Here is a 250680-nt window from a genome sequence, read left to right as displayed (position 1 = left end):
TCGCCCTCCCACCCACCCCTCACGCTCCGCCTGTCCTTTCCTCCCTCCCTTCCTCCCTCCCTCCCTCCCTCCCTTCCACTGCCCTACGCCCTATCCAGCCTTACCGTGCGCCTCTGCGTGCCGCCGCCCGCTGAAGGTTCGCCGCTCGTGTGCTCGCATGACCCGCCGCGTGCCTTCGGCTTACTCTTCTCCTCCAACCCCTCTGGCTGGCCGCGCACCCCGGCGCACATAAGCGCTGAGTGTAGAGCTCGTCGTCGTCTTGCTCGCCACAGCCGGGTGCTTGTGGCGGCCCTTTCGCGCCCTGGACATCAGCTCGACCGTGTGTCGCACCCCGTGCTGCCCACACGACTGGCGCTCCGCCTTCGCCACCTCGTAACCGCCCGCCTTCGCCTTCACAATGTCACCCACGTCCACGCCCTCCATTCGCATTTCGGAGCACCAGCGATACGCCAGCCCGCCCTCGTATCCCGGCTCTCAGCCCGACACCGCCGCGCCAATGCCAATCCCGAAGGCCCAGGAAGGCGCACCGCCTCCATTGCCACCGCCCACACATATTCCCGAGATCACCGGCGGCAAGGATCCTGGCTGGCAATGGGGCAACGATCCTAGCTCCTCGAATTTTGGGCGCACCGCGGCAGTGAAGCCTGGATCGAGTCTTCTGGGTGCGGGAACGAGGAACCCGCTTTATGCGAAAGAGCTTGAGCACACAGGAAACGGCAGCATGGACGATGGACGGCGAGGCAGTTCCTTGTCAACTGTTGTTGGAATCGCGCGGGATCATGAGATGCCGGACGCGCAGCAACAAAGCGACGATGAAGGTTCGCGAACAGGATCCAGTTACAGGTACGTGCGCCTCGTTGCGAATGCTGCTTTGAATTGGAGTTGGAGATGTCTGGTCATCGATCAAAGTGGCCCGGCCGAATTTTTGGGATATGCGAAGGAAACAATCATTCACGACCCCAGACATCACTTTATCCTTCATCGTAACAACCGCTAACCTCTTTTGCGAGCAGACTTCAAAGCGAGCGTCGATTGGAACAAACCACGCTCGAAGGCTCTTCGCAAGCTTATGACAAGCAACTGTTGAGTCGAATTGGTGGCCCCAGCACACCCGACTCCAAGAGACAATCAGTTTCGTATGGCTCAGGGATGCAAGAAACAGCGCAACTTGCAAATGCCGAAAGCGAACGACGAAATAGCCAATTGCGGCCTTTGACCGTCCCAACTCACGAGCGACGTCCAAGTTCGTTATTGGAGTCGCCGGCGAATGCTCGTTACCCGCCAAGCATGTCTTCTTCAGGCGCGATATCACCAGGTTTCGCTGGGTTCTGGGAGCACGGGCCTGCAGACTCAAGCCGACTACATACGCGCAATGGGAGCCTTTCATCGTCTCATCGCGGCAGCTACGACAACACAATGTACGCGAACGAGGACTTCCCCATGGAGGAATCTCGCATGGGCAACCTACATATTCACGACCGCAGCCCTTCCGGCTTCTCAGACGAATCTTCAAACGGCGCTAAGGCCGGGACCAAGCGACGAGCATCTTCGCCGCCAAGGGAGCTATACTACGACGAACGTTCGTCTGTCAGCAGCGCATCCGGTCAGACTGATGCCTACAACCGTCGTTCACTTCACCAACTTCCGGAGCGTGGCTCCCCTGTCGCACGATTCCAGCCAAGCCACTCCTCACTGTCTTCGGCATCTTCTTACGCACCTCGACACGGCTCATTCGGTTCGTCTCTCGGCATCCCGAGCGTCCCCAGCAGCGCCACCAGCTATGCTTCTGGTCGCATTTCACCCGGCATGATGTCTCCCGCTATCGACCCAGAGCTACGAGCTAGGACTCCTTCTGGCAGCGACCAATCGCTCAAGCCTAGTCCGATCCTTCCTAACCCCCACCACGGTCGAACCCTATCCAGCAGTACCCAAGGTGGGGCTCATAGCTCGGGACCAGATAGCGCTCCGCACTCCCGCCAAAGTAGCTTGTCGCAGCTGAGGGGCATGTACATCTGCGAGTGTTGCCCGAAGAAGCCCAAAAAGTTCGACAGCGAGGAAGAGCTGAGGTGAGCTTCAGGCGTGCCACATATCTTCGAAGGTACAATCACTGACTATTCGCAGGAGTCACGAGTCCGAGAAGCAATATAGCTGCGCCTACTGTCCGAATCGCTTCAAGAACAAGAATGAAGCCGAGCGACACCAAAATTCCCTTCACCTGCGTCGTCATTCCTGGTCATGCGCCGCCCTCGCCGGCCCAGAAGCCGCCTTCCATCAATCTGTAACCGGCAGCGGTGCAGACGTCTGCGGCTACTGCGGCGAGGAGTTCCAGAACCCGCCGCGCTGGGACCAACGCGCGGAGCACCTCAACCACGTCCACAAGTTCGGCGAGTGCAACAAAGCCAAGAAGTTCTTCCGCGCCGACCACTTCCGCCAGCACCTCAAGCACAGTCACGCCGGCACCAGCGGCAAGTGGACGAACATGCTGGAGAACGCGTGCATGAAGGACGAGCCGCTGCCTGAGAAGCGGGCCGTCGTAACCGGCGGTGGCGCTCCCCAAGCTCCTCCGGCTCTAATGGTCACAACGACCGGCCTCACGGGCTCGCCCATACAGTGCTCAAGCCTGCTCGAGCGCGACCCGCGAAGTACCTAGCACGATGTGTGCACGTCCTCCACATCGGCACCGTCGGCTAAGCTGTAAACTAGAGCAATGCAAGTCCATCGCAGTGCTGATGCTTCGCTCTCGCACCGCGCTCGTCGGCTTCACATCTATTCTTTCGCAAGTTGCCGTGCTCGGCCGGTACCTGCTCGCTTCTACATCTGCTTCGGCGAGACAATTTTCCCGCATCGCATCTTCCGTTCGCTACGATTATCATGACAGACACAACACAACATACATGGGCTTTTTCACTTCCTCTCCGCTCGAGAAAAGAACGTGCCCGTCGGCACCGACAACTCGTCGGGAGGGCATCGCCTTTTTTTTTTTTTTTTTTGCTACAATTCTATTCTTCAAACGCGCGCATGCATGCACGAATGGTTCGGGATCTCGGCAGGCGTTGAGAGTCGAATTCAAACAAAAATTCCCGGAGAAAGGGGGGGGAAGAGATGATATTATACCCGGATTTGGGAAGCGAGGGTTCGGAATCTGGGAACTTTTTTAGGTACCCTCTTTCTACGGAATGAGGGTTGGTACGTATGTGGCGGGTGGGAATCTGGGTTGAGGGTGAGGGAATATTATTGCCTAAGTGGCAGGGGAAGATGGTGAAGGCTCGCATATCCGTGGTTTCGACGAAAGAAAAATGCATTTACATGAAAAAGTTGCTGTACCTCGCTACATCCTCCTGAGCCACGATCGCTTTCTTCTCTTCGATCCGGTACGACTATGTGTTTTTGCTGTGAAAATCTCGCACGCCTTCAACAACGGCTCACACAATCTCCCTCCTTCTTCCATGCATGTACCCGTACGATCGCCCTTCGCGCCTCCGGAGGGGTAGCGTAGGCTACCCCCCCACACCTCCATACACCTCCCATCCCATCCCAAAATCCTCCCCCACGCCACGCAGCTTCACGCCAGCAGGACGCAGAAGAGGGGGGCTCGCATGATCTCTGCACCGTAGCTTCTGGCTCTGTCACCCCGCCTACTGTACCTTCCTTATCTCAGCTTCAGCTAGCCACCTCGCCCCGACCGAAGGATCTCGCTTGCCTGCTTCCGTGCATGCGCTGCTTGCTGCGTTGCTATTCTCGCCGCGGAGGGGAGGGCTGTCCATCCTATCCCACCCCATCCCACAAGGCTTCCCGGCTGGCCAGATCGAGGACCGGTTCTTGCAGGCAGGCAGGACCGCTAGATCTCGGTCTCGTTCGCGCTGCAGCTCGCTGGAAGAGGGACGGGGAGTCGCACGCCTACAAAATCCTTCTGGCAACAGGAACACGAGCCTACGTGTCCTGGTAGTGTATTATTGTAGATAGCACGGGGAAGCTCCCGGGCTCATTTGATATCGCTCACTCAGACACCCAACCCTCCCATATCCCTCATCACCCGGCTAATACACCCCAACCTCCAAGTGGCAAACCCAGGGCCGCAAAAGCAGCTCCGCTCTCAGCCCTGCGCCTCTCAGCCCTCTCTTGTTTCCACCACTCAGCTCTGGCAAAGCCCAAGCGGGACCGGGAAGGATTCGAGCTGCTGGCTGAGCTGCGGACGGGGTCTCACTTGCGTTGCTGGGCGAGGGGCTGAGGGCGGGTTCGTGAAGATGGGGGTCGGGTGTTAGTGCTGACGGGGGCGTGTTTCAGGTTGTTTGGGGGGAGGCGAGGGAGGGAGGGCTGAGGTGGATGATGGGAGGGAGGGGAGCTGGAAGGGGGACTGGGGGCTGGTTAGGGGCTGGTTAGGGGTTCGCGGCGTGCTGTTCTGGGATGAATGGTAGGTTGGTGTGAGGATTTGCGGTTGCGGTCTTGGAGTGAGTGGGAGATTGGGTCGTTGGCTGATTTTGAGGATTGGGACGCTGAAAGGTCGGTGAGATGTCAAGTTTCATTGATGTCGGATGCGGTGACGCTTCGCCTTTGACATACGCGTTATACGACTGGGTAGACCGAGACTCACGGGTGTGCCCATGGAGTTTTGTGGTTGATAGACACGGTCGTTGATATATTATAGATGAAGACGGTGTAGTGAACGACGATTGGGGATGTATTCCGCAAATGTGGAATTGCTTTCAGGTATCATTTGAACGGTCATCGATTGAAAGACAGGTTGTATGCTCTTGTACTGCATTCTTCAGCACCGTCAATCTTGGAGCCTCGAGCCCGCATTGTTCCATCAAAGAAGCTGTGGATGCTTACTCCTTCCTCTGTCTGTGAAACCCCATCACCGATGTTTCTAGAGCCACAGTCTCATTCACATGGATAGAGAGTATGATCCTCGATACCGAGAAACTTTTCCAAGCCCTTCTTGACCCAGCCAAGGGTCAACTTGACACCATACTTGGAGTATCTGCCCACGCCTTCAAGGGCCAGACCGTTCCGATAAGATTCATCCTTTTCCTCCCGACTGTGATCGACTGAGCAGCATGGGCCGTTGCGGGCGTCGTCTTGGGTCTTTTCCAGCCACATCAATTGTTCGCAATAGCAGTCGTAAAATTTGGAGAACCCGACAAGTTCGGAGAACCTGACCTTTGTCAGGCGCAACCTCAAGAGACATCTGAAGACATCAGACCAAGCGGATTGAGAACCCACTAAAGTCACGCCATGCAATGTGAGGGTTCTGAGAGTCCTCTCGTGCGCCATGAGAGCTGTTATGAGGTCTACGCCACCCAAATAACATTCCACGATCTTCAAAGTTTTGATCTGAGAAGTGCTCGACTCCAAGCAAGCGAGGCTTTGCACGGAAAAGTGTTCCACTTGCCAGCTCTTGAGCTGGTCAAATATCACCTCTGCGTCTTCGTAGTGAAGGACGTGTTGGTAGTGGTAGTTCAGGTAATCGTCATCTATGTCATCTGGATGGATCGGCTTATACCCTCCAAAAGACAAGTACTCGAGACTTGGCATCGCCTTGAACAAGTCGAGGACGTCTTCCGCACTCGAGATATTATTGTCGAAAGGGGCAATGTGACGTGTGTCCGGGATGTAGACCTTCAGTTTCTTTGCCAGGATTTTGGCAGAGGGAATGTTCGGAGATGAAAGCAGCGAAGTCAGAGCGTGGATCTTCGATTTTGTACCGACGATTGTCATGTCTGAGAGGTGAGTGCGAGCGAAATCGAATGATGACTTCTCTTGGAAGCTTTTGCAAGTTGCTCGCACGGAGCGAATATCCTCAGGTACGAGATGGGCGCAAATAAGCCCTATGAGTTCGGGCGAGAGAATTTCCATGGTTGGCGAAAGCTTCGTTTGGATGGTCGATGTTGTTCTTGGTGTTGTTTGATCGAGAAGCCATCGTCGAGGCGGAAAGAGCGGGCGTCTTATAAAAAAAAGTCTGCCTTGTGCGTGTAGTGAATCACAGCGGCTCGTCGAGGTTCACCGGATCATTGCGAATTCGAGCGGAGGCAGACATCGCTAGTGAATCATTCAGTGAGTGCCGATCGGAATGGAATGCGGTCGCGGATCGTTGACAATGGTGAGTGATTGTCCACGAGTGAAAGTCCAAATGAAGTGAAGTCACAGGCGTAGTGGATGCCCAAGTGAAGTATGCAACTAGCTAACTGCCCCGGAAAACGTCGTCTGGGCTAATCATAGAATCTCGTCAGACATCGAGACAAAGTGTAGGTACCACACGCGATAGCGCTTAAATCACCGGAGAGAAATGATACAACATCCTGTTTTGGCAAAGCCACAGGTATGATACCGGCGCGCGCACATCATGTTCGCTATCACGAAATGTGAATGATTAACCCGCGTGGTACCCACTTCGGAACTCTTTGGTCCGAGAGAGCACATTCAATTCTTCATGGCTACTCAGGGGTTTGAGCTGGGCCACGTCTTACGATCGATAGCTTCTTTGTCTCAGACATAGCCTCCCTGCATGTCCTCCTCCTTTGCGTCAGTGTGCGCAGGACAGAGGAATTATCCACCCGTGCTTGAGACTAGGGTTTCTTCTCCGGTGTCAAGAATACCCAAACTGGACTTGCGTGAAGCATCAGTTTCCACTATACGGGCCCGCGGTTTTTCCTGCCATAATATACAAGTGCTGGCCTCCAGCTATCTTGTCTGCCTAAGCTGGATGCTCGCTTAGGATCATTCGAGAGTCCAACATAGGATCGCCTTTGGAGTACCTTGTCTGTACTGGCAGATTCCGGTGGATAGAAAACCGCATGGGAGACCGCAACTCATGGCCAGATAACTTTCTAGTATACCGTCTGGGAACCTTCTTCACGGACTATGTGAGGCCATACGATGAATGCCCATCGGACGTCGAGATGAGACGAGCACCCCGGTTCAAGGATTTCCAGTGGGGACACTCGGAAAGGCGCCAGGAGCGTTCAGTCTCTCCCGATTCCTCCTGGCGACCTCGGCGTCTCGCTTCTTCTGCAAACGCATTTGATAAAAGTTCTTCTGGAGTTCGAAGATCCGGGGACCTTGTACGGCAGCTTTGGCAGGTTCCTTTTTCTTTTCAAGCTCCTTCAGCTTCTCTTCTTGCTCTTTCTCATCCTTCTCGTCTTCCTTCTTCTGTTCCTCTTTCTTCTTGTCTTTCTCAGCGTCCTTATTCTTATCCTTGTTCTTCTCTGCCTTCTTTCGCTTCTTCTCCTCGTATTCCTTCTTAACGGCTTCAATTTCCTTCTCAAGCTCCTCGTCTTTCTTCTTCTTCGCCAGATCCTCCTCGTCTTTTGGTATGGCAAACTTCCGATCTGTCAAGTGACCCGGGCAGATATGAAACCAGTCGTCACTCTCTGGTGTGATCAGTACTGTCGACGAAGGCTTGTAGCAGATCCAACAAGCCTTGCCACTACTTTCAGCAACCAGTCTGCGGTGGTACAGATTTTGCGACACCTTCTGCGATGCCATGATGACAAAGATCAAGTCCTTTCCTTTCGATTTTTGATTGCCAGGTGTCAGGTCGTCCACGACGTAGAGGCCGACGCTAAAGTATCTCCAGGATGTGGAGAGCTACCCGATGATCTACCAAATGCAGGGACGGGCCAATTCTTATCGATAAGAAAAACAGACGCTAACCGCCTGCATCGGAGTCAGAGTCCCTCCCTATGTCATTTTGTTGATAAGCCATTGGATTTTTGTTTCTTACAATTTTTATTCAATACATTTCCAGACACTGGGTCATAATCATCGCAACCATCTGAAACAAAACTGACGCAACCATGGCCAGCGAACAGAACGCTCCCGCAGCCGGAAAGCTCTGGGGAGGCCGCTTCACCGGCGGCCAGGACCCGATCATGACCCAGTACAACGAGTCCATCTACTTCGACCGCGTCTTCTACTCGCAAGACATCCGCGGCAGCATTGCCTACGCGCGCGCCAACAAGAACAACAAGCTCCTGACCGAGCACGAGTTCTCCGAAATCGAGCGGGGCTTCAAGCAGATCCTCCAGGAATGGCAGGACAACACCTTCAAGATCCAGCCGGGCGTGGACGAGGACATCCACACCGCGAACGAGAGGCGGCTGGGCGAGATCATCGGCAAGGACATCGCGGGCAAGCTGCACACGGGCCGCAGCAGGAACGACCAGGTCGCGACGGATATGCGCCTGTGGCTGCGCGACCAGCTGGACACCCTCGAGGGCTACCTCGTCGACTTCCTGAAGGTCATCGCCGCCCGTGCTGAGAAGGACATTGAGCACGTCATGCCTGGCTACACCCACCTGCAGCGCGCGCAGCCCATCCGATGGAGCCATTGGATGCTCATGTACGGCTCGTTCTTCGCATCTGATCTGCAGAGGCTGCGTGAGCTCAAGGCCCGCGTGAACAAGTCGCCACTGGGCTGCGGTGCGCTCGCGGGCAACCCGTTCAACATCGACCGTGAGGCGATCGCAAAGGAGCTCGGTTTCGACGGTCTCATCATGAACTCCATGGCCGGGGTGTCGGACCGTGACTTCGTCGTCGAGACCCTTCAGTGGGGTTCAACCCTTATGATGCACTTCTCCCGCTGGGCGGAGGACCTGATCATCTATTCGTCCGGCGAGTTCGCCTTCGTCAAGCTCGCGGACGCATACTCGACCGGCTCCTCGCTGATGCCTCAGAAGAAGAACCCCGACTCCCTCGAGCTGATCCGCGGCAAAGCCGGCCGCGCCTTCGGCCACATGACCGGCCTCATGATGAGCGTCAAGGGCATTCCCTCGACCTACAACAAAGACCTGCAGGAGTCCGTGGAGCCGCTGCTGGACCACGTTAAAACCGTCGGCGACAGCACGCAGATTGCGACGGGCGTGCTGAGCACGCTGGCGATCCAGCCGGACGCCATGCTGCGCTCGCTGACGCCGGACATGCTCGCGACGGACCTGGCGGACTACCTCGTGCGCAAGGGCGTGCCCTTCCGCGAGACCCACCACATCTCCGGGCAGTGCGTCGCGCTCGCGGAGAAGGAGAACACGCCCATGGACAAGCTGTCGTTCGAGCAGCTGCAGGGCATTGATGCGCGGTTCGAGAAGGACGTGCTGGGCGTCTTCGACTACCAGAAGTCTGTCGAGATGCGCTCTGCGAAGGGAGGTACGAGCAAGAGCGCCGTCATGGAGCAGATCGAGGCGGTCAAGAAGGCTCTTGCTGGCCAGTAAGTGAGTAAATGCCAGTGGTGAAACGGGCAGCACTATAAGATATCCATAATTTCTCGAAAGCATGTAAAAACATCGAATCGCGTTCCCAGCGCCTTGAAGCGCATGTTGCTCCAAACCGATTGCACTCAAGTCCACCGAGAATGTCCCCTCCCCTCGTGAAAGCCCTCAATCACCCCTTCGCGGGCTCTCAGATTGAGAACACAAATGCTGAAGCAACCTCCATCACTCACACCTCACGACTCAGTCCTGCCAAGGCATAGCAGAGAGAGCTGAATAAGCTTCCCACAAAAGATCTACAAAACGCACCTGTAAGCCCTCCCAATCCGAGAAGCTCGCATCCCATCAGCCCAGTAGCTCCCGGGAATAATCGTCGCCATACCGACAACATCAACTCAAGCTTCGCAAATCGCCCGAAGCCCCAACCATTGGGACCAAGCGATCGTTGACTCCCATCATCCGGATCGCGCACTACGGCCATCGTTGAGACGTCTCGGCTCCTCGCCGAGATCCATCGCATCAGATCTGTCTGTTGAACAATTACGTCCAGCAATGACACTATCCAGACTCCGGAGTTGCGAGCGGACGTCGTCGCTCGGCGCGTCGACCCTGAAGCCCGCGTCCAGCCGAGCAGAGCAGGCCTCTCTTTCGAAAGGTCCAAGCGAGAGGCTTCAAGCCAGCCAGATCAGATCAGATCACGGGCCAACACGAGGAAACCATTGGGACCGGCCAGCCCGACACCGCAACCGCAGACTGCGGTCGCGCGTTCGAGCTCTTTCCACAACATCACATCACTCACACGAGAAGAAAAAAAAATTTGTCCTCGCGTATTCGCACAATCGCCTAACGCGATCCTTCGCTCCAGGTCGTGGAAGTTCCAGCCCACAGCCAAGTATGTAGGAGGGTCCCGGGGCGTGCAGTGCAGGGGCGGGCGGAGGCTCCGCCAGCGCCCGCGCATAGACATTCCTACTTCGGGCAGAGGGCGTATGGTAGGCAGGAGACTACTCTACTCTAGATCCCCTACCCTAGTCTTAAAAAATCACAGGCCCGCGAACTCAGACACACAGTACAGAACAGTACAGCAGTAGACTCTGCCAACTCTATCCCGAGAGGAAATAGGCGCCCGCCGACGACGCCGGCAACAGCAGACCCCGACGAGTCGTGCAGGAGCCGGGCACAGGCTTCGCGGGACGCAGGAAACTTTCCCCCATCCGTCTGTCTGCCTTTCGTCCTGCGTTTCTGCTTGTCCCAAGTGCCGGCTTGTCAGGGCCGTCGCGGGGATCTAGATCTCAGGCCGCCGTCGGGGCGCCGTGGGGAGGGCTGGGTTGGCCGGGAGGTCGGGAGGTGGACTGCGTGTGTGGGTTGGGAAATAATCGTGTATATGGGCTGGACGGAAAGACGTCGGTTGGTTTGGCAGAGGTAACAGATCGAGGTGGGAGCGCAAGATCGAGGGGACGGATCTCGCCTGAGCGGCTACGTGGGTGAGGGGTGGAGGACGCCGAAGAGGCCGAGTTGTGGTTGCGCATACTCGAAGCGACTACTGCGACGGTTGCCGTGGTATAATACATAGCCGCGTTGCAGTTCGCGCGCGCGAGCGGAAGAGTCAGGCGCGAGGGACGTTACTTGGGTGGATTGCGCGAGCGCGGATCTCACTCTACGCGCGACGATGCGCGACAATATTGCCCTTAGGGTTGCCTTCTTTTGCGTTTGCGTGTGTAGAGCGTGCCGTGCAGATCACCGCATCGAGATCTGAGGTCGGAATCTGTGACTTCGCGACGTGACTACTCGATATCTACTGTAGGCGCTGGGTCCATGGGCACGAGAGCGCCTACCTATCTGCTACCTCTTTAAGGTTTGTCGACGCGGCACGGGAATGATGAATATATGAGGGCATCGAGGGCATGTAACGTCAGTTTATTAGAAGGGTTCCGCGTAACGAGCGCGGCTATTCCGTTTCTCTTGAAGGCTTGATCGAAGTTGATCGAAGTTGGTACGCAGAGTAGGGCTTGATCAATTCGAAGACCAAGATGAATGAGGTCGATATAAGCGAGCCGTGTAGCGGGCTCGTGAAGTTCCTGCCCCGAGTCGACGGACGTCGGTCTCGACTGCCTCAACGTGCGAGCATTGGCCCATGTCTCCTGCAGTGCCGCTCAGGCGCGATCGGAGAACACAAGCGAGCGCGTGAGCGGATGGTCAAGAACCGCTGTGCAGGGGCGACAAAGGATCACTGCGTCGCTCTCCACAATCCGGTGGTGGTCAGTGATGTGGTCGCGAGGGAGAAGAGCAGCTATAGACAAGCGCGCACACAGCGGCGCTGCGGCAGACGCTCTTGAGCAGAACAGACCCCACGTGCCGGTGCTAGGGCCGGACGCAAGGCGTGATTCAGGTGTGCGCTTGCTCCGATGATGACATCTAGTCTGGGGTTTTAGGAGATAGCAAAGCCCCGAAAATGATGCCGGAGAGACGGCGGCGGGACAGTGTAGTTGCGGGCTCCACTAGCCTAAGATACGACGAGGCGACGCGTCCACAATCCGAAACTTTCGGATTTCTGAGGAGTCAGACGGGGCTTCTTTCGAGCAGCGGTGGGGACTAATAGGTCCGAATGAAACGAAGCGATGTTGTGAGATGAGCGTAAGACATGGGCCGGAAGCCGAAGCGACACACCTGCCTGATGAAGTATGGTATCGTTTGTGTGTGGAAAGTCGTTACTAAGACGAGGCTCTGCTGCGGAGCTGGGTGCGGGCTCCCAAGTTGCAGAGCAAAGCTTGGTGGGCCGGCCGTGCTTGGGAGCGCGGCGACGGCGGGTGCGAAGGATTCGGAGGGTGTTTTGTCCTGGCGATCCAAAAGTTCAGCATGGGCGCATGGGTCTTCGTGATCGACGGTCCGAACAGGAAGGATTCTGGAAAACTTCTCTGCATTAGCGGCCAGACGGACCCGACGGCTCTAGTAGGAGTGGGGCGGCCTCTGCTGACGGACGAGTCATCATGATCACACCCAGCAAGCAAGCCTCGTCCGGCGGAGTCTTCTTCTCGCGTGCGGTGACGGGCGCGTGCTGACGGCGTGGTGCTGACAGTCGTGCTCCTTGGTTGAGATGAGCCTCAACGTTCCGGCTGCGAGCTCTTGCTGACTGAAAGGTCTCGCCAGCGGTGAAACGGTGGTCTCAATAATGGCATTGATGGCAAATACACGTGCGACACACAGCAGCGCATCACGAGGCCAGCAGCCCAGGGCGTCCCTGCAACGCGCAGAATGTTCGGCAGGGTGTGGAGCCAATACTTTTCCACTGCCGCCGCCTTCCCACTAGGGCCCGCCAGGGCGTCATTGCCCGCCGCGTCCGCGTAGGTAGGGCGCCGGGGTCGCAGCAGGAGGACAGATCGCCGATCGGACTGCTGGCGCGAGCCGCGCTCGGCATGCCGGCGGCGGCGAGACAAAGCGCGTCGGCAGGCAGGGCGCGGCTGCTGCGGCAGCGTCGGACAGAGGACGAGGCGACACACAAAGGGCGTGGCGGCGGCGAAGTGGCAGAGGAAATGAGCGGGCAGAGAGGCGCGTGGGTAGGGCAATGCGAGGCGAGAGGCCAGGCCAGGATGGGCGGGCAGGCTGGTGAGTGGCCTGCTGCGTTCTGCTGCGTCCTTCTGGAAGCAGAGCGCCCTGAGGTCAGCCAACAGCTGCGCGCCGGCGGGCGGGGCGCGGGCGGGCATGGCGTGTTCTTAGCGCGCTCCATGGACCCACCGCCGGTTTGAGACGGGCACGGCGCTGTGCCGGCGCGGCCGGCGGCGGGCGCGCGCGGCGTGCGATTGGCCGCGCGCCTTCTCGAACGGCGGGAGAAGATGGCGTTAGTCAATCAGCGACGACACCTCACCGCGCCCACCGCGCCCACCACGTCCGTCCCCCAGCGTCGCCCGGCGCCAGACACTCGCCCACTCGCCCACTGCCCGGCCGGTCTGCGTCTCTGCGTCTCTGGCCTGCCTCCCTGCCCGCCCCGCCGCACGCCGACTCCGCAGACCAGGCGCCGTTGGCGAGCGTCGCCGTGCGCGCTGCCTACGCCCTAGTTAAACACACCGTCGCTCGTTGCGTGCGCGCGCCTTCGCCCTGCTCCTGCCCGCCGCCCGCCCGCCCTGACCTTATTGCCGCCAGCGCCAGCGCCCCAGCGCCCGTCCTCACCTCGCCTGCTCCCCTACACCCTCCCACCGCCGCTGCGCCTGCGCCTGCAAGCCGCCTGCCCAAACCACCGGCTCGGCCTGCTCCTCGCGCCTGCGCCCTCTCCTCTTCCATTCCCACCCACCTCACCTCGTCTCGTCTCGCCCCCAAAAACACACCCCGTTCACACACGCACCCTCTCGCTGCGTGCGGATCCCACCGACCAGGCTCGCGCTGCTGCTGTCTCCCTAGCCGCCGCCTGTCTGTCTCAGCCCTGCCCGCCGACAAAGTCCCGCCCAGCGCATTCCTCGCCTTCGCACCCTGCAGCCGCCAGCACGCGTCAACACGGCGCAATCGGCCCTCCAGATCTCGCCCGCCCCTTCTGCTGCCTCTGCCTTCGGCCGTTCTCACCACCACCGACGCTTCGGCCATAATCTTAATTCGCCCTCCCACCCGGCTCCCGACCTGCCCACCTGCTCGCCTGCTCAGCACGCACCGGCAAATCCTGCCCTACTCTCCACCTGCATCCTCGTCGTCGTACACAGCGCTTCCTTGCCGCACCCACCACCCTTCTTCTTCTGCCGCAGCCCGCGCACCATACTCGTCGTTTCGCGTTGAGTCACCGTGCCTGAGCTCGCCGTGCGACTGCATTCCTCCGGTTGAGAGCGCACCGTCACCTGCCAGCCGCCCGACACCCACCAAACGCCCACCTCGACCCTGCATGGCTTGAGCCGCACAAGCAAACATCACGCCCGCCCTCGCCCGCAAGCAAGGTCGCACCCCACTCCACGTCATACAAGATAATATCGCCCTCCGCCTTCGCGACACTCGCGCAACAACTTCCGGTTTGAAGGCGGACGTACAAGTGAGACGGCAGTCGTGCCCGTCTCCCTCACCTCAAACTGGCTTCAGTACAGCTGCCCGCGCGAGCCGGAGTTAACCTCCAACGTCGCAAGGCCGCTTCCAGCAACGCCTGCAAACACACCTTCTGGAACGTTATGGTCACGCGGAAGCCCTCGTCGCAATCCACCACATCATCGACAAGCTCTTCCCGCTGCTCATCCATTTACCCTTGCTCCGCCTTGACTGACGGCTGGTCGGCCGACGAGGCGGACGAAATGTCGGCGGACGAGTCGAACTCGCCGTCACCGCCCTTGAGCGTAGCCATACCGAAAGCCGCTGGCGCACATGGGCCCCATTGCCCTCGGAGACCGAACCTGAGGGAGATCCTCGCCAACACCTCCCCTCCACCCTGGACGCTTGCGGCTTTTATGGCATACTTGTCGAGCAATCATTGTTTAGAAACACTCGAGTTCACCATGGATGCTGGTCGTTACAAGAAACACTATGCGAAGATGCTCTCGAAGGCCCAGGGCGAGGAAGGCCCGCCTGCCAAGGACAGAGAATACGTTCAGCTGTTGTGGACTCGCCTGATCGATGCGTATATCCAGCCAAACGGATCGAGGGAGGTCAATCTGCCTTCAGAAGTCAGGGATCCTATACTCAACATCAAGGTCGAAGACCTACCGCCCACACCTGAAAAGCTGGATCCAGCCGTTTCAAAAATCTACGAGCTCATGGAGGAGTCCGTTCTGGTTCCCTTCATCAACAGCTGTTACCCTCAGAGCGCAGCACCGACCGTCTCTTCAATGCCTGTGAATGTCTCCACAGATAGCCTCTCTGGTGGCAGCCATTCTCGCGGAGGCAGTGCTCCTCAGACATTCAAACGCCATGGTCGGAACGCTCGTAGTTCGCCTCCACCTCAAACAGCGGTCGAGCCTTACGCTCACACTTACGCTGCGCCCTCGACACTCAACCGAAAATCAGCACCATCAAGCCTCACTACAACACTGCACAAAGCCCGCTTCAGCATGCGTCTTTCGCCTACAACATCCGCTCCCGCACAATCTAATCCTCCAAATATCATTGCGCCCTTTGCATCCGCCACTTCTGGTACTTCCGACACGACTGTGAGCGCTTCTGGATCTGGTACTGCTCCGGGGATGACCGACGACAGCACCGGTACTCCCAGCCCTGTCAACGACAGCCCCATGACGCCGCCCACCAGTCCACCTGTTGGTGACATTGGTTCCCCAGCAAACAGTCCACGCACCAGCCGCGATAGCAACAACGTTTGGAAGAAGCTGGGCAGGTTGAGTGGGATGAAAGTTGGAAAGAAGAAGAGTTCGGCGGCCTTGAAAGAGGAACAACAATGACCTCATCTCAGGCCTTGATCACAAGGTTTGACGACCAAATCATTGTCTCTTTTATATTGGCATGCCACTCATTGCGCATCTTCGCTGTTATTATTCGCCGCCTTTAGCGATTGTTTGGCGCATATCAGGCGCATACGAGCCAAGTCTGGGAGAGGCTTGCCTTGGTGTTTATTGGGATGTGTCGGCCAGGGAAGGCTTAAATAAGGCACCGGTCAGGATGGGAGTTGTTGCTACTAACTTTTGTTGTGTTTTCCCTACTCTTAACGATGTGGACGTGAATGAGTCCTGCAAGGACCGGGATGCATGGGAACGAAACGATACTTTTGATACTCTTACAAACATTTCTATCCGCCATCATGGTGGAATTTATGACACGATATCTCCAGTTCCCAGTTTGCACATTTCACAGTGACCCTCGCCTGCGCCTCACATAGGAGTCCTGATTCTCGACCCAGGCCAGTTCGACTTCCATGCTACGCACTGCTCAATCGCCAGCGAAGATCTGCAGCCCTCGCCTCGCATCCGCATTCCCCAACTACAGCTGAACCCACCCCAATCCCCACCGCAACGCATCTACATCTACCCTAGGAACTACCTACACAATCCACCCAATCCCACCACCGCGCCCGCGCCACCGTCCCAAGACCGACAGCAAGCGAGACGCCCATCACGCGAAAATACAACCGAAGTCGTGGGTCCCTCAAAAAAGGGTCCGAATACGCTTTCGAAGGCACCCAACTCCACGGCCACCGGCAGCACCAGCAGCGTGTTTTGGCTTGCCACTAGGGGTTTAAGGTTGTTCAGACAGCAGGATGTCTCTCCCTCCTCGTCGGACCCTGTGGCGCGCGCGACCCAGCGTGTGAAGACGAGGCCCGCGCTTTTTACTTTGAGGGGCTGGCTGGTGATGGCGCGCGCGCGCGTTTGGTGATTGGGGCGGACGGAGCAGGTTCGTATCTTTGGTAGATTGGGGTGTGATAGCGCAGATCGTGTAGTGTAGTATCACTCCCGCAGACCGTTGATCAGACCGTGCTTTGCGCGCGCCTTGTCATTTCTGTGACAGGCGCGCACTGGAAGTAGCTATTGCACAGTCATTGCACAGGCACAAGCACGGCGCCCGGGCGGCCTCCGCGCACGCACGCACGCTTGCGTTGGTGGCTTTTGCAAGGCTCTTCACAAGAAAGCGGCCTCGCTCGCCGCCTGCCTTAGTACCGCGCTGCCGCACGCCTTGGACGAAAGGCTCCGCAGCTAGCGCTGCCGATCGCAGCTCGCGAATCGTCTGCCGCCAATGGACTGCGTGCGAGCGGCGCGCAGATCGCGCTTTGGAGAGCCGCGGGTGGACGCATCATCAGGCACCGCCGCACCGGCGCTGTCACCACCTCACCACCTCCCGCTCCGGCGCGGAAGCGACTCCACGCATGGCATGGCACACGCGACCGCTACGCTACCCTGGCACCGGCAGACCGGGCAGACGTGACTGCTCTGTCGCGGCCTCGCAGATCCCTCTCTGCGTCCAGGCATCCTGAAGCACTCCGCCCGCCGCCGTCTCCTGCTCTGCGCAATCGAGCGATGCTTGCCCCATCGACGTCTACTGCTGCTTGCTCTCGCGGCACTGGCTGAAACCCAAGTGCCGCCGCTTGCCCGCCTGAGGGCTAACCCAACTCCACCGCACGCTTTATCCGCCTGCCTTGCGTCGCCGAGCGACCTCACCTCGTCCGCCATGCCCTTTGGGCGCCTGAGTCCCGTCAGCGAAACGGACAGCGAGAGCCTGCACTCCAGCCGCAACCCGTCCGTCGACCTGCGGCCCAAACCCCTCAACTTCTCCCGCCCCAAGCCCCAGGACATCCCGTCGTCGCGCAACCTCAACCGCGATGGCACCTACGCGGCCTCCACCTCGTCCTCATCCAGCAACGCCGGCGGCAGCATCCGCGGCGTAGGCGCCGCCCACGACCTGCCCGACGAGCCTCGCTTCTCCCTCGACTCCGACCGCGACAGCCTCGCGCCCTCCACCCACTCCGCCGGCTCAGAATTAGTCTGGGACCCCGAGACCGGCGAGCTGCGCTCCAAACGCACCCTCCCCCGCCGCGGCAGCGACTACGACGCGCAGCGCTACACAGCCAGCGGCCCACCAGCAGCGTCGTCGTCGACGACGACCCCGCGCCGCCCTCCCAGCAGCCGCGCCGACCACCCGCTCATCGCCGAGCTGCCCGGCGACGCGCCCCCCGCCCACGCCGTCGCGCAGCAGCGCCTCGAAGCGCAGACGCAGCGCCCAGCCCTCTCGCCCAAACCCTCCAGCACAACGCTCCCGGACCCGCAGCCGCGCATCGAAAAGCGCATCTCGCTCGACCAGCAGTCCGAGCGCCTCAGCATTTCCTCGTCCCTCGAAGCCGCGCGCACCAACACCAATGGCGGGGGCGGGGCGACGGCGGGCTGGGAAGATATGCGGAGTCATCACACGGCTTCTGAGCTGGGAGGAGGAGGAGGGGGAGGGGGAGGCGACGCGAGGACGTCGCAGGACGGCGGCTGCGGCGCGGACGTCAGCGCGCTGGGCGAGAAGAAGCTGGCGAAGCTGCGGAAGAAGGGCATCAACCCGCAGCTGTACTTGGAGATGAAGGCGGCGAGGGGCGGGAAGGGGAGGTTGGTGGGGCCGCTGGTGGGGAATACTTATTTGGGTTGATGATTGATGATTCTGGAAGGGTTCTGGGAGGGCAAGAGAGGTTGGAAGCAATGCGAGTGCAGGTTGCAATCGATGGTTGACACGGACTGCGCTGGGCCTGCTTTTGGGGGGGAATTGGGTGGAGATTTTTCTTTGGTCATCACGGTAGACACGAAGTGCACGATACATTTGTAATGAGCAATCTATAGAGACGCAAACTTTTTTTTTTTGGCACAGGATGTGGGCGAGGGAGCAGAGACGAGACGAGATCACTTTCAATAGACGACTATGCTTTTGAGATGAGCCGGCGTTTATACTTTGAAGATTGGCCTGGCGATGGCAGGCAATGATGTCTTGAGCACGCATCGTTGAGATTGTCAGAAAATGTTTGTATAATATATATTGCACAAAAGAGGACTTATCAACAAGTAGGCCGGCTGGCCCAATGGCAAGGCGCTTGACTACGAATCAAGAGATTGCAGGTTCGATCCCTGCGTCGGTCAATTTCTTTTGCCAACCTGGAGTATATTATCTTTTGCAGCCACTTCTGCTTTCATTCTTTGTTTTTGTTCTTTTTTTACCTCCAGTCGTCTGTAATCCTCGCTCGACAGGTATGTCGTTGTCTCATTGAGAGGTTTTGAACGGCGGAGTATCACGAACTTGGGTATCACTGCGAACGACGTAATATGCGTGTCTTTTCGAATAAGCAGATTGAGGCGTAGGAATATACGTATCGCTAGCATCAGGTATGTGGATAAACCCCTTCCGTGGTTGTACCTACTTCACTATCAGACGGGAACTCGAGCCCGTCTCCAGCGCCCCCGTTTGCAGATCCCAACCCGCCTCCACCAATTGATCCTGATACTTCGACACGAGCTCAGACGCAGATGCCATCGATCGCTCCAGCAAGCTCAACTCATCGCCCTCAGCTTCTTCACCATGCACCTGCCCGTGCGACCCCTCCGCCAGCGCCAGCGCATGCCACCACGCCGTTAGATGATCCAGCGGCGTAGCACCCTGCTTGAACGCAACATGCACGCTGACCTTCTGACTCACGCTCAGCGGGTCATACCACATCAGATATTTGCTGTTATCGAACGGCCTGAGCAACTTCGCCAGCGCCGCGCTCGGCACGCTCGTAGCTTTCGTCGCCGCGTGTGCAGGCCCTAGAGTTCGTAGAAACGAAGCCAGCGACGCGCCCAGCTCGCAGAATCCCAGCGCTCCGCCCGCCGAGCTACGCAGCACGCCTGGCTGCTCGAAGATGTGCTCTTCCCGCGAGACTTCCGTAGGTGTGGGAACGTGGCCGCGCCGCAGGTGGTGGTAGACGAGGTTCGCGCGCTGGCGGTTGAGCGTCCGCATGCTGACGGCGCGGACGGCGCGGCGGTTGGTCTCGAGATGTACCGAGAGAAGCACGATGAGAGTCGTCCAGGTCGCGAGCGGCGACGTGACGTACTGCACGACGAGGCTGCCGACGAGCATGCCCAGGAGCGAGATGACGGTCTCCTGGCTGGAGTCCTTCGCGTTCAGCTCGCCCAGGTTGCCCCAGCGGGCGAAGTGCGCGCTGAGACTGGCTTTCGCGGAACCCGCGGCGACGCCGCAGAGGGCGCGCAGGACGCTGCTGAAGCTGAGGACGAGGACGCGGAGGGGTTTGGGGAAGGCGGGGGACAGGCAGTCGAGGACGAAGGCGAGGTCGTTGAGGATGTCGGCCAGCAGGCGGTACATTTTGCACTCGGGCTCGAGGGAGGTGCCGAAGCGGTGGGCGAAGAGGATTGTTGCGATGCGGCCGGCGGATTCTTGGATGATGGAGAGGATGAGGGCGGCGGTTGGTGAGGCGGAGGAGTCGCCTACCCCGACGCTGGAGAGGACGGCGCGGGAGGAGAGGAGGCCAGCGATGCTGCTGGAGAATGCTTGGAGGGAGTCCTTGGATGTTTGTCAGTCGAGTGACGGTCTATGCGGGTCGTGTTCTCATACATAAACCTGATATCTTGCCAGATGTCAGTCAAGACAATCGATAGGAGCATTACTTTCTCGTGTGGACATCTACTCACTCCAAATAGTCATCTGTCACACTGTGGGGGTATCCTGCGGGCAGAAACACGTCTAGTAGTCTTTGCCAGACTGGTTTCGTCTGCGTTGGAAGAATGACATCGACTCGACCGACACCTTCCTTGGAGCCGGCGGTCTGCACGTATGTCGCCGTGACATTTCCTGCTTCGTCACATTCGACAATCTCGCACTCTTTTGCAACCATCGCAACTGCTCAATGCAGGTTGGAAGTTGTGGCACAGTATCGCCCTTCAGGCTGTTCAATGAGGTGCCCCGCGGGTCGACCTCACCTCTTGGCGCGATCCTGCCGCCTTCTCGCGTAACACAAGCGTGTATGCACAACCATTGCTAGATCTTGCATACAAGAGCTTTAAAACGCGGTAAATCTGCTCGACACTTAACGATGTCATCCTCAACCATATCTTACACGTCTGCCCAGCTCACGGTATGCGCCAGCGACGCCAGTTCTACGCGATAGCCCGCGTTGGCGAGCGCTATCGAACGATAGCTGCAATTCACAGCCAGTGGTTGATGGAGCTTTCAGCGGTGCGGCAATACCTTGTCACATTGAAGATCCTGAGGGCGCCTCGCAACTTTCCTGCAATCCGACGAGAGTTGAAACTTGCCGCATCCAAGCCGGCGGACTTCTGGAATCCATGCAGTAGAGGCGATCGATCTGAATGGGTGAGTGCGATATCCCTTCCTTGCTTGCTATCCAATGTTACCAGTATTTTGTTTTGTGATTGATCCAGATTTGATTGCCTGGAAAATAAGACAGCACATCTCCCCCAATCCTCGATCCAGATAGCTAGTTTTTGACAGCTCTGATGAATATCTAACAGGGCATCGATTTCCCTTTCATGACCACAGCCCTACTTCTCGGAAGTGACGTCCGACCTCCATCCCACGCGCTCTCGCCCGCCCACCCGCTACCCATTGACACACCACCCGACCAAATCCAGAACGGCGACGGCATCTCCATCTTCGACATAACAGAGATCGGCCGCCCGCGCTACGCCATGATGCGATGCGTCGCAAAACGGCCTTGCGACCGTCATGACGGATTGTGTCACAGCCGGAGCATCATGAACGCGAGCGACTACATCCGGAGGTACCGGGCCGAAGATGAAATTTACGACGACGCCAATGACCATTCCGATGGCCCTGGCTGCTCCAATCATGGACCTGCTCTTGGCAACCCCGTGGCCGAGCACTTCCCGGACGAGGTGCGTGAGTTGGATGCGTTCCCGCTCGTCCGCTGCTGCGATTTGGATAGCGTCTGACCGCAAGGTGGTGGATTCGGGGCCGTGAGCTTGCCTTTTGACGGCGAGGGTACAGCCAGTAAGCGAGTTTCTGAAGAGTTTCACGGCTCTAATCGCCACATCCCTCGTTCGAAAATTGAATCGCTGGGCAAATTGATTGGGAACGGGGTCAAATCGGGCGGTCTCTCCTGGCTCGAAGAGGTTGAAGGTGAACCAGGCTTCCCAGAGGCGTTGCATGCATACGTTCTTGCCTCTCCTGAGGATTTGAGAGATGAGCATTTGTGCACGTTACTAGAGCGAGCACACAGAGGCTGTACTACAGTCGACCTCAGCCCTTTCTGCAACCTCTCGCTAGATAAAGTTGTCACAATCGTGAATGAGTTGTCGGATGACCCAAACCAGAAGCTACGCTTGACCTTGCCAGATCTGGAAGATGTCACGGGTGGGGGTCTTCAACGGTTGATCGCCAGCGATAGCATTGCTGAGCTATCCGTTGGGAAACACGACACTATCGATCTCAATGACATCGTCAGCACCATCGATGGCACCGGTATTACAAGCCTCACCACGCCCGAGCTATACTCTCGCAGATTTGTGAGCAGCAACGACTCCAACCAAACAAGAGTCCTATCAGCCCAAGGCATCCGGCCCAAACTATAGAACCCTCCGCTCCCGGCGCTCCCACACCCCAAACAGTTCCCTCTCACGCAGCTCGTATACTTCAATCTTCCGGAATCAGCGGAAACAAGCGCCACGATCACGCCACGTATTGAGAACGACGGACTACGGTGGTCCGAAGTGCTGGGAAATAATGACATCAACGACCGCCCCTCTGCCAACAATTAATGTCTCCATTTGAGCGATAGTTTCCTCACAGCCGATGAAGGCGTTGCGGCCTTCCCCATGTTCTTATCCATTCTCGCGGAGCCTTACGCGATGAGTCCCGATTGGGAGAGAGGATGGGCCATTATGCAAATGGCAGAGCGCGTGTCATTGAAGGTAAGCACATCACTCCGCCTCCAATCGCTCCAACTGTTGCTCCTGCGCATCAGCATCCACGGACACATCTTGGGTCTCACGCTAGTATCCGTTCTGCTAGAACACAAAAATAGTGGTGTTCGGAACAAGCACTGCTAAAACCCTTCGCTGGCCGCTCACATCGCTGCGCGGCTTTGCAACCACTCCAACCTATACTCTGCTAACTTATCCCAGGACGACCTCGCCGTCCACCCCCTCCCCGGCGAACTCTGCGCCTTCGCCGCCCGAACCAGCCAAATGTCGCCTGGCCCTTTCATGCCAACCGCACCCCTAACGCAAGGCAAATGGACCATCGTCGTCTGCCACGGAATCATCGAGCGCAGGGACCCCATGCTCACGAAGCTCCGCTACAGTTCGCCAGCCTCGATGCGGAGGGCAACACTCTGGTTCTCGACGCCGCGTGCTTCCTTCGGAAATGCATGCGGGAGAGCGAAGAGCATGAGGTCGAAGCGTGCTTGAAGAGGTGGGAGAGTGAGGTAGACGCACTGAGGCAGTGGGCGTACACGGAGCGGAGCGCTTATGCTGCTGAAGCTGTTAGGTCCGCTTCTGAGAGACACGGTGAGATGCAGCTTGGACTATGCGGCGTTGCGGAAGTGGATGAGGCTTTCAGGGCGCTGCGCGAGAATGGAAGGATTGTTGCAGTGGCGCCTCAGGCTGCTTGATGCGTCGCTATTGAAGCGATCAATGGGAAGGTGACTAACTCTACAGCGTCCACCCTACTGGGATCTTGATAGATACAGTTAAATCGACTGGTCAATAGGGTAGTGTCGGGTATACTACTCGCGAATCCGTACGCGCGGATGATCACGCAAGGGGTTCCGGATAAGTTGTATTCACACTTCACGCCGCGTTTCTGCGGACCGTTGCTTCGAAGTCACAATCCAGAATTCCTAAGGATCGGCGCATTGCTCCTCCAATGCGATTTCGTCAAAGCTGCACATTTTCACATCACTCAGCCGCTGGTAGCCTCGGGGCAGAAAGGACCGAGATCCAGGGGCTGCCCTGGTGGAGGGCGAGGTGATGGGGCGATCTCACCAAAGTAGAGAGCCTTTGAGTCTACTAGCGAGAGCAAATCGTGGCCTGTGAATGGCCGAAAGCTAGAGCTTCTGGCGAAAGCTGTCAATCGCCGACCAGTAGGATCACCGCCCATGCGGCGATCAGTCAAAGGATTCGCAACGAGCGAAACGCCATCTCCCCCACCTCGTACACAAGCGAGGCGTCCAAGCGCACCGCGCAAGCATTGACGGTTGCGGTGTGAAGATCTCCTGCGACCAGAGCCCACCGCGCCCCTCGCCGCTGGACATGACACGGCGTCCGATGGAGACGATTGCGAACATCGGAGCAGGCCATGGGGCTGGACGAAACGGCGGGAACGGCGCAGAACGGTGGAGGGTCAGGAGACTTGCGCGGCTGCGGGCGCCCCACGGGGTAGTAAGCCTGCTGATTTGCTGCAGAGGCAGAGGCGCACACGCAGGGTCACGTGCATAGCTCGGCTGGCGCCGCAGAGTGAGGGATGGGGCGGCTCACGCGTCTGTCTGGCCCGGATCTGGCTGTGCTGCAAGCCACCGCCGCCGGGCGAAATGCGGCCTCTTTGCCGTTGGTCGAGGGTCTTGGGTCGAGGCCGCGACGCTGCGCCAGGGCTCGGCGGGACTATGTACTCTCTGCGGCGGACGCTGGTGTCGCCGAGCAGTGCGCTCGAGTTGCCAGCTGCTGCCGTTCGAGGCAGATTAATATTGCACCGCGGCTCACACGCGTGCTCTGGCAATACCTAGGTAATAAGCACGGCGGCAGACACGCGGTGCGGCCGCGCGCACTGGACACAGCGCAGCCCCCACGCGACCGGCCAGCGTCTGCAGCAGAAAAAGGCTCAGCCGAATTGCGGAGAGCGCGACGTCAGCGGCCCAGGAGCAGCAGGAACAAGCGGCCGATGCGTGGGCTAAGTTTGTCTAAGTCTGTCGATACTCCAGCGCTCGCCTGTCTGGCGACGCGCGCCCCGGTACTTTCCACCCGTCCGCAAATCAGCGGCCTCGCCGCGCTTTGCCTTTGCCTGCCCCAGCTCCTCGACCGCCGCCCGCGACTCGGGGTCTGCAGAGCCCGCGATGTGAAGGCCTTCCCGCCTCGTGGTGGACCCACCCGGCCGGCCGCCTTTGCCTCCGCCTTCTCTGCTTGATATCGTCTGTTCTCGCCGCTGTCCGCCCGCCTGCACACCACACCATCCGCGGCCCTGCGCCGACATCCTGGATTCGAACCACCGCCGACAACACATCGAATACCGCAGAGCCGGCCTGGCTTGATCGGAGGGGACTCTGCCGACAGCGACGCTGGTGAGGCATGGCGTGGTCGCGAAGGCCGCCTAGGACAATTGGAGGGTGAACTGCGCACAACTATCGGGGGCCGCCGGCCGCCCGCATACTGTTACACTGGGCATGGCGGGCATGAACTTGGACCACAATGATTTCCAGGGCCGAGCAGCGCCTGTGCTGGCGGTCAGCATTGCGCTGGCCGTCCTATCCACCGTCTTTGTCCTTCTGCGCATGCTGTCCCGTGGCGCAATCGTCAAGAAGATCGCGCTGGATGACTACTTCATGGTGCTCGCGTGGATCATCGCATTCGGCATGACGATGGCAGTGATCTGGGGCACACGCTACGGACTCGGACGACACGAAGAAAACATACCTCCGGAATGGGCGTCGACGCTCAAAAAATCCAACTACGCCTTCAGCGTGCTTTACAACCCTGCCCTCATGATGTCAAAGACATCAATCCTGATATTCTACCTCACACTTTCCAAGAGCAACCACACGTTTCGGTGGGCGACAATTGCGACACTTTTTGTGGTCAACGCTGGCGGCTTCGCGTTGACTATGCTCAATATCTGGCAATGCACGCCCGTCAACGCCGTCTTTCAAACGCCAATTCCCGATTCAGCCAGTTGCACCGATATCGTCACCATCTATTTATCATCAGCACCTCTCAACATCATCACCGATCTGGCCATTCTATTTTTACCTATGCCTATTCTCACGAGCATGCGCCTGCCGAAGAAACAGAAAATCATTCTTATAATCACCTTCAGCTTTGGTATCTTTGTCGCCGCCGTCGATGTGGTACGCATTGCGTACTTGCAGTCTGCGGCAGAAACACGCATCGCCAACATACACAATAATCTGAACGAGGACAACAACCTTACCTCGGAGAACACGGACTTTGCTTGGTACGCTTCCTTGAGTTTCATGTGGTCCGTGATCGAAGTCAACATCGGTATCATGTGCGCATGCGTACCTGCTCTCAAGCCGTTGGCTTCGAGGTTTTTGCCACGCATGCTTCGCGACGCAGGAGATGTCACCGAAAAAGACTCGTCCATCTCGGCTCCAAGGTACACTTACAACTCCGAGATGGCCAACGCACACCGCGTTCCGTCCATTGTCGAGACGCCGCCTTCAGCAAATGAGAGCCATGCAGAACCACACGAAGACGAAGGGCCGATGGGTATGATGGACTTTTTGACGACGCCTGATATGAACGGCGCGAACGGCGCAAGACTGGACCGCACGACAACAATGCTCACCAACACAACGCGGAACACGAGGCCAGATTCGCCCACCTTTTTCGATTTTGTGAACCTCAACCAGAAGAAGAGTATGGTACAAATGACGAGTCGCGACTCAGTCTTCCCATTCGCCATGGTATCGCTTCTCTTCTTTATCTGGGGTTTCGAGTACGGCTTGCTTGATGTGCTCAACCAACAATTCCAGAGCGTCGCTCGGATGTCGCCTGGACAGACATCGAGCATTCACAGCGCATACTTCGCTGGTTACCTCATCGGACCTTGGCTTGTGGGACGTTGGGTTCTCGAGCACTGGGGTTTCAAGGCATGCTATTCCGTCGGTCTGAGCATATACGCTTGCGGAACTCTCATCTTCTGGCCATCGGCCGTACTAACATCTTACCCGGCTTATCTGATCACGAACATTTTCGTCGGTTTCGGCCTGTCGATCTTGGAGGTTTCGGCGAACCCTTTCATCGCACTCTGCGGTCCGCCGCAGTACGCCGAAATGCGGCTGTTGCTCAGTCAGGCTATCCAGGCCGTTGGCACTGTCATTGCGCCTTTGATCGCCAAGAAGGCGTTCTTCGAGACGTACTTTGATGCTCCCTCCCTGGTGGACACGCAGTACGCGTATCTTGGTATTGCGCTCTTCACGGTCCTGCTGGCTGTAGTCTACCACTACGTGCCACTCCCCGAAGCCACCAACGCCGAGCTGGAGGATGCAGCGGAGCGCATGGACGGCGCAAACAAGGCCCAAATCCGCTCAATCCCCGTCATCTGGATCATTCTGGGCCTCGGAGCATTCAGCCAATTCTGCTATGTCGGCGCGCAAGAAGTCAACGGCACGACCTTCGACGAGTACCTCGCGGCCGTCGTCGGCACAGACTGGAGCGCATCCAACTACCTGGCCGTCGCGCACACCTGCTTCGCCGTCTCGCGCTTCCTCGCCGCGGGGCTGACCCTCCTCGTCCGCCCCCGCTACCTCATCCTGATCTTCTTCCTCGGCGCCATCCTCTTCCAGGCCCTCTCCATGCACCTCACGGGCCGCGCCGGCCTCGCCATGCTCCTCATGGTCTTCTGCATGGAGGGCCCGCTGTTCCCGCTCATCTTCGCGCTGGCCATCCGCGGCATGGGCAAGCACACGCGCTTCGCCAGCGTCGTCGTCACGTCCGCCATCTCCGGCGGCGCCGTCTTCTCGCCCATCAGCAGCCACATCGTCAACGAGGGGCGGGGGCCGCAGTTCGCCGTCATCGTCGCCGTCGTCGTCTTCGCGGCGGGCACGGTCATGCCGATCGTCTTCAGCTCCGTCGGCAAGATTCGCCGCGTCGTCGATCCGATGTCGTGGTCTGAGGCGGCCAGCGACGGCCGGCCCAGCTCGACGAGCAGCGTGGCCAGCCGCGCGCTGAGCATCGTCATGATGGGCAAGCGGCCTAGCAAGGAGAATGGCGCGGTGGAGTTTAGGGAGCGAAGCAGCAATGGAGGAGGGCAGACGTGAAGGGATCGTTCATGGCACGCACAAGGGCGTTTTTTGGGAGGTTCTCTGGTTTTTGAATTCTCTTTTTCTTTTGGGACGGGTCTTTTGATTTCACATGATACCAATGGGTTGCTCTTACGAATTTTTGGAAGGCGGAGAGAGGGAGAGAGAGGCTTGTTACATTTCGCAGCTTTCCGCGAACAGCACGGCGCCGGGCTTGGGGGAAGGGAAAAAGAGAATTTTGGGACGGCATGCCTGCATGATACGATTTTGTCTGGTCTGGAGGATGATTGTCCACATTGTACATATGTATGTCAGCGGAACGAACGAATGTATATTTCGCATGAACTGAATCCACCGATCCCGAGCCACGGACTGTGCGGTCCTCTTCAGTGAGCTTGTTCACGCGGCCCCGCGTCGGCTTGAGCAGGATCCTCGCCACGGACCCGCCGTTGGCCAGACGTGCAGTTCCCCCTTGGTGCGATCATGCAATATTAATGCGGCCTGCTTACGTGAAGCGCATAGAGTTTCGAACATTGGATCGCGGAGAACGACTTGCTAAGAGCCGTAACACAGCGGTGGAGAGTCTGCCGCAAAGCCCCGCACTGCTGGTGGGTGAGACGGACGAAAGCGCTTCCAAATGGCCCTTAACTCCGAGCCTGAGCTTCCCGCTGCTAGGTAGGTAGCTGTAACGTCATGCGTGAACATTGATGGGCGGGCTGTCGTGAACGCGGCAATGTGATGTGGCGGATATAAGGGGAGGTTCGAACGCCTTTCCGCTTCTTCACATTGTTGCTCTTGGACTCCAACAGCATCTCATTTACTTCGAAAACAATCTGCCAAAACTCATAATGGACAAAGTACAGCAGGTCATCGGCAAGGTCACCGGCCAGAGCAAGCTGCCCACGGCCAAGCTCGGCAAGAATGGACCGCAGGTCAACAGGTTGGGCTATGGTACTATGGGACTGGTGAGTTGAGGGTTTTGTGAGTTCTTGGAAAAATGGCTGGTCGCTGACATTGGGATGCAGAGTGCTTTCTATGGCACTGCGAAGCCGGATGCCGAGCGTTTCAAGGTGCTCGACAAAGTCTACGAGGAGGGCGACCTTTTCTGGGACACTGCCGACATGTACCAGGACAGTGAGGATCTTCTCGGTGAGTTGTCTCAACATCTGATAGCAATGCGAGGAGAGGCCTGCTAACACCCCACCCCAAGGCAAATGGTTCAAGCAAAACCCCGGCAAGCGCGAGCACATCTTCCTCGCGACCAAGTTCGCGAACGCGATGCGCGAGGACGGCAGCCGCTACGTCGACAGCAGCCCCGAGTACTGCCGCAGCGCGTGCGAGCGCTCGCTGCGCCGCCTGGGCGTCGACGTCATCGACCTCTACTACTGCCACCGCGTCGACCAGGTCACCCCGATCGAGAAGACAATGGGTGAGATGAAGAAGCTCAAGCAGGAGGGCAAGATCAAGTACATCGGCCTGTCGGAGATCAGCTCCGAGACGCTGCGCCGTGCGTGCAAGGTCGAGCATGTGGATGCTGTTCAGATTGAGTATGTTTTATGTCCGGTCGTGAAACTTGAAGGATGAGACGCTGACGCGCTTCGCTCCACACAGGTACTCCCCCTTCAGCCTCGACATCGAGTCCGAGCAGATCGGCCTCCTCAAGACCGCGCGCGAGCTCGGCGTCGCCATCGTCGCCTACTCGCCCATCGGCCGCGGCATGCTGGGCGGGCAGATCAGGAGCCCGGACGACTTCGAGGAGGGCGACTTCCGCAAGTTCGCGCCGCGCTTCTCCGCCGAGAACTTCCCCAAGAACCTCAAGCTCGTCGACCAGATCACGGCGCTGGCGCAGAAGAAGAACTGCACGCCTAGCCAGCTGACGCTGGCCTGGATCCTGGCGCAGGGCGACGACTTCTTCCCCATCCCGGGCACGACGTCGATCCCGAGAGTCGAGGAGAACGTGGGCTCGCTGAAGATCAAGCTGAGCAAGGAGGAGGAGGCGGAGATCAGGAAGGCGTGCGAGGAGGCGGAGGATGCTGGGCACAGGTATCCGGAGGCGTTCGCTGGGTCGCTGTACGCTGACACTCCGCCGCTTTAGATGGGGTGTGAGATGTGACTGGCGAGGTCAGACAGAGGCCATTGCGGCCATGAGAAAATAATGGATAACGAAGAACAGTGATAATAAGGTCAGTAGCGCGTGATAGCTCGCAAAATGCGTACCGAATGCCTTCGAAGCAATGGCTATAGCCCATACTCCTATACGACGTGACTTTTCCCATCACACCTCATCACGCACGCCGTGGTGAACTTCGAGCAGAAAGACGAGATGAATGGCCATGGTACGCTCTCGTCCCGAGACAGCCGACCACCCAGCACGAGCCCCAACGCTGCACCACAGTCCCTTACCGTGGAACCACGAGCATTGCTCGCGGTCTCACAAAGACGCACCACGTGAATGTTTCCTCCGAGGCACCAAACAACAAACGTGCCGCACATAAGCTCAGAGCCAGGGCTCGCCTGGCTAGCGCGGGCTCGGCAGCAAGCGGACCCTGCAATCTCGCCTTCCAACGGCCGCCCAGATCTCCCAAACTTAGCAGTAGCCCATACCACCTCACTTGCCCCGATACGCCTAAGAAGCCGTTTGTCGCCAATAGACCCTCCGCGGTGGCGAACTCGCCACCTTCAAGGTACCCAGGTGGCCGGCTAGACGCACGCCCTGACAAGCACCAGGGCCGCGCAATGTACACGGGCTGCAGCTATGCTGAGGGGGAGCCGGCCGTGTAGGTACTTGTTACATGCACATGCACGGCTGGCGTGAGACTCGTCGCGACTCGCGAGAGCCGCAGGGCCGTTCACGGGGTGTTTCTGCGGTTCCCAGCGCCCGCCGGCATATCGCCTGCCCTCTCTCTCAGCTTAGCGGCGTGCCGCGAGTCCAATCACGCGCGCCGCCGGCCGCCTCATTCCTGCAGAGTGGTCTGTGGGCGCTGCTTTCCCCGGAGTCCGTCTGTTTATCTGGCGCTGGCTCTGGCTCTATTGGGGACTGGATGGGAAAGCAAGGGTATGCGCGCGGTCTTTCCTCCTTTTGCTGCTGTTTGCCGGGTAGGTATACATTATTTGTTTGGGCCTCTCCTCCTCCGTTGCCGTGTCGTCCTGTCAGCTCCTCTTCTCGTTCTGTAGCACAGTCTTCTCGCATCAACACTTGCAGAAAGCATTGGAAAACATACACAACGCTACATCAGACATCAAAGACTACATCAACAAACATGCAGTACACCACCGCCCTCGTCCTGGCCGTCGCCGGCCTCGCCGCCGCCCAGTCCACCACTTCCACCGCCAGCGCCGCGACCTCCTCTGCCACAACTAGCTCCTCCGGCTGCGGTGAGGCCATTGATGCGTAAGACCCACCCCAAACGCCATCCTCACACTCAAAACCACAAACCTAACAAAACCCCACCAGCATCATCTCCAACTGCTACGCCTCGACCTCCGCCCGCGTCCAGAGCTGCGACGACCAAGACTGGAACTGCAAGTGCGACAACTCCCAGGCCGTCCTGACCTGCTACGACAACTGCCCGTCCGGTAAGCCAACGCCATCACAAACCCCCCAAAAACCCACCAACTAACCTCCCCCCAGACCCCAACCGCTTCGCCGCCGACCAGCAAAACGTCGCCTGGTGCAACGCCGCCAAAGCCTACAGCTCCAGCAGCAGCAGCGCCAGCTCCTCCCGCTCCACGGGCTCCAGCACCGCCACGCAGTCGTCCGCCGACAGCACTTCGACGGGCTCCGAGGCCGAGGCGACCGAGTCCTCCGGGTCCACGTCCACTTCCGGCGGCCGCGCGGCGTCTTCGACGGCTTCGGACGCCGCCGCGTCCGCGACGGGCGATAGCGCGGCTGGTAGCGTGGTCGTGCCCGCTGCGGGTGTTTTGGCTGCCATGATGGGTGTTGTTGCTGCGCTTTAAAGGGCGTGATGGGTGTGATTGGGGAGTAAGAGAGTCGTTCGATTCTAGGTTCTTTTTTCTCTCGTAATTATTAGTGTTGTTGTTTCAAATTTGGCTAAACGCCTCGTAAGCAGGGAGGAAGACGCGAGGAGGCAGAGGAAGAGAGGCTGATGAGTCGGAGCACGGAGGGATGTGTACGGCCTCTCGTCCCTGCCTGCCTTCGACGAAAGAACGGCGAGGGAGTTCCTGGTTTCGAAAGCGAAAGCGCAGATGTCAATGTCTTTAGTATAGCTACTTGTAGCCCAATCAGAAAGGTATCGCCAAAACTCGGATTTGTCTCGTTAGGTCAATCATTCCGGTCGGCGGTCATAATAATATGTGATCCAGCCCACGTGAGCGGATCCTGCCCGGGTCTCAGACGTGGGGATTGGTGAGAAGATTGATGGGCAATGCCTTTGCCTGCTTGTCTTCTCTGTCGAGCAGCGTTCTAATGAACCCAATGGTCATGGCACGCCAACCACGCCACATACATCCGGGGCCGCCATGAGCATCATCTTGGCGCAACTCACATAGAAACAGCAGATATCACTTGAAACCCCAGAAAAGAACAAAGGCAGCTTAGGAAAAAGTGAGATACAGCTCCCCATCCGAATGTGCCATCCTATATTTTCCTCCGCGCTCCATCTCCTCTCGAAGTCATTTCGTTGCCCGAAGCGCACAGCAGTCCCTCTTGCATGATGATGATGATACAAGCGGGACGCGCGCAGCAAAACCCCCCACATTCATCCATCCATCCGTCCTTCCATATGTATCAACAATACAACCCCAAAGAACCCCCTTATTCGATATATACCCCCACATCCCCATCTACTCCTGCCCAAAACCGACCGTCTCCTCGACCGCCCACGTGAGCTTTTGCTGCAGGGCGTCGTAGCTCTTGTAAGGCGGCAGGTCGAGGCGGTTGAAGCACGTGTGGGACTTGGGCAGCTGGCTCTCCTCGCCGGACTTCTCGATCGTGAAGCGGCGGGGCCCGTCGGACCCCTGCAGGTCCTTGAAGCCGTTGACGGGGATGCGCGAGGTGCCGGTCGCGAACTGCAGGAGGCGGGACTTCTGCTCTGCGTCCCAGCTGCGGATGACCTGGTGGGGTTGGGTGTTAGCGGGACGTGGGGAGGGGGTAAATGAGGAGAGGGATAGGATGCGTACCTTCCAGAAGTTTTGCACGACGAGGTCGCTTTCGGTGTAGCCGCGGTAGTCGGTGTGCTTCTTCCAGTCGTCAACGTCGATGTCGGCGATACCGCCGATGAGGAGCTCGAGCTCGCGCTCGTCGAAAACGTTGACGAGGTCGGCGGGGATGAGCTCGTGGAAGCCCTGGACGAAAGCGTTGAATTGCTCCTCGACGCGCTTCTGGATGCGCCACTCGGTGATCAGCCTGGGAAAATGTTAGTAATCTTGTTTGATCGATGAGAAAGATACTGGGCGAACATACTCAACGTATTCCTTCTTGTTCTCGTTCGTCACCTCAATGTCCCTGCCGCCTTCTTTGAGGTCAACAATGACCTTCTCACCGAAGCGCTCATCGTCGACCGAGAAAGTGGAGTAGATGACATCAGTGATGTCGTTCTCCATGGTCCAGGTGAGCGTGCGGTGGAACTCGGCGTCGACACCCTCCATGTCGACAAGGGCCACTTTCTTCTTGAGGATCATCTTGTAGAAAGCGCCAATGAAGAATGCGTCCAGGAAGCGTCGGTGGAAGATGGCCAGGCCGACGACACGGCCAATGAACTTGAAATATCCAAGATGCTCAGGGTTGATGCCAGAGTGCGGGTTTATTTGGAGAGTGTAGTTGTCGTGTGCCGAGTACTCGAACAAGCAATAGAAGGGGTTGAACATTTCGTGAGAAAGCAGGAAAAAGAATTCACTGCGGAAGCATTGTCAGTAATGTTTTTTTTTTTGGAAGATTGCAAGGTTGATCGACTAACCGAGAAAGACCACCGTAATCCAGACCGTCTTCACCATCGAACTTGATCATTAGCCTCTTCTTGAGGTCGTTCGGGCTTTGACGCATGATTTCTGCATATGAGTCCTCAAAAATATGCGATCGTCGGACCTTGACGTGGCATTGGCCAGACAGAATCCGCAGTGCTGGTTGCGATCGGAAGTAAATGAGCTTACGTCTGAAGTCACGCTTGTACTGCGGAACGTTCTGGTCCAAAGATGACGGCAGACGAGGGTCATCCCATGTCGTCGTCTTGGTGTTGTGGTCCACGAAGTAGACACGTGCTGTGTTGGTAAGACGCATTTCCCAGCCGCTGGGCAGAGGTCCGAGTTGCGACACCGGTTGCTGTTGAATAGTGGTGTTGTTTCCGCCGGCGTTCTGTCCGTACATCCTGATGTACTGCTGCCGCCTGGGGTCGACCCACGTGGTGGTGCGAGTGTTGTGATCAACAAAGTACGCGCGCCCCTCAGGCGTATGCCTTTGCTCCCAGCCTGCTGGAAGTTCGCCAGTACCTGCAGTTGTCGCACCTGTAGCCACCATCTGGGCTGCAGTAGCCTGGTTCACTGGGTTCGGAGTCTGAGAAGGAGAGTTGCGATCGGAAGTTGGTGAGTTGGCACCCGTCCTGTCTTCCGGCAACACACGTGCTTGATGTCTTTGTCTTTCCACATTCTGTTGCTGCTGCAACTGGTTCCGCTGCTCGCCAGCGTCATAGTTGGCAGTGGGTCTAATCCAGGTAGTCTGCCGCGAGTTGTGGTCCACGTAGTAAGTTCTTCCTAGGTTGTCTTCCCTTCGCTCCCAACCGCCTGGCAGTCGTCCTTGCGCGTCTTCAAACGCACTGTATCCGGTCCCGTCAGCGCGCCTGTTAGCCGCGGTACCGTTGGTGGCAGCCGGAGGGCCGGCGGCATTGGTTGGTTGCCTAGAGGCGTTGCTCGCAGGTCGGTCGGCGTTCAATGATGCTTGCGACTGAGCGCCTGCAGGCGTAGAAGATCCTGTGTGAGCGCCATTCGTTGACGTTCCGGGCGTAGTAAGTGCTGGTCTAGATGAACTGTTTCCAGAATTGTTGATGGGTGCCCGCAGGTTAGTGGAGAGGTTAAGAATGAGCTTTCCATTGACGACGAGGTTGTCGTTTGACTTTCGCAAGTCTCGCGTGAGCATCTCTGGTAGCGAGGTCAGTACGTGTTCTCGCACGGGGCCTGCGCCGAGACATACCGTCTCCGCCAACGTCCAGATCTAGGACACTGCCAATGCGCACGTTGACCACACCGAGGAAGCCCTGGTCCTTTTTCTTGAACTTCTTCTGGTCAAAGATCTGCACCGCGAGTATGCTTTCGTCCGTCGCACGCCTGTCGCTCCCCATTAGCGTCTTGCCTCCGCGCATGTGTAAGCTTTACCGCCGGCACCTACATGTCAAAGCTCTCGTTCCAGTACGGGTTCAGTGTCTTCTTGATGACGCCCGTGGTCCTCGTCTGCTCGCCGCCAATCGTGGCGACGGCGAAGGGATCAGGGAAGCCTGTACGCATATTCCGTGAGCATGTGACCCTCGTGGGAACGGGGGTTGCGGTGCTTGCCACTTACGGAATACATCCCTCTTGTACAGACCATCGGCGGCGATGACTGGGAAGGGTGGGTTAGTCGTGTCCTGCCCGTGCGAAGCAATGTGCGTGCTCTTGCGTACTCGTCACCCGCAGGTTTGGCTGTGCCGGCAGCTCCATGGCTGCGAAGGTATGCGGTCCCGCGCCCTCGGTAGTCGGTGGATGAGGTCAAACGTCGGCCGGCGATGACGGTGTGAGTTGCCAGTAGTCGCGCGAGACTCCAGGCGGTCCGCGTGGTGTAGGGGGTGTAGTGGAAGCGGCGAAGAGATGTGATCGGTCGAGGCGCTCGCGGAGCGGGCGCGGGTGGCAGTGGTGGGATGGCTCGATGCGGTTACGACAATGTGGCTGTGTCAGCACAGCAGGGCGCAACAACGGCGGACGGATCCCGCGCCAGGCTGGTGAGAGGGGGTCGGCGGCGGTCGGGCAGGGCGGCGGGGCGTTGTCGTTCTGGCAGACGACGGCGGGGCCGGCGGTGGTCTGGCTCTGGGTCCGTCAGGTGGCGGAGAGAACTGGCGGGTCGCAGTTGCGGTCGCGCTTGGCGGGCGGAGACGTGGGAGGAGTCTCGAGCAGCAGCACGCCGCACGCAGCGGAGTCGCAGGCCGCCCGCAGCAGCCTCAGGGCGGACTCAGCGCAGCGTCACCAGGGCCCTGTGATGCTCGCACGACTGCTGCCCCACCACCGATCGAGCGCGCCCAAAGCCGCCCGTTCGCCTTGCCGAGCTCGCCAAACGACGCGGCTGCGCAACGGAGAAGGCGGTGCGGTGCGAGTGCTAATAATGGCACGCATTTGAGATCTCACATGTCACCATTGTGCCGCTTGAGCCTGCCGTTGGTGTCGCTAAACATCAGCATTCGTCCCGTTTCGCGCGTCACGTGCGCATCCGTTTCGTTTCCGTCTGTGCCTGCATTTCGCCGAATCATGGAAAATACGGGTGACAGACATTCCTTTTGCAAGAGTATAGCGCATGCATGGAAAACACGGATGACAGACATTACTACTACACGAGTATCGTACATTCACGTCTACACAATGTATCGAGTGGCGAGAGGTAATCCGTCTATCGCGTGTTTAACCACACCCCAGCATAGATGCATCCAACGACACGACCGGGCTCAGCGACGCCTGCTTCATCAGCACCGTCTGCACCGGCCATTCAACCCAGCTCTTCCACTCATCCCCCAGAGAGCCGACAACATCCCTCAGCACCCTCCTGCCCCAACCGCGCGCCCACCACCTTGAGTCGAGCATGTCCAGCAGCACCGTGTGGTACGCAAGGATGACCAGCGCCTGCGGATGTCGCCTCTTCAGCAGCAGCGAGAACCGTGTGGGGTCCTGCTTGGGGAAGCACATGATCATCGACATGCCGCAGCCACCCTGCGAGCTCAGCACCTGCGAGTACAGCTGCTTGAGCTCCGCCAGGATCAGTACGCACGTGCGCCGCTCCTCGGGCACCATGCTATGCATGCCGATCATGAAGTCGAGGTGATTGAGCCCGAACTCCATGCCCTCGGGCAGCGTGTCGCTGGCGACGCAGTCGCCGCTGCCGGAGTGTCCGATGGTGGGCTCGAAGGCGAAGGCCATCGAGAGCGCCGTGCCGTCGTCTGAGAGGCCTTTGTTTTCTATGAATGCTCGGGTGAGGATGGGCGCGAAGGGCCCTTGCATTATCCACAGGAGCGTCTCTTGGAGCACGACTTCAATGCCCCTGACGAGCGAGAACAGTTCCACCATTGCTTCTATGGGCGGGACTGAAGGCGGGATGGCAAAGGCGAACAGTGCCACTAGCCATGAGAAGCTGAACCGCGCGTCTGCGTTCTCCGCCGTCGCGGGCCCGCTGTCTTGCCTGTAGAGCACCAGCGCTTGGTCCAGATGGTTGGTTGCGCTGGCTCGTAATAACAGTGCTCGTTCGGGCTGTAGTGAGGCCAAATGTAATGCGGAGAACCCAAGCAAGCCATGCATCACGTACTGCGAGCGGAAAGCTATTCGAGGCATCTCGTGCTGCCACATTGATCCGATCAGGTCAAAGTGCTCGGTCATTATGTCGTTGCTGAATGCTGTAAAGTGGTGCATCAGCTCCAGGTCGAGCATCCAGGCTTGGTTTGTCAGTGCCGCGTTGCGGTCAATCGACCCTGTGAGGACGCGTATCGAATTGAACTCGTTTGAATCTACCGGGCTAGCTCCCACGCTCGTCGATGTCGCAGACGCAGTAGCGGTCGTGCTCGACGCCGTGGCATCATATGACGACGTCCTCGTCGACAAACTCGACACCGACGTCGCCGGACTTCGTTGTTTGGGCTTCGCATCATCTCTTGGGACGTTTGGGCCCCCGGCGAGCGAGCACGCGACGCTGTGTCGTATGCAGTTCGAGCACGGTGCTTCTTCATTGCACTGCGAAAGCGAGCAGCGGTCAGCATTGTCCGTCGCTTCCGATGGTTATTTAACCGCGGAGAACCACGCACCTTGACATGTCTTCTCTTACACTGTGCACAACCCTTCCTCGACTTCTTGTGGCCGACTCGCGGCGCTCTGCTCACATTACCACTGTCCATTGTCAACCCAAGCGGCGCGATAGCTAACATCGTAAAGTCATGCACGAGCGCAGCAACATATAAGGGCAACCGACAAGGAAACCCCAATGACAAAAAGAGAACGTGGCCAGGTCAGCAACGACCACGACGAGACACTAAACATAAATAATGAAAGGGCAAAACAAACAGTCGGCGGCCGGAGCGTAAGTAATAAAAGGTGAGCAATTATAAATGGGGGCCTACTGACTTCTGACGACCGCCCTGCACCGTGGAGGAGCCCAGCTCTAACTCCGACGACCGCGTTCTGGCGCGTCGAGCCCCGTGAGTGAATCGTTCCAGCGCATGCAGCTTGGACGCCGGAGGCTGAGTCGCAGCATCAATCATGCCGTGCCGGAGCGCACCACCGTCATCGCCCTCGCCGACGATAGGGAGGGGCTTGAAGACTGCTGCCTGGTGGGCGGTAGGGCCAGTGAGAGGTACGGTATCGCCGGCCGCTCGGTCCAGTTTCAGCCGGCCGAGTGCCATGGCCGGGCACGGGATTCTCGATTCGAGCTGAGGGAATCCCACGGGGGTTCTAGCGACCTGGGGTAGGGATGAGTCGAACGTGCAGTAGCAAGGGAGCGGAATGGATAGGGACGACGGCCAACGGAACGACGAAAAGGTCGGTGAGAAGTGTCATGTGGTAGATTGTTACTTGCGCTCGTGGAGTTTATCATTCCTACAGCTCCCGTTGCGCCCGCCGTTGCGCGTGGCTCTGCAGGATCCAACACGATATAGGGTTAGACACCGCCGCCGCGGTAAGAGTGGAAGCGTAGGGCAGAATGGCAGTTGGACTAGGCCGGTTCGAGCTCTGTTCGCGACGGCTGCGAAGTCTCGCATTCGCATTGCGCTGCTTGGCAGGTACTTCGAGCAGCAGTGCCTGTTGCTATACTGCTTAGAAGGACAGCTGTCAGTCGCTTATAGTGTCTGAACTGGGCGTATGGCGCAAGGCAAGTGTGCATGACACCACGACTTCCCAGATATCGCTGGTCGAGACGTACGATCTCGCAGTCGACGGAATTGCACTGCCTTCACTTGAGGCGTCTTGATTCGCCAGCTCGGATCTCGCGTACAGTGGCAGACGTCGGTCGGGTTTGAGCAAGTTCCGCCCCCGACCCCGGACGAAACGGCCCCCGAGTCCAGGCACGTGTGTTTAGTCAGGATGCTGATATCAAAGGCAGCAGGCTAGAGTTACCCTCCTTCAGCCATTGTCAGCAAACTGCCGGCGCCGAATAGGATCACACGCCTAGTGGAACTTATTTGTGTGCGCGAAAGCTTGGAGACCGAACACAGCCTCAGCGCAACGTATGCCCTCTATAGGGCAGAGGTTTGTCATCAACCTGCCTAGGCGAACAAGATTCCCCAGGAAAAGTCTCCGAGCTGAGGAAGATGACTCCACGGTACGTTACACGTCTACGTACAACTTACGGCCGAAAGTCCCCGATAAGAGGCTCACCACTCACGACCACGTGCACATGATGCGGAGGCAGTCGGCATGATGACAGCGGTTAAAGTACCTAGTCTTTTGGGCAGGGCTTTGACTTTCAGTACCGTTGTTTCAACCTCGCTACCGTTGAAGTTTACATCTTGCTCACAGTCTCCAGATCACAAAGTGAAATCATGTCAGACGTGCATGCGCCAAGGAGGCTCCGCCACATCTACATGCTCCTTCGTGTGGTGGCCGGCTGACTTTCGCCGTACCAAGAAGCTTCTATCGGTACGTGCTTTGACAGGGGATGCTTCGAGAAGTCGTATGATCCTTCTCTTGCAGCACCGATCGTCATGCTGTGCTGTCCTCAGACGATTGTTATTCCACATCGCCAGGCTCGAACCTCGGCATGTCCGAGTGTTGCCTTGACTGTTGCGCCTCCTCTTCCATCAGTGTCACATTGACAAAGCCACAATCTTCTTGCTGCCTGATGTTGCGGGTACAACACCAATTGATCAGATGAGTGGCTCTGGGCGACATTGAACTCGACATGTGGCCCTTCTTTGAATCTCAAATCTCAACCGAGAAGTGCCTGGACGATGCGGTTTCTCACTCTTGACTCTTCACGGGATGGCTCTTGCTCCACCTTTGCATAATGGTAATTCTTGTGGCTTCTTTCTGTTTCACCCAAATCCCGTTTTTCTTTCTTCATCTCGACAGGGCTATAGCACACGCATCACCGATAGAAAAATCAAACGCCTGACCCTTTAGCCTCTCCTGATTCCAGAGGTCGTAGTCTTCCCTTTCGTTTTCATCTCGCTCGCGCCATGGGCGAGTCCGCTGACAGCTTGTCGCATGGACCTGACGCATGCAACAGGGCAAGATCCAGTTGATCGGTAGTTCCTCAGTATGGGTTGTATCCGCGACCACGGCCGCGGTAGCCCCCGCGGTAGCCTCCCCTAGGAGCGTAGCCGCCGGGCGGCCCGTAGCCACCACGCATAGGAGGGGCACCGTAGCCGCCATAGGGGCCACCACGGCCGCGAGGTCCGCCGCCGCGACCACGACCACGGTTCATGCCCGGGAGGTTCGTGCGCTTGGGGACAACCTATCAATCATTGATTAGCGCACACCATTTGTGCACCCGACTCTCTCGTTCAAAATCTCACCTTCAGATTCCTGTTCCTGAACACGCTCTCGTTGAGCACCAGCGCCTGCGTGACCAAGCTCGGCTCCGCAAACTCGACGTACGCATAGCCCTTGGGCTGGCCCGTGAACTTGTCGAGCAAGATCGTGACCCGGTTGATGCTGCCGCAGTTCTGGAAGTGCGCCTGGATCTCCTCCGGGCTGGCGCCGTAGTCGACGTTGCCAACGAAGATGCTGCGATTGTCGATGTCCTCCTTGCTCTCGCGCAGGTTCTCCGACTGCGAGTCCAGCTGCGACTGCATCTCGCGCAGGCGCGCCGCCTCCGCCTCCATCTCCTGCACGCGCTTCTTCATCGCCGCGATCTCCTCCTCGTCGTCACCCTCGCCGTCGCCCGCGCCGTCCGCCTCGGGCTCCTGCGCCGGGGCGGCCTCGTGGCCATCTTCGGCGGGCTGGGCGTCGAGGGGCTCGGGATCGCGCTTCTCGGTGTCGGCCATGGTGGACGAAAGGGTCTTGATGGGTTCTGTAGAGATTCACATTAGCAATGCTTGTTCAGATGGATCACTGCGATGCTTTGCGACAGTTGGTACCTACTGCTTCAGGCAAGGTGAGGACTGCTGGTGGCAAAGGTGTCGAAGGGAACGTCCAGTTGCGGACTCAAGGTTTGCGGGAATTGGCGAAGTGATGTGGTGGTGGGCGATGAATCGGTTACTTAAGGTATGTGAACAGGACAAATAATCCCACCAGACGCGCGCAACAAGGGAGCTTTCACAAGCTTCCGGCCTCACAAGGGTCGACGCGGCTCCACAATGCGCTAGGCCACATGCAGCCGATCCCGCAAATCACGTGGGGCGAACGACTTGACGACCAACACCGACAAGCTGCGTGAGTTTATAAAGGTGAAAGCAGGTGTCTGTCTATTGAGCGGCATTTTCATTGATTATCTAGTGCTTGACATGACATGAGTCTCGTTAGTCAGTCATTTAGTAATATGTATCGTGATACTGTGTCGAGCTCAGCCCCATGCATCACCCCAATCATCATCTTCTTCTGCTTCCTCCTGTTGCTGCTTCTTCACTGTCTCCGTCTTCTTGGCCATCGCAGCTTTGTTTGTTCCAACACCTGCAGATGCCACCTTTGTGCTTACAGGCGGTTTGCTTGCTGCAGGCTTAGCGGCCGGCGATTTCTTCGTGAGACCCTTTGGCAAAGCTTTGTTGTTCTTCTGCTTAGCTGCAGCTTGTGCGTTCAGCCAGCCTTCGAAATCTGGCTCACCACCGTCATCGTAATGCGTGGTGGGTTTTGCTGCTTGTGATGAAGGCGCAGCGCCCGGTGTGGGCTCGGCACCCCAGGCGTCGGCCACCCCCTCGTTGTCATCCATGTCGCCCCATCCGTCACCGAAGTCCTCATCTTCGACATCTGGGGTAGGAGTTGACGTGGAATTACGGAGATTGGACGGCGCGCGAGGCACCGCTGGCGCTGATGGGACAGTATGGCTTTGTGGCCGCGTGGAAGTACCATTCGCGGGTGGCGTTGACGAAGGGCGTTCCATTGGCGTGGGCTGGGTGCCGTCGCTGTTTGGCACAATATCTCCGCTCGCAGTGCCGAGCTTGTTTGTGAAAGATGAGATGGCCCAACCCATCCATTGGTTGCCCGGTTGAGGTGAGCTCATCCTCGTCGGTCCAGCAGATTGGGACTGCGGCGGTGGTAAAATGGTGTCAGGGAGAGTAGTTGCATATTTCCGTATCCGTTCGAGGTAGATGTTCATTGTCTTGTTGGCTTGATCTCGAATCATCTTCTCCTTGTCCACCAAGCACGGGCAGATAGCTGGCAGCATCTTCATGGCACAATCATCCTCTGGATAAATGTCTGCTGTAGCGGCGAGAGCCATGAGCGCAGCGTTTCTGCCGTGAACGAACGGATCCCTCAGTGCGCGTGAGAAAGCGGCAGTCAGGACTTTGACTCTGGAGCTGGCGCTGAGGTTGCGGGCGATCTTCCCCAGACAGATGGTGGTGTTTGTTCTGATGCCCGGTTGTTCGTCGTTCGCGGTTTTGGCTAAATGTCGCAGAAGTTCGCCGTTGACAACTCGGTCTGAGAGCTTTGGCACGACCACCAGTACTGCTTTGACCGTCTGCTCGCGCACCAGCGGCGCCAGATCACCGAAGCCAGTGACCATTTGTGGGAATATCTTGTCGCTAACGATCTTTTGGCTGAGATGATCGATCATCAATGGCAAGTTATCTAGTAAGCAGACTCGCAATGCTCGATCAGGACTGGTGAAGAGACGAATGATGACTGGCGTGATCTGACTGTCATACTCGTCGTCGGACATCTTTGTGGCAATGCGCATGACCAATGCGAAAGGCTTAGGGCCTCCGCCACCAAACTCGACAGATTTGAGGAGCTCTGGTACGACCTTCACTCTGAAGAAATCTTCAGGGAAGTCATCAGATTCCGCGACCGCCTCGAGTTCGCTGCATGATCGTCAGCTAAGCGCTAGTCCCCGGTAATATGCCTTGACTTACTTCAGGAATGATTCACGCTCCGATTCAGATTTCAGTCCGAGATTGTCGATGCCGTCAGTCAATTGAATCAAAGGCGTATCGAAGAAGCCTCCACTTCTGCTGCCCTGATCCAAGAAGTGGCCAATACTCAATCGCATTTTTGGCACCGCGTGCGTCAGCCTCTTATAGCTGGTCTGCATGGTGAGTGGGATGTTCTTTGTGCTGCCGATCTGGTCACTTCCAGAGAAACCACCGTTGAAGACTTCCGTGACCAGGATGCCGTAACCGTAAGAGTCCACAGCATGGATTGGATTGCTTCGCACGGCATCCCAGCCACTCTTTGCAATCTCGGGTGGAGTGTAGCGGCCAATATCAGGCACGAGGCTGCCCTGTGTGAAAATGATCGCGTCATCTTCCTTCATGGAAGATAGGATCTCCAGCCCTGCAAGCTTCCATTCTCCGCTCTCGGATGTGAATACCGAAGCTGCGCGTACATTCCCATGCACAGAAGCCGCTTCATCGTTGACGAACTTGAGTGTTTTCTGCTGAAATCAGCATAGGCTTCCTTGCCTGGCTTTCCTTTTCCCTGTGTCCACATACAGCAATGTTGTGCAATCCCCACTTCAAGCTCTCTTCTGACAGCGATTTACGCTTCGTCGACCATCCAAGTGGTGTCACACGCTCCGTTGCAATATAGATGAGTTGGTCTGTCTAGCTTGTCGTCCAATCAGCGGCATGCTCTTGAACCTGTATCTTTCGTCGAGGAGAACCAACCTCCACCGTATCCAAGACCCTCACAACACCAGGGTGACGCAGCGTTTTGAGTTTCCTAAGGGCATTGCGAGCGAGAGGCAGGCGGGAGCGGTTTGCGTTGACGTCGAAGGAGAAGATGCTACATTTCGAATTGTCTTCCTGATGGTGTGTAAGCGGCGCCGACAAGTTGTATTTGCATGAGTTCAAGTGTGCGTACCCTCCTGGTGCCGTTGTGTAAAGTCCAGATTGACTGATCGATGTCGACTCGGTCGCCAAAGGAGTATGGAAACGCTGGCCCTTTGGCGATAGAAGCGACCGCCGACTTGAGAAAGTCCATGGTGAGCGACCCAGACACCGCGATATCAAAGGGATAGCAACAACACAGTAGGTGTCTGGTTAGATCTTATCAAGTCGAATAAATGCCACCAATTCGAATCTCGCTTCGGGACATCTATCCCACCACACGCTCGACGCTCGCTGCCTGACGTCTGACGCACGGGCGCGGACGCGGGCGAACGCCAGCTGAAACCCTTGATGCCTCATCCCTGCGTGCCTGCCCCGCGACTTCACTCGCGCTCGCGCTTTCCATCTTCGCGACCGCGTACATAGGCAGCCGTTCGCCGCTTCATTTCCTACTCACAACACAAACACGAATTCCACCTCTGCTGGTAGATTCTCATCACACCGGTTCATCACTTTCGCATCATCAACAGCGGTCCGTCACAAATTGTGCACTGTCGTTGCTTTGCATAGGCTACCGCAACCTTGAGCACTGAGCAGCCATCGTGGCGTATGTCGATCGAACTCCTCAACACATGGGCAGATCTGGGACACTATCTGCCCTGACTTAGTGATGAACAACGAGCGACACGTCGATAAATTCTTTGAAGCCTGCCGATGAGTGCGTACAGATCGCACACACGCTCATTCAACATGGGGCAGGAACAGTCTGGGCCTGCACAGCAAAGCCTCAACAACTCTGCTGTAAGGCCACGAACGCTATCGGGTAACGTAAGTTCATGCTCCCCTCTTTTCGTCGCTAAGGCAGCGATCGTTCACAAGGATGATATATTATGGTAAAAGGTCTGACCCCCTTGAGGCGTGTTTCGGTTTGCTCCGGCAAACACTTAACCTGTCGAGGGGGGCTGAGGCAAAACTTTCATGTCTGAGTCGCTTTCATTCTCGTTACGGCATTGTAGTCGTCAAACACTGTGTGCTTCGCGAGCGCTAATGTCACCTCCAGGCAATGCAAGACCGTGGTTCTGATTACAATGACGCAAATGATACCTCGATCGGAAATTCGCGCCGCGATCGAGGCAGATCGCCTACCGTGTCACGAGAGTCCTCATTCTCATTGCCTCGGAAGCGATCGGCGCAGTCGCCAGATTCTGGCATACGTCGACGCAGTCCGCCAGGCGTGTTCCATAACAACACCAGTTCTCCGGTCGCTTCTTCTGGGAGCGTTCGTCACAGATTTGTGCGTGATAACAATGAGAGGATTCCAAGGACAGGTGATTGCTATCGCCCTAATGAAAACTCACCACTTTCACCCGTGAGCAGTTTTACACCGCAACCCAACCTCTTGAGATATCCGCCTCGTACCGTGGACTGGTCTTTAGAGAACGCTTACAGGCGACCTCGAGATTCGGAAGATGCTCACGTATTCCGCGAGGGCGGGACAAGCCCTCACAGTTCCAACTCTCGTGGTCGAACTAACAGTGTCGGGAGAGTGATCGACTTCGAAGGTCTCAAAGATGTACCGGTTGGTCCTAAGAGTATCAACCTCAACCAGGACGAGTTGCGAGATACCGAAGAAGCCATGCAATCTCCTCATATCTTCATATCAGCCAGGGATCTCCCTGTGCTTGTCAAGATAGAGACTCATCTCAAGGGCCTGCTCAAATCTCTCGGACCGAGGAGAATACGGAGAGACCACAGTGGATGGTACTTGATATACGAGAGAACTCCAACGGGACGTCAAACACTGGAGCGATGCCACAGGGAATACCACATGCGCTGTCTGTTTAATGAATACCAGCTCAACATGAAAAAATTCCCCCGGGGTGTGAGCGGACAAGCCGGAGGCATCAGCAAACCTGGCTTCACCTCTTCGAATCAAGACCAACAAGGGATCTCTCCTTCACAAGCGCCGCCAACATCGTGCCTGAAGCGCTCCAAGGACCAAGAGACTTCATATCCTAACTTCCTCAGGGAAAATCAGGCAGCCAGAAACGGATCGCCAAGGCTAGAAGAGCATGATTCATCGATACGGGTTGCGGGTTCGCAGCCTCAGCACCGTCACACGCCTGTGCTGCAAATGGATAGGCGTGGCACACATGATCTACCTTCCAGCCAGCTGTCATTGCGTTCTGAACATGATGACACAGCGTCACTGGCCAGCGCTGTCACTCGATCCGATAGTGTCCGACAGAGTACACGAGATGCTTGTCATGTTTGCAAGCAAAAGCCTGTACCAGGATATCCAGACCTCGTGCAATGCTCGACTTGTAAGAGAAAGTATCACGGTCGATGCCACAAGGAGCCACCCATTCCTGCCATTCTAAGCGACGATCATGCCTGGAGCTGCCGTCGTTGCGTAAGGAAGCGCATGAATATTAACACTGCAGTTCCTTCTTCCGATCCAGCACCCTTCCGATCAGAGAGTCACACCTCACCGCCGCAGATCCGCGCTGAGGGCCTTCGTGGATCGTCTAATGATGTAGTTTCAGCGGCGGGTGATGCTCCAACCACAGACACGCCGAAGGCTCCCGCTAGCGATGAGATATACGACTCGAAGATGCAATCGATTGAGCCAAGCCATGAATCGTTCACAGAATTACCCTCGATAGCAGGTAAAGAAGCGGAATCGCTTTCCGATACTGACCTTTTAGTTGCGCAGAGTTTTGCAGCGGCTGAGGAAATGATCAACGCCAAAGATAATGCATCAAACTCGGGCAAGTTGAAATTCACAAGGACAAAATTGCTACCGTCAATGTCCAAAAGTTTCGATGAGACTCGGCAGCCACAGCCTGAGAATATCAAGGAGAAACTCGTAGCCCACGAGCAATCGCGCGAGCATACTCGGCAGCCACAGCCTGAGAATATCAAGGAGAAAGCCATTGCCAACGAGCAATCGCGCGAGCATACTCGGCAGCCACAGCCTGAGAATATAAAGGAGAAAGTCATTGCCAACGAGCAATCGCGCGAGCATACTCGGCAGCCACAGCCTGAGAATACCAATGAGAAAGACGTTGCCAACGGGCAATCGCGCGAGCATACTTCACAGACTGTGAACAACGGACAGAGCAGCGCAAGGTCTTCTGCTGCGGACCTAAGAGCTTATGCTCAGCGGAGACATCAGTCCGAGATTGCGAAGAGCATCGAACCCAATTCATTGGGTGTGCAGAATCAAATAGATGATGCGACGCCCACTGGTGAACCAACGTCCAACGTGATGAGCTCGTCGACGAAGATGTCCAGTAGATCGTCGTCAGCGAAAAGAGAGCTTCCAGCACAAATTGCGCCACATGCAGGAAGTCGGCTCGAAGTCCCAGAGTCACCGGAAGAGTCCCGCAAAGGGGGAGAAGAGAAATTCAACGCGAGCAAAGGACTTCAAGCACCTAGCGCGCAGCGTGATTCCCGAGAGAGACTTTCATCGGACACTCTGAAGGGTGCGTCTCGCTCAAGCCTGACTGCACGATCAGGTCCTGCAAAAGGCCCTCGAGGCCCCAGGACCGTGGAGTGTCAAGAGTGTGGTAAAAAGATAGCGCAAGTCCCGTCCGGTAAGAACAAGTTGTGCACTTTTTGTAAGAAGAAGGCAGGAGCGCCGAAAAAGGCAGCCACGACAGAGAAAGCACCGTTACCGAGTGAGTCTATTGGGGGCGCCGACATGCAACCTGCGGCTGAGAGGCGTGCGCAAACACCAGAGGACGATCGCATGGATATTGACGAAGATCAAACAGCTAGTGACCTGCTAGCTGCTGGTATCGAGGCGTGCGACATACTCGACATGCAAAAGGGTGGTAACAATGCGGAAGGCACACCAGAGCCGGCAGCTTTATCTTCAGATGATGAACCTCTTTCCAAGCGAAGGCGGCGCATTGAACAGCTGAGCAATGCTGAACACGGTTATTTACCGCAGCAGACCCCTTCACGCGTGAGCATGCAGCAAGCTCAGCCTGCTGTTCAGGGTGCGACCAAACCATCTACAGCACCAACATGTGGAAACTATGACGGCTCGTTCATTCGTTCTACTGCTCCGAAGAGACCCGGATTGGTGACTCTGTCTGTCCAAGGTCTGCGCAAGTTCTCAGGACAAGACCTTCCCCTCGACAACAATCAGGATAAGCCCAAACGAATGGTTACATCCCTCTTCGATGAGTGGCCAGAGTACCGCGATGAGGAAAGCTTCGACCCCGAAGAGAAGCTAGCGGAGATCCGCAAACGCCCAACTAGGAAACAGATGTTCGGCAAGCCAGCGTCGCATTCGCGCTTGGGGAGACAAGAGGGTCGCACAAGTATCCCGATGAACCCGACGATGGCGTCGCCGGAGAAGAGGTCGAGGACACTGTTCGATGCCAGCAACCCGTATCCCTGGGAGGACCCGGACATCGACCCCACGCGCAAAGAGTGCAAAACACTGGAGGAGTTCTGGGATTATCCGGCGAACATGCTTCCGATAATATCGGACGGTCAGCTGGCTTATCGCGACGGAACGAGGAACGAGGATGGCAGGCTGCCGAGAGCCAGAGAGATTTTCAAGCCTTGAATTGGCGTTTGAGCGTGGTGTTGATGGTTTCGATATGCATCGGCATTTCTCGGCGCGATGGCATGCATGCATGGTGTGTAATGGAGTGTAAGCATGAGGTCAATTCTGTTTCGAGCATTGCATTCACTGCAGTCTCTATGAGCCTCAATGAAAAGATCCAGTTTCCTTGATTTCACCTTCCGGTAGTGACGACTTAGCCTTCACTTGAGTGACTTCTAATTGAGTGACTTCCGTTGTAAGACAATTAGACCTCAAATCACTTGCGCTCAGCTCGAACATAAAGGAACCGCTAAGTACGGCCCTGCCGGTCTCCGGCGCGCGAACAGCGCGATCGCACCAGGACCCAGTACGACATGTGAATCACTAAATGGCAGGGCGGCGAAGATGCTCTCGATGTCGGGCCTGACTAGACCCAGGGAGTGTGTCATCGACGATTCATAGCTCGCCAGAAGGTAGTAGCTGTCGATTTGGGCGAAAGGTCGTGCACACTGCGGCAACGAAAGCGCTTGTCTCGTACGTCGTCGATGAGTCGATGAATGGCATCGGCCGGGTATAATGGCATGCGTTTGCGAAGCACGATCGAGATGCACCCCAGCGACAGCGTCACTCCCATGACCTAGAAACTGCGTCGAGCGCAGCTTGGAAGAACTCGGCGGCTGTCGCAAACAGCTTCGTTCGACCTTCGGCGCCTCGGGAGACTTCAGAGACGAGCGCGAGACCTTTGCGGCGATGGCAGCAGCGTCCCGAGTCTTTCGACTGACGACATCGGTTCCAGACATGGAGAACCAAGGGTCGTCGGGCAACGGGTGTCTTCAACGGCGATCTGTAGTTACATCTAGCTGAGGACTATGGCAGCAGCGCGTTCGCTTCGTCGGAGAACTGAGAGTGGAGGCTAGAGATTGCCGTCGAAGTGAATGTCTTCCTTGGGCAGCACGCGGACTTGATGCACAAGCGGGTCACCTTGGCAGACCCGGCATAGGATCAGGACGCGGCTTCTGGCGGCAGGCGTCGCATGCAAAGCGAGGCTTGCATTATAAGAGGCGAAACCGTCAAGCCAGACGGCATCTCAAGGTAATTCTTCGGTCCAGTTGGGCGAGGTGTTGCATTGTGAGAGCCCGCGTAGCGAAGTCGCCATGTACTCCCTGTCGATTCTGCGTTTCGCCAGTGGGGTCCCAGAGAGTGCGTTGGGAGGCGTTGGTAGCAGTACATATGATTAAATAGGTGCGGAGGTGCGCAGTGGAAAGCTGCATTTGGGGATCTGGGAAGCGGGCATCTCAAGGGCATTGCATGAACGATGATGATCCACGAACGACGGAAGCAACACATGAGAATGACTGAAGTTGCGAGAAAAACAACTTGATACTCGAGAAACGCCCAAGCAAACACTCAAAAGCAACGCGCAGAGGTTCCCGTTCTCCCTCCTCATGACTAAAACAACAAAGCAGTAGAAAGCAGTCTAGTAATAAAGGGTATCTTCAAGCGGAAACGCCTTTGCTTGCCGCCCATGTGATCGTCATTCGTGATTCATTCTCTCGTTCTTGCAGTGCCTTCAATGACCCGAAAGCAGATATTAGCACCGCCGCTCAGCAACGTATTGATTTATCAATCGATCGATCGATCGATCAACCACCCCGCCTAGCTCAACGAGCATAGATCGAAGGCAAGGAATTCTCGTAACCAGTGATGAGGCGCGTCCCAGTCGACGCTAATCTCTCGCGCTCAATCCGAGCACCACGCGCCTCGAGCCGCCTGACGCTCTCGCTGAGGTCCCTCGGCTTCCCGCAACCACCCTCGTCAAGCGGCGACTTGGGGAACCTGCTGTCCGGGTGCCACTGACGACGACAGATCGTGTCGTCGAAGAACTGGCGCAGCTTCCAGACGACAACGCACAGCGAGTCCTCGGTCAGGCGGCGGTCGGGGCCACCGCCGGGCATGTGCTTGAGCAGGCGCGCCTCGATCTCGAAGAAGTGGTCGAGGTGCGCGTAGGACTGGTGGTCCATGTTCCTGCCGTCCGCGAGCTTCAGGATGGGCTGGTTGGTGCGCGAGGAGGAGCGCGCGTCGTGGTCGATGGGCAGGTACTGGACCTGCACCTTCCAGGCGCCGCCGCCGCGGCTGTACTTCTCCTCCACCGTCTGGTGGTACTGGCCCTCCTCGCCCTGGCAGCTGAAGGACGTGACCTGCAGGCAGCGCGCGATCTTCTCGCCGTCGTGGCGCACGTACGTGTCCCAGACGATCGTCGGGTGCCCGCCGGCGTGCTCGTTGACATGCGGCTGTCTCCTCAGCTCGCGGGACTCCCGAAAGATGCAGCCTCTCAGTAGCGGCTGCGGCAGCTGGAGAATGAGGCCGGGAGCGACGTCGTCGGCGTTGACGAAGTCCCCGGAGTCGCGCCTGGGAGCATCGTGCTGGTTGCGCTGGTTGCGCCACGAGTTGTTGGTGTGGCCATTGAGACGACCAGAGCCAGAGTTGTTGCGGTTGCGAGGACCGCTGGGGGCGTTTCTCCTCGGGAAACCGTTGCCAGATGACTCCGAAGAGTCAGAACGTTGCCCACGCCAGTTGGGCGAGCTGTCCTCCTCGTCTTTGGGGGGCGACGTGCTCCGGGAGGAGGAAGACTGCCGGTCTCTCCAGTTGATGTTCCTCACGTCTCGCTCCCGCCTGGGTGGGGAGAGGGACTGGTCGTCCCTGCGCCTCTGTATGGGGCGGTAAGAGTTCATGTTGACGTGATTGGCTTGCTAAGAGGCTTTGCGGTGTGTTTGAGTGGTTGGGCTGGTGTCAGCGTGCTTGTAGCCAAAGGGGACGGATTGGTAATGGGAATGGTATCCTTGGAAACAACCGTAATGCAGGCATGATGGGCGTTTATGATATACTCAGGGAACAGACAACGGTATTACTGCTAAGTTTCGCATGAGGACATTGTGAGGACAAATGAGGACGCGTGAGGACATGGAAACCAGACTTCCGGTCTTATCAATTCGCAACGATAGGATGGCGTTTCTTGATAGCAGCTCTAGAGTTGGTATGAGGACAGTGTGAGGACACTGTGAGGACAAACGATGGTCTCCTCATCCTGAGTGACAGGGTCGGTGTGCGCATATTAGCGGCTGCCTGAGGTTTTCGTATGAGGACATGGGAGCGGACTCAGAACGTCGTTTCGGATCTGATAGCGGGTGTAAGCACATAGCAGATGGTAGCATATCGAGATGTCTAGGGGAGATGAGTACAACTTCAACGCAGGGTTGTGTGTCCCTGAGGCAGATCTTGAAAGGTGTATCCATTGGGGATGACGATAGCCCGACATGGCCAGCGGGAGGTGAAAAGCCAGGGCTTGTGAGGAGCGATACTCGCATATGTCCAAGTGCATAGATAGCAGCTCCAGATATGCGGGAAAAGAAAGCTCCAGTCCCATTCAGTGATCGACAATGCTTCTCCAGTATTGACATCGATCGAGCAGTCTTAGACAGCGACGCGTTTTTGGCAGACAGTCCTCCATGTCGCTCGTCTCCTCGTTTCCTCGTCTTTGGAGGCAGCAGCATCGTCCCTCTCCCTTTCCTTCTCCCTCTCCGCTTCGCCCGCTTCTTCCACGTTGTGTCGACGAGCGTGAGTTCAGGGAGGACCACCTTTGGCTTCCCGTCCTCAGCCGTCTCTTTGAGATACTCGTTCCACAGAGTTTCCTCTGGGTCGACTCTCTCGAGGCGCCCTTCGGGTTCGTCTTCAGCAGCCGATCCTGTTCCTCAGGCGTTGATTGCTTTGCGTCAGGTTCCCAGAGGTGCTCGGCCGACGAGGACGCGGGTGTATGAATTACGATGAGGATAGCAGCGTATGACGTCGAGAGCATGAAACGTGTCGGATGGAAATTTGTTGATAGGAGGCTCCGATCTCAGCTTTCATGATGAATTATTGTATGAGTGCGTTTGACGATAGGAGCTTCGAAGCCAAAGGCCGGCAGCAACGCTGCAATAAAGTTCGGCATCCTTCCTGAAGGGATCACTTCAAGGTTCCTGCTGCGCGGACCGGTCCTGCTCAGATAAAACGCCCACTCAACATCTCAATAGCTTCAGCCATTTCCCAAAAAAAAAAAAAAAGTCAATGTCGAGCCTTCCAATGCCCTCTGTCGTCCTCCAACAGCCGCGCCGGAAGTAGCGAGCGGCGCTCCTGATCGAACGTATGCTGATGATACCTCAAGTGTCGCCTTCGGCCTTGCCATCTGCGGCGCGAGAGCTGTACATCATCCATCAACAATAAGCGAAACAACATGTTCTCAGATACGTACGTATATCCGCAAACCTTGTCGAGGCAGTCCGCCACAGCACCGCAACCATCGCCGCCAACCCTCCCGTCCCCCCAATCTCCACCGCGCGACCGAGCCTCAGGTCTCGCCCGACCAAAGACACTCCCAACCACACCCTACCTTCCAGCCAGCACGAAACCTATCGCATCAACGACAGCAACTCAACGCAGTCCGATCGCTCAAGGTATCGATACATCACAGAAGTACCTCGCGCAAGAGCAGTGCAGTCCAAGCCATCACGGTCCGCCCCGCCCTACCGAACGTCAGGGGTGCAGCCCTCGCAGCCCGCGCTGGCTCAGGGGCCCGCCCGGGAACTCAGGAAAATCTCCGAGAAGTCGTACCACGGTTCAGCGCGCCTGAGTCCCGACTCCACGGTTCCACTTTGCGGCACTTCAGTTCGTGGCTTTGAGAGTGGGAGGTAGCGAGAGAGTGAATCTGTGAAGATGAGATTGTGGAGAGAGCGTGAGGCAAGGCAGGAATAAAGTGCAAGATTGATAGATAAGGTATTATCGACACCGCCGTCACTAATGAAAAGGCCGACACGACCGACCGACCGACCAGGCCGGGATCCCTTCGAGATAGTTGAACAAAGTGTCCAAAGAAGTACGTCGTTGCGATTGTCTTTTCCCCTCTTTCTCACCCTAGATCTTTTTATGTATTTCCAAGAACCAAACAAGAGAGCATTCGAGAGACCAAGGAAACAAGTAATAAAAAGTTCAAAGGTGATATCAAGCAAAAAAAACAAGCGCGGTTTGACGTAAAGGAAAGGACGGTGAAAGGAAAAGATGAATGTAAAAGGTGTGTATCTTTTCGCCCCCTCCCCTCCTCTCTAACCTCTCAACCCAGGACATCCGCTAGGGACGAGGGTGAGATGGCCGGATGGATGGATGGAAAGAGCGAAAGAAGAAACGGGTATAGACAGACACAAGATATGAATGCGCGACACCCGTTTGTCCGAGCGAAGGAAAGCAAGTGCTTGGCTATGCACACAAGAGCAGCGACGCTTCTTCGCATGTCATCAAGTCGTGAAGAGGTGTGTTGGCTGGGTGCTGGGGGTTTCTCAGACTCTCAGACCGCGCGGCTGGCGCGGCTGCACTTAAGCGCGGCCGTACGCGGCGGGGGCCTCGTAGGCGGCCGGAGCGCTGTAGGCGGGAGCGCTCGACTGCTCGGCGGCGGCCATGCTGCTGGCGCTGCTGGCCTCCGGGGCGTACTCGAAGCTGGTGGGGATCGCGTAGCTGTCGGAGATGGGAGCGGTGTTCATGGCGATGCTCTTGGTGCTGTGGGCACCAGTGCCGAGGGGAGTCACGGGCTTGGAGCTGGAGTAGCCGGTGGGCTTGGCCTTGGTGACGAAGCCAGTGCCGCTGGGGAGGTGGACGACGGGGCTGGAGGGGCCAGTCGGGTAGTAGACGGAGTTGGACTCGGCGACGGGCTTAACGTTCTTGCCGGTGCTGGAGGCAGACGGGGTGGCGGTCACGGTCTCAGTCTCGGTGGCAGTGACGGTGACAGTCTTGGCCTCGCAGACGTCAGAAGCACCGCTGGAGTAGTCAGCGGGGCTGATGCCAGTGCCGTAGGCAGCCGGGGCGGAAGAGGCGGGGCTGCCAGTTCCGCTGGGGACAGCGGCGCCAGTAGACTTGACGGGGTAGACGGTGATCACGTTGGTGATGGTGGAGGTGGTGGAGCGAGTCTTGGTGATGTCGCTGTCATCGGAAGAACCAGAGCCAGAGCCACCGGTGGCGGTCGCCTTGCGGGTCTCGGTGAGAGTGGCGGTCATGTACTTGGTGATGGTGGAGTGGATGGTGGTGGTCACGACAGTGGTGGAAGAGCCAGTGCCGAGAGTGTAGGTGAGGGTCTGGTCGGTGGTGTAGGTGGTGGCGGAGCCGGTCGGGGCGGGCGAGGACTCAGCGGGGACCATGCCGGTGCCAGTCGGGCCAACAGGACCAGCCTGAGAGCTGGGCATGGGGTACGGCGGGAGGGAAGAGTCCTTGGAGCTGGGGGCCTCGTACGCGGGAGCAGAGTAGGCCGGGGCAGAGCTGGTCGGCATGACGTCGTCGGCAGTCGAGGCGTTGGAGGTGGCGGCGCTCGAGGCAGGAGCGCTGGAGTACTCAGCAGGCTTCATGTAGCCACCGGTGGAGAGCGGCACGTTCACGGAGCTGGAGGTGGAGAGGTTGTCAACCAGAGAGCTGGAAGAGGCACCAGTGCTGAGGGGAACGGAAGCCGGAGCCTCGTAGCCGGAGGGAGCCTCGTAGGCCGGGGCGGAGTAGCCAGTGCTGAGCGGGGCGACGACGGAGGAGCTGGGGCTGGTCGAGCTGGACTGGACGTCGGAGGCGACGCTGGACTCGGAGCCGTAGCTGGGCGGCGCGGAGTAGGCCGGGGCGGAGCTGCTCGGCTGGACATTGTCGGCGGTGGAGGAGGTGGTCGGGACGGCGCTGCTGACACCGGTGCCGAGCGGGACGGAGTGAGGCTGGCCGTAGGCGGGCGGCATGTTGTAGGCAGCCGGGGGGCCGTAGGAGTCCTGCCTGCGCTGGAGGGGGGTGGAACGAGCCATGGCGACAGAGGCCAGGCCGGCGACGGCGGCGATCTTGCTGATGACCTGCATTTTGATCGTTCAGGAACGGAAGAAGTTGGATGTGAGTGGTTTTGGGGGAAAGGCAAAAGACCGCGACGAGCACAACACACAGAAAAGAGTGACTGGGTTGGAAAGAATGACAAGTCTGCAAGAGACAGCAAGGAGCGAGAGTGTTCGTCGCGAAAACGGAGGCCTTGTGTGAAGCAGGACGAAACGGAGCGGCGACTGGGGATGGCCTGAACAAAAGGGCATGCAACGGGGCGGGCGCCCCTGCTGGCGCGGGCGTGCAGAGGCCAGCACGGCCATGCGCGCGCTGGGGCGTAATTTAGGAGGATCGGCGGGTGGTGGTAGTCTAATTTGCGAGACACGCCTGCTAGCCGGGGCTAGCGCGGCGTTCGTGTGACGATTGGCCTGTTCCTGCCTCAGTCTTGCCCCTTTCGTGCCCGCGCGCCGGATGGCGGGCAGTAGGTTGCGCCCGGCGCAGGTACACAGACCTGCAGCCGCAGCCAAAGCAGCCCTGGAGAGCGCGAGAGTTTGCCGCCTGCTTCACCATCGCCGCCGGCGCAGCAGCAGGTGGTATTATTGGTTTGGCGAGCAGATGCCGGCAGAGGCACCTCTCCGCGTTGCCGTGGCGAGCTTTGTTGCTGCTACTCTCCGCCGCTGCGTGCCCTCACGCTCTCACCCTACTCTCCAGATCCCCTGCGAGCCCTGATCAGCCGCCGGCGTCACGGCCTCATCCATGCCTCACCCATGCCAGGCCCCGGCCTCGACTGGGGGGCCAGCGCGCCTGGCGCCGCGCTCCTCATATTATATTGTGTTGTACTGCGTTGGTGCAGCGCGCTTGCTCGTCAATCTCGCCTAATCAACCCAGCCCTGTCCGCAGCCAATCCTGCCGCGCAGACACTCAGCACGCTTCTCGCACCCCAGCCAAGCGCCGCGCAGGCCTGAGGTCCGCTGCGCTCTGGGCTCGGAAGGGCGAGCGCTGCGGTGCGACGCTCGCGAGAACGACGCTCCGGCTTCGCCGCCGTGGCGAGACACTCGAAGCGCCCGGCGTGCTTCTAACGAGTGAAGGTTTTGAGCGGACACATCTCGCGATCTCTCGTGTCGCCACCCACGATGGCTGCCCGCCCAGCGTCTCAGCCTGAGCCCTCCGCCCGAACGCGTGATTCGTGCGGGTGGGCAGCGTGGGCGGGCCAGTGCGCGCGTCTTCAGGGCGCCGCCCCTCGTCGTCGAGCGAGCAGGATGATGCCGATGGCCCGCGGGCGGCGAGCGATTAAGTGAGATTGAGGCTTGTCCGCCGTTTCGCCCACACTCCGCTGCTGCGCACCGACCGTTGCCTCTGCGTCCAATCTCCAGCGTCCGCCCGCGTTGCCCGGCGGCGGCGAATGGCGATGGCAACGGCGAAATTGGCCCTCATGTCCCGGCATTTGCTGCTAATCGTCGTAAACTCGTAGCCGCCCGCGAAGGAAGATTGCTAGCCGCACGGACTGGGGGAGAGTGAAGGAAGAAGCCATGAAGAGCAGCAACAGCGCGGTTGTGGTTGTGGTGGTGGCGGTCGTCGGTGCTCTCCCTCCCCCCCTCCCTTCAAGGCTCCCTCCCTTGTTGTCGGAAGGCGCGTTCGGCACTCCTGCGTTCCACGTGCAAGACACGCGCGTCAGACAGCATCTCACAGTCCAACCACCTCAGCGCGCTGCGCCCTCTCCACATGGCTTTCCCTCTCACACACATGTCTCGTCGAACGACATCATCGCACCATATTCTGTGAACACACATCGAAACACCCTTCAAGGCGCGCAAGTCCAGGCCCTCCCCGCTCTCCGGTCGGAGTGAGCACGCGTAGCATTGGCCGCCGTTCCGGCGAGAGCTTCTTTTGAGGACGATCGTCGACTTTCGGATAACGGCACCCAGCCTGCACTGCATTCCTGTCGTCCGCGTGGCTGCCCTCCGCCCCGAGCACCTGGACATCTGTGAGCACACGTCCAGTAGCAGGGTGGAACGCCACGCAACGGTGCCCTGCGCGCGGCGTCATAAACAGCAGACGCCCACTTACGTCGTTGCGCCTCTAACCGTCGAAGCTGTTGAAGACTGGTTGCCGGGTGGCTGCTGCTGCTGCTATAGGTTGGTTTACATTGCGGTCGTTGGCAACGACTACTGTATAATCACAGACACGCGCGGGGAAAGCAGTGCTCACTCGCGCGCATCGACTGATGAAACAGCCTCGGGCGCGAGAATCGCAGATCGAATGCGAGATGGAAAAGATTGCCGATGGGTGCGAACGGATCGATCGTTCTGTCTGTCTACAGTATCTGTCGGTCGCCTCCCGGTCCTGGCTGAGCATTGGATATGTACAAGCAGCGGCATCCTTGCCTGCGGCGTGAACGTCGACGGAAGAACGACAACCCCCGTCTGAAGCAGCTAACCCTTCAGCCCACAGCAGCACCACTGTTTCGTCCATCCCGTCCATCCGTAACGACCCCAAAATAGCGTCACCTCACCCAATCCACAAGAACAATTTGCCACACCACCCCCCATCCATCCAGCTCACCAGTCTATCTCGAAACCCTAACCACCCCAACCCTCATCATCAACCCTCACCCCTAAGGCCTAACAGCCCTCAACCACCCCAACCCCAAATCCCACAAAAACGTCGTCCGCGCCTCCTCCACCGGCACCCTCTCACTCTCCTCGTTCCCGCACCTCTCCTGCCAGTCCCCGAACGCCGCGCTCTTCGCGTCCACCAGCGCCCTGTACTCCGCCAGCGGACAGCTGCGCCCGGGCCCGCTCTGGCACGCCGCCACGGGGTAGACGGCGTCGTTGAACTTGACGCGCACGTGCTGCTGCTGCTCCTCGCCGTCGGCGCTGGAGTTGGAGTACGCGCCGGGGCTGCTCGAGGTGCACGTGAGGCGCTCGAACGAGATGGTCCCGCGCATGGGGTTCACGTTGGTGGCGCGGTAGGTGCGGTTGGCCAGCACGCGCGTGATGGGCAGCCGCGGGTGGCCGTCGAAGACGCCCGTCGCGGCCGCGAGCTGGCTGATCTGCCCGTCGTTGGCGAACGTCGCGATCAGCGGGTTGGGCGTGAAGCTGCTGTTGTTGTCCGGCCCGCCGGACGCGTAGGTTGCGTTCGGGCCGTCGGCGAAGCGCTGCAGGATGGCGGTCAGGAAGGGCAGCATGAGGTTGCTTTCGAGCGAGGTCCCGGGCCCCGTGCCGTAGTAGTAGCGCAGGTCTTGCGCGTACTCGTACTGGGCGATTTCGGACTCGGTCCAGACGGAGCACCAGGGCGAGCGCGAGCCGGTGATCTGCGTCTCGAAGCCGCAGAGGTAGGGGAAGGAGGTGATGTCGGACTCGGTGAAGTTGAGGCCGGAGAGGAGGGAGTTGATGCGGGCGGCGATGGGCGGGAGGTAGATGGAGGCCCAGGTGGTGGTGTTGCCGGCGGGGTCGTCGGCGTAGTTGGCGCAGAGGTCGGAGGGCGCGAGGGAGTTGGCGATGGAGCGCGGGTCGGTTTGGTTGACGACGTAGACTTGGCCGACGGAGGTCGCGTTGGGGCCCAGGTAGCCGCGGGCGAAGAGGCGGCCGGAGTCGACGACGCGAGGGCCGAACTCTTGGTACTTGTTGGCCCACATGACGAAGGGCTCGTTTTCGCTGTACAGGCTGGGGTACTTCCAGCGGTAGTCGACGCCCATGTCGTAGAGCTCTTTGTAGCCGCCGAGGGAGATCTGGGCGATCTGGGCTGCGGGGTTGGTGAGGACGGGTTTCCATGTTTGGAGGAAGGCCAGCTCGGAGGCGTTGGTGGTGAAGGGCTGAGCGTGGATCTGCGCGAGAGGTCAGTATTGTGCTCCTTGTGATTCAATGCTGTGGTTGTGATGTCACCTTCTCGCTCAGTGCGACCCAGCCATTGTACGCTCCAGTGTCAGGGTATCTGGATCCGTGCCTGGAGGCGAAAGCCACTTGATCTACCGAGCAGCCTTCAGGCGCATCAGGCGAGATACCGAAGACATTGGGTCCTTCGAACCAGGGGCTGCTGCCACCAAGGTGGTGAAGAGGCTCGAACTGTGCCTCTGTCGAAATGGCGAATGCCGCAATGGTTGCAGCCGCGACGGTCTTCATTATGTCAATTGGCCGATGTAACAGTACAAGTCCAGTCGATCGGAGACGATGTAGAACGAATCCATTGACACCAATGGACGCTGTCCGGGCTTTTTTATGTTTTTCGGGATGCACCTACATCAAGCGTACATCAAGCATACCGTATCGAGTGGTGTGTTTTCCTAGCTCGCTTAGAGCGATAGGCTCTTGGAAGAAGAGCACGTTGCGCGTTCATTGGCGAGCAGCGTGCAATTGTGCCTACTTCATATCGAAATTCGCTTGTCGACCTCTCAGCGTTCCACTTCTTTTTCTAAGCGAGATAAATCTGAGATAGAGGCTCTTGAGTGAGAGCATGTGGTTATGAGGGTAGAAGCCATTGGCAAGTGTTGGAAGTGCCAGGAGATCGTGGTTGATGAATGGCCTGGCGAAGCGACGCTTGAGGCTGAGGCTCTCCTTCGTTCGGCCGAAAGATTGAAGTCTGTGAGATTCTATCATGAAGTGAATATCACTAGTCATCTCAATTCCCCCGATAGAAATGATTCTCAACGCACTCACTTTTCTTCTAGTTGAACCCAGATTCACGTCTGAAGAGCCTCAAGTCGTGACCATATCGGAACGGGTCGTAGTCTTCCGAAGCTACAATCTTCCGGGTGAGAGGTGGGTGGCTCGGTGCTCTCGGTATTTGGGGGATGGAGTCAATTGCCGGGTGACATTACCCCAACCCTAACCCTATTATCTCTTGATGAAGCGCCTTCGGGCCAGTCCAAAACGTGCATCTGCGTTGTTGCTGATGATCGATGCATCGCGACATGAAAGTAATGTCGAAACGATATCCAGCAGCTATTTCTCCGTCTTGGAAGGCCGATAACGTTACACGAAACATTAAAAAGCGATCACGCGTGGTTTCGGCGTTTCACTATCGATGAAGTGACCTCGGGACGTGATGTTGCAATGCGCCTTCATTACTACGAAACCTCAGTCACGATGACATGCGACAGTGACGATACCAGGAACACGGGAATTATAGCACAGCCCAACATTTATCCATATGATCATGTCAGCTGGACAGCCCTCCAGCAACGCTCTGGAAGCACCCAAGAAGGCTGGAAGATCGATGGAAGCCATGCGGCAGCGTTCGGCGGCATTTGCAGCCCTCCACGCCCGCCCCGCGAAAGCGGGGAGCGCCACGCGATTGGCGGAACAACCACGCAGCAGGTCGCCGCCAGACGCCTGTCGCTGGCCGGATAAATCGTGCGCACCTCCGTCGCCAGCCTAGCCCGAATGGCCGCACGATCTGCCCTTGGCGGGTCGCCGACCGCGCAGACTCGTCCATTGCCCGGCACCAGGCCGACCGCGGGCTGATCACGCCCAGGCGACCGCGATGCCACGTTAAAGCGCCTCTTGCTCGGGATTGCAGGAATATACCCGTCCCGCGAACTGAGAACCCGCCGCCCGCCGCAGGCAGAACCACCTCACGCTACCGTAACCTTCACCCGCATACACACACGCACACGGAGGCTTTGTGCGCCGCCGCCGCCGCCTGGATCCCTCCATCCTCGATTGATCTCCCGTCCGTCCACCAGCGGCAAGCGAATGCTCCTGGAGGCGAGGCGACTCTTCTCTCTCTCCGGACTAGGCGCCGTTCCTGCAGGCCCTTCGCGCGCGCGAGAGTGAGGCTGGCCAAGGACGAGGGGAGGAGAGGCTCTTCGTTGCGAGGCTTGGTCTGTTCCCCTTTGGCCTCGCCATGAGCAGGTGGGAGTCCGCGGCGCAGCACGTTCGTCCTTCGTACCGTACCCAGCGAGGCCACGGCGCGCACGACATCTCGATTCGGTGATCACTTTGGAACAGGCTGCGTTCAGTCGAAGAGGGGATTCGGTTGATCTTGCAGCGGCGAGAGGAAGGAGAGACTTATGGCGACTGTGCTGCAGGCTTGTGAGCCTGTGCCTGCCATGACGAAGTCCAATGGGGTTATGAAGATCGAGGAGATCATACACTCGGAGCCGCCGCGGTTGCTGGTTCTGTTTGATGAGGGGCAGGAGGATATTCTTCAGATCGTTGCGGATGTGGTCGGCCAGCCATACGTGGCGGTCGATGCAGCGGACGACATTGCAGGACGGCAGGTCGATGTGGTTGTTGGAATCAGCAACCAGAAGATCTCGGAGCCGGAAGCGTTGCGGCAGATTCAACGGACGATCCTTACGACGCACTGTCTCGATACTGGCGACTTAAGAGACGAGGACTTGACTTCGGTTTGCGACTACGAATACCTTTACACACTGAAGCCATTTCTCCGGAGAGACCTCGCAAGGTTCTTGGGATTCGTGCTTGGTCAGATCAAGCCGCACGAAGATCTCAAGAAGAAGAGGAGGACGACACTTCTGTCAACAACATTCCCAGACGTGCGCACGGCACTGCCAAACCTCGACATACTGTCGGTCGGTGCCGACTCAGTCGAGATCCGTGTGGACTTGCTCAAAGAGCCGGAAGCAAACGGAGCAAGCGACGCCGCAGCAACTGGCGTCCCCGGCTTGAAGTATGTTGGGGAGCAGATCATGTGGTTGAGGCAGCGGACGGAGCTGCCCATCATATTCACTACAAGATGCACGAATGAGAACGGGCGGTTCCCGATGGACGACCCCATGCTTTTCTATCGGTATCTCCGCAAAGCGATACAGTGGGGTTGCGAGTACATCGACGTCGAGCTCTGGCTACCCCACGAGATTCGTCAAAGGCTATCGCGAGAGAAGGGCAACAGCAAGATCATCTCGGCGTTTCATGACTTCTCAGGGAAGTTCAAGTGGACGTCACCCGAAGCGCAGGCACTTTACAAAGAGGGTGCCGTCTACGGTGATGTGGTCAAGATGATCGCACTCATCACGTCCAACGAGGAGAACTACGAACTCGAATATTTCCGGTCAATCACACAGTCGACATATACTCACCCCCTCTTCTCTGGTCTTAACATGGGCCCGACGGGCCAACTCTCAAGAACGCTCAACAAAGTGTTCACACCAATAACACACCCACTGCTTCCGATGATAGCGGCTCCAGGACAGTTGAGTGCCGCCGAGATCAACTCCATGCTGCACTCGATGGGTCAGATGCCTGGCTTGGACATCTATGCCATCGGGAATGTTCGCTCGGACGGCCAGGCAATGTTCTTCGAGAAATGCCTGAACGAGTTGAGCCTGCCCCACCAGCTTCTTTGCGTTGAGCAAGCGCCTCGCAGTCCGATAGAGCCCATGCTGTCGAAAGCGAACTTTGGCGGTGCTTTCCTCAACCCACCTCTGCCGGCTACAACGGCCTCCTACATCCCATCGCTTTCTGATGCCGCCGTCGCAATAGGCCAGATCGACACCGTGGTGGCGAGCTCGAAATCCAACACCGGTGGCGGCTCCCTTGTGGGCGACAACGCAACGTGGAAGGGTATCCGTGCCACACTCACCGCCGACTACATCCCCTCCGCGTACACCGAGCGGCCGGCGCTGATTTTGGCTAGCGCCGAGTCGCAGGCAGCAGCCGCCATCTTCGCGCTGCAGAGCCTCAACATCGGTCCGATCTACACCATCGGCTTCAAGGCAAAGTCCAATTACGCAGCAGACGTGCACCACTTCCGCGGCATCGAGGACATGAAGCGCGTCGAGGAGCCGTTCGTCATCATTTCCGCGCTGCCGGCGGAGAAGAGCTTCGTCGTCGCGCCGCTGCTGAAGCACTACAGCAGTAGCAGGAGTGCACGGCGGACTAGCCCGCACCAGCGGCCGGGCAAGGTCTTCGTCGACCTGAGCAGCGGCGTGAAGAAGGGCGACCCGATCGCCGTGGCGGCGTCGTTCGGGTGGGCGGCATACGGCGTCGCCGACGTCAACGCCTGGACGGCCGTCGAGACGCTGCGGCTGCTCGTCGGGCAGAACGTCCCGTTCGATTTCGTCCGTCTTGCGTCGGGGAGGAGCCTGTACGCTTGAATGGGTAGGCGGCGGGAGCGTGAATTGGATTGGATTGCATTGCGAGCTGTCAACCGGCGCGTGTTGCGCTCGACACGTTCGACGTGGTATATGACCTTCCCAGGTGTGCTGCGGCGGCTGGGGCGGAGTTTAGGGTACAGTACATAACTCGATTCTTAGGACTTAGGGTACAGATCTCGGTTACACGCTGGGATGCACGCAGAGATGCAAAGGACCGTCTGACGTTCCTATTCTTACTCTGCCTATTATCGCTCGTGACACTTGCCTTCCACTGCGCCCGGAAAAGTGCACAACAACGGGACCACACGGGGCTCCAGCATCAGGCGCGCAGATTGACTTCATCTAAACATCAGTAGCAGCCACAGCGCCCAAGAAGTACACAGTGATAGTGTCATCTACGCCTCCCCGAGGAGCTCTCCCCTCGGCCCAGCATTACCCCGGCCCCATCGATCAAGCAACCCGCACGGGCCCCGGCGCCCTCCCTCCCTCCTCCAGCCCGCACCTCGCTTGTCCGCACCCCGCCTCGTCTCACACCACGCCATGCCGCAAACGACAAAGGCTCCTCTCCCGCAGGCCTGCACGCCGCCGTGCAGAGCGGCCACCGAGCCGCCGCTCGAGCCAAATCACGGCCCCGGTGATGCTGCGGAAAGCGTCCGGTGCCAGCAGGCGGTGGAGCGCAGTCGCATCTCGGCTGGGCCTGAATGCGGGCAGCCCGCCGACCAAGAGAGCCAGCCCTAACGGCTACCAGCACTGGACTGCACAGCAGACGCTGGCCTCCCTCCCTCTCGTTCGCCGTCTGCCGCTGCGAATGGTCTGGCCGGAGCGTGCGGCCTGCGCGCTCGAACGGGTCAGGAACAGGGCGCGGAAAATATAATCGGGGGCGCGGTGGGCGTCCCCGTCTGCAGGCAGGGCTGTCAAGCGAGCGAGCGAGGGCCCAGCGGTATAGAGCCTGCCAGCCAGGCAGGCAAGCAACTTGGTCGCGAAATGACCTACGGGCCCTGCATCAATTTCCCCGCTTCGAACTGAACCCACCCAGGCCTGCCGAGCCAAATGAACCAGTCGCCGTGTGGGTGTGTAGGCTGGTCCTGCGCACACGGGGGCGGCTTCGGCTCCACACGACCTCCCCCAGCTGCCCTGACCCGGGGCAGAAAGACAGCCTGCTGCGTGCGCGCATGGGTCGTGAGTCGTCGGCCGGCTACCGCGGTGCGGCTGCTGCAGCTCCCTCTGTTGTTCCTCTCTGCTCGCTCTGCTCGTCACCCTTAGGCGCTTAACGTTCCGCCGGCCAGAGTCTGAACGTGACGGGGCGCGTGGTTTCTTGTGCTTGTCTTGGAGGGCCGCTGCTGGGCCCGACTCACTACTACTGACTCTAACAACCTAACCCTGTTCCCATTCTCCTCTCGTCTCGACCGTGCATCTCTCCCTCCCACCTCGCCACACACACGCGCTGGAAGATGCCGTAAGGCGAACCCGCGACCATGGCCTCCGTCGTGGCCCCGGGCTCCCATGGTAACGCCGACAGCAGCATGATGCCGCGGCCTCAGATCGGAATCGAGCGCCTGCAGGTCAGGCGGCCGAGCAACGAGCCCAAGGAGGCGATGAATTGCAAGAGCTGCCGCAAGCGCAAGGTGCGTCTTTCTTCTGTACTTTTATTTTGTTGATCGGTACTGCTGGAGCCTGGTAGTCTTGCTTTAGCTAACGCTCTGGGCGAAGATCAAGTGCAATCGACTCAAGCCGACGTGCGAGGCGTGCCAGGCGTTCAACTGCGCGTGTATTTACGGTACGTCGCTGTCCGTAGTCAGAGGAGTGAAGCTGCCTGGGATGGAGCTAATGATTTTTCTGAAGATGCTACTCCGAAGAAACGAGGACCCAAGACAGACGTGCTCGAAGCCTTGCTCAAGCGGGTAAACGGGCTGGAGAAGCGGCTAAAAGACGAGAACAAGCCAGGCGCGGCAGACGACCTGGCAGTCGACGACACCACCAGCAGCGCCAATGCGGGTCCTACGGAGCCTGTCGCCGGCGCAGAGAAGAACGCTGAGCCCGCCGCTGCCGCAACTTCTTCCAAACCGGAGCAGCGCGGCCAGGCAGAGACGCGCATCGACCCGCAGCTGCAGCCGGTGCTGGCGCGCCGCGAGAGCTTCGCCACGAAAGTGGAAAGCCATGGCGCGAACGCTTCTTTCACTGAAGCGCTGATTGATACATACTTTGCCCGCTTGCACGGGAAACCCTATTACATTCTTGACGAACCGGCGACGCGGCAACGATGGCGGGACAACCAACTCCCGCGATATGTCGTGAACGCCGTACACGCGGCAACGATCAAGTATTCTAGTCACCTCTGCGGAGGCCACAATGGCGCCGTCTACTCTAGTCAGGAATACTTGGCGCAGGCTCGAGCCGAGATCGACGTGGACGAACCGAGTATCGACCACCTCCAGGCGCTACTACTCTTGACAATGGCGAGTTTCCAGAACGGCAGAGGAAAGAGATCGTACATGCTGCTGTCGCACGCGATCAGCATGGCTACAGCGCTGAGCCTGCATCGCGAACTGCCCTCGCATATGCGAATAGCGCCTTCAGAAAGAGAAGGCCGCCGCAGACTCTTCTGGACGTGCTACCTGATGGATCGATTCACGGCCAGCGGGTCGAAAAGACCCTCGTCGATATCGGACGAGTCTATCCGGCTACGACTACCTTCATGGCTGCCTCCTGGATCTCACATGTCAGTGGATGGGAACTTCTTCCCCAATGGCACCAGCCTCCCGAACGCGGCGGGTGGTTTCAACGCTGGCCAGGGCAGTGGCGCGATGCTCGTAGAGATCGTTCGCATACTTGGCATCACAAATCGCTACCTGGCTGCCGGAGGCGTCAAAGGCGACTCTCACTTCCCCTGGCACGCGCAATCGACACTGTCGAAAATCCGCTCGGAACTCGACTACTGGGCCGCCAGCACGCAGGATATGTTCGGCTCGGTCGAGATGCTGTTCGGCCAGGCGGATAGCTCGACTCTGGTGCTGAGCAAGCTCATCTATCACCTTATACATTGCCTGATATACAGGCCTTTCTTGCCCGTGGATCTGGCTGAACTCTCTGGAAGCGGACAGCATCAGTCTTGGCAGATCGAAGCGACGAACTTCTGCTTCCTGCACGCGAATGCTATCGCTGAGCTGGTTGAAATTGGGAAGAATCTGTCGATCGTCGACTGGCCTTCTTTCGTTGGATACTGCATTTGCACGGCCGGAACTATTCATGTGCACGGTGCGCATTACATGTCACTGCGCGAGGGAGATTTGTTTGGCAACAGCACGGAGTTCCTTTCGCGAGAGATGCAGCAGCTGGGAGACCTCCGATTCGTCTGGGCCGGCATCCAACACCAGCGGGATACTCTCCAGGTGGTTTACGGAAGCCACTCACAGCTGGTCAAGTCGTTGGCCAACAATCCCATGCGGTACTCGCCCGTCTTTCAAATGGAAGACTTTTTCGCGCGCTACCCAGGGGTCTACATCGACGGAGCCCACGTCACCTTCGCCGATGTGATGGTGGATACATTGCAGAGCGGCTTCCAGAAGTTTAATGGCCTGCAGAGCCCGAACGACGCACGAGGCAATCTGTTCCCTCCTGCAGGCCCAACGCAATTCACCACTCCCATGGCACCAACACAGTACATGACGCAGAACACGATGCCCCCCACGACCCGCAAATCGAAGAAACGACGCTTGACGACCTCAGTGATGCCCTACCCCACCCCCAGCGCCGAGACCTCCTCGGGGAGCATCTTGGAACGCACGCAATCATACGACACCGCTCTTCCGACTCAGATGCAAGAACCCGCTCCACAGCAACAGCAACAGCAACCACAAACCACCCACCCAGACTTCCTCCCTCCCGCAACCGATCCATCACAGCCAGTCAACGACCAATCTCAAACGTTGACACAGAGCGTCTTCTCCCCGACTTTCAATTTCAGCCCTCTTCCCGCGGGAATAAGAATGCCGAACGATTTCAACCCCTACGACACGCTGTACGGCGGCCAGGGATTTGACCACCAGACTCCCAGCGGCTTGAGCGCGAGCGCCGAGTCGGCGCATACCGATCCGGATAAGGATCCTTTCCTCAGCTTGCTCGAGCAGCTGGCAGAAAATGATGGTGCTGGTGGAGCGGGGATGGCGGATTTGGATTTGTTTCTGAACGGTCAGGGGCTTTCTGGCGAGGGAGGGTCGTCGGGGTTGATGGGTGATGGATGATGCGGAAACGCAAAAGGGATAAAGGCGCACACGGCGAAAAGTAAAAGGATAGATTCCTCAAAAGATCTAACGACGAACGATGAGCATTATGGATATCCCGTGTGTATGATAGAAGCAGACAATACCCTGCCTCGCTAGAAGATGCTGCTAGTACACATTACCATCAAAAAGTCCAACACCCAAGACCATTCCTCATTACTCGTCCCTTCCCCCTCACAAAATCCCCGGAATCACCGCCTTCCTCCCCGCAACCTTCTCCTCCCCAAACTTCTCCACATACCACCTTTTCCCAGCCAACGCCCGCGGCAACATCGTGCTCACCTCATTCACCAAAAAGCTCCGCGCTGGCACACACCCCCAGCCCCCAACCACCCAGAAACCCGCCCACTCCACCCACTCACAAAGATAATGCGCATACAGCACGTAGCTGAACAGCCCGTTCTTCGGCAGCATATACAGCTTCTCGACCCCCTCCACCGGCTTCCCCTCCCTCTCCGCCCTCTCCCTCTGCCTGCGCAACGCGCTCCGCCTGATCTCCCGCAAGTCGTCGTCGTGGAACATATTCGCCAGCAGGCCCCAGCCCCAGATCACGAGCCCGACCTCGATCTGGTACAGCTTGCCCGCCCAGTCGGCCTCGCTCGCGGGCCCGTACCCGCCCACCCAGCCGCCGATGCTGAGCCCGTTGAGCACGTTCCAGGCCGCCGCGGAGAGGAAGACGAAGGGGTGGATGGGCGACATGGTTGGCTGGGCCCAGGGGAAGATCAGCGCGCGGTAGAGGTAGTGCAGCGTGTAGGCGCCGGCCATGGTCCAGTTGGCCCAGGGGAGGGGCCCGGTGTTGGTTTGGGCGGGGATGGCGAGCATGCAGTAGAGGACTGTGAGGAAGCCGGTGGATTCCATGAGGGCCCAGGCGGGTTTGCCCGGCAGGTTGAGGCGCGAGTCGATGCTGGTTTTGCCTTGCGGGTAGAAGTCGGTGAGCCATTGGGCGGCTGTGAGCTGTGTTTCCGGGTTAGTTTTTGTTCCGTTCACTTTTCCGATGCGCGGGAGGTTTATGTGATGGCGGCCTTACCAATGGGAAGAATTGCCAGAAGTACACGATGAGCTCCCAGTTCTCGCGCGTGGGCGGGTACCAGCCCTGGACCACTGGCGAGATCTGGGAGGCGTTCAAGCCTAGGAAAGATAGTGCGGATGACATGCTAAGAAGTTTACTTGGACAAAGTGTTGTCCAAAGCTACATCTGTCGTCTCTCTGTCGACTTTCTGTCGTTCCAGCATCGCGTCGCGTTGAAGTCGAAGTCGAACGATGGTATACTGATGACGTCAGGATGCGATGCGGTTGCTGCCGGAACCTTTGTGCCCACCAGTCATCCGGAAGTTTGTGGCATGGCGCTCTCCAGCGGAGATTCCAATCCCGAAATCTAATGGGAGATGGTAGCATTTCAAGCGCGAACTAGATTACAGAGATGCTTGACAAATGTATAGCAGTTGTTGCTAATGTACATGAATATGTCGCCGTACAACTTCCCGCCTCGAATTTCCGAAGATGACGTTCCGGTGAAGAACCTACTATGTAGCTGGCAGGCCACAAATCTTCAGACAAGTGGTGGTCGGTGGAGCACGCTTGTGGATGGAGGAACATCAAAGTTCCGTCTCAAGGCGTGCCGTGTGAAAACTACACATCGTTCACGGCTACTACATCCACTGTCTAGAGGAATGAGAACACACGGCTCCTTGACGACTGTCAGCCACAGAGACGTGCCAACTTAAAGAAAGACGCAATCTACACGTGCCCCGCCTGCCCATCATACCATAAGTGAAGGTTAACGACGGCGACATCTCTGCGCCACAATATCAATGATCCGGAATCTCGAGACGTATTGCCGCCATCTGCTGTTTCAAGGCCCAAAATATCGCCTGGCTGTCGCATGACAGCTCGCGTTTCAGGAACTATTCGCGGACAGCCTGCTTTGGTGCTTGATGACGTCTGCGTCGCTTCCTGTATAAGCGAGGGCAATGTAAATCTTCCAAGTTTCCTGCACCCTTCGCTACACACACGTGCCTAGGCCGACGTCAGCTGTCATGCGTGTACCAAAAGATGCCCATTGCGAGGAGAAGATATAAGAGGTAGGGTAACATGCTGTAGTCATTCTCCTTGTTCCCTCACACCTACCCACAATCAACCATCAAGTCATTGATCATCACTCAACCCCGACTTCAAATCAACTGTACCTATACCACCTATACCCAAACCCCCAAAATGGCCCGCCACCGCACCGCCCCCACCACAACCACCGCCCGCAAGCCCGGCCTCCTCTCCCGCCTCGGCGGCCGCAAGAAAACCCAGCCCGCCCGCGTCACCGAATCGACCTCCACAAACCCTATCACCGGCACCACGACGACCACACGCAAAACCACCACGCACCCCAACGGCATCGGCTCGCACGGTCATGGCGGCCGTGGCCCGCTGGCGTCGACAAAGGGCACCAGCACTGGCGCCCACGGCCCTGCGACGACCGGCCGCTCGAAAGGCATGGCGACGCAGCGCCGCAAGCCGTCCATGGGTGATAAGATGAGTGGCGCCGTTATGAAGCTGAGGGGGAGCTTGACTGGGAAATCGGGTGTCAAGGTCAGTTGAAGAGATTGTCTTTGACTCCGCGAGATCATGCTGACTGTGTTGGTGATAGGCTGCCGGCACTCGCCGCATGCATGGTACTGACGGCAAGGGGACGCACAGGGTCTACTAAGCTCTGATTGTTTAAGGCTTTTTGTACGATGATACGATTGACGCTGACGATTTTGAGAGACGATTGTTTAACCAGTAGTCGGTGATACCCGTTTGATAGCATAATGTATTGAGTCACATATCTACATGCAGATTTTATCCAAGCGAGCTTGAACTTCAATGCAGCTGCTGCAGGTCCGGGTTTTATGGTCAACTTTAAAGACCATGGTGTATGCTTTACAAGAAAGCGCTTAACCAGATGCGAGCTTCTTGAGAGAGTCAAGGCTGCCGTTGAAGACGTCAGAATCGCCGCCGTAGGGGTTAGAGTCGGCGTTTTGCCAGCTGTGAGAAGGAAAGAGATTAGCGAGACTTCCACAAAGCAACAAGATTTATCCAATACTCACATAGTGTAGTAAGGCCAGCCACCCTGCGGCGTGCAAGGAGAGCTGCTCCAGCAAGCCATCATAAGCGGGTTGGTGCTAGTGAAGGCGTTGCTGTTGCCGGTGCACTGCTTCCACCACGAAGGGCTGGAGTACAGCACGGGGTACCTGCTGGTGAGGGCGTGGTAGCGGTCGGAGAACTCCTTGATCCAGCTGACGGAGATGCAGTCACCCTCGAGGTCGAGCATGCCCGGCAGCGTCTTGCCGTCGTTGGACCAGCCGCCGCCATTCTGCACGAAGTAGTTGGCCTGCGAGGTCGCGCTGGTGTCGCCGTGGGCGAAGTGGTAGCCGCCGCGGATGAAGCCCGCGTTGGTCGCGGAGGTGTAGTGGCTGGAGAACTTGGGATCCTTGTAGGTGGTGCCCTCGGTCGCCTTGATGTACACGAAGCGCAGGCCGCCGCTGTTGTAGGCGGCGTTGAAGTCGACGCTGGACTGGTAGTGAGAGATGTCGAAACCCTTGACAGTGGCGCGCTTGCTGAGCTCGGCAGGAGCTGCGGCGGCAAGGCCGACGAGAGCGAGGATGGAGGCGAAGTGCATTTTGAAAATGTTCTGTCGTTTTCTTTTTGTTTTCTCGAAAGGATGGTAGGGATATTGTTGTGAGAGGAGGACGAAACGGGAGTACTTATATGCACCAGATGCTACGCATGACATCAGACGATTGATCGACCGTGATCCTGATGGGTTCTGCTGCAACTCTGTAGGTTTCACGTTAATGCCGTCGATCTCCTACAAGGCAGTGATAGACTCGCTCCAATGGTGAGCACGCTATAGCAGCACATGTTCCTGAAGGACAAACCGTAAATGCTAACTAAGCCGCTTTGTTAGCAACCATCTCCAATAAGGCCGAAGTCGATCCTGATATCAAAGCCAACGGATCCACAATACGAAGCCTCACGAAGAGTAGTACGTTCGAAGGATCATGCAGGAGAGAGTCACGACGACCATTGAGGTTCATACACAGTGGCGCACGGCCCGAATCCACCCTCAGCCTCGCCCGAAGCGCCCTGTCGATCAACCGCGATCCTCTCCACGCGCCCCACCGTATCAAGCATCGTGGCCCAGCAGCGCAAGCATCGTGGCCAATGCTCTGAAGCTTCATTCGCCCAAGCTCGACGAAGAACCGCTAAGGCCGTCACGACCGTCTCCCAACGCTCGCTTCACAAGCGAGAGATCAGCGTGGCCTGCAGTAGTCCATGAACATGGTTGGATCACGGAGAGCGACTATCGCTGCTAACACCTGCGCACCATGACGATTGCGGGGGATGCGCTGCCCTACAAGGAAGGTCAAGACTTCACTCCTGGACGCCGGACTGTTCGCTTCCTAGACGAGTCAGCTGGGGCACTACTCCGCCACGGGTCTAGTCAGGCCCGATATCGAGAGCATACGTCCGTGACGTCCATCGCGACGCCACAGTTCCGTAGCGACGTCTCCGACAGACGATGAGTTCTACCAAACTGCGGTCGACGCTGTCGCCCGGTCATCAGAATGGCGGTTCCAAGTTCGATACAATCCCATCAGTAGCCGCGATGCGTTCTGCATTTCGCCTGAGTCCGCAGACCCAATCTTCTGTTGAGCGACAAACCACACGTGACACACTTGAGACTCTGTGAAGAGGACGATCGAAAGTGAAAGAACAGTATTGCACTCATTTATACAGCTAACACTCAAAGATAACACGCCCTAATCAAAAGAGCATCCAGACTCATTGTTTACCTATTGCCATGAACCCAAAAACCACGGTGATATCACAAAACCAGGCAGATAAACCCGCGAACGCCCGTAGAACAACGATGCAACGCAGTCAATCCAAAAACCCCTCCTTCATCCCATCAATCCATTAACATCATCATCAGAAGTCACCATCTAGCCAGAGCACATCAGGCACGACTCCGGGTTCTCAATGCTGCAAGCGAGGGCCGCCTCGGCGTAGATGTCGCCGTCGGGGCCGTCGTCCTTCTTGGCGCCGTCCTTGACGGCAGGCTCGGGCAGCTTCTCCTGCTTGGGAACGGGGTTGAGGCCTTCCGTGGGAGGCATGGGCGGGCTCTCGGCCTCCTCCTGGTCGGCGGGGAATTCAGGGTTGTGGACGGCGGAGGAGGTGCGGCCGAACTTGCGCTCGCGCTTTTGAGGGCCTGCGGGCTTGGGAGCCGCAGCAGGAGCGGGCGTGCCGTTGCTGGCGCCGTTGGGGGCGCCGTTGGGCTTGTTGCCGTTCGGGATACCGTTCTGGCCGTTGGGCATGGTGGTGTCGTGCATGGGGCGGGGGACGGGAGTCGACTGAGGGGAGGAAGAGACAGCGTTGTAAGCAGCGCCGCGCTTCTTAGACGAGGGCTTGCTGACGTTGGTGTCAACGACCTTCAGAGCCTCCTGGTCGACAGTGAACTGGATGGGAGCAGAAGCGGCTTGTGTGCGGAGGTAGTACATGCCGGTCTTGAGACCGAGCTTCCAGCCGGCAAAGTGCATGGAGGTGATTTTGCCCATGGTGGGCTCCTGCATGTGGATATTCAGGGACTGAGACTGGTCGATAAAAGCACCACGGTCGGCGGCCATCTGGACGATTTGGCGCTGGCTAATCTCCCAGACGGTCTTGTACAGAGCCTTGATGTCATCGGGAATGTTGGGAATGCGCTGGATGGAACCACCGTCGGCGATGATGCGGTTCTTCATGTTGTCGCTCCAGAGACCACGGTCGACAAGGTCCTTGAGAAGCCACGGGTTGACGACCTGGAATTCACCAGCGAGCACACGACGGGAGTAGATGTTGCTGGTGTAGGGCTCGAAGCACTCGTTGAAGCCCATGATCTGAGAAGTGCTGGCAGTGGGCATGGGAGCAACAAGGAGAGAGTTGCGGAGACCGTGCTCAGCAATCCTGGCCTTGAGAGCGTCCCAGTCCCAAAGGTCAGACGGGGTAACGTTCCACATGTCGTACTGGAGCTCGCCCTTGGAGGCAGGAGAACCCTCGTAAGTCTCGTAAGTGCCAAGCTTCTCAGCAAGGTCGCAAGAAGCAGTGAGAGCGGCGTGGTAGATGGTCTCGAAGATCTGGATGTTGAGCTGGCGAGCCTCGGGAGACTCGAAAGGCATGCGCAGAGCAAGGAAAGCGTCGGCCAGACCGCTGACACCAAGACCGATGGGACGGTGACGGAAGTTGCTCTTGCGTGCCTCAGGGACAGGGTAGTGGTTGACCTCAATGCACTTGTTCAGGTTCTTGGTGACCACCTGGACAACCTCGTGGAGCTTCTTGAAGTCGAAGCGCTCCTCGGCAATGTCAACGTAGGTAGGGAGAGCGAGCGAGGCAAGGTTGCACACAGCGACCTCATCGGGGGCAGTGTACTCGATGATCTCAGTGCAGAGGTTAGAGCTGCGGATGGTACCAAGGTTCTTCTGGTTGCTCTTGCGGTTGGCAGAGTCCTTATACAGCATGAAGGGGTTGCCGGTCTCGACCTGGGCTTCCAGGATGGCGTACCAGACCTTCTGCGCGCGGACGGTCTCACGACCACGGCCTTCGCGCTCGTACTTCTCGTACAGAGCCTCGAACTCCTCGCCGTGAACGTCAGCAAGACCAGGGCACTCATGCGGGCACATGAGTGTCCAGTTGCCGTTCTGTTCGACACGCTTCATGAAGAGATCGGGAATCCAGAGGGCGTAGAAGAGATCGCGGGCACGAATCTCCTCCTTACCGTGGTTCTTGCGAAGGTCAAGGAAAGCGATGATGTCCGCGTGCCACGGCTCAAGGTAGATAGCAAAGGCGCCAGGACGCTTGTTACCACCCTGGTCGACATAGCGGGCAGTGTTGTTGTAGACGCGGAGCATGGGAACGAGACCGTTCGAGGTACCGTTGGTGCCGCCAATGTATGAACCGGTCGCGCGAATGCGGTGAGTGTTCAGACCAATACCACCGGCATTCTTGGAGATCATGGCGCAGGTCTTGAGAGTGTCGTAGATACCCTCAATGCTGTCATCCTTCATGTCAATGAGGAAGCAAGACGCCAGCTGTGCTTGGGGAGTACCCGCGCTGAAGAGCGTGGGGGAGGCGTGTGTGAAGTATTTGTTGGACATGTAGTTGTAGGTCTCGATTGCGGCCTCAATGTCGTTGCCGTGAATTCCGACAGCCACACGCATTATCATGTGCTGGGGTCTCTCTGCAACCTTGCCGTCAATGCGGAGGAGGTATGAGCGCTCGAGCGTCTTGAAGCCAAAGTATTGGTAGTTGAAGTCGCGGTCGTAGACAATGGCAGAGTTGAGCTCGTCTGCGTTCTTCATGACCGTCTGATATGTCTCTTCGGAGATCATAGATGCGCGCTTGCTTGTCTTGGGGTTGACGTAGTCGTAAAGGTCCTGGATGACCGCGGAGAATTGCTTCTTCGTCTGCTTGTGAAGGTTGGAAACAGCGATACGAGCGGCGAGGATAGCGTAGTCAGGGTGGGTGACGGTCATGTACGCAGCAGTCTCTGCGGCCTATAGTGTTGTATCAGCAATCGTTGTTTGCTCTAGGTATTCACGCAAGAAGAGCTCTCTTACCAGGTCGTCAAGCTGGATGGTAGTAACACCCTGGTAGACACCCGAAATGACCTTCATGGTAATGGCGGCGGCGTCAACATGGTCCGGGTCAAGGCCGTAACAGAGCCTTGATACACGGGCAGTGATCTTGTCGAAAGCAACGCGCTCCTTGCGCCCATCTGTCGCGTGTCAGTACATGCGTGTCGAGACGTGTTTCTTCCATGGCTAAGCCTGCCACTCGGGTGGCGAATGAGTATGCCCTTGTCCTTCTTGTTTCCATACTCTTATTGTACCTATTGTTGTAGGAGAGGTGCACGTACCGCGCTTGTAGACGAACATCTTCGCCTGTGACTGGCGACTTTCGCCTGGTGATGCTCGTGGGACGGTAGAGGGGTTGGCCTTGATTGAACGGCGGGGCTCGTGTGAAGAGTGAAGAGCAGGCCTGCTGAGGTCAAGGACCGTCTTCAAGGGTATCAACAAGGAAAAGGAAAGGGCGTTGGTATGGAGATGATGCGTCGAGCACTGGGCGGCGGGAGTCTCTGTGATTTAAAAGGCGGGCAACTCGCACGGTCTCTCGCACTGTTTGGCGGACGCGCGCGCGACGCGATTGCCAATTAAGGGCGACTCTAGCGCGTGTGGGCAGGCAGACTCAGGCAGCAACGAGCGTCGGCTTAGAAAGCGACCGGCTTGGCGAAATTTCATCGTCTGATCTTGAGACTTCACTTTCGAGGCTTCATCCTCCTGCACACCATTCTCAAGCGACATCGGTTATGAAGATCTGGCGAATGTGTAGTCAAATCAGACAATTATTACACGCGTATGATCAATGCTTACACACACGGACCTAGTGCAGCCTGTCCCGTGAAACCGTAGGCCTACTGCGGACGCCTCTCATTCGTCACGACGACGTCCGCATCTGGAACCATCTTATTATCTAGCAATGGCTCTTTCGAAGACTCGGCGACCTCGACTTACACACAGTCACGAGTTCAAAATTGTAGCCTAAATCGAGCCCAATCGGTTGTCCTCATAGGAGACCGTTCTCACTTCGCATCAATGCTGTGTCCGAGCCCGGTAACGGTGAGCCAGGAAGATGCAGCATGCATCAAGTTGATGAGAGACATATACATCCGTGCTGTGATGACTTTGCATTTGCGACGACGTCTTGATATCGCTACGTTCGTATCTGTCTGCGAATTGTGAAATGCGATCATTTAATAAAGCAATTTCTAGAGTCTCGCTGAGATGCACCATAGATTCTGGTCTGTCCAGGACACGATATGGCCAGGGCGTAATCTTCATGTCGTGTTCCAATGAAGTTGACGGTAAGATGCGCAGGATGATTGATTGGCATCGCCATAATCGTTTTCGATCTCATGCCCATCTACTTTATAGTGCACCCAAGTCATCTAACAATCGCCAAAAGACTCGCCGAGCAAACTGCAAACCGAGCCAACACGCTTGAAAAATGGGTATCACACCGCATAGCATGCATTCCCTTAAGCACCAAACTGCCTCTCGACCTCACTGTGCCGCCTCTGCAGCTCTCTCTTCACATCCTCCTTCCTCTTCTTCGCCACGGCCTCAGCATCCCTCTGCATCTGCTCCCTTCTCCTCGTAGCCTCCTCGCCCACCCCCTTGACACCCTTCTTACGCTGGCGCTCCTCGTACTGAGCCTTGTTGTCAAGGATGCGCTGGACAATGTGGGCGGCGTTAACATCCTGGAAGCTGTGCGGGGGCGTCTCCAAGAAAATGTTCAATGCCTTAGCATCGGCGTAGGCGTCGAACGGCGCCTGCATGAAAGCCGTCGGGCCGTGGTAGACGATGTCGGGGTGGGGTCTGCCGGCCGCAGACACGGTGGGGAGACCGCTGAGGAAAGCCTTTGTGGGCGCGAAAGGCGCGCTGAAGACGACGCTGTGGACGTACGTGCACTGGACGACGCACAGGCCGCGCTCGAAGATGTTCATGATCGGGTAGTTGATGCCCTTGTAGTGGTTGATGACCTCGTCGTCGTGCACGCCGGCGATGATGTACGCGGGGCCGTAGTCGGAGCCCGTCTCGGCGATGCGCTGGCTGGCGGCCGCGGGCAGGAACCAGTCGCGCTCGTGGCCGAGTTTGTCTTCGAGCTCGGCAACGGTCTGCAGGAAGGCGATGTGGCCGGACGAGAAGAGGTCGAAGCCGCCGTCGACATAGACGATGCGTTGGCCGGGGCGAGGGCCGTGGCCGTCGACCATGGAGGAGAAGGTTCCCTTGCCGCCGTCGTGGTGATGGTGGCTGCTGCTGCCGGCTACGTCGCTTGCGTTGCTCCTGATGCTGCTTCGTCTTCTCTCCATCGGGCGGTGCTTTGGGTGGAAGCTCCAGATCTGTACGAATGGGTCTAGGCCGTTGGGCGCAGCGGCATACTCTCTGAACCGCGTCTCTACTTCCTTGCCATGCGCTATTCTCTCCTCCTCGCTGCCTCGGCCTTCTTTACCAGCAAGGACGTCAGACAAGCTCTTGATGAAGTGATCTTTGGTGCACAGCAGCATACGGCCTACCAGGTCCGTAGTGCTGATGCCTGGTGTTCTCTTCACGATCTTCATGCGCCCCGCCTTCTTGACGAACCGGTAGCAGTCATTCCCGTCGGCGTCACTCGTGATATCGTCGCCGTGCACGACGTACTTACACCCGTAGTGGCTGATCCAAGGCAAGCTAGTCACGTAAGGCGCGTGTGGGACACAGAGGGTGCTGAATCTGCAGGCGTTGACGGCAGCGGTGCGTTCGGCTAAGTTCATCACAGTCGGACCTTTATTCTCTGCGATCTCCTCGTCTGAGTGCAGGCCAACGAGTAGGGAAGTGCCGAGGCGGCGGGCCTGCAGCATGACACCCGCATGGCCGTGGTGGAAGAAGTCGAAGCAGCCGTCGATCCAGAGACGGTCCTCTTCTATCGCGACGTCCGTTTGAGGGTCTACAGGCCAGTCTCCGGGCTCGGGGATTGTGCAGCCAACCTCCGGGTCGATTTTGGGTGCCATATTTGATGAGGGGTGGTCTGGGAGGGAAGCGTAGGTGCTGTGTAGCTGTGGTTGATTACCTATTCGCAGAGTAGCTGGTCACTATTGGAACGCTTGAGCAACGTAAAGAGTGTTTCCCAGAAGTGAATGTGAGTGAGCAAATCCGTGGTTGGAAGAGTGAGCGTAAAAGCACGACTGCGGTATTTGTTTGCGGCGATGAGGCACTTCCAGGTTCCTGCCCCCTCGTGGGACACAGAACAAGCGGGGCAGGGTCAAGATCAACAACGAGCGACGTCACGCTTGCTGGGCGAATTTCAGGAAACACGCCAACGAATCGAGTCAAACACCGTTCGCGAGCACTGCCAGCCTGAACAACCACACACTCGGCATAGGCGTACAGCGGTCGCAGCTCACCCAACATGCCTTCGCTCATTCTGGTCGTCTTCATCTTCCAGCTGCTCATCCACTTGGTTAGCACGTTCGGAGGCCAGACGATCAACGACCTGGTACAGAACCCAACATCTAGCAAACACCGTCCACATGGGAGCTGACCTTCGCCAAAGCTATGGCTACTGTATACCAAGCTACCGACACCGCAGGCAAAGCAGGCAGCTGCGGGCGTGCAACTGCGAAAGGAGGTCGTGAAGCTCAACCGAGAGATGACCAACACCTCGGCGCAAGACGACTTCTCAAAGTGGGCCAAGCTGCGCCGCCAACACGACAAGAAGAAAGCCGAGTATGAGAAGAACGGTACGACGCAATTCTACCCATATGTTTGTACCCGGCAAGCCTACTGACTCCCCACCAGCCCAATCCCTCCAGTCCTTCCGCTCGAACTTCGACCGCATCGCCTCCACCCTCCGCTGGCTCGGCACCTCTGGCGTCCGTTTTCTCATGCAGTTTTGGTTCTCCAAGCAAGCGCTTTTTTGGATCCCGCAGGGCTGGGCGCCCTACTACGTCGAGTGGCTTCTGTCTTTCCCGCGCGCGCCGCTGGGTAGCGTGAGCGTCAATATGTGGTGGATCGCGTGCGCGAGTGTAATAAAGATGGCGAGCGAGGGCTTAGTTGCGCTCTGGACGCTGAAGACTGGCGAGGTGAAGGTTGGCGAAAAGAAGGGGGAGAAGGTCAAGATGGATTTTGGTGCTGGCATGGGGCAGGCCGGCGAGAAGAAAGAGCTGTAGGAAGGCTGTATCTGTGTACAGGCGACTTGTTATACATGCCGGCAAATATACGTGCATTCAAGGTGTCTATGCGGCGCGGAGCATTTGATGTTCTTCACATCCACAACCCGTTCTTGTTCAGACGGCTGTTGTCGCACCGCGACTGGTGCCGATTATAGGCATGCTGGAAAGGTTTACAACCTGCGGCTTTCGGGATGACATGCGACTCGTTGAACCTCGAGGATGAGAGGTCGGATGTAAAGTTACACCACTTGTCATCTGTACCGCAAGCTTGCAACGATCACGCCCAGAGTATCGCTTACCGCAGTTTTTCCCCCGGCTAACAAAAATGATACAAACGTATTTATTAGAATGCTGTTCAATTACCTAGCAGCTCGGGGGAAGATGTCTTCAGATGTGGCGCGCAAAGCCCTGACAAGTAGCTTTGTAACAGCTGACACAGCATCTCACCTGGTCCAGCCTCAACCAAAGCAAGGCATCTCTCGAAATTTGTACGCGAGAAAGATATTGTTAATTGAACTGACCGAAGAGAAATAGTCGGATCTGAAGTCACGTTACCAGTGAATTCAATACAAGCAATGCCAACTCCAACGTTCGACGTTGCCGACGACCCAGCGGCTTTCGCCAGAGACCGTCGGGCCACAGCAGTATCAGAACTCCCTTTCGCAGGACGTATAGGCGGGAATCAAGAATTCACCGTATCCGACGATAGCGAGAAGACCCGGGAGATTCTAGAGAAGCAACCAGACGCCGTACGCCGCCCTTGAAACTAATTTCGGATACCCTCATCTAATTCCCCTCCAACAAAGGCACCACTGTCCTCCCTCCGCGCCTCCCTCAACCCCGCCGGCTTCCTCATCCTCGCTAACTACCGCGCCGCCGTGATCGAAGGCTTCGCGACCTGCCTGCTAGTCTTCGCCAGCGGCGCCGCGTCGTCCGGCCTCGCTACGAGTAATGCCTCGACCCTCGCCATCAGCGCCTACGCCGCGCTCACGAACGCCGTCAGCCTGTCGCTGTTCGTCTTCGCCGCAGCGCCGGCGTCGGGCGGGCATCTGAACCCAAGCATCACGATGGCGACGTTCTTCGCGGGGCTGAGCACGTTGCCGCGGAGTGTTGTCTATATCGCTGCGCAGTGCACTGGGGCGATCGTGGGTGGGTATTGGCTCAAGCTGGGTTTGGGCGAGGGGTTTTTCCCGACGGTAAGTTCAGATGCGCTGTGCTTCGAATGCAATTCTGGGCAGACTGACTTCCGCTCAGGGAGCCATACCAGGCTGCACGGTCGACGCGGCGCAAGTGTCCCCCGGCCAGCTTTTCGTCCTGGAATACATGTTTGCTCTAGCACTTACGTTCCTCGCTTTCGGGGTCGGCCTGGATCCTCGGCAAGGAAGGGTCTTTGGGCCCGCTCTCAGTCCCGTGCTTGTTGGTGCGACCCTTGGGTTCGCGACTCTGGCATCGTCGGCAGCGAAGCTGGGGTATACGGGTGTCTGTAGGTCCAGTTGGGTGCTTCCCAGGGCGTGGTGTCCACTGACCATCTACTAGCTTTCAACCCGGCTCGCTGTCTGGGCTTGATGGTCGCGAAAGGCGAGATGCAGTATCATTACATACACTGGTTGGGCCCGCTGACTGCTTCGATGGTCAACGGATTGCTGTATCACTTTGCGCCTCCTTACATGCGCAACAAGTCACTGGCAGAGGCCGCGAGGGCGTCGGCTCGTTTGGCCTAAATGCATGGCGAAGGTGGGCGTGCTCGTGGCTCTCGTTATTTGTGGCTGATATCGCTGCATGTAGGGCTTGCTGCGCCCGAATCGCGGTCGAAGGAATGATAGACAGCTGTTTTTGTACAAAAAAGTAGGGCAAGCTGCTCGCCATCTAGGCGAGCGATAAGCGAGCAGTGTGATACAGTACGTGCGTGCGCTATTCTTGAATAATGACATGCATACTTACCGCCTATCGTTGCAAAGATAAATTCCTCAATTGAAGAGAAGCCGTATTGATGTGGTTTTTTGCTACAAGTGGGCTCAATCTGCAATCATCCAGTGGGAAGAGTAGAGTTGACTTGCCCGCATCTGTACATCACGACATCTTACACTTTGATCTCGCTGCTAGCAGCCCTACGAGGGAAATTACGGCTCTGCTGGATCTTGATTCTGCTTGGTGATCTTGATCGGCGCCGTAGGGTTGCTGTGCTCAACGAGTCGACATCGGCGATGGATTCGTCGCCCAAATTTCGAATGTTTCTTTGGGTGGGGCTCCGAACGTGAGACTCGTGGACAGGTACATAGGTAGTAGCGTTGCCACGTCGTGCTGTTGTTGCGCCTCACGGTCTGACCAGGTCCACGGCTGCAACTCTAAGCGCGTGAGGACTGCAGGTACCGTGACCGCCGTGCCTTAGGCCGTGATGATTGTGGATGCGGTGGCTTGAGAATTGCTGGCCCTGTGCCTGTAGTATTGGTACCCTGAGCCGCGCTATAGCACGAAAGGGAAAACCGCATGCACGATTGTGGGGATACGGCGAGCGAAGCTTCCACTAGCGGTCCTTCACTAATAACCGCTGTTATTGTTACCCGTGGACAGTCGCCTTTTGCAGCGGTGGTGGGAGGTTTTGCGGGCGAAGGGTGCAGTGTGGGCACTTGGCAACGGCCGTTCGGCGCGAGCTCTCGAGTGGTGACGGCTGTGCCCAACGGGCGGGTGTCTTCATCTGCTGGCGACGTCGGGCGTGGTCGCACGGCATTTGAGACTGTTTCGCAGGCGGCGGCGGCAGCTGGCCGGGAGCTGCGGTGCTCTATGCGAGGCCGACTGCCGCACCCGGCACGTGAGCGACGCGGCGGGCGCTGGGAGCAGCTCAACGATGCCAGCACAGCCATCGACACATCGACACGGGCGCGGAGCATTGCCTGCTATCAGTGCTGGATGCCACAGGCCGCTGCCCTGAGCGCGCACACACCAGGCTCCGGCGAGGTCGTGGTCTGGCCGGGGCTTAGCGGCGGAAAGCGAGCCCGGGCGTTCACCTCTAGCGTGCCCTCTCCTGCCAGCCGCAGCAGGACGCAGGACACGCCCAGCGTGACTGCTGCTGTGCTGCTGTGCTGCTGTGCTGCTCCCGCTGCTCTCCCCGACCCCGTCTGCACCGCACTGCACAGCACACCGCGCTGCACTTCACTTCACCCTCCCTCCGCTCCACCTCCGCCCGCCCACCTCGCCCGCCGTCACCGCTCCCCCCAGCGTCCCCGTCCACGCCAGCACATCATCTTCCGTCCGCCAGCACCACAGAAGCGGCGGCAGGCCACGTCCTGCGCCCTTCTCCCCTACCCTTCCCGGCCATCCGACACCGCCCGTGTTGTTTCGCTGCCTGCCAGCGACCGGCCGCCGTCCTCCCTTCCCTAACACCTTGACACGACCTGCCTCGCACCACAGCTCGCAATGGCTTCCAGCAGCAGCAATGTTGTCGGCGTGCACTACCGCGTCGGCAAGAAGATCGGCGAGGGCAGCTTCGGCGTTATCTTCGAAGGGACCAACTTGCTCAACAACACTCAGGTTGCCATCAAGTTCGAGCCGAGGAAGAGTGACGCTCCGCAATTGAGGGACGAATACAGGACGTACAAGATTCTGGTTGGATGCCGTGAGTGACGCCCCTTTTCCTTTCTGTTTTGGTCAGCTTGTTATTCAAGCAGGGCTCCGGGGAGGAAGTAAACATGTTTACTGACGTTGTTTTCCCTCACAGCTGGTATTCCCAATGTCTATTACTTCGGCCAAGAAGGCCTGCACAACATCTTGGTCATTGACCTGCTGGGCCCTTCGCTCGAGGATCTCTTCGACCACTGCAACCGCCGCTTCACCATCAAGACTGTCGTCATGGTCGCGAAACAGATGCTCTCCCGCGTCCAGACCATTCACGAGAAGAACCTGATCTACCGTGACATCAAGCCCGACAACTTCCTCATCGGCCGCCCCAACAGCAAGATTGCGAACGTCATCCACGTCGTCGACTTCGGCATGGCCAAGCAATACCGCGACCCCAAGACCAAGCAACACATCCCTTACAGAGAGAGGAAGTCGCTCTCGGGTACCGCCAGATACATGAGTATCAACACCCATCTTGGCCGAGAGCAATCTCGCCGTGACGACCTGGAGGCGCTTGGTCACGTCTTTATGTACTTCCTGCGCGGCGGCCTCCCCTGGCAGGGCCTGAAGGCTGCCACCAACAAGCAAAAATACGAGAAGATTGGCGAGAAGAAGCAGACGACACCCATCAAGGACCTCTGTGATAGTTTCCCGGAGGAGTTCAACAAGTACCTGTCGTACGTCCGCAACCTCGGCTTCGAGGACACGCCTGACTACGACTACCTCCGCGACCTCTTCACCCAGGCATTGAAGAACACCGGCGAAGTCGAGGATGGCGAGTACGATTGGATGAAGCTGAACAACGGCAAGGGTTGGGACATGCCCCGATCTTCCGCGGCCATGAGAGATGGCGAGCGGGCACACGCATCTGCTGCTGACATCCGTCGACAAGATATGAACCGTGCCTCCAAGACCCCCATCGCTCCAGAGCGTCTCAATGCCGACCTTCCCAAGCCTGGTGCCGCGCGCGCTCCGCCTCAGTCAGCAGCCCAGCGCCAGCAACAGCAACAGCGCGCTGCTCGTCATCACAACTCGCAAGATCTTGCTGGGAAAAGGGCCTCGCAACTGGAACCGCCGGAGGCCGGCAGCACCACGGCGCAGTTCGCGACTAGCACGCCCAACCTCGCGAGCGGACAACGCATGAGCAACCAGAACCTGCCGAGACAAGCAAGCGGCACGCAGGCACAGTCCCGAGTACAATCGCAGCAACAGCAGGGCCAACAGCCCGAAGAGCAGCGGGAAGGTGGCGGCTTTGGTAGCAAGATCCTCAAGGCGCTTTGCTGCGGTTAGTGCCAGCGGCTATACTGGCGGTTACGCAAAATCACATCTTAGCTCCGGCTCTCGAATGTTGCGAGACAGCAAAACCAACTTGCTTAGTTCTCGGCAATTTCGGGAGACCTGCATTAATTCTTACATTTCGGGGGGTACAGGAGGGCTTGGAGGGATACAGACGTGCATTCTTTTCGCGGCCCGGGCTTGAGCGTCCGACGTTCAATGGAAGGGACCCGGGACGACACTCGGTTCTCGTGGCGCACGCCCCGCGTATAATTTACCTTCGAATCTCGACAAGTCCACCGTTCTCGGTCCAGCGACACCAGCGTCGTAGCTCCTACGAGGCTCAGCTTTTTTGCCCGTGCAGCTTCATTCGGCCACCTCCGACTCCCACCCAACCTTCTCCTCTGATGCCGGCATCTTCAGACAATCTCGGATTCAAACCTCACACGAAGAACCACGCTCAAATCCCCAGGTCATCAGAACTCTTCCTTTTGTACGGGCGCCATCAGAGAGGCGCGGGCTGGGAGAGATGTCGGCTGGCTGGCTGGCAGCTCGGCCAGGACGCTAGAGCACGCGTGGACTCTCGACCTCCGCTCATGCGGCCGACTGGCGCGACCGACAGTCCACCCTCATCTCAATTGTTTCCTTTTTTCTGTGTTTCTTTTGGTTGCACCTCTTGTCATTTTGTCATTTTTTTCAGCGAAGGCGTTCATACATCCCACATCAACACACTCACACACCAAAAACTCCTGGTCGGGTTGCTTCATCCGGCGAATGTTCTACGCGTCTCATTGGGGAACGATGAGGGGGATTCCACCCCTCCCATCTTCTCTATCATACGTGACGGGAAGGAAAAGGCGTCCGCCGCGAAAGAAAAACTGCTACTACCATCCACACACACAAAAACAGACGGGCACGGGAAACGGGGAAACGGTCTGGGCGCGTTGCTTTGTTTTCTTTTCGAGGGTGGGAAAACACATCCGGTAATATCTTTTCCTTTTCTTCGGTCTTCAACATGGTGCGAGAGAGACCGCCGAGCGGGCCGTCGTCTGGTGGATGGCAAAGAGAGCAGAGAGCACAGGAGGGAGAGGAGGGGAGAGAGATGGGTGGTGTTGTAGTGTAGTGTAGAGTTCTAAAGACTTATGGATATGCTTTTTCGTTGCTCTTCGGTTTGGTTTCGCTTTCGTTTCCCGTGTCGTCTGGTTTTTGGATTGCTTAGGGTAGATCATTGAATGCATCGTCATCTGTAACAAGGATTGCATCCGTCGGCTACTGGGCTTCAGAGGTCACACAACCGATTGTGCACATCGACATCACGTACAGTGGCCAGCAAGCACCGCGTCGGCTGTATGTATGTACACCTTCGATTCTCTGTGGTTTTTCGTCCAGAGCACTGCGAATCGCAGCGCGGGTATCTATCCGTTTCATCCCATCCTGCCATCATCCCCAACCCAAAGAAAATCCCCTTCCCAAGCGCCTTCAATGCTGCCCATAGAAAGTGCACCAAGCCAATGAGAAAAGTGTACCAAGCGTCGTCTCTCAGCTCGCCCCCTCCGGCTTGACAACCGCCTCCCGACACAACACCGCCACGGACTTGAACAGCCTCCTCCACCCGACCGGGTCGCCCTTGGCTTTCACGAACCGCACGCTCAGGATCCTCGGGTCCCCGGACCGCTCCACCACAACGCTTCCGTGCAGCGGCTGCCCGCGCGCGTCGGCGGCTTTGAAGCGCACGCTCAGGGCGCCGTCGGCGTTGCCGAGCGGGTCGGCGAGGACGGCGGCCGGCAGCGGGGGGACGGGGATGTTGAGGCGGTGGAGCGAAGTCAGGAGGAGGTTTGTGAGCGGCGTGGGCGGGAGGAAGGAGTAGAAGCGCGTGAGGGTGTGGGAGGGCATGATGTCGGCGAATTGGCGCGCGGCTTGCGTGAGGGTTAGGGGCACGCTGGGCGTGGGCGTGAATTGGGACATGGCGGGGTCGTCGGCGAGGGAGGCGAGGAAGGTGGCTGATGGGGGCTGTTCGGCGTTCGTGGGTTGGGAGAGGGAGGTGCCGCCGCCGCCGCCGGGGCGTGGAGGGGCTTCCCATTCGAAGGCGGAGTCGGCGATGGGGGTTTCGGGTTGGGTCGCGGCGAGGGCGGACCATTCTTTGCTGTTGGCGGGAGGTTGTGTTGGCTGCGAGAAGTCGAGGGCGGTCTCTGGCGCGGGCTGCGAGGTCGGCACGCCCTTGTCGAAGTCGATGCGCAGGCGCTCGAGCATCTGTGTCGCGAGGCCGACGGGGTCTGCGGCGCGGCCGCGCGCGTCCATCTGCGGGTTGGATCGCGTGTACCACGGGTGTTTCTTGACGGCGTCCAGCGTCATGCGCTCGCCGGGCAGCACCCTCAGCATCCCTCGCACGAGGCTGAGGCAGTCTTGCGGGACCTTCTCCCACAGCTCGTCCTCCGAGCGCCCCTTCGTGCGCAGGTACTCCGCAAACTCCCAGCTGTCCTCCTCCACGGGGCAGTCCCACGGCGTGTTGCCCGCAAGCAGGACGAACAGCACGATCGCGCAGCTCCACACGTCCGACGCATCGGGGGAGTAGCCCTCCTTGTCCTCCCCATTCTTTCTCTTATTATTCGCGTGTCCGACCTGCAGAATCTCCGGCGCGATGTACGGCGGGCTCCCGCAGACCATCCCGCACGATTTCCTCTCCCCCGTCCGCGGCGAGACAAACTGCGTCGCGAGCCCGAAATCCGCCAGCTTCAGATCCCCGCGGTCGCTCAGCAGCATGTTCTCCGGCTTGATGTCCCTGTGCGCGATGCCCTTGCCATGGCACCAGCCGATGGCCTCGACGAGCTGCGAGAAGTACAGGTGCGCGACGTCGACGCCGACGCCCTCGTCGGCCTCGATCTTGTCGAACAGGTCGCCGCCCTCGGCGAGCTCGAGCGCGAGCCAGATCCAGGCGTCGTCGGCGCCGGAGGACAGGTACTGGATGATGTTGGCGTGGCGGCCGAGGCGCTCGTGCAGGGAGAACTCGATCTCGATTTGCTTGGGCTTCAGGCGGCCTATGCGGTAGGCGTGCTCTTTGTTGATGAATTTGATTGCGATGACGGGCTTGGGCGCGCTGAGGGGGGTTGCTTTGCGGATGCTGGGCGGCGGTGGGTTAGTGGGGTTGTTGGTGGAGGTGTGGTGTGGGCGCGGCACTCACGAGGCGTAGGCGCCGGAGCCGATGGTTTTGGAGACGATGCGAAAGGGGAGGTTCGCTGGGAGAGGCGCGACTTGCGACTGGATAGGCTGGTCAGTGGTGTGGTCTTGCGACAAGGATGTTGGAGGGGTGGATGGGACTCACGCCTGGCGGCGCACCACCCATGATGCCAGAATGCTGCAGCCGGCAGATCAGATGCTCAACAATACGCTGAATCGCTATTCAGGGCGAAGAAACTCAAAAGCGGCAATACTAGAAACTTTTGTGCAATGCAGTGTAGGCGTTCGAAGCTGAGAGCTGTCGTCCGATGATCGCGCCAAGTCAATAAAGCGCGTGAGAGCGCGTGCTCGCTTTAGGCAACATGTTTACATCCAGGTACCAGCCCACTTCTGGCGATCTCTGCCGCAGTGTTTGGTGGGCATTGGCCGCTTGTATGCTGGAATAGGTAAAATCATCACCATCACCATCGCCATGGATAGCAAATGTGGTTTGACGCCTTGTCGCTAGCGACCAAGAACATTCTCCGTCGGCATGTGCACCAGCGGGGTCGTTCGTCTTGCAATCGCCGACGCCTGGATCAAACCGAGCTCTACTCTGCGCAAAGACGCAGCACACCTACTAAATCACATATTCTCACTAAAACCGTGAAGCCAGTAGGATGATGTTTCAATTGTTTATTGTTTTCGGCGGATTATAGCTAGGTACTGTACATTCCGCTCTCGTGACAGCCAAGGTAGGTATTTCGGGATTGTAACAAAAAAAGTAAAAGGAAAGAAGGGAGTCGTTTCTCCCACCGGATTTCACGTCTACTGCCTCTTGACCGCTCGCACTGCTTTGCACTCGGCTGAATCCAGCTTCAATCAAAGATCCGACGATGCGAGCAGTAGCCAGGTTGTTCGTGCCACGTCTGCAGCTCGCAAGGCGCGAGCGAGAATGTCGGGTCACGTCAGGCTGCACTAGCAGTAAAAGAAACAAGCAGGCGAGCCTTGCCGCCTCGTCGGCCCGCTCGTGTCTAGAATCTTTTGCCGGCCAGCGCTAGATACGCAAAACACAATCAGCCGGGAAGAAAAGACCAGAGGCGAGCCGTCCGTCGTGCAGAGAGAGAGGGACCGAGCGCTCGCGCATGCACCTTCCGCTTCGGCGGTGTCAAGAATCCTTTGACGACAGGGACAGGTGCGTCGGGGAAAAGCTCCGCGTGAAAGGAGCCCTAGGGAGGGAGATCGTTTAGATTCGCGCCAGATCAGAGCCAAAAATGAACGCCAGGCGCTAGGAGGAGTTCCGCTCGTGAGGAAAAATAGCAGGTCGATAGGCGCCCGCCGGTCGCGCGATTGAATCAAGTAAACAGGAGGAAAGGAAACGAAGAATTAGGCCGGCCAGGCTCGGGTCAGCTGGGCGTCGGTGGCAGTCGGCGTGCTTGTTGGCGGCACTGGCTGAAACGGTAGCGCCGGCAGGTAGATTGCGAGCTTCTGGTCAACAGCCAAGGATAGAGCCGCACGGCAGGCGAAGTCTGGAGTTGCCGCGGAGACCTGTGCGCTCTCGGCGAAATTCGGGCGAGTCGCGCTAGCAGCGATCACCTCCACTGGTGACGCTTGCTGACTGGCGATCATGAACTCACGGTGCCGAGTAGCCGTGGGAAGAATAACGCTTGGGTATCTCAGGATGGAAAAGATCGTAGGAATTGGGTCGAAAGGCAGTAGGTTTAGTCGAGGTTGCTGGCGGCGAATTGGTTGATCATGCCCTCGAGATTGCGCTCCTTGAGGATCTGCGCGTACTTGGGCTCGCGCGAGAATTTGGGCACCGAGTCCGACGCCATGAGCTTGAAGACGCTGCTCTGGGCCTGGTCGAAGAGAGTGGCGACCTCGTCAAGACTCTTGACCATCTGCTCGTCCTCGCCGACTGCGCGGGTCATGCGTCCAGCAAGCGCGTTGCGGAGGTTGTGGTCGATGTTAAGTTCGCAAGGAGAGCCGGGTGCAAGGAAGGCGTTGTACAAGCCTGTGACGAATTAGCAATGTGAACAATAATAACATTAATGAGGCGACAACACATACTGTAAGCTGACGCCAAAGTCTCCCGGATGATATCCAGACGAGGCGAAGGTCCTGTCTTCTTCGCGTGCTCATAATCTGCCAAGAAAGCCTGGACATCCACATAAAATGACAGGTTCTCCTCGCAGTGAGTCTCACGAAGGTACTCGCGGAACAGCAGTCTGAGGGCCGGGTCGCGAATGATGACCGTCATACGGTTGGTATTCGAGTCGCGGCTGACGCCATTGGGGATGCGCTGCTGGGTGGTAGCCTCGTTGTTCACGGTGCCGTTAGCACTGGTGATCCAGCCTGCAGCACGCATACCCTTCTGCGTAACAGCGTACTGCACGTTCTTCGAAGGGTTGAACTTAGGTGTCTGACCAGGGGTCACAGGGCTCCTGTCGTCGACAACTGGCTCAATGAGACCGTGGAAGAGGAACAAGCTGGCGATTTCATAAACCTCGCGCTTGTCCACAACTGTACAGCAGTTCATAACCCAATCGTAACCAGCCTTGCCGGTGAAGCAATAGGGAGCATCCTTGTCGCCACGGCGAGAACGCTGCATCTTGACACCGACCATTCCAGTAGCGTACTCGTTGAGCGAGTCGGAGTCGGAAGATGAAGAGTGAGATTTGAGGTTGGGACCTGTGTCGCCAGCAAATCGTCTGAAGATCACGCTGACGGTGGCGTCGTCGGAGTTGACCTTATCTGTCTCGTTCTCACGCTCAAGGATCACCAGCTGCATCATGTTGCGAGGAGAGTCCAGGAGCTCATTGACGTGTCTCTGGTGAATACCATTGCGTTGGCAAAAGCGGCCGAGGACGTGCATGCCCTTGGGCGTAAGCTGCCACACTGCACTCTTGGACATAAAGTCTGTTTTTCCCTCCACTGACTCGACGAAGCGGGCGTCGAAGAACCTTTGGCAAACGGAACGAGCCATCTCCTTCGCCATTGAGAAGGTGGTCGTCGTTGTCGTCGTTACTATTCTCGTAGGATCTTTGGGGTCAGGCATGCGATTTGACTGGGAGAATTTGAGCGAGCCGAGGTTGGTGAGTGCCTCATCCGTGGTGAAGGTGTGGTCGAAACGGGTGAAGCGGACTCGGTGCGAATTAAGCGGCAGGCTGACCATGAGGGTGGAAAAGAGGTCCTTGAAGTCCTGTAGAGAGGTTAGACGGTGTACAGGGTGGGACGGTAAGCAATGAAGCTCGCTTTGGCGGTTCCAAATGAATAACAGACGCATTGCAGGGAATGTGCAAACAAAACGCAGCAGCAAAGACGACGGCAAAAGCGACGACGGGGACGGCATGTACATGTCCATTCCCACGCAGTGTTGCAGCCATGTTACTCAGGTGCAACGCAGCCATCCACTGCCTCGGAACGAAAGGGTACACATACGCCAAAACCAGTGCGACTTACCCTGGTGAACGGACGGTCGTCCTCCGTCATGCGGAGCAACCGCGAGGATGTTTGGTGCATCATGCGTGGACGGCTCTCGAGGAGCCTGTGGTATTGTTCGGTCGGGTCACAGACGGAGTCTTCACTCTTTGCTCTCCACTCTGTGGACGCTTTGGGCTGTGGGTCGCGAGCGGCGGGCGATTGGCGAAGCTCGTCGAAAGATTTTGTGTCGTGAAATTTCTCGTCCGAGAGGGTGGTCTCAGATGAGTGGTAGGAGGCTGTGGAAGGCTCCGAGCGCTTGTGAGAGCTGGCAACCGAAGGCGCCGGCTTGACTGAAAATGTTCCGGCGGGTAGGAGAGGCGGCTCGGAGGGGGATTCGGGTTGCTCGAGAGGCTGCTGGCTTCCGCGGGAGCGTATCCGGCCAAAGGATGCGAGGCGGGAGTGCGCACGCGACTTGACGGTGGCCGCAATGGTCTTCGGTTTGGAATCCACCTTGTCTGCGGAGGGGTGGGCGGCGCGAGGGCGGAGCTCGCGGTCGACGGCGGCGGGCGGCAGAGCGGGCAGTGTAGACGCTGCGACTGGGGGGATGGCGGCTACGTCAGGGCGGCGCGGGAGGGCATATGGCGGTCGCGTGGCAGCACGTGCGGGCGTGAGGGCGGCGGAGGACGAGATGGAGGAGGCGGAGGATTCGGGTGGGAGGGAGGACGGGCGTAGGGCGGCGGAGGGAGGAATGCGGGCGCGGTGGTCTGCACCAAGGGCGGCGGGCGATGATGAAGAGGACGGCATGGACATAGTATAGAGCGCGGTGGGTCCAGGACAGACATGGGTAGGCTAGGCCAGGGTCGTGCGCCCACGCCCTCGCCCTGTGCGGTCAGAGTGCTGCTGATCGATCCGCGCTGCTGCCAGCGCCAGCACGCACGCGCGCCCGCGACGGCGAGCCACAGCGACGGCGCCAAAGGTCGCGGCCGCCGCCCGGCGATGGACTCAGCGGTGCGGCCTGCGCGCCCTCCCGCGCCAGCCCGCCAGGGCACGCCTGCCATGACACATGGCACGCCCGTCCGCTGCCCTGGATGTGCGAGTGGTGCGCCTGCGAGCGCCGCAGCAGCAACTCATCCCGGTCGGCCGCCGGGCATGGATGGCGGCCGGTCGATGCTGTTGCTGCTGGGCCTGCCACGCCTGCGCGCCAGCGTGTGCGTCGTCTCACACCTCTCAGGCTCTCACCGCGGCCTCGCCTCGCCGCACAGACAGGGAGACAGGTCCTTGGTCTCACTCTCCCGCAGGCACCGCCGTTGGGCGCCCGGCTCACGTGTCAGGCCTCGGGCAGAGTGCTACCATACACACCGCATGCGACTGCTGTGCCAGCGCTCGGCGACTGCACCCAGGTGTCCGCCACCACTTCTGCCGCCGACCCTGCCCACGCGGCATCCGCGGCACCGAGCGATGGCCGTCTCACCAACCTAAAACATGGGCACGCAGCGCGGGCGGTATGCACTCCCATCTCACGCACGCCGCGCGGAACTGCGCCGGCTCGAGGCAGACGTACGATGCGCTGTAGCCATGCGTGCAGTGCGTACCCGCAACAACGCCATACTTGCATGCCGCCTTCGACAGATCCCCATGTCCTCCTGGCCGCCTCGCACATCGCACACCTCCCGGGTCCACGCCGTCTCGCGTCGTGGTCACAGGGTGACACGGGGTTTCAGGTAGATGCAGAACGTTCGAAAAAGCTTCTGTCCATGGGTATCCCATGCTCGCCCGTCATCAGGATGAGGTGATCTGCCAGTGGGGCGGCCATCGTGCTCATTCTCACTTCACGTGTCCAGGAGCAAAGGCCGTCGTGTCCAATGCGGCAAGTCGACGGGGTGACGGCCTGGCGATGGTTTGCTCGCACTGCCGATCGCGCGCTCGCCTCTCGCTCGCTGCGTGCGTTTCCCACATGGGCTCCAGGCAGCTCTCCCAGCGACTAGGTAGATCAGCGCTCGGACAGCGCCGGCAATAAGAGCATCGCCACGCCCACCTCCTCTCCTGGCCGTCAGAGTCATGGGCGCCGCACCCGCTCGCAGCCATGCCGCGACTTTTGGCCCGCAGTGCGCCCGGGCGTAGGAATCATCTGCCGGGCTGATCCTTGCCGGCGACACGTGCAAGGCGCATGCCGACCTGGCGGCAGCGCGGTGGGGACGGGCAGCTCGCCGTGCGCCATCCAGCGTGGCCGCCTACTTCTCGCCCTACGCACGACTTTTCTGCAACAATTCTTCGCCGCGTTGGGGGCACGTCTCTGCGCACGCGTGGCGTCGGCTATTGCTTCTGCTCGTCCGTGGTCAAACCATAGTCTGCGCCCGTCGACGCTAGAAGGCCGTGAAAATTTCCATGCCAGGGGAGCCGTTCGAGTGGCTTGCCGCCGAGGTGATCGACTCGCGCCCGCTTGTACCATTCCCTTTCCGCCACGCGGTCTAGGGCAGCGGCGGCAGCCTTGCGCTCAGAAGTCGGTGTCGATAGCATACCTTAGGTATCACCACTACCGTCACCTTGACGGCCGCTCAGCCGCTCGTCCGTAAACACCTCTTACCTTATCATGTCCAAATCCATGTGTCGCCATTGCTCGCCGCCTCCCCGAGGACGCGACAGCTCTGCACGCCGCCCGTCTGCCGCCTGCTTGATATGACACCATGACGCCGCACATGTACATCCTGCCTTCCCCTCACCGCGATCGGCGGCGTCGTGTAAGCGCGCACACCCGTTCCTTCGACACGTTTGCGGCGTCGCACGGCAGCCTGCCTCGTGTTTGATATTGACATGCATCAACCCCCGCCCGGTGCCACACAGGCGCATTGCACGATGCAGCTGGGCGTTCGAGCGTGCTATTCCGTCCCTCGCAGGCCGCAGCCCCACGCCAAACGTGCAGGCCTGCGTGCATGCACGCTGCTACTCAGCTGCGCGCTCTCAAATCATCTCATTGACTCGCCACGCCTTGGCGCGAACATGTCCGGACGTGCGGTACCTCGCCAACGTGGCACATTATCGACCGTTGGCGAAGCGTAAATCACTCTAATCGTCAATCGCATGCTCTCGTGTAACCCCAGGCCACATGGCCATTCGAGCCAAGATGCGTGCTCTTCCCCCTCCCCCATGGCTCCCATCCCGATCCTCCGTCCTCCGAAACGCTATTACCAAAAATACGAACCTTTTCCGGTCGATCACGGCCGATGAAACTCGCGGCTACCTTTTAATTCAAGCGCCGCCATCCCTGCACATCGCCGCCTCGCCATTCGCCGACCGTCGGCAGACCGCCGAGTAGTCAGCGACGCTGATTTGAGATGCCGTCGCCTGTCTTGACCACATCTATCGCCCTCGAGTCTAGGAAGAGAGCTGTTCGCCCACACCACACGTGCGCGGGCAAGCAGGGGCCGCGGGCGTATCCCACGCCTCTGACTAGCGAGAAAAAGCGACACCTCTCTCTCATGCCCTCGTTGCCCTCTCGCGCGCTAGCCGGCTGGACGTCTTCAGACCGCCTGGTGCGCGCGCCACCGATGCGCGGGCGACGTGCTCGCCGCCCACCGCTTCGTTTGCCTCGGATCGCGGAATCGCACCTGGCAGCTCAAGAAGGCTTCCACGTGGGCGGTCACGCCCCCAGCACTTAATGCAAGCCACGCCAGCCCGCCTACGGCTCTCGCTCTCCTTGGCCGTGCCCCTCCCAGCGCCGACGCCGAAGCCATGTGGGTCGCCCAACACGTGGCATTAGGCTCATCCTCACGCCTGCGCGTCTGGCGTGGGCGGCAGCTTGGGCATGGCGCTGGACTGTTCCCTCTGCTCGCAGGGCCAAGGTGGCAAGGGAATGCCTGGCGACAGGCTGCGAGCGTGCCATGGCCGGGCAAGGCTGACGGAGGAGACGTGAAACGAAGCGCTGCGCCCGGCGCTCGTGGCGGCCATGTGCGTGGGATTCCGGCTGCGAGAAGCGGGCTGGGCTGGATGGATCCAGAGTGTCTCCACGCCTGCAGACCAGCGCTGCTCGCGAATTTGATGAGACGCACCGGCGCAGGCGCGTTGGAGGTCTAAGGCCTTCTTCGCAAGGGCACAACGACAAGCAGTGGACTGCTGTAGCCTCCAACGGACCCATGTGCAACAAGGTACCTTAGCCAGCGCTCCAATCCCGGAGATACCTCGCCGCCCGATGTCCAACTGCTTGACCATGACAGCGCTCATACCGTAGTGTACCAGGGGCTCGCCCGACCACGCTCGCTTCGTTTTACTCGTAAAAATTCCCTTTGCCGCACATTAGTCGGCAGGGCGAATTCGGTATCATGATCGTACGTGAGGCAGCTGCCTTGCAACTTGCTGCGCAGACCCGTTCGCGCTCAAACGCCGACAGAATCCCTCAGGCAGGCAGGCGGCGCGAGCGAGGTGTCCTCCGGTGCGGAAGTTCGGGATCGTGCATGTCGCCGTTGCAGCAAGACCACATGGCATGCGCATGCGAGATTTGTGTGCCACTGCTACGGGAGCCGGCGTTCGCTCGTTGCGGCGTTGGGTGCCATCGCTACGCCGCCGCCGTCGTCTTGCCTGCCTGCCCATCATTGTTACCGTCGCTCGCTTGCTCAACTTACCCGACCGCCGGGTCGGCCATCGTATTCCCCTGCTACGCTCGATCATGGTTGTATCCCTTCATATCATCCCCTCTACATTCGGAGCAATCCACAAACGACCCCCACGCCCGCCTACGAACGTCGTCTCTATGCAAGGCAACCACCGTGCGTGCGCGCGCATCCCCGATCCCCCGATCCTCACGATCGAAACAACCAGCTCTCCTCGCCTCGCAGCGACGCGAAAACCTCTCTCCCCAGCTGAGGCAGATCACCTCCCCCTCACAGCATCCTCCCCGCCAGCACAAAACCCCCCACCAAAGTTCCCTAATAGGCAACTCTCCAGCCCAGCCTCTGTGTAATCTCGCCCGGAGCCCGCTCCGCCCGCCCAGCGACCGATGGTTGGCCTGAAGAAGCCCGCCGTCCGCTCTCCGCCGCGCAGACTGCTTGGGGCGTCGATATGTCCGAAACGCACTGCACGTACAGGACAGCACAGCACAGTAGCAGAAACAACCACGCCCACGCCTGCGGTTCTGATGTCAGGCGCTCCGGCTGCCGGCGGGGAAGACTCCCATTCGCTGCTTGCTGCTGGGGTTGTTCGGGACAGAGTTTCGCGAGACAGGCGCACTATAGGGCTGTCAGGGACTGATGTGTGAAGACGCCTGGCGCCGCGCTTTCGTGATTTGGCTGGCGATGCGGCCCGCTTCGCTGCTGGCTGGCGACCGCGAGGATGAGGCTCGGCTCGAGCGAGCGGCGGGCGTGGGAGGAGTGCTTGCCTTGTCGCCGTCGGTGTGGTTGTTTTGCGGAAGTTGCCGCGCGGACTTGCTGACTGTTCAGGCTTCGGGGTTGGCAGGTACATAGTATTGTAGGCTTGTCGTGAGGGGGCTTCTGGGCGCTTACGGGCGTATGGTGATGTGGTTGTTGACGGGGCTGCCTGTCTGTGCTTGGGAGGGAGTTGGCGGTCTGGATCGTCGAGATGACGGTGATGGGTTCGCTGCTTGGGAGTGATCGAGTGAGTGTTGGGGGTTGTGTGGCGGGTCTGCCAAGTTCATGCGATCGATAGGTGTTCTCGTGGATGGAAAGCCGGAGCTAGGAGGACCGACTGGGGAGTTGATGCGGGTGTGAGTGTTCGCTGTAGTTCAGTGGGCTGACATCTTGTGTGAATGGCGTACGGAGTCTCTGTCATGACGACGCATCGTCTGCTCCGAGTTGGGTTGCGTGCTGTGGTCATCGTTGGATGGCATGCTCTGGGAGCTTTTTCTTTGGCAGACGGTTCCACGTTGTGTTGTTGCGGGCTGTCGAAGTGAGTGCCCGCTGGTTATTTCCAGATTATTGCTCGCCATACTCGCCGTCTGGAAGTGCTGTTAGGGTCAAAAGCAACTTTGAATCGACGCAAATCAATCGTTGACAAGTCATCGAATCACCCTACGATGCGTTCGCTGGGAACACACCCCCTTCGAAAGACTTGTGGAAGTGTACAATCATGCCAATATCAGAAGCGAGTCCGTTCTTCACTCCTAGGTGTCTGCAAACTCTCAGAGACCGGTACTTGGTATGGGAGTCCTTCTCAAATGAATCAATCGATCGATATATTGGTCCAACTCGTTCACAATGACGGGAATTGCCCGAGTGCCAGAGAGCGGATTCTCGATGCTCATATATCTGATTGAGGTCTGCGAAAAGGTTGAAGCCAACGGCGTCGATAGCGACAGCAACAGCAACAGCAGCAGCAGCAGCAGCAGCAGCATTCACGTGACATGTGACAGCGACCCAGACCACCATCGTGCCTTCTCTTTTCGGGTTCCTGCCAATCTGCGTTTGCATGTGACTGCTCTCAACGCCACCATCACTTTTCCTCTCTCAGCGCCCTCCAAACTGCTACCATCCACTCCACCACCGATCCTCCACCCACCACCACGGAGAACAATCACATGGAAGGCAAGTACAGCATGCGTGAGGACCAGATCGTCGAGGCAGCGCGGAGGGAGGAAGCAGCACAGGCAGTGAAAAAACCCACCACGATCCTCGACTTCCCCAGAGAGGTCCGCCTCCGAATCTACGGCCACGTCTTCGACTCCCTCAACAGCAATCCCGCCATCTCCCGCCTCGCCACCTTCCCCGTCCCGCACTTTATGCGCGCCAACCGCACTCTCCGCGCCGAAGCCTGGGAGCCCTGGTTCGCTCATCTCGACTCCGCCATCGCCGCCGACGAGAGGCTCCTGCGCTGGATCATGTGGGAGCGCCAGAGGATGGACCACCTGAGCCGCACGCACCCGGTCACTGAGATCGATACGGACCGCCGTAGGCTTTGCATCGGGCGCAACCGCTGTGTGGCCACGCTTGCTATCGACCGCATTGGGAAGAGCAAGACTCTGCGCGCGATGCGCGAGTTCATGGAGAGCGGCATTGAGCTCGCCGTTGGCACACCGGAGCGGTTCTGGAGAGAGGGAGTTCCGCCGCCGAGACCGGTCACTGTGACTGAGGTGAGTGCCATTTGTGTTCTTTTGGGCAGGTTTTCGAATTGACTCTCTTGCAGGAGAAGCGTGAGTTCGTAGAGTATGGCATTGAGCTCGCCATTGGTACTCAGGAGCAGTTCTGGAGAGAGGAATCATCGCCGCCGAGCCCGGCCGCTGTGAGTGCGAGTGGGTTCCTTCGAGAGGAGGTTCGAGCTGACATTATCGCAGGTGATTGAGGATGACGACGAGATCTACTATATCGGCGGTGCCATGGGGATGGGATGGGCCTGAGATTGATTCCGAAAGAACAGGCGGGAGTCGAGCATGCTAAGGTTCAGCTCAGCGAAGAATGGAAAATAATTGGTTGGACAGCGATGAGCAAGTTCAGGAAAGTCGTAATGGTTGGTTTCTTTTTGCTTACCTGCCTCGAACATTCAGGAGACACTATAGCTCCCTAATCAAATCAATGCACTGAGATTTCCCCAAAAAGCCTCTCCTCTCACACACTGTCGATGTCTCAATTGCAACATCTCTTCGAGCATCTGAGTCTGATCTCACAACTGGACGATTTGAGACCTCAAGCCGAGGCAACACAAAGCTGGGAGCAGATTGCTGCCTCAGAATCATCATAACAATAGTGCTCACAGCCACATGCCTGACAACTGAACCGAATAGAGCGGAATGCTTTTCTTGAGTGGGCTCAGCTTCATAGGTGGAAACGGAACTGCAGGTGAATGTCATAATGATCAAATTCTTGATTTCACTGTAGCTTACCTAAGCCACATGATCTTACAATCTCCCGCAAATGGTCGAGTCTCCTCGAGAGTAGAGATAGACTCGGTCCAATGCTGCCGCATAACATCGTACCCAACGCCTAGCGCCACGCTTGAAATGATTTTGCCAAACCCTGCCTCCTGGGCTGGCTCGCCAAACTGTTACCCATGATTTCCCTCGCAAGCCCGCCTATGCAAGTGATTTCTGCAGCCACCACTTTACCTCTTGTTCTTGTCCCTCGGCTTGCACTCATCGCCCTGGACCGGGTGCAGCATGATCTTGTTAGGGTAGTCTGAGCGGTTGTGCTGGTGGCCCTTGCTCCAGTCATAGCTGACTGCGTAGGCAAAGATGGTGCCGGTCCTGTTGAAGTCGGTCGCGGTGATGCTGCCGCCGACGTCAGGGTAGCCCTTCAGTCTGTGCTTGGCGTCCTTGTCCCAGAAGTGGAATGTGCCGTCGGCGCCTGCGGTGGAGAAAGTGCCGTGGACAGGGTGGAAGGAGATGGCATTGACGGAGAAGACGTTCGAGATGTTGCGGTCGGCGGCTGAGTTGGCGCGGTGGCACTTGAAGCTGAAGTTGTTGGTCTGCTTGTCGTCCGGGATGTACTGGATGGCACAGCGGCCCTCGATGCTGCCGATCGCGAAGCCGGTGGCGTCGTTGAAGGTGCGAACAGTGCGGGTCTGCCACTTCAGGGGCGATTGAATGGACTTGAAGAAAGTGCCGGGGTTCTTGAGGTCAACAACGTTGATCCAGCGCTCAGCAGTGCCGACAACGAGAAGATCGGTGTTGTTGGTAGTTGCGTTGTGTCTGACATCCATGGTGTAAACACGGTCCTGGCAGGTGATGGAGGCGACAGGTGACTGCTGACGGAGATCCCAGTACTTCACGGTCTTGTCCCAGCTACCAGTGACCAGCATGTGCTGGCCGTTGACGAAGATGCTCTCGACGCACTTGATCGGCTCGTCGTGCGCCGCGACTTGCTGCGCGGTGGTAGCACCAGCGCCGAGATCGAGCATGCGGGCAGCCTTGTCAGCGCCACCGCCGAAAACCTTCTGACCGTCTTTTGACCAACAACACGAGAGGACCGGGCCCTCGTGCTCAAACATAGCCTTGCCCTGACTCTGTCCATTTCCGTCGATCTCGTAAATGCGGACCTTCTTATCCCAGCTGGCAACGGCGAGGTGGTCGCTTTGTGGCGAGAAGCTGATGTCGGAGATGCTGTCCTCAGGCGGGTTGGCCAAAGGCACGTCCTTGCTGAGGTCGCCCTGGGTAGGGTTTGCGTTCGAAGCGGCAGCTGCGCCGCCGAAGAGAGCCATTTCGGTGTTGCGATCAGATCCTGAAGCTGCGCGTGGGACGGTTGAGGGTTTGCGCAAAGGCTGAGAGGAATTAGAATTCTTGCTCCTGTTGAAGTACGACATGGTTGCGGTTGGTGATGCGCGGTTGGGTGTGGGTGGATGCTTACTCGAAGTTGGATGCGACTTTCGTATCGCGATACTTAGCTTGCGCGCTGGTTCAAGTCTCGTGAATGACGTGCAGCGCGACGCATTCACTCACGTGCCAAATGCGACGTTGCTCAGGTACCTTGAAGTGAAGTGAACCTGTGCCTGCCAGAACGCGGACCAGCTCCGAAAACGCGCTTGCCTGCTTCTCTGCGGTCGCGTCCAAGCTCTCGGGCTGGCGCCAAGCACCGCCCTTGCCCGCGGCCACTCCCGGCCGAGTCTGCGCTTCAAAAAGCTTTGCTTTCCAACTTCATCTCTCCCTTCTGCAACTCCTCGCTCGACAAATCGCAATCAAAGCTTACAAACAGACGGCTTCGTGCCTGTCCTCACAAGCAGCTTTGGGAGAAAGTCCCCGGACAGCCTTACATTGTAAGGACATCGCCGAAAGGCGCCGCCACAGAAGCAGTTCGCGGCTCACTCTTCGCGCGGCCTCCATCCCTTCCTTATCCCTTCTCGCTGTCTGCACTCTTTCCTGGAAGCTGTCTGGCTCGGATCGCCAGCTTTGGGACCGGTTCGTCAGGGCCGCCTCGAAAGGGGAGACGAGGATATGAGTCTGCGCCCTCGGCTGGTGGGTCTTGCTGTCAGGCAGTGGAAGGGGGGGAGGAGTCGAGTTGGTGATTCAGGGAGCAAGTTGGGTCCAAGGTATGTGCGAGGGCCATTCGTCGTGGTCAATAGACATGCGGTTGCTTGCCTCTCGTCCTCGGGCGAGAGGTAAGTTACTCGATGGGGCTTATTCTCGAGGCGAGGAGTTCCAACCACCTTTGGGTCTGTCGGGCAGGATCACTGCGCCTATGCTGTGTCGAAGCAGCCAGATTCTTTTAACATGCAACGCGCTACAGCAGCCGAGAAGTTTTGGTGATGACACCAGCAAATAGAGTCAAGCACTGAACACGGGTTTGCGGTGTGCCATTCACTTGGTGCATTTGCGGCTTTTCATTGATGCTACAATTGCCTACGACGGTATCTGATAAACTTCTCGAGCCAATGCTTGCTAGTCGCAGCGCATAGTCAATACTCGTTCTATCTCTCGCAAAATTATTCAAAACATCATTTATCACTACTGGTACTTTTCTACTTCTCGTTGGTGCCAACTCAAACCGTGAAGACTCTAAGGACTGCTCATGTCACCGCCCCTTGGAAACTGCTCGATCTATGTTCGTGCTGCGGCTCACGCTTCTGAAAAGCACTTGCTTTCAACAATGAAAGCCAATGCTCTACTCGCTCAAGAATATGCGCATGATCGCTTGACTCGCTACCGTATAGCCTCCCCATCAAGCATGTTTGTCCTTCTCGGCTTCTCCCTTAAGTGTTCGCTCTAAATTCATTTTTACTGAACCGGCTAACTCTACTGCCGCCGTTGAAGGATTAAGTTAGCTTGTCGTTAACCGATCGACCAGCCAATATCTCCAAAGGTCGTCTATCTTTACCAGTGTTTTGTTAGGTGGCATGGAAGTACCTCATGAAATCACCGACGAGAGCCGTGGTGGATTAGCTGCGGCACACAGGTCGACCCCAGAAGCTTCGATCTCTAGTCACAAACTGACAACTGAGAAGTGTGCCGCCGAGATGACTGAGAAAGTATCTCTATGAGGTACCACGGCTTCAAGCTCCTACCTGAGCTATTCACTCCAAAACGGCGACATGTGCTGGTGAGGGCCATCACACCAGGTGGGGAAGTCTGGAAGTGTTTCATCATCCTGATCTCCGCCAGCGAAGAGATTTGTGGATATTGTTTGAGTATCTCCGCTCCTTTGTGCTGGTACCTGAGATGCTGAACGTCTACAGCGACGTCTCGCCAACGAGAAGACTCCTGAAACCAATCCGCCAACTCGTCATTGAACGATATGCTGGTACATTGGATGCCAAAACGTGATGAACATGGTCTGCCATTGAAGAACATCTCACGATACCGTTGTCTCTCGTGAGATGGGATGCTTTTTGCTAATATACAAAATGCCTTGCAGAGACGCGCCACCTGCCACTAGGGAGGTAATTGCCGGTAGTTCGGAGTACGAGGCGGCGGTGGAGGTGGCGCAGAACTCCCGTACATCGCAGCAACATCCCAACTCCAAAGCGACGCGTCCTTCGCCTCCCGATCCGCAATTTCATTCCCCTTGGTCCCAGCATGGGCTTTCACCCACTCCACCAAAACCACTGGCCCTCCGGAGCTCTCGAGATCCTGGATCCGCGCCACGACCGAACTCGCGAGGAAGCCGAGCAGAGTCGGCGTGGTGCGGCCAGCTCTCGTATTCGCAATGAGATTTCTGCTGTTGAGAGAGTCGGTGATGATCTCGACGTGCCTCAGCTGATCGCCGCGTTCTAGTCGAAAGTCAGTGGAAGCTCAACGGCAGCTCGGATCGAGTTGGAAACGTACGCGACCGGACTTCCTTCGCGTGCTCGATGGCACCCCAGATCGCCCACATCTCCGTGAAGTCCACGTTGTTGTTGTGGCTTCCGACGTAGAGCTCTCCGAGAGCGGTGATGCGCGAATGCCAGATTCCGTGGGTATCGGCGTAGACAAACACCGATCCTCCAGAGCGCTGCGGTCTTACTGAGCCGTCCGTCCAGTACTGGATCCAGCTGAGAGCGCTGGTACTGGTGTAGCCCTGTAGCAATGGGGCGGAGATGGCGACCCGACCGAGCGTCCTGTCCTTCCACTGGAACCATTCCGGCACCGGCTCCTCCGACCAACGGCACCAAGTATCCAGTCCCTGCTCTTCCTCATCCCGATCCTTCTTCTCGCCCTCGACTTCCCTCTCCGTGTCAACATCACCGCCGGTACCAGCTCGTGAGCCGATGTCCCTCGCAATCATATCTTCCTCCTTCTCTTCCTCATCTCTGCTCTCATCTCCCATCTCCACATCGTCTCCGGGATCAGCTCGTGAGCCGATATAAATACTGGCGTCGCCGCCATCGTCGTTGCCATCGTCGCCTTCGTCGTCGGGATCGTTCGCGCGGCCGTCGATCGTCGCTGCCGTGGTAATCTTGTCATCGTGGAGCCCGGTGGCTCCGCCGATCTGCTGCGGCTCGTCGTCGTCGACCTGCGAGCGAGTTAACCTTGCGTCTGTCATTGCGGCAGGCACGCGAAGGGAGAAAAGGGAGAGGGGGGGAGGAGTTTGTTATCCAAAAGCGAAGCAATGGAATGCTTGTTTTCAGATATTGATCGCGGTATCAGAGTGCTTGTGAGCAGATTGATATGTGGTCAAGGGGGATGCTGTGCATGAGGAGGGGAAGAGAGCGGTCGAGGGAGCCCGCCATCGAGTTGATATTGATCAATCGCCTGGCGCCCTGGGAGACGGTTGTCAAGAAGCGTTGTTGGGAAGGAGCGCGGTGCTGCATGCTGGCGTGGAAGGAACGACTGCTGAGCGTCGACGAGGGCGATGGAGTGAGGTGTGATGCTTCGCTTGAGGCAGAGCGTGTGGTTTGCTGTGTATTGAGTTGATTTAACGATCGATTGTAATGGGTTTAAGGAGCTCCTTTCACGAAGCGTAGGAGCACGCGGGCCTCGTTTCCTGGCTAGGTTCAGGGCATTGGCTAGGTCAGCATCGCGTGAGGGTTGCGTATTGATCACAGCTTTTTTAGGAGTGGATGCAACACTATTGATGATCGACAGGACCATACCATCGGAAACATACTCAGGAATGATGTACTGGATTTGGAGCGAACAATCAAGCTTGGGATACCAGATCACTATCGACGACCGGCAGCCGACGTCCGGATTCGACCACTCTCTCGATCAGCTTCTGTCTCTTCTTCTCTCGCAACCTCTGTACAAATGACTGCACTATCGCATTGGCAGGCTCATACTCGTTCTGCCATCTCAAAGACCGAATAATGAACCTTCTCGTCGTCGGCTGATGCAACTCCTTCGAATACAGCTGGAAAAGATGATGCCCCAACCCTTCCACCGCAACCCTCGAAAACAACTGGCTCACCCGCTCCTCCTGAACAGCAACATAACACCTATGCAGCGGCCTCGTCTCCGCCGTCCCACCATACTGACAATTGAGCGGGATCAGATAGACATCCGTCCCCTCCACCCTCACGCAAGAAACCCTCAAATCTAACCCCTTATTCGTTATCACATACGGATCTCGGTACGCCTCCAGCAGCCGCACAGAGCCCGAGTGCGCGAAGAACTCGACGCCCGGCGCGAGGATGCCCGAGCGGTAGCCGACGGGCGGCGCGGCGTAGCGCCACGCGAAAACCGACTCGTCATCCGTCTGCCGCACGATCTCCTGCTGCAGGCGCAGGAACGCTTTGCTCCCTTCGCCGTACAGCAGCGGCATGTTGATGCCCAGCAGCCCGAGCAGGCAGTACGCGATGTCCTCGCGGCGGGTCGTGGAGCGGCGGGAGGCCCAGCTGAGTTTCTGCGCGACGCAGGCGTTGCTGAGGGAGAATTGGGAGGCGAGGCAGGAGGTGGGGATGGAGGTTATGCGGGAGACTTCGGAGAGGATGAGGGCGTCTTGCTTTTTGCCGATGATGTGCCAGGTGGTGTCGCAGAAGACTACGACGCGAGGCGCGAGGAGTTCTTGGAGAGTCCAGCCGCGCGAGAACCATTCGCTCGCTCTCCGGCCGTTCGCATTGAGCGGCTTGGATTCGTCGTAGTCAGGTGCACAGGGCGACACATCCGCTAGATACGCGTAGCACTCGCGAGCATTGGCGTACCAATCCCACATGGAGTTGATGGTCTCTGAGAGCTCGGCGCTGCTCCTCTTGTCGATGCAGCAGGTGTCGATCCAGACGTATCCGCGGCCGCGAGACCGGGCCAGGTTGCAGCAGTCAAGGACTTTACGTTGACCAGGACCGTCTGGGATTTTCCCACTCGCGTATTGCTCGAAAGTAACTTCGTCGGAGCCCCAGCGGTGAGAGAGGATGGCGTATTCTGGCGGTTGGAAGAACTCCTCGAAGGCGAGGGTTGTGGTGTTAATTAGACGCATGTTTGACTATCGAGCCGGTGAATTAAGCTTTCTGCTAAGGCTTAGCATTTCGCCTTGTTTTGTTCTTTATCAGTATAGTTTGCGAAAAAGAAATTTGGAAGAGGTATGTGATGTTCAGCTGAACATGCGGCTAAACGAGGCGCCGCCGAACGCCACATGCCACCAGCTTGATGGACCAAGCGAGACAAGGGAAGCTCATCCCGTGACACCTTTCGATGAATGTACGACATCTTCGGGATCCTTTGTAAATCTACTGTCCTACCACTACATTTGCAACGCTAAACTGAGGGTTAGTATACCCTTCTGACCTACATGGCAATCAAGCCACCTCTCGCCCCCATCAATCCCCCTCCAACTCCGCCCTTCCTTCAACAACAGGCCTTGAATCCGCCTCCGCCACCCCTACAGCACCCGCCACGTCCGACGACGCAACAGACCACCTCCGCTTGTCGTCATAGAACTCCGTCGCCGAGTCGAAGACGCGGACCTCCAGGTTCTCATTCGATAGTCTGCGGCGTTGGCGGCGGCGGCAGAGAACGGCAAGGGCGGTAAGGCCGATGAGACCCAGGGCACCTGCCACGGCGCCGGCACTGATGCCGATGATGGTGCTGGGTGTGAGTTTCGGGGTGGGGTCGGTGGTGAGATTGGGGCTGGAGTTGGCTTCGGCTGCGTTGGAGGAGGTGGAATTAGGGCGCTCCGAAGTGGTACCAGAAGGGCTGAGAGATGTGCCTGTCGAAGTTGACGAGCTGGAGGGCGAGATTGTCGTTGTGAGCGAAGCTGATGTTGAGGTAGCGGTTGCAATGGCGGCAGTCGAATGAGGTACGAGAGAATCGCTGGAAGCCCAGGCGACGAAGATTCCGTGGACGCCCAGCATGACATCCTGAACGATTGTGCCTCCCGTTGGCAGAGCTAACGACGTTGGAGAGTCAACGTGCGTGAAGCAGCCAAGCTCACCGCCGCCATGAGCAGTCATGGACCTAGACAGAGTTAGCTCGTCCTGACTTAAAGAGCCCGTTGCCTTACGATGGACAGCATAACGCCGCTGTGACGTTGTTGGTGCCGTAAGATGTCGTCGAAGACGCGATAGCGTAGTTCAACGGGCATTGACCTGGTGAGAAAGGCAAGTTCTTCGACCAGATCGCGCGAAAGCCAGACGGATAGCACTCCGTCGATTTGACTTTGACATCTTTGACGTATACGTTTGCGCCATACAAAGTGAAGCTGTTATCCAAGCACGATGCTGGGGGCGTGAAGACCGTCGTTAGCGCAATCTCAGACATTTTTGGACTAGGGTGCCAGGGCAAGGAGGGAAAGTGCTGAGCGGTGCAGGAGAAGTATCGCAGACGGGAGGTATTTGACGGGAAAAGTCATTTGTCTTTGCGATCGCGCTGCGCCTCGCGGACACGAGTTTGCTGCGGTGCAAGGGTCGACTACGTCCATTTGTCGGGAAGCTGCTTGTCAGTGCCTTCAAAGCTCGACTCTGTGTGACCTCAAGGATAGCGTTACATCAGAGCTTGCCGACGCCAGACATCAAAGCAAATGGTTCGTCTAGCGTCCAGCGAGCATATACAGCCGAAATTCTCTACTCAGAACAGGATCATCGTGAAAAAGTGGTGGGATGAGGCTCCTCTCGGTTGCAAAGGTGGATGTGAGTCTTCGAAGAGTTGTGTTCCTCATTTCGGATTTTCGTAATCATTCAAAGGTGCCCAGTCACATGAGTGCTGACCATGCAAGTCGGAAAAGCCGCTTTTTCCAGCCTTTTAGTATCTCCCATGCCTCATCTTGTCCCATTTCGTCCCATGTTCGTATCATGACTTCTTCATATTCCCACCTCACATATCGACACTCTGCTTAGCCATCTGCAGCGCACCATCAAACGAAGCATTGCCACCAATAAACCCACTGGCGTGGACGAAAATCGCACCCGGAATGCCAGAAACCTTGCTCAGCTCCTCGTCCCTCACACCCCTCCAAGCCTCAGGCAAGCCCTTCCTGTTCTCAAAGCTGCCGGGCTCAAGGGAGACCGCGCGGATGCGCCACTTGCTGTCCGGCTCGCCGCTCTCCGCGAACAGCGCATACAGCACGGCACCCTTGGCGCCGTTCTCCTCCTCCAGGTTGTACAGGTGCTCCATCCAGGGCACGCCCTCGGGCTTCCAGGGGATGACGATGATGCGGCCCTGGGCGTCGTACTGCGCGCGGTCGGCAAAGGCTTGCTTGACGACTTCGCGCGCGGGCAGCCAGGAGCCGGCCTTGTCGAGCAGCTCCGCGACGAACTGCTCGCCGACGAAGTGGCTGGCTTTCTGGAAGCGGGTGTCTTCTTCCTCCTGGGTCTTTTGCTTCGGGGCTGCGGGCGCGTCGGCGCTGACGCTGGCTTTGGCGGCGTTGCGGGGCTCGGTGGCGGCGTAGTTGAAGCGGTTGACGACGCCGGCCATGCTGAAGCCCTTGTCGGAGAAACGCTTCTCGATACCGGCGCTGCGAAGGGCGGCGGGGTCGTAGATGGGGATGCCGTTGTCGTTGGCGTCGAAGGCCTCGATGAAGTCGGCGTAGAGCTTGTTGTAGAGGAGGTCGTTGTTGGCGTCCGAGGTCGCGAGGCCGGTGACGGAAGCAATGATGTCCTTGCCGTAGTGCATCCAGACGAGGCCGGCGCTGCTCAGCTTGGTCGCGCTGCCGGGGAAGACGGCGTTGAACTCGCGCTGGTGGTGGTCGTATCTCTTCGCATCGTGGTCGTGGACGCCGCCGACGTCGCAGACGATGTCGCAGGTCTTGAGGACTTCGGCATCGCGGGTGCGGATGAGCGAGCTGTTGGCGTACTGGGGGAGAAGACGGAGGAGGTACACGGCCAGAGCCTCGTCGGCGTGGAAGTGGCCGTTGTGAGTGCCGATGACGGGAGCTTTGGTGCCGTCTGCCATCTTGATGCGCTTAGCCTCGGGCTCGGACATGTGAGGGCGGACGAAGGGTCGGTGAAGGGAGGGAGATTGGATTGCCGGGGGAGGTATGAAGGCGAGCCTAGGGTGTTTGGGCAACAGGGAAATTCTCGAGCGAGCTATGGCGGTCGCGAATGCTGGCCTCATGTATCCACTCTAGCAGCGTCGTCCAATGCCGCCGCCTCTGGCTTCACCCGACTATGAGCTTTTCCTCAGGCCGCGGTCATCATCAACGTTTGGAGCAGGTCAAGCGACAGGGTCCGCGCGAGTCACGGCGGGCTGTCAGGCTTGCGGGAGCAAGCGAAAGTCTAGTCGCGCAGGCATGTGAAAGGCGAGAAGGCTGGGCCCGGCGAAGTGAATTGCAGGCACGCGCGTGTGCGGCCGCAGCGGTAGCGACAGCCGCCTCACGCGGCCACGTCTGATGATATGTGCGGCACACTATGGGTGGAGTGCAGGTAGAGAGCAGTGAATAACACCTCTGGGGAATGGCATAGTGACACGCGCGAACAGCGCAGAAGCAGTCCGTGGCGGCATCAGCGCAGCGCAGCGAGGGTGAATGGTGTTGAGGCCATCCAGGCGCTGTGGATCGCGGGCCAGAAATCCTGCTTGCAGGCCTGCAGCCGGCTTGCGCGGTGAGGTGTGTGTACACGCGACACCCGCAAGATTCTATTGCAGCGCTCTGTCCGCTGCCCGGTATTTAGGTCGCACAGTCGAGCAGCCGCCTGCCAGCTGCAGTTTTGCCCGCCGTCCTCGCCCGTACCCCCTACGTGCGCCGCATCGCCCTGCGCCGACCGCACCGCAGACTGCTCGCGCCCCGCCTGTTATAGTCGCGCCGCGCCCTATTTCTGCATCACAACCACCGCCAGCCAGCCCGCCCCACTCCGCTGCGGGAGAACGACGAGAGAAGGAGCGGTCAGCGGAAGCACGCGAAGAGCCACCACGCGACGTCGCTGCTCTTCAGCCCTTCAAGAGCCGCTGGTGCTCCCGACACCACCACGGCGCCCGCGCGCCTTTTCCTCCACCACCTGAGACCGCTCCCACTGCCCGCCTGTGCAAAGCGCACCCCGCCTGCTGAAGCATGATCCTCCGATTCCTCGGCGCCGCGCTCTTCCTCTTCGCCATCGTCTTCACCATCCCTCTCGCCTTCGATGTCGGCGGCCGAGCGTGCGGCCTGGCCTTCAGCCTGTCCCTGGCTTCCTACTACTTCTTCCTGAGCTGCCTCCGCGTCGCGACACCCGCCGAGTCAAGATGGCGGAAAGCAGGCGTGCGATTCCTGGCTAGCTTGCAGGTGATCGTCATACCCACCTTGCTCATCTGGTCTTTGAACAAGTTCAGCGTTGAGGGCGAGGAGGAGCCGAGCTGGGTGTCGAGGGCATTCTACAACGCTACCAAGCCGCTGCAGCAGAATGCAAGCATGAAAGATTGGGTATTCGGTCGGGAAGGCTTGCTGGAGATGACTACTCTTGGGTCGTGGGATAAGCTGCTCAGGTACTCGACACCGGTCTTTCAGCTAGTCGAAGGCTTCTGCAGCTTGCTCGTAATCCAGGCCGCTGGACAAGTTACTCGCTACCTCGTCAACGGTGAAGGCGGAGACGGCTGGATGATCGGCCTGCTCGTCCTGTCTGCGAGCATTCTCAGCAGCTCGTTCTACTTTATCTGGCGCATTACCACTTTCCCTGGCATCGACAGCCAGGACGCGATCCTTATCGGCATTGCCATCACCTGCGCCTTCTTTCTCTGCGCCTGGGGTATTGGCTCCGGACGCGGCAACGTCGTGGAATCCTCTCTTTTGTTCGCATACATCACGCTTTGCATTTACCAGATTTTCACCGACTACCAACCCTCCTCGGACGCGGCACCTGTGCCACTGCCTCCTTCAACGGACGATTTCCCGCCCCTCCCGCCCGTCCTTATGGCATCATACACCACGATCCTCCAGGCGCTCTCTACCCTACCCACAGCACTGCACTCAGCGTTCGGCTTCGTCGTGGCAGCCGTCAAAACCATCACGCCCTCCGTCATCATCTCGCTCGCCTACCGCCTCGCAGTCCTCTACAGCGCCGCGCGCATCATCCCCGCAGTCCGCGAATCCGGCGCCCGCGCGCTATCCGAATCGCCCTCGCTCGAAGACAGCGACGGTGTCGGCGGTGCCATGGCATTCCTCTCCTACTTCAGCCCCAGCATCCTGATCGCCGTCTACACGAGCTTGCTCATGCAGCACTTCGCCTCCGCCTCGGCGGATCACCCGGGCGAATGGTGGACAACGCAGGGCGGCGAGGGTGGCGGCAATGCGTGGCGGTGGGCAAATCTGGCTGGTACGATGGCGCTGTACGCTGTGGAGCTTTATCTTGGGAAGGAGAATGACGATGGGCTGCACTGGAAGATGGATTGAGATCACTGTGGGGACAAGGACTGTACGAGTGAGAGAACTGAAAAGGACATCGCCAGTGCCAGTTGGCGAACACCATTATTGAGATAAAGGGTACAGTTTCGGGCGAGTACCGCGCTTTGGGGGCGCACAGTGAAGGCTCGCCCGTGATTGCAGCGCAATTTGGCGGTTGAGTGGCCAGCCATCTTTTGCAGGAATAAGGACTTCTACAGATCCGGAGTCCTCGCTCGGAAAACCGCGACAAGGAAGGACAATTCGCCAAGGGAGAGCAACTCTACCTTAGATGATGGTGGACGTAATGGGACGAGGGTTTGGAGATTTGCGGGATTGGAGCAGAAGGTTTTGTCGAAGCCAACATCAGAAGGGGACTGAGTCGTAGCCCAGGAGGCTACGGGAAGAGTGTCAGAGACAGATGTGGGAGTTTTTGTTCAGTTCATCGAGATACCTATTCGCAACGATCAAGTTTTCAGAATGCCCATGTTCTCGCAACCGACTGGAGTCAGCATGGAGCGATACACGCTTGCCCACAACTAGGTGTCATAACTTTCACATTGACGTTCGTTAGAAGAAGCTCTATCCTAGCAGATTTTCACGTGCTCGCGCATCACTCAATGCTGCCGATCGTTTTCTGACGTCATGAAACGCGCATAGTGGTCCGTCCCAATGGCGGCGCATTCGTATGGTGAACTCATGATGGCACGGAAAAATCCTCAGTGGCAAGTAGAAGCTCTGGTCGACACCCTACAAATTCACCTTCATCAGTAAAACTCCAAATCAACAGAACAAACACTTATACGAAACCGAGACCAGCCAGGAACGACCGAATCTCAGCATGGCGGCAACCCACCACTTCGACGCGAACAAGCTGTTCAACTTCGAGGGCTTCACCTGCGTCGTGACCGGCGGCGGCACTGGCATCGGCCTCATGGCCTCGCAGGCCCTCGCGGCCAACGGCGCCAAAGTCTACATCACCGGCCGCCGCACTGAGGCGCTCGAGAAGGCCGCGAAGTCCCACGACCCCGACAAGGGCGGCAAGATCATCCCCATCGGCCCTTGCGACGTGCGCAAGAAGGAAGACCTCGAGCGCACCGTCAAGGAGCTCGAGAGCAAAGAGAAGTACATCAACCTGCTCATCTGCAACGCAGGCGTGCCCGGCCCCAAAGCCGAGCCCGAGCACGACGACGCCGGCGACCTGAAGGCTAAGCTGTGGGAGAACGAGAGCGTCGAGGACTGGAACGAGACGTTCAGCGCCGACGTGACCAGCGTCTACTTCACGACCGTCGCCTTCCTGCCGCTGCTGCAGGCCGCCGTGCAGCCCAAGGGCCCGCTGCCGCGCTTCGCCGCCAGCGTCATCACCATCTCGTCCATGAGCGGCCTCATGCGCCACGCCCAGGGCCACTTCAGCTACAACGCCGCCAAGGGCGCGACGGTCCACCTCACGAAGCTGATGAGCGCCGAGTTCCAGCGCGCCTGGATCCGCGTCAACAGTATCGCGCCCGGCTACTTCCCGTCGGAGATGACGGCGAAGAGCTCGGACGATAACCAGAAGAGCGCGCTGCCGGCGGAGAAGGTGCAGGAGAAGGGCCATGTGCCTGCCATGCGTGGCGGGCGCGACGAGGAGATGGGCATGACGGTGCTGTATTTGGCGAAGAACGAGTATGTCAATGGCCAGATCATCGCCGTCGACGGCGGTGTGCTCAACAGTGTCGCGGGCGCGTAGAGGGCGGCTGGACAGGATCCATGCTAGGTGTTCTGCTGATGTCAACGCAGCTGAGGTTGGAGTTGAGAGCGCTTTATTTTCAAGGCGTCCAGGAATTGCATGTCTATTTTTGCCTGGACTATACAGAGGCTTGTGGAGCCGGGCAGGGTTAGTTTACGCGAGATTGTTTGAAGCGTGTTTCCCGCGAGCACCTGGAGTATTATGATCAGCACGGTGGTGCAGCACACGATGATTAGATTCTAATGATAAGCGACAAATTTCACCGTCATATTGTTGCAAGAATGGATGAACTTGACGTATGGCCAACGCGTAACAACCAGACCGCACCAGCAACAATCATCCTGGCGCGGTGGAGTCGTGCCAGACATGAAGCCGTGGTCGCCCCAATGAGAGCCGGCCATTGCTGAGGCACACGGCAAGTTCCACGAGCTCTGGCAGCTTAGCACTCCCTAGCCCGATCCTTCGGCATCACCTCTGCTCTGAACTGGCTGGCCGGGCTCCACAGGGCTTTTGGGAGACTCCCCTTCGCGCAATCCTCAGGGATCCTTCAGGCCTCCCAACTTTATCGCCTTTGCCGTCTTTCCAGACCTTCGAGTCCCGTGACGATGCGCAGGCTGTGACACCACCGCGATGGCGCACCTCTTCTGCCTCCACCACAGGCCCTAATCCAGACACCATTCCGTCTCCCAAAACGCCGCGGGGAATCTCTCGACGGCTGCGAGGCGGCGTCCTCGCTCAAGCGCCCGATCTGCGGACATGAGCGCATGCAGCATCGCATTAACGCCCGCCAATCCCTCCCGCCGAGGAAGGTCTAAAGTCAAGACCGGCTGTCGCACGTGCAAGTAAGTTGACTTGTTCGCAGCCGTCTTCCACCACCCATTGTGTCTTTGTCGCTTACAATTGGCAGGGCGAGGAAAGTCAAGTGTGACGAGCGCTTCCCGGCGTGCCACCGCTGCGTCTCGACAGGGCGCGTCTGCGACGGCTATGGCATCTGGGGCGGTGGCGGCAACAGCTATGGCGAGCGCTATGCGAAGGCGCAGTCAAACTCGCCGCCGGACTCTTCCACCTTGACGGTCCCAATCGTGCCCCGGGTCTCTTCACGCCCTGGGTTGTCGAATGCTAGTGAGAGGGCGTACTTTGACTGGTTTCACGGCCAATCCGCTGGCAAATGGCCCGGCATCTTCGGCTCGGGCTTCTGGGACACGTTGGTCTTGCAAGCAAGCGTCTCGGAACCGGCCATCCTTCACGCGGTGCTTGCCTTGAGCTGCGCCCACAGGAGCTCGTCCATTGCGGGATCAACGAGGCGGTCTCTCACTTCTGCCAGCCCGGATAAGCATGAGCAGTTCTGTCTGCGCCAGTACAGTTCGGCCATCTCCGGCCTGAAACCTCATTTCATGAGCAACAGCAAGGCGTCCATTCGCGTGGCACTCATTGCGTGCATTGTCTTCACCTGTCTGGAATTTGTCCGAGGCCATTATCAAACCGGCAAGAACCACTTCTACAATGGTCTGCGGCTCCTCGGTCAGCTCAGAGTTCTCTCCGGCAACGCACACCTCACAGAATGCCCGAGCATGAGCAAATCCGAACAATCAGTCGACAACTGGCTCGCGGAGCAATTCGCAAGACTCCACCTACAAGCCCGCCTTTTCGGGCAGAAACCCATTTCCTCCCCCACCGCCACCCCCGAGCGCTTCCCCGTGCAACCCGTCTCCTTCAACTCCCCCAGCCACGCGCGCAAATGCCTCGACCAACTCATCAGCAAAACCAGCGCCCTCGCCGAGCGCCACCGCGCCTCGCGCCCCCACACCCTGCCCAGCGCCGACACCCTCCAACAGCAAGCGCGCATCCAACACGCCCTCGCCGCCTGGCTCTCCGCCTACGAAGCCTCTGCCACGCCCGCCGTCAAGCGCGACATCGTCTCCGCCATGGGCTACAAGATCCTGCACAGCTATTACCTGGTCGCGCACGTCACGGCGTCGACCTGCCTGCGGCTCGACGGCGAGATGGCCTTCGACTGCTTCACGGACGATTTCAGGACCATCATGCGCAACTCGTTCCAGCTCGGCGAGATCGTCTTCAACGACGGCCCCGGCACCAAGTGGGAGCACAACCCCGCCGTGCCTCCCATCGTCGCCGACATGGGCTGGATCACGCCGCTGTACTTCGTCGCGCTGAAGTGCCGCGTGCGCGAGGTCAGGATGGAGGCGGTGCGGTTCCTGGAGCATGGGGATTGCAAAGAGGGGATTTGGGACGCGGCGCTGGCGGCGTCGGTTGCGAGGGAGGTTATGGCGGTTGAGGAGGAGGGGCTGGGTAGGGCGGACTCGGTTGGTTGTGGGAAGGCGGAGATGGACGAGGAGGAGGCGAAGATGCCGCCTGAAAGAAATAGGATTCACGATGTTGAGATTGTTTTGCCTGAGGGGCCGGAGGGGGAGTTGGGGATTGTCTGTAAGAGGAGGGTTGGCGAGGGGCAGGTTGAGACTATCGAGAGGTATCGCGATGCGATCTCGCGGAAGTGGAGTGGGAGGAAGGTTTGATTGGAGCTGGATCTTCTACGTCTCATTTCCGGCAAGCCAGGACGAGTGCTGTGGCTGCTGTCTGCGAGGGGCCAGGGTCCGTCCTGATGCGTCTGACGACAAGCTCTGGCCCGGACCTGCTTGTGCGGCGGAAAACGATTCTCTGACGGAAGACCGCGTTGGTCAAGAGACGAAAGTACACACTGCTACAGGAATTCTGACTCGCAGAGACAGCACCAGAAACGCCAGGGACAGCAGGCCTGGCAAAACCGATGGGAAATATTCTCGGTCAACAGCGTTACGCATTGACCGAGGGGAAAAAACCAATGCCGCCATGAGGATAATCGCATTACGAATTGCGATGTACCCAGCGAGCTTGACCGACGTAGTTCGGCCCATGATGAACAGCTATTATTATCAAGAACACGAGCGATGGCCAGTTCTCACAATACGCCGAGGAAGAAGAGGCGAAAAACCGCATGTGCACCGCAACAGGCATCCTGATTACTGGCTCACCACACCCAAACGCTGGCTCAACAGACAACCAGTACATAGATGTAACATCAGGCCTCACGAGAACTAAATTTCACAAAGGCCATGTCATGTAATTCACTGTATGCATAGAATGCCAAAATAATTGTCTAATACGCATCATACCTGTGGTTGATGCGTGCAAATGTACGCTCACATATCCGGACCTCCGCGGACCACGGCGCACAATTGGTCCGCTCTCCGCTCGCATCCGGGTCCCACGGTCGGCTACCTTGGTCTGGGTACCACAGGTACCTCATACCTCATACGCCCACGTCGGAGGACTTAACGCCGCAACGCCCGTAGCCATCTCTCCTGACGGCCGATGGCGCTTCAGGTGGGCTGTGCAAGCCGTCTTACCAAAGTCGCAAGAGGAAGCGACTGCGAGACGCCCTCTCTTCCCCTGTCACGCCATTGCGAACGGCGAACTTAAGCCCCGATGTCGCGGTAAGCTGCACAAGACGTACGTCTGCTGGGCTAAGATTTGTGTGTGAGTGTCGACCGCGCCACGATGCCGCGCAGTCTTTTCCCCGCGACCTTCATTCCGCGGATTTGGCTGCGGTGGCGTTAAATTCGACCGAGAGTGGCATGTTACGGACGATTGGGAGATGGGACGGGTTTTGTTTATATATATGCCTTGTGGCATGAAATAGCATGATGGCTTGTCTCCAACGGATGTCTCAATCGCAATTCATTGCCGGACTCATGGATGTCATCACGCCTCGACCGGTTCATCGCCCCAGCAAGCGTCTTGCATTGGACAGAATTCTGAAGAGTCTTCAAGAGGAAGAGGATTGTTTTTCTGGTTCTGAATGTTCATCGTTCGCCGCAACACCAGTGGAGGAAAAGGAAGAGCCAGAATTCGATTCTGGGCCTTTGCCGTCACGAGGTAGACAAGCCAACGGTGCAGATGGACAGAATGACAGTAAAGAACGAAATCACATCGAATCTCGAGGGCAGCTGGAACCGAAAAGCGTAGTCGAGAGAATGCTCGCAGACATGAGCAAAGCCGATGTCGTTGACGAGCTGATTGCGGATGACGCTGAACTCGAATGCTTCAGTCAGATAATCTATCAACAGGAAAAAGTGAGTTCGGGTATCACCTGCAGCACAACACTGCATTGAAAGCTGACAGCGTGTGTAGCTTGCCGTAGAGCCCAATGCCAATGTCGACGGTTACCGCACTCCGATACACAGTCTGCTTGCAAGCTTGCACAGCGTTTGCTCTCCTAATGGTCTCCAAATCGATAACGTCTTTTCTTTGGGCAACAACGTCGCAGTATTTGGCCGTTTCTCATACAAAGATCGAACCTTGAATCTTATGTTCAATGGTCGATTCAGTGTTCATGCGAGACTAAACGATGCTCGAAACAAAATCGTGCATCTTCGTTGGATGGACCAAGCAGCGTGATTCGAGGCATGGCTTTTCATTTCTTCATGCAAACCGGGCAATTAGGAAGCTGCAGCGTTTCAAATAGCATCTCATGATACCATCAATCAGTCGTATTCGTCATAATAAGCTCCAGTCTCCCTCTGAGTAGAACACCACTCTTCGCTGGCAAGTCCCTTGTCCTTCTTCCTTGCAAGCAGCTTGGCATCCTTGTGCCAATCGCAGGCCCACTGACACGGCGCTTTCGATTCATCTCCGAAGTAACTTGCAATCAGCTTATGACGGCAATTCTTGACGGCCTCGCAGTAGCCGATCAAAGCTTGCAGGCTCTTAATCCGGTTCACCATGGCCTGCTCACCTCTCGCTGCCGCGCTACCTTTCGCATTTGCGTTCTTCTCCCTTTCCCGTGACATGGTCATTGCAGCCCGATCGCGGTCTTCACGGCTGTAATAGAGTATGCATATCGACGCCTTGCCGTCTCTGCCAGCTCGACCGGCTTCTTGATAGAATCCCTCGAAAGACTTGGGCATCTGCCAGTGCACGACGAAGCGGACGTTGTCTTTGTCGATGCCCATGCCAAACGCTGTAGTCGCGACAATGACATCGTAGCCCACCTTGTTCGCCACCCAGCCGTGCAAGTGGTCGTCTTTCTGTTCGGTCGTCAGGCCGGCGTGGTAAGGCTTTGCGCCGATACCGTCGTTGCGAAGGCGAGCCGCGAGCGCTTCTGTGTCCTTGCGGTACAGGGTGTAGATGATCCCGGGGACATTCGTGGCTCGCTCGTTCCGTTGCGAGAGTTCTTGTGAGCGTGCGGCGTTGTTGGCTCTGCGAGCATAGGTCCCCTTGAGCCAGGCGAGGAAATCGTCGTAATGGTCCTCCTCGTCGCATTTGAAGCGGATCTCGTAGTGGAGGTTCGGGCGGCTCGTTGTCATCATGAAAGACTTCAGCTTCGTTCGGTCCAGGCCGAGAATGCTGATGACATCGTCGCGGACGCGGTCCGTCGCTGTCGCGGTACAGCAAATCATCGGCACGTCCGGAAATTCTCGCTTGAAAAAGTTGAGCTCCTTGAAACTAGGCCTGAAGTCATGGCCCCATTCTGAGATGCAGTGGGCTTCATCGACCGCAATTCTCGCGAGCTCCCTTTGCTCGTGGACGATACGGAGGTGTTTTCGGAAGTTGTCCAATTGGCAGTACTCTGGTGTTACATAGAGCAGACGCGTATGAGGGTGGCCGCTTTTCAAATCTTCCAGGATCGCAGTCTTGACGGAGTGTGGTGTCGTGCTATTGATGGTCGCCACATTGATGCCTGCAGCGCGTAGCGACGCGATTTGGTTGTTCATAAGCGCCAGTAAAGGCGATATAACAATGGTGATGCCATAGTCAACCACGGCAGGCAGCTGGAAGCATAAACTTTTGCCAAAGCTGGTTGCAGCCTGGAGGAAGACGTCGTGGCCGTCCAGTCCCGCGTTGATCACTTCACGTTGAACGGGCCTGTAGAGGTCAGCAAGATAGTTGTGAAAACATTTTCTGTCGCATACTGTACCTGAAACTATCTTTGCCAAAGATTTTGCGAAGGGTGAAGTCGATGTCGACCTTTTGGCCCAGTTTCTTGCCCATTCCGCCAGGCATGACACACAGAAACGATCAACGAATATGTTGTCGAGTCGAATGCCTGATGACTACCGCTCGCAGGTGGCAATATCCTGATCATACACCAATGACATGAACAGCATGTTCGCTATCTGCCAGCCAAAAAGACATTACCGCAGGCAGTATAATTTGCAACGTCAATCGTAGGAGGTGCAAGGGAAGTGCGACTGAAGTCAAGAAAGTCAGGCGTGCACGTGCCAACACTGGCAGGCCAGCGCAGTCCTATTTACGGTAAACAATGCCTGTACTTAAGAACTGGCTGTTTCGAGGAATACTAATGCATCTTAAGATCTTGTATTTGAACATGCTTCAGGTATAATAATATGGTACAGTTTAGGGGTGCACAGCCGCACCGCCCCGAGCCGTCTGGCCAGCGCGGCTCGCAGGCACATCATCCTCGACTAGCTGCAATTCTTCCTGCTGCGGATCTGAAATGCTAGTCTGCGATTCATCGGACTCATTGCCAGTGTAGGCGCTGTTGGCCTGTGCCTGCAGCAGCATGGCCTGGTTCTTGGCCCACTCGAGCCAGTTCGCGTACTGCTCGTCTTCGAGGTCCATACCGATCTCCAGCGGACCCTTGCCGAAGAATGCTCCATACGCCATCGCCTCCTCCTTCGCAACACGGTTCTCAATCTCGCGGGCGTGCCGTGTCCGGTAGAGCTCCTTTCTCGCCTTGTCGTATGCCGCCGCTTCTGTCAATCCAACGTTCCTCATCAACCACTTTTGCCTCTGCACCACCGCTTCACCGTTGATCGGTCTGTTCGCCTGAGCCTTTTGCTTCTCCTGCCATTCTTGCACGCCCCTCAAACCAACGTCCTTCTCCTCGGGTTGGCAAAGCGCGTGGCCCCAGTCCCAGCGCTGGTAGTCTTTTCCGTCATCCTCCAGAATCACTCGAGGCCTCGCCAGTTCCCAAGGGTGGTCATTGAAATACTCCCATCGTAATCTGTCCTCTTCGTAGGAGACTTTGACAGGGCTAAATAGTCGTGATGCCTTCTTGCCGGCTTTCTGAGGGCGCTGCATGACTGGGCGGACCAGGCGGGCTGAAGGAGGAACGCTGCCGACTGTCTCATACCAGGGAGGAGGTTGTCGCAGTCTTCCGGCTTTCATGAGTTGCGATGCATACTTGTGCACGCGCTGTGCAGAGAGATCCAGGCGGCCCATCTTGAAGTTAGGGCCTGAGGGTGATTTTCGAGGACGGTGTTGTGCGCGCCTGATGCGCTTGTCGTGAGCGACCGGAGAGCGGCTCTCGTTGTAGCTTCCTCCGGAAATCCGAAAATAACTTGCTTCTGCCCCCAATCCAATGCTGCGTCCGTCTCGCCGTGTCGCTCGTCCTGGGCCAGCAGCCAAATCTCGGGGGTTTGCCCGCGGGCTGGTCGGAGAAGCGCTTCTTGGCGCGAGTGATGGCCGACTTTCATCTGAGGCGTCGAGGGTGCACGGCGAGAACGTGTCAGATCGACTTGCACGCGACCTACTGTTTTTTTGCGAGGCTATACAGGCATGAGCATCGCCTGCAGATGAGCTGATTGGACACAATGTTTGGCGCTTCATGTCCATACTCGGCACTCTTACGAGACGGCATTCCTCTGTCCCCTCGACGTCGATAAATGCCTGTTCTCGCGTTGCGCAAGATCTGCCTTTGATTTTTGAACGAGCACTGGGCGGCGACACACCGACAAGGTCCGACCGGAATCGACAGCATGGCAACGCTTTCCGGCGTCCGCAGCCCGCCCAATCGGAACTCGAACATGTTTTCATACAGTCGCTCGTCGCGGCAGGCCATTGCAGACATCACCGAGCAGACCTGTCTAGGAGATGGCAACAGGGCGCGAGGGGATGGGGAAAGAAGGATAATAAGTCGCTGAATACCGTCGGCAGCAGGCGTGGAATATCAACAAATGCTAAGAGGCAGGAACATGCTGTGGCCAAAGCACTGGAGGAGGAAGAGCCTTTGCCTATGCCGGAGATTTCGAAAGAGGAATACAAGGACATTGTGAATACGTACGGTACGCCTTCAGACATGTGGGACCAACCGGCATTTGGTCTGCAGGGCCGCAGCAGCAAGAGGAAAAGCAAGGGACAGCCTCTCGCGCCGCGCTTGGTGGTGACGCCGCGAGAAGAAGACCAGCCTCCGTACGCTCCGCGCGTCGTCCTCGAGCCTGAAGACGATCATCACGAAATGCAATTGGATAGGCTGCACGACTTATTGCGGCGGCCGCGCGGTAAAGCCTCGCATGCTACCTTATGGAAGGCCTATCGAGCGTTGAGAGCCCCTCGTTTACGATATATGAGTGATTGGAAGATTCGAACCTTGTTGAGTCATTTAACCTGGACAGAACGTGTCTACGACGAGACTGCGCGGAAACGATATTTCTCGATACTGGAAGACTGCCTGGGCGAGCAAATCCAACTCACTGAGAAAGAATGGACTTCTGCCATACAATTTGCTGGTCGCGCGGTGAAGGAAAGTACTGATCACGAAGTCAAAGATGCCATCGAACTATGGTTGAAGATGGAGGAAGCAGGCGTCAAGGCTGACAACGTGACATTTAACACTCTGTTCTATGTTGCAGTCAAAGCGGGTCGGTTTGCACTGGCGGATACGGTCTACAGCGAGTTGAAAGCTCGTGGAATGGAGCTGGACAGATACTTTCGTATTAGCTGGATTTACTACGCAGGTTTGCGCGGAGAGGGCGATGGCGTTCGCAAGGCCTTCAACGACATGGTCAACGCTGGCGAAATCATTGACTCAGCTGTCATGAACTGTGTAATCGTCTCTCTGATTCGATCTGGAGAAGCGGGTGCTGCAGATCATGTCTTTCGCAAGATGAAAGCTCTACACGCAGAGAAGTTCGGGACCAGAGGACCAGACGATTGGAGAGGGCAGCGCCAATTGGCTAAAATGCTCAATAAGGCTGGCAAGCAACTGCGAGCAGAGCGTGAAGCGCACGAAAGATCATTCTTCGGCACGCATTTCTCCGGGGACGATCGACGAGAGCAACTTCAAGAAGCAAGTCCTATCAATCCCAACGCCAGAACCTACAGGATCCTTTTGCGCTACTGCTGCAGAGTTTCAGGAGAGCTAGATCGTGTCAAGGAATTGCTCGCCGAGAACAAGGAGCGCGGGTTCCACGTCCAGGGCAGTATTTACCTCGACATTTTCACCGCCTTCATCATCCACGGAGGCTTCGCCCACTCAGAATGGAAACCTAGCGTTCTCGAACATTTCTGGAAAGATTTTCTTGAGGCGTCCACGGCGCCAAACGCTGGCTATTGGCTCTCAACTGGTAGTCAGAGCGTTCAAACTCTTCATTTCAACGTAGGAATGCCGGACGAGGATGTGGATGTCGATCAGTCCGTTGGACCCGGAGGAATGTTGTCACTGGCAGATGAAGGCGAAGATCCAGGCCGCTTGGCAGTATCGGAGGAAGACAAAACGCCGTACTTCACATTGAGTCTCGCAAAGGTGGTAATTCGAGCTTTCGCCAAGTGCATGGGCACTCCACGGATGCTGGAGGTAGCAGAAGAGATCAAAGCCCGGTGGAAGGACTGCAACAGCGACGACCTGCTGCAGTTGGAGAGGTTCGTCGAAAGCAAACGGGTTGACCGTTAGCAACTCATGCATTTGCCAGCGTCTGCATTGATATCCCTTGCAAATAAGCACAACAGCCTGTATTTTATGTAGATATAATGAACCAATATCCGCAAACCCACCCCGGCATTCCCTTTCTTCACACCCCGTTTCGGCAAAGCGCAACTTCCACCGCCGACTGTCGGCCGCGCACCGCGCTCCACCTCCCACGAAAGCGGTCGAGTCTAGACACCGCGCTGACTACTAGCACAACATGGATTTGTAGCGAGCCTCATGCACACGACAGTCCGTCAGCTTTACTGCTTGACGACCGTCTCCAGACACCAATTCCTCAAAGCCTCCTGGGAGCACCGCCGCCGCTTCTTCGCGACAATGTCCGGTGAGCAAAAGACCCTATCCCCTCCAAAAAGCCCACAGACCCCTCAAAAACAACACCCCACCTCCTAACAACAATCCTCTCACGACACAGACACCCGCCCAATCGTGATCTCCGGTCCCTCGGGCGCCGGCAAGTCGACCCTCCTCAAGCGCCTGCTCGCCGCGCACCCGAACCGCTACGGCTTCAGCGTCTCGCACACGACGCGCAACCCACGCGCCGGCGAGGAGAATCACAGGGACTACCACTTTGTGACGCGGGAGGATTTCACGAAGCTCGTCGACGCCAACGGCTTCATCGAGCACGCGCAGTTCGGCAGCAACCTTTACGGGACGAGCGTGCAGGCCGTGAAAGATGTGAGGGAGAAGGGGCAGACGTGCATTTTGGATATTGAGATGGAGGTAAGTTTCGCTTTGATCGTGTAGGGGGGTTGCAGAGGCTGATGTTGGGGATCGTTGCAGGGAGTCAAGCAGGTCAAGAAGACGGATCTGAACGCGCGCTTCCTCTTCTTGCAGCCGCCGTCCGTGGAGGTCCTGGAGCAGAGGCTGAGAGGCCGTGCTTCGGACAGTGAGGAGGCAATCCTGGCGCGTCTGAAGCAGGCGGAGAACGAGATTGCGTTTTCTAAGACGCCGGGCGTGCATGACAAGATCGTGATTAACGACGATCTCGAGAAGGCCTGGGCGGAGTTCGAGGCTTTCTGCGCGCCGGAGACTGCGAAATAAGGAAGCATTGAAGAGCATGGGTTGGGAAAACCTGAGACCGGGAGCGGCAGAAAAAAATTCAGGAAGAGGCTTGGTGTTTGCCAATGACCGCAATAATAAAGATGTTTCGGACGGAGTTAGGGGAGCGACGGCGAGTGCAAGGAACCGAATAGACCTGCATTGAGCTGGACACGCAAGTCACATCAGACAGCATATATATCTGAGTGCTGGATTGAACGACAGCTACATTTCAAGACGCCCCATGGAAGCCCACTAACGTCGGACCTCGTTGCTTGCAGGAGACAAATAACGAGGCAGCATCATAGAAATGAGATTTTGAGAATCGACCTCTAGCAGGAAAGACTTCATCATGGAATGCCAATCTCATCAATCAATTCAGCTTTCCGTTTCAGCTATCCGCTCCAGCAGACGACTTGTAACCATCCAAACGAGTCTGACGTGTCCTTCGTTGATTAATGCAAAGACACCGAGATCGAGGCTCTGGTACTGGTCTTGAACCTCCTTGTACGACCCATGAGTACCTTGGAGGGCGAGATATATGTCGCCTGAGAAGAGCAAGCAAGCGAACAACATCCGCCACAGGCCCTTTTTCTTCAGCGCTTTACCTGTCGTTTCCCATCGGACTTCAATGTCTTCCCGCTCCGGAATGACTATATGCCAGAAGCCCAAGTCAGATGGCAAGAGAGCTCCACTCAATTATGCAGCAGCGACTAATAGACAACCGCCTACTTCTTCGAGCCGTACCATGGCATTGATAGATAACAGCAGTGATGTCTCTACCATCAGCAACAGCCGAAGTCAATCTTTACCCAGGTCTTATTGCATGAAGGTCTCCACCTCTGCACCTGCGTCCCTCGCCTTGAGATAAGCATCCTAATCTGTACTCTAACAGGAGCTTCAACTACGAAAGCAGCTCGCGTGAGACATATCCCACATGCCTCCCCACAAGCCCCACCAATACAGGCCTTATCATACCCAACTCCCGACTCTCGCCATGCATGCGTTCCACAACTACATTGAGTATAGCCAAGAGTCGTTAGCGGATGCCGGTTATCGTCCGACATATGAGTCTCCACAATCACAGATCTCGATTTACCCTGAAGGAATCCTCTTCGCTCCGGACCGGGCACAGACCGGAGGACAGAAGCGTGAAGCTTTCACGCTGTGGCCACCTTTCTCGTGCCGAAGGCACTTTCACGATCACATCACAGCAGGCAATGGACAATCTGTCCAACGTTCCAAACTCGCTCAGTTCCACAACCAGCCAGCACACCCCAGAAGCGACGATCCCACAGCCAGCGACTCAAGCACCGTCAATCCCCGCGAACAGCAAAGCACTCCCCCTCCCCTCGCTATCAACAAACACCTCTCTCTTATCAAACCCAAAACGCCCCACCCTTCAAACCCCACACCACTCCCTGCCGAAGGGTTTCAGAATCCTTAAGAGGTACGCTCCTGCGCGCCTGAGCACCGCACGATAACAAAAACACGCACCCCCAAGTCGTCAGAGTGCCGACCTGCGCTCAAGCGAAACATAGCTGACCCCGATATCGAACTCTAATCCCCCACCCGGCGCGAGTCGCAATGTTGGAGTTATCTTCAGCAATACGTGGTCCCCTCCCCCTCAGTGATCGGGCCAATCTCCGAGTCGTGAAACGCAAGAAATGTCGCCATCACTGGGGGGTGGGGAGCCAACAACCCAACCCCCGCTCCCTCTCTCTTCCAAGACCCAGCGCAAAGGCACGCTTGGGGAGCGAGAGACTACCTTACTGTATGTCGCATGACGTTGTGTGCGACGCTCCGAGACGATGCGCAATGCAGCGGGAGGAGAGGTCGCCAGCCAGCGTAAGGTACCTTGGTTTGTAAGGTATGCGCTCTCGCCGCCGCTCCCCAAGCGCCCCTGCACAAATCTGCAGCCACGCAGAGCAGACGAGCCCTCTCTGTCTTTCTCCAAGACCGAGCCTTTCGTCACGGCACAGGAAGGACCGCGCCGTAGCTGTAAGTGTGCAGGTGGGAATCCTGCGAGTAGCGAGCGAGCGAGCGCCAGCCAGCCACACGCCGCGCAGGTGCGCAGCAGAGGGAGGGTGTCGCAATCTAACTAATCTGCAGATTAAACGCCTCTTGTGTGGGGTAGTGCAGGGGATTTTGCAGTAGTGGTACTGTATGGAGGCGCTATATGTACGGGAGTGTGCTCGTGCCGACGATAAGGCGCGCGGGAGATATGGCAAAGGGCGCGGGTGCGGCGTGCCGAGAGTCGCTGCAGTAGCATATCACCTAACCATACATGCCGCAGTAGTAGACGCGATGTAGATAGCACACCCCAGGGTCAGAGATAGACAGACAGACAGGCAGACAGGCAGATAGTCCTCGCCCCGCAGACCGTGACGAAGCGCCCGCCGCCCATCGCGATCTGCACAGCACAGCACAACCACGCGCACGCTCATCCCTCGTGTCTCCCGTCCCTCTCTCTCATCAAGCAGGGACGAAGGACCCCTCCTCCGTTCTCTGCTCGGTCCCCTTCCCTTCCCTTCCCTTCTTCTCCAGCCCACGCACGCACGCACGCAGGGTGACGCGCCAGCCCCCCCATGGCGTACTCTGCATCCTCCCATCCAGACGCAGGCGCATGCAGTCCCAGCGCCCGCCAAGCGCGCACCTCCGCGCGCTAAAGCGCGATGATGCGTGGGAGGTTGTGTTCGGTCCGCGAGCACGAAGGAGGAGGAGGCTGGAGGCTAGCGAGCGGCTGGCGCTTCACGCGTGACGAGGGGTGTGGGATGCGGCGCTGCGCTTGGTAGTGGAGTGGAGTGGCGTTTGTGGGGTTGGATAGGGCTACGTTGGGGGGGAAGAGGACTATAGTCGGCAAGCGGAGGCCGAGGAGGAGGGGATGTGGGACGGATTGGCTTAGCGCGGGGTGGAGACTGGAGGCCGCTGTACAGTAGTCTGATGGCTGTGGACTACAATAGTGGGTTTGTTGGCGGCTCGGGGACGGGCTGGAGGCTGGAGTCGATGACACAAAGGACGGGGTGGAGTACAGGCGGGTGACACGGAGTGGGGAACGTATTCTGATGGTAATGATTCTAGTGGAAGCACCGTGATGTTTGGCTTACTTGGATGGAGAGTGGCACGAGACAAGTATGATGAAGATGATGACGATGGAGAGGAAGTTGTGTGCGCATCAAGGTGCTCGGTATTGTGATTCGAGTGGTGCAGCGCTAGCTAGACTAACTCTATAGCCTCTTGCCCCTATACGGAGCAAGACAGGCAGCTGACGTGCGGTGCTGTTCGCTCGGTGGCGAAAGCAGGACTTTTTGGCGAAATTGCGCAAGAAAGCCTCCCTTTGCTTTTTCCCTTCTCCCCTCCTCCCATTCCTCCTCCCGTGGTACATGAACATGATGCATAAATCAGGGTATCCTCCGTCCGTATGCAGTAGCGCGCGAACCCGTAAAGGTTGAAAACATCCACATGAAGCGCAGCAAAGACTGCGAGAAAATTTCAACGCCGTCCGTTGCCAGTGCTCCTTCAGAGAGAGAAAACAAAACGCCGTTCCGTGTGCTTGCTGAGGCGGAAAATGCCTCAGCCTAGCTGGTTGGGGTCGGCCCCGAGAAAGAAGTCGATCGTGAAACCAAAGAGACTTTTAGTACATGATGTGCGTGGCGCTAATGCAGCGATCATAAGATCGTGGTGACAAAATCCATAGCGTAGATGAGGGGAGGTTGTACAGCTCCCATGCTGTCGGACTGGGGCTGTTAATGGTTTGTTGTATATTTGATTTGGTTTGAAATTGTTGGGTGAGAATTGAAATGTGGCGTGGGTGGTCGTTCAGTCAAGTGGCGTCAAGACATGTCGACGAGATGGTCATTCATCGAAGGCTGGAGCGACGCTTGGCAGCGCGAGTCTGATCGAAGGAGCTAAAGTAGTCCTGAAGAGCAGCACGAGCCTGTTTGCTGAGACCGGCACTGGGGACGGATGAGCTCGAGGTGGACGACAGCGAGGTTCGCGACGATGAGGGAGTCAGTGCTCGTGCGGCAGAAGACGACGACGATGATGTCGAAAGTCTCTTGTCGTCCCTCTCGGTGAAGTTGTAGGCAGGAGTGAGGACGTATCCAGGGTGGGCCGAATCCCAGCCGTGCTCAGAGCGGGGAGTAGTGGGAGTGGAGGCAGAAGTGGGAGCCTTCTCGAGGTCTGCCAGACGGCAGGATTGTGAGCAGTAGGAGCCTTCGCACTGCTTGTCGCAGGCAAGGCAGAAGTCCTGGAAGCAGTCCATGGTTGTTGTTGTGGTGGTGGTGGTGGTGGTGGTGATGTGTTGGTCTGATGGGGACTTGGTAATTGGAGTAGGGGACCAGCTTGTTGATGCTGATCAGGGTCTTGGTGTTTGGGGGATTAAATGGAATGGATTCCAAAAAACGGCGTGACGATGTCAATTTGTATGCTGGAAAGTTCGAGGTCGAAGATGACTGTGTGGACGATGGCGGATATGGTCAGGCACCGTGATGATTCATAGGGCGCACGGATTGGATTGCGTGCTAAGCGGTATCGGATGGCGCCAGAGGGGTGTCGGACAAGGAGCTGTCACACGCGTGGCGGATGGTGTGCGGACGAGGGCCCAAGGTGCAATTGCTGTCGAGAGTGGAACTGGTGAAGGTGAACATGAGAGGAGGCGATGGAGTGTTGCGGACGGGCGATTGCGTATATGTATGTGGCCGGCTGCTGGAGGGTGGGCGGGCGTGCAGGCGTCTGCTGCTGCGACAAGAGGAGGGGCGTGCATGCGTGCCTGGACCAATGAGGGCGCGGCCTGGGCGCGTGTGAGCGGGCGCTGGCGGGCGATCATGCGCCATCACGAAACCTGCAGTGGGCGGCAGACCCGGGCGCGCGCTACGGGCGTGGGATGGCTCAGCATGGGGCTGATGGGACCGATGGGGCCCTCGCAAGTCGCCGCCCGCCAGCCCTCAGGGCCCTGCGCGCCCCAGCGCTTCCCGGAGCCCTCCACTGCGCGGCCTGCGCCAGCACCACGTTTTGCTGCCCGGCCCTGCTGTCGGCGGGACCCCAGCGCCCGACCCACCCGCGCCCATCTCGCGACGAAACATGCCATGCCATGCCATTGCTGCTGCTGCCTCGACCCGCCTGTCTCTGCCACACCCGCGTCCGCCCGCTCGTTGGCGCGGTATGATTCTCTCCTGCGCAGACTCTGCGGCTCCCTTCGCTGGGGCCCGCCTGCAGCGCTGAGCCTGAGCGGAACTTCTGTCTCGCCGGCCTGGCCGAGCCCACGCCTGCTGACTGCAACAATACGCGACGGCGCCGCCCGTGACATTTTCACCTAGCCGCCCGACGCCTGGCTGCGGCCTGCCTGCCTGCCTGCCTGCCTGCCGTCGGACTTCCACGTCCCCAAGTGCTGCTGTGCGAAGCGGCCGCATCCACTCTTCGCCCGGGGCCTCCTCCAACTCGTCCGGCGCACCGAGTCGAGTGCGACCTCCTAGTGCCTCTCAAGGCTCGTTCGGCGAGTGCACGGCGTTGCGGCGTGTGGAGGACGGCGCGCACGGGGCAAATAGCACAGTGCTAGATCGTCATTATTGCTGACTAGCCCGACCACGGTGGTGTGTGCACTACTTTCTGCTCGCAAAACTACGCCATACTCCGTGCGCCTGTGCGCCCTCAGCTGGCCCGGACAGCTGACTCTCTGTCTCGATGGTCTAGGACGCGCGGGTTGCGCTCGTCGCCCGATCGAGTGAGCACACCTCGCCATGGACCAAGGACCCCTCGCCCGCCGTCGTCCAGCAGACAAAGCACGCACTCGCGCACGGTCGCCACGTCCTGCGAGGATGCCTTCATTCCCCTCTTTGTCCGTCGCACGGACAGGCGTACGTAGGTACATACAGTACCATACTGTGTACACGATGTACGTGCCTGCCAATGCGCTGCTACATGCTACTACTGCACGTTTCGCCACGCCCACCGGCCAAATCAGCGTCCGGGACGGCGAGGCACGCAGGCTTCATGCCCGCGCTCGTCAGCATCGCTCGCAACCTGAGACGTGCCCTGCGCCAGGAGCGTCCGATACAAAAAAAAAATTGTGAGAGTTGACGGTCCAGCTCCGCTCAATCCAACACGCAATCCCCACACTCGCCAATCGCGAACCCCGGATGGGCCATCCAGGCCTACAAGCCTGGCAAACCTTGTCCATGCGAACAGGGACCCCCAACAGCATTGCGTAATCCGTGCGCCCATCCAACGGTACGTACCTCGAAATACACCACAGCCTCGCCCAGCCAGCCCAGCCCAGACGAACCCCAACTGCCCATTCGCCGCGTTTCTGGGGTTGGCTTGGAGAAGGCAGAGCCTTGGGGCGGGCAAGGGTCCGACGGCTCACCCGTCGCTGAGCGAGCGCACTGTCTTTCTCCCTGAGCCTCTCTTCTCTGTCTGTCCTCTCGTCAAAGAGGCCATCGCGCATGCTCACCCCACGTCGCTAAGCCCAGCCTGCGCCGTGGTTCGCTTCTCGCTTCCCACGCCGGCACGCGGTACTGTCTACTGGACGGTGAACGTGCCTGGCGCCGACTCCCCACGTTGGCTCGCACACGCGATCCTGCTCTTCCGCCCTTATCGCTCGTCTTCCATGCAGGTGATGCGCGGCGCTCTGCGCGTGCGAAACGACGCTACTACTGCGCTGCGCACGCACGCTCGCAGGGCCTGCTTCTGCAAACTGCACGAACGCTCGCTCGCGCGCGTTCCTCCGCTCGGCGCGGCGCAGATCAATGCGTGCCGGACTGCTAGTCCTATCGTGAAGGCGGCGATTGAAGATTGCTTGCTTACTTGCTTGCTTGCTTGCCTTCAGCAGCCTGCCCCTCTTCGTGCTACAGTCCCTCAGCACTCGCATTCCCGACCCCAAACGAACGTGCGCTGCGATTTGACTTCCCTTTCCGCCCTCCGCTCTCCGCCATGTTTCATCTCCCCATGCCCCCAACCTGAACTTCCAAGACGACCACTCTCGCAACGGGGAAAGGCGCGCTCCCCCGCCGCCCCGCCCAATTCTAGGCTCTCAGTCCAGCTCAGCAGAGCCGAGTCCGCAACAAGCAGCCAATACCCGCTCCCCACCCTGCCCTGGCACTGTACGTACAGTACTCTACAGGCGCCGCACAAGTACTGTACTCCTGCTCCTGCTCCTGCTCCCCGCCTCTCGCCTCGTCACAGCGCAGAACGTGCTGTACGTATAGTAGTACTGTACATCACCCCGCATCTCCACTGCCCTCCCCCGGGGGCCGTGCAACGTGGATCGTGGAACGAGCCGACAGACGTGGGCCCCTGAGGCCCGAACCCGTTGAGAGGAAGAGGGATGCCCAAGGCCGAACCCGCTGGCCGACCGGCCTGGTGCGTCGGGGGACCGCCCGTCCGTCGCGTCGCTCCGCGGTCTCGGTCGGTGTGCTCTGCGTTGCCTTTCAAGCCACAGCTCGCTACCGCTCTGGGCTTGTGGCGATCAAAGTCTGTAGGTTCGGCAGGAAGCGCGATTCGCGGACGTGCGAGGAGGGTTTGGCTGTGCTGGGGAGGGCGGGGGCTCAACTGTAGTGTGGTTTGTATGTTGAGGTTCGCGGTAAGTCATCCCTCGAAGGCATTTTTGCATGCCTGCCCCCGCCTGTCTGGTCGTCCGTAGCACCGTCCATTGTGCATGATATGGCACCCGGTCAGGCAGTCTGCTTCGCGCGCCTGAGGCCGCGACGCCTGCCTGACATGCACGCAAGGCGCCACTCGCCCGCCCGTGCCCGCTGCTCGCTCCCGTCGGTCATCAGTGAGAGACACCATTATCACTACCTCCGCACAGTGGCCTGAGGTCCTCCTCAGCCAATTCGAAAAAATCGCCACACGGATATCGTCCCATCTCCTCATCGTCGCGTTGCGGCTTCGGCTTTGGCTGCCACGAGGCCGCCTCTCGCACGTCCCTCGCGGCAGCAGAGACAGGTGCCGCCCTTCTAGACTCCTTAGTCGGCGCTCCGTTATGCTTGTGCTTGTCTGACTGTGCCTGCGCGTCTGCCTGTCAGGCACGCCGCGTGTCGTCCTGGTGCCGAAGGTAAGGTAAGGTCCGGACGGCGGACGGGCGGGCTTCCTGCCGGCTGCTGGGCTGCTGGTGCCTGCCTTGTGAGCGGAGCAAGGGCTATCCTGGCGCTTGCCTGCGTCGCCCTGTGAGCAGAGTTGATAAGGTTAGGTTATGTAAGGTGAGGTGAGGTGTACGGGGGCTTTGTTGCTGTTGCGTTGCAGTTGCAGTGGGCTTTCCATGGGCGAGGGCGGGGGAGAGTGCCGGCTGGTAGATTCATGGCGGATCGGTCGATGTGAGATAAGATGTACGACCTGCTTGCTTTCTCCTCGGCGGGGCGGCGGGGATGCAAGAGCGTGTCATTGTGCGTTCGATTTTCATGTTGGGATGTCGAGACCACGGGTCGGGTTTGTTCGAGGGCCTTCGTTCGTCGCACTGGTTCACGTATGGCAGTGAGCTTGGGGTCTGGACGCCCTTCTGGTCCCTGTGTCGGGTCGGTATTCGTCCGGAAATCGATTGCTACGGTTCGATCAGCGGACCGGCTGCACAATTGTTGGGATGCGACAGCAAAGTATCGCGTATTTCTCGATTTGCCTTTGGCGGGACATGGCTCGAATTTCGTACAAACGAGGTCTTGAGGGTGAGGATTACTCTTTGGTCGATTCAGGCTGAATACGATCGGAAGGTCGCCGCGCCTCTAAATTTGGCTGTTTAGCTACTCTGTGAGTGGATGGCGAGGCTTTGACGGTGTAGGGTCTGTCTTTTGAGTTGCTTGTAGGAGTGCATTGTTCGCTCCATGGCGAGGCTCGTGACAGCCTGTTCAGGAAGTATGAGGCTTGTGTTGCGAGGATTATTCAGCTTGATTGCTAGAACATTTTGTGATTGATCTACATGTGGACGAACTGAAGTGAGGTGAGCTTGTGGTTGCTTGAGTTGCCATTGAAGGCGCATTGGATCGGGAGTGTGAAGGACCCGATGTACTGGTTATCATCATGGCTACAGAATGGGTTGTAATAGAGTGAACTCGACCGTCGAAGACTACAAAACGGCTTTCCTTGCGCTTCTGGTCTGGAAAAGTAGAGGAAATGATGCCTGGTTTATTCAGCGTTCTAGAGGCCCAAATTTCACTTACATCTCCAGAGGTGAAGGTTACTCTTTACTTGACAAAATTGACGGAGTCATATATCAGCTGGTCAAATTCTGCACATGATGCACGAGAAGCCGTCTTGTCTTTCCAGAAGTGAAGTGAGGACCGTTGTTAGATCGACGCTAGTCTTGGCGCGCCGCCCTGTCTCCGCCAAAACGAACACGAGTCAAGTCTCCCCAAACGCGGCACCTTGAACGTCAGGAGAAAAGCAGGCGGGACACCCAGCACAGCTGTCGCGACATCTTTCACAGCGCACACAAAGACGCAATGTGGCCCTCATTAGTAGCCGGTCTGGCACTGCTCGCCAGCCAGGCACAAGCCCTCTACTTCTACATTGACGGGCCTTCCCAGAAGTGCTTCTTCGAGGAGCTTCCTAAGGACACGCTGGTCGTTGGTATGCATGAATTCCTGTCTCCAATCGCATTAGACGGACAATTCCCTGATAAGAGCTCCCAGGTCACTTCAAGGCAACACAATGGAACGACCAGGCGAAAAGCTACGTTCCCAACCCTGAAATGGTAGCTCCCCCCTCCATCTCCCGCAGCACTACCGCATCACCGACCACATCTAACCCCCGACCAGGGCGTTTTCATAACCGTCGACGAAACCTTCGACAACGACCACCGCGTCGTCTCCCAGCGCTCCTCCGCCTCCGGTAAATTCATCTTCACCGCCGCCGACGCCGGCGACCACCGCCTCTGCTTCACCCCCACCAACGTCCCCGCGACCTCCGGCTTCCTCTTCTCCGGCTCGCAGGTCGGCGGCATCAAGTTCGAGCTCGACATGGCCATCGGCGACACGTCCAAGATCGAGAGCTCGGACAAGGACAAGATCGAGGATGTGGTCAAGAAGGTGCGCGACCTGAACGCGCGCCTGCACGACGTCAAGCGCGAGCAGGTCTTCCAGCGCGAGCGCGAGGCCGAGTTCAGGGATATCAGCGAGAGCGTCAATTCGCGCGTCGTCAGGTGGACGCTGCTGCAGTTGGCTGTGTTGGGTATTACGTGCGCGTGGCAGCTGAGCTATCTGAGGGCGTTCTTTATCAAACAGAAGCTCACTTAGAGGGATGGAAAAGCATTGAGTTTTTGTGGGACGGCCAACACGATGGCATTGTGCAAGGGCATCACGATGGCTATATGGTATAAATGAGCACCAGACCTGTCTTTGTTCCGTCCAATTCATGGTTCATTTCTGATCGTTTCGCTAACTGTCCATTCGAAATCGGACAACCTCGTCCGAGCGGTGGAAAATGCAGCTTACATCTACCCAGCAACAACCACCCCGCCATTCGCATGAATCACCTGCCCGCTAATCTGACTGCTATCCGTGCTGGCCAGGAACACAAACACCGTCGCGATCTCACTCGGCTGCGCACCGCGGCCAATCGGCCCGCTGAAGCTCTTTTGCGAGTCCTCCGTCATGGTGGCGACGACCAGCGGCGTCCAGACGGGGCCCGGCGCGACGGCGTTGACGCGGATGCCCTTGGACACCCACTGGTTGCTGAGGCCATAGGTGAAGGAGACGATGGCGCCCTTGGTGGACGTGTAGTCGAGCAGGTCCGGGCGGCCGATGTACGCGTTCACGCTTGCGTCGTTGATGATCGTATCTCCTTTGGTCATGTGCGGGAGGGTGTATTTGGAGAGGTAGAAGAAGGCTGCGGGTGGGTTTGTCAGTCTGAATTTGTTCTTTGCATCCCACACGGGGACAAGGCGGCGCCACTTACGGTGAATGTTCGTGTCGAACGTCTTCAGCCACTGGTCCTCAGGAATATCCAGAATCGTCTCGCGCATGTACTGGAACGCATGGTTGTTGACCAAGATGTTAATCTTGCCCATGTTCTTCAGCGCCTGATCCACCGTCTCCTTGCACTTCTCCTTCGTCCTCAGGTCCGCCTCCCAGACATGAATCTTGCCCCCGCGCTCTTCGACCATCTTCCGCGTTGCTTCGGCGTCCTTTTCCTCGCCCGGCAGGTACGTGATCATCACCTCTGCGCCCTCCATGGCGTACAGTACAGCCGTCGCGCGCCCGATGCCCGAGTCGCCGCCCGTGATGAGCGCTTTGCGGCCGGTCAGCTTGCCCGCGGGCTTGTAGGTTTGCATGCCGCCGTCGAAGGTAGGGACTTGGTCGACGACGGGGAGAGGGTCCATTTTGTGCTCTAGGCCGGGCGGTTGTTGGTTTTGCGGCGCGGGAGGCTGCCAGCCTGAGAGGGAGGTGTTAGCTGGTTCATTCCTTTCGGTGATTGAGGGGTTTTGTTTACCGATGTCGAACGGCGACTTGGGCTCGGGCATTTTGATTTCGGGTTATAATGATTAGGTCGATGTGTTATTTCGTTATTAGATGGATATCAATAAGGTGTCTGAGTTGTAATTTCGAATGAGGAAGCAGAGACAGTTGTGGGATTCTAAAGATCGAAGAGCTGAGACTGTACGTTTGTCGCTCTTCATGATACATATATGCATCGTCACGACCATCATCCATCGTGATGTCAGAGTGACCCCGCTGGACGAGAGACCCTCGCAATCCCCTCCGCGGCGCCCCACCAAAATATCGGCAGGGAATATAGACCGTCTAATTGGGTGAAAAACGGTTGTATGAGAGTTGGTATGCTGTTGTGGCATGCATGAGTGAATTTCTCGACTCCAGCCGCCTGGCAAGCGCGGTGAAAGTGAAGCCGCCACCGCGCTCGGACTTGAGCGTAGAGACTGCTGATACAGATTTGTGCACGGCTGCAAACGTAATGTCGCTCACATCTATTCAGTATTCGCTTGAACGCTTCCGATTGTCCTGAACTGTAAGCCTCATGCAGTCCCAAAAGTCAAGCAATGTCGCGCAGAGCTTGGCACAGCAGTACGCAACCAGCGTGCCCGCACCTCCCACGCAGAGTCTTGTATCGTTCGACCATTCATCCATTTCCATTAATCGTCTCGTATCCTTACGCCGCCGAGCTCTCATTCTTCTCCACCAACTCTCCGACACCCAGCTGCCTGCCAACCTTGACCTTCCTCAACTTCTCCCCATCGCCCTCTTTACCCGCGCTGCCAACCGCATCGCCCTCATCCTTACCTACTGTCTCCTCGTCGTCCGACATATCCGCCTCATCTTTCAAGTAATCCAAGTCCATGCGCATGCTGTACGCATCCTCGCCATCAGCGTAGTACTTCGCCTCCGTGCCAATGACCTTGAAACCAAGTGTGTTCTTGTACAGGCGCAGGGCCGCGACGTTGCTCTCGCGCACGTGCAGCGAGACGTATTTGCCGCCGTAGGTCTCGTACATTGCTTTTTCTGTCGATGCGAATCGCCGTTAGCTAGCTGTTGTGGTGCTTCGTGCGCAGGTGGTGGAACGGGACGTACGGCTCTGGCGCATCAGCTTCTCCGCCAGCCCCAGGCGACGGTGTGTGCGCATCACGCTGAGCGAGGTGATGTGTCCGTGCGGGATGCCGTCTTGCGGGTCTTCCTCCATCTTCGCGAGCACGTAGCCGACGATCTTCGGGGCGTCGTAGGGTGTCTTTTTGGGGCGGGAGACCTGTGTTCGCGCGATGGTTAGTGATTTGTCGTTTGGAGGGGGCTGTTTCCGGAGGGTCGAACGCACATCGACGGCGACGTAGCTCAATTGTGGCCAGCTGAGCTGGTGGTACATGTAGTACTTGCAGAAGTAGTTTTCGGGCAGGTTGGTGATGTTGGTCGTCTGGACGTGCGGGATGTCCGACGGGTGCAGCAATCGAATATCCATATTGGGCTGTGTGTGAGGTTGTGAAATACTCGAGTCCGTCAAAAAGAAGCGCAATTGTTCAGAAAGGCGAGGTGGTGCAGTGAAAGTCGTAGGTCGAGAGTGACGTCTACTTTGGAAATGTCGAGTGAATGCCCGCGCTGGCGAAAGCGCAGCCAGCGGGGAGCCAAAGCTGATGCCTGAGGCACTCATCTAATCACATGTCAGAGCACCTAACCTCACTTCACTGACAATGGCGGTGCAGCGCGCGCTAAGCGGAGTCTGTGCGCCGGGTGATCAATGCTTTTGTGAAAGGCGAAGAGGCAGCAGGTTTTGACACCACCGCAACCACTCCCAGATCGATCACTAACTCACGATTACAAGCAAACACCTACCTCTTTGTATCCTGAGACACTATCGACACCATACACCGCATTGCAGCACCAAGATCATTATCACAAGCACCGCCAACATGCCACCGCTGTTGTCCAGAAAGCGCGGCTCACCTCACGAAGATGAGGAGCCAGAGACCCGCCCTGATACCAAGCGTCACGCGAGCGACGAGGAAGTCATGCAGGGCGAATCGCCGCAACGGTACCGCGAGCTACTTCTAGAGCACCACAAGAAGATAGCAAACCTCCAAGAAGACGTCGAGAAGCTGAAGAGGCAGCCAGTAAGTCGAGTCCTTGGGACATAGCCATCGACTCGTCTGTAGCCTTCACTAACTCCTCACAGCGCCTCAACCAGGAAGCGCAAGAGACGTACGCGAAGACGCGCTCGGCGTTGACCAAGAAGCGCGAAGAAGCTACCATGCTCAGCAAAGACAGGGACGCTTTGAAGGTCGGCCAGAATCAATCGGCGCTCAAGATACGCGAGTTGAGCGCCAAACTCGCCGCGTCAGAGCAGAACGCGACTGAGCTCGAGGCGCAGCTCAAACAGGAGGAGCGTACCAGCGATGCCGCCCTCCGCGCCAAAGGCGAGGCTGATGCTGCCAGCAAAGCGAAGATCCGCGATCTTGAGGCGCAGCTCAAGAAGGCGCAGGCCACGCTCGGCGACCTCGAGCCTAAACATGCTGCGCTCAAGAACGAGCATAAAAAGTTCATCGATGAGGCCAGAGAGGTCAACAGCAAGCTGGCGGCCGATCTGAAGGCAGCTGAAGCTGCCACAGTCACTGCCAAGGACAAGGCGTCCGCACTCGAGCAGAGAGTCCAGGAGCTGGAAGGCTGCAAAAAGCAGTCTGAGCAGACAGCTCAGGAGACGACGGCTCGCATCGATTTCCTCCAGCGCGAGCTGGAGGACTGCTTGAATACTTACAAACAAGTCGTGAACGAAAAGAACAATATGCAAGAGCAAGGGAATAACCTGCATGCCGCTCACGAAGAGCTCAAAGTCGAGTGCGAAGAGCTCAAGGCGAGATTGAACAACCAGACTGGCACCTCGAGCTCAGAAGATCCCAATTCCATGGATATTGATCGCAAGAGCGCTTCCAGAAACCCAGACATAACCGATTACACCAGATCGGAGTCCAGCGGAGCCGACTTCCTGGGCATTGACTACCCGGCGAGTCTGGAACTCATCAGCGGATGCGTGCTCGGCAACGACAAGTTGCAAGTGATCGACAACGCCATGAGGATGTCCGAAGCGAGCTTGTTGCCGCGCGACATCGAAAGGGAAATGCTTGCTGTCGGGATCAACCACTCTATCCTGGTGGTTACACCCAGATTCCTCGACGAGAAGCCCGTCACAGTCATCTGCGAGAGCACCCCGGAGAACTTCAGATTTCTTACCACCGAGCTTCTTCTTCCATACCGCGATCCGCGATCCCAGACGGAACCCACTGGCGAACACAACAAGGAGTACGGCATCATGTGTGGTCTGGCGAAACATCCAGACCTTCTGATCGAAGCCGCCAGTAGAGCGCGCATCTTCAGCATGCACCCGAGCGATCGCACCATGCACCAATTCCGCAACAACATCCACGCCGTGTGCGGCAAGCCGAACGATTGGTCCCAGCGCGTGCCGTTCCCGGAATACCACAAGAGGAAGTTCCCTGGCCTCTGGGAAGAAGCTGTCCAGAGACTCGCCGTCTTCAAGGACTTCAAGATCTCCGCGTACGCTTTCGCCACTAACAACGACCCCGAGGACACCTTCGCTCGCTGGCTGCCGAGGGTCTTGAAGGGCGTTCCGGAAGGTGAAGCCATGCATCGAGTCGCTCCAGCCGCTGCTCCAAGCAACCACGACGATGGTCTTGACGACCAAGTACCGGATGCACAGGACAGCGGCCCGAACGCTGTAGACTTCGTGGATCGGCATCAGAGGAACGACCAGGTCCGGCACCAGCCCCAGTATCAGAACGAGCGCAACAGCGCGCCTCAACCGCAGCGTCATCAATTCGACGACGCTCCACGCGCTCCGAGAGCACTGACCGACGCTCCAAGAGCTCCAGTGGCAGCCTCGTCTGCCACCCCCAGAACACAACTGGACACTTCCAGAGCCCCAGTTTCAGCCACCACAGACAGGCGCAATAATGTACCTCAACCCCAGCGTCATCCATTCGACGTTCCTCGTGCTACTAGAGCTGCAATCGATGCTACAAGAGCTCCAGTCCCAACTGCCGCGGACGAGCGCCACGACTCGCCTGAACCCGAACGTCACCCATTCGACGTCCCACGCGCCGCAAGAGCCCAACTCAACGCTCCTAGAAACCCAGCGGCACCGCCATCCGGCGCCCTCACAACTCGAGTCGGCGATCACAGAGTCCCGGTCCCAGCCGCAGCAGACACATCGGACCTCGAGTCCTACGTCGACAGCGAGCGCGAGGACTCGGACTCCGACGCACAGCACGCCCCCGCCCGCACCACCAGCGCAAGGGAGCAGAAGGCTCCCAGCAACTATCCAACCACAGACCCCTACGCCGCCGAGCGCGCCGCCAACGCCGCTCGCCGCGCCAACAACGAACCCCAGCGCGACCGCAGCTCGCGCTTCGACCGCCCTCCACCCGCTGTTCACGACCGCCGCTACCCCGGCCCGCAGCGCGACGACAGGCCTCGCCAGGAAGACCGCAGGCATACCCGCTTCGATGAGGAGCGGAGGGATCCGCCGACCGGGCCTCGTCAGCAGTATCGCGACCAGTACCGGCCCCAGCAGCACGGCAACGGCAACGGCTACGGCTACGGCGGCCGTGGGGGTTGGAATCGCGGAGGCCGCGGCCGCGGCGGCGGGTACTCCAACGATAACAATGGATATCAGGGCGAGTCTCGGGCGGCGGGAAAGATGCCCGAGTCTAGGCGCGACAGGAGCCCGCCGGAGAATCAGGGAGGCAGGAGCAGGCGGATGCAGTTGCCGAGCGAGAGGTCTGTGGAGTAAGCTTCGAAGGGCGGTCGAAGGTTGACTCTGTCGGGGGCGGAAGAAGGTGGATGAGAAGAGGGTTCCTCAAATCTTGCCGGTGTCGAATACGACGGTACGGCGATGGCGATGGAACACACTGCACTCCACCACTGAGCAAAGTAGGCGTCTGTTTGAAAGGCGCCACACGACTGTTCGCTCACTGGCTTGGATATCAGCAACTCACAGCAGCCGCGCGGCGCAAGCTTCATTTTCACATAAAGGCGCGCAGGCAGCTATTCGGATCAGCTCTGCGATCTCAGCACTCTGATTGCTGGCGGATGAAGGCGGGATTTTCTTTCTTTTGGATGATTCATGGGTTGTTCTATGGGTTTTCTTGTTCTTGTTCTTTTTTATGGGTTTACTTTGTCTGGAGACTGAGTCGGCTCATGTTTGCTGTTTCATCACTCTCGGATGAGTGAGAGCTTTTCCTTTTGTTGCATGGTTTTTGGATCGGTCTATGGTTTTCCCTGTTCATGTTGTCGGGTTTCTTGTGTTTGAAGGCTTCTCTGAGTGCAGACATGGATACACGGTACAACCGAAGGATGGCATTGAAGGCCTTCGCAGCAGCATTACGAGAGAAATGAATACAAACAGTGTACATCGTATGTTATGCATGCCATGTCAAGACGAAACGGAGGTCGGCGGATAGAGTTCGAGATGTGGTGCAACGGTTCCTGCCAAGCCAAGATCCTCCGCCTTTCGGATCCCTGAATGACAGGGGTTGGCGATGTTTCAAGTCCGTTGCCCTCTGCCTCCAGCGCCCTGCGGACCTCCCTCCTGGGCCCTGCCATCCTTGCATACTCGGCCACACCCTGCAGCCCGGTCGCTCCTGCGCCTGCGCCTGCGCCTGCACCTGCGAGGGGCCACACTCAAACCGGAGCCACTCACGCCACCGTCTCCTTCTAGAAGTCTGCCGCGCGTGGAGTGGAGCGCGGCGGCCCCGGGCGGCGGATTCCAATGCCAAACACCAGCGTCTTCGGCCGCTTCAGGAGGCAGACCCAAGACAACGCCGGCCTTCACGTCAACGTCACCTCGCCGCCGCCCTCGAGCGCTGGTGCCGGCCTGCCTGCGACCACCAGCCTGCCGTCCTTCGTGCCTGAGGAGGGCGAAGACGTCTCTCCAACCGCCTCTGCCACCCCCGCCGGCTACGGAATATTCCCCGAGCCCGGCAGCAAGAGCAAACACTCGCACAAGAAGGACAGCAGCATCCTCTCGCTGGGCGCCTCCAGCGTGCAAGGCCTGCGACGATCTGTCTCACTCCGCTCCCACCGCTCGCATTCCAGCGCATCGCCCTACGGCCACAGGTCGCGCCAGTCGTCCCAACTCTCCGCCCTGCCCTCGCCGCCCGATGAGGGCGCGCATCACACACCGCACCGCGCGCGCAAGAAGCTATCCATCTCCGCCTTCCCTCACAAGCAGGCGAAGTCCGCCGAGAACCTGACCCTCCTGAGCCCGACGTTCAGCGACGCCCCGCCCATCCCGTCCCTCTCCCGCCACGACCTCACCTCGAAGAACTCTTTCCCAATGCTGTCTAGAGCGCCGACGAGCCTCAGCAGGCACCCTTCCGACCGGCCGAGCGTGAGCAGCCAGGGCATGTCAGGTAGCAATGGCGCGCCGTTGGCTCCGGCGCCAACGCTGCAGTCGATGGGGCCTGGCGGTCAAAACCCGAGCGCGGTGTACCAGAGCATACTAGAGACGACGCAGAAGAGGATGGCCACGATAGACTATCTGAAGAAGGTACACGAAGGGGATGTCTACTACCTCACGACACTGCACTTCGCTCCCGGCTCGGTGTCAGCGCTGCCCTCAATGCATCCCGCGAAGCTTGGGCGGCGCTCCACCAGCTACTTTCTCCTGGGTTACAGTCTTCCTGCAATGTTGGAGCTCAACTCCGGCTCGCCGATGGAATACCTCAAGGCGCTGCTTGCGCTCCTGCAAGAGTTCGAAACCTACCAGAACCTCAGCGGAACAGACAGCGCGGGCAACAGCCTGGGCCGAGGTCGAATGGGCCAGATGTTCAAGGCTGGTATGGGCTTGGGCAAGGGCTCGGGCAAGGGCCGCCGATCGAGCGCTGCCACAGACAGTATCGCCATTGACCCTCAGCATACCAGCTCGTATGGCTTCCCAACGAGTGGCCTGGGCAGCCCGCAGGAGGTCACCTCGCCTGTCAATTCTTCGGGCCATGATTTCCAGCACTTGCTCACGCCTTCTCTTCCTTTTGATCCCGACTTTGGCACGACTTTTGCGACGCTTTGTGATACGATGATCGAGACCTATAGCAATCTGCTCAACTTGATCACTTCGCCGGACCAGTGTACGGCGTCTGTCGGCGACACGTTTGCGAAAGCGGACAAGAGCGTGCGAAAGATCTTGGTCGCGAATGTGATGCGTGAATTCGAGGAGAACACCCGCAATGGCGTCAAGAGCGAGGTCGCCGGGCTCGGCAAGCTGGTTATGGGAGGGCTCATGTAGGATGTGAGTCCCACTTTGAGAGATGTGAAAGATACGGGCGTTTATTAGACATTGTTGGAGCTTTGGATTCGGGTTGGCATGGCCGGGACGAAATGAGATGTGCAATGATACCCAACGCAGAGTGTTGCGGCGATTTATTAGTTTAGTTTTTGTGAGAATTCCTAGCAACGAGGCGGGATGTCTTTGGATGTACATACAGAACACGGACGCCAATTGATGACGTTCGAATCATTTCCTCATCCACCCGCGCGTAGGGCAACACATGTCATGGTTCCTGGGCGATCAGGCTTGGGCCGAACAATTGCCCACGCCACTCCACACTGCTCCCTCCACCCGCCCGCCGGATCAAGGCCCGCGGCTCAAAGCTGGCCATTGCACGTGGCTCGCTGGGCCTCGCGATTCGCCGACACATCCTCGCCCGGCGGCGCTCACAGCGGTATCTTCACGGTGTCTTCACCCAGCGCGCAAGCGTTGAGGACAGCAGGGCGCCGGCCGCTAAGGGAAGCACACAGCACCACCGCCCACCACCCGCCGCGCCTCGCCCTGACTCCACGCCTGCCCTGCGCCCGCCGTGCTGATGTCTGTCTCACATGCCCTGCCCCGCCGCTATCGATAGCCCGAGACCCCCAAAACCCGCGCCGCACGTGCTGGCCTGGTCCTGTTGACGGCCGCGCCTGTGACGCCGCCCGCCTCTCCTCGTCGCCAACTGCTCTTCCTCCACCGTGCGGTGACTGTGCATCTTTTTGGCTTTCCGCCCATACCTTTTCCCTTCCTCCTTACCGCTATGGACTGCGACGGCCCCGTCGCGTAGACCGCCTGCGCCCAGCTATGCCGAAGCCGCCCCCGACGCCTGCTGCCAGCCGAATCATCAACACCCGCAACCCGATATCCCGCATCGTTCGGTAGCACTGGATTTTTTCTTTCCGTGAGACGTGCGACCCATTGATTATTGCCCGAAATGTACGTTCCCGGGTGGCTCTGATCCTACCATACCCGCATCCGTCGCTGGCAACATGCTGATCCGCCAACGCCCGTTGCAGGAAGTTCGGCAAGCACATACAGAAGCGCCAGCTCGACATTCCCGAGTACGCGGCCAGCTTTGTGGATTACAAGGCGCTCAAGAAGGTGCGCCCTGAGCTGATATTCAAAGCGGAAAAGAGGGCTGCCGCTGACCGCCCACCCAACCACAGCTCATCAAGAAACTGAGCGCCACGCCCATCCTCGCCGCGCAGCAACCGGCCACCAACGGCGTGACGCTCCAAGACTCGCAGGCCTCGCTGCAAGCCAACAAGGCCACCTTCTTTTTCCGCCTGGAGCGCGAGCTCGAGAAGGTCAACACGTTCTACCTGCAGAAGGAAGCCGAAGTGCGTCTTGCCCATCTGATTCCGATCTGAAAACCTTTCCCTCGAGGCGAGTCCGTTTGATTCTCAAGGCCACGACTCTGACGCTCTCTCTTCTCTCTCGTGAAGCTCAAACTCCGCCTGCGCACCCTGCTCGACAAGCGCCGCTCGCTGCAGCACCGCGCCACCCCGGCTTCGAAGCTGTCCTCGAGCTATGTTACGCTGGACGAGGGGTTTCGGTTGTTCAGCAATGACCTCGACAAGTTGCAGCAATTCGTTGAAGTCAACCAGACGGCTTTTTCGAAGATTTTGAAAAAGGTTTGGAGTTTTGCATCCTTCGTGTTGGAAGGAAGATAGCTAACGTTCGAATAGTGGGATAAAACGTCGAAGGTATGTTTGGGTATAGATGAGACGACGCTTATGGGTTCAGTGCTGACCGGAATGATAGTCGCGAGAGAAGGAGATTTATCTATCCCGTGCGGTCGAGGTCCAACCTTGTTTCAACCGCGATGTGATCAGCGACCTTTCAGATCAAGCGACGACGGGCTTGCTGGAGCTGCAGGCTTGGGCGGAGGGCGAGAAGATCGCCTACACGCCCGCCGTCGAACTGGAAAACAACGCGCCTCAAGCCGGTCAAGACGACTTGGAGCTGGAAGTGCAAATTCTAACAGCCATCAATGCCGGAAACACAGGTCTCGTGAAGGAGTGGGCAGCACGAACAGTCACCCATGAAGAGGCCAGGGAACGAATCAGCCGCGTCTTCCTCAATACCGTCAACAAGGCTTCGCCCTCAACGCAGCAGATTCTTTACGACACTGGCTTGATCGATTTCAACTATGCGGATTCGATCAACGAGCGAAATTGCATCCATGAGGCTGCCGTGACGGGCAAGAAAGAAGTTCTCGATGCCGCATTAGCAGCCGGCGCAAGCATTCGCGCACCGGACGTCTACGGGAGAATACCGCTGCACTATGCGTCTATGAACGGGCAGGCCGAGATGATGCAGGTGCTCGTGGCAGCCGCACCGGACACAGTAGATGCCAAAGACCTGGATAACTTTACTGGACTGATCCATGGCATCGTGCATTCGAAGGCCGCCAGTGTGCAGGAGATGCTCAAATTCGGCGCCGCTGTGAATCCTTCGGGGACCAACGATCACATCCCGCTGAATTTGGCGTGTCAGTACGGCTCTGTGGCCATTGTTGAGCAGATCTTGCAGTACAAGCCGCAAATGCTGCCTGATGCCGAAGGCCTGTATCCTCAGCACATCGTTGCGCGATTCGGCCGAAATGAGCAGATCCTGCGCTTGCTGAAAGATTACGGCGTGGACATGGATCAAGCCGACAAGCTGTACCAATGGACGCCAATTTTCCATGCTGCTAGCGAAGGCCACTTGCACTGCCTACAGCAGCTTCTTGAATTCCAAGTCGACGCCACCGTCTGCGATGAGAAGGGTTTGTCGGCTATGTACTACGCTGCTTGGGAGGGGCATCTGGATTGCATGCAGCTACTGGCTCAAGCGGGCCAGACTGCCAACCAGCGCAAGCAGCAGTCTATGGAGTTCAGCGTTGACACGATCGGCCAGCCGGCTCGGACGGGGGAGTTGCCGATCATGTCATCGTTGGATTCGGAGAATATCCCTGACCTCATTCTTCCGCCGCCGATCATTCCGCTGCGTCGTTACGGCCACAACTTCCTCGATACGACGAAGACGTTTATTCTCTTGTCTTTCGACGACCTTGGCTGCGATGCCATCGAATTCTACGGTGAAAGCAAATACCCGGCCGCTCGTCTCACCATCTCCTCCAAATCCTCCGACCTCATTCCTCGCAACGTACCTTTACCAGTGCAGGACGACTTCAAGAACATCAGTTTCCAGATCGAGAACTTGGAAGCATTCAGCATCGATTTTGATATCTTCCCCACCTTCGGCAGCAAAGTCATTGCACGTTCAGCGGCTTCAAGTCGCGTCTTCACGGGCAAATCGAGCAGTTCTGGTAGATGGCATCTGGAGCTTTTCGACCCGCGTCTGCGTGCCATTGGCCGCATCAATTTCCGGTATCAGGTCATCACGCCGTTCAAGGGCATCCCGCTTGAGATCACGCACTTTGCCACATACTGGAAGGCGACGAGCCAGTACGAAAACCACCCGAGCAATCTGATCACCGGGAGCAGCTTGAGCGGCGACTTCCTCCGCCTATTCGTCCAAGTCACCAAAGACGGCGTGCCCGTGCTCTTCCCCGAATGGGCTCTCCCCTCCAGCCGAAACGACCTCATCGGCCGCCTGACCTACGAAGAGTTCTCCTCCGGCGCCCACCGCAACGGCGCCTTCGAATCCCTCGTCGACGCCGGCATCGACCCCGAGGACCTCCCCGCCGCCCAGCGCCAGATCGCGCGCTCCTACGCCTCGCTCGAGGACGCCCTCGCCATGCTACCCGCGGATCTCAGCCTCGAGCTCCACGTCTGCTACCCCACGCGCCACATGGAGGAGAAATTGCAGCTCGGCCCGACGCAGAATATCAATTTTGTGGCGGACGCGGTGCTCCTGGCCGTTTTTGACCACGCGAGGCGCCTGCGCGAGTCGAAGGACAACCCGCTGAGGAATTTTGTGTTCTCGAGCTATAATGCGGACGTTTGCGCGGCGTTGAACTGGAAGCAACCGAATTGTAAATCTTCCCCAAATCCATTCACCACCACCCCTATAGTGCCATGCTGACTAACGACCTTCCCAGACCCCGTCCTCCTCTGCAACGAACTCGGCGTCGCTCCCCCCTCCACCGACCCCAGCGCCGCCACCGACCCAGCCATGATCGCCTCCTGCGGCCGCACCGACATGTCCATCAAAGAAGCCGTGCGCATCGCCCAGTCGAACAATTTCATGGGCCTCATCTGCACCTCGCGCCTGCTGGAATTGGTCCCTGCGCTCATCGACTCGATCAAGGAGGCGGGGTTGGTGCTTATCTCGGACTCGTCGTATGATGTTGGGATGGAGAAGGGTGGCGTGTTGGGACTGCAGAAGGGCGTCGATGGGTTGGTGGCGGGCAATGCGGTGATGCGGTTTAAGGAGGCTATTGATTGATTGATTGATTGATTGCTTCGTGGATTGATTAAGGGTACAGGGGGGAATGCATTTGGGAAGGGGTTTGTGGATAGATACCTATACCCGGCTGCGGAGCTGGCGGAGAGTGATAATAAAAGTCTGGATGGAGTCTGGGATGGGATGATGGGATGGGATGATGGGATGAGATGAAATGGGGGATAGAGACTCGCTTCCAATCCGGTCTACCAAACGATACAATGCAGAAACCTCCGCCGAAATCCGTCCACGCGCCTCTCCCTCCTCTCCCTCCGCTCCAGAAAAGAAACGTCACACATTCCCCGCGAACAACTCCGCAAACCCCTCGATGGCCTCGCGCACTTGATCTGTCCTCGCCAGTCAGCATCTATCCCCAAAACCCCCAAAGGAAAAGATCGAAGGAAACGTACCTCTCATCCCCCCCACGGCCTCCGCAGCCCTCGCGTAGTCCGCCAGCGTCCCCAGCAAACTGTACAACCCCCCTTCACACGCTCGCAGCAATTCTCTCCCCCGCGCCCCGTCGCCGCTCGACTGCATTCCCCAGGCGGCGTTGCAGGCCATGAGCAGCGCGTAAGAAGCTTGCATGGCGCAGCAGGCTGTTGAGGGGAGGGTGCGTGGTGGGGTGGAGGAGGAGGGCAGGGAGGGAGACGGGGTGGGGTAGGGGAGGGATTCGAAGGCGCGCGCGATGGTCAGCGCGGAGGCCAGGCAGAGGTTAGTCGAGGAATGGCGGGTGAAGGGGAGGGTTTGGGTGTTGGTTGTTTGAGGGGCGAGGGTGGGGGAGGGGGGTGAGGAGCTCGCGCAGCTGGTCGTTAGCCATTGCACGAGGTCGGAGACGAAGGCGGTCGAGTAGGCGGTCGGGGCGGGTTTGAGGTCGCAGTAGCGTTTAGTGAAGACGGGGAGGTCGGAGAAGGCGCTGTAGCGGTGGAGTTTGATGCGGGCGCTGTTTGTGGGTTTGTGGGCTTAGCTGGGGGGAAGCAGTTGGGGGTGGGGAAGGTTGGAGGACGGACCTGTTGAGTTTGACGACGGACATGCAGTGGAGGGCGCGGGCGGCGGTTGCTTCAGGGTCTATGGGGGTTGGGGCGGTGTCCACTGGGTTTTGGTCGGCGGCGACGATGAGGTTGTCGATGAGAGTGTGGAGGTCTTGCATTTTTTGGACGGGCATCTCGGATTTTTCGGGGTCTTGGACAAAGTGGTTCATTTCGATGACGAATTGGGTTGCGGACAGGATAGCTTGCTGGGACTCGATGAATAGCTTCCATACCTTTGTTGCGGTTAGCAATCATTAAGTGATGCGCAACGAACAGTGTCACTTGCATCAGACTTGCCCATTCGTGGCATCTCGGTTGTAAATCTTGGATCGTCTGGTAAGAGAGTAGGAGGCTGTCTCAATCAGTGACTGCGGCCGCGATGTCAGACGGGTCTATATAAGCAGTGCCAACTTACCGTGCAACTAGCGATTGATGCTTGACAAGAGCAGATGTACTAGTGGGACGTCATCAGTATGGACATGTCGTCCGCATTGAGGAGCTCTGGCGCTAGGGAAAATGCTCACAGTCATCCACCAGGCTCGCTTCTTCGCCTCCGCATGCAACGTCTCACTTCTGCTCATACAATGCAAAGACATGTCCATAGCATACACGAGCGCTTGGCCTGCGCGATCTCGCATCTTGCGAATGTTACCGCGCTGTGCGTATTCGTAGATAGCCAATAAGCATAGTGCGAGGACGGCCTCCAGTTCCATGGGTACGTCAGAATGTAGACTTCTTCGCTGCGATCGTGTGGAGGTATGTGCTAAGGCTGTGGAGAGCGGGAGATCTTCCGGCATGTCACTCTCGTCTTCGATCATTTGAAGGCATTGGTGCACCAGCTGATCAGCCGCCCTCCGCCGTAGGACGACGTATGATGGCCGTGAAGGGTTGGACACAGAAGGATGTGGCACGAGCATGAGGATTGCTTTGATGGCGAGCCGAAGGGGTGACTCTGATCCTGGACTTGGTGCACTAGATGTTGGTGAGTCGGTAGTTGGAGGTGGTGTAGAATCAGATCCGGGCGATGCTTGTGGTGGTGGCGGTAAGATGGGCAGATAAATGTGAATCAAACGGTAATAGGCATCAAGTCTTGAAACCCAGTCAGCAAGCTCATTTCACCAAAGATGGGAATCAATCCTTCCGCTCACAGTGATTCGTCTGAGTTGTAGGTATGCAAAGGTTCATTCAATCTTCCAAAGTCCAGGCTCGGCGGTTCTACCTGTGGCATAGGTTGTGATCGAAGTGGGGCGTTCGTCCGAGGCAGATCGGGAGGCTGTATGGGCAGCGCACAGCATCCTGACCCAAACGAAGAAGTAGGCTCATCTAGATGCAACAGTCCAGAGCCTGGTGATGCCATAGACGAGATATTCACTGGTCTGTGTCAGCGTACATTCATGCTGACGGCAGCGTTCGGCGGTCCCACGTTCCCATTCTGCATCGAGATCAGGTGTTGTACTCTGCTCGCTCGAGTTACAAGGAAGAACGACTACGTTCTGAGTGTTCGCTGGTCGTGATCGATACCGGGCGCCTCCACGGCGGCTCTTGACATAGGTGCACTCGCAGTTTCTCTCGACACACTGCAAGCCATCTTTGAGATTTTTTTTTTTAGAAAAAAAGGATGATGAGCAACAGAGACCTACCCTACTACACGGCTTCTCGCCATCGCACTTGGCTCGCAGATTTCGACTGGGCATCTATCAGCTTTATGCGTGGCTCGCCTTATGCATCGAAGGCATACCAGACGGTGCAGGCGAGTTTTACCGGGCGCGTAAGGGCGCTCTTGGTAATCTTGCCTTCTGTCGACATCGTTGGCATTCTGGTTGCGCTAAACTGTTTCGGTATTTTTGTATACAGAGAGCCATAGGCCAAGGAAGCAGTAGGTATTTAAACGAAGATGATGAGGCTGTGGGTCGGGAGGAACGTGCAAACCCTGCTGGGCGTCGACCGTGGACGTGGACGCGCGGGAACGGACGGCACCCGACCGACGAAACGATGGTCTCTCGATAGGTGCTCAAGTACTTAGTTCGCCAGGATTTGCGCATCACTTACACCGAAGTCCTTGTTGCAGATCGAAACCCGATGCGTAAGAGGAAACTTAGGTATTCTGCTCTCAACGTCCATGCAAGATGCAACACCCACTCGTCGTAATCAATGGAGCACTGAACCGGTCACTATAAAGATAAAAAATTGCTGAAAATATACAAAAGAGTGGAATTGTTCGCTAATTATGAGCCGGTTATGATGTGTGCCCGCTCCAAATCTACTGCTGCTCGCTATCCTTGCCAAAGTCAAGCTCGCTAAACGGCTTACTGAGGCCAACGCGATCGATCGTCCTCTGGACCTCATGTGAGCCAGAGCCATTGACCTTGCTAACCGCACTCTTGCGGTCAGTGTCAACCACGAGGCGAAGCAAGTCAGGACGCATGTAGTGTCCGCCGAAATCGTTGAGGGCCTTGCTGAGGTGAGTCTCATCAAGGTCGATGTCCACATACACCAGGCCTTCGAAGTCTTCGGTCGGCTTCTCGATCAGGCTCTGACCATCCGGGCCGTAGATGCGAGTGTTGCCGTTGTAGATCTCGTTGTCTTCTGGAGTCTTGCCCGGAGGAGTCTGGAGAGCCACGCCGGCCGCGGAGATCATCTGGAAAGGCGCGAGTGTGAAAGAGCCGGTCTCGATGGCGTAGGCCGGAGTCACAATGTCTGAGTTTGCGTCGCTGATGTTGGTGTAGGGGTCAGGATACTTGAGCGTGGAAGCGTGCGGGTACAGCGGCCAGGCAGCAATGTGGACCTGCTCACCGAGAGAAACGGCGTAGGATTTCAGGAAAGGGTTCATGTTCTCCCAGCAGTTCAAGTGACCGATGCGGCCGATCTCCGTGTCCATCACCATGCTGGTGGTGTCACCGGTACCGTCGCCGAAGACAAGACGCTCGACGTGAGTGGCTCGGATCTTGCGACGATGGTTAATGATGTTGCCGGTCGGGTCGATCATGACCTGAGTGGTGTACAGGCTGTTGAGATCAACCTCAGAGTAGCCAAGAGAAACAAAAATGGAGATCTCCCTGGCCGCAGCACGAATGCGGTGCATTTGAGGTGAGTCGGAGGGAAGGCTGTTCTCGCGGTATTTCTTCAACAAAGGAAGACTCTCCTGGTAGTTGACACGCCACATCCAGTACGGGTAGCCGGGGATCCAGAGTTCGGGGAAAGCAACGAGCTTGCAGCCATTCTTGCCAGCCTCATTGATCCAATGGATCGTCTTTTCGACAGAAAGCTCGAGATCAAGCCAGCCAGGCTCGGCGTTGACGGCTGCGGCCTTGTATTTGCGGATAGTTGGGGCCATTGTGAATGGAAATGTTGCGATTCAACTGAATTGCGAAATAAGATCTGATTGAGAATGAGTTTGGCGTTGTTGGATGGTGAAGAAGAACACTGTTCCTGGCCTCCAGGAGCTGGTATTTATGCCGTGTCTTCGTGCGTGTTAGACCGATCATCCGAGTTGCTGGTTGTGTCCAAACGCCGTGATCAAACCACTTCTGCAGTTCACGTTAACATTCCCCTCACGAGTGCAGGGGTCTCTTGGTATCACCCTGGCCCATCTGCGGCAACGACCAACCAGCCCTACAGCTCGGCCTGCACTTTCTGTTTCTCATGCGCGTGAAATGGGTAGATGGCGGCAAAGACATGCTGACAACTGCAGAGAGCACTCGTGTCATTGCTTGTACATCTTCGTCAGCAAATGGGAGTAGAGGTTGAGTGTAACGGCAGCAGCTACTCGCGACGCCTCTTTGCACTGCATGTCAGCGATGTTCGATAATCGCCGCGCAGCAGCATTGACGTGGCGTCGCTGACAACGAAGGTTTCATCGCGGACGATGTCGTCGTCTGAATCTCGCCCGCGAATACCAGATCTGTCGGTCTCCGCTTTTCAATCACCGCTTGGCCAATCGGAACCGTTTTTCAAACGGCTGATTTTCGGATGGCTGACTTCCGCTGGGATCGGACTTGAGCGAACTTCGTAACGGCGAAGCGATCCTGGATCTGTTCGCCTTGCGACAGATGGCTGTCTTCCGCTGGGACCGCCATTGCTCCGTGCCCGGGGTCGTCTAAGTATATACGCACTACAACACTTCCAGAAGTATTCTGCCTTTCCATTTCTTCTACTCATAATACCCTTGCACACTGCTCAATCAACCTGATCCACTTCCTTTGTCCTTGACATACCACTCACGCGAGCACTCTGATCTGTTACCAAAAGCACGTTAGACCTATACGAATACTCTGGTTCCAAAACAAAGCACATACACTTCGCCATGAAGCTTCTCACGCCCGAAGACGAAGCCAAGTTCTACAAGTACGACTCAAGCAACACTCTACACAAACCCGAATCCCACTAACCCTGACCAGTGCAACAGTCAAAGGCGGCACAATAGGCGGCATCGTCGGCCTCGCAGCAGGCACAGCCGGCGTTTACGGCGCCGCAAGACGCTACCCTCTGATCCGCGGCCTCACGCTCCCCTTCAAAGTCTTCCTCGCCGCATCCACCGGCACCTTCGCCGCCATCATCGCTGCCGACCGCTCCGGCCGCGCCTACGAAGCCGCCCAGCACCCGGACCGCCACTACCACGACGAGCGCCAGTCACTGATCGACAAGCTCGATGCTGAGCGTACGGGCACTGAGAAGGCTATGATCTGGGCGCACCAAAACCGGTATAGCATTGTTTTCGGCTCGTGGGTGGCTAGTATGGGCGCTGCGTTCGCGATGGTGTCGAGGAGTCCGATGACCACACCGCAGAAGCTGGTGCAGGCGCGTGTGTACGCTCAGGGCTTGACAATGGCGGTTGTCATTGCGAGTCTGGCGCTGGAGGGTGTGGATATGAAGAAGGCAAAGGATGGCTCGGTTACGAAGGAGGTCAGGAGGTTGACGGACAAGGACCAGTGGATGGATATGGTGGAAGCTGAGGAGGAGAGAATGAGGGAGAGGGGCAAGGAGGTGAGGAGGATCTAAGTTGTGAGGCTTGAGAGGATGAGTTGGATAGCCTGGCAGAGCATTTACGGCTGTTATGAGCGTTGAGCGCATGTGTTATTAGAGATAGATACCATTTTCCAAAGCATGGCAGGATTATATAGTACTGCTTCCGAGAGCAGACTAAACCTCCAAAAGGTTTCCTTAAAATTTGACTCAGGAATGTTGTACGAGAATACTGGGTACTCATGAATGATAATATATACAAGTGTGATTCGAGCTGGTCACCCACGGGAGAGGGAGCACATCCAATAACGCCGCGCTAAAGCCCAGACAAAACAGTAAAGAACCGTTTACTCTTCCTTGACCTGTGCACCAGCCTCGGCCTCTCTAACCCGTAGCTCCTGCTCTTCCTTCTCTGCTACTTTGCGCATGTCAAGCAGCGTATGCAACTTGCCCATGAGCGATTCGAAGGCCTCGATGACCGGGGGCGTAGGTAGCGGAATGAGGTCTGGTACACCAATGTGCGACAGAACAGCTGCAATCTTCTCTGTCTGCACGGTGCTCTTCGCGATACGCGGCTTCGAAAGCTTGTCGGACGCGAAAGAGACGCCACTGGGTAACTTCTCGCCAGGCCCGACTTCTGTAATACCGAAACGGCGCTTGTCCTTCTCGGTGAGTTTAGTATTGCTTGCAGGTGAAGGTTCGTGCTGCGTTGTGCCAGCGTTTGATTCGCGTGGTCGAGCTGAAGCGGGAGTCTGGCCAGAGGTGGAGCCTTCGATAGAAGTGGCGGACTGGCCGGGGCCAACGGGTCGGAGACGCTGATTCTTACGCAGACGGTCCGCGTTGACCAGTTGTTGCCACAGTGCATGCAGTGCTTGTGATGTGGAGTACTGGTAGCTGTTGGTATTGGCCTTGGGATAGTCGAGCCGCTTGCGAAGATCTTCGCGAAGGCTATCGAGCGATTCCTGGTTGGCCATGATACGCTGCAGTTCGGCTAGGAGAACCGCCTCCTCATCCACTTCGTCCTTCTTCCGGTGGAGATGACCTTCGGCAAGGCGCTTTCGTGACATTTCCTGCTTGGGGTTGAAGTCCTTGAGAGTTTCGTACATTTTGTACTGTGGCGCTGTCATAGATTGGATTGGTGTTTCTAGTTGCAGCATCACAGCGGAGATGGCATAAAACCGCGCCTTGAGGTCTTCCATGGTCCTTTCGGGCTTCTCGTAACGGTCGATGATGACGGTCCATTTTCCGTTACACCCCTTGTAGGTTTCGATGAGATAGCGCGTCTCCTCAAGAGTCCAGTTTGGGTCCTTCAGATGTTCTTCGTACTGCTCATCACTGAATTCGGGCACTTCAGGCTCCACTTTGTATTTCGCAAATGAAGGCGTTTGTGCGGCAGCCTTTTGCCAGTGTTTGAGCAAAGGTACATCTGGCCGGTCACCAATCGAAGTTTGTTCCCAGTGAGCAGGCGGACGGGAGACGCGGGCGCGCTTGAAAGATCGCGCAGGCGCTGACGTGCGCCTCTCAGTCGCAGCCATTCCCAAAAGCTCGGGTCAAGAAAAAATTGCGCGGGTCGGCGCTTCCAAGATCCTTGAGAAAGTTCGAAGATGGATTCGATGGTGATTTTGATGCTTTCCGAAGTGGCGTTGGCTCGCGGTCACGGTGCGCGCCTGTCGCGCTGAGTCGAGGGAGTGCAAAACCGTTGGCCTTGGCCACGACTTCTGTCGCTCGCTTAGCGCCAGGCGACAACCTACAATAATGTGAACAACAACGCATCGACTCGCTCCCAACGATCAAATACGCATGGATACTGAAGCTTAAGACGCGACAGGGAGAGCCATGATGGATACAGCCCGTCTACGTCGCACATTCAAATACCCTTCAGACACCGACGATCCACCAGATCTTGACGAAGAACATCAGGAAGAGCTCCTCTCCAGCCTGAAAGCTGAGGACGAGGCTACGAACAAACTCTATCAACGCCTTTTCTTAGCTCTTCCGACTGTGGTCTCGATCGCTTTTGTGCCTTCTCTCTTCACCTCAGGAGATGCTGCTTCAGCTCTTGTTGCCGTGTCGAGCATTATCGTGCCTGCCATCGCAGCATACTTGCTTTATTTTCATCCGATCCTGACATCGGAGCGGCAAGGCTTGCTTTCCTTTAGTCTTCAAAATGAATCGAAAGATTCAGCGAGACAGCGAGAGCAGATTGTGGTCATGGTCGGGGCCAGCATCGCTGGGATCCTGACTATTTTTGCCGGGAGAGCATGGATGCAGGGCAGAGGGGAAGATGCGGTCTGGACATTTTTACCAGCTCGTAGGTCTTCTTTCACACTTCTTCACACTACATAAAGCTGACATCTTATTGTAGTTGTATTCGGCCTCACTCTATTCGTTAGACAGCAGCTTGCGCCTGTGGATCTAGGAGAATTGCAAAAAGCGAGATATGAGCTCAAAGGCGCATAACTACTTCGATCTTGCTGCAGTTCAATCTATTTTGAGATCCAACCAACCGGACAGAAATACAGTCTTGCTTCTGCAGTCAAGATCTCCGTCTCGGTATCCTCTTCCAGCACGGGCTATGCGGCTTTCGCAAGCTGGTAATTCATAAACGGCTGGATATAGTCCCATTTGCCCAAAGGAACACCCTGCGAGCGCAGAATAGCATACGCAATCGTCAGATGGAAGAAGATGTTGGGCATCGAAGCACCCAAGGCAAAGGCGGCGCCAGTCATGTTGACAGTCATCTCTGGCGTGAGAACCGTCGGTGCAGTCTCGTCACCGATCCTGTTAATTGTGTCCCTATCAGTCCGATCCAATGCTTCATAGGCACTCCGAATACGCTGCCGCATGTCTTCGAAAGTTTGTATCTTGTCCTCGATTGGAACATGCTCTTCGCCGCTGAATCGAGCCAGCATCCTTTCGATGGCTTGTGCGGCTAGGTGGATTTGCGAGCTCAGTGGTCTCATGTCCTCGTAAAGCCGTGCAGATGGCAATGTAGACGCGTTGGGCTGTTGTTCGGCGACATCGAGAATGTGGCTTAGCCCGTCGAGATTATGCTTTGCGGCGATGATGGTCGCGTCGTAAAACGAGAAAGACATGGCTCTGGTAATGTAAATGGAGTTTGATTTTGCGCCAAATCTATCAGGTATTACACGAGTATCATTTTTGAGAGTGACTCAGTTATGCATTCTGCTGTAGCGAGCGTCGATAGTCGCTCCTTCGCGGCAACTTGTTCCGCAAGCCCCACCACGCTGGCTTCTGACTCTCGACGCCAAATGGTGCATTTGTCGGCGAAGTGAAATTCAAGATAACTACGTGGACATGCCTTCGAGCTCTAGCATCTTACTCGCATGATGGTGCCAGCGTAAAGCCCTCCGCGACATTACTTTCGAGAAAAAAAGGAGAAGAGGGCAATCCACATAGCGCAGTGGAAGTTTGCAAACAACCATGTCGCCCGTAGACACCTGGACATTCGCGGGCCTGGCGGCCTCCTTCCCCAACATCGAGCCCGAAGACTCCCGCAAAACGAAGATCGCCAAAAGCGCCAATCCTGCAGACGGGCCTCCGCCGTGCAAGATCCTGCAGCTCTCCGACTCACAACCAGACGCGCGCGAGCTCACACCCTCAGAAGCCCAAGAGTCCATTGGCTTCGAGCCACAGGTTCTCGTCTTCCGCTACCGCGACAAATTGCACGCTATCAACCACAGCTGCCCGCACCGCACGCATCCTCTGTCGCGAGGTAGTCTGTACGACATCGAGGACTTTGGCATTATCTTCAGTGCGGGGATTACTTGCCCCGGACACGGATGGGCTTTTGACGTGAATACGGGACTGTGCGATCGCGGCTCGTATAAGCTGCAGGTGTACCAGGTAGAGATAAGAGAAGGAGACAATGGAGAGGAGGTATGGATCAAGAAGAAGGAGGCATAGATGCAAAGTCTGGATCAAGATGACACGGTGTTGATACCCAGTGGACAATACCGCACATCGTCTACTGATACTGGAGCTCTGGCAGTCCTCAATAGCGCCTTTTGGCGTCTTGCCATGGTCATTCCGGGACCGGTTGATCTGAGAAGCGTGCTTACGATGTCAAGTGGCATTTCGTTGTCTGGAACTATTTAGAGAGCTTGAGCAGCCTTGCTTCATCCGCCTCAAGCGCCCTTACCTGCTGCAAGATCCAGTCTTGCTTGTCTTTGCTGGCAAACTTCGGGTATGGCCTCCGGCAGTCTCTTGATCCCTGAGGATAGTTCAGGAGCTCTCCGACGACCCACTTCGTCCCGTTGATACCGCCATCACCGAATCCTAGTTCCGATATCGCCAACGTGTACTGCAGCTTTTGCGCGGCCTCCAGCTTCCCTGCAAGATACAGATTGTAGACCTCTACACATGAGCGAGGGTAGAGATTTCCAACTCCTGTAATGCAACCTGTCCCGCCGACCGAGAGCGCTGGAATGAGCCAGTCGCTTTGCCCAGCAAGAGCGCAGAATTTGGATGTCGGGTAAGTCGCTGAAAGGCGAGTGACTTTCGCAATGCCACCGCAGGTGAGCTAGATCGATCTTGTCAGCTTCTCGTTTAGCGGATGCTGGTCTTCTCCAGATTGACCTACCTTGACACCGACGATGTTCTCGTGCTTTGCCAAGCGGTCAAGCATTGTCGAATCAACATTCAATCCCGCAGCCACGCCAGGGAAGTTGTAGATTACAACAGGCACCGGGCTGGCGTCAGCAACCTCCTCGAAGAAGTCGCAGATGGCATCCTTGGTCATGGCAAAGTGGAAAAAGCTGGGTACGAGGACGAGCGCAAAGTCGGCCCCTGCCTCCTTCGCGGTAACGCAGTCGTCAATCACGTCTCGGGTGCTCGTTCCACTGGTGCCCAGGCTAATGGGGAAGCTATTCTTGCCCAGATCGTTTGCTGTTTTTCTCGTGGCGCGAACCAGATCTGCTTTCTCGGATCGACTAAGTGTGATGGCCTCGCCGTTCGTGCCTGCGAGGACTACGCCATGGATGCCAGAGGAAATGAGGAACTGTAAGTGTTTGGTTTGCGTCGGCCAGTCGATCTCTTGCTTAGGTGATTCGCTGAAGAAAGTCAAAGAGGGAACGTGAATGCCCTGAAGTGATGGCATGGCGGATGCTGCAGCGCCGGTGGTAATGCCAGACTCGTTCGACGGCATGTTTTCGAGGTTCAGGCAAGACTTCTGCGCAGTGGTCGAATGAGACGTCGATGTGCCTGTCGGTTCAAGGTGAGTTGACTGTGAGAGCAATCCCAGGTTAGAAATGAGCAGAATAGAGCATTACATGTGAGTCTTTAGGTCCGGGTGGTATCTGCCGGCCTCGTTGCTTGTGGGTATGCCTGCATACTCCACCAAGAAATGTTCAACGACGTCTCCGACATCGCGACATGAACCGTCAAACAGGACTATCGGGAGGGCCGGCCTCTCAGGAATCTCCGTAGGTCGCCGAAATCACGAAGCTGCAATGCATCGGCAATTGGATCTGTATGCGGCCGCGGTTTAGCCATGCGCTCCGTCTGGAGATCGACCCCGCCAAGTCCGGAGCCCCATGAAGCTCGAGTCATGCGCCTGGTTCGAGTAGGTACTGGGCGGTGCATCTTTGCAGCGATGTTGCGACGCTGTGTAACATCCTCGGTCAATGTCCGTCCTCAAGCCTAGATGCTAAGGTTGAAGTCATTCCCGCGGTGCCCCATGGGTTATCGCGTGTCTGTTAGCGCCAATGGCCGATCACGGCGTCTTCCAGGCAGAGCCCGACGACCAGCTCGAGTTATCTGCTGCTGAAGTGTACGTCTAGACCTGATCGTTTTCGTCTCTTTGCCTATACTGTATCGTTCGGGTCCTCGGAACCTCTCACATCATGACGGGTTTTGCGCGTGCGCCAGAAGACCGGCCAACACCGCCAGAGGTATACAACTGGAAGGTGTATGCCTCTGCACTCATCATTTCGATGGGTGTGATGGCATACGGCTACGACAGCGCCTTCATTGGGACCACTATCACGCAGGCTTCTTTCAAACGTGACTTCGGGCTGGACGTGATGAGTTCATCCGAGCAAGATGCCGTCAACAGCAACCTCACCAGCATTTGTGAGTCTGACCTTCATTAGCAGCGTCTCAGTAAACTCACTTCCCACCAGATTCTGCTGGAGGATTCTTCGGTGCACTTTTCATGTTTGCCTCTCTTGAGCAGCTTGGACGGAAATGGACGGTCATCATCTCAGACGCCATATTTGCCATTGGCGCTGTCCTTTGCACGGTAGCTACCGACCAACTCGGACTGATGTACTCTGGTCGACTTCTTACTGGGCTTGGTGTGGGCGGGATTGCAGCCGTTTGCCCCATATACATTGCGGAGATCTCTCCTCCAGCTATCCGCGGACGATGCACCGGCTTCTTTGAATCGTCCTACCAGATTGGCGCGGTTATCGGCTTCTGGATCAACTATGGTATCGTGCACAACATTGACGCCAGTAAATCAGTAGCTTGGCGCATCCCCATGGGCGTGCAGCTCATCCCAGCCGGTCTCCTCGCTCTTGGCATACCCTTCCTTCGCGAGTCACCGACGTGGCTGTTGAAACGCGGACGGGAGGACCATGCCTACAACGTCCTCAGCTATTACAGAAATCTTCCAGCGGATCATACCTACATTGCGCAAGACGTCGCCTACATACAATCTCAGATCGACGGTGAGCGGGCTGTGACTGGTGGTGCGCGCCCTTCTTTCGGGTCGTTCATCAAAGGTGCACTGCGCGAGTCTTGCATGAAGGGCATGCGCAACCGCTTCCTTCTTGTGTTCGTTATGTTCATGTGGCAAGGCTGGAGTGGCGCAGCGGCAATCAATTATTACTCGCCGACCATCTTCAGATCAATTGGACTTGACGATGTTACGTTCTGGACTGGTATCTATGGTATCATCAAAGCCGGCGGCTCGGTCATCTTCTTCACCTTCTTTATTGACACTTTTGGCCGTAAGATGCCCTGGATTGTCTCTTCACTGACTTGCGCTGTCTGTCAGTACTACCTGGCAGGCTACATTGCGGTCGGCAGTCCTCAAGTGGGAGAGCCCCAGAGCGCGAGTACTATTGCAGGCGGCCGTGCAGCCACAGCAGCGATCATGGTCTTCGGTGCAGCCTGGTCTTTCGGCGCCAATGGATTGCCCTGGATCATCTCGGCTGAGATCTTCCCCAGCACTCTCCGCAGCATCTCCGGGCCTTGGGCTGGTATGAGCGTCTGGCTCTGGACTTTTGTTGTGACCAAGGCGTTGCCTTCAATGTTCTCGGGTACGTTCCAAACGATTTCTGAAGTGATGGTGACCTTGCTGACACACATTTAGGTATGGGATACGGCGTGTACATCTTCTTCGCCAGCATGCTCATCCTCGCTTCGATCTATGCTTGGTTCTTCATCCACGAGACCAAGGGCGTGCGTATGGACCAGATGGATCAACTTTTTGGATTCGTGAGGCCTGAAGTTGACTACGCCTCAAAGGTGGTCGAGGATGGTGATTATGAAGATGATCGGGATAAGCCGAAGGACGCACACGTCTCCCGCGTGGAGGTTGCTTGAGCAGTGATCAAACACCAGAGCGGACACAGCAAACATCGTTAAAACGTAGCTCAGGAAGCTGTTGAGCCAATTGACCCTTTGCTCGAAGTAGGTCAGGTGCCCTCAACACTGAGGGTCTACGACCTACCTAGTAACTTAGAGACTTAGTTACCCACCTGAAATTTGCAATAGCAGCAGTATGGGCTGCGATATTTACTTCATATTTTGTTGCATACCTCCAGCAGATGCATACGACCACAGGTCAGTGAAAACTGGGCATCCCGTCCGCTCTGCCATACATAAGCACTGAACCGGGCGACTAGTACTAGAGTGGGTGACCATCTGGGAATCCCGCCTGTTGTATGTTTTTTGTCATTGTGTTTTCTGTCCTTTTCTTTTTTCGTCTAGGGACAATTAATCGGCCCGCGTGCCACACTTCATCCGAATGCGTTGTCGCAACGGTATTGATGCCAAACTGGCGTATCTGAAGGGCTTTACGTATGGCACGATAACGAAACGACTTCACAACTTAATTGTAAGCTACATCGAGGGTTGTTCTACAGCCTTTAATCTGAGTCGGGTGCCTTCTCCAAGTAGTGTTGTGGGGATCAGAGTACTGATCATCCACCAAGTAACCCAAGTTCTTGCCTGACAAGGTTTTCAGGAAGCTCCGGCGATGATACACTCGAATGCACGATAGATGTATGGTAAGGCCATGTTGCCGTGGAGACATCAAGACTGCGTACACTCAGGCTCTCAAATCGAGGTCGGTCGACGTATCAAACCCCATCGAGGTGAACAACGATCGGGACTGTGCTTGCGGAAGATTATAGATAAGTCGATGGAATGATCACTTGTCGTCAATAGTGAAGATGCTTGAGCTCAAGGCATCTCACCTTCATCAAATTCTAGAACTACATATCTGACTATTTCACCTGTTGTTCTCCTCCCAAAGCCCATCAGTGCACTCAAACCCAATAGGGTTGGTGACATTTCCACAGAGGTAGTGGCTAGCCATCGTGTTGTTGCTCGGAATCTCAACGGACACGTTATCGTACTTGATGCCATAGCACGGGCTGGCACCACTGCACTGCAGCTCAGCAAGGACGTTGCTGGTAGAGGTACCGGACCAGTTCTCGAGGGTGATGTCGTGGATGTTGAACTCGCTAGTGTTGCACTCGCCAGTGGCGCTGTTGTAGCTGGTGCACTGGGTGATGGCGAAGATGCCAGAAGTGTTGTCCAGCTTGAAGTCCGACATGGTGATGTTGGCAGCGTAGCCGAGGCCGCCGCCACCGCCGTTCGGGGGATAGCCGCGGCTGACACCAGTCCAAGTCTTGAAGTAGGCGGCATATCTCATGCGGTCGTGGACAGTGACGTTACGGACGGTGACGTTCTCGACGTACTCAAACTCGCCCTCGTACTGACCAATACTGCCCATGGCGAAGCCAAGACCGGTGTACCAGTCTTGGTTCTCGATGAGGATGTTCGTAGCGTTCGCCTTGGTGGAGATGTTGTCATCACCACAATCCACAACCCAGTTCCTGAAGGTGATGTTGTTGGAGTAGATCACGTCCGCGCCATCCGTGTTGAGAGAAGAGAAAGCCAACTTCCTGCTTCGAGTCGGTGCTGTTGACATACATGTCTTCCAACAGAACATTTTCGGAATGGATCACTGTCATGGTCCACATCTGAGACTGGACGAAGCGTGTTTTCTCGATGATACTGTCCTTCATGCCTTCAAAGGAGATCTGGTGCGGGCGGCCCGGGTAGTTGTTTGTGCCATTGATGAAGTCGTACCACACCTGACCGTTGCCGTCAAGAGTGCCATAGCCGAAACCGTTCCAGTGAACGTTCTCGCCACCAAAGATCCAAGCAGTGGATTGGTTCTGGAAGCCGATGGGCAGGGAGTGGTTGAGCCAGTAATCAATGTTGGTGTCCCAAAGAAGAGTGCCGTGAATATCGACGTCAACGTTGGTCAAGCCAGTCGTGTTCATGACACGGCGGACGTTGTAAGTCTCGTCTTTCTTGAAGATGACCTTGCCCCTGTTCTCGCCGGTTTCATGACCACACTCATGAAAGGCATCTTCAATTGCATAGGAAGTGTCGTTGGCGCTTGAGTCGACGATGCAGGTCTTGGTGCAACCGTCAGAGTCGTAGCTGGGAGGGCTGTGACCCGGTGCCGAGAGGACCAAGGCTGGAAGGCTTAGCGCCGCAAAGAGCTGCTTATACATACTGAAGTCAAGATTGACAAGATATTTAGCAAGCAGGAGGCATTGCTTGATCGGCAGTTGTGGACTCTTTATACACACGGCGAGCAGTCCAGCTTGGTAGATGGGTTTATCCGATCTTTTGCCATTGCATCATGCAGCACCGTTCAGAGACACTTTTGGAGATTTTCAGGGCCGTGCCTTCTCCCAGACTGCTGTGAATTATCGTTGCTACCTCGAGACTGCCGATCACAGAGGGTCAGAGTCGTCCGGGGCCCACGTTCGACCCACAAAAGTCGGAATTCTGCACTCTCCATGTGTTGCAGCCTGGAGAAGACGTTCTGGAATCTGGAGTTCTGCGGAGGGCCGCTAATCGGCTGTTGAAATCCGCGGTCTTGCAACTACAGGCACTCGCGGCTCAACAGTACCATATGATCTGATCTACCAGCCCTATCTGAGATGTCAAGATGTTGTAGGCCTTCGTATTGCCAAGGTCGGCATTTGAGCTCTCGCCAAGGGCTCTCCAAGTGGAGCCGGATCGGCGACTGAACAAAGTGGGGTTTGCGGAGCAGAAAGTCGGGAGCGAAGGCCGGAAGCTCCAACTAGTACGGCGTTTTCTTGTAATTGACGTAGCGAAACCGGTTCGCGGAGGAGCCACGTGCAAATATGGCTCAACGTCGGGACGAGAAGGGAAAGGCATTGATATCAAGACCAGATGTGGGAGAAGACGTAGGTCCAAACGAGCCTCATCGCCTGAGTTGAGTACCATATCAAGGATGTCTGCGACTCATTGGTGTCCAGTAATCTCAGCGTAGTCTGACTCGCGCATTATGGATTAACAATGCAGTCCAAGAACGAAGAGAATCTTCTTTCGAGTAGGGTATCTCGACAGGAACCAATCCGGGTGTGATGTGCACAATATTCTCTTTCGTTAGATCAACGTTTTCGAGGCCTACTCGAGTTCATGTGGAGCGAGGTCTCGTTTGCAGGTCGATCGTTGCTCTGAAGAGATGATATTGCATGTCAAGTCCATCTTATTCTTTGAGCGTAGATCCACGAGATGGCAGGTCCGAATCAATGCAGGTACTCACGGCAGTTGCATTCAGCTCATGGAGAGTGATGGAAAAGCGTGAGCTCCCAGTCATTGGGAATGTCGAAGATTGTTGCGTGTGATGCTTCGAAGGCTGATTTGTCATTCAGCACAAGCTTTCTCCCGTGCTTGTCAAGGTGCTTGTCCGCTTCAAATGCGTTCTGGGTGCGCCATTCATCTTTGATGACCAGAGACCGGAACTTGTACCAAGACCACACCTGATCTGCATCGACTTTCGAAGCAACTTCATCAAAGTTTGGCTTTTGCAAACTACATGTGGCGATGGAAGAGCGTCTGGTGCTCGAGAGAACACTTGAAGCTGGAGGCTTGTGTTGTGCTTGGCTTTCGATGTCGGCATCGGACTAATGCAGAACAACATCTCTCCCAAGGCTCTCATCTCCGTCCATTGGTCCGATGCTTACACCATCGACTGATTCTCCAAAGCGAGCGAAGTCGAGCCAGAAGCCACGTTCGGCGGCGGTGGCACGGTCAAGGTCGTGGATCTACGCAACTTCCCTATGGCAACTACCATTTCCCGCATTCATTGTTGCGTTGAAGCCGCGAGCGCTGAGAGCTCTTCACGGGCACCCAAATGTAAGCACGTAGCTCAGGGCGAGATCAGGACCGGAAGTAACTGGCCTAAGACACGCCGAAGAGTGGTTGTAACTCCTCTCCGGTGAAGCCAAGGCAACGGCTGTCGTAGGTAACGTAGGTATCTATTGGTAAATTCGACGCAGCACTTGAACTTCTCACGCTGATTGCTCAGACGGGCTGCTGCCCGCACGTTCAACTTCCTCGCTTGGGATACCGCGATCTTCCCAGAAAACGCCGGACACTACGTCGCAAACACCTAACTCAGTGAGACGCTGTCTTGGATTGAGATTTACAAGAGTGATCGCGCCGTTGATATCTCTCAGACGCATCGGCTTGCGCTCACGCCCTAGGAATTGTTGCACGAATACGCTCAAGCTTCCTCTGGAGGCTACGACGGGGCTGGAGAAAGGGAAGCATCTATTATCGTCTAATCCATGACCCGACACTCCGTCGTAGAGGTAATGAAGTCATTCTCTGACTCTCGTCGCGTCAAGGTCGTGTCATTTGATGCCGGAATGCTTCGTATCATGGTCATCGGGCAGGTTTCGAATAGTCATCAGCTTCAACAAAAACACATTGGAAGTCTAAGAGCTTTAGCTTCACTCTTTCGATAATAGATGATGAAAGGGACGACAGGTCAAGGAATCTCGTCCTGGCGTTGATGAAAGCAGACGTGTCGGGATGATCTGAAGCTAGCATCTTGCCAAGCCCACCGCGCCGTCCCGCGGCAGGGCCTCCTTCAAAACTCTTCTGCGCGGCGCGATCTCTCTGCTTTCCTTTCTTCATGATACCACGGGTCCCAAAATACCCTTGTACGATCATTACACCGTTGATCATGACACATTCCCGAGTGACCCAGAGCAATATACCGCCTTTTATAATCTAGACAATCTTTGCACATGGCCTTTAGTCGGGTCGTGGAAGTGGATTGTCGGGTTCGCTTATGGCATACAATCCATCGTTCGAATGGACATTACAACGTTTTCATGCCGTCGCGGAGTCTTTCGTCTGGAGCATGAGAGCTTGTCGCGGAATTCCTCACCAGAAGACGCCAAGCTTTTTCATTCCAGGACGGCTGACTCTTGAAAATTAAGCAAAGTCCAGGTTGGAATTCTCCATATGCTGGCATGTACCAGTGCTCAGAGGTGCCTGGGCTTGGGGGGAACCCTCCAGTAGTTGCTCTGTAAGGACTCGTTCGCTGAGTTCGAGTGTGAGCGGCGGACGCATGTCCCCAGTGGTGAAATCAAGTATGGCATCCGGAATAGCATTCTTTTCGCAACAATTCGGCGCAGAGCAACAAGACTCGGGTCTCAACCACGTCTAATCAGTCAGTTGATAATATTACAAAATTACCTCGCTGCCTCGTAAGCTTGCGCGAATTAATGCTCTTCGTAACATGGAGGGCCGTATATTACCTGAGAGTCATTTTGCGCTTGGGAAGTGACATGCCATTTATTGGTCACCAGAATAATGCCATCTATTTCGCTAATCAAGCAGAAACACAACACAGCGCCTCTACCCATGCAAACCCATAAAATCACGCCTCAGAACGCATATCCAAGACTCTACGAAACAACCACTGTTGTCGAGCTAGACGCGGCCGCCGCAGACTGGTCTCTCATGGCTTTCTGCCAAATGCACAAAATGCTCATGAGCGCCATCACAGCCCAGCGATCTCCCAGCTCACCGCTCGCTCCACTGCCCAAAAGCTGAAACTCTCCCACATCGTGAAGACTCGTCCAGAGGCCGGTCCTCGCCCACACAGCCACTACTTCTTTGCCGTCGGTCGTAGATGCCTCTGCCCGGCCTTTCTCGTACTCCGCGAGACTGCCGTCGTCTGAAAGTTCGCTTGCATCAAGAGACTCTTTGCCCTGGGGCAGTTCGTCTCGAGCGGCCCGTCCTACGCGAACGAGCTTCCAACCCCAGCGTGACCCGCCGAGCTGCTTCACCTCGTTCCCATGCGAGCGCCGCCATTCGAAGACCTCTAGCTCTCCATTGCGAGCAGTAGGAGCCGCGAACCACCAAACGCACTTTCGAGGCCGACGCCGCAGGCTCTCAGCGGCGGTGGTGCCGGGCAACAGCAACTCGTAGCTCCGGCGGTCTCCGGGGATTGCCCTTGCCAGCGGCGTCGTCGAGTGCTGCGCGTGGTCGAGGACGATGCTACCGCTGAACCCGCCTGGTAGAGAGACCTTGAACGGAGTCTGGTTGATGCTCGTAGGGCCGGGCGTGAGTTTGAGTCCTTTCACGCTGGAGCAGAGTAGCTTGGACCAGGAGCTTTGGTAGGAGATCGAGATTGAGCTCGGAATCTGGGCCAAAAGTGTGCTTGTGTCGCCGTTGCTGGTATCTTTCTCTGACCCGTAGGCCAGGGTGGAAGTGATGGCTGGAGATTTGAAGTCCATAGTCAAGACGAACGCGAATGCTGCTGGATGGATGGGTAAATCGATGCTCGAAAGGTTAGTGTGTTGGAGCTGCGCTGGAAGTCATCAACGGGGAACATTCTTCAGTCAATACTTATACAATATCATCATGTCTACAATTTGTTCGGCTCCACTACATCATCTGAGCTGAACGACATGGTGGTCGTCACAAAAGCCACAGAGCGGCGCATCGAACCCTTTCCGGAAGGGATCGGCGCGCGGCCACTTCGCTTGCACGCGAAGCTCAGCCCTGCTGCGGTGGTGGCTCAGCCCTCCTCTGAAGGAGTGCTGCCCTTAGTTGTCGGACGAGGTCGTAAATTGATGGCTAAGAAAGACGCCTGGGCAGATGGGATCGTGAAACACATGCTTCGTGCCAGCAGGGACACCCTTCATGCTGACCTACGAACAAAGTCGTTCAGCGAATGCGGATTGGAACTGAAAAAAACCTGGCCATCGTGATCTACCGAACTTGACTTTGCTGCTGCCTTGACATGTCTCCTCCTTTCGAAAGAGGTTCGCCGAGTGAGGACAGTCGTCGGTTCACCCAGAATTTGTGCTGCAAACGAGTCGCGATGTGAAAAGGTAATCATAGGCATTCCTCGTCTGCTTTTCACCGCGATTGGAGGACACACCATGCCGCGATTCAAGAAGTGTAGCAGGCACCAGAGAGGATATACGATACGCTCTGCTTACTTTGTAGTGGTAAGTGTTGAACATTTGCTGGTTTTCCCTCGATTACAACTGCCGTAAAGCCTTAAAAAGCGGCTTCAGTCAATGCGCATGCCTGCAATAGCACAGCGAACCAGCACCAGCAATAGATCCAGCGGGCACTCGGCCTAGAATGCTGAACAGTAAGATACCCCAAAGTGATGGCGCAGACAGACGATTACTGTCAGAATTACCTCATGGAGCAAAGGAGGGCACCATGACTCGAAGGGAACCGCAGCTCCGCGTCCATTTTCAATCGAGGTCTCTCATGATGGCATCATACCATGCGGAGAGGACCTCGTCTTTAGCAAGGACGTCGTAGTCGAAAAAGCTGGACAGATGGTCGCGATACGCCTCTAGATCCTGATGTTGCGGCAGCCCGCCGAGATTTCCATTGCCCATCCCCGAGTACTCGCCGTAAGTTGACGCCACATCCATCGCTGTTACTTGGTCGTTTGCATCTGGTCTAGTCGCATAGACCCTTGCTCGAATAGCCGCGAAGAGTGTGGCGTATCTTGCAATCCCAGGGATTTCCATTTGACGTGCGGCTTCCCGGAGCAGATCCAGGCAGGTCTGAGTGTCTGATTGATGGCGACAGAGCATTGACGGAGCTCCATTGCCCGCGTCCCCGCCGATCGTTTGCGCGTGCCTGAAGGGTTAGCAGTCGAAATTGGGGGTCAGGGCTTAGTACTCAACATACCAGTCGTGATAAAGCCCAGCAAGACCGACTAAAAGAAGACTGTGGTATTGCCGATAGCCTCGGCAGATGGCACCAATCCCAAAATGTGAGGAGACATTCGACCATTCGCGTATGGCTTCCGACACGTTTTCGGAACAGACATCCAGCATGGCTTGCGTTGGAAGCAGAAATGTAGGATTTGGTCGATTGAGCAGGAGCTGTAGGTTGCAGTACTCCATGTTCAGGACGGAAGATTCCTTACACTGTCCGAGGCGCGCTTCACGGAAGTCGATCTTCCAGGCCATGAGCAGAGTCCGGATTTCATCTGACATTGTGCAGATTTGCTGGAATGATGTGTCATAAGTGGTGCCGTCTGCCCTGCGTGCTACATAGACCGACTCGAGGATTCGTCCGGAGATCTGACGCAGTCTGGTCATGAGTCGGAACGGAGTGACGTCGTGATTGAAGTACGACGTTGCAGCTTTGGCCTCTTGAGAGTCTAAATTATCAAGAGCGAGTTTTCTTGGTAGTTCAGCATGTACTGCGTGATCTCTGACAGACAAGACCCTTCCAGTCAACACTGCGACTTGCCTGTGGGCGATCGCTTCAGTCAATAAGGCCCGGATGATCTGCCAGAATCGTCGTGCTTACCTTTCGAGGTTATAAGTGCACCACCAGGTCCTATTTCTGATTTCCAAATCTTCGGTGGAGAACTTCCAGCTGGCGTTGTGGCGATGTAGCCCGGCTTGGATGGCAGCTGACATGGCGTAGCGCGACAGATGCCAAAGGTCGTTGCAATCTCCGCTGTCCTTAGAGTCCAGCATCCAGATTTCAAGGAGAAGCAGCGCTTGCACTCGAAACACATGCTTTGGATGGTCATAAAGCGAATCCATATATCGCAGACTCGTCCGGAAGTAGGCTGACGGCTCGTTGAGATCCAGGAGCTGCCCGTAAACTGACTCGCCTTGTGATTCAGCACTGGAAAGTGCGAGAATTGCGAAAACGGTGAACTTCTGGGCGTCGGTGCATTTTCTTGGATTCTGATAAACATCCTTCAAATCCTGCCGTAGCGTAGGTAGATGGAGTAAGGGCCACCACACATGCGTCTTGGCTATGTACTGCCGTAACAGATAAAGAGCTGTGGCATAAGGCGGAAGTGAGGCTAGACTTTTGGTTGGGCAAGGTTCCAGGCAATCATTTGAGGGTTCTGACAGCCATTCACCATCAAACGCGAGCTGTCTCAAGAACATTCGTGTGAAGCTTGATCCCGCAGCACTCCCCACTGCCGGTAAATTCCTGTCAGCAAACGTGAAACTGAACACAGCGATCGACGAGCAATACCATAAGTCCCGTCAGCCTGCTGGCCGCGTCCTCCAATGGCCAGAACCCCTATTTCTTCGGCTTGAATGTCACTTGCCTGGGCCTTGTACAGCAAGCGCACTATGGTCAGCATGGAATGTTTGCAGAAAATCGGCGGTCTTACGAGATGATCCTGGTTCTGCAGAGTGACATTGTTGCTTATTGTTGCATTATCTAGTTGAGCACGCAAGTCTTTCACCTCGGCCTCGAGCCTCGCGACGACGGTGTAAGAATACGCCACGCGATCTGAGATGTTGCAGGCCTCATTGTGCTTGACGCATGGAGTACATCGAGGTAATGTCAGGTCGCACTAGCGACGACACAGTATTATCAGCCGCTGGTAAACTCGTCTCGATGCCTAGCTCATGTTGTGTTCACGCCTTGTTGCGAACCTACCTTGACTTTCCGCGCCTGACATCTACCGCACGCTTTCACCACGGATGGTACCGAGGCGATTGCCGATTCCATGGCGATGAAGATAGCAGATGGTGCATACGATTTGGCAGCTAGTCAAGCGTCTGATATGCCGCGAAGTCCGGCTTGCCGGTGGCACAGTAGGTTGATGATTGTTGGAATGATAAGATGGTGTGCTCGCTGGCCACCGAGCTTTCCTCGGTCGCGACCGAATTTGGCTCCACACTGGAAGTTGGGGCCCCATCCCTGGCGGCCATTCGGGGCGACTCGTTTCTGCTCCATCGCGAATGGTGGAAATATGTATATAGGCATTCCGCATCAAGATGTTTCTTATCGCGCTTCGGTCTTCTGTAACGCCACTGCTGTGCGACTTACTCCGGCCTGATCCAACATGACAAAGTCATCTGTCCCCGAAAAACAGAGCCATGAGCCTAGCAAGAGCTCGACACACGATGTCATTCCGAACGTCAAGAATGACTCTATCGTCGTAAGTCCTCGTGAACAGACATTGAGTATCACTTACTGATGTGATGGATCTAGATTGGCATGCGCGACGGTGTGACGGGCTGTTTCAACTTGGTGCCTCGAGCACAAGCCGTCGTCTCTGTCTTCGACTCCAACTTCCTTATTGGAGACGGCCTCTGGGTAAGCAGTATCAATTAGCACTCGCATCAATTCCAACTCAGTTTACTGACCAACCTCAAGGAAGGTATCAGAGCAAACAAAGGGCGCGTGCAGTTCGCCCGAGAGCACATCAACCGTCTATTCCAAGCAGCGAAGGCAATGTTCATGGATCTTGGCATCACGAAAGGCGGACTTCTGGGCCTCATCCACCAGACACTCGACGTCAACGACATGAACGACGAGCCACACGTCCACATCCGCCTGGTCGTCAGCCGAGGGCTCAAATCAACGCCCTACCAGAACCCCAACGTCAACGTGGGCCTGCCACTGATCGTGATCATCCCGGAGATCAAAGCCGTCAACCCCTCGGTCAAGACACGAGGCCTCCGTCTCGCGACGACCTGGGTCCGTCGCGGTTCGCCAGACGTCAAAGACGAGCAGTGGAACCACATCTCCAAGGCCACGGACGTGCAGGCTTGCATCAGCGCAAACGTCATGCAGGTCGACGAGGCGCTGATGCTGGACCAGAGAGGTTTCGTCAAGACATGCAACTCGGTCAACTTCTTCATCGTGCGTGGAGATGAGGTCTGGGCTCCTACGAAGGACAACCAGATGCAAGGCATCACGCGGCAAAAGACCATCGACGCGTGCCGGTCGTACGGCATCCCCGTCCGTGAGCTTGACTTTAGCCTGACGGAAGTCTACGGTGCCGATGAGGCGTTCTGTACCGGCACATTTCCATCCCAGATTCATGTGGTGGAAGTTGACGGACGTGCGATTGGCGATGGACAATGTGGCGCCATCACTGCGAAGATCCGAGAGATCTATACTGACTTTGTTCGGAAGGACGTGGAGAGATCGCGCGAGGAGATTCTGGCTGAGGTGGAGGCGCCTCGTAACTTGGCTCATCTTCAGTTGCACTCTTGATATAATTGATCATTCATGAACCAACTTTCTTTGATGTAAAAAAAGAATTACTATGTACAAGCGCGAACTCCAGCCGTCGAAATTCGTGTGATTTGGGACAAAGTGAGCGATTGAAAGGCTAACACCCTGTACATGATAAGCTATCGAGTTGCCCATCGTTAGACCACTCGCTTCATTCCAGCATTCTCTCGCAATCTTTACTCATCTCGAGCAACGAGCTCCCTATCGACCAAGTATCCCGAAGAGCCACGAGGCAAGGTTGCGGGAGGTCGCTAGCGTCGGTCTCCACCGAAGATTGCTCGCCGGAGACCGAACACCTATCAATTGCGTGCTACGCGCGATAGGACCCAAGACGCAACAGTCGCAGACCAATGGCTCTACATATATACAGGAGGCCGGGAACATGACATACCTCGGAATGTTCAGCCCTCCATATCGAATACTGGGCCTCGAGAACTTGAGCCTGCAACCCCTTCGACCGCTGCCCTTTTCCACCGCTCAACATGCCTTCAGAAAAGAGTCTTGACGATGCAACAATTGCAAAGGATGTCGAACAGGTCACGTCAAGCGCCGTTGAGGAGTCTGATGTGCTTGGGGTAACGCATGAAATCACGAAGGCGGAAGCCAAGCGGATTCTTCTCAAGACTGACCTCGTCGTCATGCCTCTGATCGTTCTGGCAATGACACTGGCATTTCTGGACAAGGTACGTCAACTCAAAAAGAGCAGAAGACTCATCACAATCATTGCTAACCGTCCCAATAGAACGCCCTAGGCTACGCCGCAGTCTTCGGTATCCAAGAAGACACCAACCTGAAAGGGCAAGACTACAGCTGGCTGGGCAGCATCTTCTACTTCGGCTACCTGGCCATGGAGTTCCCGAACATCTGGCTGATGACCAAAGTGCCGGTCGGGAAGTACATCGGCGTCTGCCTGTCTCTATGGGGCGTGGCGCTGTGCCTCATGGCCGTCTGCCACAACTTTGCTGGCCTGGCTACTGTGAGATTCTTCTTGGGTGTCTTTGAGGCCGCCGTTTTGCCCTGCATGATCTTGGTCAACTCGGCGTGGTATCGACGAGAGGAACAGCCGCTGAGGACGGCTTTTTGGTATAACACGTTTGCTGGTGTGTTTGGTGGAATCTTGTCCTACGCGATTGGGAAGATTGGTGGTTCACTATCGACATGGAAGGTGATTCCTCCTTGCCAAAGGCCATCTTAAGTGATTTCTGATTGACGATCGCTTAGTACATCTTCCTCATCTACGGAGCGGTCACAATCCTCACCGGCATCCTGGTCTTCTTCGGCCTGCCCGACTCGCCATCCAAAGCCTGGTTCTTCAGCAAACGCGAGAAGCACCTCGCCGTGATCCGCCTAGCATCCAACCAAACCGGCGTCGAAACCCAAAAAGTCCATCCCAACCAAGCCCCCCACTCCCCAGTCAACTAACTAACACCTTCCCCCCCTCCCAGACCTTCAAAATCGCCCAAATCCACGAAACCCTCCGCGACCCCAACGCCTACCTGATCTGGGCCAACGCGCTGGGCTACGCCATCGCCAACGCGGGCATAACCAACTTCAACCCCCTCATCATCTCCGGCTACGGCTTCAGCCGCACCAAAACCGTCCTCATGGCGACGCCCCAAGCCGCCGTCGCCATGCTCGCCGCCGCCCTGCTGTCCGCCATCTCGCTCAAGGTGCCCAACGTGCGCTGCGTCTTCTGGGTGCTCTCGGCGCTGGTCGGCATGGCGGGCGCGATCATGGTGCACGCTCTGGACGTCGAGAGCCAGCGCGCGGCGTCGCTCGCGGGCGTCTACATCATGGGCTTCTACAACGTGCCGTGGATTTTCATGCTGAGCCTGTGCTCGTCGAACATGGCGGGCGGGACGAAAAAGAGCTTCATGGGCGTGTCGATTGCGGTCGTCTACGGTGCGTCTCCCAATCCACTACGGACGAGTTGATAGACTGACACGAGATACCGTCCAGCGATCGGGAACATCATCGGCCCGCAGTTCTTCCTGCGCTCCCAGGCGCCGCACTACCCGCTCGGAATCGGCGCGATGATCTGCGCGTTCGCGATCATGGCGGCGTCGGGGGCGCTGCACTACGCGTATTGCGTGTATGAGAACGGGCGGCGGGACCGTGTGTATGGAAAGCCGGTCGTTGATGGGGCGGTTTTGGCGGAGCTGGATTCTGCTGATGTCACTGATAGAGAGAACAGGGACTTTAGGTATACTTACTAGGTAGGGAACGAGAAACATCAGCGTGATTGACATTATTGAGACTGGATCGAATCTTGTACGGGAAACTGAAGGCTCGTCTCTCCGAGCAAATGCATTCGTCCTCTAAAGAAAAGCGGCCGTCGCTCGCTGAATTACAGTCTATATGCTTCGTTTCGCTTTCGCTTCATCACCACACCATGCAACATCATTCCCTTCCCACGTTAATGCCATCCGCTCAAGCAGGCGAAGGCTTCTTGCCAACAATGTCGTCCAGCATGCTGTTCCAGACTTCCTTGAACATGCCAGCCTGCTTCTCGACCGGTTTCGCCACAGCAGCGACGCTGGCGGTCATGAAGTTGGTCATGGCGGGGAAGTCGATGCCGTTGGCGTGCCCGTCGTGAGAGTCGGCCATGGGCAGGATGACGGAGTCCGGGGAGGCGGCGGCGATTTCGGGTTTCATGACGGTCTGGGGTGGGGAGTCAGTAAATGTGCACGAGGGGTTGGGGTTGCAGTGAGGGTGGCAACGTACGACTTCAGCTTCCGGCGCGATGTACGACGTGGAGCTGTTGTCTGGAAGGATGGGCACGCGCATCATGAGGGAGCTGCTGGCCTCGGAGTTGTCCGGGTCGAAATCCGGGAGGTAGGCGAAATCGATGGTGGAGGAGTCGTTGACGGTCTTGAGGGCGCGGGAGGTGTTGAAGTGGCGGACCGGGGCGGATGATTCGGCGTTCTTCTGCTCGGTGGTGGGGCGTTTGGATTGCTCGACGGCGGTGCTGAAGGCGCGGGAGCGAGTGATTTCATCGGCGGAGAGGCGGGAGATGAGCTGGATGAGAGTTAGTGATATATCTTGATTAGATGTAGGGTGGTTCAACGTACCTCCTGCTTGTTGCCGCTGAAGTCGATCTTCCTCTTCTTGCACTCGTTGCGAAGACCGGCAATGTCACGAGGAAGGTTGAGGCCCGGACGCTCCTTGGAGAGGACAGGCGAAGCGTAGGTCGCAGGGCCGGTCATGTGGAGGTTGCGAACCTGGGCATGGCTGCCGCGGGAGAGGTTGCGCAGGGCAATGAACTGGACGGATCTGGGAGCTGCCATGGCGGTGGTTTGAGGTGTGTTGAGGTGTGTTGATGGTCGAAATGGTATGGCACGAAGCAGGTGTGGTTGAAGGAGATATAGATAGCGCGATTTGAGTTCACAACAAGCTCAATGCAGAGCTCTTCAGGTGATAGCTTTAAGGGTGGCACGAGACTGGAAAGGGCGGAAGGAAGCGCGGGCGGTGGAGGGAGGGGTGCGAGAGTGGTACTTAAGGTAGGGCAGTGGCTTACGCATTCCGGCGGTGCTCACCGCACGATCGCATCAGCAGGCGTGGAGGGCTGCGGTGCACCGACGTGCGCCTGGTGTGAGAGTCGCACCGCGCGCTGGGGGCGTTGTCACCACCCAACACACCCACCACACCCAACCTGGCTCCCTGGCCCCCCATGGCGCTAGTGCCACACGGCCATTGGGTCTCCGCGCCGGAGTCGAGAAGCCGCCCGGCGGTTCCAGCTGGCACGCCGCACCGCATCTGCAGCCCGCCTGAGGTGCGAGCGTCCGTTGACTGCACCCTCGCACTCAAACTCGCCTGCCTTGCTCCCCGCCCGCAGCACGCGAACCAAGCTGTCGGTCTGCGCTGCTTGATACGCTGGCATGCAGATCCGCTGCTCCGTTGATATCAATCGCCTGCAATAGCCCGTCCGCCGGCGAGGGCGTCGCAAAGTCACCTGTCTCACCCTGCCATTCATCCCATGTCTTTCCCCACGCCTCTGCCTTTCCTTCAGCCAGGAACCCGTGTGAGCCGCGATGCACGGCGCGCGGTCAACTCATCGCGCGCTGCGGTTCTCCTCCGGAACACGCAGCCTCGCAGACCCAGCCGCAGTCGGTATGGCTATATCTGGAGCATGGCAACGTCAGCGACAGCCTCAACTTGTCAACGTCCGTTGCCGTCCTATCTTGCAACAACATCATCGTCGCGTCTGCACTCTATCCTTATCGTTGAGCCTCAGGCTGGTATCAAGATGCCGTACGTCACCCTGCCTCCATGTCTTAACTCATGCGATAAGCGTCGCGCAAGCTGCAAGATTCCATGCCCTCGTGAAGCAAGCTGCATCACGTCAGACACCGCCAGTGTCATGTTGAAGAGATCGCGTCGATGAAGGCTTGCACTTTACAACATGGCTCCTGTCGCGTAACCATGGCTGAACAATAATACAAATGCTCCTATTAAGACCGTACAATAGTTCCGTCGGCCGCGTGCAGCTCCATCGAAGCACCATCACCATTGATCGCATCCCATACCGCCACGTCACTACATGTACATCTCCATCCTCTCCCCAACACCAGGACCTCCCATCCAACAACAGCAACCGCGCACGTGATCCGGCTCCCCTACGGTCGCAGACGTTGGGGAATCGAGACACATCAATGATAAGCGCCGTGTCGTCAATCAACAAAAGCGGGATCTCACTTTCCGCGCGGACGGAGAAGCCAAGACGCGCTTTCCGCGCAGATCAGATCAACGCTCCGGCTGCTGGCCCCAGCGGCGTGCGAGCTTTAATCACGCCTCCTAATCGTCAGGTCTGAGGATGGTACGATTGTTTGGACGTTTGGTGAGGCGTTGTCGCTCGTGCTTGTGAAGAGGGGAGCGGTCAGGTGATTTTGCTGTTGAATGACAGTCGTGGTCACGTGCTCGTGCGCTCAGACTGCTTGTCATTATGGTTAGTGTCCTGACACGCTCAATGATGAGACGAGGGAGTAGTATCTCAATGAGCAAAGCCACACTTCAGCAACGAGAGATCTCGATTTAAGACCCATCAAGCTTCCCATGGCTTGCTCTGGACCAACAAGCGCAGGGCAACAGAGCAGTGGCCTGACCATGGAACCACAGCTACCACGACGACCTCATTATCATCAGCCCGCATACCAGCCCTTCCAAACCCGAGCCACCTTCTCCTTCAACTTCATGCCCGCTCATATCTCGAAATCCCCAAAAGTTCCCTCCACCATATAATTCAAACCCACCATGCTCGGTCCCCTCGACCTCCTGCTCCCACCCCTCGTCCTCCTCACCTCACTCCTCACCCTCCCTTTCACCCTCTTCACGCTCCCCTACACCTTCCTCACGCAGCCCAAGCCCTCCACCCCCTCCTGGCCCGCCCTCAAACACGCCTGGTTCCAGCACTTCTGGTTCTGGTTCGGCCGCGCGAGCAAACCGCTCTTCGCGCCCCGCGTCGCGCCCCTGCTCGCGCGCTCGCACGGCGTCGTCCTCGACATCGGCCCCGCGAGCGGCGTCTGGATGCCCGAGCTCGCGCGCGCGCGCGACAAGATCACCAAAATCATCGGCGTGGAGCCGAACGCGCGCTTCCACGCGCAGTTGCGTGAGGCGGCGCGGCGCGCGGGGCTGGCCGGCGTGTATGAGCCTGTGCAGGCGTTTGCGCAGGAGCTGGAGAGCGTGGGGGTGCAGAGGGGGAGCGTGGACACGGTTGTCACGGTGCATGTGCTGTGTAGTGTTGGGGCGGGGGCGGAGGGGGTGGTGAGGGCTTTGTATGAGAGTTTGAAGCCCGGGGGCCAGTGGTTGGTTTATGAACATGTTGCTTCGAGGCATGGGGCGGTGAGGGCGTGGCAGGGTGAGTGTTGTCGGCTGGTTTGGGGCGGTTGGATTGTTGCTGACTGTCAGGGTGAAGCTGTCAATAACGTGCCTTGGGGCGTGTTGCTCGACAATTGCCATTTGCTGAGGAATACCGGGGATGTCATCAAGAACGCTGGAGAATGGGAGTCTGTTGAGATCGATTACGACAGCCGGGAGGGATATTTCGAATCGTTGCCTCACGTAGTTGGGAGATTGGTTAAGAAGCTGTAGTAGCATCTTTGTGGTTTTTGATTTTGGTGGTAAGTTGTGGTTCATCAATTGTATAACTTTTGAATTTGCGTACTGTTGGAGTTTTGGCAGAGAACGTGAATCGGCAGATGTTTATCCTGAACCTCTGGTTAAAAGAAAGGCCTTGATATCGAAAGGATTGCTGCTGAGTTGAGACACGCAAATGATGTTGTCAGTCTAGTCATGAGCTATACGCTTCATCCGTACCCTGTAGGCTATACAATCAAAAGGATAGTGTCGTCTCTTTTTGTTCGTTGAGTCCAGACGCTGCCGAGCTCATGCTTGACAAAAAAAGACAAAATAAGATGTTGATGAGAGTGGGATTCGAACCCACGCCCTTTCGGACTAGCGATTGTAGGAATACCAGGAGGTATCACCTTAAGCTAGCGCCTTAGACCGCTCGGCCATCTCACCGGATTAAACAGGATGTTTCAATGTCACGTGCCGACTTGCACGTCTGTTGTAGACTTGGACGATAACGGCATTCGTAGGTCCTTCGTGACAGTCACCATGTGAATGCTTTCTAAAGTCTGTTCACCGATGTACGTTCTTCTGTCTATTCGAGCTCCTGATGGCTGTTAATGTCTTCCGCGCAAGAGACTGATCTTGTCGCGGGCTATCGCACGTGACTGCGAGCAACGTCGGGTCCGAATTCGCGTACAACCAGGGGTAGGAACAAGCGGCAAGCAAACGGATCTTAGATCGTGGGTATCGCCAATCGACCGAAAGAGCCAAATAGGAAAGCCGCAACAAGAATGGACCCCAAGAGAACCCAAGAGCACCAGAGACCTCATCGCCCAGGGAGAGAGACCCCGCTATGCCAAGCGCCTAGAAGCACCTCATTCGTCGGGCATAGCGCATGCCATGTCGAGCTCACGCGTACAACGGACCATCCTCCCGCCATGACATCTGCACTCATGCGCGTGGCCGCCGCATTCCACGAGCCCAGACTCGCGCCCTCGACTTCGCTGCCGCGCAAAGGGTCTTGGATGACTCGTCCATCTTTCGCGAAGACGCTTCTGAAGATAAGAAATGCTTAGCATCTTGAGTCGCGAGGGGACCGCGCGACGCGGCCGCGCCTTGTCCGCGTCTTGTTCTCTGATAGAGTTCTTGTCATGATGCGCGTTTTCAAGGGCGGAGGATGAGGTCTCGGCGGCACTTAGTACCTATTGCTGCGCATTGATGACCAACCGTGGCGTTCCGTGATGTATAATATGAGGAGCTTGGGTTTTCTCAGGTCTACCCTTACCTAGCTTCATTGAGCTACTTGGAGAGATTTGTTTCTGATTTTCTTACATTCTTCAAGCCCGCATTGAAACAACTCAAGATTGCCAAACCAATCACGAACGATCCATCTCATTCGCCGACTTCAATTCAATAATCAAGCTCTCAACCTACCCACAGTCCAACAACCTCACTCCATCCGACCACGCACCCCACCATGGCCGAAACAGCAGTCATCGCCCCATCTCTGCCCGCAGGCAGCCTCAGATCAACTCTGACCAAACTCGACGACGAGCTCCTCGCCGCCTCCGCACCCGGCTCGCCTGCGCTCTCACCAACCAAGCCCTCCACACACGCCGACATTCCCTCCCAACTCCCATCGCAACCCACCAGCCAACCGACCTCAGCACCTTCGACAACCAAGCAAAACCCCTCAACCCCCGTCCTCGCCCTCCTAACCCACCCAAACCCCACCGCCTCCTCCGTCGCCCCCCTCACAACCTCCGACGCAACCTTCCTCTGCCCGCACTGGTTCGTCTCCCCCCCTGCTCCACCCAATCTCTCTCCTACTAACCCTCACTCCCAGGAACCTCCCCGACTCAGCCCGCCGCCACCGGCGACACAGCAGCATCGCGCACACCGGCCCCGAAGCCATCGCGCAGACGCTCGCGGACATGCGGCGGCACCGCACGGGGCTGGAGTTCGACGTCGAAACTGCGTTTGGAGCGGGAGGAGGAAGCGAGGATGTCGCGGTGTTTGGGAGGGCGAAGTGGGAGAGCGGGGAGCTGGGGAGGCGCGTGCAGGTGCCGTTTGCGGTGTGGGCGAAGGTTGATAAGGGGGGGAGGGTGGAGTTTTTGGAGTTGGTGGGGGAGTGAGGGGTGAGATTGGGCGAGGGGAGATTTGAGAAAGGGTCTGGAGTTTGGGAGGTATTGGTTGGACAACGGATACCAGGTCTTTGGAGTTTGGGGATTTTTGTGGAGTTGGGTGTTCGATTAGTCGTTTGGAGATATGCAGACAATGAGATATGAGAGACAGTATGAGAACGAACTTGTGTGCATTGAGTCGTGGATTTCTGTATCATATATGCATTCCTATGTTCCTCAGCCAGACAAGCTAACTTTTCTTCTACTTCTGCGAGACCTCAGCCAGACCCTCCTTGAGAGCCTTGATGGCCTTGTCCAGGTCATCCCTCTTGGGGTCGGTGACGGAGACGCCCATGTGGCCGAAACGGATGTACTTGGTAGCGATCTCCTTGTGAAGACCACCGGCGAAGATGATGCCCTTTGCGATCAGCTTGGGCAGGATCTCGGGCGGCGTCAGACCCTCGGGCAAGTAGATAGCGGTCATGCCGTTAGCCTCGTTCTCGGGCTTTGTGGGCAGCTGCTTGAGGCCGAGCTCAGCAACGGCCTTCTTCACCTTCTGGCTAGCCTCCTTGTGCAGCCTGAAGCGCTCCTCCAACGGCCGGCTGAGGATCTGCGTGAGCGACGTGTGCAGGGCGTGGATGAGCTGGGGCGACGGCGTGGCGAAGTAGGACGGCTTCTTGGCCTCGTAGTTCTGCATGACGGGCAGCCAGTTCTTCCAGCTGCCGTAGTAGCTGGGCGGCGGCGTGGAGCGCGCGCGGAAGCGCTCGATGGCGCGCTCGCTGGCCATCAGGATGCTGAGGCCGGCGGGCACGCCGATGGCCTTCTGGGTCGCGGTGAGGACGACGTCGATGCCCCAGTCGTCGAAGCGGATCTCCTCGCAGGCAACGGAGCAGACGCCGTCGACGACCACGAGTGTGTTGGGCGACACGCGGTGCACGAGCTCGCTGAGGGCCTTGATCTCGGACAGCACGCCAGTGCTGGTGTCGGTGTGCGTGACGGTCAGGATCTTGTATTCCTTCTCCTTGAGAGCCTTCTCAACCTCGTCCAATTGAGGACGGTCGCCAATGGGGGCCTTCAGCTGAGTTGCCTTGACGCCATAAGTCTCGAAGCAGTCTGCGAAGCTGTCGGCGAAGTAGCCCGTGTGAAGAACGAGGACGTCATCGCCCCTCTCAGCCAGGTTGGCAGCGACCTGGTCCCATCCAAGAGTTCCAGAACCGTTGATAACGAAAGGCTGGCTGTTGGGGTTGGTGGTCTGGAAGAGCTGGCGGAGCATGGTGAGGGTCTCGCCGAAGACCTTGACGAAGGGCACGGCGGTGTGCGGCTCGCTGTAGTGGCTCATGGCCTTGAGAACCTCATCGTCGTACTCGATCGGGCCCGGGATGAGCACAGTAGGGTGAGGGGGCTGGCTAGACATCTTGACTGGCTCTTTCTTCTCTTCTTGGGCGGGCTCTTCTTTCTTTGGTGGGGTTGTTTGGGTACCGAATTGGCGACTCTGTGCTTTAGGTAGGGAAGAATGCTCAATGTCGTCGCCGGGACTGCTGTTGCGCTCGATGGAGAAAGGTGTGTTCAGCGGAACGTGAGCATTGGTATTGAAATGTCTCGAGATGAGACTCAGGCGTTCCCGTGGAGCCAGCTTGACGGCAGCCGAGAGAGATCGGCTACAGCGGACGAGGGAGCGAAAGCGGGGCAGTGTGGAAGCCAGGATGACGACAATCTGGGTGTGTAATCGGGAGCTTGTTTGGCGCGCGTGAGCGTGTACCTTGCAGAAGCCGGACTGATGGGAGGAAACGGTGGAATTTGATGGGATCGATGGGATCTGATGGAAGCGGGCTGTCGACTCGACGGCGTGTTGATGAAACGGGAACTAGCAGAGTGATGACCTGGACTGCCGTTCAAAAAGCAGGGGGCTCGGGCCAGCGAGGTCGGCAATTGCGAGAGGCAAAGGTTGATTGATCGATTAATCAATTTTCAATCAATTGATGTCGTCTGGTGTTTCCCGGCTCCATGACACCTCCATCCGAGAAGGGTCCACCTGAGTCTTGTCCGCCTACCACCGGATGGGGTGACGACTCACAACCGGGACGCATCCCCATGGCCATCATCGACCGCAATAGCCGATACCGTCGAGAGGGCACTTCCGCCGTTGGAGTCGACCCGCCACGTCCCAGCCGACAACGGCGTTGGCGCTTGCCGAGCGGCCTCGGGTCACCTTCCGCGTATCCTCTCCACAGCTGCTCCACCAAACCGCAGCTCGCCCAGATCACGGCCTGGACATGCTAGCTCAGCAGCAGGCTGCTGGTAAACGTTCAACCTCACTCAATTCCCGTTTAGGAAGTTGCGACAGGAGAGTATCGCAGTCAATTCCAGGCAACTAGACCACACACCAGCATGGCGTCAAGACTCGTCTTGGTCCTCGGCGACCTCTTCATCCCAGACCGCGCAATCGTGAGCTCCATGCCCAACCCGCCGCAACCATGAACCCGCCAGGCTGACGGCTGGGCTAGGACATTCCCGCAAAAGTACGACAACCTATACGACCCAATTGATCCCCGATCGCGAGCGAGCAACTAACATTTCTCATCAACAGTTCAAGAAGCTCCTCACACCCGGCAAAATCGGCCAGATCCTCTGCCTCGGCAACCTGACCTCGCCCTCCGTCTACTCCTTCCTGCGCGGCATCGCGCCCGACCTCCAACTCGTCAAAGGCGACTTCGACATCCCGCTCAGCAGCGCCGCGCCGCCCGCCGCGCCCTACGGCCAGCAACAACCACCCAGCGGCGGCAGCAGCGGCGAGCCCAGCTTCCCGATCCCGACCGCCCTCTCCAAAGTCGTCACGCACGGCAGCCTGCGCATCGGCTTCACGCACGGCGACAGCATCGTGCCGCCGGGCGACCCGGACGCACTGCTGATCGCGGCGCGGCAGATGGACGTGGACGTGCTGTGCTGGGGCGGCACGTGCAAGTTCGAGGCCTACGAGATGGAGGGCAAGTTCTTCGTCAACCCGGGCAGCGCGACGGGCGCCGACAGCTGGATGGACGAGACGCTGGGCGCCAGCGAGGAGGAGGACGCGAATACCCCGAGCTTCGTGCTCATGGATGTGCAGGGCGATGTGCTGGTGTTGTACGTGTATCAGTTGAAGAAGGATGCGGAGGGGAATGAGAGCGTGGGGGTGGAGAAGGTTAGTTTCAGGAAGGGGGCGGGCGCTGCTTGAGTGAGGGCATGAGTGTAACCACGACGACGGCGTGGAAGTTTTAGACAAAGTAAAGACAATAGTCAAAAGCATGGATGATGCTCCTCTTGGAACTCGAAAGCTGCGGTCAAGCCTCGATGCGGCCATGGAGCTCCACGAAAATTTGTACGTCGGCCTTAGGACCAGGCGCCTTACCGGCGAACGACTTCGCCCTCTCTGCTCAAGACTTTGCTTGCACATGACGTACGATTCAGACATTCCCAAGACAGCAAGACTCAGGCATCTTCGCGATCAAGCGAGGTTGCATGAGGTCACTCCAAGCGGTGTGAGCCCTCCATAGCTCGCATGCGCTGGCGCATCACGCGGCCTCAAGAGCGGTATTTTGCAATTGAAACAACTCGCGTGACGGAGACAACTGTGATTCGCGCGCTGCATTATTTGAGCTGCAGGGACTCGCAGTCGTACGCTTGAGGTAGCATGCCCGTCCAGCTTGCTGGCGAGGACGACAGAGCTCCCACCAGTTGGGTACCATCATCACCATTCGACACCGGTCTGAACGCGGCGCATCGCAGCAGCTGCAAGCCTGATGCCTGCAATACGTGGCCGACCGACCGCAAAGCCCTCAGTCGCGCATCGACCGCGTGTGCGGAAGGATTCTCGTCCGAAACAAGCTCATCGCCAGCCCTTGGCGGTGAAACATGGACACGCGATGCGTACTCACAAGTGGACTTGCAGGATGTACAGAGGTGTACCTCGCTCAAGCCACGCTATAACTCGCGGTGATAATGCCCACTAGCTCACGACCCTTGGACAAGCCTCGCGGACAAGCTTTCTCGCGCCGGCGCGCGCAGCGGGACGCCCAAAACCCAATGATCGCACGGCTGTGGGAAGGTCTAGCCCCACTGGCGCCCGCCAAAAAGATAACGGACGACGAAACGTCGTGCGTGGGCGAAAGTCCTGCTGGGGCTGGAAACGTAGGGTTGGAGGCGAAATAACCAGAAACACGAAACAACCAAAAGAAATACCACCACTCGCTCTCTGTCGTTCCTTCGTTCGTTTCATCCCACCTAATCAGAAGCGCTAATACAAATAAAAAAAAAATGTCACCCTCCGCCACAACCCCCCCTCGCTCTCCCTCGCCAGAAAACGACCCCTTCGGCTTCAGCGAAGAGCTGGTCCAAGCGCCCCAGTACCTCAAGGCCAACACGCAGTCGTTGACCTTCGACGGCCTGCTCGACCCGCCGCTGCTGCTGCACGAGGACCTCGCCGCGGGCTGCGGCGGCATGCTGTGGCCCGCCGGCATGCGGTTGGCCAAGTACCTGCTTAAGACGAAGAGGGAGGAGATTAGGAGTGCGGAGAGCATGTATGTGATTGATTGGCTTGGCTTGTGAGATTCTTTTGGAAGGGAGGGTTGATTGTTGACTTGGTTTGTTTGTAGTGTTGAATTAGGCGCTGGAGGTGGGCTGGTCGGGTATGTTTGATCGATCGCATTCTCCTCGCTCCTCTACGCCTCCTATGTATCCCGACTCTCGTGCGATGCGGTGCGCCCAGTCGCCACAACATTTCCACAACGCACCACGGCACGCATGATCGTCCGAGAGAGACCTACATCAATCCCCATCCCACTCCATCCTAAACCGCAAAGCGACCCAGCTAACCACCCCACAGCCTCGCCCTCGCCAAATCCATCCCCCTCAGCACGCCCCTCCACCTAACCGACCAAGCTCCCATGCTCCCCCTCATGCAGCGCAACACCGCCCTCAACGACCTCACCAGCACCGTCACGCCCAGCATCTACAACTGGGGCGAGCCGACGCCCGCGGGCCTCCCGGCGCAGCCGGAAATTATCCTCGCGGCCGACTGCATCTACTTCGAACCCGCATTCCCGCTGCTGATGCGGACGCTGGAGGAGCTGATTGGCGAGCGGACAGTGTGCTGGTTTTGCTTTGTGAAGAGGCGGAAGGCCGACATGCATTTTTTGAAGGCTGCGCGGAAGGTGTTTGAGGTGGAGAGGGTGGGGGATGATCCGTTCGAGGGGGAGTATTATGGGCAGAACGTCAATTTGTGAGTTTTGGTTTTCCTTTTCCTCGTTGTTGTTTTGATTCTGGTGTTTGATGGGCTGGGTGGTTTGGTTGGGATCCTGAGAGACGATTGGTTTGTGGATTCTTGTGTGTGCCTGGCCTGGCTGACCGAGATGCGCAGTTTCACGTTCCGGAAGAAGGGCAGTCGGTAGATTGCGTGTGCATGATCAGATACCAATGAATGCTATGAGCTCGACGACTGCATTATCGCCGGCTATTGTCTTGCATGTTCCTGGTCGGTCAGCTGGCTCGTGGCTACAGCATATTATTCTCGAGCTGCCTCGGCAGCCGATGGATCGTGACCCGGTGCATGCCTTATCCTCCATCGCCGATCATACGATACACGCGTTCATCACGGTCTGGCAGAACAGCGTGGCAGCGTAGCAAGAATGAGAGATGTCGTGGCCTCCTGTCACCCGGCGACACGTGACGTCTCACCACACGTTGACAGCGCAACAGCGATCACCACGATCATCATTCAACATCGTGGCATGCCCCTCAATGCTCCCGACCGCTCCCGGCAGGGTCTCGCGATGAGGAAGCGCCGGCGAATAAACGAGTGTTCCATACGGGCAGTCGCAACCCCTCGTCGCAAGGTTGCGCTGCATGGAAGAAGCTACGAACCCTCCTGCACGGCAACTCCCAGTGTAACGAGCGGGAATACGATGCGACTGTAAGGTTCCCGGGGGCGTTGCGCTGTAGGCTGACAGGCCCCGGCCTGCCGGCTGTTATAGGTGGGAAGAAGATGACGCGCGCGCTTCCTGCGACGGAGGAAGTCCGCGTGCGCTCTTACCTTTTGCCGGCAGGCCGTCGCAGCAGGCGAGGGCCAAGGGCGATGAGACGCCAAACGTGGGGTCTGCCCATGGGGAGGATGCAGGCGGGCCAGCGTGCGAGAGGCTGCATGGGCGCGTCGCATCGCTGCGGCCTGTCTGCCGCTGCTGCTTTAGCGGGGTGTGCGAGGTGCACGAACGGTGCTCTTAGCATGCGCGCCACCAGCGTCGGCCAAGCGAGGCTGCGGGTGGTCGTCTAGAAGTAGCTGTGTAGCAGGTCGAGGTCGAGGTCGAGAGCTACCCTACGCGCAGTGGCGTACCGCACCGCAGCTCAGACACGCTGGCTCGGCGTGCTCGGGTAAATTGCGAGCGACGACGATGGCGGAGCTCCGAGCTGAAGAGCAGCGCACGGCACGCCGGCACACACGGCCAGCGCGTGGCCAGCAACGCGCCTGCAGAACGGTTGCGCGGGGCCAGACATGCCGTGGACCGAGCGATGAGCGATCGTTGATGACGGGGCGCCGATGCCGATGACGGGGTCGCTGGGCGGTGACAATCCGTGCTGGCATACCATACAACACAATTGTGGTCGATTGTCACGCTGATGAGCAGGGTCGGGGCCACAGGCGGCGCGATCAGGCTTTCTGCCACTCTCGCGGACGCATCGATCAGCAGGCCCAACCGGCTGCATGATCAGATAGCGGCCGGCGGAGGTAGAGTGGCTCGAGTGGGCGCGCAAGGAGGGCGCGGCAAATCAAAGACACGGCGGGCCTGCGTGCGCTGACGCTACTGCGGTGTCGGCTGGCCGCGCTGGCCGCCGCCAGTCGTCAGGGCGCAGGGTGCCGTCGCTCCCGGCCTGCCCCAAAATGCTTGTCCGTCGCCCGCCCACTCGCCGTGCTTGCCCGTGCACCGACCCGGAGGTACCGCAGCCCAGGTATTCACCCATCCCACTCGCTGCCCACCACGGCCTTGAATTGCCTTTCCTCGTCCACCCGCGCACCCTGCCATGCTGCCCACACCTCCTTCACTATAACACCCGCGCCCCGCCTGCACCGCTGCTCCCATGCGCTCCCCCTCGCCATAGCCATGTCCGCACCCACCACCAACACCTTTCTATTCCAAGCTGAGGCTGCGCACGCTTCGCCCGTCCGCTCGTCGTAGCCGCGCTCCCTCTGCAGATACGACCGCGATCAGCACACCACTGCCGAACACCCCGGCACCAGGCTGAGCAGCGATACCGGGCTTGATTACTGTACCCGCGCAACCGACTCCGTCCATCTTTCAAGCGAGCATTGATCAGCGTCGATTTAATTACTGTAATACCGCCACTGCCTTACCACCGCCGATCCACACCTCTTCCATACAGCCATACACTACAACGATTCACCACCATGCCGTTCAGCTGCTTCCGCCCCTCCAAAGGCGCAACACCAGTTGAGCAGGCGCCACGTCCTGTCCGGCCAACTTCCCTTACACACAACTCGCGACCAAAGTTCTCCAGCTTCAACTTCCGCCGCCAAGACAGCAACAGCACCACCAACAGCACGCCTTCCCGCGCCTCCTCCAACGAGAGCATCGCCCTCCTCCCGCCCTGCCGCCGCGAATCCGACGACAAGATCGAGGCCCTGATGATGCCCGTGCCGCCAGACACCCGCAGCCCGCAGCGCTGCCTTCGCATGAGCCATCCGCGCCTCTACGCCAGCATCGTCAAGGAAATGAAGGCGGAGAAGGGCTGCAGGGACTGGCGCAACTTCGCCGTCTTCCCGAGCGACGACGTCGACGAGGAGCACACGGCCGAGGAGCTTGCGCGCAAGAAGGCCGCCGAGTACCAGAAGAAGCTGAAGATGCTCGAGAGTTTCACTATCGATGACGAGGCGATGGAGAGGGCTAGGGCGCTGATTCCTTGATTTGAGGAAGAGTGTTCCTGGTTTTCACGTTACGTTGCGGCACGTTGGTGTCGTTTCACCAAAACACGAGCTGCATTGCTGGCACCTGGCGGAGGTTGTACACGCCACCGCACATCATCACCATCCGCACATTGCCAGCAACCATTAGCGAGGATGCCTTATTTTCCATCTGCGATGACCAGCCATCGTCGACAAGGCATCGTCAACTTGGACTATTTGCGCCCCCGATGATCGGTCTGACTAAACACCGATCACTCGGCACTTCTATATCAAAGGCCCGACGACGGACTTCCAGCCTCGACGGACACAGCCATCTTACTCGGCAGTTGCCTGCAATACCCGAACAACATGACTCAGCGTCTCGGCACTCCAGAGATTCTGCAGTTTCGAAATCAACAACCCTGCATTATTCAGGGTCACCTATTTCGAACCAGCGCCGTTGCACTACTCTATGCGACCTGAAGGCAACTGTTCGCGGCTACTGCAGTGTTGGAGTATGCAGCTAAAGCCGCTAACGACTTCCCAAGACCCTCGGCGTTTCGCTGCATGCACGGCTGACGGCTGCGGTGGCTCGGGGAGTTATCACAGCCTCGATGTATATTGGGAAGTCAATGGCATTCGCACTTGATCACGTGTAAGCACGCGGCAGTGCGTAAGATTGTCGTGTACTTCTCGCGGTTATTCCGATTATTACGACGAGACGATACATTTAGCGATTCATCTGACCAGGTGATTGGATTTTGGAGGGATCAATCATCGAATATAGTAGCCTCTTAATACATACGATACACGATACTTGATTATGTTCTTCAAGACACCTTTCATCTCATATGTACGTCCACATCAATCGGTGACGGCGTCGTCCTCAAATTCCACGAAATCACGTGATCTTCCCATAGCCCGCGGCTTCCAGCGCTTCCTTCCTAATCGGGCCAGCACCCATCTCGACTTTGACGTATACACATCCTCCACCAGCATCAAAAAAAAACAACCACGTCTACGCCCCAACGCCAACCCCACCAACCCACACCAAAGCACAATGCTCCCCCGCCTGCGTGCCCGGGCGCACGCCGCCCTCCGCCAACCGACCACCACCTCCCTCCCCGCCCGCCGCACCCTCATCGCCGCCCCGAAGCCCAACTCCGGCCCCCTCATGGAGCGGCGCGCCGACCGCGCCCTGCCCCCCCTCTCCTCCCGCAACGCCTGGCTGCGCACCCTCCCGGCCTTCGCGGCCATCATGGCCGCCTGCACGCTGGCCATCTTCAACTACCAGAAGAGCAACTCGAGCGTCGTCAGCAGCGCTCTGTACAGCCTGAGGACGAACGGCGAGGCGAGGCGGCTGCTGGGCGACGAGATCTACTTCGCGCAGCAGCTGCCGTGGATTTGGGGCAAGATCGACCAGGTGCATGGGGAGATTGATGTGCGGTTTGGCGTTAGGGGGACGAGGGGACGCGGGGAGATGAGGTTGAGGTGTGTGAGGAGGGAGAGGATGGGTTTTGTGAGTAGTCCCCGTATCTATGGGAAAGAGAAATATGGTGGAGTGTTTTGGGGGTTCAAAAATGAGCTTCTGCTGACTGGATCTCTTGTTACAGTTCGAGACGACGGAGTGGAGTCTGACACCTGATGGCGGCGAGAAGGTTTCGCTGCTTGAAGAGGGGGTTGATCCGTTTGCGCAGGAGAAGGCTTGAGTCTACGAGGCTTTTGAGGGGATATAAGCAAGAGGAGATATGGCGGACATCTGGTTGGGTTTGCCTGGTAATGACGCTCATGGGTGCCCGAATTGAGTTGGAAGGCCAGGACAAGTCTGCTCCTACAAGCAGAGCACGCAAGACTCTACTCAGGATGGCAAGTCATAGTAGAAAGGAATTTGGACTCAATGAGACGAGTCTGTGACCTCGTCCACTCCTTCTGGGCAAACCAGTCCAAAACGGACATCACGCCTGGATTTCGTCGGCTGCACTAGCCACGACACGCACATTGGAGACATGTGCAAACAACAAAGTGTAAGATAGAGACATGCATAAAAGATATGTACTACCATAGACTTCACGAACCAGCAGAAAACGCTTGGCGCAAAGCCTCCCTTGCTACGGTGTCTTTCCCTCCCACCATCTCCATTCTTCACAGCCACCTTGGCGCAAGGGCACGATTGAGAATGCCTCCCACGACGCGCACGCGGACGAGCGCGTCACGCTCCGGTCTAGACGCCCATTCTTCACAGGCCTCGCTGGAGTGTCTTGGAGGAAAAACCATGGCCGACCGAAACGGCACCCTCGAGCCCACGCGACTCCCACTCCCACACAACGACCACACTTCTACTCGGAGATGGTCGGCCGCATGGCTTCCTGGATGAGACGAATCCTTTTAACGGCGAGTCTGCTCGCCACGACACCACCACCAACCACCGCAACCCCCGCCGTCGTCTTCCCCTTCAACTCCCAAGTCCCCACCGCCGCGCGCATCAACCAGCCCTACCTCTTCCAATTCTCCGCCTCGACCTTCGCCCCCCACTCCTCAAACTTCACCTACACCCTCTCCTCTGCCCCGCCCTGGCTCGCCCTCGACAGCGCCTCGCGCACCCTCTCCGGAACCCCCGACCCCTCCTCCGCCGGCAGCACAACCTTCACCCTCACGGCCGCCGACCCCGCCGGTGGCGCGGCACACATGCCCTGCACGGTCGTCGTCACCGCGGACTCCCTCCCAACGCTCCAAGACGCGCTGGGCCCCCAGCTCGCCAACCTGTCCGCCGGCGGGTCGGCGGGCGCCGTGAGCCTGCGCCCCGCGACGCCCTTCGACTTCGCTTTCCGCCTCGACTCTTTTATCGATCGCGTGCAGCGGCGCCTGCTGTACTACGCGACGCTGGCGGACCACACGCCGCTGCCGGCGTGGCTGCGGTTCGACGCGGAGCGGCTGGCGTTCGGCGGCGAGGCGCCGGCGCTCGGGGTGGGAGGGGTGCAGGTTTGGAGGGTGCTGCTGATCGCGTCGGATGTGCCTGGGTTCGCGGGCGTGAGTGCCGAGTTTGAGATTCAGGTTGGGGAAGGGGAGGGGAGGGTAAGGTTTGAGGATGGGGAGAGGGTGGTGGGGTTTCGGGGTGGTGAGGAGGTGGTTGTGGGGGATTTGGGGGAGGGTTTGGTGAGGGATGGGGAGAGGGTTGGGTTGGGGGATGGGGAGAGGGTTGGGTTGGGGGATGTGAGGGGTGCGGAGGTGGAGGGGTTGCCGGGGTGGATGCAGTTTGATGAGGAGACGTTGGGGATTAGGGGGAGGGCGCCGGAGGATGCGGAGGCGGTTAATGTGACTGTGAAGGTGAGTGTTGAGGGTGGAGATACGGCTACGGTCACGCTGCGGTTTGTGCCGGAGCCGCGAGAAACTTCGTCTCTGTTCGCGGGCACGATTGGGACGCTGGAGGCTACGGGCGGCGAGCATTTCGAGTACACGATCCCGAGCTCTGTGGTTCCGAAGACGGACGCGACTCTGAGACTTGTCCTGCCTACGGACGCCAAATGGCTGCAATTTGACTCCAGCAAGCGTGAGATGCAGGGCGATGTACCTTCGCAGACATCCGCCATGATCACGGCGACTCTCAATGCCATGGCATCTGACGTTTCGGAACTCGAAACGCAGATATTCTCTATCAACGTCAAGACGGTGGCATCTCGAAGCGGTACTGCGAGCGAGTCTGGAGCTTCTACCGCTACGCCGACGGAATCGTCGAATGCAGCATCAGCTATGATCGGTGCGGATGGGGACTCACACAACGGACTCTCTGGCGGCGCGATCGCTGGGCTGGTCATTGGCGCTGTCTTGGCCGCCGCGATTCTATTCGCATTGATATTCATCTGCTGCCGGAGAAGACGACGGCCACGCGACGGCTACGCACGACAGATCAGCCCTACCAAACAAAAGATCTCACGGCCGGTTCCACCCATTCACGCCAACTCCATCGCAGTGGCAACAGAACTGCACACGGACGTGGAGAAGGCGCCTTCGGCCGACGGAGCACGATCTGAAAGCAGCGAGAAGCCGCCCCAGATCGATCTTAATCTGCCCGTACATTCTGCCAGGGGCTCAAAATGGACGCATCGTTTCTCACGGAACAGTTTGGCTTCGTCGCTTGGAAACGGAGAGGATATGATCAGAGCAGATACGAATATCCCTGAGTGGGGGCAGAATTCCGCTGCGCTTCAGACACCGCACGATAGCTTTTCGGTGCCGGCCCAGATGGCGAGGGTTTCGAGGCAGTTATCGGATCTTTCACCCAGTAAGAGAGCATTGAGGAGGCTAAGGGCGAGGAGAGCAAAACATCAATCGGAGAACAGCGTGGGACTTGGTATTGGCTTGGGAGACGCGGACCTAATGCCTGGCCGAGCAGACAGTCGTCGAAAGGCGAACAGTCTGGGATTAGAGGCCACCCTAGACAGGAGTAGCTGCGCCTCCATCACCACGAGAGGCACGAGCGTGCTCTCTGCGCGACCTTCAGATTTTCCGCGACCTCCAACTGGATCCTCTTTCGGTGGTTCAAGATCAATAATACCAACTCTTTCAGCCACCGACCTCGACACCAAACGCAGAAGCATCCGGCTCGTAGGTCGCAGCGACAGCATCAACGACGAGCGCCCGATGCAAGAAAAGCGTCAATCCTTCATCCACAAACGCGGAAGCGCAAACATTCTAGGCAGCCCTCTCTGGGGCGCATCCCTAGGCTACCGCGGCAGCTCAGCGCCAGACGCCAGCACACGGCGCCGCAAACAAACCACCTACTCCGAGTCTTCCTCCGTCCAACCCACCCGTTCCTCAACCCGCCTCAGCCAACGCCTCCGCGCCTCCCTAGTCCCCGGCTACCCACGCGTTATCGACCCCTCCACCTCCGAACCCCCCACCACCTACTCCGCTCCAGCCGACGACCCCGACAACAGCTCCGAATACTACACCACCTCCGCCAGCTCCTCGACGCCCGACCTGGCCGCCGACCGCCAGCTCGCGGACGAAATGGCCCTCCCCCGCCACGAGCGCTCCTGGGTGCTCCCCAACGAAGCCTCGCCGACGCCTCCCCCGCCCTCCCTCCGCCAACCCTCCAGCGCCCAGCACACCAGCTCCCCGACTTCCATCCTGCACCGCGGCAAGCCCTTCCGCCCCAGCGCCTCGCGCTCCATTTCTCCACTCGCGGCGCAGGCGCTCGACAACTCGCTCTCGGCGTCCGCGCGCGCGGCGAAGAAGCGCGGGAGCAGGCTTTCGGAGCCGATGGCGCTCGCGAGCAATGATAGTTTGAGCAAGGTCAAGGGGAAAGGGAAGGAGAGGCCGAGGCTGGTGCAGACTAGTAGTGGGAGGCCGGTGAGCGTGGAGGATGTTAAGCGGCTGAGCAGTTTCAGGGCGGAGAGAGTTGTGGAGGAGGATGAGGGAGTGGGGGATGTGGTTGCCGGTGCGGAGGAGGGGGAGAGGGAGAGGGTTGTCACGGGTGGGAGTGGAAAGGCGTTTATTTGAGGGCTGCGTTGGAGGTCTCATCTCGGTTGAAGTGTGGGGTGAGGTGTGATCTTGAAGTCTACGATCTAATGTCTTATGGGATTCAGATACTTCAGGTGTACTGTAATGTATCAAAGGATCCTAGGTCAAGGCGCAAAACTCAGCGGCGATCAGCCTCCTCAGACACAGAAAGCGTATCAGGCAGGATGAGAGACACAAGCCGGCGACGTCCCTTTTGTGATCTACTGTTCTTCTGGGAATGTTTTAACCGCTAGAGGGCTTCTCTTCGTCGGGACCTAACGTTACTTTCCGAAGTGAACTCCCCGATGCTGCTGTCGAGGTGCATACCAGGATTTTTCTGAAGACGGCATCCCATAGACAACGACATGCCTTCGTCCCTGCACCGACACGCGGATTGATGCTCAGCCGGCGCTGGGTCACTTCGGGCGGCATTATCATGCCTTCCGTGTTTGGCGTTCCTTGGCTCTCCGCGCCGCTAGGTTGCAGCAGCCCTTCCGCTCGAAAGACAAGACTTAAGGGGGAGAGGCAGTTGCTTTGAGGCGTACAAACACTGAACATCGTAGTGCACAAAAGACGGCTATATTGTTGGCCTTTTCTTTCCTCATTAATGCTGAAGTAGATCAGAAAGCTTCGTCCGACAACGTCGCAGACCACTCCCCTTCCGCACTCAGCAGCAACCGCTCCCTCCTTTCCAGTCATCCAAGACGGGAAGAAAAGCAAATCACCGATGCCCAAAGATCTCCATCCGATCCTCCGCCTCCTCCTCCCCATCATCGTCATCATCATCCCCCCGATCCTCATCCTCGTCATCTTCGCTCTCCTCTTCGTCCTCCTCATCCTCCTCCTCCTCCTCCTCACTCGAAACTACCGCCCCCTCTCCCACCCCCCAAAACGCCGCCCCCGCCCTCTCCCTCAAGTCCTCACTCGTCCTCGGCCTCTTCTCCTCCGGCGCCTCATCCGGACTCCCCGCCGGAACCTCCGAGTGGCTCCGCCTAGCCAGCCCCGGCCGCGCCGCCGCGCGCTCTAAATCCGACACGTCGAGCCCCTCCATGTAGTACCGCATGGGGCTGAGGCTGCGCGACAGCGCCTGCACCATCTCGTAGGGGCTGAAGCGCGGCAGCTCGAGGTTCGGCATGTTGGGGAGGTTTGGGAGATTCGGGAGGTTGGGCAGGTTCGGCATGTTGGGCATGTTGGGGAGGTTGGGCATTGTGGGCAGCGAGGGGAGGTCGGGGATGCGCGGGAGGTTCATGTTGGGCATGCTGGGCGTTGGGAAGCGGGGCGCGGTGAAAGAGGCGCGCCGCGGTTCTTCTTCCTGCACGAAGTAGCGGCGGGGCGAGTGGGCGCCGCTGGCGCGACGCTCGGGGTTGTAGCTTGGTGAGCCGCCGGCTGTTGCGGCGGCGGCGGTGGCGGGGTGGAGGTTTGAGGGCGAGGAGGGCATTCCGAAGGCGCTGTCGACGCGGTGGCCGTCGTCTGAGGAGGGGGCGCCGATGCCGGCGTCGAGGAGGACGGAGTTGCCGGTGAAGTCGTGCTGGCGTGGTTGGAGTTGTTGCTGGCGGATGAGGCGTTCGGCTTCGGTCTCGCGGCCGGTCATGGGGGGCATTTGGTTGGTGTTATAGCCGCCGCAGTAGTGGCATTTGAGACCTAGCCAGTGGAAGGGCGTCCAGCATCGGGCGTTGCAGTCGTTGCAGCTGATCCAGGCTTTTCGTGGTCGACGAGGTGGAGCGGCGGTCTCGGTCGCGTCTTCAGATTCGTTCGTTGCGACACCTTCAAGGTGCGGCAACAGATCTTCCAGCTCGCCGTCATCCTCAGGCATGGGCTGCAATGCAATCTCGTCGTCCAATTTCCGCCACTGGAGCTCCATGTTCACCGCGCTTTTGCTGCAGACCGGACACTTGTATGTCACCGCCATGAGATCTTTGTAGCATGATCCATGCATGTAGTGCCCGCAAGGTAAGCTCACGACAGGCGTGGGCGATTCGAAAAGATAAGACAGGCAAAGCGGGCAATCCGAATCAGTCGCCCGCTCAATGCAAGGATGCGAGGCCGAAGTCGAAATCGAGATGCAGACATTGCAACGCCGACAATGCACAAAATCCTTCCCCAGCCCTTCTCCCAACCGACACAGTCCACAGTCATCGCAGTGATAGATCCGCTTGTTGCTGTCGTTGTCCCAAAGCTTGCACTTGTCGCAGTAATACCACGCAGCATACTCGCCGCAGTTGACGCAAGTCTCGCCGGCTGGCTGCGGTGTCTGACACAGCATGCAGAGCATGTTCTCTGTTTTCTTGCGGTTCAAGTTGTGTCTGAATGGCAAGTCGTGAGCGGCGTCATGACAATGCCTGCAAGCGTACCATTGCCGGCAGTCGAAGCATTGCACCTTGACGTTCCGCTTGTAATGCATGCATCCTAGATCAGGTAATGTATCCTCTTCTTCTACGTTCGGATTCACGTCGCCGTTGTCATCCATAGGCACGACGGGAAGTGGGCTGAAAGTCACTTCCAGATCACCCGGCCGCAGGTTGTATGGATTGTCAGGGTCGACGGGCGGAGCCAGACTGTTCTTTTCAGGCTGCTGAGGCGTCTGTGGCCGTGATGTTGATTGCGCATGCGGCTTCAGAGCAGCCATGTGCGAGAGGTAGTCGCGTGTCATGAGCTCGTGCATGCGTCTTGCCTTCTCCTCCGTCGACAGCGCGAGCTCCTTGATCTGCAGCAGTTGCTGGCGCAGCGACTGCATGCCATCGTTTTCCGGTATGGCTCCGTCCATATCGCTGTCTGTTCCGTTCACTTGTACGGGTTCCGCCATTGTGATGTCCACCTCTTCCCTGATCAGTCTCTTGCCACCGCCTTGCGGGTGTGGGCGCTTGCAGCTGCGCCAGGCGACGGTCTACCTCCTCCTCCTCCTAAGTCCAGACGGTCGACAGCGCAAACAGTGGCCAAACTCACGTGCTCCCTCCGCACCCAAGTCCCAAACCCACAAGCCTCCAGCCTTCAAAAGCCAGCAGGCAGCACGCGACCAGGCTCGTCCGTCCCGACTCTTGAATCTCGCGCCTCTCAGCTCTTCAGCAAACAACCGGTCATGCAAGTGTCAAATTGTAATAATTCAGAGGCAAAGCAAAACGTGTTCCGAAAACTTCACACGCTTTGAAGGTACTGTACACCAAGGCAGGAAGTCTCCCCGTCTCCGTCAGTCGTCCGGCCGGGGGAGCCAAAGCCAAAGCAGCCAGGCGTCGCCTGACATGTGACAGCGAGGCCCAGAGCGAGCCACAGCGCAACGTCACAGCTCCGCGGCCCGTGCGCAGCTAATTGCAAAAGAGCCCGCGCGCTGCACGGTCGATCAGACGAGCGTTTCTCGCTTATTCCCTTTCGGACTGGCCTTCTACGCCCGTAAATCGATCTTCATTCGCCGGCGGCAGATTTCGACTGGGCTGGGCGGCAGCTCGCTTGCTGAGATTGATCGGACGTGCGACTTCTGGTGGCCGGCCTGCCTCCACCTCGCGAGCGGACTGGGTGGGCCGGGTTAGGCTCGCGGTGGCCGTGCTGGCTGGGAGGGGTTCCACAGCGTGATTGTGGTCGCACGACGGCGGTGCGGCTGGATTGCTCTGGCATGTGAAAGACTGGCTAGCCTGGGAGAGAGTGTCGGTGAAGGGTGTGGAAGCGTCCTGAGGAGCCTCGGTCTGCCATCTCGAGTGTGTTCAGGGCGTACCGTTTACGAGAGCAAAAACGGTAACACGCGGGAACCTCAGACGGAGAATATCCTGAATGGGATTGGGGCAAAGACGAAAACGAGGACAGGAAGGAATGGCATGTGACAAGCTGAGGAGATACGAAGAACAAGCACCTTTTTCCGGTCTGATAGTAATGCGATTCATGTGACCATCGACCAAAACTCCTCTACCCAGCAACCTCAGACGGACGATACCCAGAATTGGAAGGAGGCTTACAAAAAAAAAAACCAACGGCATGTGACACGATCTCTTCATCTAATGACTTTCGTCTCCATTAGGCTTCGTCTACCCATCGAAACCTCAACCGAAAATGCCTCTATACATACACACTTCTCCTTCTCTCTATCCCTCGATCCCTCCACCTCCTTCTCGTCGCTAATCTGTACATATCCAAAAGCCCCCAGTTTCCTGAATCTCTCAGCATTTCCTGGCCGTGCTGGGGCAATCTCCGAGCATTTCTCTCTAGTACAAAGGATCATTCTCCGTGATCATTGATTGAAGAAAGAAAACCAGAAAATGCCGCCGTACCCGTGCTGCCCATGCGTGGCCGTCAGAGAACAGAGAGGAAAGTGAGGAGAGAGAGGCTTTTGTGTTCCCGCAGTGTTGGGTATCATCGTAAAAAGAGGAAAGAGAAAAAAACAAGCAAAAAAAGGAAAACGAAACCACAGAGCGGCCAAGCGGGGGGTGGCTCTGATCCAACCGAGCACCCCCTCCCTTAACCCGACCCGGCAGCGTGCGCATCCGCCCTGCCGCCGCCAAACGCAGCCTTGAAGCCGAAAGTGTTCCCCTTCCAGAACAGATCCATCCTCGAATGGTCCTTGGCCACCGTCGGGGCCTCCGGCTTCTCGCCCTCCTTCTCCTCGTGCGCCGTCTTCGGCCTCTCGACCGGACTCACGGGCTCGCTTGCGACGGCGCGAGGCGGCATGAGGTTTGTGTTCGGGATCGACGGGCGGTGCTCGTCGCGGGGCTCGAGGACCAGGCTGCGGCGGTGGAAGGACGCGGCCATCTCGGCGTTCGAAGCGCGCATGCGGAGGAGGTAGGCGTCGAGCCAGGCCTGGAGTTCGGGGACGGCGTGGAAGCGGTAGGGGACCTGGAAGCGCTGGACTTGCGCGACGATTTTGGCCATGAGGGCGTATTTGTTGAAGTTGATGACGGAGAGTGCGTTCCCACTAGCGCTGCCGGGGATCTGGCGGGAGGTTTTGTTGCCGGCGTCGATGAAGGTGAGGTCCGTGAGGTAGACGCCGAGGAAGGGGAGACAGGGCGCGGAGGCTTCGTCGACGTGCCGGCGCAGGCAGGTGTAGTTGGAGGAGATGTCGATGATGGCTTTGAGCTCGTCGAATTTGGCCTTGATCTTCTTGGGGATGAGCTCCCAGGTGCGTTTGAGGCGCTGGATCATGGAGGTCTGCAGGGAGGCGACGATGGCCATCAGGCACTCAAAGTTGCGCATCTCGTAGCAGCAGGCCGCGACTCTGATCCAGTGCTTGATGATCAGGGCGCGCTTCTTCACTTCGGTCGGCAGAAGGACGCTGTCGCTGACTGTGTAGGCGAGGTCTGTGTTGAGTTTTTGCAGGTTGCGTACGTTGCTCGACTTGTTCGAAGAGCTCTTCTTGGCAAAGCCGAGGCTGAGCAGTTCCTCAGGCTTGATCTCGCAGTAGACTCTCGAGGTCATGAGCGTAAGCTGTCGGGCAAGCTCGAGAGGGTCGAGATCAAGAATGCTGAGATCAGCAGGGTTCTCAGGGCGGTGCTTCAGCGCATTCATAGACGCCTTCGAAATGGCCGGGTTCGGAATAGCCGCGTCCGCGTCGCGCTTGGTATCGACCAGCATGCTGGTCTTGCCGACTCCAGAGACCAGCGGCTCGATGACGGTGCCATTCTCGTACGCCGCAGTGATCCGCCTAGTAAGCTCGAGCAAGCGGTCGGCCGCAGACGGAAGGTGAGGTCTGAGCTTGTGCTGGGCAAAGCTCTTGATGTCGTCGAGTGCGTCCTTGTCGGCGTCCGCGTTCCAGTACGTCTCCAGCCATCCCTTGAAGCACTGGCAAATGCGGAGCCTTACTGGCTTGCCCACGGCCACGCTGTCGCCGACGTAGTCAAAGCGCTCGACCAGTGCCTGCGTGAGGCTGCGAGCATTTGCAAAGAATCTGAAGGTGAGGTAAAAGGTTGTGGCAAAGTTCAAATCCGGCGTGGTGTCGTGTGTCGTAAGCTGCTCCACCAGAGCATTCAAGCTCCCGCCGATGACCTGCCCATGGTGGTTCAGGATCAGTTCGTGCGCGTATGATTTCTGGAGAAGAGCCGTGTCGGCGTCGTTGCTGGCTTCGGTGTTTGCCGAAGTCATGCTGGAAATGCTGGCGAAGCTATTCAGCAGTTTGGGGTTGAGGCCTTCGTTCTTGCGGCCTTCTGGTGTCGAAGCCCTCGTTGAAGCCTCGGATACCGTGCTCATTTCTGTGTCCCGGCACATGCTAGCCTGTGTGCTGAAAGATTCGGTTACACAGGTGCTAACGCTGTCTTTGCGCTCGGGCTGGGTGATTTCATCTCCAAAGGAGAGCGGCGCCTTCAATGGACCAGCCTCGGCCACTTGTGTAGATGGCGCTCTCGAATGGTTGCTCTCGACTGCCGACGAAGCAAGAGGGCTATCCGTGGATATCGTGATCGCCGGAGAAGGCATTCCAAGGTCGTTCATAAGTGGGTTGATGCGGGACATGCGAGTGTCGACAGGGGGCAAAGGCGGTAGAGTCTTTCGTTTGCGAGCCTCGTCTGCAGCTCGAGCGGCAACTGCAGGATCTTCGGCTCCAGGTGATACGTCTGAATCATGAACGTCGTCCTCACTAGAGTCCTCGTCGAGAATAGGTGGTTTCGAAAGCTGGAAGTCTCCCGTCTTCTCCAGCCTCCTGCGGGTTTGAGCTACACATTCGCCGACTGACCGGATCAAGCTCGTACCCACGGCAACCAAGCGGTTAGCTTGATCTGGCAACATTACCGCATCATCGTCCGGAAGGTCTGAGAAGGTGAAGACTTCTTTCGTCGACTGCACAAGCTCGTGGAGCACTTCCAGTAGAGACTCTTTGGCATATTTCATGGCTGAAGATGGCTCAGAATTGACTCCATTGACCTGGTCCATGACGGCCACCAGGCTTTGGCAGGCCGATGTCAAGCGCTGAGTGGTATCCAATAATTCTGAGTGAGAGCGGGATTGTAAGTGGTGTCCAAGGAATTTGCCGATATGGCCGATGCAAAGGTCGTGAGCCTGCGAGAGTTGTTCTGAGGCGTTGTCCCCTGACCGTCGCTCTTCACGGATGAGTGAGAGACGATGCGACGTTCCGCTAGTGCGAGGCGTATGAACATTCGATCTCTGCCTGCTCGATGCTGGGGTTGACATGGCGTTGATGGAGCGTTGGTCGACACTGCTCTCATCGTCGGACAATATATCGCCGTTCTCGTGTCTCGATTCAGGTGATCTGAGAGAAGCTGTGACTTCGGGTCCAAAGTACAGATCCAGAGGAGACATTGTTGAGGCTTCCGTCCTGGACCCGTTGATGTCTCGAGGTCCGGTCATGGCTTCCTGGGTCCAGGCATCCACAAAGCGAACAGCGCGTGTCACAACTCTGAACGCTTTGGTGACCAGCTCGTCGAGAACGATGGGAATTATCTCGCCAGCGTAAGGCTGGCCCACCTCCTCCTGCAGCTCCTTCGCCTTCGCCACCATCGACGACAGATCCGCCAGCAACCCTTTGCGCATCCGTCTGATTCCGACATTTTGCTGTACCAGCTGGGCGTCTCTGTGCAAACAACTGGCGTGCTCCAGTAGGTATCTCACGCCGGCGATCAATCCTTTCACGTATTCCGGTCGTGTGAATTTCTTGAAGCTGGCCTCCTCGCTGTCCTCCAGAAGGTCCCAGAACTGAGTCATTGCGTTCAGCAAGTTGCGGATGTAGGGGTGATCATATGGTTCGCAGTAGTTGGTAGGCACCCATCCTCGGTTCCCCGAGGAGAACAACGTGCCGTCTGCCCAGCCATTCTCGTGCTTTGAGTGTACAAGGATCAGGTCGCCTTGCTTAATCGCAACGGTTACTGAATCTTCATCGCTGCTGGTAGAAGGTTCGCTGGTGGGATCAAAGGCGTGGAGAACCCTAAGGTAGTTGTGAAAGAGGGGTTCTGGCGTTGGCGACCGGTTTACGCCGGGTTCGGGGCTGATTGGGGTCTCTGGAGGAGTCATCTGGTGGTGACTGGGATCTATGCTTCTAGACTGAAGTGTGCTGAGCGGCGCCGGCCGGTGTGAGTTGTCCCTTGAAGCCGCCATACTTCCACCGTTCCCAGGCCACGCGCTGTGGCCGTAATCATGCATTGGTGTGAGATCAGCTTGCGAATTGACTGCAGGCCTTCGCCGTCCGCATTCGATTTACGAGTGGTCCATGTGTGGTGAGGTGCAATGGCAGGCAGTGGTTCGGCTCGGAGTTCCGCGTGCGTTCCAGTCGAGGTCTGGAGAGGGCTGGAACATCAGCATGTTTGCTCGTGCGGCGTTCCGAGCAGTCGGAGGAATGTGGGCGCTCGATCATGTGGGCAGCACGGTCGCACCATTGGGTTGTGTACTCACCTGCGCAATCAAGCGTTCCTCGACAGCCGTTGACGTTGGTTTGAGAGCGCTTTCCGCGAGTTTCAGACGGTGATAGGGAACAGCGATCGTGTTGGCGGGGTGAAGCCAGTTGTAGTAGGCACGACTTGGTGGGGTGAGAGAGCGAGTGAGGGAGGGCAGCCGTGGCCAGGTGAAGCGAGGGCTGTGGCACAGGGTGGCAACGGAGAGTGAAGTGAGCGAGTGAGGTCGGAGGGGTCGTAAGGGCGAGACAGTAGGCAAGGAAAGCCCGCGGCGTGTGATCGTGGGTGTGAGGTTCGCGGGCTCGCGGGCTCGCGGAGGGTGTGAGAGAGGGCCGTTAGCAGAGTGGTATCCGGCGCGCGCAAGGTTTGGGAGGTTTCGGCCGGCAGCTCCCTTGCTCAGACAGACAGTTGGGCGGTTCGCCGCACACCGTTCAGTACACCGGCGAGAGTAATAATACGGCAGCAGAGCTGGGCGGGCCGCAAGACACGAGCGAGTGTAATATAGGGAGGCGCGCGAGGATAAGTGCGCCGGCGCGCGCTCCACGTGCCCGCGCAACACCCATCGTCACTCGTCACTACTTACCTTACCACCCACGCCAACCGCGAGATGCTGGCCACGCCCATGCGGCCATCGCCCTCTCTGGCGCGCATCAATGCTGGCGCCCGCTCGGACGGCGCGAGCAAACGCTACGCCTGCGCCGGCTTTGCTGCCCCTTCGCCCTATCGCCATGACGATGGAATACCTAGACGCAGGCGCCGGTGATCTGCAGGGCCCCATCCCTTAGTGCCATGGACGGCAGTGCGAAGGTGCCATTCCTCAGGGTCGGTGGCCGGCCGAACGCCTCCAGCGCCTCTTCCACCGTCCCGTGCGTCGCCCCTTGCCGCTTGCGGCAGGCCTCAGCACGCCGCCCTCTCGCCTCCCTGCACTGCATCGCCCGCACGCGCAGCCCTGTATGATCGCTGCCGGCCTGCTATCGCTCTGCCAGTACGAAGTGCCCTCATGCAGCCGCAACGACCGCCGGCAGCGCCGCATGCAACGGCGGTGAGCGTGGAAGCGCCCATGGCGACAGCGCGAACGCGCACACCTTCTCCTCGACTCTGACCCCGGCGGCGGCGGTGCGCGCACGACTTCGCTCCTAGCCTGGTTAGCCGACATTTGTCTTCCGGGCCTACAGAAGCGCAACCAAAGCAGCAGCGCGCAGGCTGCCCGCGGTGGAGCGTTTCCGCTTCTGGAGTCCTGGTCTCGAAGTCTGAAGTGCCGGCAGCAGCCCGCCGCGTCGCGAGGCCCAGTTATCTCCCACGCCTACGGCCAATTTGCAATACTAGTCAACGGCCGCCTTGGCCCACCGCCCGCTGCCTCTCCGCCGGGATCGTCCCTTACCATGGAGCTGGACCCGTGTTTGCTGTCCATCTGTTTCAATATCATCGGCTGTTAACGTCTCAGAATACTCCTGATCCCAGCGAGACATATGACTGCTTAAGATGGCGACCTGCTCCCCGCTGTAACCTCACCTCATCTCTTTCACCGCTCGTGCAGAGGACGCGGAATCGAGCGAGCGTTCAATCTCTCTTGACCGAGTTGGTCCGAGGCGGTGATGGCTGTGCGCACTTGCGATTTAGCATCGAGGCCCGAGCACGACGTGCAAGTCCCTCCACTGCTCAAGTTCCCACAGGGCACAAATCCGGAGCAAGCGCACGAGCAAGTTTTATGAAGACATCACGATTCACGAGCCGTCTGCACTGCCGTCATCTCTCGCCATTACTCGAGAACAACACCGGCAGTCTGGAGTGCCAGGCCTGAACCCCTCTCACAGAACCAGTGCAGTGCACTGTGGAACACGACGTCTTGACTTATCTTATCGGCACATCTCCTCGCCGGCCCTTTTCTGCATTGGTTCAGGCACTACTTTCTGCCAAAAGTGATCGACAGCGCCGTCGGGCTCTAAGATTGCCTTGCTCGCGGAGGCGGGTCGTTTCGTCACATAAACCCACGGTCGTAACTCTCTGATCTGGAAAATTGCCTTTTTTACGGCGTGATAGACCGCGCGTCCACAAGCATGCCGCGGTCTGTCACCACCTCGCTTCGGCGCTGTGATTCTGCCCTGACATACAATCTTTGCACGCGTTACATCGCGTAAACAAGCGACATGATGTCCTTCGAGCCTTGTCGACGGAGAACAACCGTTGCTGGACAATCACGCATTGACACGGGCGCTCAGAGCAGCGATTTTCGACCGATCAACGCCGGTCTGCACGTGGTCTTCAAGGCACGGCCTGCCCGATGCGGTGATCTTTCATTCCTAGGGGGTTCGTAGCGCATTCGCCAGTAACCCTTGCCGTTGCGCTCTTCTCGTAGTCCCGGCCAGGCCATCATGGTAGGCGACACGGGGCTTCTGGCGGAGAATCATGATCTCGATGGCAAGTACTGTATGTAGCGACCGAGAACTCACTTCGAGCAGCCTTATCGCAAGCGCTCAAAGCACGACCCAGCAGCTCGTCGATCAAGAAGCAAGTAACCAAGCTTTCCTCATGCCGTCCTATTTCCTCGGAGCGCTTCCCCAAAGCACGCACAGAAAAGCAAAAAAGTCCCTCCCGAATTGGTATTGCGTCGCCAAATGCGGCCACGTAGGTCCACAGTCTTCCTTTATCTGAGACAACAGATCTCCTCGCAGCCTGGTACCTCGCCGCCCGGGCTGCTGGTCCGCACCATCCCACGCCGTCGCTGGCATCCTCCGCGGTCTCACGGCGTCCTTCCAACCGCGCTCCGCTAGACTCTCTCTATCCCACCCACGCCACCTTCGCAGCCATCCGCAGTCCCGACACAGCGCGCTGGAGCCCCCCTAGCGCGACCGGCCGCTCTCCCCCGTCCCACGACGCGGTCCGGGAGGTCGGTCGCGCCGCGCTATGGCTTCTTGCTCCTGTTGCGGACGCACGCTTCGTCACGCCCGGTGCGAGCGGTTTGGTCTGGATGCGGTTTATTTTGAGCGAGGTGTAGTCGTGAGGCGGCTGTTGGGACGGTAGATGGGGATGCGGGTGCAGAGGCCGGCTATATGTTCCTAACGTATGTAGTGGTGGTTGTGAAGCCGGCGAAGGGCAGGGCCGCGCTCGTCCTCGTGCGGCTGTTATTCGTATCACTGGTGTGCAGTCGGGACTCGTATGTATTGTCTGGTCGTCGTGGGGCTCGTGTTCGCTCGTATCCCCAACCCAGATCACGCAAACCTCGCGTCGTGACTTCCTCCCCGGCGCCCAGTCGCCGTTGTGTCGACATCAGAAACACCCAACCGTCTGCCCCGACCGATGTGCGCCGTTTTCTACGCGTGATGGGAATGGCTATCACGGTCGAAGGTTTGGTCGTCTGAGATTTGGTTTGATGTGAGGATGAGATTATGATTAATCGGCTGTAATTGGTCTGCAGTCCACAAATCAATCGTTGTCGTCACACAGTATCAAGTGTACAAAGGCGTCACTGAGCAAACCAAGCGAGACGCGGGAGGTCAACGTTGTCCATTGCTTGCGTTTGAGTGCCTTTGGTTGGCAGCATTAGCAGGTGCTTTCACACATCCTGCTAACAAACGTGCTATGAAGATGACCGACAAGGTGCATGCAAGGCAACCCGCGATCCGCATTCGCTTCGTCCGCCTTGATGAAGTGAGGTACTGTGATACTCGCGATGAATTCGTGCAGTAATCCACCGGAAGCTCTCCATTGACATTATCAAAACATACAAACAGAGCAGCCGGCACATCGGCCGTCAACAACAAACACTCTGACTCTCACGCACACGTTGGAAGCAACGACAGTATCCTCACATCAATTCCGCGATCCGTCCGACGAATCCGGCCACAACCCCATCCGCCGATCCGGACACACTTGTTACTGTGGGTTCCGTGATGACGAGCAGCCGCGCATCCCAGTTCTTCAAATTCCCCATCGGCCGCCGGAAGACATCCTCCGCCCATCGTCACTTGCGCGACACGGCCGTGTAGGCGTGTAAGATGCCGGCAGATGAGCTGACCTCGATGAAATTTGTGGGCGACTGAGACGGTTCATCTCCGTACGTGCGATCTGACAGCGTGGCTGATCGTAAGTATTGAAGGTCAACATTCGGCGATAATTGTGCTGAGAGAGGTGAGTGGCAAGGCATCCTGAGTTTGCGTAGTTGTCATGGTGGTGTCTCTCTCCATCCACCTTCTCCGCCGATACGTCATTGTAGGGTTTCGGTCTGTACTGCACGCAACGCTGGGTGCGTGAAGACGAGCATCTACCACTCGAACGTAGGTCTCGTATTCCGTCAGTTGATGAGTTGGCGCGAATCGCATCGTTACACGACGACCTCCTGGCACGCTCTGGCATTGGCCTAGATTCTCCCTTTACAAAGTCCAGTCCAGTGGCAGGACCTCCATTGCTAGAACTCTTGGGCGTCAAGCGTGCGAACGATGGGACTCGCGTCCATGTCCGCGTTGCATAGACAGGACATTCTGTCAGAATCTCTTCAGCTAAGCGCCCTGCATCACGACGAATTGCCCCCCAATAACTCCAAGCCAACGTCCACACTCTCACAAGCGCTGTGGCAAAAGAGGTGGCTATGTTTGCATTTCCTGGTACTTAGGGAGGGGTTCTAGAGTTGGTGTTATGTGATGGCTGTTTATTATCATGCGTTTTGATGTGGAGCGCGCGTGGCTCTTGAAAGGTCTGGGCTGGTTGGCAATGAAAATTGACACACAAATTTTCGGGTCAATGGTTGCTTGACGGGAAGGGATGTCGACCAGAAGCCGTGAGGTCTGATCCAATGTTGTCGTCTGTCTCTCGGTTGGACTTGGTTCTCCACACGAAAGTGTTCGATTGATATTTGGCATTGTAGCGGACAAAACGGCCAATCCTGGGTGCAATAACGTCATCATCAGCACACTTTGACCTGGAGGCTGGCTTCTTTTTCATGTTTCGTTTTCCCCCTCTTGGACGGAGTATCTTGAACGATATAGTCAGCAATCTCAAACGCGGACAAGGAAGAAGTGATGCTTGATGACATTGTGAAGATGGTCGGAAAAATGAGGGTTAGGGTTGGGGTAAGACGGCCTGAAGCCCGGGCGCATTGGGCAGTGTGCGACGTGTGACAGCCGCATTGCCGTCGACCTCACTTGACCGACGTCGCTATATGGCTTACGACGGCCATTGAGATGCTCAATTCTCATCCTTGCAGGGCGTCAATCAAGGCGAACCAATTGTGTACTTCTGTAGGTACATGGTACCAGGGAGAAAGTCGGGCATGATCAGTGCATCCTCGTCGACGCGTAACCCCGCCGGTCCACCTTTCCTGCCCACTTAAAGTCGCATGTGTCGTTTCATCGAACAGTTGGCAGCCACGAGTAGTAGTCACCTTCTTCACGTACCTCGACTGACTCCTTCATTACAATACAACTCAGGTCATAAGAAAAACAACACAGACAATGTCATCACAAGCCGCCGATGCCTACCCTCGCCCAGACTTCACACGCGAGCAATCATGGGTCTCATTGAACGGCCCTTGGGACTTCGTCTTCGACGACAAGGACGAAGGCCTCGATGAGCAATGGCACAAGAACGGCATCCCTAAGAACGTCTTGAAGACCATCCAAGTCCCCTACGTCTTCCAGGCTCCCGCCTCAGGCATCAACGAGCAGAGCATCCACGAGGTCCTGTGGTATGAGAGAGCAATCGAAGACCCTCGCACTTCCTCGCAGAAGGACAGAAAAGACCGCATCCTCGCCCGCTTCGGAGCTGTCGACTACGAATGCACCGTCTGGGTTGACGGAAGCTACGTCGGAGGCCACCGTGGCGGCCACGTGCCATTCGACATCGACATCACGGACGCCTTCTCTGGCCAAGCGGCTTCTCACAAACTGACGCTGCGAGTCTTCGACTCCGCCACGGACGTCACGCAGCCGCGCGGCAAGCAGTTCTGGGGCCCGAAGCCCGAGAGCATCTTCTACACGCCTTCCAGCGGAATCTGGCAGAACGTCTGGCTGGAATCTGTGCCGGCGACTAGACTGGCTGACAGCAGCAACGGGACGATCCTACGATCCCACGACATCGAGAGCGGCACCTTGCACGCGACCGTTGCTGTGCTCGGCCGGAAGGCAGGCGAGAAGTACAGCGTGCAGCTGGAGTCGAGCTTCGCCGGCAAAGTGGTCGCCACCAGCTCGAAAGCAGAAATGCCCGTCGCGAAGCGCATCGCTCTTAACCTGGGCATGCGCATGTCGCCCGAGCAGCTGAAGAGTCTGCCCGAGGATGTCACCAAGAAAGCACCGCTCGACAACGACATGGCCTGGCTGAACGGCGTCGCTCTCTGGTCCCCCGACTTCCCCCAGCTCTACGACATCACGATCAGACTCTTCGACGGCTCCGACAAGCAAATCGACGAAGCCAAAACCACCACCGGCATGCGCCAAATCAGCTGGGCTAACGGCGACGGCACCCTGCGCCTAAACAACCACCCCTACTTCCAAGCCCTCCTGCTCGACCAAGGCTACTGGCCCAGCTCCCTCATGACCCCACCAACCCCCACCGCCCTCAAAGAGGACATCGAGCTCTCCAAAGCCATGGGCTTCAACGGCTGCCGCAAACACCAGAAAGTCGAAGACCCGCGCTTCCACTACTGGGCGGACCGGCTGGGCTTCCTCGTCTGGGGCGAGATGGCGAGCCCGTACGACTTCGGCGGCGAGATGACCGCGCGCTTCGACCAGGAGTGGACCGAAGCCGTGAAGCGCGACATCAACCACCCGTGCGTCGTCGCCTGGACGACCGTTAACGAGAGCTGGGGCTACAGCGAGCTGAGCCACAACCCGCACCACCGCAACCACGTCCGCAGCCTGTACTACCAGACCAAGACGCTGGACCCCACCCGGCCCATCAACGACAACTGCGGCTGGGAGCACGTCGCCACCGACCTCACCACCTTCCACGACTACGCCGACGCCCCGACCCTCGCCCAGCGCACCGCCACCCTGCACTCCATCACCACCACCGGCCGCCCCCTCTTCCTGCCCCCGACCAACACCCCCCCCATGCCCGACGCCGGCAGCGCCCACACGCCCCACGCGCCGGTCTTCTGCTCCGAGTTCGGCGGCGTCAACATCACCTCCGGCGCCAGCGGCGCGGACCCGCACCACGAGCGCGGCTGGGGCTACACGACGGCCTCGTCGACGGACGACCTGCTCGCGCGCTTCGCCGCGCTCTGCGGCGCCGTCGTGCACAGCGGGCTGTGCGGGGGGTTCGTCTACACGCAGACGACGGACATCGAGCAGGAGACCAACGGCCTGTACACGTACGACCGGCGGCCGAAGATGCCGGCGGAGCAGGTGAGGGGGATTGTGGCGAAAGCCGCGGAGACATATCTTGCGGCTGCGCGGAAGGGGATGAAAGCGCGCGCGGCGGTGTTCCGGGGCGGGCTGGCGGACGCGGCGAGCGTGAGGGGCCTGAGGGTCGAGGGGGGCAGGTGGCTTGTGGGCGAGTGCGCGGTGCGGTATGGGGGGCAGGGGGAGGGGGAGTGGAGGGAGAGTCGGTTGGATTTGGACGCGTGCTTTGTCAATACGTGGGGGAAGGTGACGTGGCAGCGGGGAGGGGGGGTTGTGGCGAGCTGTAGGGGTTTGGGGTTGGTGGGCGGCGAGGGGACGGTGATGGAGGTTGAGGCGGGGGATGGGAAGAGCTGGCAGAGGAATTTGGTGAGGTTGGAGGAGAGGGTGGGGAACGTGGGTGGGGAGTTGGTGTTTGAGTAAGGTAGAGTACCTGACGGGAGAGTGAACGACGCGAGACAGAGGGGAGAGGTAGATGAAATGGGTTGAAGAATGTTTTTGATTTTTTTCTGCTGACTTGATGTCGATGCATGTGAGCTGTACCGTGACGCCTTTGGCGGTGGTGGCGATAACGCCGTGCCTGCGTCGGCACTCGCCGCTGAGGTATGTGGCGTTTCCCAGGGACCCTTGAACTTTTTCTTTTTTTGCAAGCCCATGCCCATGCCCATGCCGCGCATCGTGTGTTGTGCGACGATCGCCTCATTAGTACAAAAAAGACCGCATGCCTGTGCGAGAACATCGTAGCAGACCCTTGACCCTGGGTTCCAATCTCTTTTTGATGCCCCTCGAGCGGTAAACAAGCGACGCCGCGACGTGAAGACATTAAGATGTTTCGTCCGAAGGAAAGGACCAAGAAACAGCTGAACACGCTGCTTGAATGACGTCAGAGCAAAACATAAGCGAACATGAAGCTCGAAGCGCTCGATCGATGAAACTCCCTCGCAGCAGCTCTGTGTCGAGCGAAAAATGTAAAATCGTGACTCGTGAACACATGTCGACGTTGGGAACCAGCCAGCAAAGTCTACGATGATCCGCTCACCTCACGAGCAGATTGACCCAGCTGCGTCGCTTCTTCTTGCGCTCATCCTTGTCGTTGTCTTTTCGGCCGGACTTGGAAAGCTGCTGCTCGGACTTCGACTCCTTGGACGCTCTGATCTCCTCCATGCGTGAGAGCCAGTCGGTGAATTCGAGCTCGCCAGGAGCGGAAGCTGTGGAGCTGGCGGAGTCGCCCCGGGTGAGAGGTGGCCTCAGCGAGCCGAGAGGTCTGGCGAAGGCAGGTGATGAGCTGCGGACCGGCCGCTTGCCACTCCTGATGGAAGAGGCGACGGATGAGGATTGCCGCGAGTGGCGGCTGTATGAAGAAGAGTCGTCTGAAAGGTCAAGAGAGGACAGAGAGGTGTTGGGGCTCGGTTGGAGGTCAATGGACGGTGCCAGCGAGTCGACAGGGTCCGGGTCCTGGAATCGAACTGTTCGTTTGGGCTTGCCAGTCGAACCGGATTTTATGGATGATTGACCTGACGAGCGGATTGAGGCCTGGTCGGCGGAGGCATAGCTGCTATCGTTGGCATTGCCGCACATGCTGCTCGGGAGACCGGATGAGGTCATGATGGAGGGATCTGCAATGCGTATCCGGGGAGGAAGTGTACGGTCGGAGAATAAGTCGCAGCAAGGGAAGTGGTGTGGGTTGGCAAGATGTGGTTTGTGGAGACGGAAGAAACAAGTCGGACCGAGCACGGGAGAAGGGCAGATGTTAATAACAGGCGCGAGCTGAGGCGAGATGCAGGCCTCGCGCGGAAGGATGAAATGCTTGGGCGTCGATCCAGGCCGGCTTGGACCAGGCGAGGATACGGGGACGAAACGAGGCCCGGAGAAGTAAGAAAGGTACCAGGCAAGCCAGGAGTGGCTAGAGGCTACTGAAAGTCTGAAGCGTCTGAGCGTCACCGAGGCCTGCTGCGAGGCTTGCACGGCTTGATCTGGGCGGCGTCTGCCCCACGAGGAGGCAAAGCAAGGCCGGCGGGACGATCACAAATCACACGGCCGCGACCCGGCGGGTGGAGTGGCGGCCTTGGGCACGTTGTGTCGATGCGTCGATGCGTCGATGCTCGGGTGCTTGGGTGCTTTGGGTGCTTGGATGCATTGATGCATTGATGCAAGGCCGTGCTGGCGGTGCATGGCAGTGCCGCCAGGCGCGCGCGATGGCGTGAGGCGGCGTGTGAGAGGATGCCAGACATCAACGCCGTCCGGCAGGCAGCGCGCACAAAACAGGCACAGGCACCGGGCGGCGTGGAGACAGCAGCGGCGTGGCGAGCAGGCCGGCGGGTTGGCGAGCAATACTTTGTGCATACCCGCCGCTCGACCCGCGCGCATAAATAGAACGATGTGCGCGCTCAAGTCAATCGCTGCAAGGATGGCAGCTTGTGCGTGCAGGCCCGGCGGGTTGGCACTGGCAGCGGCCGCTGCAGCACTCGCGTGGGCATGTAACGTAGGGGCCGTGATGGGTTAGCAGCGCAGTGCGATGCCGCCAGACACGGCAGAGGATCAGCGCATCTGCCAGGAACAGGAGACAGCAGGGTCGGCGCTAGCGATCATGCTTTTCCTCACGCAGTCTCGCCGGTGCCGCGTTGGTTCAGCACCGGACGGGCACAAAGCATACGCTGGTGGTGCGGCGCGCCACAGGGCGCCGTGGCCAGCGATTGCGCCTTCGGCTCGTCCGGCCGGCCTGGTGGAGGCAAAAGAGAGGCGTGCGAAGGTTGCTGAGGAAGGTTCCTGAGGAAGGTTCCTGAGAAAATCAGGCACGCCAGGCTGTGCCCTCACCAGGTACGCCAGGCCTGCCTCAGCCCGCGATCGCATCTGCCGCCCAGACGCCTCCCCGTGCATGGCGGCATCGGGCGGGATCTGCCACTGGCCGCCGCGGCACCGCCAAGCAGCCCCAGCACAGCTCGCAGGCCGCTCCCGCGCTGCTGCGACGGCCCTCGAGATCGTCTTCATGTCTCGCCCGAGCGTGACAGCGCCGTGGTTCGCGATCCGCACTTCGGAATCTTGCGCCTGCAAGCCACCTCGCATTGCTGCCTCGTGCTTCGTGTGTAGCTCGACACGCACCGCATCTTCGGACTCCACTGCGACCTCGACCGGCCCCGAGCCCGCCGTCTCGCAGTCTCGTCCTCCACAGCGCCGCGGCCACCAGCCCGTGCTGCCGTCTCGCCCCGTGCGCCCACCGCCAAACCGCGCCAGCATCACCCCATCGTCTAACCCAAGCACGTGTGCGGGGCGGCCGCTCAACCTCAGCTCTAGGGACATGCAACTACAGCCAGGCGAGCGAGGCTACTGCACACATCGACAACGTGTTCATCGCGTATATTAATCGACGAGACTACCAAGCCCAAACCGCCCGAACTCCCGCTAATCCCCCTGACTCGTATTCAGCCTTCGCCCTGCCCTGCCCTGCTCGCCCAGCGCCAGGCCAACAATCCTGCGCGCCTGTCATCAAACGTGCAATCAATGCAACACGCTCGCAGTAGCAATCTCGTGCCCCGCGGGCGGACCTCTCCGTCTGATGAGGCGCCTCCTTCTCACTTCCTCCTCCGTCTCAACTCTCAAGCCTGCGTCCGGCCAGACACTCGCCTTGCTCTCGCATTCTCCGCCGCCCCAGCCATAAGTCGTCCCTCTAAGCCCGTGCCGTCGCTTACTGGCGAGGTCGAAACCCTGTCCAGTAGCGAGGGCCGGAAAAGCCAAGCCGCAAGCGCCGGCACATCTCTCGACGGGACGCTCGCTGTTTTGAGGTTCGCCTTGGTCGTCGAGATGCGGAAGGAGAGGGCCTTCTTCCGCAGCTGTCTGCCGGCTTGTATGCACTTGTTCGCTGGCGAGCCCAACCTGGCGCTCAACCTGTCTGACCCGTCGGAATCTTGTGATTCATCGTCTGAGAAGTCGAAGAACGACACCATCGCCGTCTCCTCGAAGCGCACCTGCTTGGAGGATGCCGTCGAGTCGTCCGAGAACGTGCGCGAGTGTGCGGTCGCATAGCTGCTTTTGGCGAAGCTCTTGTAGCTGGAGGCGCTAGTGTCTCTGCTGTGAATGCTGCCTTGGTTCAAGCTCCGCACAAGGTCGCTGCCGCAGTCTGACGGAGACCAATCCGCGACGACGTTGCGCGCACAGCTCGATGCTCGATTGTGAGGCTTTCCCCGTAAGGAGCGCATGTTGTTCTGATTCACGTCGCAGACTTCACTTCCCCAGCGCTCCAATTCACCACTCTCTGGCGATTGCGGCGAGTCAAAGTCCGTACTGTAGGTGCTGCTTGACCGGCGGGAGGGCGCGGCCTCGTCTGGTCTTTCAATGCTGGTGCCATTCCCATCATGTCTTCCAAGCAGACGTTGCTCGTCGTCGTGAGGGCTGGGCCAGTGCGAGTAATCGAGTTCCGAGCTGTAGACGCTGCTCGGCGTGCGGTCTGTGTCGGACATCTTTTCGGCCATCTCGAAGTCTTGCGCGCTATCCTCTGGTATCATCGGAAGTGGCTTCATGAGGTTCATCGCCAGCGTTGCCCGGCTACGCTGTGATTGCAAGTCTGCAGTCCACAGCGCTTCCCGGACAAGGTCGTACCAGTCGTCGATGCTCTCGTCGTCTCTAAGTCGGCCTTCTTCAAAGTATCGATCGAAACTCATAGCGGCCAGCCGCGTTTGGGTAAGAATGTAAGTGGGTCGTTGGTGGGATTAGTGTTAGGCGTAAGTGATCATCGATGACAACATCCCATGAGCAGGCAGGGCGCGCGTCGCGACTATCTATCCAAAAAACAGTCCTTGGATGACGAAGGGCTCCCGGCAGACTGGAGATCGAGAACCACAAGAACCACACCACTCCCATGGCACGGCACAGCATCCTACACACCACACATACTGCACGCTGCATGCCTCTGAACCACACCCCAAGATCTGCTAGAGGTCTTCAGACCAGCTAGTCGCCCGCGGGTACCGCTGAACGCTTCAAAGCTTCTCCAGCAAGTCCTCACAAACACCCCATATCACCCTCCTGCTATGCCCACGCCGCAACGCCAAGCACACACGCAAACAGCCACAGAGCGAGACCTCACGACCAACTCCCTCGCTCCAAAAATCGGCAGCCTCCACGTGGGAAACCTGAGACCTACAGACGCCCCCGTTCCCTCGCAACAGCCAAACGAGCTACACGAACTGTACGACAACCCCACGCGGCAGCCTCCTCTCACTCCCTTGAACGCACCAACGCAGCGCAGACCCAGAACCACCGGACCTCTCCAAACCCAACGCCGCGTGCGCGCCCGCCCAAAAGCACAAGGGGTCTCGTCTCTCCCCCCCCAACCCGCGCCCTCGGGTCCGCGCTAAATCGCGGTGCCGCCGCCCCAGCGCCGTGGCGATCATCAACCGGCGAGCCAGGCCAAACCAGAGGCCTGAAGAACGAAGTCGTCCCTACCATGGCTCACTCAGTGGCCCGGAGAAAGCTCGCGCAGCCTATCACAGCGCCGCCCGCCGTCCCACGGCGCCGCAGAGCCGATTTTCGCGCCCCCTGCGCCGCTTCCCGCCCTGAAGCTTCGTTCTGCGATCGAGAGGGTCTATAGTAAGGGCGCCGATATAGGCGCCTGTCCCGCGGAGCTGGATTCGCGGTCTGCACGGTGGTCTGGGAGTGAGACATTGTCTTGGATTTCGGGCCTTTCTTTCCATCCACGCTATATTCCGTGTGGGTGAGTGTTTGGTGCTGCGCACGTGGTGGCGTCGTGCTCTACGGGTGCTGGTGCCTGGGTGCTGGGTGAACCATGGGGTCTGTTGTGCGTTTCAGAGCTGGACGCTGTACTTGCGAGGGACGGACGGGCGACGTCAGAGAAGGCATCTCGCCCACCTACTGCTGTTTCGAGCAGGCGGTGCCGGCTTGTGTCCAGGTAGATCGCAGGCACGCGGCGGGATTGGATCATGCCGCAACCTGTCTACCTACCCGTCTGCCCTTGTCGATCATCGTCGGTCTTCGACGCAATAATGCATGTACAGCGTGTATGTCCATTCACATGTCGTATACTGTATCAACGTACCTCGTACCCGTATTTCCATCGCCGCATCGCAGCACACGGCTGGCTGCGCATGCATCGTCGTGTTCCCTCGTAACGTTATCCAACTTGATGATCATCATCATCACCCCATCTCCCATCTCCAGCTCCCACACCTCACATCGAAAAAACAAGGCCCAGATCCCCCCCCAAAGCCCAGGCACAGCCAGCCCTACCCTGCCCAATCCGCCCAACGCACGAAACGCCCTTGCCCTCCCCTCCCATCCGAACCCTCCAAACCCAAACCCAAGTAAACACAAAAATCAAGAGCGCAGACCAAAAACAAAACCTACTCCCACGTGCTTCGCTGCCCGCCTGGCCCGCCTGACAAACCACCGGCACCTCCCACCTCCCACCCGTCGCGCTGCGATGGCCTGACGTGACAAATGGCCTCCAGCAAGGTACCGGCTCCACCGAACACCGCCCGCGTCTGTTCCTTCCCAGTCCCACGGAGACGATGGCCAAAGAGGCGCACGACAAGCATCTGACAGGCGCGCAGCGGTCTAGAATGGAAGCCCCCCTCCCCGTTTTCTTCGAACCGTGGCGTCTGGCGGGCGGGCGGTGCCGGGGCCGGGGCTGGCTTGCTGAGCCACACGTGGCTGGGCTTTTTTTTGTGGCGCAGGGAGGAGCTGGTTTTGGGATTCTTCTGTGCGTTAAGGTTGTGCGAACTGCCCTGGATCGGATTGGGAGGAGCCGTGGGTCGTGGGCGATGCGCGTGGGAGGCACGTGGTGGGAGGGAGCTTGTTTGCGGGCTTGGGTTCTTTTTTGTTGCGTGGGTGAGGGTTGGGTTTGGGGTGGAGGGGGGTCTAGATCTGGGCGGGGCTGGTGTGCTGGTGGTGGTGGTTGTGGTGGTTTTGGGAGCTGGCTTGCTTGCTTGCTTGCTTGCTTGCTTGTTGTTTCTGGCATGTGATGGGGGGTTGTTGGCGTGTGGATGGTGTGATGGGTCGAGACTGGGGTGGGAGGTGTTGTGTGGGTTTTCTGTCTATGATCCGGGTCGAGGACGGCTTTCGATTGTGGAAAAGAACGTTTGGCTGGAAGGCGCTGTGTTATGCTTGTGCGTTTGTTCGTTGTTGGCTGCTCTCCATGGGGTGATCTAGATCTCCAAGTGATCGTTCGTCGTTAACAGCGTCGATTGCATCTGGATTCGAGAAACTCCTTGTGTTCGAGGCAGAGAGCTATAGCTCCCGCATTGGACACGTGCCTCGCATGCGGTCAAGCAGACTTGAAATCGTGATGCTACTTTCAAGCTGACGCCATACGATGTTACTTGGTGTAATGGAGTACGGTGGACGTAATCGGATGTCTACACACATTTATGGCGTCGATGCTTGAACGATACTTCGTCACGAAGACGGATTCCAGAGTAGAACGGAACCCATCCCACAATACCGTATGGAAAAAGAACCTTGCGAGCATTGATACCGAGCGAGCAGATTGCAACGCAATAAGAGTATTCTAGTATTAGCCGTGAACGATCCGTGGCAATCAATGTTCAAGGCTGGAAGCACTGCGTTTGGAAACCAACCTTCTCACCACCTAAGAAGCTCAGAAGTATGAACAGGCGTGAAGATGAGCCTGAATGCAAGCCGTCGAGTCCATAGTACAAAAGGCGCACACAGGCGTCTAAAAAGCCTGATCGAAACGGCGACGCAGAATAGCGGCAGCAGTGTATTTTCTTGTTTCCTCGATCTTCCTAGCGACCTTTGAATCAACAAAGTTGTATTACACGCGCGATTTTCACTTCCTGCAAGCCGTAGAGAACATCGAGGGAAACCAGAAGCAAAAGCGAAAGAAACCCAAAGTGAGAGCAGTCGACAAGAAAACAGGATTTTCAACGAAATGAACATGCCGGTGGTATCACAACAAACGCTTCCTTCCTCTCCTTCTCTCCTCTCCTCCGCTCTCCGTCTCGCAACTCTGCTCCAACTTTCTCGCGCGCTTCAGTAAACAAAGACAAATGAAACAGCAAGAAAAGAGTTTGTCAGACAGACGAGCCAAAGTCAAAACCACAACGCGTCCACCACAAGCCGGACCGGTCAGAAGACAAGCAACGGGGTCCTTTCAACCCTGACTAGCGAATCCGCGCGAATGGCTCGGCGTGCCGAACTTGATGAGAGAGGAAGGCAAACTGCAAGCACGGAGTAACGGTCAGTCCAAGCAAGTTTCAACATGGAGATTTCAGGGCTCGCAGAATCGAACTGGGTAAGATATACATTTTTGAATATGAAGGTAAGAGTTGATTAAGTCTCTTTGCTCGGATTAAGACTGTAGTCTGTGGCGGATAAGGGAACAGGAAGATTTTCAGAATCTAGTACCCGTTCATGGTCATGCGGTTGCCGCCGGCGCTGCCGGGGATGCCGCTGCCTCGCGAGAGCTCGCGGTCGGCGGACGGGGAGATAGGTCGGGAGCCGCCGGCGCCCATCTGGGCGGAGGACTCCTTGAGGGCGAGGAGCTGCTTGGCGCGGAAGCCTAGGACGGCTTGTCAGTATCGCCTTGTGGAGTGGGGCTAACGTTTGCAGCTTTTGCTTACCCTCATAGTGGATTTGGCTTGTCGTCTCGATCAGGTCCTGAAGGTGGGTGCGGGTAAGGAAGTCACGGAGGTAGACAAATTCGCAGTGCCTCTCGTCCTCGACGTTGATGGTGCCCCAGCGGTTCTGGCGGGCGGGAACATTGCGGCTAGTTGAAGGGTTAGCATTGCTGAAAGCCTGCCGATTGACGGAATCACATACCCGTCAATGTTCATGGTGTGCTCGGAACCGACAACAGCGAAGGGGATGATCGACTTGATCTGGGCGTTCATAGCAGCCTCCTCAGAGTCGTTCTCCTCGTTCTCGTAAGGGTACATCCTGATGTTGTGGAAAGCGAACTCCTCCTTGATGCGGTCCTTGAATTGCTGACGCTCCTCAAGAGTGAGAGAGTCGGCCTTGGCGATGACGGGGACAACGTTGACGGTCTCGCTCAGCTTCTTGAGAACGACGATATCGATCGGCTTCAGGCCGTGGCCAGACGGAGAGATGAAGTAAAGGCAGCAGTGGATACGGGTATCCTGGATGTAGCTGATTGGAGGTCAGTGAAAGTGAGGCGCATTTGCAGGCAGACTGGCAAAAGCTTACCGCTCACGCTGAGCAGTCAATTCCTTCCTGAGGTAGGCAGAGTGCTGGTCCTTGATGTACTTGACAATGGGGTCCCAGCAGCGGTCGTTGTTGACAAGGTCGCCATAGCCGGGAGTGTCAACAATGTTCAGGCGCAGTCTGACGCCGTTCTCCTCAATAACGTGGGTGACGGCCTGGATCTCGGTGGTCTGTCTGGTAGGCTCGGTAGGCGAGAGGCGGCCCTTGGACTTGACGAGGTTGGAGGCGAAGATGGTGTTGATCAAAGTAGACTTGCCGAGACCGGTCTGGCCTGCATGAGAGTGTGGTTAGCATGATCCTCATGTCAATTCGTCTGAATTCATCCAAGGATAGGCGTGAGCGTTTGGTGACCGCCTCTTGTAGCTTGAGCGACCCTCGGCCAATCTCCCCGCTTCAATGCCGAAACCAATGCGACGGATTTCCTTCTCTACGCGTGTGTCGCGCTCTTGCATCTCCCATTCATGCCACCCTCCAATGCAATGTGTGCAACTTACCAACGCAGATAACGTTGAACTGAAAGCCGCGCTTCAGGAGCTTCTTCTCGATCTGGGTGGTGATGCTGTCGAAACCGACGTGGCTCTTGGGGAAGACGCTTTGAGGCGCCTGCGGCTGGGGTGCTCCGACGTGGGACATGTTGGCGGTAGTTCGCGGTGTGGTGGTCGTGGGTGTTTGGGGGGCTTCGGCTCGACGTTCACGGCCTGGTCGCTGACGGCGGGAGGATAACGAACGTGGGCGGCGCAGAAGGAGAGGGTATCGAGGTGAATAATGTGATGCGCGAGGCGCGAGCGAGGGAGTCCGTGTCGAAGGTGGAGGTGGAGATGGAGCAAGTGCAGTTGGTTATCAGCGACAGCAGCAGCAGCTCCTCGCAAGGGTTCAGGCAGGCTCGCGATGTTGGAGGCCCTCCTCGCGCACTGGCGCTGGCTGCAGCGCGTGCGGGAAAGGGGGCAGCCAGCGCGCGCTAGCTCGGCATCCCGCCGCCGCCCGCCCGCCTTCCCCGACAGGGCAAGCTGCCTTCTGCCAGGTGCCGGCCTTGGCGCGATGCGGAAGCTTGCGACGAGGCCGGAAGTGAACGAGATCCATCTGGGATTGCGACACTGCCATCTCGTCCGTCTACGAACCCTCGGGTCTCACGCAAATTGCCCGCCATGGCCGCCCTGTCAGCAGCGCCCTCGCGCTCGCTCCTCGCCGCATTCCTGCCGATTGCCCGCGCATCGCTACTCCCCCAGCGCCCTTCGGGATCCATCATCAACCGCATTCCGTCCTTTTCGCAGCTACGAAGCTCCATCCTTCCTGCCGCTCTGCTCCCGATCCCTGGAATCCTCGATGCGCTATGGGAGGGTATCTTGAAGGCTGTGCCCAAGAAAAAGACAAGTCACATGTATCGCTCCCTTGCGATCTGAAAGATCCAAGTACCGCGGCTAACATCCACTGCAGGAAAAAGAGACACAGGCAAATGGCTGGCAAGGGTCTTAAGGATGTGACTGCGCTCAATAAGTGCAGCGCTTGCGGTCAGCTCAAGCGTGCTCACGTGCTGTGCCCATACTGTGTCCAGAGCATCAAGCGCTGGTTCGGTACCAACTTCCAGACCAAGGAAGCAACCGAGCAGAAAAGGATCCAGCGACTCGACGAGATCAACGAGCAGCTGAAGGCTCAGGGCAAGGAACCCATGAGCGCGCAGACCATGAAGGACAAGACGGAGAAGAAGTAGGCTGGGGGTACGAAGGGCAAGGCTGGTTTTGATTGGGCATAGCGATGGCGTTAATTGGAGAAGGGCATCTTGTTCTGCATCTCAGAAAGAGCAGCAGGGCGTGTATTTCAAATCACTGTACCAAAAATATTGTAGATATCTGTAGCTATACCCTGGAATGGGAACCACCATGTGACACCGCGTTCTGGACGTGAATTTCCAAAAGTCCCCGCTGAGGCATCCCGATCTCCAAAAGTCCCCATCTCCAAACGTCACCACCAGCAAATCCAGCATTGAAACGCCAACGGCGCCAAACCTCGTGCATAGGTGCAACTCGACCCGGAGAGAGATTGTTCCTGAATACATTCTGGAAATTCAAAGCCCGTCAAAATGTCAAAACAATACCTGCAAACGCATACGGTCCCTCAAGCCCACCCAACCGACATCTTTTCTCTCGCCGTCACGCCCACACAACTCATCTCTGCTTCTGGCTCCTCGTCTATAAAAGTCCACAGCACCGGCGCAGGCACCACGATACACAACGACAGCGCAGAAGAAGAAAATCCCTTTCCGGAAGCCCAAGTGCTCGAAAAAGCGCATCCGCTCGGCTGCCACCATGTCTGCGCCGCCAGCGAAGGTGGCGTGCTCGCGAGTGTGGGATTCGAGGGCGATGTGAAGCTCTGGGCGGCCGGTGAAGACGCGTCGTGGGCTGAGAAGGGCTGTATCAAGGGTTTGTGCCATGCAAGTCTCAATCGTTCGCAGAAAATGGCCGCTGATGGTATACGCTTGCAGGCGAGAAAGCGGGCGAGCACTGGGCTTTGGCTATGAGTTCCGAGGGCAAGTTCCTGGTTGCGACGACCCATGATGGACGCGTCAATGTCTACGACACGACGCAGATCAATGGCGAGGTCAAAGCGGCGCAGACGATCACGCAGTTTGAGACGAAGGGCAGCTTTGGTACTTGCGTTGATGTTGTAAGTCTGCATTTGAGGCCTGAAGCCCAATAATGTTACCTGCTAATGCACTCCACAGTCTCCCAACGGCGAGATGACCGCTTCCGGCCACCAGAACGGCAGCGTTTACATCTTCAACAACAGCACAGGCAAGATGGCCCATTCCCTCAGTGGGCTCGTGAAGCCAGTCCGCGCTGTTGCTTTCAGTCCGGCGAACAAGTACCTCGCGGCAGCAGGCGACGCACAAGTCATCGCTATCTACGACACGACATCGGGAGAACAGGTAACCACCCTGACGGGCCACGCGAGCTGGATCATGAGTTTGAGCTGGAACTTCAGCGGAGAGTATCTCCTCAGCGGGTGAGTGTCCCAAACAAACAAGAGAGATCTGAGTGTTTTCATGGCTGACTTCCAACCAGATCCTACGACGGCAAAGCGAAGATTTGGTCGTTTGAGAGGAGAGAATGTGTCGCAACGCAGACTGAGAGCGAGAAGTGCTTGTGGGCTGTCAAGTGGCTACACAAGGCTGCGAATGCGAGGTATGTCTTAGGAGCAGAAGAGCGTTCTCAAAGTGGTTTGCGTACTGACCCGCCTTCACAGAAATGAAATGTTCGTCACCGCTGGTGCGAGCAAGTCTTTGAGCTTCTACAGGGAGGCTAGCGGCACCTGAGCACTTATGGCACGAGGAGAGGTAGCTCATAGAAGCTAGGTTCAATGTCTATCACGGTCAGCGCTGTCATACCCCAGCGCTGCAAGCATTTGCTGGGAGACCAGAGCCTCAAGGGCTGAATGACATTCTATGTTCATCATTCGGTAAGCCGCAGATTGGGAGAGATAAACCAGAAACATGCATGCATGTGTCTCTGACTGTGACAACGATGGTCTATTCTCACAAAACCTGATAGCTTCAAATAGTAGACATAGACTATCAAGTGTTCACATGCTCTTAAATAAGGAGGACAACATTGCCTTGTACACAGATCAACAAAAAGACTTGGCGTCGCGTCACTCGCTCGGATCAAAGCCGAAGTCGCGCGCGCGGGCACTCCACAACTGATGATTGACTGAGCCACACCTCACAACTGAAGTCGTGCCGCGAACGTCAACCTCGTTCACTGCATGCAATTGCTGTGATAACTGCTTGACCTTGCACATGCCACTGTGCCACTGCTCTCGCTTCTGATCATCGTGTGTTTTAAACCATGTGTTCGACAAGTACACAACTAACCATGCCTCACAGCCAATACCTCACATTGGATTTGAGAGTCGCGAACCGCCGCGCTCTGAACCACAACCCTCTACCTCCCTGGCGATATCCAGCCTGGACTCACCGGCACGATGGCTACCGACGCAGACATGGACATCGATATGAATATCGACATGGAGTTCGACCCCGAGGTCGCGCGCATGCAGGCCGAAGCCGATGCGATCAACGCGCGCGCACAGCAGCAGGCGCAAGAAGCCGCCGCTGCCGACGAGGCCATGAATGGCATCGAGCAGGCACCCGAGGAGGGAGAAGTCGATCCGAACGCTATTGTGCCTTTCAAGGTTCACTTGCGCGGTTTGGACGACTTGACTACGAGGAAGATCGAGGATGGCATGCGCGAGGCTTGCAATACGGAGCTGTACAGGCGCCTGCAGTGGATTGATGACACGAGCGCAAACCTCATCTTTGACACGGAGGAGGCTGCGGCGGATGCGCTTGCGGCGCTTTCGGCGGAAGACGAGAGTGAGCCGGTCAGGCTGCGTGCGGTGAAGCCATTGGAAGCGCTGGGTGGGGTACAATTGCAGGCGCGCATGGCCATTGAGGCGGATGTGAAGGCTCCGGGTGCGAAGGACAGGAGCAGATTCTACTTGATGAATCCGGAGCACGACCCAGACTCCAGACCGAAGAAGAGAAAGAATGTCAGAGACCACGGGCCTCGGTACAAGAGGAACAGGCGTGAATCGGCGGACGAGATTATGCACAGACGCAACTCGCAACAAGGAACCCCGTTCAACGTGGACTTTTACGACGATGCTCCTGCGCCGGAAGCGTCTGCTCGACGGATTAGTGTTTCGTCGGCCGACAGCTATAGTGGTCGCAGAAGAGCTGATCGCGGCGGGGATCTATTCGCAGGTAGGGACAATGGCAGACTCCGCAGTGATCGCAACAGATACAGGAGCGCCTCGCCCGACCGCGACGGCGACGGCCGCTACGGCTTCTCCGAAGAGCAGCCCTACCGCCGCACCGCCCGCCAACGCTCCGCCACGCCGCCTCGCCTCCGCCGCTCACGCGAAAACCAAGAAGCCCGCCTCGCGCGCTCCAACGAGCTCTTCCCTGACCGCGGCACGACCTCCGCCCTCAAATCGAATGGCCAGGCGCCCCAGCCCAGAAAGCCCACGAACGGCAACACCGCCGACCTCTTCCCCGACCGCACCACGAACGGCAGCAAAGAGCTCTTCCCAGACAAGGCCCAGCACCGCCGCCAAGAAGCGCGCGATATCGGCCTGGACGAAGTCGCCACGGCAATTGGTCAGTACAGCTTAGACGGCGCCACACACGACGCAGCTACTTACTATAATCCAGGACCCGGCCGCGCAGGGCGCAACTCGAACGACGCCCCGAAAGGCGGCCGCGACCTATTCTCGCGCGTCTCCGGCGGGCCGAACAATAACGGCCGTCTGCGCAGCAACGATCAAGACCAGGGATTTAGCTTCAAGGGTGCCGGCAACGCAGAGCCTGGTTTCTCCATCCTCGGCGCGAGCACCAACAGAGAGCGCGGCGCGAAACTGGCTAAGGAACTGTTTCCGCATCGTGCTCCTGGTGCTGCCGCTCCGAACGGTGGGAAGGAGTTGTTCGATGGCCGCATCAAGGGCCGCGCGAGGAAGAGAGCTGAGGACTTTCTCTAGTAGGGTGGTCTGATGCCCTACCACGAGTGCCTCATTTTGAAATGATTGGAAAGGCGAATGATGGTGATGTAACTGCAGGAATGGTGTAATCGGGTGCACATTGGGTTCTCTGGTTCAGCGAGGCGTTTGGAACGGTCACATCACAGGCATAGGCAGACGGGAGCCGACAACGGCATGAAAGAACGGCGTGGTGCGTCTCTGCTCAAATAAGGAATGGAAAAGCTTCTTCTGATTGTTTTCTGCACTCGAGGCTGGTGACCCATCATCATCAGGGTGTTGAATGATGTTGCGGTGTTACGAAGTTCGACTTCATGGGAGGAAAAAAGGCACTGGTGGATGAGTTCAGCCACAAGATAAAATTGTGAGAGACTATGTCTGTCTTGGTCCAGTGGGTGAGTCGTCGGTATAAAGTCAGCTAACCCTTGTGCTATCCTTGATAAGATTCAGGTTGAATCGGCAGTCAAAGATGCCACTGCAGCAACGTCTTGACCGATTTGATGATCCGAAACGCTACCCTGAGTAAGTGAGCTCACTCATTGCGAGTGCCGGCATCGGCCTCAACAGTCTCTTCTTGCGGCAAAGGCTCGTTGAAGTTCGTGTTGAGCATGAGCTTGAAGCTGCACACTCCGCACGTGAAATACATGACCCTAGGGAAAAGATCAGCAACCAGTCCACGAACGGTTAAATCAAACAGGCACTACTCACGCAGCAACGCACTCCTGTGCTCGCACGAGCTGTAGACCATAGGTAGAAGTCCGCATCGTGTAAGCCAACGCCACGAGCAGCCCACCATGAATACAGAAGAACACAGCCGGGAACCCGACCGCCCAGCGCTTCGGCTTCTCGCCCTTGAAAGGCTGGCCAGCGCGGAACTGCAGCACCGGCACGATCGTCATGTGCATGGACAACGTGGCGCAGACGACCTGAGTAGCCGTCTCAGACGCCTCCATGAGCGCTTTGCGCTCTTTGGTGCCGCAGGGCTCGGTCCAGAGGAGGGCGCTGGTGGTGAGAATTACAGCGAGGCCTGAGGCGAGGGCGAGAGGGTTGGCTAGGATTGCGGCGCGGTCGAGGGCGGGGAGGGAGAGGAAGGATTGGAGGGTGGTGTCGAAGAGCCAGCTTTGATCGTTGGAAGATTCTTCGGCGGTTTCGTTATTGGATTTCTCTGGGGGATGCAATGTCAGCGATGTGGTTGGGGAAGTGCGATGTCGCAGGCTGTCATACCTTCGGAGACCTTGAGGTCCACCGGGCTCCAAGTCGTGCGATGGATTAAGAGAGCCAAGATGGCATTCCAGAGACCGGATGCCATGCAAGCAGAACTATTTGAAGTCAGCTTGTTCCTCCCTCAGGCTCTCTCCGAGTATCAGTGACTTACAAAGCTACAATAGCGAGGACAGGCACTGGGCTCCAGCTTAGATACGCCTGTGCCGTCCGATACGCAGTCTGACCAAGCATCAAAGCGGCCAGGAACTGGCCAGGCACGACAGCAGCAAGCAGGTAGCGAGGCGCCCGCACTCTTCTCCTCTCCCTCGCATCCGGCGTCAAACCATTCGACTCTGTGATTACAATGCGAGCGGTGCCAATGGCGGATGACAACCCTCCGGCCAAGCTACAAAGACAAAGGGCCAAGATTGCAGACAACACAGCTTGCGGGAACGGCGACTTGTCGTCGCAGTTGGTGAAGTCGGATCTGAAAGAGTCCACGAGGCCTGTGGGACAGAGGAGGATGCATAGGACGACCGTCGACACTTGGAAGACCGCCCCAAGCTTGTCGAAGGTAGACAGTTGCCAAAAATCAGCGGTATCGAGGGCAATCCACGGTTTGGTGTCTTTGGGAGTCTCATTCGACGGGGCGTGTTCGATCAAGTCTGTCGTTCCAGCCTTCTCTGGGTCAGGATGGGCCGGCTGCCCTGTATGTGATTGTGCCGACATGGTTGTGATGATATGATTATGTCTCTGATAGAGAGTAGGATGTAAGGTGCAAGTCCAAGAGCCCTGCTGTCTCTGAATTTGACGTAGTCACTCACCTCAGCACAGCCCAAGCCTCCCTTCTAGCAGTAGAACGGCCGTTTTTGATCGTTCAGAAACCGGGGTTGGGTGCAGCTCCGCCACGATCTCTCAGCCCAGCGTCAAGTCATCGTCGAATCATGTTGTTCATCGCAGTGCCGACATCCGAAGTTCGAATCCTACGCTTCATCCTCGGCGACCAACGTCTCCGCTCTCGACTCAAGCATCGCGGAAAGAAGGCTTCTGGCTCTTGGCAATATTCTGCGATTGACCGGTGAAGGCAGCTTTGACTACCAATTGCACTGTCGCTGGGGAGCGCGATGAACGGTTGTACGATCGATATCAGCCGTGATTTGGCGTCATGCATGCATTCGTTCGCAAGGATCCGACAAGATGTAGCCGCCTGTGCTTGCTGATTACTATTACTATTATGATTCCAAATTGACATTCCTCCTCGGCGAAGTCGAATCGCTGAACCCCGCTTCCACCTCTTCCTTCTCAAGCGGCCAGCTAGTCGGCTTCCACGCCACCGGCTCCTCGCTCGCCGAAAGCCAGATATTCCTTGTCATCTCTTTGCCCAGCATCTCCATAACAGGCGTCACAACAGGCAAGATAAGGAACAAAGTGGAGAAGCTGATCAACGCCACCAGTAAGATGTTGACCCAGTACTCGAGGCCAATTGAAGCGAAGTAAACGCAGGCCAGGCTGCCGATGGACCAGAAGACGAGGCCGTGAATCAGATAGATCGTAAAGACGTGCGGGAATAGAAACAAGAAAGGCTTGGTGGTCAGGAACTTCTGCGCCCAGACAGATATCTCGACGATGAATTGCGCGCCCACGCAGCCCACCAGGCCGTTGAGTTTGGGCTGGGTGTATTCTGGGTATCCATGGGATGGAGTTACTCGGATTCGGAGGCCAGTCGTAATCTCGGGGTGGATGCCTTTTTCGTTGGTGGAGAAGGAGTAGCCTGTCCAGACAGAAAGAAGGTCATTTCCTAGTGAGCAGAATACCATGATGCAGGCGAGGATGATGAGTGGGTAGAGGACGTAGGCGCGAGACTGGATGTACTTGCGGTACTTGAAGGTGATGTCGAGGTCGGCTAGAAGGAGACCACACCAGAAATATGATCCCCAGGATAGTGCATACCAGTGGTTGACGATGCAGAAAGCATAATAGCTGAAGCGTTTCCAGGGAGTCTTGATTTCCATGATGACAACGACCCCAAGGAGTACGAGCCAGCTGTTTTGCAGCTGTACTGGAATCGTCCATAGAACTCCTATGGGGATGTCAGCGGGTGTTCTGTAGTCACATGATTCTTTCCTTACCTGTGCAGTAATTCCATGTCAACTGCGGTGCCGCGTTTGGGATCAAGTAAATAAGCTGTAATGTCTCATTGATGAACCATCCAAAATTGGGGTAAACTGAAGTCATAGGCCAGGGTGACCAGGTAATGCTGGGGAGATACTCCAAATAGGTCACAGCACCCACATCCATCAGAAAGTATTCTAGTAAGATGACGGAGACAATGGGGATCATGAATCTAGGTGTCCGGCACACTGTTTTTTCGGCAATGAATTTGAGGTCGCCCTTGCGTAGATATCCTGTGGTCAGAAACCGAGTCGAGGTGGTGAAGAACAGGCCGGTCCAAATGTTGTTGAAGAAAAAAGGTTCGATCGTGCGTCGAGCCCAGTACTCACTCGTGTAATGTTGATCAATATATTCCATGACGGTGGAGGGAGCATAGGTGAGTACAAAGTGAGTACTTGCCACCAGAAGGGAGCAAAGAGCAACCAGTCCGGCCAAGTAATCAACTCGGGTACGCTGTTGCGGTATCTGACCCGCAGCCACTGGCTTCGCAGACGCTGCCATAGGGTCGGATAGCTTTAAAGCCTCATTTGCACCAGGTACTGCACCAGCAAGGCCAGCATTATTCTCAGCTGGGAGTGCGCTGCCTGTTGCTACGACCGATTCGACTTTCGAGTCGTTGGGAAGAGCTCGGGAACTCCCTGTATCAAGGCCCTCGCTGGCAGGAAGAACGCGGTGGCGTAAATGATGCTGTTCTTCCTCCCAACCCGCTTGAGAAGAATACACGCGGTCGCTAGAAGTAGGCGTGATGGAATCCACCGGGCCGAATGGGCTTTTTACAGAATCTCGCCGGTCGTGCATGCTGTACTGGAGAGTATCTCTAGATTCGAAAGGCGTTGCAAACCCACCAAGGTGGACAGAGCTTCCAGCTTGCGAGTCGGTCTGTTCAAGCAGGGGATTCTGGCTGATCATCGATTGATGCTTGTCCGGCATCGGTCGTCGCATGTCGTTGCTGGAGCGTTTGAATGGTCCGCGGGATTGATACCCAGTTGTCTGTACTTGGCCGAGCTCGACGTCAGATTGGTGTGACTTAAGAGGCGGTCTTGCGGCCGGCTTCTTTGAGATGGCTTTCTTCGACAGACCAAGTATAATCAAGGCAGAAGTGACCACTACGCTCGCAATCGCCAAAGCGATAGCGACAGTGCTTCGGCTCTCCACATCTTCATCGATTTCAAGGAGATCCCCAGGTTTCACTTCCATAGCTGCCGTGAATGGAGTACTGACCCTCAGGGTTTCGTCCTCTGTAGAGCAGTAGTGCTCTGTCGAACAATTGAGAGGCCGCTCGTCCGAAGAACTCACAGAGGAGTTGAAGAATAGCCTCATCCAACCAACTGCGGCACCGCTGTCGTTGAGAGGAGGCCCTTGCATCCAATTTGGCAATCCCAACGACCAATGCTTGAGCGAGAAACTGACAGGCACAGTCCAGTTGGCTGCCGGCATAGCCCGAGTTTTGTTGACTCCAGAAAACCACTCGATGTTCTCCTCATTCCAATCCATGCGATACTCCCAGAAGTCCCAAGGGCTCTGGTTGTAATCTGGACCTTGCAGAGTCGTGTAGTTCACAGTGTTTTCGGACAAAGGAATTTGCCCATTCGTAGTGGCAGCAAACTTGGCCGTGTTGCCGGAGTCGTCCATGCTGAGAAGATCTAGCTCCGCCGAGATACTATCGTTATGCAGCAGCCTCATCGAGAGCGCACTGCCGCCGCCCGCATAAGGTGCCGCTGAGCGCAGGAATGTCCGGAAAGTACCATACAGCATATCCTGTCGCTTCGTCTCGATTTCTGCGCCGCTCACCAGGTGGTCTGATGTTCTTGCGGACACGTTGAGGTTGAGCCATCCCGGGGACAGATTCCAAGTCGAGCCGTTCTCGTAGTAAACATTCGATTCAAGAGCACCTTCGCGGAAGTAGATGCCCCAACCTTTCTCGTACGGGTGCTCATAGCTCGAGACATTGAAGGCGTCGCCAAGCTCTCCGGTTTCGTTGAAATACACAATTAGCGAGTCCGTATATGAGCGGCCGGTCACTGGGTCGAGGAAGCCGCAGTGGCAGTCGGCTGGGACGACACTGGAAGCAATATCTTCAGCTTCACCGCTCCCTGTGGCGCCATTCAGTCCATCCTCGTTGTCGGCATTGTTGTCGCTCGATTCGAGTAGCTGTCCGGTGTCGGTCTCATTCTGTCCATGCGCCAGGCCAAATAGGCCCGCATAGATCAAAACAACGAGCGGCAGCCAGGACGGAGTCATGGCTATATCAGAAGTAACGACCGTACATCACCGCCAACCCACGACACACCAGCGGAATAACAATGAGGCGTACAGATATCACTCCAGACGACAGCAAAGAGGAAGAAGAAAGCACTTACTTGCCCGCCATGCCAGCGAACCCACCACCGCACGCCGCTCCACGTGAGGCGAGACAAGGCCGAGTAGGGCCAGTTATAACGCAGCTAATCGCGAGGGCTCAAGGATCGCCGCTGCTATCGAGCATCCCCCATCGAGGCTAGATATTTTGGCGCGCGAGCCGTTGGTGCGGAGAGGAGGGGAGGCGTTTGCGGAATTGGGTGGCGCTGGCTGACCCTCTGCAGCGTGTGCCTGGTTCCGGAGCCAGAGCTCTCGGCTTTCCGCTTCCAAGCACTTGGTGCTGCAGCTTCAATCCTCCGTCTGCCGTAGATGCCGATGTTTCTTGGTCACGTCAAGGGTAACGTGGGTGGAGTGGAGCAACTCTATCAATATTTTCCGTACAGGGCTGAGCTATCGTCTGAGGGAAAATACCACAACATCTGATCAGCGTCAGAAGCCCATGCTCTCGCCCGTGGCACCATTTTAGTCTTTTTCCATCAGTCCCAGAGAGTCTTCGGTGGCGCTCGCCTCGCAGCATGGCAATCCCGGTCACCCATGCGAAAGTCCACATGCACTACCGCATAGCATCGCCCATGCGTGATCGGGGCTACCTGCAGAGCGATGACGCGGCCCTACCAGGAATTGCAGCTACTGCATGGCTGTCTTGCAGCTAGGCAGGCTATTAATGATCATTCTGCTACATTTACTGTGTGACTATGATAAGGCGGGCAATGCAAGGCCTGCAGCTGACATGTGCGGGAGCACGAGCGCAATGCGTAACGTTTGACGATTTTTCTACATCCGACGTGAAACCGATTAGGATTATGTGCATTTGTTTGTTTGACCCGATCTCCGGTCACAAGACTCCCAGAAAAATCCCAGCTTGCGCGTATACGTCCACGAACGCCTGTACCAATAGCATGAAAGGGTACAACACCACCAAGAACGGGAATGCCCATGAGGGAGGCGCATACTCAGACGCTGCTTTGTGAGCCATGGCAACCGTCCCAACAAGGCATATCAGGCCTGATACGATGAGCCAGATAGATATGTGGTAAGGGAAGAATATCAGCGTCGAGAACTCCGCAGCCGAATGAGGCGCCTCGTTGAAGAGAAGCGCGAGCGCGAGGCTGAAGTATTGCAAGACCGCGTGTGAACCCAAGCGGGTCAGGACCAGCGCAAAGAGGATGCTGGTGCGCTGCTTGAGGGTACGACCTGCAGGGTTGGTGTCTGATTTCTCGCTCGGTGCCGAGTTTTGCTTCATCTTGGTGAATGCCAGCGCGACATATGGCAGGCCCGCTACCCACTCAGCAGTCGATTCAATCTGCATGCGTATGCAGCCGAGCAGCGATGGTGGGCATTGGGTGTACGTGACAACGCTGAGATCGTGTGCTGATTTGAGATTCTGAGCATAAGCAGAGAAAGCAAGGGCGGGACCATTGTGTCTGCTAGAGGCGCCTTTCAGCGCTCCGGCCGCATTTTGCAGGGCTGATGTCCGGCCGAAGATAGCGCTGCCGTGTGATAAAGGCAAACCCCAGGTCAAGGATCGCCCGGGTATGACGAGGCCGTTAATCGCGTCGTGTTGGAAAGCAGCCAGCGAAGAGTAGATTGCTTTCAATGTCGAGACGCCGGCGGGCCAAATCAGAACACTCCTGCTTTGCACGAAGTCGATCTTCTTGTCCGACACTAGCCGCTCCACAGCGTGCCTGACAGCGTGAGGATGTGGTGTTTGCGAGGCACGAAAGATAGCGGTAAATTCAGGCAGTGATCCAGATTGGCGGTCTTGTAGGTGACAAAGATGATGGACTAATGCGCCGTCGTCTCCATTGTCAGGGAGCAGAGTGATGCGTAGTCTCTCGGTCGGGTAGGCGATGCTCTCACGAAGTGCGTGCAGACGCTCGTGTCCACTGCCGTCCGCATCGTCCAGAATTAGCTCGACATATGGAAGTTGAGCATCAGTTTTCCAGCCAGATCTAGCGACCTTTGCGGTCGTCTTTCGTGCCTCTCTTAGCAGTGACAAACCATCATAACTCTCCAGCAGAGTAGTGCCAGCGAGCAAAGTTCCAATGGTCAAGTATAGAAACCAGAGGACTTTGACTGCTTCTCTTGGTGCCAGGGTGTATATCGATATTGAGAAGACGAAGTAGGACACCATAAAGATGGCCGGTGTCCAGCGCCAGAGAGTGGTCAACATGCCTGATGACTGTGGTAAGTCTGCAGGCTGCTCGGGCTGCTGTACTTGCACTGCTTGAGCAGTGCCTAGTTGTTGTTCGAGCACAGCAGGTGCTGCACCACTCTTCTCGTCCATGTCGACAGCTGCAGCCATGCCTTACTGACTCGGTCGTGCCCAGGTGATATTGCAGACGGGACAGCAGTCGCCGTGACACGTCCCGGGCCTTCAGAAGCGAGAGCCGCAAGACCTATCTGTGCACGCCATCGATATGATGTGGCGTCGACGGTCTATCAGTGGTAGCGCTATGCATGACAAGGCTGCTGGTCTGCTCGAAAGATGTCTGCACGCGAGACCCGTTCGGACCGTTGTACGCCCGTGGAGTCTCCAAAGCGATGGCGGGCCAACATCACGCCAGTGAACCTTGACTGGCGAGGTGCCATATACCAAGCCTCAGCGAACTGAGCTTGCTCTTGATGGATTTGAGGGGCCGAAGTGTAAAAGCAATTCTCCTTGACACCAGCCAATCTGGAGGAGTGAAGCTGGCGCGCCAAGCCGGTTCCGCATCCCAACCCTGCTTTCACCTGCACACCATCCTGCTGCGTCAAGACATACCCACTTCTCAGCCGTCAAATGCATGCATGCGGATGTGGCGCGCTAGCTCAAATGATATTGGAACCATGTATCGTGCACGGCTTAGCCTTGGGTTATTGACGGGGATAGCCGCGTCACCCGTCTGCAGAGCGACCAGAGACTTGTTAGACATAGCCGTTGGCCAGCGACAACGGTAAGTACGTCGTCAGCCAGCACGGTCAACTCTATACACGGCCAACAGATACTACGCGAAGGGATAGACGGCTTGAAGGGATGGGCTTGACGCAAGGCTAACTCGAGTAACACTTTGGCGGACCTGGACAGGGAACCTACATCAGCCAAAGATTGTTCAAGACCACGGTATCGCCATGGCTGTGAAGCACGGCGATGAGAACATCTCACCTCTGGCGCCGAACGGTGTTGAGAATGGGCGCCAAAGCAGACCCGATGGGCTGCCGTCCTGGATGCCATCCTCTATCACCAAGAGATTGCCACAGCAATCTCCAAATACAGCATCAAGGCCATACGACAAGAACCAGGACTACCTGACTGGTGTTAGAGGCATCCTAGTGCCTATGGCATTTCTCTGGGCCTTCTTGCAAACATTCACTCCAGCCGCTGTGAAGGGCACAAATCAAGAAGATGGCTCTGCAGCGCATCTCGCACTCCGAAAATCGCTCTCCGTCTTGTTCTGGAACGACACTCTTATCTATGGAAGCATCATCTTCCTATCAGCTCGAACAATATGTTTGCCATTTCTTCTGGAGCCTAATAGAATCGTTCTCGCAAGTACTGTCTTCCGTCGTGGCATCCGACTCTGGTTCCCAGTCGCCGCCGCATTGATCGTAGTCTACTTTGCCTTCACCCATGGAACGGACGGCAATGCCTACCTCGTGGATTTTGCTCAGCGCGTCGGTATTAACACCATGGACACCGACCTGTACATTTTACCGAATTCTCTGGCCAACTTTAACGCAATCTTCATGACATTCTGGACCACCTACAATTTCCAGAATCAAGCTGCAAACCGCGCATTTCCCACGCAGATGCTCTGGGTCATCTCCGCGGTATTCCAACAGAGCTACACGGTTTACATGACAACGGTCATCATTCCGTACACAAGAGCTCGCTGGCGGGTGATCGGAGCTTTCGCCTTTATCTTAACAGCATGGTGGGTGTACTCTTGGGCGTGGTATTCAATATCTGGTCTTCTCGTCGCCGACGCCGTGATGAACATGGATCTCAGGCCTAGTGGAACCGGCTCATACTTCACCGTCTTGAAGACTCGTGTTCCATTCTGGGCAGTCGGCGCGCTGCTCATGATCGCCGGATTCGCCATGCAGTTCATCTGGACGGCCGCACGCCCAGACCTGCAAAACGCTGAACTCTACTACCACACGGGTATCTACAACACCGGTGGTTTGAACTACGCTGTCGACGTTACGGCCGCGCAAATCCGCGCCGACTGCTATCTCATCATCATTGGTTTCTCCCTCATCCTGGAGACCTCAAGCGTTCTTCAGTCGATCTTCCGCAACAGATTTCTTGTTCTGCTCGGTAAACGATCTTTGAGTAAGTCCCGCTTGGCAGAACCCTTCGTACGCATCAGCATCTGACCACATCACAGGTTACTTTCTCCTACAATCCATAATCGTCTACACTCTCGGCATCAAAACAGTGACCAACATGATGGGCGACGATGCGTCAGGTTACTCGAAAGCCACAGGCGTAGCTTTCATCGCGACACTTCTTGTCACCATTCCCGCGGCCGAGGCTATGTACTGGCTGATTGAGATTCCTTCAAAGTGGTTTGGGAGATGGTTGTTTGATTGGATCAGAGAGTAATATTATACAGGCTGCTAGATTCATGAAATTCCTCGCGGCGGACTTGGGTATTCTGGGTCATGGACATGCAAATGAGAATACCAACACTTCCTGCACTAGATTTCGTCATCCTGCATTGGGCTCTACTCACTGGCTTCCAACAATGCTTTCGCCTCAGGATAATCCCCATCTTTAATAGCCGGTGGCCTGATACCCCTATAAAAGACCCCAGCACTCACTTCCTCGGCCCACCCCACCCACTCCCACAGTCTCCTCGACCGAAAGTGCATCAGCGCGATACGCAAGGGCAAGAAGATCGCGATGTGGCCATGTGCACCAGTGATGGGCTCGGCGAGGCCGGGGATGCACCTGCAGAGTGAGAAGACGACTTCGTCGATATGGCTGTCGCTCGTTGAGCGAGGTTGGTCGAGTTGTTGTCCGGGAAACTCGTCGGGGGAGGTCTGGAGGTACTCGCGCAATTGCGCTATTGTGCTTTGGAGGAAGTATTGGCAGCACCAGTATTGACGGTAGAGGGAAGAGAGCTTGGAGTCTGCGAAGACGAAGCCGTTTGATAGCTTCCGGTTTCGAATCAGAGCGGCGAATGTTGGGAAACTATCGATGCTTTTCGTCGAGTAAGGTGCGATGTCAGTTTTCGTGGTGGGTTGTAGCGAGTCAGTGTACCAGTTCTGATACTCATGATCGAGTCGCTGACAGTCAGACAAGAGCGCTTCAGCTTCCGACAAGAAGGTTGAAGACGCGGTGTCCAGTGCGTCGTAGCGTTCCAACAGTTCCGGTACTTGTAGTGCGAGCTCCATGGAGGTTCCAGCAGGCCCCAGAGGCATTTGTTTAAGTATTGCTCGCCATTCGAGCGACGACAGCGGATCTGCCTTTCGGCGTAGCAGAGACCTTGACAGGGCAGGATGTCGTGATTGGTAAAACAGCAGCATTGATAATTTCGACTTCAGCGAACTCGGGCCACGAACGAGCAACAGCTGATCAACTCCGACAAGGTGGCCAAGCCAAGCCGACGGAGTCTTGTTGATGTGATCGAAGAACTCGCATATTGCGAGAACACTTGCAGTCGCGAACAATGCATCTTCAGGGGCACCAATGTTCAATGCTTGTCTTGTTCCCCGAAGTGCTTTGCAATATCGGACGAGTGATTCGCCGAGCAGTCGTTGATCTGCGTGAGCCGTGCCAATTTGCATCAGGCTCAGGGCATCAAGACCATCCTGTAGAACTAAGTGACTAGGTGCTAGCATCGCCAGCATTCTGAAGAAGTCGAAGTCTTGGGATCCAGGATTGATGTTCTTAGGGTTGAATATTCCCATGAAAGATTCATACAATTGTTCTCGGTTGAGGTTGGCGCTAGTCAAGCCGTTTGGCACACCATGTTGGCAGTTTTCAATCGTGAAGAGCGGAGCATTAGTGGTACTCAATGAAGCGGCCGATGCCTTGATCTTGCTGTCGAACTCCAGAGCTGTCCCTTCAAACGATTCTTCCTCACCTCGGAACGTCGTGATCTTCAGGTACCGTAGATTCGCACGATGGTTTGTGGAGCTCGTCTGATCTTTGAAGTCCAGAGCCCCTTCTTCTCGTAGGTATCCAGAGCATTGCACACCGTGGCGGGCACATCGCACACAGCCAGGTCGGCGTTCATCACAGCGGACTTTTCGCTTTCGACAAGTGAAGCAGCCGGAAGATCTTGCGGGCATGCTTGAACGAAACCGGTATCAGGCCGGGGCAGCCCGACGGTATGCTCATCAAAACTGGCAGTTTTAGGACAACACCGCTCTTATTAAGTTGTACGATGAGGACGCTTGCGAACGCGGCTGTGGCAGTCAAGGATGTTTGCCACAGAGCTGAACCTTTGGACTGATCTAGCTGAAGGTCGGCACTTAGCTGCAGCCGACTCTAGACCGCATTTAGGTCGTAAATCCTTCGCATCGTACTTGATACATCGGCCGTAAACCAAGGCAGCTACTGTTAGTATATTCAACTGTTTCTGTCACTTCGCCTTCCTTCGTTAGTCGCCTAAAGCCATTGTTGACTAGTCTTTCCTAGATCAGACATTCACATCTTCTCGTTTACAAGCGTTTCTCAATCCATGTTCTTAAGCATTTGTGTTGTATCGTACCTGATTTGTTAAAGCAACCCTCAGCCGCAATCGATGCAGTCAAGATTCGTCTCCACAACCCAATCCACTGGCAGAATCGCCGAACGACGCCCCACATTTCAGTCCCACAATCGCCGGCTTGCAGCCACTCGATCCTTCGTCAAGCCTCCGGCGACATCATCTCCAGGCTAACCTAATGCGGGTCGCATCGCGAGCTGTGCATATGGCTTGGAGGTCCCAAGATATCTCAATGGTCATGGCAAGCATCAGAGAAACAAGACCTAGCCTATTAGGGGCGCCATCGCGAGCTCATCTCGGCCTTGGGTTGAGGAGCTTCTGTTGATCCGTCCGGCTGTGCAATACGAAGGCCTACCAAAGCACTGGCTGTTGCAACAGAAGATTGTAACAGCGCGAGGTATATGAACAGCATCCCCTACAGAAATGTACCACACATTCTCCCATTCCGCCCAATCGATCTCATTTCAAACTTTCACTTGAAACCTCCTTTAGACACGATGTTTGGAAGGGAAAAGAACTCCAATGGCACTTCAGGCCTTCAAGGCCTCTATAGAGCCTTTGGGTTCTCGAAAGGCTACAACTTCTTTCTGTGTATGGTTCCACTCCTACATTGATTCTGTGTTTCCAACTCACCTTGATCAAGGGTTTACGTTCGCCGGCGCATTGCTTGGCTTCACTCTTGCCCGACTGATGTACCTGAACATCAGGGGCGTCTTCTGCGGACCAGGTTCAGGTCTGAGCCGCGCAGCTCCTGGCGAATGCTACCACTACGAGAACTTCGACCGCTACGCCATCGGCATCCGGCTGCACCTGTTCACCATCTTGCGTAAGAAAAGTCCCCTCCAAACCCAATATACCTCCCAACAAACCCCTCACATGCCGCCCAGCCGCCTGCCTCCTCGTCGTCCTCCAATTCACGCCCAAAATCCGCCACAAAGCCCTGCTCTTCCACCGCATCGCCGGCTACCTCACAATTCTCCTCGCGCTCGTCGCCAACGCCGGCGCCCTGATGATAGCCCGCAAAGCCTTCGGCGGCACCGTCGCGACGCAAGCCCTCGTCGGCACCCTCGCGATCGGCACGACCGTCGGCCTCGCGCTGGCGTACTACAACATCAAGCGCCTGCAGATCGACCAGCACCGCGCCTGGATGCTGCGGACGTGGTTCTACGTTAGCGCTCGCCCTCCCTCCCTCTCTCCCTCTTTCCACAAAAAGCCCATCTGACGCAAACGCGAACGGCAGTTCACCTCCATCATCACCCTCCGCATCATCATGATCGCCGCCGCCAACATCCTCTCCTCGCCGGGCGCGGGCGCCTACTTCTCCGTCCAGCCCTGCGCCAAACTCCTCTCCGTCCTCTCCTCCTCCTCGCCCGACTCGTCCGCCAGACTAACAACCCTCTATCCCTCCTGCACATCGCCCTCTGCCGTCGCGCCGGTCAGAGTCAACATGTCCGGCTCCGTGCTCGAAGTCATGGCGGCGCTGAACGAGTCCTTCGGGATGAGCGGGTGGGTGGCGCTGGTGCTGCATGCCGTGGGGGTGGAGGTCTATGTGCGTTTTGCCATTCTTCCTTTTCCTGTTCTGTTTGGGACGCTTTGGGCTGACGAGATCGATGCAGTTGCATTTGACGCCCGGCGAGGCGCGGCGCTTGAGGCGGGTTAGTTATGAGAGGCAGGTTGGGGCTGGGTTTAGGAGGCCTGGGAGGGCGGGGTTGGTTGCGGGGCATGAGGATGTGCATGAGGGGAGTTTGGTGGGCGGGGAGCAGGTGGAGATGGGGAAGAAAAGTGGTAGGGGTGGGGAGGAGGCTTGAGCGTGTTGGTCAGTGGATGGCAGGGTAGGGGCGGTTGGCGGTTGGCGCGTGGTTGTGAGGAAGTAGGAGTTGAGAGTCGGTTGGGAGGGAAGGGTGTATAGTGTAGCTGGCAATGGTGATGTGACTTTTGATACTGGTGAAAAGATCGCTCTGATATATCCTCGACGCTTCTCGCCGGTTCCGTTTTTCGTCTTTTCGGTTCTTTTGTTCTTTCGCCCTTTTTGTTCTTCCACGCCCATGCCCATGATTTCAGATAGATACACGCGCCAGATGCAGCAAAATAAGTCGTACATTCGTCATGCTTCGTCTCAACGATCTTATTTCATCTTCTCTTCTCATCAACACTTGTCAGCACTCAAGCTCATCATAACCTCGAATTACCCCTGTCGACTCTGCCGCCTCTGGTCCGCTCAATCATGTCAGATCGTCTCACGCCGTCCGGCGAGCGCCTGCGCTGCCTGGGCCGTGCGATTGACGAGTTTAGCCCCATGCTCATCCACCAGTCGTCCGGAACGTCATCCCGCTGCGCCAAACGTCTCGCGACGCGGCGCATCTGGTCGAGATCTTGCTCGTCGCTGTCTAAGTCGTTGAGGAGTGCGTCAGAGACGTCGCGTAAAGGAGGCGAGACTGGATTCGGCAGAGGAGGTTCGTGGGAGGTGGTGGCCCGTGGTGGGCTCCCGCGGGACTGGGGCTCGCGAAAGCGGGCCAGACGGTGGATGGCGTCGTCGCCGTGGAGGGCGTAGAAGCGCTCGCGGCCTTCGTCGCTGTCGAAGGCTTCGTGCATCAGGCGGAAGCCGATGTCAACTTCGGTCGGCGTCTGGTCAGGCGCGAAGCGGTGGTTGACTTGTTGGTGTAGACGGGCGATGCGTGCGCGGCCTTCGGGCGATTGCATTTCGTGGTAGTACATGTCACGTGCGAAGTTTTCGGCCTCGGAAATGTATTCTTCTTCGGTGCAGGCGAGGTCGTCAGGGTCGACGGATGAGGCGGAATCGCTTCCACTGTCGTCGTCCTCTTCGTCTTCGTCTTCTCTGGACCGTCTTCGGCTGCTGCCAGAGGCCGATTCTCGCTCAGGCTCTGTGATGGTCGTGTCATTGCTTGCCGCTGAATTGAAAGAGATTGCGGCAGGGGCGAAACTGCTATCAGCGCTGGGCAGGTGTGCATCTGGCGGTATTGTCGTCTCAATAATCTCCCATGCGTCTTGCGGTGTAGGGCTGCGATTACGGTCGCCGAGCCCGTTGACTGGAGAGTCAGGTCGCCATGACCGACTCAAAGGGTGCAGAGGTCGGCTGGTAGCCCGGCCGCCTTCTGGAAGAAATAGACTGTCACCGTCTGGCTCTGACTGGTCCAGAGGTGGTGTGGGCAGGACAGTCCGCGGCGCCTCAGCCCTATCGTGCTCGGACGGCTCAGCCGCGTTGTGAGGCTCCGAGGATATGGCGATATGGGCGGGCTCACGCTGCGTGTTGAAAGTGCGGGAGCGCCGCAAGCCTGGGCGATGCAACTGCGCCGCAGCAGCAGTTTCTAGCAACGTGCGTCGCTCGGTCTCGGTCCAAGGGTCGTCACGATGATCGCCAGTGCCCTGGACGAAGTCTTGCGCGTCACGCCGCAGACGCGAGGCTTGGGCGTGTAGATCATCCAAGCTGTCTCTCAGCCTTCGCTCTCGCTGCTCAAGATTATAGTAGTTGCGCGAGTGTGGGACAGGAGGCGGCGGCGGAGGCAGAGGCACGCTGCGGTCGGCAGACTCGAGCAGGGTCGATATGGGCGGAACGCCATTACGTCGCGAGTATCGCAGGCTGATGGTCGCTGGCACGGGCGGCGGAGAGCGCTCAAAGCGAGGCGGAGGAGGGAGGGGCTCACGCGTCAGTCGGCGGCGGCGGCTGCCATGGACTGAGGGGCGTCGGCGGATGCTGGAGCGCGCACCGGCGGTCGGGTCGGCTTTCAAGACGGACTTGGGCTTTGTGTCGTCGGGATCGCGCCAGATGCTGCAGACAGAGGTCAGTAACGCGGTATGCGGTGTATTCGCGCATCCAATGCTGACTCAGGCGTCGCGGGTCGCGCTGAGCTTATTGTTCGCGATGCGAGCACGCGCCGGGCTGGCCGCGCGCAGGGAGAGACGTACGGGAGGCCCATGGCGGGAGGCGGCGAGTCGCGTGGGCGTGGAGGGTCGGGGCGGTCATGCGATTGCGGCGGGCGCGGTGTGGTGATGATGCGGGCGGTGCGTGGTTGGCGGGCGATGGGCTGGCGGGTGGTTTGGAGCAGCGCGTTGCAGCTCGAGGCGCGAGCATCAGCATCATTTTGCGGAGAGGCGGCGAGGCTGACCCTGAGCGATCGGCGGGAACGGGCAGCCCCACATGGCGCGCGCTTAGGCGGATCTGATTGCCTGCGCGCTTCCGAGTGGGGCGCGCTGCTTTGACACACGCCGGCAGGGCGTGCGTGAACGACCGTTGCACAGCGTTAGACCGCATTCAGAGTTCACCTCATGTTTGCAATGATATGAGTCTGGGTGCGCATGGCGGCGATTGAAATACAACATCAGCAAGAATGATCGAACTCGGCCTTCAGCGCGTCAGCCGCCTCTTATCAAAAACACACCTCCCATGGCGCGCCATACACGTCGCTGGCACCAACGGCAAAGGATCGATATGCGTTTACATCTCGGGCATGCTCGAAGCATACAACAATTCAGCATTCCGAACCAGCTCTAAGCAGCCAAGGATACGCCACGGACGCTTCACCAGCCCTCACCTCATCGACCGCTGGGACTGCATCTCCATCAACCAGCAACCCGTGTCATCGGCACTTTTCCACGAGATCGAGAAGAAGGTTCTCCTTCGAAACGCCAGCGAGAAGATCAATGCCAGCGAATTCGAGCTCCTTACAGCAACCGCGTTCGAAATCTTCACTCACGAGAATGTCGACATCGGCGTGATCGAAGTGGGCATGGGTGGCAGACTCGATGCCACCAACATCCTTGGCCAAGAAGTCGTCGACGAAGACTCACAGCCCTCAAACCCAACAATGAGAGCCCAGCCTCTCGTCACAGCAATAGCCAAGATCGGGCTGGACCACCAATCCTTCCTCGGCAGCACCCTCGAAGCCATCGCGGCCGAGAAAGCCGGCATCCTCAAACCCAACGTCCCCCTCGTCTACGACGCTTCCAACCCACCCGAAGTAACCTCCACCTTCACCACCCTCGCCGCCAAAACCAACGCCCCAATCTCCCACCTCACCGATCTCAACCTTCCCACAACCTCCCCCTCCCTCCTCCACCAAACCCTCCCCGCCACCGACCTCGCCGCCCTAAACCTCCCCCCATCCCCACCAACCCCCGACTCCATGCCAACCCCCCAACACACAAAACAAAACACCTCCGTCGCCCTCCACACCACCCTCCTCGCCCTCTCCCGCCTCTCCCTCCTACACCTCCCTCCCCCTTCCGACCTCCTCGCATCCCTCCTCTCCGTCCCCCGCGCAACAACTTTCCCCGGCCGCCAACAACCCCTCTCCATCACGCCCCTCACCGGCCGCCGCGCCCCCGTCCTCCTCGACGGCGCGCACAACGCGCAATCCGCGCTCGTGCTCGCCGAGACCGTCGAGCGGCTGCGCAGCGCGAGCCCAAGCAAGCAGGTGACGTGGCTACTCGCGGCGAGCGATAGCAAAGACGTGGCGGCGCTGCTGCGGCCCCTGCTGCGGGGCGGGGACGCGGTGTTCGCGGTCGAGTTTGGGGACGTGGAGGGGATGCCGTGGGTGAAGGCGATGGCTGGGGAGAAGGTGCTGGAGGCCGCGAGGAGCGTGGCGGGGGGTTTGGGGCGGGAGGGGGTGTTTGGGAGGGATTTGGTCGCGGGTTTGAGGGCTGCGAGTGAGGCTGCGGGCGAGGAGGGGGTGCTTGTTGTGGCGGGGAGTTTGTATTTGGTTGGAGGGGTGCTGGGGGCTTTGAGGGAGGCGGAGGGGGAGAGGAAGGGTGGGGAGTGATGGGAGGGGGAGAGATTTCATGATGTGGATGTAATATTACATTTGTGAGCGGTGCGTTCGCTCTACGTTTAAGATAGATATCTGTACATATTCCGCCATTTACACTCTGGGCAGGGCCCGCTGCAAATACTCCGTCACCTGCGCCCACCGCGAGCCGTGGTGCGAGCCGCTCTCTGGCTGAGCGAGCACCTCCGTCCAGTCCGCGATCTCGTGCAGGCGCTTGCCGATCAAGCCGTCGCCGATGGAAGGCGAGTCGGGCGTAAGCTGGACGTTGCACTGCGTGACTACGCCGTAGCGCGCCGTGAACTCGACGAGCGGCGCGTCATGGTCGCCGGGCAATCGGTCGACGGGCGCGTCTGCGGTGCCGCGGGAGCTGAAAGTGAACTGCGGTGTTTGGAGGTAGGTCCATTCGAGGGACTGTGGCATGTAATTAGCTCTGAGTTCGTAAATTGGCGTAGTACAGAAGGGCGGCAAAGACATACCTTCAACTCGTCGACTCCCTTCCTAACCCCCTCAACCTCCAACCAATCCTCTCCAACCTCAATGACCCCACCCTCCGGCTCCCCGTACATCCCAGCAAAATGCTCCCTTACTCCGTCCTCGAACTTTTCGTTCTCAAGCAGGATATTCCCCACCGGCGAACTCACGCTCTCCACTCCCCTCGCCGTGATGAAAGGCTTTGCAGGCGAGTGCAAATAATGCGGGATCACGTTCAAATTCGGGCTGTTGAGCAAACACGTCCCGTGGTGCAGCGCCCGCGCGCGCGTCAGCTTGTACGCTGAGCCGGAGACCTTGAGCGGGCGCAGCGCGGGGTCCTGGTAGGGAGTGGCGTGCGTGTCTTCCGGGCTGAGGTTTGTGGCAGAGGAGGCGGATTTCTGGCCCTGGTCGAGCACGACGTCGTGGCGCTCGTTGACGCGCGCGCGAGAGATGCCGTGAGAGCGCAACGCGCGCACGACCATTTCCGCGTGCTTGTCGCGCGTGAAAGCGGCGGACGGGCTGATGACGGTCCAGTTCACGTTGCCGGAGTCGTGGAACACGGTACCACCACCACTGCGGCGGCGGACGAGGTCGACGGGCGAGGAGAGGCCGGTGGAGGGGAGGACATGGTGGGCGGTCTGGTTGGAGGTGGCGTTGAGGAGGGCGAGGTTGACTTCGAGCCAGGGGTTTTGGTTGCGGCCGATGATAATACTGGGGCGGTTGGTGTATAGAAAGAGGACGGCAGAGTCCGGAGGCGAGGTTTGAAGGAGGTGGTGCTCAATGGAGAGGTTGAGGTATGGGTCCGAGGAGGTCGAGGTGTAGGATTGGACTTTGGCGTTGAGGTGGTTAAGGGAGGCCGGGGTGGAGTAGCATCTCGCGTGCAGCCTTGCTGCCGGTGACAGCCTGATGCCGAGCGAGGCTCTGCATGCTGGGATACGGAATATCATTGAGCCACCAGACGTGGCGGGTTGACAGACCGTCAAGACGATGCTGCAGCGCCGGGCTTGGCGGGCCAAGGTCGATGCCACATGCCGCCGGGTGCGCGCCGTTTGGGATCTGCGGACCGCGAATCCGCCCTATGGAGTTTCGAATTCGATGAAACAGTAGGGCGGACGGACCAAGGTGAACATAGCAGTGAGGCGATTAATCATGGAGGCGAGCAAGGCCGTCGCACTCGTGTATTTTCGCGGAACCGCGTGCGCCCGTCATCTTCCGTGTCATCCTCGCATGGTTGGCTGCCACACATCTGCCCGCGATCGCCTAAACCCCTGGCCCATCGTTCCTGCCTCAAATCGCGGGAGTACCTGCATGAAACGTCACGCCGGCCCATCACTCCCACATTCGCTCTGCCCGTCCGCAGCCCTCACTTCACCTCTTTTTCCCAAACTCGCGACACCGAACCCCTCTCGACATGCTCATCCCTGCTTGACCATACCGAAGCGAACCGCAATCCTGCGTCCCCGGCGTCTCGCCCGTCGGCTGCGACTTCAATTTACCCCCATAATGCGACATGGCGTCCGACAGCGCGAGCGTCACTACACCCTCTGAAACGAAGCCGCCCATGCCCGCAGCCGAGGTTGTGGCATATGTTCGCAAGGAGCTCGATATCGACGACGAACACCTGGCTCGCGTGATCACCGCCAACAGTGGGGACTTGCCTCGCGATGCCCATTCCGGCGTCACGCTCGACCTCAGTCACAAGAACATCAGAGAGTTGCCCGTGGATGTGATTGCATTGATCAAGGACAAGGTGGAGCGGCTGGCTCTCTCGCACAACCCGCAGATCGCGGTGCCCACCCAGATCGTCCAGTGCGACCGGTTGCGCTACCTGAATCTGCGATGGAACCAATTAAAGTATTTCCCGGAGGCGATCCTGCAGCTGTCGAAGCTGGAGATTTTGGATATCAGCAAGAACCGTATTGTCGCGATTCCTGACGACATCAAGCGCATGTCGTCGCTCAAGTTTCTGGCATTGGCGAGGAACAAGATCACGCGACTCCCTCTGTCGCTGGGAGAGATGGCAAGTCTGAGCAGACTCAAGTTTGACGAGAACCCGATTGAATTCCCGCCGGCGGATGCTTTGAAACCACAGAAAGAGCTAGTGGGAACATTGGAGACTGAGAAGGAGAAGGAGGTTTGCCTGCAAGTGAAACGGTATTTGCGGCAGGCAGCACTTAGGGAAAGGCTGATGAGCCATTCAGATCAGGAGACAAGGTTTGTATAAGGAGCATTACAAGGTTGGCCTGTCTGCTGACAAGCCATAGCGAGAGCAACATCGAGACACCACGACCACCCAAGCGAGGCATGGGCATGGGCGGCAGATTTCCAGTACGGCCCAGCATCAGCGGTATCGACAACATCTCGGACCTTAAGAATTCTTCTCCGTCGGACCATGCACCGCCAATTCCCAAGCGCTCACATGCACGCATGTCTTCAGGGACGCTTGGCCTACAGGGCATGAGGCCTGGCATAGCGCCATTCAACCCTAGCAACGGAGAAGCGAACCGCAGCCGAAGTGACACGGTCTCTAGCCTTAGCAGCATACGAACTCGACGTCAAGGCTATGTTCCGAGCAAGAGAACCGTCAGCAATAACACATCCACGACCGACCTCAGCGCCGTCAGCGAAACTGCCACCCAAGCTTCGTCTCGCTCAAGTCAGAGGACAATCAAGCCATCGCATTCCCGCAACACCAGTGTCGCTTCATCCTACCAAGGGTACCTTGCACCTAACGGCAACGGCGAGATATCTTCAGGTGCTGCCAGCCCTATCGACGGCCCAGTGAACCGCTATCAGACCGAGCGTGCTGCGGCGATCATAGAGCAACATCCAAATGCCAAGATCCTCAAATCGCGACCAGTCCTCGCATCCAGGCGGTTGCTATACACCCTCCTGGAGCTTAATCGACCAGTGATGCGGATTGCACATAGCTTAAAGGACGGCACACCCAAGCGTACTGCGTTGGAACGTCAGTTATTCACTGCTAATGTACACCTTGAAAACCTTGACCGCTTGCTCAACCGACTGGACGGCGGTTCCGAAGATACGCCCCAGCGTGAGGCTGCGATTGCCAGGGATATCGCTTTGGCGTGCAACTACGGAATAAGTTCCTACGGCAGTCTTGTCAAGGAGCTTAAAGGCTTCGTACGAAAGATCGTCCATGTTTTGGATCCAGTCACCATACGCTGTCTTATGTTCCAAATTCACTCATCCATCGTCGAAGCCAGGAATACCTGCAAATCCCTTGGGTTCAAAATTGTGCCTACGACAGAGCAGCAGAGCACGCGCGGATCACGCGCCTGGAGCAGCAAGACAGTGACTCCAACCCAACCAAAGCCGATCGCAAACAGGAGGCTGAGAGGACCGACTATCTTGAGGAGTCTTAGCAGCCAATCAACTCTGCGCGCCATGCCACCTCCCGTTCCTTTGAATGCTGGTAGCAGTCGAACTAATACCATGACTTCAATGACACCCGGTGCCCTTCGCTCTGGTGAGCCATTCGCCAGCGGCCTCAGCTCAGCCGCCACTTCGAGGACCAACACCATGCGCAGCGTCGCAAATGACGATGGAGAGGAGATCGAGCAGTTTGAACGAATCTTCCTCAAGCTCCGCACTGCTTGTGATGTCGCGTATCGCGCTCTTCCTCATTGTCACAAGGAGTTCACTGTTCACAAGGACAACGCGGAGACCGCAGGGAAGGCACGCGCTGCGCACTACTGGTCGCTGGCCCTCAACAAATGCAACGCCGTCATCCGCGCGAACCAGGCGTTGTCAGGCCGTCTGAAACAGGTGAAGCTCAAGGACCCAGGCGTACGCAACCAGAGAGACTTCTGGCAGCTCTGCGACGCTTTCGTACAAGTACGTCCCCCTCTTCTCCCCCTCCTCACTAACCTCCTCTAACCCCACTCTCCAGACCTGGGCCGAGCTCGCCCTCGAAGTAAAAGATATCGGCCAACAGCGCATCGACATCACGATGATCAAAATGGTCATGAAGCCCGTGCAGCGCGCCGTCAAGGACGTCTCCAAAACCATCTCCGACAGCCCCCTCTACCACGCCGCCCTGCGGCCCCTCAACCCCAACGCCTCCTTCGGCCTCGCCTCCCCGCAGTCTCTCGCGCCCCCTTTCCCCGCCGGCCTCAACACCTCCCTGCCCTACGCCACCGGGCCCCCAACCAGCGTCCCTGCCACGCCGCTCGCCGCCGCCCTCGGCCCCGCCGCGCAGGCCACACTCGCGTACGCGCCTTCGCAGCCGTTGGGGGATGAGTACACGCATGGCGCGCCGCCTGCGGGGCTGGGAGTCAGGAATATGCATGAGAGGCTGGATACGATGATGCAGCAGCCTGGATCTGGAGGCGGCGGCTATGCTCATCAGGGACCGCCACCGCAGCAGCAGCAGCAGCAGCAGCATCAGACTGGATACGCAGGATTTCCGCATACGGCGCGCAGAATTGATATTCATCGGTGATTGTTGGACGGTGAGGTAAGATTTCTTTCCCCCCTCACCTTGTTTTTTCTTTCTTGTTTTGTGGCTTGTGGGTGGAGAGTGGGAAGGGGCGTTTGGGCATTTGGGGGAGTAATCGGGAGGAGCGGGTTTTTGTTGGAGAGGCAGTGGACGGCATCAACCTGTGCATGGGACTTTCGATCGGGTTCTGAGGGCTGTTGACAAGCAGACGTTGAGCGGAAAGGGGTGGCAGGCAAGCAGGCTACCATCCGGAATATTGCATGGGACGCGAAGGGGACGGAGTCGAGTTTTCATTTGCTTTTCTAAGGGTGCACGAGACATGGGCAGAACGAAGGACATGATTGTGAGTCTGGGTCCTGTTGCGGGAATTTGCATGTCGGAGCGAGGCGTATCACAGGAGACGTGTAGTGAGTCAGCTGCAGCGACTGAGCGTGCAGAGCGAGACCTCCGTAGTCACGAATCAAGAAAATCACACTTCGATCCTCAGCAAGACGAAAAGCCCACACCGTTCAGTTCACATCACAATAACAGTGAAAAGCACAAACGAAAGGGTCTCCTGACATAGACACAAAGCCACATGCATTCAAGCTATGGCCGCGGAATCTAAACATCCCAGATGAAGCTTCCCGTTTCCCCAGCGAGCGCCGCATGTCGTCCTGGCCGTCCATGCCGCGCACTTGCCAGAGGGAAGACACCACCGTGGCAGCTACGCCGAATCCATCCCGCCGGTCTGTTCCTTTTCCTGCCGTGAAGAGTCGAAGGTGCGAGACGCTTAGTCGAAGAGACCGAAGCCCATGTCGTCGTCGGACTCCTCCTTCTCTGTTGCGAAATTCCGTCAGCGAATGCGCTCGTGGCAGTGTGGGCAATGTGCGAAGAAACTTACCCTCCTCCTTCTTCTCAGCGGGGGCCTCCTCGGCGGCGCCAGCAGCGGGAGCAGCACCACCAGCGGCGGGGGCGGCGGCACCACCACCAGAGCCGACGTTCAGGAGGAGCTCCTTGACGTCCTTGCCCTCGAGGGCCTTGGCGAAGATGGAGGTCCAGATGGGCTCGATCTCAGGGACCTTGGCGGCGGAGATGAGGGACTGGAGCTTGTCGGACTGTGGAATTTCGCGGTCAGTGAGGTCCCTGGTGTGCGTGCGAGGCCTTCAGGCGCATGCGCGAGGGTGTGTCGCCCTCATATGGGGGTGTTGGAATTTTTTCGTGAATTTCGCATGCGCCAGTCAAGCCCGGGGAGGATGAACGTACGGTGATCTCAATACCGTCATCCGCGAGGATGAGAGCGGCGTAAGAGGAGGCGAGCTCGGCGTTGGACATTGTTGCGGTGGGTGTGGTGTGGTGAGATGCCTAGAACGTTTCTGGAGCGTACGTTAAGGTCTTCTTCTCTGGGTGGTGGTTGATGCGATCAATGAGGTTCCGCGCCGGCCGCTCCTCCAAAATTCGAAGCCCACTCCCACTTTCGCCGAGCTTGGCGTTTGCGGTCACGTGCGCCGGCTGGCTGCCAGGCGCTCAGGCTCTCAGCGCGGCGGCGGGCGTCGGCTTTCGGGCTGCGGTGTGGGGCGGAGTGGGACGGCGAGGGCTGCGCTGCTGCGCTGCGTCATTTTGACTTTGGAGGCGGCGGTCTGGAGGGCTGTCTAGAGGCCGACCTATCTATCGCATGACTGCTCTTTGCCTGCGAGAGTAAGATCAGCCACTCTGCACATTACAGACACGCCGACAGGCTCACCACTAAGTCGATACGACAACTTACACCTCCACGCCATATACCATGACCGACTCACCCCTCTACCGCCTACCGCTCGATCCGCAAGAACAGCCCGTCCTCGAGCGCATCCTCACTCTCCGCGACCAGCTCAGTCTGCTCAAGCAGGACCGCAGCACCTACGTCAAATCGCAGGATGTCATCGCCCTCTACAACAAGCTGATCGACCAGGTCGAGGCCCTCAATCGCCTGCGCGCCGACAAGCGGGACGAGCAGAACCGGCTCGACTCAGTCCTGGACGACTGCTTTCAGCTCATCAGCCTGTTCTTCCTCACTATCGGCCGCAACCACGAAGCACCCGCCGTCTACTCTGCCGTATCGACTGTCAAGCGCCTGCTCGACCATCTGAAGGAGGCCGGCTTCTACAGCCCGAAGGATCTTGATGGCATTGCGCAACACATTGAAGAGTGGGAGACTTCGATAGCCAGGAGCAAGGACACTCACTCGCCACACCTGGTGACGCTGTTGGAGGCGCGTATCGCTCTTTGCCAGACCACGCTGAAGGAGCTCCGGGCAAACCTCTCGAATCTGAATCCGCAGATGTTGGACACCTACCAGAAGCTTGTCAGCATACTGAGAAGTCTGTCAGCTTGCAACACGCGATCAAAGGTATGCTTGGCAAAAAGGGAAATTGTCACTCTATAATTACATGCTGACAGCGTATCTGTACAGTTCCCCGCTAAGGACGTGAAGGAGCTCGAATCGCAATTGCTTGCGATTCAACATGAGCTTCACGAGGACCGCATCTCCCACGACGGCAAGAGTGCCGAAGATGCTTACGCTGAGAAGTTATCGACATTGAGCTTAACAGAGGGTGGCGTTCGGGACGGCGACGTTGTTGTCAAGGCGCTGCTGGCGAGATGCATGCTGTGGTGTGAAGTGATTCAAGAGAAGTACGTCTTTCGATTTCTGCTCCATTGGTGTGAACATCTATTGACAAGCTGAACAGGAAGGGCAAGATCGATGAACGTTTCCAAGACACATATGACAAGCTCGTCAAGCTGCGCAACAGCCTCGAACAGATGAACCTGACCCAAGCCTGGTCTCTCCGCGAAACGGATCTGTACAGCTACCAGCGCCAATTGGACCGGGTCGACGAGTCGCGCATCAACGGCAACTTTGTCGACGAGCAAGGCCGACCTGCCGATCTCCACGCACAGCGCACCCTGCTCTACCTCCTCCGCAAATCTTACGCCTTCATCTACCAATACATCATCTCTTCGGAGCCCGTCAGCGAGGCGCTCCTGCCCATCTACAACCAGCTATTGACGCTCAAGCGATGCTTGCAAGAAGTCAAGCGCAACGGCGGCGTGGACAGCCCCCGCGAGCTGTACCCATACTCCATGAAGCTGAACAGCATCGACAACATGAAGAAAGACGGCGCTTTCAGAGTCGGCAACGACATCCCTGAAGGCCAGGGCTCGGTCATTGCGCTGCTGGCGGAATGCTTTGATCTGGCGTATGAGCTGCGCACAGAGGCAGAGGAGAAGGACGAAGTCAAAGGCACGCCACCTGCGGAGGAGACCAATGGTGTTGGATCGAAGGATTGAACGCCTTTTTGATGTGGAAGCTACCGGTGCGTACTAATCTTGTGCTCCCCGATTTATGATTTGTGTGGAGTGATGCGGGAAAAAGGATCGAAACATCCGGGTTTGAAGGGAGACCGGTGGCCTGTACGAACCGCTCGCAAGGTGTTGGAGGCGTTGGAGTCTTTCGATGGCTGGCGGGTTCTTGACTTCGCCAATTCCCCGAGTCTAATCCTTCCTTTCTCTTATGATTCGAAGATCGAGGTAGCAGATGTATCAGTATACCCTTTGCCCTTTCAATATCAACAAGCAACAGCAACAACTAGTCCACGACCTCGCCCCCGCCACACAAATCTCAAACAAACACCAACCCTCCCGCCTCCATCCCATCACAGCCCAATTACACCCCAAACCCCTACAACTCAATCCCCCCCAACCCCCCACCCCCCTCAACCTCCCTCCTCTCCTCCTCCTCTTCCTCCCTCCTAACCGCCTCCGCCTCCGCATCCACAAACGTCAACTGCCCCGGCGCCCCGTACGAAATACACAGCTCCTCTCCCGGCTCCACAGCCCTCAGCGTTTGGTACACGACGACCTCGCGCGCGACGTCCCGCGTCCACCCGACGTTCTGCCGCAGCGACGAGTGGTTGAACATGGAGCCGAGGCCGAGGATGAGGGCCTGGGTTTTGGAGGAGTCGCGTTGCTGGGAGGGCAGGGGCCAGTTGTAGGTGTAGTGGTTGAGCTCGGTGTGCGAGATGTGCGTGGCGGTGGAGGTGGGGGAGAGCACGAGGACGGGCGAGGTGTCGAGGATGGTGTGTGCGGGGAGGGGAGCGGTGGCGAAGACACCGCGGCCTGGAGGGGGATGGGTTAGTAAGTGCGCCAATCTTTCTTTTTAGATGTTGTTTCAGAATTGCTTGGGTGATAGACGGGATGAGTAAGTGTGTTGATGTATGATGGCTTGAGGGATTCGATCTCGGTTCGATTTCAACTCACCTTTCTCTGGTGTGTATTTGATGGATAGATGCGGACAACGCTGGAGAGGAATCATCTCCTCGCTCTGTGTTTCTCCCTCATGAGCAGTATGTGATCGTTGATCGTTATCGGACATTGTTCTATCAAGGCCGATCACTTCAACGTAGGGGTTTTTTATTTTCGCACGAAGAGACACAATTGGGCCTTTTAATTCAAAGTAAATACGGTGAAAGGAAGTGAATGAAAAATGGGCCTATGCTGTAGGTTGATGCGTATAGCGATCTGTAGGTAGTATCGAAAGGTGAGCCATCAAAGTTAATTTGCAAAAGCTTTCCCAATGCAGCCATCCGTCCCTCGTCCCTGTGCGACCCACCAGCCTTCAACTTCAGGGATGAAGAAAGCAAGGGACGAACAAAGTGACCCATTGTCAGTAGTGCTTATCTCAACGTCAGTTCATAAGTCCTACTAACGGCTTCTGTACGGCAATATCACATCTTGCACGAGACGAATGTGAGTGGACAAGATCGTGACTATGACGTATGTTCTCGTTTCATCGACAGCATCGATTTTGCCAACAACAAAGTCATAGAGCTATGCCAGCTTCCTTGATTATTGTTTCGGTTCAATATCGTTACCAGGTCATATTGTAGCTTCCATGATTGAAAAGATCATTCGCTTGAGAAGTTAACGTTCGCGATTTCACAGCCCGCTTGTGGCAAAGTGAGGCCTCATCATAGATCTTGAATCTTGATTTTCTCAATCAGATAATCAATCAGGTAATCAATCAATCAGGTCCCTGATTGAGCTCGGACCTGAATAATCAGATTCAG

At 57.4% G+C, this 250680-nt stretch overlaps 92 protein-coding genes across 92 annotated transcripts; 47 read left to right on the top strand and 45 right to left on the bottom strand.

Annotated features, from left to right (window-relative positions):
- The first annotated feature begins 389 nt into the window (after window positions 1-389).
- WHR41_04560 (uncharacterized protein) lies at window positions 390-2982 on the top strand. The gene is made up of 3 exons (XM_069373166.1): window positions 390-843; window positions 1014-2066; window positions 2122-2982. The coding sequence occupies exons 1-3, from the start codon at window positions 398-400 to the stop codon at window positions 2648-2650; spliced, it is 2028 nt and encodes a 675-aa protein (XP_069229724.1). The 5' UTR covers window positions 390-397; the 3' UTR covers window positions 2651-2982.
- A 1899-nt stretch (window positions 2983-4881) lies between these two features.
- Window positions 4882-5856, bottom strand: WHR41_04559 (uncharacterized protein; the record flags this gene model as incomplete). Its single annotated transcript, XM_069373165.1, has 1 exon — window positions 4882-5856. The coding sequence occupies one exon, from the start codon at window positions 5854-5856 to the stop codon at window positions 4882-4884; it is 975 nt and encodes a 324-aa protein (XP_069229818.1).
- A 1062-nt stretch (window positions 5857-6918) lies between these two features.
- On the bottom strand, window positions 6919-7485 carry WHR41_04558 (uncharacterized protein; the record flags this gene model as incomplete). The annotated part of the gene is made up of 1 exon (XM_069373164.1): window positions 6919-7485. One exon carries the CDS (start codon window positions 7483-7485, stop codon window positions 6919-6921), a length of 567 nt encoding a protein of 188 aa, XP_069229817.1.
- Window positions 7486-7796: 311 nt separating this feature from the next.
- Window positions 7797-9206, top strand: WHR41_04557 (uncharacterized protein; the record flags this gene model as incomplete). The annotated part of the gene is made up of 1 exon (XM_069373163.1): window positions 7797-9206. One exon carries the CDS (start codon window positions 7797-7799, stop codon window positions 9204-9206), a length of 1410 nt encoding a protein of 469 aa, XP_069229826.1.
- A 5132-nt stretch (window positions 9207-14338) lies between these two features.
- On the top strand, window positions 14339-15556 carry WHR41_04556 (uncharacterized protein; the record flags this gene model as incomplete). The annotated part of the gene is made up of 1 exon (XM_069373162.1): window positions 14339-15556. One exon carries the CDS (start codon window positions 14339-14341, stop codon window positions 15554-15556), a length of 1218 nt encoding a protein of 405 aa, XP_069229825.1.
- Window positions 15557-18986: 3430 nt separating this feature from the next.
- On the bottom strand, window positions 18987-20460 carry WHR41_04555 (uncharacterized protein; the record flags this gene model as incomplete). Its single annotated transcript, XM_069373161.1, has 3 exons — window positions 18987-20129; window positions 20181-20193; window positions 20258-20460. The coding sequence occupies 3 exons, from the start codon at window positions 20458-20460 to the stop codon at window positions 18987-18989; spliced, it is 1359 nt and encodes a 452-aa protein (XP_069229824.1).
- Window positions 20461-20604: 144 nt separating this feature from the next.
- Window positions 20605-22209, top strand: WHR41_04554 (uncharacterized protein). Its single transcript, XM_069373160.1, has 2 exons — window positions 20605-20939; window positions 21098-22209. Exons 1-2 carry the CDS (start codon window positions 20703-20705, stop codon window positions 21536-21538), a joined length of 678 nt encoding a protein of 225 aa, XP_069229823.1. The 5' UTR covers window positions 20605-20702; the 3' UTR covers window positions 21539-22209.
- A 211-nt stretch (window positions 22210-22420) lies between these two features.
- Window positions 22421-23178, top strand: WHR41_04553 (uncharacterized protein; the record flags this gene model as incomplete). Its single annotated transcript, XM_069373159.1, has 2 exons — window positions 22421-22516; window positions 22730-23178. The coding sequence occupies 2 exons, from the start codon at window positions 22421-22423 to the stop codon at window positions 23012-23014; spliced, it is 381 nt and encodes a 126-aa protein (XP_069229822.1). The 3' UTR covers window positions 23015-23178.
- A 1803-nt stretch (window positions 23179-24981) lies between these two features.
- WHR41_04552 (uncharacterized protein) lies at window positions 24982-27597 on the top strand (the record flags this gene model as incomplete). Its single annotated transcript, XM_069373158.1, has 1 exon — window positions 24982-27597. One exon carries the CDS (start codon window positions 24982-24984, stop codon window positions 27595-27597), a length of 2616 nt encoding a protein of 871 aa, XP_069229821.1.
- Window positions 27598-28316: 719 nt separating this feature from the next.
- On the top strand, window positions 28317-29814 carry WHR41_04551 (uncharacterized protein). Its single transcript, XM_069373157.1, has 4 exons — window positions 28317-28544; window positions 28605-28728; window positions 28790-29126; window positions 29191-29814. Exons 1-4 carry the CDS (start codon window positions 28428-28430, stop codon window positions 29672-29674), a joined length of 1062 nt encoding a protein of 353 aa, XP_069229820.1. The 5' UTR covers window positions 28317-28427; the 3' UTR covers window positions 29675-29814.
- Window positions 29815-30425: 611 nt separating this feature from the next.
- On the top strand, window positions 30426-31841 carry WHR41_04550 (uncharacterized protein). The gene is made up of 3 exons (XM_069373156.1): window positions 30426-30970; window positions 31034-31155; window positions 31211-31841. Exons 1-3 carry the CDS (start codon window positions 30621-30623, stop codon window positions 31534-31536), a joined length of 798 nt encoding a protein of 265 aa, XP_069229819.1. The 5' UTR covers window positions 30426-30620; the 3' UTR covers window positions 31537-31841.
- A 288-nt stretch (window positions 31842-32129) lies between these two features.
- On the bottom strand, window positions 32130-35537 carry hulA (putative E3 ubiquitin-protein ligase hulA). Its single transcript, XM_069373155.1, has 8 exons — window positions 35187-35537; window positions 35087-35125; window positions 34916-35021; window positions 34721-34854; window positions 33495-34668; window positions 33002-33433; window positions 32719-32944; window positions 32130-32652 (listed from the first exon to the last, which is right to left on the bottom strand). The coding sequence occupies exons 1-8, from the start codon at window positions 35221-35223 to the stop codon at window positions 32383-32385; spliced, it is 2418 nt and encodes an 805-aa protein (XP_069229707.1). The 5' UTR covers window positions 35224-35537; the 3' UTR covers window positions 32130-32382.
- Window positions 35538-36094: 557 nt separating this feature from the next.
- WHR41_04548 (uncharacterized protein) lies at window positions 36095-38433 on the bottom strand. Its single transcript, XM_069373154.1, has 3 exons — window positions 37876-38433; window positions 37560-37641; window positions 36095-37488 (listed from the first exon to the last, which is right to left on the bottom strand). The coding sequence occupies exons 1-3, from the start codon at window positions 38151-38153 to the stop codon at window positions 36172-36174; spliced, it is 1677 nt and encodes a 558-aa protein (XP_069229708.1). The 5' UTR covers window positions 38154-38433; the 3' UTR covers window positions 36095-36171.
- A 1567-nt stretch (window positions 38434-40000) lies between these two features.
- On the bottom strand, window positions 40001-40733 carry WHR41_04547 (uncharacterized protein; the record flags this gene model as incomplete). The annotated part of the gene is made up of 2 exons (XM_069373153.1): window positions 40001-40201; window positions 40263-40733. The coding sequence occupies 2 exons, from the start codon at window positions 40731-40733 to the stop codon at window positions 40001-40003; spliced, it is 672 nt and encodes a 223-aa protein (XP_069229713.1).
- Window positions 40734-41251: 518 nt separating this feature from the next.
- On the bottom strand, window positions 41252-43898 carry WHR41_04546 (uncharacterized protein; the record flags this gene model as incomplete). Its single annotated transcript, XM_069373152.1, has 5 exons — window positions 43708-43898; window positions 43512-43649; window positions 43338-43448; window positions 42759-43279; window positions 41252-42707 (listed from the first exon to the last, which is right to left on the bottom strand). Exons 1-5 carry the CDS (start codon window positions 43825-43827, stop codon window positions 41252-41254), a joined length of 2346 nt encoding a protein of 781 aa, XP_069229714.1. The 5' UTR covers window positions 43828-43898.
- Window positions 43899-46482: 2584 nt separating this feature from the next.
- Window positions 46483-48258, top strand: WHR41_04545 (uncharacterized protein; the record flags this gene model as incomplete). The annotated part of the gene is made up of 1 exon (XM_069373151.1): window positions 46483-48258. The coding sequence occupies one exon, from the start codon at window positions 46483-46485 to the stop codon at window positions 48256-48258; it is 1776 nt and encodes a 591-aa protein (XP_069229715.1).
- A 9448-nt stretch (window positions 48259-57706) lies between these two features.
- On the bottom strand, window positions 57707-60014 carry WHR41_04544 (uncharacterized protein; the record flags this gene model as incomplete). Its single annotated transcript, XM_069373150.1, has 3 exons — window positions 59748-60014; window positions 58977-59680; window positions 57707-58918 (listed from the first exon to the last, which is right to left on the bottom strand). Exons 2-3 carry the CDS (start codon window positions 59211-59213, stop codon window positions 57707-57709), a joined length of 1449 nt encoding a protein of 482 aa, XP_069229716.1. The 5' UTR covers window positions 59214-59680; window positions 59748-60014.
- A 1088-nt stretch (window positions 60015-61102) lies between these two features.
- Window positions 61103-63151, top strand: WHR41_04543 (uncharacterized protein; the record flags this gene model as incomplete). Its single annotated transcript, XM_069373149.1, has 1 exon — window positions 61103-63151. The coding sequence occupies one exon, from the start codon at window positions 61103-61105 to the stop codon at window positions 63149-63151; it is 2049 nt and encodes a 682-aa protein (XP_069229709.1).
- Window positions 63152-64387: 1236 nt separating this feature from the next.
- WHR41_04542 (uncharacterized protein) lies at window positions 64388-67392 on the top strand (the record flags this gene model as incomplete). Its single annotated transcript, XM_069373148.1, has 3 exons — window positions 64388-64776; window positions 64862-64928; window positions 64994-67392. The coding sequence occupies exons 1-3, from the start codon at window positions 64627-64629 to the stop codon at window positions 67390-67392; spliced, it is 2616 nt and encodes an 871-aa protein (XP_069229710.1). The 5' UTR covers window positions 64388-64626.
- A 213-nt stretch (window positions 67393-67605) lies between these two features.
- On the bottom strand, window positions 67606-68584 carry WHR41_04541 (uncharacterized protein; the record flags this gene model as incomplete). Its single annotated transcript, XM_069373147.1, has 2 exons — window positions 67606-68385; window positions 68459-68584. 2 exons carry the CDS (start codon window positions 68582-68584, stop codon window positions 67606-67608), a joined length of 906 nt encoding a protein of 301 aa, XP_069229711.1.
- A 1061-nt stretch (window positions 68585-69645) lies between these two features.
- Window positions 69646-70132, top strand: WHR41_04540 (uncharacterized protein; the record flags this gene model as incomplete). Its single annotated transcript, XM_069373146.1, has 2 exons — window positions 69646-70014; window positions 70073-70132. The coding sequence occupies 2 exons, from the start codon at window positions 69646-69648 to the stop codon at window positions 70130-70132; spliced, it is 429 nt and encodes a 142-aa protein (XP_069229712.1).
- Window positions 70133-70361: 229 nt separating this feature from the next.
- Window positions 70362-71104, bottom strand: WHR41_04539 (uncharacterized protein; the record flags this gene model as incomplete). The annotated part of the gene is made up of 2 exons (XM_069373145.1): window positions 70515-71104; window positions 70362-70452 (listed from the first exon to the last, which is right to left on the bottom strand). The coding sequence occupies exons 1-2, from the start codon at window positions 71084-71086 to the stop codon at window positions 70362-70364; spliced, it is 663 nt and encodes a 220-aa protein (XP_069229864.1). The 5' UTR covers window positions 71087-71104.
- Window positions 71105-72176: 1072 nt separating this feature from the next.
- On the bottom strand, window positions 72177-75628 carry rnr-1 (Ribonucleoside-diphosphate reductase large chain). The gene is made up of 3 exons (XM_069373144.1): window positions 75362-75628; window positions 75063-75220; window positions 72177-74999 (listed from the first exon to the last, which is right to left on the bottom strand). Exons 1-3 carry the CDS (start codon window positions 75378-75380, stop codon window positions 72414-72416), a joined length of 2763 nt encoding a protein of 920 aa, XP_069229863.1. The 5' UTR covers window positions 75381-75628; the 3' UTR covers window positions 72177-72413.
- A 912-nt stretch (window positions 75629-76540) lies between these two features.
- WHR41_04537 (uncharacterized protein) lies at window positions 76541-78052 on the bottom strand (the record flags this gene model as incomplete). The annotated part of the gene is made up of 1 exon (XM_069373143.1): window positions 76541-78052. The coding sequence occupies one exon, from the start codon at window positions 78050-78052 to the stop codon at window positions 76541-76543; it is 1512 nt and encodes a 503-aa protein (XP_069229866.1).
- A 250-nt stretch (window positions 78053-78302) lies between these two features.
- Window positions 78303-79275, top strand: get1. The gene is made up of 3 exons (XM_069373142.1): window positions 78303-78537; window positions 78595-78781; window positions 78840-79275. Exons 1-3 carry the CDS (start codon window positions 78451-78453, stop codon window positions 79208-79210), a joined length of 645 nt encoding a protein of 214 aa, XP_069229865.1. The 5' UTR covers window positions 78303-78450; the 3' UTR covers window positions 79211-79275.
- A 316-nt stretch (window positions 79276-79591) lies between these two features.
- On the top strand, window positions 79592-81046 carry WHR41_04535 (uncharacterized protein). The gene is made up of 5 exons (XM_069373141.1): window positions 79592-79685; window positions 79748-79962; window positions 80020-80409; window positions 80468-80696; window positions 80750-81046. The coding sequence occupies exons 1-5, from the start codon at window positions 79595-79597 to the stop codon at window positions 80932-80934; spliced, it is 1110 nt and encodes a 369-aa protein (XP_069229868.1). The 5' UTR covers window positions 79592-79594; the 3' UTR covers window positions 80935-81046.
- Window positions 81047-82332: 1286 nt separating this feature from the next.
- cki3 (Casein kinase I-like protein 3) lies at window positions 82333-85265 on the top strand. The gene is made up of 2 exons (XM_069373140.1): window positions 82333-82826; window positions 82929-85265. The coding sequence occupies exons 1-2, from the start codon at window positions 82628-82630 to the stop codon at window positions 84116-84118; spliced, it is 1389 nt and encodes a 462-aa protein (XP_069229867.1). The 5' UTR covers window positions 82333-82627; the 3' UTR covers window positions 84119-85265.
- A 377-nt stretch (window positions 85266-85642) lies between these two features.
- WHR41_04533 (uncharacterized protein) lies at window positions 85643-87549 on the bottom strand (the record flags this gene model as incomplete). Its single annotated transcript, XM_069373139.1, has 3 exons — window positions 87423-87549; window positions 87282-87358; window positions 85643-87221 (listed from the first exon to the last, which is right to left on the bottom strand). Exons 1-3 carry the CDS (start codon window positions 87441-87443, stop codon window positions 85643-85645), a joined length of 1677 nt encoding a protein of 558 aa, XP_069229870.1. The 5' UTR covers window positions 87444-87549.
- Window positions 87550-88977: 1428 nt separating this feature from the next.
- Window positions 88978-91489, bottom strand: WHR41_04532 (uncharacterized protein; the record flags this gene model as incomplete). The annotated part of the gene is made up of 3 exons (XM_069373138.1): window positions 88978-89270; window positions 89327-90458; window positions 90719-91489. The coding sequence occupies 3 exons, from the start codon at window positions 91487-91489 to the stop codon at window positions 88978-88980; spliced, it is 2196 nt and encodes a 731-aa protein (XP_069229869.1).
- Window positions 91490-98719: 7230 nt separating this feature from the next.
- On the bottom strand, window positions 98720-99814 carry WHR41_04531 (uncharacterized protein; the record flags this gene model as incomplete). The annotated part of the gene is made up of 1 exon (XM_069373137.1): window positions 98720-99814. The coding sequence occupies one exon, from the start codon at window positions 99812-99814 to the stop codon at window positions 98720-98722; it is 1095 nt and encodes a 364-aa protein (XP_069229872.1).
- A 3851-nt stretch (window positions 99815-103665) lies between these two features.
- Window positions 103666-104937, bottom strand: WHR41_04530 (uncharacterized protein; the record flags this gene model as incomplete). Its single annotated transcript, XM_069373136.1, has 1 exon — window positions 103666-104937. One exon carries the CDS (start codon window positions 104935-104937, stop codon window positions 103666-103668), a length of 1272 nt encoding a protein of 423 aa, XP_069229871.1.
- Window positions 104938-105277: 340 nt separating this feature from the next.
- On the bottom strand, window positions 105278-106217 carry WHR41_04529 (uncharacterized protein; the record flags this gene model as incomplete). Its single annotated transcript, XM_069373135.1, has 2 exons — window positions 105278-105914; window positions 105961-106217. 2 exons carry the CDS (start codon window positions 106215-106217, stop codon window positions 105278-105280), a joined length of 894 nt encoding a protein of 297 aa, XP_069229744.1.
- Window positions 106218-106769: 552 nt separating this feature from the next.
- WHR41_04528 (uncharacterized protein) lies at window positions 106770-107876 on the bottom strand (the record flags this gene model as incomplete). The annotated part of the gene is made up of 1 exon (XM_069373134.1): window positions 106770-107876. One exon carries the CDS (start codon window positions 107874-107876, stop codon window positions 106770-106772), a length of 1107 nt encoding a protein of 368 aa, XP_069229745.1.
- Window positions 107877-108939: 1063 nt separating this feature from the next.
- On the top strand, window positions 108940-110253 carry WHR41_04527 (uncharacterized protein; the record flags this gene model as incomplete). The annotated part of the gene is made up of 1 exon (XM_069373133.1): window positions 108940-110253. One exon carries the CDS (start codon window positions 108940-108942, stop codon window positions 110251-110253), a length of 1314 nt encoding a protein of 437 aa, XP_069229752.1.
- An 829-nt stretch (window positions 110254-111082) lies between these two features.
- On the top strand, window positions 111083-111970 carry WHR41_04526 (uncharacterized protein; the record flags this gene model as incomplete). Its single annotated transcript, XM_069373132.1, has 1 exon — window positions 111083-111970. The coding sequence occupies one exon, from the start codon at window positions 111083-111085 to the stop codon at window positions 111968-111970; it is 888 nt and encodes a 295-aa protein (XP_069229753.1).
- A 515-nt stretch (window positions 111971-112485) lies between these two features.
- WHR41_04525 (uncharacterized protein) lies at window positions 112486-115120 on the top strand. The gene is made up of 2 exons (XM_069373131.1): window positions 112486-112812; window positions 112878-115120. The coding sequence occupies exons 1-2, from the start codon at window positions 112727-112729 to the stop codon at window positions 114502-114504; spliced, it is 1713 nt and encodes a 570-aa protein (XP_069229750.1). The 5' UTR covers window positions 112486-112726; the 3' UTR covers window positions 114505-115120.
- A 296-nt stretch (window positions 115121-115416) lies between these two features.
- WHR41_04524 (uncharacterized protein) lies at window positions 115417-116515 on the top strand. The gene is made up of 2 exons (XM_069373130.1): window positions 115417-116100; window positions 116159-116515. Exons 1-2 carry the CDS (start codon window positions 115669-115671, stop codon window positions 116423-116425), a joined length of 699 nt encoding a protein of 232 aa, XP_069229751.1. The 5' UTR covers window positions 115417-115668; the 3' UTR covers window positions 116426-116515.
- Window positions 115875-118175, bottom strand: WHR41_04523 (uncharacterized protein). The gene is made up of 2 exons (XM_069373129.1): window positions 117945-118175; window positions 115875-117892 (listed from the first exon to the last, which is right to left on the bottom strand). The coding sequence occupies exons 1-2, from the start codon at window positions 118028-118030 to the stop codon at window positions 116512-116514; spliced, it is 1467 nt and encodes a 488-aa protein (XP_069229748.1). The 5' UTR covers window positions 118031-118175; the 3' UTR covers window positions 115875-116511.
- A 209-nt stretch (window positions 118176-118384) lies between these two features.
- On the bottom strand, window positions 118385-119212 carry WHR41_04522 (mitochondrial 37S ribosomal protein mS23; the record flags this gene model as incomplete). Its single annotated transcript, XM_069373128.1, has 1 exon — window positions 118385-119212. One exon carries the CDS (start codon window positions 119210-119212, stop codon window positions 118385-118387), a length of 828 nt encoding a protein of 275 aa, XP_069229749.1.
- Window positions 119213-120005: 793 nt separating this feature from the next.
- WHR41_04521 (uncharacterized protein) lies at window positions 120006-123112 on the top strand (the record flags this gene model as incomplete). Its single annotated transcript, XM_069373127.1, has 4 exons — window positions 120006-121630; window positions 121961-122019; window positions 122110-122417; window positions 122478-123112. 4 exons carry the CDS (start codon window positions 120006-120008, stop codon window positions 122736-122738), a joined length of 2253 nt encoding a protein of 750 aa, XP_069229746.1. The 3' UTR covers window positions 122739-123112.
- Window positions 123113-123732: 620 nt separating this feature from the next.
- WHR41_04520 (uncharacterized protein) lies at window positions 123733-124182 on the top strand (the record flags this gene model as incomplete). Its single annotated transcript, XM_069373126.1, has 1 exon — window positions 123733-124182. The coding sequence occupies one exon, from the start codon at window positions 123733-123735 to the stop codon at window positions 124180-124182; it is 450 nt and encodes a 149-aa protein (XP_069229747.1).
- Window positions 124183-126594: 2412 nt separating this feature from the next.
- WHR41_04519 (uncharacterized protein) lies at window positions 126595-126999 on the bottom strand (the record flags this gene model as incomplete). Its single annotated transcript, XM_069373125.1, has 1 exon — window positions 126595-126999. The coding sequence occupies one exon, from the start codon at window positions 126997-126999 to the stop codon at window positions 126595-126597; it is 405 nt and encodes a 134-aa protein (XP_069229852.1).
- Window positions 127000-132166: 5167 nt separating this feature from the next.
- WHR41_04518 (uncharacterized protein) lies at window positions 132167-132958 on the top strand (the record flags this gene model as incomplete). Its single annotated transcript, XM_069373124.1, has 3 exons — window positions 132167-132293; window positions 132356-132417; window positions 132482-132958. The coding sequence occupies 3 exons, from the start codon at window positions 132167-132169 to the stop codon at window positions 132956-132958; spliced, it is 666 nt and encodes a 221-aa protein (XP_069229851.1).
- Window positions 132959-132978: 20 nt separating this feature from the next.
- WHR41_04517 (uncharacterized protein) lies at window positions 132979-134324 on the bottom strand. Its single transcript, XM_069373123.1, has 3 exons — window positions 134154-134324; window positions 133620-134096; window positions 132979-133550 (listed from the first exon to the last, which is right to left on the bottom strand). Exons 1-3 carry the CDS (start codon window positions 134182-134184, stop codon window positions 133159-133161), a joined length of 900 nt encoding a protein of 299 aa, XP_069229846.1. The 5' UTR covers window positions 134185-134324; the 3' UTR covers window positions 132979-133158.
- Window positions 134325-134394: 70 nt separating this feature from the next.
- On the bottom strand, window positions 134395-135779 carry WHR41_04516 (uncharacterized protein). Its single transcript, XM_069373122.1, has 3 exons — window positions 135486-135779; window positions 135248-135419; window positions 134395-135178 (listed from the first exon to the last, which is right to left on the bottom strand). Exons 1-3 carry the CDS (start codon window positions 135624-135626, stop codon window positions 134829-134831), a joined length of 663 nt encoding a protein of 220 aa, XP_069229845.1. The 5' UTR covers window positions 135627-135779; the 3' UTR covers window positions 134395-134828.
- Window positions 135780-136074: 295 nt separating this feature from the next.
- On the top strand, window positions 136075-138968 carry WHR41_04515 (uncharacterized protein; the record flags this gene model as incomplete). Its single annotated transcript, XM_069373121.1, has 2 exons — window positions 136075-136275; window positions 136338-138968. The coding sequence occupies 2 exons, from the start codon at window positions 136075-136077 to the stop codon at window positions 138966-138968; spliced, it is 2832 nt and encodes a 943-aa protein (XP_069229844.1).
- Window positions 138969-139946: 978 nt separating this feature from the next.
- On the top strand, window positions 139947-141461 carry WHR41_04514 (uncharacterized protein; the record flags this gene model as incomplete). Its single annotated transcript, XM_069373120.1, has 1 exon — window positions 139947-141461. One exon carries the CDS (start codon window positions 139947-139949, stop codon window positions 141459-141461), a length of 1515 nt encoding a protein of 504 aa, XP_069229843.1.
- Window positions 141462-142419: 958 nt separating this feature from the next.
- WHR41_04513 (uncharacterized protein) lies at window positions 142420-146119 on the top strand (the record flags this gene model as incomplete). The annotated part of the gene is made up of 7 exons (XM_069373119.1): window positions 142420-142433; window positions 142502-142586; window positions 142652-142825; window positions 142931-143119; window positions 143174-143191; window positions 143250-145467; window positions 145534-146119. The coding sequence occupies 7 exons, from the start codon at window positions 142420-142422 to the stop codon at window positions 145878-145880; spliced, it is 3045 nt and encodes a 1014-aa protein (XP_069229850.1). The 3' UTR covers window positions 145881-146119.
- A 49-nt stretch (window positions 146120-146168) lies between these two features.
- WHR41_04512 (uncharacterized protein) lies at window positions 146169-148720 on the bottom strand (the record flags this gene model as incomplete). Its single annotated transcript, XM_069373118.1, has 10 exons — window positions 146169-146224; window positions 146288-146817; window positions 146885-147138; window positions 147192-147257; window positions 147321-147359; window positions 147430-147994; window positions 148054-148276; window positions 148329-148482; window positions 148546-148591; window positions 148644-148720. 10 exons carry the CDS (start codon window positions 148718-148720, stop codon window positions 146169-146171), a joined length of 2010 nt encoding a protein of 669 aa, XP_069229849.1.
- Window positions 148721-149165: 445 nt separating this feature from the next.
- On the bottom strand, window positions 149166-150239 carry WHR41_04511 (Cyanide hydratase; the record flags this gene model as incomplete). Its single annotated transcript, XM_069373117.1, has 1 exon — window positions 149166-150239. One exon carries the CDS (start codon window positions 150237-150239, stop codon window positions 149166-149168), a length of 1074 nt encoding a protein of 357 aa, XP_069229848.1.
- Window positions 150240-151208: 969 nt separating this feature from the next.
- Window positions 151209-151903, top strand: WHR41_04510 (uncharacterized protein; the record flags this gene model as incomplete). Its single annotated transcript, XM_069373116.1, has 2 exons — window positions 151209-151249; window positions 151303-151903. 2 exons carry the CDS (start codon window positions 151209-151211, stop codon window positions 151901-151903), a joined length of 642 nt encoding a protein of 213 aa, XP_069229847.1.
- A 311-nt stretch (window positions 151904-152214) lies between these two features.
- Window positions 152215-153402, bottom strand: WHR41_04509 (uncharacterized protein; the record flags this gene model as incomplete). The annotated part of the gene is made up of 1 exon (XM_069373115.1): window positions 152215-153402. The coding sequence occupies one exon, from the start codon at window positions 153400-153402 to the stop codon at window positions 152215-152217; it is 1188 nt and encodes a 395-aa protein (XP_069229735.1).
- A 201-nt stretch (window positions 153403-153603) lies between these two features.
- WHR41_04508 (uncharacterized protein) lies at window positions 153604-154723 on the top strand. Its single transcript, XM_069373114.1, has 2 exons — window positions 153604-154178; window positions 154233-154723. The coding sequence occupies exons 1-2, from the start codon at window positions 153704-153706 to the stop codon at window positions 154325-154327; spliced, it is 570 nt and encodes a 189-aa protein (XP_069229736.1). The 5' UTR covers window positions 153604-153703; the 3' UTR covers window positions 154328-154723.
- WHR41_04507 (uncharacterized protein) lies at window positions 154441-154962 on the bottom strand (the record flags this gene model as incomplete). Its single annotated transcript, XM_069373113.1, has 1 exon — window positions 154441-154962. The coding sequence occupies one exon, from the start codon at window positions 154960-154962 to the stop codon at window positions 154441-154443; it is 522 nt and encodes a 173-aa protein (XP_069229727.1).
- Window positions 154963-155311: 349 nt separating this feature from the next.
- Window positions 155312-155794, top strand: WHR41_04506 (uncharacterized protein; the record flags this gene model as incomplete). Its single annotated transcript, XM_069373112.1, has 1 exon — window positions 155312-155794. The coding sequence occupies one exon, from the start codon at window positions 155312-155314 to the stop codon at window positions 155792-155794; it is 483 nt and encodes a 160-aa protein (XP_069229728.1).
- A 184-nt stretch (window positions 155795-155978) lies between these two features.
- Window positions 155979-157034, bottom strand: WHR41_04505 (uncharacterized protein; the record flags this gene model as incomplete). Its single annotated transcript, XM_069373111.1, has 2 exons — window positions 155979-156410; window positions 156471-157034. 2 exons carry the CDS (start codon window positions 157032-157034, stop codon window positions 155979-155981), a joined length of 996 nt encoding a protein of 331 aa, XP_069229729.1.
- A 697-nt stretch (window positions 157035-157731) lies between these two features.
- On the top strand, window positions 157732-159641 carry WHR41_04504 (uncharacterized protein; the record flags this gene model as incomplete). Its single annotated transcript, XM_069373110.1, has 3 exons — window positions 157732-157960; window positions 158011-159153; window positions 159207-159641. 3 exons carry the CDS (start codon window positions 157732-157734, stop codon window positions 159437-159439), a joined length of 1605 nt encoding a protein of 534 aa, XP_069229730.1. The 3' UTR covers window positions 159440-159641.
- Window positions 159642-160349: 708 nt separating this feature from the next.
- WHR41_04503 (uncharacterized protein) lies at window positions 160350-161649 on the bottom strand (the record flags this gene model as incomplete). Its single annotated transcript, XM_069373109.1, has 2 exons — window positions 160350-160959; window positions 161057-161649. The coding sequence occupies 2 exons, from the start codon at window positions 161647-161649 to the stop codon at window positions 160350-160352; spliced, it is 1203 nt and encodes a 400-aa protein (XP_069229731.1).
- A 3225-nt stretch (window positions 161650-164874) lies between these two features.
- WHR41_04502 (uncharacterized protein) lies at window positions 164875-165708 on the bottom strand (the record flags this gene model as incomplete). The annotated part of the gene is made up of 1 exon (XM_069373108.1): window positions 164875-165708. One exon carries the CDS (start codon window positions 165706-165708, stop codon window positions 164875-164877), a length of 834 nt encoding a protein of 277 aa, XP_069229732.1.
- Window positions 165709-166346: 638 nt separating this feature from the next.
- On the bottom strand, window positions 166347-168940 carry WHR41_04501 (uncharacterized protein; the record flags this gene model as incomplete). The annotated part of the gene is made up of 6 exons (XM_069373107.1): window positions 166347-167083; window positions 167135-167704; window positions 167765-168068; window positions 168336-168395; window positions 168455-168782; window positions 168869-168940. The coding sequence occupies 6 exons, from the start codon at window positions 168938-168940 to the stop codon at window positions 166687-166689; spliced, it is 1731 nt and encodes a 576-aa protein (XP_069229733.1). The 3' UTR covers window positions 166347-166686.
- Window positions 168941-169202: 262 nt separating this feature from the next.
- On the top strand, window positions 169203-170522 carry WHR41_04500 (uncharacterized protein). The gene is made up of 3 exons (XM_069373106.1): window positions 169203-169373; window positions 169427-169531; window positions 169592-170522. Exons 1-3 carry the CDS (start codon window positions 169278-169280, stop codon window positions 170435-170437), a joined length of 1047 nt encoding a protein of 348 aa, XP_069229734.1. The 5' UTR covers window positions 169203-169277; the 3' UTR covers window positions 170438-170522.
- Window positions 170523-170792: 270 nt separating this feature from the next.
- WHR41_04499 (uncharacterized protein) lies at window positions 170793-172767 on the top strand. The gene is made up of 5 exons (XM_069373105.1): window positions 170793-171141; window positions 171201-171623; window positions 171680-171841; window positions 171904-172360; window positions 172418-172767. Exons 1-5 carry the CDS (start codon window positions 170941-170943, stop codon window positions 172672-172674), a joined length of 1500 nt encoding a protein of 499 aa, XP_069229942.1. The 5' UTR covers window positions 170793-170940; the 3' UTR covers window positions 172675-172767.
- On the bottom strand, window positions 172726-173922 carry WHR41_04498 (uncharacterized protein). Its single transcript, XM_069373104.1, has 3 exons — window positions 173530-173922; window positions 173183-173476; window positions 172726-173119 (listed from the first exon to the last, which is right to left on the bottom strand). The coding sequence occupies exons 1-3, from the start codon at window positions 173743-173745 to the stop codon at window positions 172889-172891; spliced, it is 741 nt and encodes a 246-aa protein (XP_069229943.1). The 5' UTR covers window positions 173746-173922; the 3' UTR covers window positions 172726-172888.
- A 1786-nt stretch (window positions 173923-175708) lies between these two features.
- WHR41_04497 (uncharacterized protein) lies at window positions 175709-176746 on the top strand (the record flags this gene model as incomplete). Its single annotated transcript, XM_069373103.1, has 2 exons — window positions 175709-176312; window positions 176370-176746. 2 exons carry the CDS (start codon window positions 175709-175711, stop codon window positions 176543-176545), a joined length of 780 nt encoding a protein of 259 aa, XP_069229940.1. The 3' UTR covers window positions 176546-176746.
- Window positions 176747-178004: 1258 nt separating this feature from the next.
- On the top strand, window positions 178005-178662 carry WHR41_04496 (uncharacterized protein; the record flags this gene model as incomplete). Its single annotated transcript, XM_069373102.1, has 2 exons — window positions 178005-178318; window positions 178374-178662. 2 exons carry the CDS (start codon window positions 178005-178007, stop codon window positions 178660-178662), a joined length of 603 nt encoding a protein of 200 aa, XP_069229941.1.
- A 250-nt stretch (window positions 178663-178912) lies between these two features.
- On the bottom strand, window positions 178913-180064 carry WHR41_04495 (uncharacterized protein; the record flags this gene model as incomplete). The annotated part of the gene is made up of 1 exon (XM_069373101.1): window positions 178913-180064. The coding sequence occupies one exon, from the start codon at window positions 180062-180064 to the stop codon at window positions 178913-178915; it is 1152 nt and encodes a 383-aa protein (XP_069229938.1).
- A 789-nt stretch (window positions 180065-180853) lies between these two features.
- WHR41_04494 (uncharacterized protein) lies at window positions 180854-182066 on the top strand. The gene is made up of 3 exons (XM_069373100.1): window positions 180854-181095; window positions 181155-181169; window positions 181238-182066. The coding sequence occupies exons 1-3, from the start codon at window positions 181039-181041 to the stop codon at window positions 181859-181861; spliced, it is 696 nt and encodes a 231-aa protein (XP_069229939.1). The 5' UTR covers window positions 180854-181038; the 3' UTR covers window positions 181862-182066.
- Window positions 182067-182940: 874 nt separating this feature from the next.
- efm6 (Protein-lysine N-methyltransferase EFM6) lies at window positions 182941-183908 on the top strand (the record flags this gene model as incomplete). The annotated part of the gene is made up of 3 exons (XM_069373099.1): window positions 182941-183203; window positions 183279-183311; window positions 183509-183908. 3 exons carry the CDS (start codon window positions 182941-182943, stop codon window positions 183906-183908), a joined length of 696 nt encoding a protein of 231 aa, XP_069229936.1.
- A 2174-nt stretch (window positions 183909-186082) lies between these two features.
- WHR41_04492 (uncharacterized protein) lies at window positions 186083-186598 on the top strand (the record flags this gene model as incomplete). Its single annotated transcript, XM_069373098.1, has 1 exon — window positions 186083-186598. One exon carries the CDS (start codon window positions 186083-186085, stop codon window positions 186596-186598), a length of 516 nt encoding a protein of 171 aa, XP_069229937.1.
- A 1039-nt stretch (window positions 186599-187637) lies between these two features.
- On the top strand, window positions 187638-188688 carry WHR41_04491 (uncharacterized protein; the record flags this gene model as incomplete). The annotated part of the gene is made up of 2 exons (XM_069373097.1): window positions 187638-188096; window positions 188191-188688. The coding sequence occupies 2 exons, from the start codon at window positions 187638-187640 to the stop codon at window positions 188284-188286; spliced, it is 555 nt and encodes a 184-aa protein (XP_069229934.1). The 3' UTR covers window positions 188287-188688.
- Window positions 188689-188923: 235 nt separating this feature from the next.
- Window positions 188924-192076, top strand: WHR41_04490 (uncharacterized protein; the record flags this gene model as incomplete). Its single annotated transcript, XM_069373096.1, has 1 exon — window positions 188924-192076. One exon carries the CDS (start codon window positions 188924-188926, stop codon window positions 192074-192076), a length of 3153 nt encoding a protein of 1050 aa, XP_069229935.1.
- A 721-nt stretch (window positions 192077-192797) lies between these two features.
- WHR41_04489 (uncharacterized protein) lies at window positions 192798-194879 on the bottom strand (the record flags this gene model as incomplete). The annotated part of the gene is made up of 1 exon (XM_069373095.1): window positions 192798-194879. The coding sequence occupies one exon, from the start codon at window positions 194877-194879 to the stop codon at window positions 192798-192800; it is 2082 nt and encodes a 693-aa protein (XP_069229816.1).
- Window positions 194880-196516: 1637 nt separating this feature from the next.
- Window positions 196517-200011, bottom strand: WHR41_04488 (uncharacterized protein; the record flags this gene model as incomplete). Its single annotated transcript, XM_069373094.1, has 1 exon — window positions 196517-200011. The coding sequence occupies one exon, from the start codon at window positions 200009-200011 to the stop codon at window positions 196517-196519; it is 3495 nt and encodes a 1164-aa protein (XP_069229815.1).
- A 5824-nt stretch (window positions 200012-205835) lies between these two features.
- Window positions 205836-208142, top strand: WHR41_04487 (uncharacterized protein; the record flags this gene model as incomplete). The annotated part of the gene is made up of 1 exon (XM_069373093.1): window positions 205836-208142. The coding sequence occupies one exon, from the start codon at window positions 205836-205838 to the stop codon at window positions 208140-208142; it is 2307 nt and encodes a 768-aa protein (XP_069229808.1).
- A 612-nt stretch (window positions 208143-208754) lies between these two features.
- Window positions 208755-209324, bottom strand: WHR41_04486 (uncharacterized protein; the record flags this gene model as incomplete). The annotated part of the gene is made up of 1 exon (XM_069373092.1): window positions 208755-209324. The coding sequence occupies one exon, from the start codon at window positions 209322-209324 to the stop codon at window positions 208755-208757; it is 570 nt and encodes a 189-aa protein (XP_069229807.1).
- A 6114-nt stretch (window positions 209325-215438) lies between these two features.
- WHR41_04485 (uncharacterized protein) lies at window positions 215439-217781 on the bottom strand. Its single transcript, XM_069373091.1, has 6 exons — window positions 217409-217781; window positions 216897-217185; window positions 216513-216839; window positions 216314-216459; window positions 215997-216252; window positions 215439-215911 (listed from the first exon to the last, which is right to left on the bottom strand). Exons 1-5 carry the CDS (start codon window positions 217545-217547, stop codon window positions 216092-216094), a joined length of 1062 nt encoding a protein of 353 aa, XP_069229810.1. The 5' UTR covers window positions 217548-217781; the 3' UTR covers window positions 215439-215911; window positions 215997-216091.
- Window positions 217782-218011: 230 nt separating this feature from the next.
- Window positions 218012-218804, top strand: WHR41_04484 (mitochondrial 54S ribosomal protein bL32m). The gene is made up of 2 exons (XM_069373090.1): window positions 218012-218292; window positions 218349-218804. Exons 1-2 carry the CDS (start codon window positions 218060-218062, stop codon window positions 218620-218622), a joined length of 507 nt encoding a protein of 168 aa, XP_069229809.1. The 5' UTR covers window positions 218012-218059; the 3' UTR covers window positions 218623-218804.
- Window positions 218805-218867: 63 nt separating this feature from the next.
- WHR41_04483 (uncharacterized protein) lies at window positions 218868-220508 on the top strand. Its single transcript, XM_069373089.1, has 5 exons — window positions 218868-219331; window positions 219394-219575; window positions 219634-219914; window positions 219974-220093; window positions 220155-220508. Exons 1-5 carry the CDS (start codon window positions 218992-218994, stop codon window positions 220222-220224), a joined length of 993 nt encoding a protein of 330 aa, XP_069229812.1. The 5' UTR covers window positions 218868-218991; the 3' UTR covers window positions 220225-220508.
- A 147-nt stretch (window positions 220509-220655) lies between these two features.
- On the top strand, window positions 220656-222690 carry WHR41_04482 (uncharacterized protein). Its single transcript, XM_069373088.1, has 3 exons — window positions 220656-220742; window positions 220795-222069; window positions 222124-222690. The coding sequence occupies exons 2-3, from the start codon at window positions 220893-220895 to the stop codon at window positions 222444-222446; spliced, it is 1500 nt and encodes a 499-aa protein (XP_069229811.1). The 5' UTR covers window positions 220656-220742; window positions 220795-220892; the 3' UTR covers window positions 222447-222690.
- Window positions 222691-222783: 93 nt separating this feature from the next.
- Window positions 222784-224375, bottom strand: WHR41_04481 (uncharacterized protein; the record flags this gene model as incomplete). The annotated part of the gene is made up of 4 exons (XM_069373087.1): window positions 222784-223093; window positions 223152-223608; window positions 223668-223762; window positions 223819-224375. The coding sequence occupies 4 exons, from the start codon at window positions 224373-224375 to the stop codon at window positions 222976-222978; spliced, it is 1227 nt and encodes a 408-aa protein (XP_069229814.1). The 3' UTR covers window positions 222784-222975.
- Window positions 224376-224878: 503 nt separating this feature from the next.
- WHR41_04480 (uncharacterized protein) lies at window positions 224879-228059 on the bottom strand (the record flags this gene model as incomplete). Its single annotated transcript, XM_069373086.1, has 2 exons — window positions 224879-225726; window positions 225776-228059. 2 exons carry the CDS (start codon window positions 228057-228059, stop codon window positions 224879-224881), a joined length of 3132 nt encoding a protein of 1043 aa, XP_069229813.1.
- A 952-nt stretch (window positions 228060-229011) lies between these two features.
- On the bottom strand, window positions 229012-230481 carry WHR41_04479 (uncharacterized protein; the record flags this gene model as incomplete). Its single annotated transcript, XM_069373085.1, has 1 exon — window positions 229012-230481. The coding sequence occupies one exon, from the start codon at window positions 230479-230481 to the stop codon at window positions 229012-229014; it is 1470 nt and encodes a 489-aa protein (XP_069229873.1).
- A 466-nt stretch (window positions 230482-230947) lies between these two features.
- On the top strand, window positions 230948-233001 carry WHR41_04478 (uncharacterized protein). Its single transcript, XM_069373084.1, has 2 exons — window positions 230948-232491; window positions 232547-233001. Exons 1-2 carry the CDS (start codon window positions 231288-231290, stop codon window positions 232762-232764), a joined length of 1422 nt encoding a protein of 473 aa, XP_069229874.1. The 5' UTR covers window positions 230948-231287; the 3' UTR covers window positions 232765-233001.
- WHR41_04477 (uncharacterized protein) lies at window positions 232887-233585 on the bottom strand (the record flags this gene model as incomplete). The annotated part of the gene is made up of 1 exon (XM_069373083.1): window positions 232887-233585. The coding sequence occupies one exon, from the start codon at window positions 233583-233585 to the stop codon at window positions 232887-232889; it is 699 nt and encodes a 232-aa protein (XP_069229879.1).
- Window positions 233586-235374: 1789 nt separating this feature from the next.
- Window positions 235375-236685, top strand: WHR41_04476 (uncharacterized protein; the record flags this gene model as incomplete). The annotated part of the gene is made up of 5 exons (XM_069373082.1): window positions 235375-235468; window positions 235521-235703; window positions 235765-236045; window positions 236118-236426; window positions 236494-236685. The coding sequence occupies 5 exons, from the start codon at window positions 235375-235377 to the stop codon at window positions 236683-236685; spliced, it is 1059 nt and encodes a 352-aa protein (XP_069229880.1).
- A 101-nt stretch (window positions 236686-236786) lies between these two features.
- WHR41_04475 (uncharacterized protein) lies at window positions 236787-238943 on the bottom strand. Its single transcript, XM_069373081.1, has 2 exons — window positions 238802-238943; window positions 236787-238664 (listed from the first exon to the last, which is right to left on the bottom strand). Exons 1-2 carry the CDS (start codon window positions 238810-238812, stop codon window positions 237050-237052), a joined length of 1626 nt encoding a protein of 541 aa, XP_069229881.1. The 5' UTR covers window positions 238813-238943; the 3' UTR covers window positions 236787-237049.
- Window positions 238944-239223: 280 nt separating this feature from the next.
- Window positions 239224-240654, top strand: WHR41_04474 (uncharacterized protein; the record flags this gene model as incomplete). The annotated part of the gene is made up of 1 exon (XM_069373080.1): window positions 239224-240654. One exon carries the CDS (start codon window positions 239224-239226, stop codon window positions 240652-240654), a length of 1431 nt encoding a protein of 476 aa, XP_069229882.1.
- Window positions 240655-240669: 15 nt separating this feature from the next.
- Window positions 240670-242238, bottom strand: WHR41_04473 (uncharacterized protein). The gene is made up of 2 exons (XM_069373079.1): window positions 241137-242238; window positions 240670-241071 (listed from the first exon to the last, which is right to left on the bottom strand). Exons 1-2 carry the CDS (start codon window positions 242076-242078, stop codon window positions 240754-240756), a joined length of 1260 nt encoding a protein of 419 aa, XP_069229875.1. The 5' UTR covers window positions 242079-242238; the 3' UTR covers window positions 240670-240753.
- Window positions 242239-242460: 222 nt separating this feature from the next.
- On the top strand, window positions 242461-245596 carry WHR41_04472 (uncharacterized protein; the record flags this gene model as incomplete). The annotated part of the gene is made up of 3 exons (XM_069373078.1): window positions 242461-243345; window positions 243396-244989; window positions 245045-245596. The coding sequence occupies exons 1-3, from the start codon at window positions 242642-242644 to the stop codon at window positions 245594-245596; spliced, it is 2850 nt and encodes a 949-aa protein (XP_069229876.1). The 5' UTR covers window positions 242461-242641.
- A 287-nt stretch (window positions 245597-245883) lies between these two features.
- On the bottom strand, window positions 245884-247046 carry CLAH12 (ribosomal protein P1). The gene is made up of 3 exons (XM_069373077.1): window positions 246839-247046; window positions 246477-246690; window positions 245884-246412 (listed from the first exon to the last, which is right to left on the bottom strand). Exons 1-3 carry the CDS (start codon window positions 246905-246907, stop codon window positions 246366-246368), a joined length of 330 nt encoding a protein of 109 aa, XP_069229877.1. The 5' UTR covers window positions 246908-247046; the 3' UTR covers window positions 245884-246365.
- Window positions 247047-247232: 186 nt separating this feature from the next.
- On the top strand, window positions 247233-249187 carry WHR41_04470 (uncharacterized protein). Its single transcript, XM_069373076.1, has 3 exons — window positions 247233-247961; window positions 248025-248245; window positions 248302-249187. Exons 1-3 carry the CDS (start codon window positions 247359-247361, stop codon window positions 248900-248902), a joined length of 1425 nt encoding a protein of 474 aa, XP_069229878.1. The 5' UTR covers window positions 247233-247358; the 3' UTR covers window positions 248903-249187.
- A 106-nt stretch (window positions 249188-249293) lies between these two features.
- Window positions 249294-250000, bottom strand: WHR41_04469 (uncharacterized protein; the record flags this gene model as incomplete). The annotated part of the gene is made up of 2 exons (XM_069373075.1): window positions 249872-250000; window positions 249294-249730 (listed from the first exon to the last, which is right to left on the bottom strand). Exons 1-2 carry the CDS (start codon window positions 249984-249986, stop codon window positions 249294-249296), a joined length of 552 nt encoding a protein of 183 aa, XP_069229764.1. The 5' UTR covers window positions 249987-250000.
- Window positions 250001-250680: the final 680 nt, after the last annotated feature.

The sequence above is a fragment of the Cladosporium halotolerans genome (genome assembly GCF_011745625.1).
Source record: "Cladosporium halotolerans strain TM138-S3 chromosome Unknown Sca13, whole genome shotgun sequence".
Taxonomy (NCBI): domain Eukaryota; kingdom Fungi; phylum Ascomycota; class Dothideomycetes; order Cladosporiales; family Cladosporiaceae; genus Cladosporium; species Cladosporium halotolerans.
This window is presented reverse-complemented; position numbering and strand designations above follow the sequence as displayed.

What these genes read in the sequence shown, in the direction of transcription:
- WHR41_04483 (XM_069373089.1), top strand. Translation starts at nt 218,992, where the DNA reads ATGTCAAAACAATACCTGCAAACGCATACGGTCCCTCAAGCCCACCCA. An exon ending in TGAGAAGGGCTGTATCAAGG is followed by an intron (nt 219,332 to 219,393) that starts GTTTGTGCCATG and finishes ATACGCTTGCAG; the next exon opens with GCGAGAAAGCGGGCGAGCAC. An exon ending in GGAGAGTATCTCCTCAGCGG is followed by an intron (nt 219,915 to 219,973) that starts GTGAGTGTCCCA and finishes ACTTCCAACCAG; the next exon opens with ATCCTACGACGGCAAAGCGA.
- WHR41_04470 (XM_069373076.1), top strand. Translation starts at nt 247,359, where the DNA reads ATGACCGACTCACCCCTCTACCGCCTACCGCTCGATCCGCAAGAACAG. An exon ending in CTTGCAACACGCGATCAAAG is followed by an intron (nt 247,962 to 248,024) that starts GTATGCTTGGCA and finishes GTATCTGTACAG; the next exon opens with TTCCCCGCTAAGGACGTGAA. An exon ending in TGTGAAGTGATTCAAGAGAA is followed by an intron (nt 248,246 to 248,301) that starts GTACGTCTTTCG and finishes CAAGCTGAACAG; the next exon opens with GAAGGGCAAGATCGATGAAC.
- get1 (XM_069373142.1), top strand. Translation starts at nt 78,451, where the DNA reads ATGCCTTCGCTCATTCTGGTCGTCTTCATCTTCCAGCTGCTCATCCAC. An exon ending in GCCAGACGATCAACGACCTG is followed by an intron (nt 78,538 to 78,594) that starts GTACAGAACCCA and finishes CCTTCGCCAAAG; the next exon opens with CTATGGCTACTGTATACCAA. An exon ending in AGCCGAGTATGAGAAGAACG is followed by an intron (nt 78,782 to 78,839) that starts GTACGACGCAAT and finishes ACTCCCCACCAG; the next exon opens with CCCAATCCCTCCAGTCCTTC.
- WHR41_04485 (XM_069373091.1), bottom strand. Translation starts at nt 217,547, where the DNA reads ATGTCCCACGTCGGAGCACCCCAGCCGCAGGCGCCTCAAAGCGTCTTC. An exon ending in GTTCAACGTTATCTGCGTTG is followed by an intron (nt 217,186 to 217,408) that starts GTAAGTTGCACA and finishes ACTCTCATGCAG; the next exon opens with GCCAGACCGGTCTCGGCAAG. An exon ending in TTGACTGCTCAGCGTGAGCG is followed by an intron (nt 216,840 to 216,896) that starts GTAAGCTTTTGC and finishes ACCTCCAATCAG; the next exon opens with CTACATCCAGGATACCCGTA.
- WHR41_04500 (XM_069373106.1), top strand. Translation starts at nt 169,278, where the DNA reads ATGACAAAGTCATCTGTCCCCGAAAAACAGAGCCATGAGCCTAGCAAG. An exon ending in TCAAGAATGACTCTATCGTC is followed by an intron (nt 169,374 to 169,426) that starts GTAAGTCCTCGT and finishes TGATGGATCTAG; the next exon opens with ATTGGCATGCGCGACGGTGT. An exon ending in TTATTGGAGACGGCCTCTGG is followed by an intron (nt 169,532 to 169,591) that starts GTAAGCAGTATC and finishes ACCAACCTCAAG; the next exon opens with GAAGGTATCAGAGCAAACAA.
- WHR41_04494 (XM_069373100.1), top strand. Translation starts at nt 181,039, where the DNA reads ATGGCGTCAAGACTCGTCTTGGTCCTCGGCGACCTCTTCATCCCAGAC.
- WHR41_04508 (XM_069373114.1), top strand. Translation starts at nt 153,704, where the DNA reads ATGATGGATACAGCCCGTCTACGTCGCACATTCAAATACCCTTCAGAC. An exon ending in CTGGACATTTTTACCAGCTC is followed by an intron (nt 154,179 to 154,232) that starts GTAGGTCTTCTT and finishes ATCTTATTGTAG; the next exon opens with TTGTATTCGGCCTCACTCTA.
- WHR41_04535 (XM_069373141.1), top strand. Translation starts at nt 79,595, where the DNA reads ATGTCTTCAGATGTGGCGCGCAAAGCCCTGACAAGTAGCTTTGTAACA. An exon ending in CCAGCCTCAACCAAAGCAAG is followed by an intron (nt 79,686 to 79,747) that starts GCATCTCTCGAA and finishes GAAGAGAAATAG; the next exon opens with TCGGATCTGAAGTCACGTTA. An exon ending in GCGAGGGGTTTTTCCCGACG is followed by an intron (nt 80,410 to 80,467) that starts GTAAGTTCAGAT and finishes ACTTCCGCTCAG; the next exon opens with GGAGCCATACCAGGCTGCAC.
- WHR41_04548 (XM_069373154.1), bottom strand. Translation starts at nt 38,153, where the DNA reads ATGGCACTCGGCCGGCTGAAACTGGACCGAGCGGCCGGCGATACCGTA. An exon ending in GTGCAGGGCGGTCGTCAGAA is followed by an intron (nt 37,642 to 37,875) that starts GTCAGTAGGCCC and finishes GACAATGGACAG; the next exon opens with TGGTAATGTGAGCAGAGCGC. An exon ending in GTAAGAGAAGACATGTCAAG is followed by an intron (nt 37,489 to 37,559) that starts GTGCGTGGTTCT and finishes TCGCTTTCGCAG; the next exon opens with TGCAATGAAGAAGCACCGTG.
- WHR41_04524 (XM_069373130.1), top strand. Translation starts at nt 115,669, where the DNA reads ATGATGGCTTGTCTCCAACGGATGTCTCAATCGCAATTCATTGCCGGA. An exon ending in TAATCTATCAACAGGAAAAA is followed by an intron (nt 116,101 to 116,158) that starts GTGAGTTCGGGT and finishes CAGCGTGTGTAG; the next exon opens with CTTGCCGTAGAGCCCAATGC.
- WHR41_04498 (XM_069373104.1), bottom strand. Translation starts at nt 173,745, where the DNA reads ATGGCAGCTCCCAGATCCGTCCAGTTCATTGCCCTGCGCAACCTCTCC. An exon ending in TCAGCGGCAACAAGCAGGAG is followed by an intron (nt 173,477 to 173,529) that starts GTACGTTGAACC and finishes ACTCTCATCCAG; the next exon opens with CTCATCTCCCGCCTCTCCGC. An exon ending in TCGCGCCGGAAGCTGAAGTC is followed by an intron (nt 173,120 to 173,182) that starts GTACGTTGCCAC and finishes TCCCCACCCCAG; the next exon opens with ACCGTCATGAAACCCGAAAT.
- hulA (XM_069373155.1), bottom strand. Translation starts at nt 35,223, where the DNA reads ATGGAGCTGCCGGCACAGCCAAACCTGCGGGTGACGA. An exon ending in GCCAAACCTGCGGGTGACGA is followed by an intron (nt 35,126 to 35,186) that starts GTACGCAAGAGC and finishes CACCCTTCCCAG; the next exon opens with TCATCGCCGCCGATGGTCTG. An exon ending in TCTGGACGTTGGCGGAGACG is followed by an intron (nt 34,669 to 34,720) that starts GTATGTCTCGGC and finishes CCTCGCTACCAG; the next exon opens with AGATGCTCACGCGAGACTTG.
- CLAH12 (XM_069373077.1), bottom strand. Translation starts at nt 246,907, where the DNA reads ATGTCCAACGCCGAGCTCGCCTCCTCTTACGCCGCTCTCATCCTCGCG. An exon ending in ATGACGGTATTGAGATCACC is followed by an intron (nt 246,691 to 246,838) that starts GTACGTTCATCC and finishes GAAATTCCACAG; the next exon opens with TCCGACAAGCTCCAGTCCCT. An exon ending in CGCTGAGAAGAAGGAGGAGG is followed by an intron (nt 246,413 to 246,476) that starts GTAAGTTTCTTC and finishes ATTTCGCAACAG; the next exon opens with AGAAGGAGGAGTCCGACGAC.
- WHR41_04484 (XM_069373090.1), top strand. Translation starts at nt 218,060, where the DNA reads ATGGCCGCCCTGTCAGCAGCGCCCTCGCGCTCGCTCCTCGCCGCATTC. An exon ending in AAGAAAAAGACAAGTCACAT is followed by an intron (nt 218,293 to 218,348) that starts GTATCGCTCCCT and finishes CATCCACTGCAG; the next exon opens with GAAAAAGAGACACAGGCAAA.
- WHR41_04478 (XM_069373084.1), top strand. Translation starts at nt 231,288, where the DNA reads ATGGCTGTGAAGCACGGCGATGAGAACATCTCACCTCTGGCGCCGAAC. An exon ending in GCTCGGTAAACGATCTTTGA is followed by an intron (nt 232,492 to 232,546) that starts GTAAGTCCCGCT and finishes ACCACATCACAG; the next exon opens with GTTACTTTCTCCTACAATCC.
- WHR41_04517 (XM_069373123.1), bottom strand. Translation starts at nt 134,184, where the DNA reads ATGCCCGAGCCCAAGTCGCCGTTCGACATCG. An exon ending in CAAGTCGCCGTTCGACATCG is followed by an intron (nt 134,097 to 134,153) that starts GTAAACAAAACC and finishes CCTCCCTCTCAG; the next exon opens with GCTGGCAGCCTCCCGCGCCG. An exon ending in GTTCGACACGAACATTCACC is followed by an intron (nt 133,551 to 133,619) that starts GTAAGTGGCGCC and finishes ACCCACCCGCAG; the next exon opens with CCTTCTTCTACCTCTCCAAA.
- WHR41_04554 (XM_069373160.1), top strand. Translation starts at nt 20,703, where the DNA reads ATGCGCCAGCGACGCCAGTTCTACGCGATAGCCCGCGTTGGCGAGCGC. An exon ending in GAGGCGATCGATCTGAATGG is followed by an intron (nt 20,940 to 21,097) that starts GTGAGTGCGATA and finishes AATATCTAACAG; the next exon opens with GGCATCGATTTCCCTTTCAT.
- WHR41_04516 (XM_069373122.1), bottom strand. Translation starts at nt 135,626, where the DNA reads ATGGATATTCGATTGCTGCACCCGTCGGACATCCCGCACGTCCAGACG. An exon ending in TGAGCTACGTCGCCGTCGAT is followed by an intron (nt 135,420 to 135,485) that starts GTGCGTTCGACC and finishes GCGCGAACACAG; the next exon opens with GTCTCCCGCCCCAAAAAGAC. An exon ending in GAAGCTGATGCGCCAGAGCC is followed by an intron (nt 135,179 to 135,247) that starts GTACGTCCCGTT and finishes TCGCATCGACAG; the next exon opens with AAAAAGCAATGTACGAGACC.
- WHR41_04523 (XM_069373129.1), bottom strand. Translation starts at nt 118,030, where the DNA reads ATGCCTGGCGGAATGGGCAAGAAACTGGGCCAAAAGGTCGACATCGAC. An exon ending in TTTGGCAAAGATAGTTTCAG is followed by an intron (nt 117,893 to 117,944) that starts GTACAGTATGCG and finishes TGACCTCTACAG; the next exon opens with GCCCGTTCAACGTGAAGTGA.
- cki3 (XM_069373140.1), top strand. Translation starts at nt 82,628, where the DNA reads ATGGCTTCCAGCAGCAGCAATGTTGTCGGCGTGCACTACCGCGTCGGC. An exon ending in CAAGATTCTGGTTGGATGCC is followed by an intron (nt 82,827 to 82,928) that starts GTGAGTGACGCC and finishes TTTCCCTCACAG; the next exon opens with CTGGTATTCCCAATGTCTAT.
- rnr-1 (XM_069373144.1), bottom strand. An exon ending in CCATCCAGCTTGACGACCTG is followed by an intron (nt 75,000 to 75,062) that starts GTAAGAGAGCTC and finishes ACAACACTATAG; the next exon opens with GCCGCAGAGACTGCTGCGTA.
- WHR41_04550 (XM_069373156.1), top strand. Translation starts at nt 30,621, where the DNA reads ATGGGAAAGCAAGGGTATGCGCGCGGTCTTTCCTCCTTTTGCTGCTGT. An exon ending in TGCGGTGAGGCCATTGATGC is followed by an intron (nt 30,971 to 31,033) that starts GTAAGACCCACC and finishes AAACCCCACCAG; the next exon opens with CATCATCTCCAACTGCTACG. An exon ending in CTACGACAACTGCCCGTCCG is followed by an intron (nt 31,156 to 31,210) that starts GTAAGCCAACGC and finishes ACCTCCCCCCAG; the next exon opens with ACCCCAACCGCTTCGCCGCC.
- WHR41_04482 (XM_069373088.1), top strand. Translation starts at nt 220,893, where the DNA reads ATGGCTACCGACGCAGACATGGACATCGATATGAATATCGACATGGAG. An exon ending in CGAAGTCGCCACGGCAATTG is followed by an intron (nt 222,070 to 222,123) that starts GTCAGTACAGCT and finishes ACTATAATCCAG; the next exon opens with GACCCGGCCGCGCAGGGCGC.
- WHR41_04560 (XM_069373166.1), top strand. Translation starts at nt 398, where the DNA reads ATGTCACCCACGTCCACGCCCTCCATTCGCATTTCGGAGCACCAGCGA. An exon ending in CGAACAGGATCCAGTTACAG is followed by an intron (nt 844 to 1,013) that starts GTACGTGCGCCT and finishes TTTTGCGAGCAG; the next exon opens with ACTTCAAAGCGAGCGTCGAT. An exon ending in GACAGCGAGGAAGAGCTGAG is followed by an intron (nt 2,067 to 2,121) that starts GTGAGCTTCAGG and finishes GACTATTCGCAG; the next exon opens with GAGTCACGAGTCCGAGAAGC.
- WHR41_04499 (XM_069373105.1), top strand. Translation starts at nt 170,941, where the DNA reads ATGCCTTCAGAAAAGAGTCTTGACGATGCAACAATTGCAAAGGATGTC. An exon ending in CACTGGCATTTCTGGACAAG is followed by an intron (nt 171,142 to 171,200) that starts GTACGTCAACTC and finishes CCGTCCCAATAG; the next exon opens with AACGCCCTAGGCTACGCCGC. An exon ending in GTTCACTATCGACATGGAAG is followed by an intron (nt 171,624 to 171,679) that starts GTGATTCCTCCT and finishes ACGATCGCTTAG; the next exon opens with TACATCTTCCTCATCTACGG.
- WHR41_04525 (XM_069373131.1), top strand. Translation starts at nt 112,727, where the DNA reads ATGAGCGCATGCAGCATCGCATTAACGCCCGCCAATCCCTCCCGCCGA. An exon ending in ACCGGCTGTCGCACGTGCAA is followed by an intron (nt 112,813 to 112,877) that starts GTAAGTTGACTT and finishes TACAATTGGCAG; the next exon opens with GGCGAGGAAAGTCAAGTGTG.
- WHR41_04551 (XM_069373157.1), top strand. Translation starts at nt 28,428, where the DNA reads ATGGACAAAGTACAGCAGGTCATCGGCAAGGTCACCGGCCAGAGCAAG. An exon ending in GGACAGTGAGGATCTTCTCG is followed by an intron (nt 28,729 to 28,789) that starts GTGAGTTGTCTC and finishes CCCCACCCCAAG; the next exon opens with GCAAATGGTTCAAGCAAAAC. An exon ending in GTGGATGCTGTTCAGATTGA is followed by an intron (nt 29,127 to 29,190) that starts GTATGTTTTATG and finishes CGCTCCACACAG; the next exon opens with GTACTCCCCCTTCAGCCTCG.
- WHR41_04473 (XM_069373079.1), bottom strand. Translation starts at nt 242,078, where the DNA reads ATGATATTCCGTATCCCAGCATGCAGAGCCTCGCTCGGCATCAGGCTG. An exon ending in AGGGAGTCGACGAGTTGAAG is followed by an intron (nt 241,072 to 241,136) that starts GTATGTCTTTGC and finishes TACATGCCACAG; the next exon opens with TCCCTCGAATGGACCTACCT.